Source organism: Bacillus rossius, chromosome 8 (assembly GCF_032445375.1).
Source record: "Bacillus rossius redtenbacheri isolate Brsri chromosome 8, Brsri_v3, whole genome shotgun sequence".
In the NCBI taxonomy this organism is placed as follows: Eukaryota; Metazoa; Arthropoda; class Insecta; order Phasmatodea; family Bacillidae; genus Bacillus; species Bacillus rossius.
In genome coordinates, this window is record NC_086336.1 from 43845776 (window position 1) to 44067293 (window position 221518).

The window sequence follows — 221518 nt, forward strand, 5'->3', positions numbered from 1 at the left end:
GGGGCAGGCATTAATGCCTATCGTGGAAGACAACGGGAGACAAGAACATGGTCTTGATCAGGGGTATTCAGACTACAGTCCGCGGGGTGACACCGACCCGCCTTAGTTGTGCAGTAGCTAGCTTGGTCCTTAGTGGAGGAGTCAGTGTGGCCCTTGGGCTGAAAGGTTTGGATACCCCTGGTCTAGCTGAAGAATTTGTAGGAGCGGAAAATAGTCTACCATGAAGGGGTTGCCACTCATATTATATCCAGCACTGGATTTATCTGTCTTTTTTTGAACGCACGTTACTGCCTCACACATCAACGAGCCTCTCTGTTCCGGCGCGCGTGTGACGACTTAGGGCCCGTCCGAAACAGCCCGAACCTGTGGGCGGTGCGTGTCCTTATCCGACCGTGAATGACGTCACATTGCCGCACGGGGAAACAGACCTGTCTGCAATTGCGACGTGCGGCGTCCGAATCCACCGATTTCTGAAGTAGTCACTAGAGCGCCAAAACAGGCGTTTTTTCGTATGCAGCTTAGTTTTGGAGATCAGTTTCACTTATTGAAGTTGTAAGAGTTAAATAATATAAAGTTATTCGGTAAGGCAAAATGCTAATAAATAAATCCTAACCATACTGCCAAAAAAAAAAATAATTCGTGTTGTTCGGCCTTTGAAAAGTGGCGGTCGCAAACGGACAACACTAATCAAGTATTTCGTCTCGATCTTCTTGGCTTGCTGGTTCCTGCCACATCGTCCCGTTACTCGCGTTTATCTTTGTTTGAAACGGGAATCGGAAACGGCAATCATCACGGGTGTTCTTCTTCTTCTGTGCTGCCGAAGGACTCGGACTGGGACAAAAAAAAAGTTTCCAAGTTGACCGGTGTATTCGTCAGAGGGTCTCGCGAGAGGATCGGATCAGTTGCTAGTGCGGACAGCACAGTCAGCGACCAGTGCGTCGCGGAACTGACACCGTCATCATTGCCCGGTCCGGCATGCCTGTCTGTGGCATCGATCCAGGGGGCTCCATTACCTCTTGTTTTGTGTCTGTGTGTAGGTTTTTGTTGTGTTTGGGTGTAGATGATTGTGGAGTCTGTGGTAGCTGGGTGGCTGTGGTGGAATGCTGGTGTCTGGTTGCGTGGCCCCCGCTGCAGTGGTAGATTGGGGGCGTGTTCCAGCGGAAGGAGACAGACGAGGGGGGGGGGATGGTCGTCGGCGGCCGCTGGGGGCGGACGCGGAGCCCCGGCACCGCCGCCGCCGCCGCCGCCGCCGCGTGCCCCAGGCAGCGGCGGCGGGCCCTCGCCGGCCTCGTAGCCGCGTCCTTCCTCGCGGGGCTGGTCCTCGAGCTGTGGCTCGTCGACGGCTCCCTCGGCCCGGTAAGTCCTTCCTCGACCCAGCTCATCCCCGGCTCTCGAGTGCGCCTCAGGCCGGGGCCTGCTCCGCGAACCTCTGCTTCGTTGTTGCCTGATGACCCGCAAGCAGGGCCGGCGCGTCCGTGCAGGCGAACTAGGCCACCGCCTAGGGCGCCAAGTAGCTGGGGGCGGCGCAGCACCACACATAACAGCTCATACCATGTGTTTTAACGATTATTGAAACTAGATGAAAAATGGATTTTTCTAACAGTTTGGAATGTTTATATTGATATAAGTAATTATTTAAAGTCCACGGTCACCTGTTTATGATTTGCAATAAGTAAAAAAGTAAAAAAAAAAAAATACAAGCCTGCTTACATTTGATTGTTGACAAAATCTTAGGCTTACGTGATGTATTTTGAGGGAAGGAAATTTTTTTTGAGGGTGTCCGGCGGGAGGGGGGGAGGGGGGGCATTAAGGTTTTTCGCCTAGGGCGCCAATTTACCTTGTACCGGCCCTGCCCGCAAGGCGTCTCAACCGAGTAAATTGTGATTCGGCAATTCTTGAACTAAGAGATCCTAATCGTCCCAGACTTCCTCCAGATGAACAGTGAACCAATAGCTGAAGCAGCCCCCAAGAAGGGGCGCAACAACAAAAGGGGGGGGGGACTAGGGTATTTTGCCCCCCCCCCTTCTGAAATCTTGAAGTGGGGGCAAACGGGGGCAAAGAAAGTGCTGTGTAATCAATTTTTAGATAATAAAACTGCTTAAATAGCACCATTTTCCACCTTGAAATACAAATTTTTCCCGCCGCTTCAATAGGGGGGGATCGATGATTCTTTATAAAAAGGTATATTGCCGCCCCCCCCCCTTTGGAAATTTAGTTGTTGCGCCCCTGCCCCCAAGGTATAATTCCTAGAACTGTAGCATGTCACGAAACACGCCTTATCATTCCCGTGCGGGAAAAGTATAGCATGCATTATTTTTTATTTTTATTTTGGGATTGGCCAGGCGTGTCAGCTATATGCCAGGACTAACTCTCCTGTCTTAACTTTAGTTACTACGTGGATACTGCGTGACGGATATGAATCCAGAGGGTGAAGAGATCACGTGACTATTTACCCCCCCCCCTCCCTTCGTGTCAAGAAGGGTGGTTAAAGATGCACTGGATAAAATGACTTTTCAAAAATTCTTTGTTATATTTTAATTGCCTATCAAAGACGGCCGGATTTATAACCTAAATATTATTTTAATACCCAGTTGGGTAGGGATGATTTAAGAGGGGGGGGGGGGGTCCGTTCTCATTTTAATTTAAAAATTGAATATGGGAATTATTGCACACATCCACTACCTAATTTCTTGCCTTAGTGAGGGAAAAAAAAACCATGTGATTTTATTTACTAACATGACACCAACATATACTGGTTTTAATTGGTAAATTATAAATTTATCAATAACTTGTTTCGCACTAAAAAAAAACTTACCGTTGCGGTTGGTATGAAAATACAAGTTTATAGAGTTTCAGATGTTTAGTAAAATTAGTCGCTCAAATGCCTCAAACACAAATCCATTTAAAACATTCTGTACACGGCTGGTGGCACTGCCCGTGTTATATGAAAAATCTCTTACCAATGTGCCTATACCAGTCCAACAGAATGTATAGTTGTAATAAAGTGATGGAAGTAATGTGATGTGATGAGGATAGTGCATGCAGTCAGTACTAATTACTGTATCGCATAATGAACACATACGAACCCGAGGAATCAAGGTCACATTTAAACTTATTCTGAGCTTATAGTAATAAAAAAAGTAAATGTGAAAAATATTAACTACTATTATTACTTCAGTTGAAATAAAAAAAAATTACTTTGAAAGTTAAAAGAGGACACACACATAACGATTTTTACAATATTAAAATTATTCAGTTTCAATAGCAATACGTTTATATCAATTTATGCAAATAACTGAAGTATCAATTCATATAAAATATAGTATTTATGTGCTTTGAATACCAGTTTATATGCATAAACACTTAAAAAAAACACTTTGACTACACTATTGTTTTGCAAAATACTCGGGGTTCGGTAGAGCTGTGAAATGTTCGTCGACAGCACCTATAGGCGGACAGTACAGCCTCCAGGAAGGTCAGCTATAACGATGTAGAGTGAACTAAAACTACAACTGTAGACGTCAGGAACTCAGCATCAGCAGCTCCCCCGGGTTGCTGAAGACTGCTGGGAATTTTGGGGCAGTCTCGCCAAAGAAGGTACTCTCGGATCAGGATGTAGGACGTCTTCGGCGACCCGGCCGAACCCTTCCAGACTGGAGTCTCGTCAACGTCAGACAGCGGAAGTTCACCGAGGCTTCGGCGTTACACCCTGCGTCTGTCGCTACGAATGGCAGACGTCCTGACATTTAACTCATACAGACCATTAGTTGATCCGCAGGCGTCCCGAGGTCTTCTTGACTCGTGTTTGGGGTCCTGTGAAAATAAGGGACCACCCCGCACACAGCAGACGTATTGTCCGATGTCCTGCTGGGAAGTGACTCTTTCCTATGCTTCCTTAAACTTAATTATTACCAGAAACTTCCAATTAAAACTGAGTAAGGCAAAAAGAGAAACATTCCTATGAGAAATATTGGATGAAATAATTTATACCTGGCGAACTGTGTTCAGGTGTAAATTCAAGAAGAAAGCGTACCTAGTGCACACTCAGCTCAAAAAATGATTGATTCAACTATAAAAATAAATATAATGAACAAACTAGGAGAAATTAAACTGAAAATAAGGGTTAATCAACACTCCTAATGATGGGTAGCTCGCTATAACAATACGATAACTTTATTATGAAACATTGCAATAATTAAGATTAATATTTAAAGCAAAATATCAGCAAAATAACCATAATAAACACGTAATCTACCACTAACGGTTTCCATTTAAATAGTCGTCGAAGGAATCATTAAACCAAGTACCGTGGCTTATTGCAATTTGTAATACTTATTACTTTCGAACGCCGTGTAGCTCAATTTTTAAGATCAAAATAATTTAATAACAGACATATATGTGTTGTAAAGATTAAAACCACCATGGATAATTCGATATACTTAGTTGGTTTTAATTTTTGTGAGTTTCTTTAGTTAAATAGAACAGGAAACAAATCAATATAGACATTGTTATACACAAATTCTGTTCAAACTCTGGCAAGTCGAATACTGAATCGCGAATCACGAGGCGAGATGACGCAAATTACATCTACTTTTTCCAAGTCCCTGTCACTAATGAGCAAACAAAAAAAAAACAATAATCAGTATTAAGCACGCATGAGTTCCTAATTTAATGATCATTATACGTCTCGATCATAGAAATAAGTAGGGAGATGCAATTTTCGCGAAAATAATTCGAGACTAGTTGAAAGTAAAAAAAAAACAACTGTAGCATTGTCTGTGTTTCGTGAATGAGTTTCTTCCAGGTGCATGCCTACTGTCCAGCACGGAAGCAAACATGTCCTGAATGGCCCGGTCAAACAGGGCAATGGCTTCTCCTGCAGACGGCCACCAATCACAAGGGAACAGTCAAATTAGCGATCGGAATTTTCCACTATAAATACATGCCCCTAGATATTAGTATTCTGTTTATAATATCTTGTTAAGTTACCTGTCTGCACATTTCCCGAACTCTTTTGTTTGTGGCTCCATGCACTGTCATTTGTTTTTCATAAATGGAAGCTAATTATTTCTGTAACATTAGAGATATTTGTAAATTTTTTAACATTTACTTGGAAATAACTCCATCACTACAAAAAAAAGTGTTCGCAGTAACACTGGGTTCAGAGTCTTACCCGGGGCATTAATGCTTTGTGTTGTCCCAGAAACTCAAATTGTTAAAGTTATTTGTGATCCGTTCCCTGAATAGCTTCGTACGTTAATAAGAATAATAAAATAAAATAAATTCAAATCATTAAATATTTTATTATCTTTCCCATCGTTCAAAAAATATGTTTGAATGAAACATAAACTCAAATATAAAATTATGCACCAGTTTTCTTAATAAATACTTAGTATTATCTCCAAGAAAACGTATTTCTGATACGGAAAAAATAACCTCAGCAATGTGTTGTGCTCAGTTACGGTGTGTTTGTTTGTGGTGTCACGAACTGTTTGTCGGCAGCTGTGGGTGGTTGACAAGTGTGGGTGGTTGCAGCCCGACCCGGCGGAAGGGCACATGTGGGATGGCGAGTCGGACCCTCAGGACCCTAACGTCGCGGCCCAGGACGGGGTCTGGCAGGAGGTGGCGGGCACCAGGTGAGATACGACCACACAGCTGTGGAAGGGCTCGACCACCCCCCCCCCACTGCCAGTGGCGTAGCCAGGATTTGTGTATGGGGGGTGTTAAGAAGCATGGCCCACCGTATTAAAAGGGGGGATCCGGGGGTCCTCCCCCGGGAAAATTTGGATTTTAAGGTGTAAAATAGTACTATTTTAGCAGTTTTCGGTACTTAAGTTTAAATATTGTAATGGTAAAAATTGTAATTATTTTAATATGAAATTTGTTTGGGTGATGAATACAAAATTAATTAAAGATTTGGTGCTAAGGGGGGTTTGAACCCCTAAACACCCCCCCCCCTGGCTACGCCCCTGCCCACTGCAGGTAGCCATCCCGGCTTTTGGTCCGGAGTCACTTCGGTAAGCCCAAATCAACATTAGCCTACCCCGGGAGCGAGCGTTGCCTAGCCGCTGCGCCGCCTTGCTCCGTCTTACGGCGAGAAATAACCATCGATTACGCCTGGTGATTTTAAGCAACTTCACAGGGCAAAAAAAAAAATCTCACGTAATCTATATAAATAAAACTGCATTATGTTCCTTCGTTCGAAATCTTAAAATATCCGAAAGTTCATCACCGATAGCTTTGAAATTTTGTAGCAAAGTTGAATATATGTCACACATGTTACACGTAGAAAGATAGATAAAATATACATGGGTAAAAAAAATATATATAAATGAATGTTTGTGTGTTTGTCTTCTGTTTTGTAACGATAAAGGAAGATATAGACATATCGATATAGAGATATGGAGATATGGAGATATCCAGATTTATAGAGAGATATAGAGATATAGATTGAGGGATGTATATAAGTATAGAGATCATTTGCTCAATGTCCTTCAAATAAACGTGGTCGAATCACACACGCAGCACTGAGGTAAACGTGTGTTTAAATTTTTAGACTTCGCGAAAAGGTAACCGCGAATTTTTGTTTCTGTTCCCTTGCGAATCATCGCGAAAATCTTTAGCGCCGTGAATATATTTCTGCATGTTGTTCCAACGACAACGGCTGGTAGACGTACTTTTAAAATTCGCAGTTAAACTGAGTCATATTTTCCCGCGGTAAAATACTGTCTCAAATTAAGATATTAATTTTTTTGTCTTTGCGTCTCGTCGGTAGGCAAAGGCACAACTAACTAGAGCAATGGTTATCGTGTTCATGGGTAGCAAATTTAGACTTGAAGCACGTACACATATGATTCATGTTGATGTTTTGCTGACATTGCTCTTGAACACGTGGTTACTCAGTCAAGTGTAACTCGCCAAGGGATATGACCGTGTAATATTGACCAAAGTGTATTTTAAAACAGGCTATATGTGTGGTACCCGTTCTTCCACTTGTATTACTGGCTAGTGTGTCTGGCTGGTGGGCCAAGGGACCCGAAGTTCGATTCCGGGCCGGGAAGAAGGATTTTTTTTTTTCAAAAGCATCTCCTTGGGTCAGGACTGGGTCATTACCTTCCGGAAGGCAATGGTAAGCCACAGCAGGATCATATTGCCTTGACAAGCTGTCATCACCTTGTCGTTGCCTCTGCTCACGACACCCAAAAGAGTGAGAGTGAGAGTGAGAGTGAGTGAGTGAGAGAGAGAGAGAGAGAGAATGATGTTAGTTGAGTCTAGCGTTGAATAAAACGAGTCGACGAAATAATCGCACTCTTTATAGGCCTATTTAACACAAGCAAACTGGTGGAGACCCATTGTAAGTATTTATCCCAGCCTCCAAGGCAAAGATTATGTCATGTAATAGCCAGAAACACTGACTTTAATGCTTCAGTGCTCTGTAATTCTTTGATGTGGTTCTCATATAGGTTAGTTTCCCGAAATGAAATAAACGGGTCTATGATAGCATGTAAGCCTCCAAGGGAGGAGGTGTATTAGAGAGTATATATAGGTTTCCTTTTATATTAAAATTATTCACTAAATTGAATCAGACTTATCTGGAAGGAGTTGAAAATTTTCTGCTCCCACTGGGAGTGTAGATATACAGAATGTGCCTGAAAACATAAAAAAAAAAAATCCGTTCTTTAAATTATTCATGCAATGGGGAATTTTGATTTAATACAATTTATTGGACATATGCCATTGCAGTTTTGCACTGTTTGTCTTGGGGAAAATTCACAAATACAAGCTAATGAATAAAAATGAAAACACAAACCCACAGGAAACCAGCCTAATATCAGGAACATATGCCGGTTCACGAAACGTCGCAACTGTTTTGTCATAGGAAACCTGCCGTGTTTGTCGGTGTTGTGTTGTCCGTAATATCTGTTTATCTTCATCGTTGCGTTCGTATATTTTCCTTCGTTGTCGAGGTTTTGTTTTACGTCTGCGTGTACTCTTTATGTTGAAACTGTCTCGCCGTTGTTATCCCACTGTGTTCGCCTATGCTGTCGTCGTTATGTTGTCCATAATACCTGTTTAGTTTCATCGTTGTGTTTATCAGGTTTACATCAGCTGATTCAGTCTAGTTCTCTGTGAGTTTATGTTTTCATTTTTATTCATTAGCTTGTATTTATGAATTTTTCCCAAGACAAACAGTGCAAAACTGCGATGGCGTATGTCCAAGTAATTGTATTAAAACATAAATAAAATTCTTGACTGCTTATGTTTATGCTTAGGTTTATGTTTCCATTTACTTATTTCTTATTGTGCATTTATGAATTTCCCCCCATGACAAACAGTGCAAAACTGCGATGGCGTTATGTCCAAGGAATCGTATTAAAACTGAAATAAAATTCGTGACTGCTTAACGATAAAAAAATGTAATGGTGGGTACGGAAATGTAAGTTTCGAGGGCATTGCAAATTCAGAAAGCAGGCTGTATCTATTTGTAACTCTCGCAAGTGCACACAAGCACCCATAGGTGCCCGACAGTCGACCTCTGATCGTTCTGCTGCAGCTCACACACTTACTGCGCTTCTCGGGTGTCTACTGTGGAAACCTCGGTGAAGCCTTTGAATATATATATACTGTATATAAGTCGCGAATGGATAGGATTTACTCTACGTTTTTCAGAAGCGTATGATGAGCAGCTTGGGAACTTCACCGCTGCAGGGCGCTGCCGTAACGCCCTGTATCGTCTTAGGTTGTTATTTACACGTTAGAGCGCAGCACTGTCGCCCGCTGCCATTCCCCCGCACCCCCAACCAAACATTCACTGCAGCTCAAGGTCGTTCAGCGGGAGGGGGAAGGGGTGTTTGAAGAGTTCGACACTTGTCCGCTAGGGACCACCAACAAGTCGATGCCCTAGAGATGGTGGCGATTGCGGCGGCGAATCAACCAACTACCTCGAAACCGTATTTAGAAATTTTAACCTGGGCTGGCGACTTCTATACAGTATATATATATATATTCAATGGTGAAGCTGACGTGTTGGCAAGGGAGGGATAGAGAGAGTGTGTGTGTGAGTACAGGCGGGGGAGGGTTGTTGTTGCAGGGACAGGTTCCTGGTGTACAGCGCCTTCCACGACGGGCGGGGGTCGAGGGCGCTGGTGCGCGTGGTGGGAGCCGCGCGCACCTCGCGGCCAGACCGCGTGTGGTGTCGCCTGCTATACCCGACCCGCGCCGTCACCGTGCTGGCCAGGGTCAAGGTCAGTGGTCTGCCACAGCCCTCGCCTTCATTTTTAAATGTTCAACCATCATAATTTTTTTACAAACAAAAAGAAATCCAATGAAATTTTGAAGATTTTACACACCCACAACTAATTTTTATTTTTCTGTAACTGTTTTCATTTTGACGTGACAACGTCTAATAAATCGATGAACACCGGCTGCATGCACGAAAAAGTGTCCCGTTACGCCGTGTCCCGTTACGCTCGTTGTGCGCTTGCGCCGCATCTATCTCAGCTCCACTCGATTGGAACAACCATCGATTTGACTTTTTTTCGAGGCACATTAAACTTGAAACACTCCCATTCGTTTCCTATACTTTTCCCATCGTCGTCCTATCCTTAACAGAAAAAAAAACGGATTGGAAGAAGTTAAATAGCAAACACGTATAAAAGTTTTAGTTAAAATAATCTCTTCGTTAAAGTAGTAAACATATTTGAATTGATGAGTGCAAATAAAAGTAAATTTATCAATTAAATTGTAGATTTAATTTCACTCCTTCTTTGTAGCCATACAAAATAGTGATAATTCAATAAAAATGATTCAATTTTATTCATAAAAGTATGCAATCATTTCATCGATGTTTTGTTATGACGTTGTCACGTTAAACTATCGTCCGTACACCGACTTTTCAGACAACCAATTTTTGATCTTAGCGTGTCAAATAAATATAAATACTTGCTGTGGTTATTTTAAAGTAAAACAAATTTTATAAACAAAGCTTAGTTTGGACTTCTAAAATACAATAGTAACCATAATTATACACTGTACTTTCAAGTTAAATAACATTCTAAAAAAGAGTGTACAGTAGTCAAGAAATTAACCATGCAATTATAATGTAGCGCGTGACTTTATATTAGGAAGGGGGGGGGGGGGGGGGTAGCCCGTCTCTGATCCTGGGTCCAGGGCCAGTAATCAAATGTGGGGGCCATGGTCGGTCCCTCCGGAATACTGAGCCCTTCTATTTACGTCACTACATGCGACCAATGGAATTAGAGTATTTGGCTGCGGTGATGGCCGTGTTAAAAACACGTTAAAAATTTCTGCAAGTACAAGAACACCTAGTGTTATGTTATTAATTTTGTCGTTTTTATTATATATATGCAAATATTTCCCGTGGTGTAATCTCGAAGAATTATTATACACGGTTAATTAAAATTAAGATTCCGTAACCTTTAAATGCGATCTCATTTCTGTACACTGAGCAAACAGCTGACGCGATAGTGAAATGTTCCGGGATATAGGTACGTCTCCGTTTCCGTGCCATTGCAGAATGGAGCTTAAGGGGGAGAGAGAAAAAAATAAGACTTTAGTCGGTGGTTCCTTTTATCGCTCTCCTAAACGAATTGCTGGCGGACACATGCCAGACACTAAAAAGAGCATTATTTAATTAAATAAAAAATATAAACATAGAAAAAATTATTAAACAAAAATTATGAACTTAAAAAAGACGTTCAATAAAAATTTTCATTTAAAAAAATTGATCCTATCTTTTAAGAAATCAATAAAATATCCGGGGACAATAATTATAATAATCCCTTAAACAGTTATTTGTAATGTATTGTAAATTTTTGAAAGTCACTATAGTAGTATAGAATAGTATGTCCGGGGACTGTGTTCTGGGTGTGGTGCCGTGGTGCCGACCGCCATCTTGGATTGTGATGTCACGGCAGCCATCTTGGATGATATTGACCTTGAACTTTGACATTGACCTTGACCTCCAAAATTAGCCAAAATTAAGCCAAAAATCGTCAAAATAAGCCAAAAATCATACCAAAATTTCCATTTTTTTTGAAAAAAAAATCCAGCTAAAAAATCTGAAAAAATTCCACAATTCAAAAATGAGGATTTCGAAAACCTCAAAATACTTTTTGCCCTAGAAAAAACACAAATTCCTAAAGGCTTAAGCATCCACGTCTAAAGCCTCCGATAAGCCTCTGACGTCATATAGGATTATGACCGCCATCTTGGATTATGACGTCATCGTTGCAATTTCCGTTACGGCCGCTATCTTGAAAATCCGTAACTTTTATGCTAGAAAATCGGGGAAATTTTTAAAATTAAAAAAAAATAATCAATCAAATTTAATAATACAAATTATTTTTTTAAAAAAATTATAAAAAAATGTACACTTACATCATGGAGCTCGGAGTCCTCGGTTTGAACCCGGTGAGGGCAAAAAATATATAAAAATGACGACGACCGATCCTTCCTCCACGGAAGCCGCTGGCAGACTGACCTCCCACCACTTATTTCAAGGTGTATATGCCGTCAGCAAGTATGACGTCATGTCCTCCATCTTGAAAATCTATATTTATTATACGATTTAAATGAAAAAAAATTATAAAAAGAATAAATAAATAAATAAATTATTAATAAAAAAATTTAAAAAACCATTGCATGTTTCGTTACGACAGCAATCTTGGAAATCAATAATTTTAATGCTAGAAATGCCGAAAAAGTTCCAAAAATTATTTTAAAAATTGCATACTTCAAGTTTTTAGTTATTTAAACTATTTCGGTCCTCGGTTTCGATTCCCGACGAGAGTAAACCAGTAATTTATTAATGTATTTAAAAAAATTCTCAATAAAAAGTACTAAAAATATCTTACCACACACCCGACATTTTGAACTATGTCACCACTGTAACAATTATCATTACGGATGCCATCTTGAAAATCTTTATTTGTTATCCGTTTTTCATTAAAAAAAAGTTCAAAATTCATCAAAAAATTAACTTAATAGAATACTGATCGATTAGATCGATTCCCTTCCTTGGTTCGAAACCGGTAAGAGCAAAAAATAAAAAAACGACTGATCCTCCACGGAAGCCACCTAGACTGACCTCTCACCACCAATACCAAGGTATATATCGTCAACTGGTATTACGTCATGTGCGCCACCTTGTCTTTGTCCACTGGAGGCCGCCATCTTCTTTTCATCTGATATAGTGTGCTGACACCATGTTAGTATAATTTTCTGTTCACCATACCTTTGACCTCGCCTGGTGACATTGAACATTGACATTAACCTTGAAATTTAACCTTGAAATTTGACTTTGACCTTTAAATTTGACCTTGACCTTGAAATTTTACCTTGACCTTGTAATTTTACCTTGTCCTTGAAATTTAACGTTGACCTTGAAGTCCATCATGGATCCAAAATTTTGCGTTCAGTACATGCTACCAGTAGCTACCACCTGATAGAGGACATTGCCACCATCTTGTTTTCGTCTGCTGGAGGACACCATTTTGTGTGTGTACTCGTCTTATAGAGTTCATTACCATCATGCTATTTTTATTCTAACCCGCTAGAGTGCAGTAATCATTTATTATTACTGAGGTGCCAGCTATCCGGAAATTTAGGCACCATAAGATGAGTACACACACGAGATGGTGTCCTCCAGTAGACGAAAACAAGATGGTGGCAATATCCTCTAGCAGGTGGTAGCTCCTGGTAGCATGTACTGAACACAAAATGTCGGATCCATGATGTTCGTCAAGGTCAAGGTCAAAGTTCAAGGTCAAGGCCAAATTTAAAGGTCTTAATCAAATTTTAAGGTCCAGATCAACATTCAAGGTCAATGTCAAAGTTCAATGTCAACAGTCAAGGTCAAAGGTATGGTGAACAGAAAATTATACTAACATGGTGTCAGCACACTATATCAGATGAAAAGAAGATGGCGGCCTCCAGTGGACAAAGACAAGGTGGCGCACATGACGTAATACCAGTTGACGATATATACCTTGGTATTGGTGGTAAGAGGTCAGTCTAGGTGGCTTCCGTGGAGGAAGGATCAGTCGTTTTTTTTTATTTTTTGCTCTTACCGGTTTCAAACCAAGGAAGGGAATCGATCTAATCGATCAGTATTCTATTAAGTTATTTTTTGATGAATTTTGAACTTTTTTTTAATAAAAAACGGATAACAAATAAAGATTTTCAAGATGGCATCCGTAATGATAATTGTTACAGTGGTGACATAGTTCAAAATGTCGGGTGTGTGGTAAGATATTTTTAGTACTTTTTATTGAGAATTGTTTAAAATATATTAATAAATTACTGGTTTACTCTCGTCGGGAATCGAACCGAGGACCGAAATCGTTTAAATAACTAAACACTTGATGTATACCATTTTTAAAATAATTTTTGGAATTTTTTCGGAATTTATAGCATTGACATTACGGATTTTCAAGATGGCGGTCGTAACGAAACTTGCAACGATTTTTTAAAGATTTTTTATTAATAATTTATTTATTCTTTTTATAAATTTTAATTTTTTTCCATTAAAATCGGATAATAAATATAGATTTTCAAGATGGCGTACATGACATCATACTGGCTGACGATATATATATATACCTTGAAATAAGTGGTGGGAGGTCAGTCTGCCAGCGGCTTCCGTGGAGGAAGGATCGGTCGTCGTCATTTTTTTTATTTTGCCCTCACTGGGTTCGAACCGAGGACTCCGATCTCCATGACGTAAGTGTACATTTTTTATATTTTTTTTAAATAAATTTTATTAAATTTTTATTATTAAATTCGATTAATTAATTTTTTTATAAATTTTAAAAGTTAGACCGATTTTCTAACATAAAAATTACGAATGTTCAAGATGGCGGCTGTAACGTAAATTACAACGATGACGTCATAATCCAAGATGGCGGTCATAATCCTATATGACGTCAGATGCTTATCGGAAGCTTTAGACATGGATGCTTAAGCCTCATTTAGGAATTTGTGTTATTTCTAAGGCAAAAAGTATATTGAGGTTTTCGAAATCCTCATTTTTGAATTGTGGAATTTTTTGATATTTTTTTAGAGGAATTAAAAAATATATATGGAAATTTCGGGGATTTTTGGCGATTTTTGGCTAAATTTTGTCTAATTTTGAAGGTCAAAGTTCAAGGTCAAGGTCATCCAAGATGGCAGCCGTGACATCACAATCCAAGATGGCGGTCGGCACCACGGCACCACACCCAGAACCGTCCCCGGACTTACTATTTTATACTACTCACTACTATCAAAACTATGTTTTAGTTTTATTATTATGAGTTCTAATTTTGATATAATAATTTTAAAAAATATATATATAGTACCTACACATAGTACAGAAGCACATTTATACACACACAAAACAAAAGACTTTTAAGGTGAGGTGCCGACTGGAGTAGATGACCTACACAGTAGTTGCTACGTGAAGGGGGCGAGCGCAGGTACCTATGTCCAGGGGAGGGGGGATGCCGCGGTGCCGCAGGTGATCCGCGAGAACTGGCGGCTGCGCTACAGCGCGTGCTTCGTGCTGTGCCCGCTGCGGGGTGGGGAGCCGGGGGAGGCGCCGGCCTCAGTGTCTGTGGTGAGCCGCGTGCGCGCGGCGCCGGCCAACCACCTCCGAGTGAACCGCGCGGGCAACTCCAGCGCTCCGGAGGCCTCCGTCGCCGTCTGCGTCAAGCCGCTGCACTTCTCCTACAACCAGGTGCCTGCCCTCCCCCCGCTCCGAGGGTATCTCCTCGTGGTTCGCCACGACTCGCGTTACAGCTTCCGCGTTAACGCCGGCGCGTCCGTACAGGTGAACCAGGCCACCGCCCAGGGCGCCAAGTAGCTGGGGGCGGCGCAGCACGACACATAACAGCTCATATCATATGTTTTAACGATTATTGAAACTAGATGAAAATGGAATTTTTGTAACAGTTTGGAATGTTTATATTGATATAAGTAATTATTTAAAGTCCACTGTGACCTGTTTATGATTTGTAATAAGTAAAAAAGTAAAAAAAAAAAAAAACACAAGCCTGCTTACATTTGATTGTTGACAAAATCTTAGGCTTACGTGATGTATTTTGAAGGAAGGAAAAAAAAATTTGGTGTGTCCGACCGTAAGGGGGGGGGGGGGGGGGGCGGCATTAAGGTTTTTCGCCTAGGGCGCCAATTTACCTTGCACCGGCCCTGCTCCCGATTATCCGTGAAATTAAGTGTCTGGGCCACCGCGGACAGTGAAAATCGCGGATAATCCGCAAAAGAGCCGAAAATGGGAAACAAAAAAAGGAAACACTAATTTCGACTTAAAAATCTAAAAATTTATGTACAGTAAAAATTACAATTAACAATAAAAAAAAATTAAATGATGATAAAATTTTAGTATTTTATTGAATAATTAACATACAATGCATTTCAGTAATGTGAACATAAATGTGCTCAACCATACGACTAGAAACAAAGCGCGACAGACAAAAATTGCAATGCATGCCAGCCTACTGCGTGAGTTTCGAGAAGGTCTGTGACGTTTTACTGTACACTGCACACAATACACTCGTCAGTAGAGTTCAAATTTGCTTACTTGTAATAAAATACAGATTTATTTATGTGCTGTATTTTTTCGTAGCATGCACGGATAATCCGCACCGTGGATCATCCGCCCGCGGATAATAGGGAGTTTAGTGTACTTGTTGAAGTCGAAATACTTTAACTACGATAGTTCTCATAACAGCCTAGTTTCCTTACTGTTGTACAGGCTGGTAGTAAAGCCTCTCTGGATACATGTTGGGAATTTGTGGGTCATTAAGTTTCGAATGCATAAATAAACAAGTGAAATTTTTTCTATACCTGTGCTTGTATTTATTTTTCTTTTATTTGTGAGGAAAGATAAGTACACAAAACATTATCTTAAAAAACAATATTTGGGTTTGGTAAAGAAGTTGATTACTTAAAAATACCTGATTATTAAAACATGGATACTATAAAATTTGTTATATGGGCCGGCCCTAATTAAAATATTATTAAGATGTTTTCTTTGTCATAGTAAAACAATATAAGTGAACATAAAAAAATAAACATAAAGATAAACAATCCCATAATTTTATTTCTTAGAACATAGCTTAATTAAAGCCCTGTAGTTATATAATTTTTCAGGATCTATCAGGATCGTCGAAGTAGTAGCCGAACTGGCTGAGGATAATGTATTATATTACAGATTGGCTAACAGGGCGCCGTAGCAGTCCTTGGTCACCGAGGATGAGGAAGCCATTTCGACTCCAGGTTCTTGGACCCTGTCTGTGAACAAGCCGAATCCAAAAGAATTAGACCTGCTTCACAGACAGTCATTAAACGGACAAAAATGCCCACAAAAACGGTGATGGTCGGGGAAGAGAAAGGTGTTCTAAAACTCACCAAAGCAGGGTGTTGCTCCTAGCGCTCAGGAAGTGGGCCCGCTGGGAGGTGAGTGAAGACAGGACCGAAACAAGCGCGGTTGACGCGGAAGCACTCATAATTTATAATTATTAAAATTTAGCCAAAATATAAAAATTTCTACCTTGAAAACACAGACTGACTAACTACTATCTAACTTAGGGAAACATCTCTTGACGAGCCGACTACATTCTCGTACGATGACAGAAGTTGAATCTTGCTGAGGGCTAGCCCGAGAAGCGAAGTAGTCAGTCTGACGTCGCGGCAAGAAGTTCCTCGTAGAGCGAGGTGACGCTTAATTAAGAACAGCCGCTTGATTTAGAAAGAAATGGGGGACTTCGGCTTCAGGTCCGAAAGGTTCCGAAGACTTCCGAGGGGGTGGTCGAGAAATAATGACTTCGATATCTCTATGTTGGTGTTAGTGGGCGATCGCAGCGCGATCTACTGAGAAGTGGCCGAACCGAGAAGTCGATTCGTTCATCTCTCGCACGAGGTTACTTTGAAAGCATGGGGCTTATGGAAGAGACTTGTGCATCACTCTGGTGGCTTGTAAAAGAAAGACAGGGAAGTGTTGGCTGCGTGCGTCGCTAGGGGGCAGTGACGTTTAGCGGGCTTTCAACACCCAGGGGAAATAACTCACAAATCCGCCACTAGAGGGCAGAGGCAGTACATTCGAACGCTCGTGTCCAGACCTTGAGACAGGTCGTCCCTGCCCGTGGTTAAGGACCAGTCACTGCTCTGGGCAGTGTTTCCAGGAAAGGCTGGAAATTTGCATGTGCACTGGGAAATGAGCTCTACTGAGCCTGGGGACGTGCCAGGATTTGGAGTCCAGAACATGGCTGAAATTGCTCGCGTACGGCGGGCTCTTAGAACCGAGCTGCTCTGATAGCTTGCAGGGCATAGCAGTTCTTGGTCACGGCGACAGGAAGAATTACAGGCGACGGGCGTGCCCCAAAGCGAGAATAAGACCCGCCTGCCTGTTGGTTCATGAGATCGTTGGCAAAAATCAGATATGGCGCTGGGAACAAATTGGGGAACTAGACTGAAAAAGATTTAAGTGGGAGTGTGCAATGAGTGAAAAAAGTTTAAGTTTTAGCTACAAAATTACTACTAAAATAATAATTTAAAAATTCAAATTTACAATTGTGCCAAAAAAAAAATGCTAATTGCCGGCACAGTCACCAATCGGTTAGCAGAGCTTCAGAAGAAACCACGCAATTTAAAAACTGGTTAAGGATATTAGAGTTCGTTTTTATAATTTAAAAATAAATCTTGACTACATGAAACAATTTCTAAAGTATTTGGTGAGATCTATAAAGAGCCCAGGTGCGAATGCCTTAGTTGAGCTAGACAAAAGTAATTCCAGTTAAAATATCATTTACTCGTGGTTGTTGGAAAAATATAATTTGTCATAAATTCCTTCTTGCCTGCCTCAGATGTACCACAAAATATCATCCAAAAGTAATTTTTCCGATATCTCCTGTAAAGTTGGCCAATTATGTCTAAAACTCTTTTGGTCCTGAAGTAAAAAAAATGGCACGACATTCTATATATTAAAATTTTTTGCAACAACTCCCAATATGGCTTCTGTAATAAAGATTTAGTTTGACAAGGAGTAGAACCTAGCTTAAATGTAGGTCAGATCTGGACAAGACATAACAGTTCGGGAAGATACAGTTTGCACGTTATCATGAGAAATAAATTTGGATAAATAGTTCAAAATTGAAATCATGGGGGAAAACGGAGAAATCGTATAGTGCCTCGCATACATAGTCTCCCTAACGACATGCAGAAATTCAGAAGAAACAATGCAATTTAAAAACTAATTAAGATATCCGAGTTTTTTGTTGTCGAAGAAAAACATTTAAGAATATTTTGAGATCGAAAGATAGTTTTTTTTTTTAGTAATCAAAGAAGCCGAACTGGGTGCACTTGGAACCGCCGGTATGGTATCCCGAGGACCTGCGCGCAGGACACGGCGGGAATAAAGGACTCGTGCCCGCAGCCGCTGCAGATGCTGGAGTTCCTGGAGCTGTACGGCCTGCTGGGAGTGCGCCACTTCACGCTCTACAACCACACCATCGGGCCGCAAGTGGCCTGCGTGCTGGAAGACTACGTGTCGCGCGGCTCCGTCACCTTGCTGCCCTGGCAGCTCAACATGGCGTCGCAGAAGGAGATCCGCACCGAGGGCTTGTTCGCGGCGCTCAACGACTGCCTGTACCGCAGCATGCACCGCTACTCGTACGTGGCGCTGGTGGACCTGGACGAGTTCATCGTCCCGCGCCACAACGACACCCTGCAGGACCTCATCAGGCGAGTGGCGCTCCTGCATGTCCTGCTTCGTGTTCATCTCCATCCTTGTCAATTCTCTGGACATGGCTTTACCTCCCTAGTCATGGTTTATTTACCCCAACCTAACTTTTTCAATGCTCTATACACTCTATACACGCTACCGCTCTTTCAAACTTATTCTCGTATCTGCCATCTATTTAAGTATATACAATGTAACTTTTGATCTTTCCAGAGTATAATATGTATGTGGTAAAAATGGTAATGTGAACTAGGCAGATAACCTTGCATCTTTAAGTATCCATATACATGTTGTCCTCTCAATAAGTGATTAGTTTTATTTAGCTTCAAGGGCTTCTGCTGTGACCTGGAGGGGTCGGACCCAGATTATTAACTGTAGAAAGCACCGATAATACTGCCAGTTCCATTGTTGAAACATTCCTATGACCCCCGAACTCGTTCATTTTTTTTAGAGAGCTAGACAACGGAAGCTACCCGGACACCGGCTGCTACATCTTCCAGAACGCCTTCTTCTACCTGCAGTGGGGGGACGACGTAGCGGCGCTGGCGTCGGGCGACCAGCTGGAGCGCAGCCTCGTGACGCTGCGCAAGACGCGGCGGTCAGCCGAGCTGCACCCTTACAAGAAGCGCTCCAAGTACCTGTGCCGGCCCGAGCGCGTCGTCGAGGCGGGCAACCACTTCGCGTGGCAGTACCTGAGGTGGGAGCACCGCGCGCTCAACGTGCCGCCAGACGCCGCCATCCTGCACCACTACCGCGCGTGCGAGTTCGGCGGCGACGACTGCGTCAGGACTGCGTCCGCGCTCGACCGCACCGCGCGCCGCTACCGCGCGCCGCTGCTGCAGCGCGTGGCGGCCCGGTGGCGCCTGCTGGGGCGGCGCTGCGGCCTGCCCGTACTCTGACCCCGGTTCCAGCTGCCCGCCAGCACCGGCCTTCTGCCCGCGCTAAACCCTTCTCATTTTTGTTTTCTTACCGTTCATTGAAGTCTCGACAAACTGCTGAAGATCGAAACTATTAAAAAAAAAAAATTGGTTGTCTGTAAAGTCGGTTTACGAACGATAGTTTAACGTGACAACGTCATAACAAAAACATTGATGAAATGATTGCATACGTTTATGAATAAAATTGAATCATTTTTTATTGAATTATCACTATTTTTTATGGATACAAAGAAGGAGTGAAATGAAATCTACAATTTAATTGGTAAATTTACTTTTATTTGCACTCATTAATTTAAATATGTTTATTATTTTAACGAAGAGATTTTTTTTTAACTATAACTTTTATACATGTTTGCTATTCAACTTCTTCCAATCTGTGTTATTCTCTTAAGGATAGGGCGATGATAGGAAAAGTAGGAAACGAATGGGAGTGTTTCAAGTTTAGTGTGCCTCAGAAAAAGTCAAATCGATGGTTGTTCCAATCGAGTGGAAGAGAGATAGATGCGGCGCAAGCGTCGTACAATGAGCGTAATGGGACAATGAGTCATCCTTTTTCGGGCGTGCAGCCGGCGTTCATCGATTTATTAGACGTTGTCACGTCAATAATAATATAATGTTTTTATTTATTTTAAAATTTCTATAAATAATTTAAATAAATAAAAACATCGTGTTTCAAGAATAAAAAAATTATAACTTATCGTGAAAGCTTCTTATCGGCGAGTGAGGGATGTCACACTCGGATGCCATCGAGTTTTTTTTTTCTTCTCAACAACCCACTCGATGCAATTGAGGTTCTTGACAGCACGAGGCGACTGACTTGCAGGACCTTCAAGCATCATGAGTATTTTTGGAGGCACCTCACCTGCTGATAGTGTAGTGTCACCTCTCGGCGCAAGGCTCTGAACTGGCGTGTGGACTTTCCATCGTGCAGTGAGAAACTCTGTGGGATTGTGAATGGTGACCTCAGGCTTTTTTTTTTTTGCTTAGGAATAAAAATAATGTAAGGCCGGGTTCATAAACTATACAAGAGACGCAAATTCGAAAAAATGCCTAAATGCAACCAACCGCAATCAAATTATGGTCCAGGCTTCATTTTATGATGCATTGTGTTTGAAAATATATTGATTAGTCTGAGCCAGCAGCCCGACGTAATTTTGATTTTTTCTTTCAGAACATGCAGGGTTGTACAGTTGCTTGCCTTGTATGAAACTAGCGTCATGAGGGCTTCATTGATGGTTTCAAGTCAATAATTTGATTTAAAGATTTTTATTACTTTCACTGTCCGAAAAGTTTAACATCTGAACATGTGATGTACCATACTTTATAAAAATAAAATATTGGCCTTGTATGTATATAAAGTCTATGGCTTCAAAAGTTTTCGGAACACTTCACTTTATATATGAAAGGTGGAAACGGATGCCGAAAGGCAATAATTTCAAAGTTGGTCGATGTTTGCACTGCGTTTTTGCATCTTGTATAGTTAATAAACTCGGTCTAAAGCAACACTAGAAAAAAAAACACTGTAGTGTATGGACAAAAATACTTTTAATGAATGTAGGAATATCATATAGATTGTTTGTAATATTCTGTTTACGGATTATTCTGTAGATGGCATTGAAATTTGGTTACTGCTACCTTGTAAACCTATTATTATAGAACTGTTCTTTTGTAATTTCTAAGCTCATTTTTGTACTGAAGTGTCTGGGGTGCTTTCAGTATTTTGTGTCGCAATCTCAATATGGTGATTGTGTCATCTACTGCGAAGTGCGCTGGCTCCGCAGAGTCGCAGAGATTAAGCGCTTCTCTGCGTTAAGGGAATAAATTTAATTGTTTACGAAATTTAAGTCAAGGCCTGTTCGTGAACTAAGTGATGATAAATGCATTTCCGCGAATGCTCTGTTCGGTTTGAAAACAAACTGCGCAAGTAGGAGGGACGACTAAAACAAAAAAATAAATACTCTCACTTTCCATTCTTAGGATACAATAAAAAAAGTCATTAGTGATCGTGTTTCATGCGTTGAAGAAGAATAATTGCTGATGGAGGCATTTGGTAAATAGTTTTTTTAATTCAAATGTCACTTAAATGTTTTCAAATTTTTATTTCAACTCTGTTTTAAGTCACTGCTGACTTCGTTGCAGAAAAATCTCAAAAGTAGCTCGCAGGATTGGTGAGTGATAATGAACTGAGATTTTAGTACAATCAATGGTCTAGGAATCCTTGGATAGCATGCTTTCAGAATGATGGCAGTACCTACCTACACCTCCGAACAATTGTTTTCCATAGTTAAGTACCCCAAATCAAAACACAGACCAAACTTACAGACAAATATGTTGCAAACCAGCTTGGAGTGGCTTCTTCTGGTTTTTAAGCAGATGATATGGCTTTTTGCAGTTATGCAGCATCATAGCATCTGGCTGGTTTTTGTATGTTTACCTACCGAATGCAAAAATTTTACTGAGAAGAAACTCCTAAGTATGACATTGAGTTTTTAAAATATTTACTTATAGCTATTTGTGATTTTTTTTTTATATTTTGTATTAACATTATGTGATATTGTGTCAGTACCTCATTTGTGATACTAGAGATCTTAAAGAAATTTTTTATAATATTGTAAGTTCGCTTATATGATGTTTGGAATAATATTGGTTATTTATCGTAAAAGGTGTTTCATATTACTCGCACATCAGAAACAACTCTACTCAATTTAGCGAGGTGGCACAGTGCTAAGACACAGACCTCGAATTCCAGAGCACTCGGGTTGGGATCACAGTCCGTACATCCTGTTTTCGATTTTCCATAGTTTCCCAAAATCTTTCCAGCCAAATTGTGAGATGGTTCCTTACTGCAAGCATCATTTTTCTGGGTCATTTTTGTTACCATCCATAATTATCTCGCTGTCGTCGAAACGTTAAGCATATCGCCCAGTAAGGATGTGCTTGTGTAAGTAGTGATGCGGGATGATAAGGTCGACAATCGCTGGTGCTTCTAGCGCGGTGTTGCAGTTTTCAGGGCGCGCGGTTTTATCGTCGTGCATGGTGTGCCGCCAATTAGCATTTTTCAGCACAATAGTAAATTTGAATTTTTGAATTATTATTTTAGCAGTAATTTTGTAGCTAAAACTTAAACTCTTTCCACTCTCTGCACACTCCTACGTGATATTTGTCAACCTAGTTCCTCAATTTGTTCCCAGCGATGTATCTGATTTTTGCCAACCATCTCACGAGCCAGCAGTGAGGCTCGCCTTATCTTCGCTTTGGCGCACGCATGATTCTCCCTGCAGCCGTGACAAGAACTGCTATGTCCTGCAAGCTATCAGAGCAGTCCGTTTCTAAGACCTCGACTTACGCGAGTAATTTCAGCCATGCCCAGGTCTCATTTTCCCTACATCCCGGCACGTCCCCAGGCTCAGTAGAGCACATTTCCCACTGCACCTGCAAATTTCCTCCCCCCTCTCCAGCCTTTCCTGGAAACACAGCCCAGCGCTTTGACCGGTCCTTAACCCCTGGCAGGGACGACCTGTCTCAAGATCTGGACACGAGTGTTCAAATGTACCGCCTCTGACCTCTAGTGGCAGATTTATAAACTACTCCGAGTGCCCGCTAGACGCCACTGCCCCTGAGCGACGCACAGAGCCAACACTCCCCTGTCCTTCTCTTCCAAGCCGCCAGAGTGCTCCACAAGTCTCCTCCATAAGCCCCATACTTTTTAAGTAGCCTAGTGCGATGTGTACGATTCGATTTCTTCTCGGTTCGGCCACTCCTCAGTAGGTCGCGCTGCGACCGGGCACCAGAAGAAACGTCGAGATATCTAAGTCAGTATTTCTCGGCCACCACTTCGGAAATATTCGGAACCTTTCGGCCCTGAAGCCGAAGCACCCCCTCTTCCTCCCTAAATCAAGCACCGTTTTTAATTAAGCGTCACCTCGCTCTACGAGGAACTTCTTGCCGCGACATAAGCCTGACTACTTCGCGTCTTCCACTTCTGCCATCGTACGAGAATTAGTCATCTCGTCAAGGGATGTTTTCCCTCAGTTAGATAGTAGTTAGTCAGTCTGTGCATTCAATGTAGAAATTTGTATTTTTTGCTAAATTTTAATAATTCTGAATTATTAGTGCTTCCGCGTCACCCGCGCTTATTTCGGTCCTGTCTTCGCTCACCTCCCAGCGGGCCCACTTCCTGAGCGCTAGGAGCAACACCCTGCTTTGGTGAGTTTTCGAACACCTTTCTCTTCCCCGACCATCACCGTTTTTGTGGGCATTTTTGTCCGTTTAATGACTGTCTGTGAAGCAGGTCTAATTCTTTTGGATTCAGCTTGTTCAGAGACAGGGTCCAAGAGCCTGGAGCCGAAATGGCGACCACAATCTCTTCCTCGTTCTCGGTGACCAAGGACTGCTACGGCGCCCTGTTAGCCAATCTGTAATATAAAACATCATCCCCGGCCAGCTTGTTTCAACCATCATACCTCCAAATTTCCCTTCGATGCCTACAGCATGCCAGTTAGGCTACTACTTCGACGATCCTGAGATATCGAAAATTATATAACTACAGGACTAATAACGTTATGTGTCAAGAATTAAAATTCTGGGATTGTTTATTGTTTATTGTTTATTTTTTTACAACGGCGAAGAAAATTTCTTAACAACATTTTGATTAGGGCCGGCCCATATAGCAAAATTTTATAGTATGCATGTATTAGTCCAATTATGTATTTTAAGTAATCAACTTCTTTACCAAACCAAGGTATTGTTAGTAAGATAATTTTTTGTTTACTCATGTTACATCATCTATAAAAGTAAAATAAATAGAGGCACAGATATAGACGAAACTGCACTTGTTTTTATTTATGCATTTGAAACTTAATGATCCACAGTCTCCCAAAATGTTCCCAGGGAGTGTACAATGGGACAACTATGAGATTTGAGTGGTAACCATAGCATAGTTTGGCGGAGAAATGAGAAAAAAAGGTGTAATACAGGAGCCCTTGTACAGGGAGTTTCGTGTCTGAACATGATCCTGAAAACACAAGTTTTAGCCTTTTTCACTCTCCTAAACAACTCATTTGCCCTCAGCGCATTGTTTAATGCTTTTCGTAAACAGATATCACTTTGATATGTTAAGCAGTTTTTAAATCACGTGTTTTTTGACGTGACAACGTCTAATAAATCGATGAACGCCGGCTGCACGCACGAAAAAGTGTCCCATTACACACATTGTCCCACTACGGATGTGTCCTGTTGCGCTCATTGTACGCATGTGCCTTATCTCTCTTCCACTCGATTGGAACAACCATCGATTTGACTTTTCAATCATGTTTTCGTCGTTTGAATTATTAATATTATGTAATTTAACGATCGTCCACCGATTTTCAGCACAATCGGTACGGTTATTTAAAAGTAATGTTGAATTTTCAAATACGTTTTCAACGAACAATGGTGTTTTAAGGTTACACATAATAATTCAAACTACATCCGGGATCTTTTGCACAATGTTTTAAAAAATATTGTAACACATTATAAATAAGTTTGGTGTATTTGGGATGCGTATTTGTTATAAAATCGTATTATAAAAACGAAATAATATTATTCCACTACGGTGCTGCTATCTACAGTGACGGACGCGAACCGAACGAATCGTGCTCTCTATCAGCTTCCGTGGGAACCAGGCACTCGTTAATACATATTATCCTTTGACTTGATGTAGGCTTTTGGACATATGCCATTGCTTAGCACATGTATGTCTGTGGAAGAGAACTACAAAAAAAACACAAATGACATAAAACACAAATTAAGCAAAAAAATTGCTGTTGTCAGGATTTAACGCCACACAATACTCCACAACAGAAATATGGTCAACAAACAAAGAAAACTCGAAGGGCTACGATACCTTTTCCAGAGCGTGGCTTTTGAGTTATACAAACGACGAGGCAAGCATGCGAGGCTGTGAAGTAAAGAGGGCGAGACTTGGTGAGCGAAAGTGGACGACTATGGACGGACTCGGTGTCCTAAGATTGGTGCACCGGTAGCCTAAGCATCCGGGACGGTGTTGTGTGCGCGGCGGACGAGTGAGTGGCACGATGCAGAGGTGCGCTGTTAGAGAGGCGCAGTAGAGAAAGCCACTGTCGAGCCGAGCTACAGTGGTGAGAGTGAATTGCGGATGTAATAAAAGAGTGGTTAAGTTTCGAATATATATTTATATGTTGTAATTTACTCAATAGTGTAAATATCAGCTAAGAAATAAAAATCTCGGAAGTTAATTTGGATTTTTTTTCCGGACCAATTTTCTCCACTCCTAACATTATCGAAAACTTTGTTTGACACAATTTTCTAATCGGCCTAACTTTACTGCGTCCCGCTTAATTAATTGGCTATGGAAAACGTTTTTTTTCCTTCAATTTTTTACTCGTGAGTTATTATTATGAGATAACGTGGTTGTCTTTATTTTACCCTAGAATCAATTTTTAATATAGGCTAAGTTATTTCGATTCAAAGGGTATGAATGAACAAAAAATGGGGATTAATTTTTTTTTCGTATTGAACTTGTTTTCAAACTGAAACCTTTTTCTAAAGGATGTTAGGTTTCGTCATTTTTATTCTACTATTATCCCAACAGTGTAATGTGATATATAGCATGTACGTAAAATAAAACACCAAGTTTCTGGTTACAAAGTTACTTGTGAATCACAAACAGTGTGGTTTCAAGTACAAACGACTCATCATCTTTATTGTCATCAATCTATGGTAACACTCTCCTTCGTAAATATCATGTTTATGTCTGTACAAACAAAAGTCGATGATACATAAATACTAAAATTCATATTTCTTGCTACACTTCAAAAACTACTTTCAGTCAAGTATATATTCTAGGTGATTACCTCACACATACACACACGTGCGTACAAACTATAAATAATGTATTATGAAGAAAAAAACATATGGTGCTTGCTGACAGTAAGTTATGCGCTAGAAAAATAACAGGTACATATACAAACTATATTTTTAAAATACGCTGATGACAATTTTTTGATTGCTGCTGGAAACTTGTAACCACTAGAATACTTAAAAAATTTTTTTTCCATATTTACAAAATAAATCATAACTGTTATTTAGTTTATAACAAGCTTTTATGTCCATTTTATATAAAAAAATTTAAACTAGGAGATATGATTATGAAACTTAAATTATTTTATTTTGTTCCACATCATTATTTCGCATGTTTATTGGCAGGAAGGCTATGTTCATCTGAGATCCAGCCCACACAGGTTTCACAAAATTTCACCTTCCTCACGTATACATACTGATAGCATTCTTAGTTTAAATGTATGTGGCTCACACAAATTCGTACAATATTTAAGTACTATAACATATTATATTCAAACATAATATTTAAATGATATATAAAATCAATAAAAAAATTGTGTCGTAAAACATAATATTCTACTGTTTATTAAAAAGGTATCTGAGTATATTTTGTTAGCTAATTATAGATTTTATTATTCGAAAATGATATGTACACAAAACATCAGTTAGATAAAAAATTTCAGTAAATTTATTTTCTTTGGTTTCATTTTAGGAACTTAATCGTACGTAACAGTAATTAAAAATAAGATCAAGTTTTATCTCATATGTGAAATTTGTCATTTGCACTGTTTTCAATGTAAGCTATTTACAAGCACACTAACATTGCATGAAGTAGAAAGTTGTGTGTTTAATTTTAACACAAGGAACAATTCAGGCGTACATATAAATATTATTACTTAATTAGTTTTGGTCGAGTTTAATTAATGTTTTTTTTTGTCTTGCACCATCTTTGTAAAAAATAATGTTGCTAATGCTAAGGTTGGTACGTTTCTTCTACATTAAAAAAAAAAACATTGCTCTTTGTGAGTTGAAAACAGCTTTAGAAATGATAACTAATGTATTTTATTTTATATATTGAAGTAAATAATTCTTCAATCTGAAAATCATTCAACCAGTCTGGCTTCAAACAGTCCGTAACACAAGAAACGATAACCTTTTTAAAAATATGCTACGCTACAATTTTGAATAATTTTCGCTATAAACTACCAAAGATAATATAAACTACCAACTATTTCTGAAGAAATAAAAAAAAGTAATTAAATGCACGCAATTATTGAAATATAACAACTGAGTATTCAATCGCAGTTTTTAATTAATCTGATCAATGCAGTAAACATTACATATGATTTAGTATTTTTTTAGTAGTGTTTTACAGGGATCATTACAAGCTTAGCTAAGCGCTTTTTTTTCTTTTGAAACTAGTGAGTGCAGACATTGTGTTATAGCGCAATGAACTTGAGAAAGAGATCAATGACGATGGAGCTTTATGCCTGTACACATGGATCGTTGAAACGCGCGTTTGAAGCGTCCGGTCTCGTGTTCACGCCTGTAGTTTCACGATACAAGTCGAAGAGTTCGTATGTCTTTGGCATCTATATCGTCGCTACAAAATATTAAAGACAGAGTCAAAGGCAATATTGGGCCCATGCTGTTTTAAGAGAGGATTCAACATACTGTTTGATTGCGGGACACATACGATATGAAACACCATTGAGAGGCATTGCAAATAGAAATGAACCTCGGGGGAAGTATGCGGTCTCTTTTCAACTTCACCAATGAATTATTCAACATCAATATGACCAGCCTCCTCCGTGGTAGCAGGTTTAACCTCCACGAAAGCGCGCGTTAAAATGAACGTTCCTACTGTACACTAGGTACCTCGACATGCATGCGTACGCAATTATCTACACCTATGTACGTATTCCACTAACGCGTGTTACAACGCTCCATATTTACCAGGCCGTAGAGATCAATATATTACTCTTAATTTTTTTTCTCGGGAAATTTGGATCAGCCTAATTTTAAATACATACATATATATATATATATATATATATATACACATATACATATATACACATATATCTTTCTCTCACCGCATTTTGCTGTAAAACATGTACAATTAGAATCTGTGAGTGTGTTTTGTACACGTAAAGACAAAATAAGTGCCCAATGTGATCAACAAGGAAACAATCATATGTGTACTTAATGACTATATTGTTTCCTGCCGGATGTCCTCAGAGAAATGCGTGCGCATGCTTAATGGCGAACATCAATTTTTTTTATGATTCTTGTGATAAGGAATATAGATTAAAAAATTTACATGGACATATGCCATTGCTGGTTTTCACTGTATACCACAAGAATGGACAAGAAAGACGAATACAAAGAATACACATCAAAACAAGCTAAAAACCCATGGAGTTTGGAATTGCCAGAGACGGCATGCCGTGACGTAGGTGAAGTCACTTTTTTAACCTCGCCCACCGCCATATTATTTACGCCCAAAACATTGCGGTAATGGTGCTTGACCACGTCTGATGATGGTTAGCAAGAATGGATTAGAATCTCCGACGTTAAAAACAGTCCCTTTCATAAAAATAAGTAATTTAAAAACTGTTTACACACAGCAAACACTACCCTTCAAACAATTTTTTGGACGTTTAACCAATATGGCGGAACAATTTGCTCAAGGAAAAAAAATGGGAAGCCTTCTTTTCACAGACGAGAGAGCCAAACGCCCGAACGTGCATCTTCGTTTTTTTATATTTTGGACAACTCATGATAACTAATGGTCAATTAGGTTAGGTTATCTACATTATAAATACTTTAAAACATTGTGGACGGTTAATTTGGTTAGGATAGCTACATTTAAGATACTGTGAAATCATGTAAACGGTTTCCTAGCCCTGGATAGCTACATATTAAAAAGTTATTTGCTAAGCAACCTTCGGGGAACTTCGGGGAACTTCGGATGTGGCTCTCTCGTCTGTGAAAGGAAGGCTTCCCGAAAAAAATCGGCTTCACGCAGTTAGCATGTAATCACGCAGACGTGAACACCCCCTGCTGAAAACAGTCGATTTCGGCTTATTTTTCTGCGTGTATTTCGTATGCATCTTTTCTGCTCATTATTGTGATTGTTTCTCTATGAGACACAGCGAACACTAGCAAATGGTGTATGTCCATAAACATTTTTTTTTTTTCAAACAAGACAGGATGATTGAAAACTCCACCTATTGTGATCGCCCTTTTCAGCCATAACACCTCTTAAAACTAATAACATTATTTTTATGAATAACAAAATGTATACTACTCCAGCCCGAACCTGACCTTTGAAGTGTCTTCAATTAAAAAAAAAAAATTGGTACGTTGTTTTTTTTAAACTGTGTGCCCTTAAAAATCGGATAAACGTTAGAAACGCGTTAAAAAAAACCGTTTAAGAGACTTTTATTTTTTTCTTAAAATTTTCTGATTTTCTATGTAATTGGGAGGTATTTCATATCTTAAATTTTTCGATCATTCGCCCTTCCCAAAATTCAGAGCTGCGTTCGCCACTGTGCGTGAACAGCCTAAGAAGGTACAAACAATCTCAGTACTTGAAAAGTGTTAGCCTCGCAGTGTCAACCATTATAATAGCTTGTGAGCAGACTGCAATAGCAGTAAAGGGCTGAAATTGCAAGGTTTTAAAGTACTTCGTATTTAAGCTATAATACTTAAGTGAAACTCATATCACCCTAGACTTACGGTCGACAAAATTGAGTTAATTTGTACCTGGCATCATTATTCATGGATACGCATTGGTTGCGTAACTATAAATAATTTAAAACACAGTGGAACTTTGGTGTTCAGAACTTAAAACTTAGTCATAAAAATTACAATTTCAAAAGCCTTTTTTTTTTTTTTGTTTCGAACAGTGATCTTGTATTTGAAGCTCGGTGAAATAACTCTGCACAAAAAGTTGTAGCAAAGCCTCATGCCAAAATGTTTCCGTTAGTTGTTTAAGGCCGTTTGCTTTTAAAGATTTTTTTTTGTTAAAAATTTGGCTGTCAGTAATTTATTTTGGGTATTTTATTAGTTGTTATTTATTCGTTTTTAATATTTTTTATGCTTTATAAAAGTATTTAAAAATTGTAATGTAAATTTTAGTTTAGTTTTAAGTTTAGTTTTTGAAAAGCTTAGGTTTTATTAATTTCCGTTTTAACGTTAATAAAAATATACAGAGCTGTGTAGTTGCGCGGGGAGCGGCGGACGAGTGTATCAGCACTGGGCGGGTTCTGCGACAGTTGGCACCTCTGAGAGGGTGCAGGAGAGACACACCTGCGAGCGGGCAGGAAGTCTGACGGCTCGTCACGACAGCTGTCCAGTCGAACTGCACCACTGGCGCACAACACGTGCTAGCGAACCGCGCGCTGCGGACTTGAGTGAAGTGCCATAGACTCGGCGCTCCGACGAAAACCTGGAGCACGTTTGCTCGGTGGCGGGTTCAGGGAGCTTAATTCTTAAAACGGTTGAAAACTTACATTTTCATTGGCATCAAATCTGAATGCTTCTTTCTCTAGCTAACGAGTGCCTCGTTCAACATCGACGAGAACTGTAAGTAGCTTCTTTGATCTGATTTTTTTTTTATGGTGTTGGTGTGAACGTTTGCGACATCATTATAGGATTTATGTTTTTAGTTATGCCTTTTGCGAGTATAAAGGCTATTTTCTCACGCATTTTGCAAGTTTCTGAAATGGGCAAATTTTAAGGGTACCTTGTTTTTGGTTTGACACCGGTGGTTAATGAGATTAATCAACGAAGTTATCCACGAGAAATTTAACACTTTGGAAAACGTTGTCACCAAAATTTGAAGCATAATTTATACGAATTTCTATATTCTTTTGCGCTCGCGACAAGAATGACTTGGAAGGTTTTCAACTGTCATTGAAGTATAAAGGTAAGTTTAAAATACGTTTTTATAATTGGTTCACGCACTCCCCAAATTTGTGCCGAAAAAAAATAATACAAATTATAATCTCGAGTAAAATATATTTTTAAATTGTAAAGTGTTTTTTTTTTAATGCGAGCTAGTAATTTTAGTAATTTTTGAAATGCCATCAGTTTAAGTTTAATTATGTATATGAATCTTTAATGCATTATAAATTTTGATATGTATTTATATTTTTTAATGATATTATTTTGTAATTATTTCAGAATTTGTTATTATAGTTACATCTCGGGTCATCAATTGTAATTTGATGTTTGTAGCCATATTATATTCTTTGCAGTATATACATTTTATGTCTTTTTTAAGAAAATATTTAGTAATATAAATTTGGTAATTCATGGTAGCGAAAGTCGATTTCGATTTAAAGGAATACCCATTTTGACACAGCAGATTTATCAGTTGTCTACTAGTTAATTTTGTTTTATTTAGCTGAACGTTTTGGCTAGATTCGTGCAAAAAAATTTTGCAATTTTTTTGGAGATTGTTTGAATTTCATTATTTGTAGAACCAGTAGGGTGTTGAGATTGTGCTATCTTCCTTGTGATGAAGGTAGATACCAAAATGTTACGAAGGGAAAAGGAAAGTGCAGTTCAAGCATTATCCTTCTGAAAACAAAATACTAAAAATAAACTCACTGGTAACAGTATTTTCATAAGAAAAAAACATGAGCATAGTATGCAGATGCAAAACGCTGGCACACAGAAGAGAATCGTGATTGGTACGTAACATACAAATGTCCATAAGTTCGTCCATTGTGAGTAGTTTTTAAAAGTACGTACTAGCTACCGTAGGATTAAAATATTTCTTGTCTTTGAAACTTTTCCAATTATTCATGTGTACGAATACGTGGTATAATACTTTATGAAAGTCATTCATGTAATATAAAATAGTTTGTATCTTCTTTCTGCAAATAATGCTGTTCCGAGAACAATTTTGTCTTCTTAGCTATGATATGTGATGTTCATTTATTTCCGCGCGCGCACACTTATTCTCCGCACTTAGGCCTGTTCTACAATGACGAGGATTCGCAAGCACACGGACATGGATGGCGGAAACTTTACGTGCTTTTATTGTTAGTGCAATCTTCCTCTGTTCACGCAAATTATTTTTTACAAACATTTCAAACCATTTTCTATTTAATTTATGATGACTGTGACACCATAGCTGTAAGAAAAGTATAGAATGTAGCCACTTAAACAGGACTGTTCTTTTTAAGACGGGAAATATGAAACGTGTTCAAAAATAGATAGTATTTTAGCTACGTATAAGTACAATATATTTTTTAAAAATTCAAATAACAATAAATTTAATGAAATAACAAACGTAAACTATTTTCCGCATAATATTCACCAATGATGGCGATGGCGCATCTAACCTAAGACAGTCTTTTCTATACCATCAGCATAAAATAATGTTTCCAGTTAATACAGGCCCCGATTAACTTGTTGTTTGATATCCCCTTTACATATCAGACTTTCAGCTAAGTGACTTCCTGTTCCTGCATTTGAAAGACTTTCCGGTTCAGTAATCGCTAGGACGACGATGGTGCGAAAACAGCATGTTAGTGTATGCACCCTCTATCTTGAATACAAAAAGTCTAAACGAACAAACAGCAGCCATCGGATTATCTTTAAAAAAAGTAAATTAATGGAATTATTTTCGCTGTAATTCACGTTCGTGTTTTCGTGCAAGGAACGGAACGTTCACAGAGCGTGGTAATTATGAGTAAACGGAAATTTGTGAAATAAACTATATTGTTAATGAACAGCTAACCAGAGTTACGTGCTCCAAAAACAATATATATAATTAGTTATTTTTTACACAACATTTGTATTAATTTAGATTTTTTAATTATTCGTTACGTGTAGGCTAGTGGCTGTAAAAAATGATTCATGTATGTATATTTTTTTGCCTTCGCACAGCATACAACTTGAAATTTTTTTTTTTAGTCTGTAATAAACTGAATGTAGATTTCGCTCGTGTGAAACGGGTGTATTTTTAACGAGCTCTACGAGCACCGAGTCGTTATCCGAGTGGCCACATCCTACGTTTCCGCATCCGTCCTGGCTCCATCTATCAACAGTGTGTCTGTCTGCCTCGCGCAGTGTCTCATTGCCTGCCCGCCCTTTGGGAAGCCCTTTATTTTGTTTTCCTTCCTCCTGTCCTTGCACCCATCCGCCACGAGGTGCGCGCGTCAGCTGCATGCTTGCCAACCTAGCTGTCGACACTGAGATCCACGCTACAGGGTTGTCTCCGTGGAGGCGGCAGGCCGCAGGTCAGTGGCGGCCCGGTGGCGCCGCGGGGGCAGCCGCGCGGGGCCGCTAGCTGCCGGGGGTGGCGGCGGGGGCGGTGGCCGAGGCGCCGGGCGCCGGCGGAGTCTCGGGCAGGCCGCAGCGCCGCCCCAGCAGGCGCCACCGGGCCGCCACGCGCTGCAGCAGCGGCGCGCGGTAGCGGTGCGCGGTGCGGTCGAGCGCGGACGCCGTCTTGACGCAGTCGTCGCCGCCGAACTCGCAGACGCGGTAGTGGTGCAGGATGGCGGCGTCGGGAGGCACGTTGAGCGTGCCGTGGCCGGGCACGAACTCCCACACGAAGTGGTTGCCCGCCTCGACGACGCGCTCGGGCCGGCACAGGTACTTGGAGCGCTGCTTGTGCGGGTGCAGCTTGGCGCGCCGCCGCGTCTTGCGCAGCGTCACGAGGCTGCGCTCCAGCGGGTCGCCCGACGCCAGCGCCGTTCCATCGTCCCCCCACTGCAGGTAGAAGAAGGCGTTCTGGAACGAGTAGGAGCCGGTGTTCTTCGTGTTGAGCCGGCTGCCCAGCCACCTGCAAGCAGCCCGAGCACGACCTGCTTCACACGCGGAGCCACGGGGGCTGTGATGTTGTGCATTACACCGTTCACAGGTTTCATCTTCAATTGGCGAAGAACGCCGGTCTCAAATTATCCACAGATCTTCGTGAATTTACTGAAACTGTGCACACTTACTTTGAACATAAGTCCAAATGAAAATTCTTGATATAGTAACAAGACATTAAAAAACTGGTAAAATCTGAAGTAACAACAATCTTCATTTGTGCAACTGTGTGTTCGCGTTTGTTTAGAACGAAACATACTGTTACGAACGCAGACAGGACCGCAACACGCGCCAGGTTCGGAGCTGGCTGGCGGCCCCGCACGGCCACTTGCGTCACACGCCGTGTAACGTGCCGTTCACTGACGTAAGGTCTGCCACGCGTGCCAGGCCGGATTACGAGGGTCGTCTATACCCCCTCCTCCCCACCGCTCCTAGCGCATCGTCCTGCCACGGCGCTGTTATCTATCGCTGAGCGGCCTTGAGAATTCCGCCGCCATGAATAAAAACCACCTTTCGGGACTTTTCGGGCGTCGGGTCGGCCCAGGATGACGCGACTCGTCACAGCTGCTCTCGTCGGTTCGAGAAGGGCGCCTCAGGTATTTAAGCAGCAGAGGCAGTCTCCGCGAGAGTCACGCGACAAGTTCCGAGCGAGTTCCGAAAGTTCGGGGAGTTCCGCGAGTGAAGGGAAGTGCGACATAGGCAAAGAGGGTGAGAGACACTCCTAGAGAGTGGCGCGATGCGGAGCGACGGAACCATGAGAGTGCGACTGAGTGGCGCGAGACTGTGTGTGTGGACAGGCGCGAGGTAAGGAGCGAATCACTGTTGAGCCTAGCTCCAGTGAGGAGGAGTGTGAATTGCGGAACTTGACCGAAATTGAGTGAATTTCGAATAAACATTGGTGGTCAGACATCAAGTACAGTTGTTTATTAGCACTGTAAATATTATCTATCTATACTATATTAAAACAGTAGTTTTTTTCTGTCTGTCTGTTTGTACGCGGAGTTCTACAAAACTGCTATACGAATTTTAATGGGGTTTTCAAGTTTACTTGAGCATAGCAGAGAAAGAAATATAAGCTTTATTTCATCAAAATCGGCTCAAGAAAAGAAAAGAAATCTTAATTTTATGACATACAATATAATCATTATAAGAAGCCATTAAGTTTTGCTATTGTAAGGAACTAAGTAGAGAGTAAGAAAAAATAAAGATCCTGACAGTTTGTAGTGTCGCCATATTTGTTTCAATTTTCAATACCCTTTTTACACGCTTTATATTAGTTTCACCTGTATGTTTGTTTGTATGTTTGTTTGTTTGTATATATGTTTGTAACCGACTCCTTTGGGTGCGATTTTGACCCACTTTAAACGGCCAGATTTCATTCAAACTTTGTAGATTTATCGAGGACCGATGACAATACACTAATTTGATAAGATAATTCCATTAATCTATTTGCAAAATAAGATTTTTGTAAATTTATTGGTAAAATGAAACAAAGATATATATGTAAAGAAAACCATTTCGCTCATGAGTGAACTCTTTTCTTTCAGTTTGTCTTTGGCGCGATATAAAAAAAGCGTACTTAATATTGTGACATTTAATTAAATGAATAATGAGAGTGGGTTATGATTATTGTGAACAATATACTTTCTTGAAGAGAATATTATCTATATTTGTAAAAACACCATATGCATAACCTCAATAGCTACACCTGATAAGCAGATTTTTGAAATTCCACTCGAACACCAACCTGCAAATCTACACCAAGCAGTTACAAATACTCCAAAGTATGCCAAGGTCAGTAAATCATTAAATAAAAGACATCAAACACGGAAAATATGGATAAGTTTGACAGATGATATATCAAAAATCATATTTGGATAGAGAGCAAAACTTACAATTTAAGGATTTTTACCTGGAAGAAATTGAGGAAAAAAACACTTTTATAAATAAACCAAGCTAAAAAGTAGAAAAAAAATAGTTTAAAAAACTAAAAAACATGCTTTATATAAAAAAACCAAACTAAAAAATATAAAATAAGTTTTAATAAATTTGAATTAAGAATAGTGTAAATTTTTTTATAAATATAAATTAATAATAATGTAAATAAGAAAATAATGTATTTAATTTAAAAAAAGCGTGGGGTGCTTTTTAAGATATTTTCGAAATGATAATCCTTCTACCCATATCTGTTTGTTGCGTGTGCTCCACATACGCACATCAAGATATGTCGCGCGGCGCCTAACCGCGCGCCGATGCAACCACCACAAGCCAAGAGTTCGCGCGCTGCGCGCACGACGTTCGGAGCCGCTCGGGAGCCCTCGGGGAAGCTCGTTTTGGCGGGCTGCCAACCGGACATCGCCGAAGGCGCCGGTTCCGGTTGCCCCGACCGAGAACAATCTGCCATGTTCGATACTAGCAGTTCACAGAGTATAAAAGGGGGCCCATTTTGCGCTGAAGGAGGAGACTCGTCGCGACCACCAGCGACACCAGCCGGAGGCCCTGCTGGCCTTCCCTGCCGAAGGAAGCTACACTGTCAACACGTCACGCTGCCCTGCCGTCACACTGCCCGTTGGAAGAAGCTACCACTTGGTAAAGTGCTGTTTCGTCGTAGACACTTATAAACCGAGTGGGTAGAAAACTTAGAATGAGAAGAGGGGCAGTGGTGACGGAGGCAAGGCTTGGAGACGGCGGTGTGAGCTTGTGAGCCCCGATGAAAGACTTGACAACTGACTGGACATACAACACTTAGGTGCGAAACCCGGCAGTGACACCCGAAGAATAATGCCAGTGCCCACACCGACGAGCATTTCTCCCGCTATGATACTTTGGGGAGATAGTCAATGGTAACCCCAGCATCGACGAATAAGAACTTGCCCGCAGAAATACGTGTCGACAAGAGTAATGGAAGTCGACGAGCTGTTATATTAATTATTGGAGGTCTGCGTACCCTCGTAAAAACATGCTTTATGTATTAGTCATCTTGTGTATAAATAGTAGTATTTTAGTTAATGATGTTTGCTAACTTGTTCATTGACAAAGGTCAATAATATTCCATAAGTCGAGGGGTTTATTAGTTATTTTCATTTGCACTCTGGGAATTAATGTACGTTAATTGTTTGTAACTTAGCTTTCTTTTGACGGTGCACCCAGCGCCAAGCGGCGTGCCAAGTATGAGAGCACGGGCAATTGTGAAGTGGATTTGTTAAGCTGCATTCACGTGTCTCATGTTGCAATAATTCGTAAACGTTTCTGTTCGCAGACTTTTGAATCAGAGCCACGCCGCAAATATCAACTGTTTACGTTTTTGTCATTAATGTTGTAATGAATAATTTCATGTATAATCAATAATAAATGTGTTGTTACCATACAGTTGTAATAGCTTTAGATGACTTTTCGCCACACTCTGTTCCATTCCTACTCCTTGTTCCCCTCGAGTGTTTAACACGAGAGGCTACATGTTAATAAAATATTTATAACTATTGACACCATGCACCCCACGCTTTTTTTTAAATTAAATACATTATTTTCTTATTTACATTATTATTAATTTATATTTATAAAAAAATTTACACTATTCTTAATTCAAATTTATTAAAATTTATTTTATATTTTTTAGTTTGGTTTTTTATATAAAGCGTGTTTTTTTTAGTTTTTTAAATTATTATTTATTGTATATTACCTACAATTTAAATTGCAGAAAAAAAATCATGTTTCATAGACACATAAATAGTGAGTGTGTGTCATTTCTCTATGTCCACGAGGTCTCGCCGCGTCAATTTTCTCCTTGGGGCGAACCCGTCCGCTTAATTAAATAAACAGCTTTTATCGTTGAATGATTTCATGATTTATTTCATAAAAATCTGCTCTTATAAAAAAAGTTAGTTATAGACATTCAATAGGTGTCTCTCTCGCTCTCTCTCTCTGAAAATCATTCTATGAACCGTTACAAATTTATTTCCTTTATGGGCCGGAGAGTGACATAGACTAGATATAATTATGAAATTCCATCTCTGAAGGAGTGAAATGGTGGTAATTTAAGTTTTATAATAGAAAATCATAGGAGGTAGTTCATAGACACACAAACAGTGATTTTGTGCCATTTCTCTATGTCCGCCACACGGTCATACATTAAAGTCTGGCAACTTCCTATCCTTCTCCTCGGCGAAACCCATTCGTTAAGTGAAGCTCACGGCTGCAAGCGAACTTAAGGCACTAATAACAGTTTAGTTTATAATTCGTAAATAGATGGCGTTGCCTTTAATTTCTAGCATTCTATCGTTTGGTGCGTCCATCATGTCCTGCCTATGTGTCCTTCCCAAAAAATGAAGCTGAAGATTGGCGTCCTGGTTTTGATGATGCGAAGCCTTAATGCGCCGAGATTGTGCAATCGATAATACTTCGCAATCAAAATTTCTCGATTTTCAAATGTAGGTATGTCTTAGGTCTTGAAACATGATAATATTGATGTTCCTTATATTGTGATGTTTAGCCCGGGCAACGCCGGGTACTTCAGCTAGTAATTAATAAACCTGTAATTAAAAAATTGGGCTAACGCTTACGATCTCAGTTTTCTCCCCACATTAAATCGTAACAATACAAATCGAAAGTCGAAATACGGCTTAGTTTCTACGAAGATTCAGTTATTGGATATTACGAAGAAATCTTTGTTAGCAGTGTATAATAGTACCCTGTAAATCATTTCCTATCTCCCTATCGTCATAATGCAGTACCCAAAGCATTGCGAAAATGATGCTTGACAACACCTGAGCTTTTTTCTAAGGAATGAAAGATTTTACACACAGTATTATAAATGGTATATGGAAATGCACGGAACCTTTTCTTTAATAATCCAGTAAAAGTATACCTCCCATTTCGGGATGGGACTCAGTTCACCATGTATTAGCTTTATAATTATTACAGTTGTCAAAGCCATGTGGTACGATCTAAGGAAACACAAACAATCGTGGTCTCACCTCAATTTTAGCTTGCACTTAGACATACACTGCTTAATCTTTGACACAAGCTTTTGACTACTAGCAGGATGAATAACGAGTTTATTAGAATTTCAGTCGTTAAACACAGCCACTTCCATAAAATGCAGCCTTGTTAAAACTTTCCACAGAGCAAACCCTACACGTCACCGAATGTTTTGGGTGTCCCACAAACATGGCATAGACCATCTGCTGGAGAAAAATCAGCTTCACGTAGTGTCCACGTAGCATGGTCTCATCCTCAACGTAATATTTTTCTAGTTCTAGATCTTAATTACACGTATTTCAAGTATAGGACAGTAAAAGTTAAGTTGTAGGCCCTAGGAGTTACCGAGTTGTGAAAGTGTAGAAATGAATTTATTGGAGGGACCATGAAATTTACTATTTAAAAATATATAGTTATGAAAACTACATTAATAAAATATAAATCACTTAGGCTATAGCATGTATAGGGAGACTAAATTTGACACAAAACAAGATACTCAGTGCTAACATAGTGAGATAAGCATTGTAAAATGATATTGAAATTCAGAATCCAAACACGGAGAGTTCTGCCCAGCCTATGCCACTCAAGCTTTAAGGTGGGATGCTTGAATTGTATTAGATTTAAAATTAAAAAAACAAAACAAAGAAAATTTAAAAATTTAAAAAGAAACAGGTCTGGTCATGTTGGCCAGGCTGCCACCCAGTCGCCACTCCTAGGTGCAGTCCCACTACTGCACCACGCGGGGACTTTTAGCTGCTGGGTTTCCCCCCTGGCCCGGTTCGCCCCTCCTCAACCAACCTGGTCGCCCCTGGCTCCCCAAGGGCGACCATATTAACGCCGAGCTTAGTGCGGACACCCAGTCAACATGGGGAGCTGAGCAACAGGACTCCCAGCCTCAGATCATCCACTGTTTCAGGCCTCCAAGCAGCTGGATTACAGGAGTACGCCACGACTCCCGGCTGTGAAAAACTGCTTCAATACAGGAATATCAGCTGCCGGTTCGACGCTCCGCGCCGACCGGGATTTTGAATATTTTTTACAAATATTGAATAAAACTATAATGTTTCATTAATGGCAAAATATAATCGAATATTAAAATGAAATATTATAAATAGTTTTATACAAAAAAATTGGTTGTCTGTAAACTAGGTTTACGGACGATAGTTTAACGTGACGTCATAACAAAATATTGATGAAATGATTGCATACTTTTATGAATAAAATTGAATCATTTTTATTGCATTATCACTATTTTGTATAGATACAAAGAAGGAGTAAAATGAAATCTACAATTTAATTGATAAATTTACTTTTATTTGCACTCAAAATTCAAATATGTTTATTACTCTAACGAAAAGATTATATTAACTGTAACTTTTATACATTTTTGCTATTTAACTTCTTCCAATGTGTGTTATTCTGTTAAGGATAGGACGATGATAGGAAAAGTAGGAAACGAATGGGAGTGTTTCAAGTTAAATGTGCCTCGAAAAAGTCAAATCGATGGTTGTTCCAATCGAGTGGAAGAGAGATAGATGGGGCGTAACGGGACACAGTGTAACGGGACAAGTTATTGTGCGTGCAGCCGCCGTTCATCGATTTATTAGACGTTTTCACGTCAAAAATTCATACAGGATATGTTTGAGTTTCAAGGCACAGAGAAAACATAAAAGTTAAAATTCGGGATTAGAAATTTCAGGTTTAGTTCACTGCTGAAATGGAAGCAGGTGTTATATGATTCATACGTAGCCCCCCTTTTACCACTTTTTATGAATATAGATGGACTCTGGAAAAAAATAAAAATTCAAGTCGTGATTATTAAAATAGTAGGCATATACGAGAATAAAGATTGGAAGTGAGATAGCCTGAGTGTATAGACTAGGTAGGTAAAGTCGTGTCCAGAGAATAGACAAGGATGAAGATGAACACGGAGAAGGACACGCAAGAGCGCCACTCGCCTGATGAGGTCCTGCAGGGTGTCGTTGTGGCGCGGGACGATGAACTCGTCCAGGTCCACCAGCGCCACGTACGAGTAGCGGTGCATGCTGCGGTACAGGCAGTCGTTGAGCGCCGCGAACAAGCCCTCGGTGCGGATCTCCTTCTGCGACGCCATGTTGAGCTGCCAGGGCAGCAAGGTGACGGTGCCGCGCGACACGTAGTCTTCCAGCACGCAGGCCACTTGCGGCCCGATGGTGTGGTTGTAGAGCGTGAAGTGGCGCACTCCCAGCAGGCCGTACAGCTCCAGGAACTCCAGCATCTGCAGCGGCTGCGGGCACGAGTCCTTTATTCCCGCCGTGTCCTGCGCGCAGGTCCTCGGGATACGATACCGGCGGTTCCAAGTGCACCCAGTTCGGCTTCTTTGATTACTAAAAAAAATAACTATCTTTCGATCTCAAAATATTCTTAAATGTTTCTCTTCGGCAACAAAAAAACTATATCTTAATCAGTTTTCTAAATTTCACGGGTTCTTCTAGACTTCTGCATGCCTTTTGGGAGCCCATGTACGCGAGGCACTATGCGATTTCTCCGTTTTCCCTCATGATTTCAATTTTGAACCATTTATCCAAAATATTTCTCATGACAAGTTGCAAAAAACAATGTCTTCCCGGACCTTTTTTATGCCTCGTCCAGGTCGGACATGCACTAAATACCTATAGGCGCTACCACACGCCAAATTATATCTGTAGCTGTATTGGTATAGCTGTGGCAAAATATTTGTAAATCCAGAATGTCGGTCAAGTTTTTTTTTTTTTTTTTTACCGCTGGACCAAAACAGTTTGTCACAGTTTCACAACTTTACAGGAAATACAAAAAAAAATATTTTTAATGACATTGCGTTTTACATCTGCTGCGTTTTACATCTACATCCTTATGCGAGTGGCAGGCAAGGAAGAATTTATTACAAATGATTTTTTTCCTAACAGTCACAGGTAAATGACATTTTAACAGAACTAACATTTGTCTAGCTCAACTAAGGCGTTTGCACTTAAGCTAGCCAAATACATTAAAAATGTTTGTTTTTGAAGTGAAAATTCTTTGCTGAGGGGGCTGGAGCAACAATTAACGAGCTTAATGAAAATTTGTATCGCATGAGGGGAACGGGTGGAGGAGGAGAGTGCGTCAGCTGTCGAATGGGAAGATGCAAAATAAAAGGGGGCAGGGTGGGGAAGTTTAGGGGTAGGTACGTAGCGCAGCACGCTATTTGCTAATTGAAACGGCCCGAAGGAGATTGCAGGGGAGAGGCAGAAATAAAGCAACAGTGATGCTAAGGAATTCTTGTAACATTGCTTGTGTTTGTCTTTTCCTCAGTTTGCGTAACGACTAACGATTGTTGCTACCATATTTTTATTTTATTTAATTCAAAGTTTCAAAAATTTATTAGATCGTGTTGGAAATAGTTATTAATTTATGCAATTAACTTTATAAATATCATTAATTTTTTGTAAAATAGTAATTGAAAATGTAAAAAAGATTTTTAGACTTATTAGGTTAGCTTTATAAGTGTAATTTATTTTTGGTATGTGAACACTGTGATTTGAAATATCATTATTGTGAGATGGACTTTATGAGAGTAATATTGGAGTATTTGGTTTTGTTCTTTCATTTTATTCAGCTGGAGATCGTTATCAAAGGCAACGTGGGAATATACCGCAAAAGAGGCGGCAAAAAGTGCCATTGAACGGATGCGAAAGTACAGGTTGCGGGAAAAAATATATAAGGTACCTGCGGGTTATAAAGCCTGTCGGGTAATAAGGCCTACGATCGATTAAAATGTATTGGGAATGTCTGAATGCCTGCTCGCTCCTGGCATACACTCATTAGGCGCAGACAAGTTGTTACCTGCACCTGGGCCCTCGTGACCCCGCTGTCACCAGTGGCGCGCCAGTTTGTGCGGAAGAAGGTTGTGCAGCGAGTGTAACAAATATCCGTCAGAAACAATCGTAAGTAATTTTGGTACAGTAACATTAAACTATGTAAATGTATGCTCTATATTTTCCCTAGTTCATGCTCTTTACGAACCAAGTTGTTTGAATAAGGTTTTGATTCTGTTAGGATTTGTAAAGGGTCTGTTTTTAAATAAGGAGGTAGGCGGGTATTAAGGCCTATCAAAATAATCGATAGGCCTTATTACCCTCCGGATAGGTTTTGTCCTCTGTTTGCATTTACGATGATGATATTCTTTTGTCAATATACTATGGCATTACACTAGCATCTCCAATATCAATGTAACCTAATGACTATAGTAAAAGTATTCCATGGCCAGAGATCATGGGTTAAAATCGAGTAGGAGCAAAAATTGTTTTTAACTTATTTACTTTTGTTTCTCAGTTGTGATTAGAACTTCTATTTAAAATAAAATGTATTAAAATGACTCTTTATCTATGATTTGATTAGGATTAGCATTTCTTAAAACAATATTTTTTCTTAAAATAATATGTTTTCCAATGAATGGTTAATTTAAACGTTTTCACATTTTTTGCCCTTCAACATACTGTACTTTCCTACTGAATGTTGACTGAATAATTTTCATTGCTTTTGTTATTATATAAGGATGTTAATTAAACATTACTATTTGGCGATCAAATTTTAAAGTGCAATGGAGCATGCTTAAATTGTCACGTAATAAACAATAAAACCTAATTATGTGTGAAACTTTTTGAGGAGCAACAAAGTCTGTTAAAACGTTATGTTTTATTTATAATAAATGGTAGTAGCACATGCTAACAATATAAATGCAGTCTAAAACCATTTTAAAATCTTTTTAATCATTGTGTATTTACAACATTTGGGAGGCAGCATTATGCTGTGTTTATTTAAAAGGGGACATGTGTGCAAATATTGGAATTTGCTTTATGCGTAGATACATCGACCACGATGCCGCCCAAAAGAGCAGTATGGTCAGAAGACAATATTGCGGCTGCAGTTCGTGCCGTGCAAAGGATATCTCTAAGTACGTATGCGGCCACAGAGAAGTACAAGATCCCTAGAAGAACGATTAGAAGTCATCTCAAGATTGGAAGTATGAAGAAATCTCTGGGACGAAAATCTATCTTGACCGAAAATCAAGAAGCTGATCTGGTAAGTAGAATTATCAGATATGCATACATAGGCCTGCCTGTAACACCACCGACCCTGCGTCATCTGATCTTTTGAACACCACTGGGATGCCGCAGTCTTGTCATTTTTGGACCAGAATCCACACAAGCAACTCACGAAAGCACGATTTAATGTCATTCTATCGAATGTATGGTCCAAATGTATGACGCACAAGAACATTACAAGTGGCTTCAAGGCAACTGGCCTGTTTCCTTTGGATTCTGCAGCAATCCCGGAAACAGCTTTTGCTCCATCCATTTTGACAGAAGAGCCTGTGCGACTGACACTGGATGCCACCGACAACGAACCGATGCTGCCTTCCAACTCCCAGAGATAGTTGACATCAGGAACAGACCAGAAGACTTCAGATACCCATAACACAATACCACGTAGAAGATGTTTCCTTTCATCAGCATCTACCTCTGCAGCACAAGTTCAGCTCAATGAAATATCAGTCAAGCTGACTGGAAGATTATCGCACCGCATGATTGCTTCTGATACTGATGATGATGATGAAGATGAAGATGATGACGACGATGTACCCCTCTCACAACTGCAAGAACAAAATAATAGTTTTAATGAACTCATGCCAACACCTATCAAGACAATGGAGAAAACACCGGTAATACGGAAAAAATCCATAGATTACAGGGGAACACCAGTCACGAAAGAGCTTTTTGAGAGAAATAATACAAAAGACAAATCTGTAAAATCGGACACTAGCAAGAATGATGTTTCTTTAATGAAAACAGGATGGTATTGTCATCAAAGTGGGAATGATAGGGTGGCTGATATGCGCCAGTGCCTCAGTTGCGGCAAGTGGTATCATGAAGAGTGCATAGGATTAACAGCAGAAGATTATGATGCCTTTGAGTGTGCAAATTGCTGTTAGGTGGGACAAAATTATCGTTTTTATGTTGATTTTCATTTTGAATTTACTATAGGACTCATTTTTGACATATTTGCACCAAATAAAGTTACTGCTTTGTATGTATTTACATGGTATAGCTATAGGCCTTATTACCCTACCATAGTATAATAAGGCCTATTTGCATTGTGTTTGCAAATGTGCTAATTTTATTTCTTTTCATGGAGAATTCACAATGTTCCATTTTACATTTGTTACTAATATAATGTAGTACTTATTGCCACTTAAACATACTGATTATCTGCTATATGTTTTATTTTATAGTCATTCCCCCTTAGGTAGGCCTTATTACCCGCAAGTACCTTATATATTTTTTTTTCATTTGAGATCATACCCGCATCCTTACTATTCTTGATTATTATCTCTTGTTCAATAAAGTAATACTAATAATTTATCTCTATCTATACCTAATAAGCTAGAAGTTTTACTTATGTCGTGCGTGGACTCAATGCACACAATTTTTCAAGTATTTGTAATCATTTGATTCAATTAAAAAAAAACAACTAACTTTTGCGACAAAATCTCCAATGAAATAAATATCGCCAAATTTGGACCAAAGACTCGGTTCACGCGCCAAGTTGTTTATTTTTCGTGTCATTTGAATTGAGGGATCTTCCTGTAATTTTACTCCGATAGCTTACATTTATTGTTGGGTTACTAATTTTTTTTTTTTACAGTCTTTGCGTTGTTTCTGAACTTTGAATTCCCGCACAAGTGTTTTTTAACTTCTAACACTTAAGTAAATATCTGTTGAGATAATTTGAGACCAAACATAAAATAAAAAAGAATTATCGTGATTAATTTACAAAGAAAGCCCTCAGAGGTCCATTGCCAGCTGAGCAGTAATGACTTTAAGGATATATTTAATGAATTCTAAGCGATCAATACCTGTCGAATAGGTTTACGTAAATATGAACCATAAATTGTGCCGTTGAATGATGCCACGCCGGTGAGGTGTAGATGGATAACCACGTTGTTGGATGATGTCAAGTTGAGTAGTAATAAAGTTATTAAGGTTTAGTTGTTAGTCAAGCAACCAAGCTTATCCTATAGTTCTTGTTGTCGCCTCGAAAACAAGAGAAATGACATGGAAATAAAGTATAAAAAAAAACAAGGATAGCCTACAGTTCACAGGGATGAAAGCCACAACCATCACACGAACAATTCCAAAGTTTATCGAAGAGAACGGTTATGTTAGGTCAGTATAATAAATTGTAGTTCTTTATTTTTTTTCCGGTAGGGTACGTAAGGTTACCGTAAATGAAATGAAATGTCGGTTAGTTTGGGTTAGCGTTATTTAACATTTTCTATGACCGTAAATGATATAAATTCTTGCAATGTGGTGATTTTTCACGAGCGAACGGAAAACTTCGGAGAACTTCGGAACTGTTCGGGTGTGGATCTCTCCACTGTGAACTGTAGGCTTCGCAACAAACATGGCGTGTGTGAGCGAGCCCGGAGGGTCGTCTGGCTGTAAGGCGGAGATTCCAGAACGGCAAGTGGGAGGGTACCTGGTTGTAGGGACGGCAATATTTCTCCACATATCGATATAGCTACAGTCTGAATTATATCGATACCAATACAAGATCGCCTTAAAAATATCCATATTTTCTGTATATCGGCTTATCCAAAATATCGAAAGTATTTCTCATGTATTTATTATTTAATCTAAAATAGTTATTTATATATCTAAGCTTTTATAATGAAACTACCCAAACCAATATTATATACAACAGTACTTTTTCAGGTTTTTTATTATTCAGTGTTCTCTTTTCGATGGCTTAATGGCAACCATTAATGCCGTGACTAACTCCTCTATTCTATTAACTCTAGATCTATAATTCACTGTAACTCTTTTTTTGTAAATGGAATACAAACATTCCTGTAAATTTCAGATATTTATGAATTCGTACATTTATATGAAAAAAACTGTATCACTGCAAAATAGTGTTCGCAGTAATTCTGGGTTCGGATTCTTACCCAGGAATTTAATCTTTGTGTTGTCCCATTTATTTGTAAACCGTCCCCTGAATGACTTTACAGTATTAACTGCGCACACTAGAAGCACGATAAAACAAAATAAAGTCGAATGATTGAATATTAGATTATATTTTACATGGTTTAAAAAAATACTTAAATGAAACATTAATTGAAATATAAAATTATGCAACAAGTATTATCTCGAAAAACGTATTTAGAATATGCAAAAATAACCATATCCATTTGTTGTACAATGTAACAATATTGTTCTTGTAGAACAAACTATTTCTTGGCAACTTGTTATCAAAGGAATCTTTCGTTAAAGTACAGAAATTTTTTTCTTTGCGTACCATTTAAGCCGGGCCCAGGTGAAACCTGCTTAGACACAGGCGGGTTGAGCAAGCAAGGTAATTGTGTACGTGTGATTGTTTTTTTTTTTAACATTAAATAAACAGCGCTTAACAGACATTGAGCTAAAAAGCTCACAGACGATGACGAAAGTTTTTTTTTAATTTTTCCTTTTTATTTTAGTGTAATGTTTTTTAAAATGTAAATTAAATTATAAAACCACTTTTATTTTTTGGCATAGGAGCAATGACTGCTGGAATGCCTTTGCAACCAAACAAAACTGTATAGTGCAAACGTGTATAATAAAAAAAATGTATGTCTGTAAAGTTGGTTTACGGACGATAGTTTAACGTGACAACGTCATAAAAAAACATTGATGAAATGATTGCATACTTTTATGAATAAAATTGAATCATTTTTATTGAATTATCACTATTTTGTATGGATACAAAGAAGGAGTGAAATGAAATCTACAATTTAATTGATAAATTTACTTTTATTTGCACTCATTAATTCAAATATTTTTTATTACTTTAACGAACATATTATTTTAACTGTAACTTTTTATACATTTTTGCTATTTAACTTCTTCCAATCTGTGTTATTCTGTTAAGGATAGGACGATGATAAGGAAAAGTAGGAAACGAATGGGAGTGTTTCAAGTTTAACGTGCCTCAGAAAAAGTCAAAACGATGGTTTTTCCAATCAAGTGGAAGAGAGATAGATGCGACGCAGGCGTACAATGAGCGTGACGGGACAATGTGCGTAACGGGACAATGAGTCATCCTTTTTTCGTGCGTGCAGCCGGAGTTCATCGATTTATTAGACGTTGTCACGTCAAAAAAAAACGTGTGAGCAGGGAGGCACGGGAGGCACCTGGTTGTAGGTGAAGTGAAGCGGCTTGACGCAGACGGCGACGGAGGCCTCCGGAGCGCTGGAGTTGCCCGCGCGGGACTCTGCGCCGCGCACAGACAGGCGGTTGGCCGGCGCCGCGCGCAGACGGCTCACCACAGACACGGAGGCGGGCGCAGTCAGGTTCCCCCGCAGCGGGCACAGCACGAAGCACGCGCTGTACTTGAGGTTCCAGTTCTCGCGGATCACCTGCGGGCGAGAGACGAAAGAGCGGGCGGGTTTCATACCTGCTGGGTAGAGACCGGAAAAAAATTCGCGAATCCATTTCGCGACAGGCTATAATACAAATAGTTTAAAACCCTTTCCTGCCTGGCGGGACTTGTGAGTCCCACAATGTTTGAAGCCCCATAGAAATAGTGTGTGCATGTTTGAAACCACATGCTGCCTGTCGGGACCTCTGGGTCCCTGTATAGCTCCGCTCTGCCAGTTGTCGAAGAAGTTCGATTGGCAGCCTAGAGGTTGCAGCACTAATACGGCAGCGCTGCACCAGTCTGGAGCGCCCTTTTTTTGTTCGTTGAGCTGGACATATGATAAATGCCTTTCAGGACTTAAAAGTCCCATCATTAAAAAAATATATTAAATATAAATAAAAAAAATTGGAAAAAATTATGGTCTCCTTTAATGCCTACTTAAATATAAAAATGAAATAAAAATTACAAAATTCAATTTTTTTACATTTCTAGGCAGGGAAGGGTTAAACCTTAGTGCTGCCTCTGCCATTGGCTCACAACTCACCTGGATGACTCTGGGCCAATGAGAAACACCCTACCAAAGCTGTATCGAATCACAGGCTGCTTCGCTGGAACGTCTCACAAGACAGCAGCCGATGAGTGGGTGACATTTGACCGAGTGTACGTAGAACTACGGAGTTCGTCCTACATAGGTCATTGAACCCGCGAAATTTTCCGGTCCCTACTACTGGGGCGTAAGGAGGGGCTTGGAGTACTGGAGCCAAACACACCACACCAATAAAACGAGTTTAATTAGGCCACTTTCGACACCGCACATCACAAGCCTCCAAGTATACAGACATCACGACACTTTACACACATACTTCAGTCGGCACATTAACTGAAGGGTTAAGGGTGACTTCCCCACGCCTGAAGTCTACACTAAATAAATTAGAGTCAAGCGACACTGCTGCAGCTTTTTTTTTTACTACCTTACTGGACCGTGAGCCACTTTAAACTTAGAATCATACACTTCACGCCCCACCATACCAACTGTTAGCCGATCTAACTGGTGGGGAGCTTCACTACCCCGCCGAATTAGGTACACGTAACTTCTCTAGCATTACACAACCTACCAGCACACACACAGGCCCGTGTGCCAAACCTATCCCACAAGACACGCACCCCCGCCGTCGATTCAAATGATTCTTCACCAGTGTATGTGGGGTGCACCTGAATTACAATGCACTTAGCGAGTTGTAGAAACTTCGGTTTCTGGCCTCGCCCACGCTTACTGCCCCGGATGGCCATACGATGAATCGGCGGCGGCGGCCGTCTAATGGTTCGAACAAGTTTCGGGGTCGCAATATTTTATTGCAATTCCACATAGCGAGTTGGCAGGAACATAAATTGGTTACTGGCATCGCCGTCACTTCGCTTTCGACCGGGCATGTGAGGAAACGGCTGCGGCTAGAACTGACGCTCTGATTTTCTTTGGAAAAACCGAGAACCGTGCGCGGAATAAGGCCGGCATTCCGAGACACAGCAATAAGGGTTCAGGTATGAACGTGCTTACACCTGTACCCTGACCTATTCCCGATGCACGATTGGACACGACCAGTCGCTTTATTTTTTTAGGAAACGGATTCTGGTGTACTATCCGTTGCCGATCTTTTGCCCAAATTTTCAGCGCGCGCGCGCAGAGCTAACCTTTTTCTTTAATTTAATCCATAGGGCGGACCCGCGTCTGGCGCCATTAACTCGTATATGTTCAATTCTGTGAACATCGGGGGACGTGCCAAACGTATTGTGGTGCCAAATGAAACCTTATGGTAGCGAAACTATTCTCAAATAAGTTTTTTACATTTTAATGATCATAACAAGAAATAATCACAACTGAAAAAGTACTTGCGAAACTTGGAAATCTTATGTGATGCTGCTGTTATATCTAAAAGAATTTACCGTAAGATTTGCATTGATGGTTGCCATACGTCCGCTAGAAATGCGTTGGAACTAGTTTCTAGCCTCGCACAGGGGCACCGCTTGTTAAAACGGCTGCCGATATGTTTTTCCTTACTGGGATTCGGTTTGGGCACGTTCTGGAATACAACCCACGAGTTAGGTTACGACTGTGTCCCTACAATGTCGTACTTATTCGCTACCTTACCCAAACGTCTTGGCAACCTAACAACCCGAAGTCGTTAACATTTCGAAATTAAATGTTGGCAACCTTGATGTTTTTTCGTGGGCGTTTTTTGTTGGGAATATTAACCGTATTACGTTTAAGATTATTTATTTTTCAATACGGAACAACCAAAACACTAAGTTAAAATGCTCAGTTTATATTGCCAAAAATACACACGAGAAAAAGCAAAGCACAGACAAGATTTTGTTTTGTAGCTATCATTGCTACCAAAATAATTTAACATTGGCAAACATTATTCCAAAGTATAATATTTTGTCATTTTAGTCAATACGCCACTTCGTATATTTTCGTCAATACGCACCATTCAATAAATTCTGAACTAAGAATGCTCGTAAATATACTTTTTTATTTATGTAATAATGTTTAAGAAATTTATATGTTTTTCTCATATTTAAAACCTAACTTTTAATGTTGGCATTTCACATCTGCGCAGTTTTTTTTTTTTGCCATACTCCGCGGCGGGGACAAGCAAGCGACGTGCCGGAATCACAACAAAGCTGGAATCACAATACCACGACCAACACGACACGACAAATCCGATTAAGCTTCATACATCGTTCCAGCAAGACAGAAGTACACAGCGCTTACTCTATTGCTTCGAGGTTTAGGGAAACCCACTCAGTTACCGCGGGCTTGGTAACACAATGTATTTGGTTTTCATGATAAATTTGAATTATCTTAAGGAGCCCGGGATGAAAAAAATTATGTTTTATACTGCTTTAAATTTTTAAGTTGTTATGTTTGGTAACGTCTTGAGTCTAGCGTGCTTTATACATGACAGTGATTTTCTTGCGTTGGTTGGATATTTTAAGGCACGCCTACAATAAATTGCAATGTCCTAAACAGTGTACTGACTGGCCCACGAGACCCTCTGAAGTCACGCGTGGTTTTGGCGATGGTCCGAATCTCCTTGATCCGAATACATTTGTTCACTTGAATTTTTTTTTCTTTCGAAAATCTGTTTCTTTTTGTAGCACAGAAGAATGAACACTCGTTATATTTGCTGTTTATAAGGTTCCCATTTCAAAAACGTGAACAGAAAATAACGGACGTTTATCGGAGTTTACTTTTGTTTTTACAGAATAAACAAACAAATATTACTGACCGCCCACAATTTTCGCAAGTTAACTAATTATTGGAAACTTTGGCTCCGTATGAATTTACAAGATAAAAACAATTATTATTATATTTTTTTCGCATTTTACGATATATTTACTGCGATGTGGTGGGTACTTTAGAAATCAGTAGATTCGGACATCGGACATGGCGACTGTAGACGGGGCAGTTTTCCGCGCGACAGTGTGTGACGTCGTTGACGTCGTGACAAGGACGCGGGTTGCGGACGAGGGGGACTGACCTTGACCTTGGCGGCGACGGACACGGAGTGCGCGGAGGAGCCGTTGGCGGCCGGGTACCACAGCCGGCACCACACCCGCTCCGGCCCCCGGGTCTTGGTGGCGCCGATCACGCGCACGCACTTCTCCTCGCGCCGGTCGTAGAAGGCGCTGAACACGAAGAACTTGTACCTGCACACACGCGCGCACACACCACAGATCAGTGCTGGCGTAGACACGTGCCATAGAGCCATGCGTCTATGGAGAGGGTGACTGTTCCAAAGTTGAAGTTAACTGGTTAGCAAGAACGCAGTGGCGGATCCAGGATTTTGGTTTGGGAGGGGCTTGACCCAGCTGAGACTAGGCTTTATCAAGGCAAACACTAAAACAATAGTGAACCCAGATGCTTTTGGAGGGGGCTTGAGCCCCTTAGCCCCCTCTCTGGATCCGCTACTGGCAAGAAGTCATCATGTAGTGAATGTTCCTAAACAAACATAATACCAACACATCTGCAAGAAATTAGCGTTAAACCCCATTAGGCTACAACTAAAAATTGTTTTCCTATGCATGTAGGACTAAAAGTTACTCCTACCAAAAGCCATATACCGAGAGCTAAGATGTTATCAAAACATTTTAACAAAAAACTTTTTAAAGTAAGGACTATAGTTGGAGCCCTGGCGAGGGTGGACCATTACCATCGTTGATTCTGTTTGAATGCGCGGACGCGAACTTATGTGATGCGAGACCACGGGTTGGAATCCCCGCCGATGTAGCTATGCGCGTCTTAGCCTTAATTTCCGCAGCTGATAGGAACGGGAGCGCATGCAATAGCGTCAGTGCAGACAAAATGTAATCCCTAAATTGGTATCAAATGTTACTGCTAACCGTCGTCTTTTCATGTTTACTACAATTGGCTCGAGCTATTATTTTATAATGTTTTCACAACTTTTCGTACAAGAACAACCAGGAATTCCAGCTATCCATTTAGTTCACTGCAGATGGCATTGTTTTAAATCATTAGCGACTTTTCTCAAACTATCGCTTAGTTGCATCCTCAGAAAGTTGAGATGGTATTGCAGTTTTATTCTGTGTTCTCATTTAAAAACATTTTATACCTTTTCCCTCGAATACTTGCCAAACATTTTGTTTTGGGTTCTGCACTATGCCACCCTACAAACATAACGCATTTCACTATCTTTTGTTAGGTCTGTACACACATACAACGCTTTCTTTCTTTAATTACTGAAGATCTCCATCGCCATGCAAATCTGGTGTTCATTTCGTGTTAAGGTCTGACGTCAGTAATTAAAAAACTGCTACCGGCACTTTCTGTTCTTCCTCGTTAAATATAAGTTTCCATTTTTTTATCCATCTTTCTTTTAACAGATGACCATCTTCTTTTTGTATAATATTCATTCCAACTTCGGAACTTAACTAAGCCCTTCGTCGCTACATTGGTCTCTCTTTCATTATTAACTAATCTAATATTCAATTATTCTCTAGTCTCATTTTCAAAATCTTTTTTCCTCCTCCACTCAGTGCTTTCGTTACTTAAACCTAAAATTAAATCAGAACTCGGAAAACAGGGCGAGAAGACAAAGCATTTCTTTAAATTCCTCGGGGCTGCGACATCAAACCATTTAGTCTTTTTTATCGCCCTGTGCAGCTCTTATAACATTAGTAAGATCAGACATGATTATTTCGCTGATTCATTCCACTCCAGGCTAGACTCAACGTGCCTATATATAATCAAATACTTTTAGAGTGCTCATTGGTCGATAATAAGGTAACATCCTTTTGAAGATTACATGTGAATTGGTAACAACTTCTTCTCCTTGATTGTAAGTGGCTCAGGGCGTGTCAAAGCACTGTAGTCAGATCATTAACGTGAAGCAGTTGTAACTTATTTTTAAAGTCTACCTTGTTACTAAACGAATCAGCGAAAATAATCGTGGTAATGCGAATTAGTGTAATAAATATTTGATGGGCATAACAATTTAAAATATAATGCAAAATTTTGACTTGATATATATTTTTAACATATTTATCTAGCTTCTCGAGTGAACAATATAATTTGAATTTTGTGTCTTATTTGCTTTAATATTTCTGTACCTCAGAGGCATAAGACACTATGTCCATTTTTGGAAGAAAAAAAAATGCACTTTTGAGCATATATTTTACCACCGTTTTACGTTATTTCTATTAGCATACAACACTAAGATCTACGATATGTAAAAAAATTACATATTTTGGGTAGTAAATAGCTGAGTATAAGTGAGGCACTAATTTAAAATTCCTTAAACTTAAACCCCTGGTTTCATTTGGTTTTAAAGTTTAATTATTTATTCTATTTAAGTTAATATTTTTTAGCACTTATGTTTTAATTCATAATTTTTTGGCCCTTTAAGTTAAGTTAATTTTTATGTTTAGTTCAGAATGTATTTTTTATATTTGGCGATTTGTTTTGGAAACAGGTCTAAAAGACGTTACCATTAAGATGGAAATACCTCAAACGATCTGGAAGCAACGAGAATGGTCGGGTTTATCACTATTTATATTGTAGTTGATATGCTATTAATATTTTAAAAGTATTATTTTAATTTATTTTTAGCTAGAGTTTTTTTGGTACATATTTCTTATTTGGCTAACTTAGTTATAGGCTGTATAGCTACAGTGTTTTAACTTCCAGCTAGTCTCGAAATCTTCTCGGCGAATATTACATGCACCGTTAGAGACAGGAAAAAACCGCGGTTACTTTTAGTCATATTCTAAAATTAAAATAATTACAACTTTGTGTTCTGCTTCTGCTGTTCGTCAACTAATAATCGGGAGGCTGTGGGCCATTGAATGACCTTCGTTTAAAGAAAGATCGAATCACGAGTCACCCAGTTGAAACGTCTCACAAGCAGCAGCCAATTAACTGGTGAAGTTGGCGTATCACGAAATGAATCCGCGAATTTACCTGATCTCTAGTAGTATCAGGCATAGTTACGCTAAAAAAATTATCGTTTCATTTTTTTTTTATCCGCTTTTACTTAAAGCCAACGTTTCCTCAACTTGCTATCATGCTTATTTGATGAGTTGCTCTCGAGATGTTTTCGCGCCGAACTCAAACTTTGCGCCGACGAAATACAAACCAAGACGTGGGTAACTAAATTAGTCACGAAAACAAGAGATCAAATTGGCGCCAGGTGCGGAAGGTTCTTCCTAGAGGGAAGTTTAACCTCCGCCGTCGGAAACTTCTTTGGCGGAGCGCGCACGGGCTCGTTCGCCGAAGTCAACCTTTGCTTGACTTCATCATCAGGAGCAACCGCAGCGCAGGTGACTTGAGCCAGTGTTGTTTAACCTGCACCCGATCGGGTCGCATTCGTCCCACCGGCCAGGGCAGACAGGGGCTCGCATTCGTGTGGCCTCGAAGGCCTCATGCAAAACGTTCGAGTCGTCTCTTAGCTTACTTTGTACATTTTTTTTTTTAGGTGAAAGAAACACAAATGTGCACGTAAACCTACATGTATTTGTAAATAAACTTGCGCGTTTACGTGAAAGCGACCGGGGTCACTAAAAAATAGGTCTTCGCGGTAATACTGGGTTCGCATTCTCATAACTAGCACTTCCGATCGTTAAAGTTTTTTTGTAAACCCGTTCCCTGAATCACTTTCCAATGTTAACTACACACAGTGAAACGAAATGAAATCAAATTGTTGAACATTCGATTATCTTTGCCATGGTTTGAAGAAAAAAAAATTATGCGTGCGTGACACACCGATTAAAATTTTTGCAATAAATACATCAGTATTTAATCGTAAATAGTATTTCAAAAATAACCATAGTTACGTGCTGTACAAAGTTACAGTATATTTCGTGTAGTAATTTAAAATATTTCTTAGCAAAGTAATCTTTTGTAAAATCACATTTTTTTTCTAAATAGATTTCAGTACAGAGTAAATGGCACCCACAATTGATTGATTTATACTACTCGGCTTGTTAACATTAAAAAGTTTCTTTCCTATACCATCGTTGATAATAAGTTTTTTTTTTTCAAACTATGTTTTCATTGAATTTTTCTAAGACCGTATTAACGTCTATTGACAGTATTTTTTTACAGTTGTAGTAATTCTGAAAGAACATTATAACAATAAATGCTATACACAAGTCATCATTTCACAGGAGAAATTACTTGTAGCAGTCTGTCACTATTTATAACAAGGCTTCCCATTAAATTATGCGCTAAGCTCAAACAGAGCAAAAAATGTAATATTAAATCATATAAAAATATTTTGTTGACAAAAACAGTGGAAACTTAGATAGCGTATTTCAGTTACGTCTCATTAGAAGTAAATATTAAATATTAACATACAATCCTCTTTATGAAGTACAAGTAATTGTATCTTCTAATTTATCATTCCTAATTTTTCTTTATATATATATATATGTAAATGCCAATTAAAAATCGCACTACTAACTTAGGATGTGAGACGTTTTAGAGCCATCTGCCACACAGTATTGGGGGGTTAGGCAAAGAAATTGAGGTTCCAAATTTAGCACTATTTGTGAATTTGTTTAATTAGTATTGCTAAAATGTTGTTGGCCTTCATAAAATTATATATTTTTTGTCTAAGAGTAGCCGTCAAGGATCAAATAAAGCTAGTGAAATAGTATCCCTCAATTCTCGTCATTAAACATAACAATGTTGGCATAGTTTGAGTGTTGAGGACCCATTTGAAGTTGTATCACACAATTTTTACTGTAGATATCATTATCTAAATTGATTGTGGTATGAAAAATCTTTTTATTAAATTACCTGCCCATTCATAATAATATTATAATTTTTTTATAGTTTGCTTCAACATTTGTCTATTTTCCATAGCGTGTTTGTTTATTTTACATGTTTTTAGTTTTGACTATAAACCAAAGAAATTCATGGTTTCATTTCACGATAGGTTAAAATGAAAACATTCATAACTTTGGCAATTTTCTGCGAGCCAATGAGAAACATAATGCCTAAAAGAGTATCTAATTACGGACAGCACAATTGCCGTATCTCTCAAGCGAGCAGCTAACTAACAGGTAGCATTTGTCCGAGTGTGTACGTAAGTTTCAGCCTGCGTCGTTATGACACGTTAATTGTATATTTTACTAGTGCAAGTGAGCGTGAATGTGAGCAAATGTTTTGTATAATATCCTGTGGTCGGCTGTAGTTTTACTAAAAGCACAATAAATATTTTATATGCTTTCAGCAAGTCAGTGTATTCTAATATGCAGTTTTACTTAACTAAATTTTAAAAAGTTTATTATAGCTCAAGTGTTTTTACAATAATTGTTAAAAATTCGTTCATTCTTGTTTAGTAAACTTTTAATTCATTTTAATAACGTTATAACTTTGAACTTTTTACATAAAGTAGTTGCTTATTAATTTGAAAGAAAAATGTTTGATTTAAAAATTTAATTAATGAATAAAATTTGAGGAAAGTCAATGAATGAGCCTGAACTTCGCAGCATAATAAAAAATTGCTATCATTATCATCACCATAATCATTACTACCGTCTTCGTCACATAACCCCCGCCATCACCGCCATCACCACCATTACCACCATTACCACCATCATTACTGCACAGAAAAAAATATTTTATGTACTTTTTACAAAATATTCCTTTGGAAACCAGTTTCCAAGAAAGATATTGTAACTTTGGACAACTCGTGGCTAAGGTTATTTTTGCACGTATGAAATACGTTTCTCGAGATAATTTATTACGAAAATTGGCGCATAATTTTATATTTAAATGATATTCCAATCAAGCCATTATTTTTAAAACCACGGAAAAAGATAATAGAATATTTAATAAATAGGAATTTATGTTGTTTTACCGTGCTTATTAATATGCACAGCTAATACTGGAAAGCTATTCAGGAAACGGTCACAAAGTATAAATGCTCGGGTAGGAACAGTCGTTTTCACGTAAATGTACAAATGTACAAATACCTGTAGGTTTCCATTTACAAAAAAAAAAAAAATTGGTTGTCTGTAAAGTCGTTTTACGAACGATAGTTTAACGTGACAACGTCATAACAAAACATTGATGAAATTATTGCATACTTTTATGAATAAAATTGAATCATTTTTATTGAATTATCACTATTTTGTATGGATACAAAGAAGGAGAGAAATGAAATATAAAATTTAATTGATCAATTTACTTTTATTTGCACTCATTAATTCAAATATGTTTATTACTTTAACGAACAGATTATTTTAACTATAACTTCTTCCAATCTGTGTTATTCTGTTAAGGATAGGACGATGATGATAGGAAAAGTAGGAAACAGATGGGAGTGTTTCAAGTTTAACGTGCCTCGAAAAAAAGTCAAATCGATGGTTGTTCCAAATCGATTGGAAGAGAGATAGACGCGGCGCAAGACGTACAATGAGCGTAGCGGGACAATGTGCGTTACGGGACAATTTTTTCGTGCGTGCAGCCGGCGTTCATCGATTTATTAGACGTTGTCACGTCAAAAAAAAGGGGGGGGGGAAGCGGCAGTTGAATGATAGCGACGACGCGACCAGCGCTGACCTGGTGCCGGAGACGACCTGCCACGCGCCGTCGCGCGCCGTCAGGTTGGTCGCCACTCCGGGCAGCCGGGACTCGACGGCCGCCGGCAGTCCGCCCGCTCCCGGCCCCGCCCCCGCGGCGGCGGCGGCGGCGTCAAGGGGCGGCCTGGCGCCCGCCGCCCCCGGCCGCTCCTCGCGCACGAACAGCCCCAGGCTGTCGTCGAAGCCGGCGCCGCGGTACACCAGGTAGTCCTCGGCCTGCGACATCACCCTGCCTCTCAAAGTCCCCGTTCATTACAGACCACGCCAGTATTGCTCCACATCCAGGGGCGTAGCCAGGGGGGGCGGGGTTTAGGGGTTCAACCCCCACCCCCCTTAGCACCAAATCTTTAATTCATTTCTTATTCATCACTCAAACAAATTTCATATTAAAATTAATAAAAATTTTACCATTAAAATATTTAAATTTAAGTACTGAAAACTGCTAAAATAGCACTATTTTACACCTTAAAATCCAAATTTTCCCGGGGGACGACCCCCGGACCCAACGCTTTAACACGGTGGGGGGGGGGGGGGGGCATGCTTCTTAACACCCCCCATACACAAATCCTGGCTACGCCACTGTCTACATTCAACTTCTTTGCGTTCTGGCTTACGTTTTCGAGGACCATACCCGAATATAAGTGTTTCGAAAAAAATTTTTAAGACGCATACCGTCGAGTGCATAGAAGCTCAAGATGTTGGTTTGATTATTTAAATCGAGTGTACGCTTGTTATAAACATCCAAATATAATTATTGACAACTAATTAATTATGTTTTCGTGATACATAATGAATTATAGAAAGAAGCACGAGGTGAAAAAAAATATGTTTTCTACTGTTGTAAATCTTTAAGCTATCGGTGACGTCTTTTTGTTTATTGCGTACTGCGTTTTTGCATCGTTGCATTACTTGCGTTGTGTGCATTACTTGCGTGGTTTTCATTACTTGCGTGGTTTACAAACACATACTGGACATCGTAGTTTAAGTAACTGCACCCGAAGTGCCACAGCGAGACACTCGCTACGTCAAGACCTTGCCTCTGGACACAGCCTGTACCCGTGAGAAGCGGTCACAGCGGACTACCTGGATGCATCTTACCTCGGCTTGCTACAGTATATGTCCGCTGTTAGTTCCCTCACAGTAATCACATGTACACCCCTACTTTTTTAAAAAAAATGACATTTCATTCGAGTGCTTTACTGTAAGAATTGCATTTTATGTTTGAGTACAAATTTTATCGTCACATATATACTAAACGTTAGTTGGTTGCTAGCATTGCTATTAGTTTTTGAAAAGCAGGCAAGTATCCATTATTATTTTCTTTTTGTGACGTGGTCCTTCACTATAATTTCATCTCACGTGTTCCCCACGGCTGACCATGTCCACGATTGAACAACTGAAGCAAGCGTTTGATAATATTTTTGATGTGTAACATCTTAGCTCTCGGTAAACGGCGATTGGTAGAAGAGATTTCGCGAATAAAGCCAAAGGGAAACTTTATAGTATTAACTTTTGAATGAATTTTAACCAGATTAGAAGTATTTTAGTAAAACGAAAACCAAGTCGAAAGCAGGAGTTTAGAATTTTTTTGAAATTTTTTCAAGTTTTATTTTTTGCTTTTAGCGGAGCCGTTTCATTATACTTATAGTTTAACGTTTCGCTCTGTAAATCGAATGATTTGATAGTCGAATTAGCTGCTTCGGCAACGAAATTTATCGGTGGGTGTGGAAATTAATGTGGCACGCGTCAAGAAATGTAGTTGAAAAAACAATTTGCGTAAATTTAAAACGCTCGGCATTGTTTCAAAGTATTCTACGTTGAATTCCGTGTCCGAGTTTCGTATCAGAAGTGTATTTGCAACATGAGAACACATGAATTTGCTCGTTACCGAGGTTAGATGTTACACATCTCTGGCGGGTACTGGAAGACTTGCTGAGATTTTTTTATCATTGATAATATTTGGAGGAGCAGAGCCTTAATGACACGTCGACACACAGGAACCAATAGAGACGATGAGAGGTGATGAAATGAGAAATGGAGCATTGCCGGAATGAATGACTGAATGAATGAACCAATGAATGCGGAAACGCATTTTGGTGAACTATCCGTGACCCATAGCTATGTTGCCCAAATTTCCGCGCATGCCCAGAGCTCACATTTTTTCGTGTAATTCGTCCATACGGCTGAACCGCATCTGGCGGGATTACTTCGTATACGTATAGTCACTTTTTTGAACATCGGTGGACGTGCAAAGCGTGTTGGTGTGCCCAATTAAAACTTAATATAGAGAAACTTAAAAAACACTTGCGGAAATTAGAAATGTACGATGGTTTTGCTATCTCTGGGATTTATGCCGTAAAAATTGTACCGATGGTTGCGAAACGTCCGCTACGATGCGTTGAAACCAGTTTCTAGCCTCGCGCAGGGCACCGTTCATGAAAACAGTCGCCGATGTCATACCCTTGCTGGGATTCAGGTTTGGACACGTTCTGAAACGCGGCCCCGCGGGCTAGGTTGCGGTTGTGTCCCAAAAAGGCAGTGTCTAGGAATATCGTCCTAGGTGACTGAGCAGAAGTTGGCTCTAGCCGCCGGCTCCATCCGGCCCCGCGCGGGACAGAGAGAGCTTGGGACGACAGCATTCAGTCATTCCACGCAACTACGGCAATTTACAACCGAGTTTTTCATATTTTTTTTACAACTAAATGTGCAAAACATGGCGATAGAGCAGTTACATGGCGACCTTCATATATGTGTGCAATATCAATAAAAATTGTAATTTAGAGTGCGAACCATCGTAGAGGTTTCCCCAGGTACCTAGAAGGTCTCTAAAGTGTTGTCATTGGTACCGATAGAGCTGGTACAGGGACGTCGGAACGTTTTCATGAGTTGAGGGGGGGGGGGGGGGCGAAAAGATGTATCACACTTACCTCAGTCCTAGAGCGGGGGGTCCGGGGCCCCCGGAAAAATTTGGAATTTTAGATGCAAAATTGTGCTATTTAATGAGTTTCCGAACCAAAATATTAAATATACCATTCCAAGAATTTGATGACGTAGTATGTAATAAATATTAACGCTCATCCCTGGATCTCGACCTCTCGACAAATCGCCGCTCTGTTGTTCAGGGTCCACGGGATGGCTTGGTACTCCGACAGTAGATGTAGTGCAATTTAAATAAAATACCATCTAGGAAATTTGCAATCATTTTATAGATAAATTTGATTTTCTAATCAATATGATCACCAATGCAACGTTTGTAACTACTGGTTGAGAAAAATACTACTAGGACCAAACATCTATTCTGGGAAAAGGAGGGGGGCGAAATACTACTCTCGCCCCCCCATGCATAACAGCACGGGGGCGACTCGCCCCTGCTGCCCTCCCTGTTCCGACGTCCCTGAGCTGGTACGTGGGCTGTTGTTGTCCACGTGCGGCCGGGTGGGGCCGGCGGACAGAGAGGCGGTGTCCTGGGACGCACCTGCAGGAAGCCCTGGGAGTCCTCGTAGTCGGGGCGGTCGCCCTGGCCGCGGCGGCGGTAGGCCCCCGCGCCGCTGCGGTGCGCCACCACCACGCCGGCTCCGCGCCCCCGCTCGTCGATCAGGAAGATCTCGGTGAGCACGATGATGCCGAACACGGCGAAGAACACCACCACGATGAAGAAGCTCATGTTGGCGCGCTCCCGCAGCAGGCGAGAGCGCGGCGCCGCCTTCTTGGAGCCGCGCCCCTTGAACATGGCTAGTGCGGCCGGGCGCCTGTCGGCCTGCGGGGACAGACGGCGCGCTGTCACCAGTCCCCGATACCCCCCGCGACACTCGGCGTACTGACGGGGCGTCCCGATAACTCCTGCAGGGAGTGTGCATTCAACCTTGCCTGAAGGCGCGATTTCCTGTGCAGCGGCTGACGCAACACGGCTGACGCACGGATGGCGATTTATGTGTAGCTTAAGTCGCCACCCGGTCCCCGTGCTGAGGGGTTGAGCGAGCGCGGTTTTGTTGCTTTATTTAACGTTAGCAAATGTTGAAGATTGGAATAAATTCTACTGCAACTATGCGAAATGAATGCTGAAAATTGAAAAATAAAATACACACTGATTTTCAAAAAAATAAGGACTATAAAAGGTTGTTCTAAAATTCTAATCAATCAAGTCTTGTTAAAAAAAAAAAAATCGACAAGGCGACGAAGCATGTCGAATACATCCAAACGCGATGAAACCATTGTCTCGTAGAGACTGCGGAGTTGCCGCTCTGCCTCAGACGCTGCATAGGAATCCCAGCCTTTAAGCTGAACTCGCAATCATCCGCACGTCCGCCATGATATTTTTCTACTTGAATGCTGCCAACAACAACTATTGAGGCGTGTATTTTTTTTTAATACAGGCAAATTGTGGTTTCACGTTGCAAAAAAAAACATCCATTATACGGTTTTCATATCAGTACCTAAGGTTTTTTTTTTTAGGATACTGAATCCTAATCTGGAGTTATCAAACAAAATTTCTTGGTGCGTTTTGAGATATTCGCAAGAAACAGCGAAATTTCCGCATTTTGTTTTGTTTTTAGCTTATAATTTCTACAGTATATATGTGTACATATATATGAACAGCTGAGTGGAAAAAGGATAACATTCCACAAAATAGTGAAATGAACCTGAGATAGCCATTTTGTAGTTTTTCTTATACTCTATCCATTTAGTGTAAGAAGGATAATATTGCAGTGGTAGGCCATTGTTGAAAATGATGCTGAATATTTCATTGAATAGTTTCTAGGTACATTTTTTTTGTCAAATAGTGTTCGTTTCTCTTAAATATGTGTGCCAGTATTTTGTTAAGTGTAATACATTATAATAAAATATTATGTTGCATTGAAGAAAGTTTTTCTTGGTGAATCACAGCTGTCAAAATATTATATATGATTATCAATTGCCTCAAATGTGTCCAAAAATAAATTTATTATGTTTAGTGCATTAATATCTTGTCTTTAATGCATTATTTCTTATGCTTTTGGGTTGCAAACATTATATATTATTTCTTTTTTTTACTTTTTGTTGATTAGTGGAAAAAGAATAACATTCCGGCACTTTCAATTATTCGTATTTCTTTACTTACTTTAATTATGGACTTGGAAATTGTGTACTTTTGCTGTATACTACTACACCTACAGTTGCTCAATAGTGAAGTTTTTGATACAACCTGTAGTTTTCGTACAAATCAGTTTATCTTATTTTTCTCAAAACATGTATAAATGTAATATTAACCTTTTTCCACCCAGCTGTTCATATATATATATATATGCGAATATCTCAATAAGCATAGCTCAAGATTCGGATTCAGCACCCCTAAAAAAAAAACATAGGGAACGATAGTAAAACCGACTACTGACTTTTTACAAGAGGCGGTTTTTTGATATCGTTTGCAAGGGTTATTTGAGGAAGTTTATATTACGCCACGCACCTATGATTAAAGATCTCAAATATATAAAAATATATATACACTGTGTTATTAATTACTTTTGTGTCTCAGACAGTTTGTTTTAAAAAAAAAAATCTAACTTAAAACTTGTTCAAAAAACAAGTTTAAAACGTAATGTGGAAGTTGCTTAGCAAATAAACAAAGTTTTTTTAAAGTAAAGACAATGAATTTAAGATATTTTGAAGTTATAATGTCATCCGTCCATTCGTCAAAAGATAAAGTTTAGCAATTTTTTGTCGGACGGACGGATGGAATTTTTTGGGCCACTTAATTTGCTGTATGTCACATGAAAGACGGACGAATTAGACTGATAATTGTGATCCAGCCGTAAACAGTACAGACAATTCCGCACAAGGAACTTATTTAGAAAACTCATAGCACTTTGGGCTGACAATGACGAGTCTGTTGTAACAAAATAGTAAATACATACAAAAAAACAACCTTCGACAACACATCGACAATCATACATCTTTGTTTGTTTGTGCTGCAATTATTCATTTATAATTTCTATTTAAATTTCTTCCACGGAATTATCTGTGACGTCAAGGCATTTACCATTTGACACTATCTGGCATTGGCTTGTTTTACGTGTGTTTTTTTTTCTATGGCATACATTGTTAATCAGCCATAGCGAGGCTATGCACATGAAAACTGTTTAAAATCAATGCTCCCCTTCCCAATAATCATTCAAAGAAGAACACGGAGTTATGAATTTCCAGGGGATGTCATGCTGTGGCGTGTTTCAAGTGACTTTTTGTACCTCACCTTCGCCATGTTAGCGACACCCAAAAACATTGCGGGAATTGTGTTTTGACCACGACCTCACAATGGTCAGTAATCCGTCGTCAAACACTGTCACGTACATGGAAACATGCCGTTAAAAAAGTTTCCCCAGAATGCAGACACTAACTACACTTCAGCCAATGTTCCGGGTGTCGCGCAAATAAATCACAACACGTCAGCTGGACGAAAAGCGTCTTCACGCAGTGTCGTACTTTTAAAATAGATTCCTTTGGAAGCTAGTTTCCAAGAAATATTTTGTAAAACTACAAGAAGGGTATCGTCTCTTTGTACAACACCTAATATGGTTATTTTTGCATACATGAAAGACTTTTTTTTCGAGATAACACTGAGTATTTCTTACGAAAATTGGCGCATGATTTTTGTATTTTAATTTATGTTTCATTCAAGCATATATATTTTTAAACCATGGAAAAGTAATCGAATATAAAATAATTTGAATTTATTTTGTTTTATTGTGCGTATTAGTACTGGAAAGCTATTAAAGGAACGTGTTGGGTATTGGGACAACAAATGCCCCGGGTAAGAATCCGAACCCAGTGTTACTGCAACAATATTTCGTAAACAAAAAGTTGTTTTCACGTCGATGTACATATTTACAAATGTCTGTATTTTTACATGAATATTTCTGTTCTAGTTACAAAAAGAAAAACAGTGTAATGCGGCACGCTTGGTCATATATATATATATATATATATATATATATATATATATATATATACATATATATAATATGGTATGTTGGTATGTATGTACGTATGACGTCGATGAACTCCGACACCAATTGACCGATCGCCATGAGTAAACAGAAAAATCGTAATGTTGTAGACATGTCCACCACACGGGCATATAGCGCTATCCATTTTGCTTTAACTCGCGGCCAGTATATCACTTTCACGCCGGCTACTGCAGCTAGTCTCTCACAAATTTAGACGTGTACAATTTGATTGGAGTCATTTCGCAATTTATTAGGATTCAATACGTACAAATACGTTAAAATCCGCATGCTTTTGAGATGCTTCTGCTAGCACCTCGCAGATTGGAGTAACCTGAGCCAACGAGAAACCCTCAACCAAAGAAATGCCCAACCAGGGTTTAAAAGAGAGAGAAAAAATAACCGTCGGCAAAATAAGAAAATTGTAGCAACCTAGCTACATAAGGTTACAGAGATATTATTTTTGAAAAATTAATTATTGTAATTCTTAAAGGGCTATAATAATATGTTTCCTCCCCATTACGCTATGGCCTGACTTGCCTCATACACAAAAGCGTCAGGAATTGTGGTTACAAGTATATTCTACATGAAATTCCCTTTTTGCACACATGTTACTGCAAACATATATTTCATACAAAATTTACACGTGTTTTTCATGTAATAAATGGCATTACATATTTGTAAGGCGTTTAAACTGAATTATTGAACAATTTACTGAAGAAATTACTATAAAAAACAATTAAATAAAAATAAAAATTTCCAATTTCATTTTTTCAAAATAAAGCATCACATGTATTTTTAAGTGTACACGATGGCGTTCTAAAAGTCTACTACTTTCTCATATTTTAATGTGACCATTAATTTACTTTTAAAAATAATTAAAAAGAAAATTTTCTCATAAAACAATTATAAAATGGCTGCCTGGTATTTACATATCGCAAGTTAGCATCCAATGAACAGGAAGCTTTTGCCCGAATATACGTGAGACCGTGGAGTCTATCGTAGAAAGTCATCATACCCGCAAATTTCTACAGTCTCTACTTATGGACAAAACATTTACATTTTAGTTTAAGTGTCATTCACCCTGACACTAGGTTGTTTATTGTGGTGTAAAATTTTTTTTTGTGTACTAAAATTGTTACCATTTTGAGAATTTGCGTAATCGAAGGAAAAATATGATATTTTAAATTTAAATGTTACAGGATATATTTTTATTCACCTTTTTACATAACATGTAAAATGTATACAAAAAACTTTCCGTAAGCTGGGTTGTGAGAATATAACAGAAAGTCGACACAGATTTTCATGTTTTTGGGATACCTAAGTATTTTAGGTTCGGATATCCGTAATTATTTAATATTATGAAACTATCGAAACAAACAAAAAATCAAGACGAGGTTTTGTGGCAATCAATAAACATTTTTTTTTTGTGGTGGACATGTTGAAATGTAGCTAGTTGCAACGAAGATAAAGTACAGCAAAGTTATAATATATCATTAAGTGTAGGTACATACTCACGTCATTTTTGTGCTAGCCTTCCTCGACTGCTCTACATTTCTGCCAACATCACGATCTGTTCTGTGACACCTGCAAAAGAGGAAAATAAGAGGAATGACACTCTTTCAAAAGGAAGAAAATTATTATTATTAGAAAACATTTTAACTATTACTCTCTCCTTAATGTAACACATATAGGTTTGCGCGTTCGAGTCTAACATATGACTGGTTGGACAAATGCTTGCCTACGTTAGAATGTTTGAAATGTAATCAGATCTATACTTTTATTTTGCCATAACGTCATACTACATATATATAAGACAACGGTTGAATTAACATAATTTTCTTAACCTAAAGTAATTATTATAATATTTGTTATGCTACTAAAATATATTTTAAGAAAACGTATCCTGGATTTAAAATGTGCATTTAGTATGAACCTGCACAATGAGTGTATTTGATTTTGCATCCTTAATAAGTACTCGTGTTAGTATTTTTTTTAAATTTGTGTGGAAACAAATGATTATTTGTACATATAAATGCATATTGTTTGGATATTATTGTATCAATTTCACGTGGGCCATATCTCGAAGTATTCAGCTCCATGTAGGATTAACATATTAATTAAATAATTATTTTGTTTATGGAAACCAACCTTTATCTCGGAGCTAGTTATATTCCTTACGCGCTCCTTTAAAACGGATGATTGAAGCTCTGCGTCCTCGGAGTACCTCATTTCTCGTGCGCCCAGAAAGCGCGATGAACCGGAACAAGCGAACATCGCGGGCTAGCAGCATAGCGCACTCGGTCAGCTGTTCCCCCGACGGGAGATATAAGATGCATATCAAGTCCTGCCATTCCCGATTACACCCGAACAATTCACCTTCGGCCAACTTCGGGATTTGTTTTATTTATGTGCAGGAAAAATGAATTCAAATATTAAATGTGGTCGGTTAGGTTAGCTACATTAAAACACTGTGGACGGTTAGTTAGGTTAGTATCGCTACGTTAAAATAAACAGAGGAATATAAATATATATAAATAAACCCAAAGTTGGCCGAAGGTGAATTGTTCGGGTGTCATCGGGCAGGGACAGAACTTCATGGACATCTTAGGCCTCCCGTTCCCCGACTGAACCTTATCGCCGCGCGCTGCTCGCGTCTCGCTGCGGTCTACCGCCATGTCCTCCCCGCCGCGATAGCCCGCGATCCGCGTGGAGAGCCGCCATGTTGGTTCCTACCACCCTCCCCCCTCCCCCCTCTCCGCTCCTTCGCCAAGTCGTCCTGTTTAGACATATCTCTTTTTTTGACGTGACAGCGTCTAATAAATCGATGAACGCCGGCTGCACGCACGAAAATGTGTCCCTTTACGCACATTGTCCCGTTACGCTGTGTCCCGTTACGTTCATTGTACGCTTGCGCCGCATCTATCTCTCTTCCACTCGATTGGAACAATCATCGATTTGACTTTTTCGAGCCACATTAAACTTTAAACAGTCCCATTCGTTTCCTACTTTTCCTATCATCGTCCTATCCTTAACAGAATAACACAGATTGGAAGAAGTTAAATAGCAAACATGTATAAAAGTTATAGTTAAAATAATCTCTTCGTTAAAGTAGTAAACATATTTGAATTAATGAGTGCAAATAAAATTAAATTTATCAATTAAATTGTAGATTTAATTTCACTCCTTTCTTTGTATCAATACAAAATAGTGATAATTCAATAAAAATGATTCAATTTTATTCATAAAAGTATGCAATCATTTCATCAATGTTTTGTTATGACGTTTCGTTAAACTATCGTCCGTAAACCGACTTTACAGACAGCCAATTTTTTTACAGATTTTAAAATATGCCGCGTAATGTTTACCCCGATTTCCTGATCGTAATTGCTGACTGATAACCTGCGTGTCCAAATAACCTCACCCAAAAACCCTGCACTTAATACTTTACTATTCTCAATCTTATAATTAAAAGCTTTTTAAGAGGAAAAAAATTCCAAGATAAAATTTTGACTGTTAAGCTCTAAAAGTATAAGGGCCATGTGTGGTTACTCGTAAATTTGGCACGAGTAATTAAGGGTAAAAATAGCACCAAATTGGTTATGGATGAAAATAAGTAGTAACGATTGCACGGTTACGTGAGGAATTCACTTTCAAAAGATGATAATAACCACATATTATGCACGAGGACATAAAGAACAAAAAAAATGGGTGCGTGTACTTAGGTACGCGCGTGAGAAATTATACTTCTTTGGCATCATTAAAAAAATAGTTTTTAATTGCATGCAAAAATAGTGCGTGGAGTCCCTCCGCGCGGAAGAAGTGAAACTTCGTAATGTGGAAATGAAAATAGGAAGGGGTAGAAATTGATTTTTAGTGAAATAATATTGTATCAACCCAAACTAAAAAAATAAAGGATATAAATTTGTAACGATTCATAGATTGATTTTCAGAGAGAGAGAGAGAGAGAGAGAGAGAGACCTATTGAATGTCTATAAAACTAACTTTTTTATGAGAGCAGATTTTCATGAAATAAATCATGAAATCATTCAACGATAAAAGCTGTTTATTTAATTAAGCGGACGGGTTCGCCCCAAGGAGAAAATTGACGCGGCGAGAACTCGTGGACATAGAGAAATGACACACACTATTTATGTGTCTATGAAACATGATTTTTGTCTGCAATTTAAATTGTAATATACAAAAGGGTATTGAAAATTGCAACAAATATGGCAACACTACAAACTGTCAGGATCTTTATTTTTTCCTTACTCTCTACTTAGTTCCTTACAATAGCATTCACTCTCGCTCTCTCTCTCTCTTTCTATTCCCCCTCCCCAGGAGCGTTAAACGTTTAACGCAACCTTGTTGGGAGTCGTATTAGAAATATAACTTCAAAAAAAATCACTTTTCAAATGTGGCTTTAGTAGGTATGAAGCTTATTAATAGATGTGATTTTTTATTACTTACAAATCTTCAGTTGAAAATAATCATGTCTGCTTTAAATTACATTAACAGTTTCTGAACGACGAATATGTGAAATATTTATAAATCAAGCAATTTTCCATCTTACAGTGGTTAATCTCATTAAATCAGAAGTTATACTTTATCTCTTAGCGTTAAATACTTCTGAACTAATACTACCAAAACTTTAGAATTTGGAAAAATTAAGAAGAAATTATTTGCTAGAAACCTTCACTCATATATATTTTAAAATTGTAACATATTATACATAAATACAAATACTTAGACAAAAATTATTCACCTTGTATTTTTTAAATTAAGTATTTATAATATCATTAAAAATGCTTAAACTTAAAATAATTGAAGACTCAATACTTACCAAGAATGCTCCTACAATTTGGTTGGTATTCCAGTTATGACAATGTGTTCAGAAGTATTATTTTATGTTAATAGTCAAATATTTGCATTGCTACTTAGATGATGAATAAAACATCTAACATATGCGAGTTGTTTTTACTACATTCATTTAGTATGCAGTCATAATAATTATCACTATATTTTCGTGAAATTTTAAATTTTTTTATTTCATCATTATGACCATGTATTTTTCGCGAAACGATTCCCAAAATAGACTTTTCTTACTGCTTTGTGTAACATTTATTGTGTTTCGTGGTTGACTCTCTTTATTCCAGGCACATGTCTACTATCGGCACACCAATCACAGCAATCAAGTGCGTAAGCAAAACGCGTCCTGACTGGCCCGGCCAAATAGGGCAATAAATAGCTTCTCTTGCAGGCGGCCACCAATAACAAGGTAACAATACCTTACTACAGTCTAATGAGCTGTCAGATTTTTTTCGTGGAAAATAAAAGCCCCTATTTATCATATTATGTTTAAAGCAAAATTGTATGAGATATTAGCTTCAACTGAGAAACAGAATTGAATCAATTATGGACGTATTTTAATTAATCCTTGATTGTACGGGGTTTGGAAACAAATAATTTCAATTTTTGTTTTATGTAATGCCGGTGCCAAGTATTGTGGTTCTAACTTGTGATAGTTCTAAGTTATGTAGTTCGGCGTTGTGTGTTTGTAAGTAAAATGGTTCTAAGTTATGATCGATCTAACGTATGCCAGTTCTAAGGTGATTTTTTTTTGTTCGAGAATTCCAAGGTTTTTTTTTTATTTTCTTTTTCAGTTGTATGTGGATTCCCCAACGGTCTCATAACCCCAGGTCACGCTACACGCCTTACAGGCAAGTAATGCGGGCTCGCATATACGAGAGACTCGCAGGCGCACGCGGCGTTCGTCAATACTTGAGCGCGCGGGCATGAAGATCGTGGAAGAACGTTCGGGGGAGGAGGAAGGGTCGTGACATTCTGCAGACGGCTCTCCGGGTTCCCAGGGCTTCCCCTCCTTCCCCTACTCCCCCTCCTTCCCCTCCGGCCCTGGTACGTGTGCCCCCGGGGCTCAGCAAAGTGAATATTTAACGAAGAAGTAGGAGAGACCCGCTGAATTAGGGGCGGGCGGAGCCCCCTTTTGGGAAAAGGTGGTGGGGGGGGGGGCGAAGGAGCGAGGAGAATTCATAAGTAAGGTTCTACGGCGAAGTGAGACAAATCGGATTCCACTTGACGATCTACCATGCGTTGCGTTTATCGCTGCGGGTATCCAAACATCCGAGACCCTCACCCACGCCTCTGAAGAGACTTGCATCGGTGAAGCGTGCTGTGAATAGGTCCGAGCCTTCTACCCTTAGCAAGCTGTTCAGTAATATTCAGAACTACCCGTGTTTCTGAAGGGATTTCCTCGCACTCGAAAGTTATGGTCACTAAAAGCACAAGTGCCTGGGGCCCGCCTAACCAACGGTGTATCTGTGTTAGTGAGGTGGGGTGATAAGTCCGAAGCTCGCTGGTGCTTCTAGCGCGGTGTCGCCTCTGAACTGGCGCGCAGTCTTCTCATCGTGCGTAGGAAAACTATGAGATTTGAGCTGTGACCGTAAAATTATATTGTAACCTTTGCCCTGAATAGTGAAAAACAGATCATAGGTACAAGAGGGAAACGGGGCTGGCAGAGTTAAGTATGCTGAAACTTTAATAAGTGCAACGTAATAGTTTATTGATTGAACATTATGGCTTTTTAATACTGCGATGAGATTATTTTATTTTAAAAATCTGAGCTTTAATAATCTTAACACCTCTCGTACAGCGCTGGCTCAGCCTACTGGAGTCTGTGAACAAAATTACTTGCACAAAACACAGTCATAAATTACGAGAACATTGGCCCTAATACGCTGAGAGTGTATGGCTACAACAGTTGAAGAAGTTTTTCACGGGCTACACAGCTAGCCGCTTAAATGGCTTTGCTCATATACACTGTCAAAAATGCGTAGCTACAAAATTACTCGTGACAATCCAATGACTCGTTATTGTGAGTTAGGTACAATGTTAACTTTACTAGAATCTACACATCCCCAGGGCGTAGTGTGTTAACTTATAAGAAAGCTCGTGACACCAAAAATCAGATCAATAGACATTACATAAAATAATAGTGCAATAATATATTTACAAAACAACTACAATAAACCAGTTATATTTTTATAAGCTCTATTTTTACAAGCGTGGCTTACGAAATTTAATATCCATAATGAATAAATCTAAAATCACTGAACAACAAAGGTACCAAACATAACTTATAAACTGTTCAAATCCGTTTCACACTTTGACAAGAAACTTAAAAGACGTGTTCCAAAGTTTTAATACTTAATTTAATATTTATGTGGAGGGACTGGCAGTGTATATAACACCCCGCGGAGTTTGCTGTATGCTTGTGCGTTCTCACTCGCCTTGCAAGGATGTTCGTCTCGCTGGACTCGTGATGCGACGACGATGTTGGAAACCAGCCGGCGCGATCACACCGGGCCGGACGAATGTCTTCTAGTTTGGTGGACTCGTTAACGGCTCGAACTTTCTGAGTGGACAGCGAGCAGCCTTTAGGTAGTCCGCGGCGATCATCTGTTCCGTGGGCTCGCGTTGCAGCTTCCAGGCGCGTCTCCACACAATGCAGTTAACGGCCGTTTTAAGATTTCATGACACCCCAGATATCCCTCAGACGAGACTGCGCGCAATTTTATCAGCGTACGACTGCAGCAAGTAGGCCGTCGTAATAAACGCAAGTCCAGAAGTCGTCAACAGGCGAAGTCCTTCATTAATTGTTGTTGCAAGTTGTATGTCCACATTACACACACTGTCAGCTTCCAAAATCAAAAGTCCACATCAAAGTTTTACATTAGCCCTCTCCCAAACACACGTCGCTCTCAGCCACATTTTTACAACATACCACATACTGTTGTATGCCCTGGACACACAAAAATTCCAAGCCCCGACGAATGACAATAATCACTCGTAACGGCCAGCTGTGAAAATTTTAAGTCCAGACTGATGCTGACAACCACTTCAACGGCGTATGACTTCTCATCTCTCAGTCAGGGCTTACCGAGGCTGAGTCCATTCAGTGGCGGCGACTGGTAGACAACAGTGGGAGGGCTTGATGGTGTAGCAGTTGGGCAGGTCTCCCTCGGGCGTTGCTCCGACGTCACAACACGTTGTTCGGAGCGAACAAACCGCGCGGGGGGGTGTTACATGTACTCCCAGAACCTCAGCCGGTGACAAAATGGAACGATCTGGAGGCATGAAACAGTTTTGCGCCGCACGTGACCACTTCCCCCCGCCAAGCGCTCGAGGACCGAGTCTCGCCGAAGTTCCCCGAGCGGCTCCGACCTGCTCGCTCTTCGCCGCGCGCTGCGTTGCGGGATGCGTCTCCACGAGCGCAGGCGCAAAGTCACTCCCCGATGTACACGCGGACACAGTCGGCGTGACGATATGCCGGAGAAGTGAAGGTGAAGGTGTAATACTCTCAGAAGTCAGTATCCGGGTTTTTCATACCTGAACATTATTTTGAAAACACGCTTCTTTTTTTTTTTTTAGCGATATCAACTTATTCTGAAAAACAGTTTGCGTATCCTTAAATGCTTTTGGTAACCAGACACCACTCTGATATCTTGAGCGGTTTTATTCTGAAGCTCTGCACACCGTATGTGTGTCCAGGTAGTCGGGACCCTTAATTATTTTTATATACGCCATCAGAACATGAGTATTTCCCAGAGCTCACATTATCTTTGAAAAATCATAATACAAGCAAATATTTAGTGGGTTATATTTAAAAAGCTCTGTAGATACACCAGATTGTAGCGTGAGGGATTTTGGGAATAATATATAAAAAGCTGATAAATAATTGTATTAAAAAGTTTGAAAAATAAGAAACGTAAAATATTTACTCTGTCGCCTCTTCATCTAAAAATTAGGCTTGAAAATATTTGTCCAATTCATCTTGTTAAATGGGCCACTTATCTGATGCGAAATAATAAGGGCGACTCTCTCTGGTACATTTAATGAAGTATCGTCTCCAAACGCGAGGATCTGAACTGGCATGCACAGTTTTCGTCGCGCGTATGTAGCTACTGCGGACTTTGTGTGATGGGTTCTGAAACTTGATGGCTTTACAAGTAAAGATGAGTTTGCAGCGCAAGTTTATAAAGTGGCACTTCCAAGACACAGTACCGCAACTTTCTTGCCAACAAATTATTGCTGAGCGCTCACAGCGCTCGCTGCGGGGGAACGGGGGATTAACTCTGCCAAGAGAAGCAAGGAATACTTTCCTGCTCGAACCACGGAAGTAAGACGCGTGTGCAAAATTTTTGCCATGTTAATAATCAAAGTCAAAATGAGAATCTCCCCATCCCCCTTGCCCATCTGAATAGCAAAAACAATGTTTTATTATAATGAAGTTTAACGCTGATTCCTAGCATTTGTATTGTTTGTACGCTTGTTTTATTTTACCATACTAAACTACATAATTATTACCGTATGCTTCTTCCTAGCGAGTTCATTTCAAAGTGTTAAAACGAAATTCTAGTATATTAGTTTTGACGTGACGTCTAATAAATCGATGAATGCCGGCTGCACGCACGAAAAAGTGTCCCGTAACGCACGATGTACCGTTACGCGGTGTCCCGTTACGCTCATAGTACGCTTGCGCCGCATCTATCTCTCTTCCACTCGATTGGAACAACCATCGATTTGACTTTTTCGAGGCACATTAAACTTGATAACACTCCCATTCGTTTGCTACTTTTCCTATCATCGTCCTATCCTTAACAGAATAACACAGATTGGAAGAAGTTAAATGGCAAACATGTGTAAAAGTTATAGTTAAAATAATCTCTTCGTTAAAGTAATAAACGTATTTGAATTAATGAGCGCAAATAAAAGTAAATTTATCATTTAAATTGTAGATTTCATTTCACTCCTTCTTTGTATCCATACAAAATAGTGATAATTCAAATAAAAATGATTCAATTTTATTCATAAAAGTATTCAATCATTTCATCAATGGACGTTGTCACGTTAAACTATCGTCCGTAAACCGACTTTACAGACAACCAATTTTTTTTTTGTTGACATAATTGCTAACCAGTTGATTTCAATTTCAGAACACGCACACACGCTACGTGGGACTGATGCTTCCGTGACTTGAAACGCGCATGTGTCACGTGCTTCGAGGGACGAAAAAGGGGGGAGGGGGAGAAGGGAGGAGGCCAAGGCGTCGTCGCTGCAGCGGTGCAGTCCGTCGAGCGGTCGATAGCCGCCCGACGTCGATAGTCGCCCGACGTCGACCCGTGCAGCTGCGCTCGAGCGAGCGGGTAGCGGCAAGACCACGCACTCAGAGAAAGGTTTGTTTCCCTCAACAAAATATTTTTTTTTGTATATGGCGAAAGAAATATATTTTGTTAATTCAAACAAATATTTTGTAGTTGGAAAGATTCTGTTGACCCAACAAAATGATTTTGTCAACTCAAATGTACATTTGGTTAGGTGTAACAAATTATTTTTTTTTTTTTACTTACCGAGTTTGGTTAAACTGACAAAATATTTTGTTCCACCGAGTAAATATTTGTTTCACCATACATAAACAAATATTTGTTTGATTCAAACGAACCTTCTTCTCTGTGCGGCGTGTTCGCTCAGGAGGTCAGGGAACATCAGGGAAAAAACTCAGCCAAGGATGAAAATGGTGTAGGAAAGACAGGGTATTTACTTGGAATCCAGTGAAAGTCGGGGAAGTTCCCGTCTGATACACATTTTGTTTACACGGGGTGTACACATACTAAAAAATCAAGTTTAAAAAAAAAAAGGAAATTTTAAATTTGTCAGAATTCTGTAAAAGTCACGGAGAATTCCCTGTTATGATAATTTGAGTTTGAAAAGGTCATGCTCCATTCTACCATTACTCAGACTGTAAGAGCATATTTTTGGATTTTTTTTTTTTAGTGCAGGATAATAAACAATATAAAATGTTGTATGCAAGGTATTGTTCGAACTAGGCTAGTTATAATGGGAACGATTGAGGTTAAATGTAGTTTATTTCTTTCAGATGATTTCAAAATAAGTCAAATTTTTAAAAGAAAAATTAACTGGAGAAGTTTGTAATATTGGTCAGGGAAAGTTAGGGAAAAGACAGGGAAATATTGTAACTTATTTATGTGGACAACTTGTATACATATCGCTCAAACACTAGCTCGTCTCCAAAGTGGAGTGATTGCATATTGTTTGAGATTGGTGTTTGTTGTTGTTAATTCCCAATTATTATAATGAAATATTTCAAAAATGTGTAAGTTTAAATAAAGATGTATGCTTTAAAAGCTGTAGAAACATGGACATGTAATTTTTTATCAGTGACCTCGTTCAAATGTCAGACAAAAGTTTCATTATTCAGGTTCATTATTAAAATCTCCTGGATACTTTGCGAAGTAATTATAATTTCTACAAGTAAAAATTCTTCAACTTAAGTTTGGTGTCAAACACTGACAAAAGTAAACACCTGGTAAGACAATATCTAATATATAAAAATCATTGTTTGTTTGTTTGTTTGTTTGCTTTCGTGCATAGTTCATGAGATTGAGTTGAAACTTTTCACACTTGACCTTCGAAACAAGGGGAATGTCACTGCTTAGGCGATATTTAGATAAAACCAACCCTCAAAGCAGAATTTAATTATTTGTGATGAAACTTCGTCATTTTATTTGTGACGCTTTATCCCTCTGCATAGCAACGGGCTTTTTCATTGTTGATGCCTTCTGCGTATCCATGTAAATTTAATATGACAAGTGAGTAGTATCGGATAATTACCAGTAAGTATTTTATGAAGTTCCTCTTTTCTATGGTCCGAATATTAACGGTAGCACGCGAGTCGAGAGAGAGATAAAGATAGATAGTGTGACATATTGTAAGATAGAGAACTATAGAAAGATAGAAAGAAATACAGAGATATAGGTAGAGATGGAGAGCTAAAGGACAGAGAGAGTAAGTGCTATAGATATTTAGGTATAAATATAAAGATATTGTTAGAGATATAGAGAGATACTAGCTGCAGTACTCGGCGTTGCCCGGGCTGAACACAGGGTGAAGGGGACCTTTTTTCGAAATCAGATGTAGTTAGTAATTGTCTTCTTAATTTGAATGTCAAGTGGGCAAAATAACTTATATCACTTTCAGATCCCGACAGACGTTGTTCTGCCAGTGTATAGTCATTTACCTGTACATATATAAAAATTGGTGGTCTGTATGTAATCTAGACTCTATAAAGCACTATAGAAAAAAAGTTGAAAATAAGAGATTACTAATATTACAATGCCTCATTCAGTTTTGTTTTGTAATATTTTTGAAGTAGTTACACATATACAAATCATCTATACATCTCTCTAAATATAAATTTATCTCTATCTACTTCTATATATCTTTCTATTTACATATACACATATATAACTCACACTATCTCTATCTCTCCTATATACAAATCTCTATAAAGCTCTATACATCTATATATCTCTTAATCTAACCCATTTCATTCTGTATATCTCGCTCTATCTCAACTTATCTCTGTCTCTCTCTATCTCACTCTATATATATCACTCTATCTCTGTCTCTAATTTATATTTAAATAAATTGTGTCATGCGTGCGCACTTAGACAACAAAAACAGACGAAGTGCCGCTATATAATATGAAATAAACACATTTTTTGAAACTATTTGTGCTCCAACTATTGCAAAATGGTTATCTATACCGTCTCAGAAACCTTCACGGGCATGCGCATAACAAATCACCAAAATTTCATCGCAATCGGATGAATGGTATAGGAACGCATACGGCACAAACAATAGAAAATTAAAGACATGACAAACGCATCAAACGATGGTGTGTTTAAAATTCAAGGCAACTCTATCTATTGACGAAGTTAAGAACAAAACTGTTATGAGCGCTTTTATTTTTCTAGCCGCTGCGAGCTTCACTAAGCGGGCTGGTCTCACCAAGAAGAAAAATATGAATTTGCCAGACCTTACTATGTGTATGATCGTGTGGCAGACATAGAGAAATGACACTCACTCACTATTTGTATGCATATGACCTATGATTTATTCTGTTATAAAATGAAATTATCACTTTTTCACTCCCTTAGGGATGGAATTTCATATTAATATGTGTTCTATGTGTTAATCCAGGTAATAAGCTCGCTGTAGGCGAGGAAGGTTGATAAAGTGTTAATTGATCAGCTATCGACCGGGGTTGAAAAATATAAAATTCTATTAAAAATTAGAGGTTGGTGTTAGAAGGGTGAAAATTTAGGGTTGTGTGTATTTTTCAATGCCACATTATAAAAAAATTTAAAAAAAATTATAATTTTGTCCAAACATTTTAAAATAATTACAGGGGTGGACAACCCTTATCACTTAGGGGTATGAAAAATAGATAGTAGCCTATTCTCAGACCTACTGAATATGCATACTAAATTTGATAAAAATCGGTCAAGCCGTTTTGGAGGAGTATGGTAACTCACACTGTGACACGAGAATTTTATATATAAGATATACAGGGAGAGTTAGAGCGATATAGGGATATATATATATATATATATATATATATATATATAGGTGTAAAGAAATATAAAGATGTGCTTTTTGTATGTGTACCTACATAAAACTAATTGCAAAAAAATTGAATGAAGCATTGCAACGCATGCCGGGCATTAGCTAGTACAACATAATTTTAGTGTTTTTTTTTTCTAAGCAGCGATACTTTTCCCTTCCCAGTTCACAACGTAGTTTTGTTTGAAAACAATACAGTGAAGGGTGACAAAGTGTTTAGCATTAATTTTCTTAATTTTTTTTTTTCGCCCTGCAGCGTGTAGCCCGATCAAGCTTTGAAGTCGCACATTGTGTGGCTTTACGCATTTTCTGCTTCCGAAACAAGTGTATTTGTATTTTATTTTTCGCGCACGATGGACTCGAGGATCCATAACATCCACCTCATCGTTCACCGGGTGTCAGGGCGAACGCCGCGGTGTAGTAATTAAAACAACCCTGTATCTCATCGCGCGGGAGATATGTGAAAAACCCGCCGAAAACGTGTCTCGCGCGTTCCGCGACAGCTGCGAATTTAGCGCTATCGATTGTCGGCGTAAGTCGATACCTCGCACGGCCTTAGGTACTCCCTGCCGGTCGCGGTTTCCTGCCTCCTTTATTGAGAAACACTACGAATCACAGACACTCGATCAATCAGCGAACATATCCACTTTCAGTAATGGTTTGTATTATCAAAATTGTTTCAGCCAAAAGTTTTAGGAAAAAAATTATAAGATTTACAATTAATTTGGACGGATTTGATAGTGTACCTACTAAGGGGGTTATGAATTTTTTTAAATTCTTCCTCTCATTTTTTTAACTCCTTGCCACAATGGTTCGTCTAATCAAAAATTGTTTCAGACAAAAGTTTTAGATAAAAATTTGAAGATTTACAAACAATCTGAAAGGATTTGATAGCGTACCAACTTTAGAAGCTATGCATTTATTTAAATTCTACTCCTTATTTTATAAATCCCTTGCAGCAATAGTTCGTCTTATCAAAAATTGTGTAATAAACAGTTTTAGATAAATAATTATAATACTAATACACGATTCATACCAATTTGATATTCTGCCTACGCAGGGAGTTATGATTTTTTTTGTCTTCAAACCCATTTTTTCCAACCATTTGCAGTTATGGTTGGTCGTATAAAAAACTTATTCAAACAAAATATTTTCTTATTATTGATGCGAGTTATAATACGTTCAAACGGATGTGATATTTTCCATATCATGGAAGTTCCAGCGATTTTTCGGTTTTTCAAAAATCCTTCCCCGTTTCTACCCCTTTGGTATTTTGTTGGCTTTTTCCGTGTGCTCCTGGTTATTCTTGGTGGAACTACTGCTGATATTCTCCGAGTGTTTCTGGTTATCCCTGAGAAAAAAAAGTCGCTGCATGCAATGTTTTTGAACTGAGACAAGCAATTATATTCAAAGTCTCGTTTAGTTAGTGAATATTTGTTACTAAATCAACACGTACAATATTGTTATCAGGTGGAATTCAAACAAAAGACATCCATTACTCAGTCAAATAATATGCATTGTGTTAGCTGAGAAGCACTATCATGCAAGACGAACTTCCTTCTCCTTGGTGTCTAGCGAAGCCTTCCTTCTCTTGCAACCGTCGACCGTGAGTGAGCATCACGCATAAAAAATAAATAATATTTACCTCAACACAACATGTGACGCCATCTGTTGGCAGGAACAGGAACTACTTGTAGCAAGTTTCTTGCATGAAATAAATCAACTCTCGCTGACGAAATATAACAAATTCTATTAAAGTAATGTTTCCAATTTAAAACTCTCAGTAAACATCTGCTATTAGTCTCAGTAAATAATATGAATCTCTGTTCGATATCTGTAGCTGTATCGAAAGACGCAGGTGTAAGTTCTGCAGCAAAGAGTTTATCTTGAGAATGATTGTTAGCCAACACAAGAAGAATAAATATGTTAAAAATCTGCTTCGCAAAATAATAAGTTCATTCGGTACACCAAGTAGTTTACGCGAAGAGAGAGCTTATAAAGATATGGAAGAACTTGTAATACCAAGCCTACTTACAAGATGGAGGACAACAAAGGTACTACTATTCTTAAAAAATGCGTGTTCTGCATTACATCAATATTTTTCTTTGTCTCGAACGAGATTATGTTCATAGCTCTCCTGATCTCGACAAAGAACTTAAATTGAAGGATGTTAAAGATTTATAGAAGATTGAAGACAATGGAAGTATAATTACCATGAAAAGTGAGAATACATTCAAGCCTAGTTTAGGTAGATCCTCCGTGCTTTGTGAAAATGATGGACTCTTAAAAAGGAAGCTTGAAGACGATGAAGAAGCTTCGACTTCAACGATTTCGAATTCTTACAGTAATCTGGGCGAAGACGCTGACTTCTACGATGATGGTGACAATGACTCTGAGACTGGTGATAAAACCAATAACTGTGATGAATCACCTAAAGCTAGCAAGATCGAAAGCTGTGATAAAGTCCTGAGACCGAAACGATGGAAACTTTGTGGTAAAATAAATAATTCTGATCAAGCTTACGATGAACACTGGGATGATAGTGATCTTCAAAATATTAATAACAGACATCGCAGGAAGATAACTATAGCAGAAGAGATTGATTATACGTTATGGGAAGGGAAGATCTAACATATTGATTTTATGCAATTTTTTTTACATACGTCATTGCGGTTTTGCACTGTTTGTCATGGAAAAATTTCGAAAATCAAAAATAAATAACAAAATGATAAAAAATTAACAGAAAACAAGACTGAATCAGCTGATGTCGGACAAATGGAACCAACGATGAAACTAAACAAGTATTATGGACAACACAACGATGATAGCACGGAAAAAAAAAAGTTCAACATATAAATATCATACAGCCCAAGAATTCCGTTGAAGGAACTTATGGAAAAATATAATATAACAATACAGACGAACACAGTGGGCTAACAACGATAAGACAAATTAAATGCAGGCAGTCAACAAACCTGGACAATGCAGCAAACATATATCTAAACACAGCGATTAAGATAAACAAGTATATGGACAACACAACGACGATAACACTGACGAACACAGAAGATTTCCAACATTTGAGAACAGTTGCGACGTCGCAATTGTTTGGCCATTGAAAATGATAAGCAATGAATATTCGCAAACTAAAACTATTACAAATATATTTAATAGTGCGTTCCGTGCTTAAACACTTCTCTTTACAAGAAGCGAAGGATGCAATTTTAATTTAAAAGTTACAGAAAAGCGTATTTAGTGATATACTTTGCCATAAGCTATTAAACTATTTAGTTTGACGTCAGGTATTGGTCTTTAGTTTAATATTAGAAACTTTTCCAGTATATAGATCAGCGAACAAATTGTTCTTCTTTTCAGAACTTTATTTCAGGGTCTTTTTAGCCTGAATAAAATATAGCCTCGTTTGCCGCCAACTACACGATTGTGAACAGGCCGTGAACATGGAGTTATGCGTTATGGTGCTCTGAAGAGGAGGTTTGATAGGTGAGAAAGAAAGGGTTGGGAGGGTTTGAAATAAATATTCCAAAAGCGTTCGAACACAGTGAGCGCCATGCATGCAATCGCCGTGCACACTCCTGAGAAGGGTCGCAAGCTCCGCCATTTCCATGTTCCGGGACAATGACATCACGATCTGTCCGCTTATGGAAAAAAACAAAACAAGCTCGCGGCCATGTCGGCAATCGTTAAGCTGGAAACGGCAATCGATCGCGGCTTCCGTTCGAGTTCATCCAAGAGCAGCTGGACTTAACCTGGGTTCACAATGTGCTGGGTGTGCACGGGTTTGTTCATAACTGAATTTTATCCTTCAATTTTAGCCAATATATGCGACATATATTAGTAGTAGGGTTTGGCCTAGTCTCGAACAGTGTTCCGGGCGTGGAGGGGGGAGCAGGTCAATTACCGACCCTTATTTTGTAATGGTGGTCATCTTTAATTACTTTAATCTTGGATAACCTTGACCTCTGACTTTGAACTTGACCATTACCTTTGACTTTGACCTTAATACTGGCGGCCATTTAGAATTCTGCCATCTTGGATGCCGCAATTTTTAATTTCGCCATTTTGGATTCTACCAGTTTATTTTCTAGAACATTCCGCCATCTTAGAATCTAATGCCCTACTCCCTAGCATTGCAAAATTTTTACGGCAGACATCTTGAAAATCTGTAAATTTTATTCCAGAAAATCGGGATTTTTTTAATCATAAAAAAATTAAATAATAAAATCAATTAATATGTCATAATACCATCATGGGGCCTCCATCTTGTTTTTTTGTCTGCTGGAGGCTGCTATCTTAAATCCGTCATCAATGTCGCAATCGTGTTTTCGTCTACTAGAGGCCCCTATCTTGGATTACGACATAACAGCCACCATCTTTTTTTGTCTGCTGGTGGCTGCCATCTTGGATATCGAAATCTTTGTTTATGTTTCTTTCTGGAGAGCATTAGTATTGCTATCTCGTGTACGTAAGTACGGTGTTCCACTACCTGGAAATGTTGTTGTGGTCCTTATCGACACACTAAATATAATTTTTTTATACAAAATACAATGGAACTGAGAGGATTAGAACCATGACAGCTCGGATCAATGGGTTGGAAGACGCGCCTTTCACCGCACGGCCATCAGGTATTTACCAGACAGAAAATTAAGTAAGGTATATAAACATAATACATATATTTGGTCTTGTAATTTTTAAATTTGAAGGAGTAATTCCATCACCTGCCAGATGACATTGCCAAACATATTTATTTTCAATACTTACTACCAGTAGCGCTAGTTAACACACATCGCCTGCTAGAGAGTGCTGCCACCATCGTGTTTTCAGTAATCATATTGATTTAATTTTCACCTGCTAGAATGCCAATCACTAGACAATCACCAGACCATAGTGGCATCCGCCATCATGTCAGCTGTATTGGCCGCCATCTCGAAAATCCATAGTTATTAAGCAATAAATTCGGGAAAAATTCATAAAATCACCAAAAATTCACATTTTAATGATTGATTACAGTGCTTGGTTCAATCCTTGACTGATGCAAAAAAGTTAATTTCGGGGGAAAATATATATATTCCTTTAATATCAAAAATCCTTTAAAAGGCTTAAAGTTTTCATCTACCAGCCTCCAGAAAGCCGATAATGACATAATGGTCGCCGTCTTGGAAATGTGTAATTATTGACCTAGAAATTCGGGAAAAATCCCTAAAGTCATAAAAAAAATCAGCAATTAATTTACTAATTGATTTGATTTATTCCTGTCCTCGGTTAGATCCCTGGTTGATGAAAAAAGGGTAATTTTTAGATAAAAATATATTTATTTTATTTTAACACTAAAATGACAGGTTCAGAAAATAACAAAAGGTCAAGGTCAGGGTCATCCAATATGGCCGCCGTGATGTCATGAGGTAGGCCATTGACCTTCTCCCCCTCCCCGCCCTGGAGGAGGCCAAACCGTACTACACTTATATTGGTAATGTTATAACTATCTGGTAATTATTCCACGAAATTTTAACAAGGTTATTTAATATGGTATAAAAGATTATGTGATAGTATTAGTGAACAGTTATAACTTTGCAACATTTTTTTTCCAGCTACATTTATCGTAGTTACAGTTTGCATAAATTGGAATGATTTATTTTCAAAGCAGGATATACCTGAGCAATGAAATATTTCGACAATATCTTGCCCTCATTTATTGTGCATTAGCTGTAATACCCGGCGTTTCCCGGGCTGAACACAGGGTGTAGTTAGTAATTTTCTTCTTAATTTGAATGTCAAGTGTGAAAATTAATTTATATCACTTTCAGATCCCGACAGACGTTGTTCTGCCAGTTTATAGTTATTTACCTGGTCTGTATGTAATTTAGACTTTATAAATCAATATAGAAAAAAGCTGAAAAATAAGAGATTACTAATATTGAAAAGATTCCATTATCTAGCGAATGCTCGGCATGCATTGCAATGCCTCATTCAGTTTTGTTTTGTAAAATGTTTGAAGTAGTTCCACATATACAAATCATCTATCCATCTCTCTATATATATTTATCTCTATCTACATCTATGTATATCTCTATCTCTATTTATCTCTTTATATCTACATATATACTTCCCACTATCTCTATATCTTCTATATTTGTCTCTATATAGCTCTATACATCTATAGGTAGCCTATATCTCTTTAACGCATTTCATTCTCTATACCTCGCTCTATCTCAACTTAACTCTCCGTCTCTCTCTCTCTCTCTCTCTGTATATATATATATATATATATATATATATATATATATATATATATATAACTCTCTTTTATATTTAAATAAATTGTGTCATGCGTGCGCACTTATACAACAAAAACAGACGAAGTGCCACTATATAAAATGAAATAAACACATTTTTTGACACGATTCGTGCTCAAACTATTGAAAAATAGTTATACCGTCTCAGAAACCTTCACGGGCATGCATCACCAAAATTTAATCGCAATCGAATGAATGGTATAGGAACGCATACGATACAAACAAAAGAAAATTAAAGACATGACAAAAAAATCAAACGATGGTGCGTTTAAAATTCAAGGCAACTCTATCTATTGACGAAGTTAAGAACAAAACTGTTATTAGCGCCTTTATTTTGCTAGCCGCTGCGAGCTCCACTAAGCGGACTGGTCTCACCAAGGAGAAAAACATTAATTTGCCAGACCTTAATATGTGTATGATCGTGTGTCAGACATAGAGAAATGACACTCACTCACTATTTGTATGTCTATGACCTATGATTTTTTCTGTTATAAAATGAAATTATCACTTTTTCTCTCCCATAGGGATGGAATTTCATATTAATATGGGGTATGTGTGTTAATCCAGGTTATAAGCTAGCTGTAGGCCAAATTTCATTCAAATCCATTCTGTAGTTTTTACGTGAAAGAGTAACAAACATCCATACTTACAAACATTCGTGTTTATAATATTAGTAGGATTAATGTAAACAGCTTCTAACTCGCACCAAAATGCTACCCTACTCATTGACTTTTTCGCTATGCGCACAACCCCTCTCCCATTCGCACGACTGTACTATGCGTTGTGAACTAGTTCAAAAAATAGTGGTCAATTTTTTTCACACGACCCTTAGTCTATGTTATTGTATTTTTATTAATTTTTTTTCAAACGTTTTTAGACATTGAAAACATTTCATTTGAACTATATATTTTCTTTTATCTTACCTTCAAAACCTAAATTATAATTTAATTTCGATGACTATGGTATGAAAACGAGATGATATTGGGAAGAAGACAGCTCTAACCTTAATAATAAGGTAAACTATGCTGCATAGCAGTTGCAATAATGTTGAAATAACTAAACGCAATGAAACTGCGGAAAGTTTGTGTTAAATATATTTTAAACAAAATAATCAACAAATTATTTACAATCGTACAACTGTGTAACCGTAAGTCGATCGCCGTCAGGTGTCACGCAATGCAGTGCATGGTTCAGTAGTTTCGGCTGGCTCCAGTCACCCCCAGCTGCGCGTGACCAGCCGTGATGCCTCGTCTCCGGCGACTGAACACGCGACATGCGTGCATTCCGTGCCTGTCGGATCGACCGGTCCTCTCTGCCCCATTAGCTCCACAGCGCTGGAGCACACTCAGATACGGGCTTTACTGCCTGCTTGTCGATAAAACCCCCCCGTATTTATGGCTTTATTACGAGTAATTCCGTATAATCTATGGCCCATTTCATTTTTATTGCCCTTCTCAAAACTCGAGAAGAGATATTCCTGAAGACTTGGAACTGGCGCTGTGTACGAGTGACGGTCTTTACAGTACAGTCAGAAGCTTGACGCAATTGCCATTGGCGTAGGTAAATTGCGAGATCAAGAAAGTTGGCGCACTTAAATCTTATGATTTACGTCAACTGAGCAACAAATAATTACACGAAACTTCACGTGTGCACAAGTCATCGCGGTTTTGCGTAGTTTGAGAGATTCAAGCTCGCTGCCAAACATAAATTCAAACAAGCTGGCAGTCGAAGAAGTAAGTCGGCGAACGAAGGTCAAGGTCAGGCGAATACAACGGATCCAACATGTCAGCAGAATTTCCAGTCTACCTTCGTGGATCCTGTCCTGTATAACGCCATACAATTTTCTTTTAATTGAGGTTCCGTAGTATCCTAGCAGACATAAAGCGCCATTACCAAACAAAGACTGTTGAAAGTTTTTTTTTTGAGGACCTAGAAAATTATCTACTACTGTTGAAAGCCTAAAGATAATTGATTCAAAGATGCCATTTATTGGTTGGGTGAATCATTTAATTTATACTTAAATCAATTATTAAACGAAGATCTTTCACTCAAGTAACCATACTTAGCTAAAATAATATACATATCATAAATTCATGTGTAAAAAATGTACTTATAACTAGGCCATAAATTGCTATCGAATCCACGACAGGTTCTTTAGCTGTGTATATACTGTATGCATAAGAGTCAATGTATTAGATATAGTTTTGTAGCTTTGTGATCATCCTCATGGTCACATTTCATTCTCTCTCACTGTATCTTTTATTATTTTACTGTTGGTTTATAATTAATGATATGATTTCACATTTCATATGTCGTATTTTCATACTAAACCAGGGTGTCTACTGGCATTGAATATATATAATGTATATATATATAATGTTATATATATTCAATGCTACTGGTCACGGAAGTCACGGAAGTCATGGAAAAGTCATTGAATTTGGGATAGGGTCACGGAAGTCACCGAAAAGTCACGAAGTTTGGAAAGAGGGCACCGATTTTTTTTTGTGGAGAACATAAATGTGATGTAACTCGCAAAAACCTCTGGAACACCTGTTTACTTGCCCTCCCTTCGATAGAGATAACGGCTGAAATATCCATCTTTCTCGTTATCTATCTCACTGCGCCGTCCGTAGTGTTTTTTCTTTGTCAAGTGCAAGCGAGGAGAAAAGAATACCGATCGATTACATGATGTAACAAACGTACGAGAACTATTGTGTACGTACTAGTACAATGGGACCATATATCTTACCAACAAGAGCAAACCCAAACATTAAGTGTAGGATAATAATCGTGTTTGTACCACGTGCGAGTATCGTGGGACGCCCAGGGCTGACAAGCACACTTCGAAAGCTGTTGCGTTGTTAATTATTTATTTAAGGAACAGATATATCGTTTCCGCCCTTTTTTTATTCAGTGAGGATGTAAGGTTTTGTATGTAGTAATATGTTTTTTTTTTTTTTAAATAATGACGCTGTAACTGCTAGACTGGTTCTCACTTTCACCTACGCTTCGATCAATGTTGGCAATATGTTATATGCTTTGCTCTCACATGAAACAACTGCGTTTGTTTGGATTATTCGCGGACGGTACTTTTTGGTGTCCTTGCAGTTATAGTTTATTATGTTTCAGCCAAACATAATTTTAATTAATAATATGCCGGCGTACAACAGTTTGGGGAGGTTAAGTTTATTTTTTTTTGATTTCGTGGCCGCTACGTTTTATGACGCATTATTTACAATTAGTAAACGGCCGGCGTTTTTTGTAATGATATTTCTTTGTGAAAGAAGTATAAATGGGCCCCATTCTCACTAATTAACAATCGGTAATTTATTTTTTATTAAAATTACAGTGAGTTGGTTAAGTGTGTATATTTTCATGCAGGCCAATCTGTTTTAACCGCCCACAAGGCTCAATAGTTGTAGACTGCCCCACGGTTCACTATGTTGACAGTTTTTTTTAATGAATGAAGTGTTTGTGTAACAGTTTTTTTACAAGATGCCGGGTAAGTGCCACTTCCAAGAGATGTGGTTGGAAGAAGAAGGATGGAGAACTTGGCTGAGAAAAGGCAAAGATAAATTTTTTGGTTTTTGTTCTCTTTGTAAAAAACAAATTGATGTGTCCCACTCTGGTGTGAATGCAATAAAAAGCCACGAGAAAGGCAAGAAGCATAGTGAATTTTCCAGTTGCCTGAAATCTGGAAAACAAAAAACTCTGTCTTCCTTCAGAGCTATACCCATGGATACTGACGGGCCTTCCATGAGTGTTCCTCAGGCTAATACACCCAGTCCATCTTTGCCAGAACCTAAGCCTAGCACGTCTGCTTCTAGCCAAGAACATACTGCTGAACCATCAAGGCTGTCAACTTTCCTAGTTAATGACAGTGTGACAAAAGCAGAGATTGTGTGGGCAACTCACTGTGTTTTCACACATGCTTCATCCCGCTCGGGAGAATTAGCAGTGAAGCTGTTTCCCATTATGTTCCCAGATAGCTCTCTAGCCTCTAAAATGAAAATGCATAAGGATAAAATTGCATACAGCATAACATATGGACTTGGACCCCATTTTGCGAAATGTGTGTCACATAGTGTTCAGAAAAGCCCATTTTATGCTTTGTCAATTGACGAAAGTTTAAACGATGTTTGCCAAAAGGGGCAAATGGACATTGTTGTAAAGTATTGGGATGCAGAAAACAGTTGTGTTTGTACAAAATATCTGACATCTGCTTTCCTGGAGCATTCAAAAGCTGCAGATTTGCTCAATAATCTTATTGTATGCATTGGAGAAGCTGACCTGTCTCTAGGAGGCTTGGTGCAAATTGCAACTGATGGACCCAATGTTAATTTGAAACTGATTTCCGACCTGAAAAGTTACATGAGATGTACTCTTGACAGCGAAAAAGAAATCTTGGACTTAGGCACCTGTTCATTGCACATTGTAAATGGTGCATACAAAACAGCTCATGCAAAAGTTGGTTGGCAACTTAATGAGTTTCTTAGAGCACTTTACAGTCTTTTCAAGAACTACCCATCTCGTCGTGCAGTTTATCAACAGATCACTGGCTCCAGAATGTTCCCGAAAAAGTTCTGTGCCATACGATGGACTGAAAACTCATCTGTGATGAAAAGGTGCTCAGAAATTATTCCACATCTGAAGAAATACGTTACAGACAAAGAGATTGAAAAGAATCCTCCAAACTCCCAGAACTTTCATGTGGTAAAGAAGGCCTTGTTGGAAGACCCAGTACTAGAAGCTAAGCTACATTTCTCTGCCATGATATCTGAAGAGCTGGAAGAATTTTTGACATGTTTTCAGAGAAACGATCCCCTACTGCCTTTTCTTTATCAAGAAGTTTTCCAGTTGATGAAGAACATTGCGAGTAGAGTGTTTACAAAATCTGCAATGGAAAAGGTTGTTAGTGCATCCCAGTTAAAACATTTGAATGTCAAAAATGAGACTGACCTAAGAATGCCAGATTCTATTGAAATTGGTTTTGGAGCAACATTTTGCCTAAAGAAAGTAAAAGAACTACACTCTCTTAGATTTAAAGCAGATTGCAAACAGTTTTTGTTACAGTTGTTTTCCAAGCTTGAAGAGAAAAGCCCTTTAAGGAAGCGAATTGTGCTTGGGTCCACTTGCTTATCTCCTTCAGTGATTGTCAAAGATGTCAGAACCTCGAGGGCCAAGATTGCCATTGAAGAACTTATTTCTCTCAATCACCTGTCACCAGCAGATGGGGATGTTGTGTTAAGAGAATATGCTAAGTTTTGTGCACTTCCTGAAGTTCTGAAAGCAACAAAGTTCTTTAACTGGAAAAAGGATAGCCTAGATAAGTTTTTGTTTCAACTGCTAAGCTCGGCAATGGAGAATGCCCATAACCTGTTTGTTTCTTTCATTCAGCGTTTTTTTATTTGCTTTCATGGTAATGCAGCAGTTGAGAGAAGTTTTTCTTTCAATAAGGAGTTCTTAGTGGAAAATCTTCAAGAGAAATCTTTGGTTGCCCAAAGACTTGTTCATGACCATGTGTCTTCTCTTCCAGGTGGGTTTAAAAAGAAATGCTTTCTGAATGTAAGTTAGACTTAAATATTTCTTTATCAATAATTTTAAATCTCAAATTTTTTATGTTACAGGTGGAATTGAAACTTTTTGTCATACTATATCTAAACAGGTGATTTTAAACTTCAGAAATGCTGCATCAAAAAGAAGAGATGACCTGATGAAGAAGAAGATTAAAGAGGATGAATCTGTGAATGCAAGGAAAAGAGCAGCACATGAAATTACGCTCTTAGAATTGAAAAAGAAAAAAGTGCTGGAAGAAAAGAAAGAAGAACTCTTAGAAATAGACAGGGATTTGAAAAAACTTAGGAACAAAATATGTTTATAAATGACAGACTATATTTCAAATACCTGTTAGTTTCGCCTATTTATTTATTTGTAAATTAAGTCATTATCGATTATTTGGATTTATTTTTCATTACCCTCCAAAGCTGCTTAAAGTAAAACTTTTTTAAGGTCAAGTTTAGCATTTTAAACTGCATGTGATCCCATTTATTTAACAATAAGCTTAACCGTTGATAAGTAAACTAGACCTATATTCAATATCCGTTTTAATTTAATACAATTTTTAGTAAAAAAAAGTCACCAAAAATGACAGAAAGTTGGCTCCAAAAGTCACCAAAAGTCACTGATTTTTGGAAAGGAAGACCAGTAGACACCCTGTAAACAGACCATGCACTGGAATAATTTTTGTAAATGGAACATAAATATTCATATAAAACTATATATATTTGTAAATTTGTATACTTACATGAAAATAACTGTATCACTAAAAATTAGTGTTCACAGTAACAATGGGTTTGGATTCTTATACGGGTATTTAACCTTTGTATTGTCCCAGTAACTCCAATAGTTAAAGTTATTTTTAAACGATTTCCTGAATAGCTTTCCAGTATGAACTTACGATACAACATAATAAAGTAATTTTTTTTTTTTTGGAAATTAGATTATTTTTTCCATTGTTTCAAAAAAAATATGCTAATTGGAACGTAAATCAAAATATAAAATTGTGCACGCCAATTTACGTGAAACGTATTCCGTGTATGCAAAAAAAAAATAACCGTAGCCACGTGTTGTACAAGGTTACAATAGGTATCGCAATTGTAGCATCACAAACTATTCCTCGGCAACCTGTTTCATAAAGGAAGCATATGTGAAAGTACAGTAGGTACTGTGCAAGCACTCGACACTCAAGCTTGGCTTTTGCCGCCGTTACATGACGTGACCTCGGTGTCGACGGAAACAAAATGCATTCCGTTCCCCGTGGTGGGTTGTTAGGAGGGTGAGGGGTGGGGAGAGAGGTGAGAGGAGAATTTAATTTTCCCTCGGCGTCCCGTGGGTGGAGCCGCTCCGATGGAACGTCACTGACGAGCGACGCGGGTCGTAAACATCTGCGTCGTCTGCGCCGCGAACAGGGGGTTGCCCGGTTGCCCGGTTGCCCGCCGCTTCCACGACGAACAGCGCGGTGTTCGCGTTCCGCAGAGCGTGCGCGACTTCTGTTTACGCTGTTTGTGTGCGGCGCTGTTCTCTCTGATGTTCTTTTCCCACCTGTATACAAGACCAAGTTTTGACAACACTCCCGAGGCCAAAGTAAAAGCGTAATTTTTTTTCCCCTTTTGAAGCTATGCTTCTTTAATATGAGTGGATTTTTACGATGCGCGCGCGCACCCATGCAACGAAATTTCTACAAGATAAATATAAAAAAAAAGCTACATGCAAATAAAAAAACTATATGTGCTTTTAAATATTATATTTCAGTTATTGATATTAAATACTGGTCCATACAATTAAAAACACATATTTATTGTGAATATTAAATATAAATTGTTTTTATTCAAGTGTATTTATATAAGCGAGGTTATGTTCCCGTACGTATAACGATGTCAGGTTGCTTGTGAGCTTCCATTGTCGCTGGCAGGGAGTGTCTGTGGAAGGCTTAGTAGTCTCCTGGCCGTTTTCATGGGATTGTTTGAGAGGTTATGTTCCCGTATATAAGATTTATTTTCATTATATATTTAAAATTATTACATTTTTATTTAATTAATAATTAAAATTAATAAATTAGAATGAAAATTTACCATATTCATTGATTTTCATTATCTAAAATTTATCTCGTTTATTTTACTTAATTAATTTTTTAAAAAAAATATGCATGTGTTTATATTAATATTGAATAATGAGTATATATTTAATTTTTAATTGATTGGATTTATACTTTACGAACCGTATTTATAATATCACTCCATTCCTTTTATTATTTTATGTATATTAATTATTTGAATGCAAAATTAAAGTTAGCCAAGTAAATGTAATTGCTAACACGCGTACATAAGTACACGCACCCAATTTTTTTAAGTTTGTTTAAGGGCCCCGCCTGTCTGGGAACACACACGGTGTACAGAGCTTCAGAAAAAATACAGGATTTGAAAACTGCTCAAGATGGTGTCTTTATATTTCACGCATGTTTTCAGAGTAAATTTTATGAATGAAACACCCGCTAAAGTATTGCAGTGACTTGCAGTACATCTTCATCTTCATTTATCCGCCATATAACGCTATGTTTACCGCTCAAATATCATAGTTGCCCTATGCACGACGAGGAAGGCGTAGTTTACAGCCTTGCGCCTAGAGGCGATACCGTGCGAGAAGTATCAGCTAGCGTGGATCTTATCATTCCGCCAAGGCGGGCACCTTAACGACGTGAAATTATAATTAGTGGTGTGGGCAAACACCGTTTTCCGCAAAGTTTCGGGTGCGGCCATTCTGCGATGGTGAGGTAAAGATAACGAGGGACTTCAACTAGGTCAAAGCATACTGCTTCCTGACAATTGCTAACTCCACGCGAAATTACAGATGCTTGCAAATTTGCACATTTACGTGGAAATAACTGTATCACTACAAAAGAGTGTTCTCAGCAATACTAAGTTCAGATTCTTACTCGGGAATTTATTCATTGTGTTGTCCCAGTACCTACAATAGTTTAAGTCATTTGTAATCCGTTCCCTGAATAGCTTTCCAGTGTTAGCTGAGCACGGCAAAACAAAATAATGTCAAATGATTGAATATTCGATCATATTTTCCATGTTTTTTTTTAATAATTTTTGAATGAAACATCAATTAAAATATGAAGTTATGCCCCAATTTTTGTGAGATATACTTAGTATTATCTCTAAAAACCATATAAAAAATAAATTAGTCGTGTGTTGTACAACAATCTTTTTTTTTTTTTTTTTTTTTAGTATCACAAACTATTTATGGGAGACTGGTTTCCAAAAGCATCTTTTGTAAACGTACAGAACATTTTTTTTTCTATCACAACTTCGTCCAATGTTCCGTGTGTCGCGGCAGTCGTGGCGCGGACCATTCATGCCTCGCGCATGCCCACGTGACAGGGCATGTTCGGCCACCCCTGGGCATGTCGCCGCACGCGACCAACTTTCTGCCCGCGCGTCTCCACCCGCTCCCCCCCTCGACAACCCAACCAGCGCGCCCCGCTGAATCACTCCAGCCGACTCGTGTCAATACGGTCGCTTACGGCGGGCGAGCACGCGACCCGGTGACCCCTAAAGGCTCGGTCGCATGCGGCAGCACGGGCGTGATCTCGTATAGCACGCGGACTGCCGGCGACCAACCTGCTTTTTTTAAAAATGGATCGTTTTTCCTCATCACTCTTGCGTCTTAATTTCGTATGTTTTTTGAATCAAAATTATAACCACAGTTGATAGTTTGCAAATGGTTCCACTGCTTCGATAAGTGTTATTTAATGTTTCGGCAAACCTTAAAAGGCTAACGTATAGTTTAATCGTAACAATGAATTGAGAGCGTGTAATCATGTGGTACACGATTTTCAAGTAACAGTTTGAAAGTAGACTTTGTCGTGGAACTCTGTTTAATTTTTATGATAACATTCTTTAAAAAATATTTAATTTTATTTTTACAAAATACCAAAAATTACAAATTTTTAGTTTTTCTTTTTTGACGTGACAACGTCTAATAAATCGATGAACGCCGGCTGCACTCATGAAAAAGTGTCCTGTTACGCACATTGTCCCGTTACGCTTTGTCCCGTTACGCTCATTGTACGCTTGCGCCGCATCTCTCTATCTTCCACTCGATTGGAACAACCATCGATTTGACTTTTCAATCATGTTTTCGTCGTTTGAATTATTAATATTATGTAATTTAACGACCGTCCACCGATTTTCAGCACAATCTGTACGGTTATTTAAAAGTAATGTTGAATTTTCAAATACGTTTTTGTACGAACAATTGTGTTTTACAGTTACACATAATAATTCAAATTACACCCGGGATATTTTGCACAATGTTTTAAAAAATATTGTAACTCATTATAAATAAGTTTGGTGTATTTGGGATGCGTATTTGTTAAAAAATCGTATTATAAAAACGAAATAATATTATTCCCCTACGGTGCTGCTATCTACGGTGACGGACGCGAACCGAACGAATCGCGCTATCAACCCGCTTCCGCGGCAACCAGGCACTCGTTAATACATATTTTCCTTTGTTTATCGCGAGGGGCGTTATTATTAATGAATTATAAATAAAATTTCGTGCCCGGGGCCACAATAATTGCATATCAGTTTGAGCACTGGAAGACATAAAAGCGTAAAATATTCTCGACGAATTTTAATCTCGGCCCCAGCGCACCACGAGCGTCTGGGTTGGAGATTAAAACTGAAATTCTTTCTTAAACTTACTAATACTTATTTTATTAACTGCAAGGGCATTTTTATTAAATTCTACGTTTAATTTCACGACGAACAAACTTCGTCGTTAAATGTGTAATTGCGAAAAAGCGTAAAACATTCTCGACGATCTTGAAGTTAAATAGCAAACATGTATAAAAGTTATAGTTAAAATAATCTCTTCGTTAAAGTAATAAACATATTTGAATTAATGAGTGCAAATAAAATTAAATTTATCAATTAAATTGTAGATTTCATTTCACTCCTTCTTTGTATCCATACAAAATAGTGATAATTCAATAAAAATGATTCAATTTTATTCATAAACGTATACAATCATTTCATCAATGTTTTGTTATGACGTTTCGTTAAACTATCGTCCGTAAACCGACTTTACAGACAACCAATTTTTTTATAAACAATTACTCATTGTTATATTATGATTTGATTGAAAGTTATGATTAAAAACTCGAATTTATAGAAGCACTAGCTTACCCCCTTGGCTTCGTTCACACAAATTTCTGGATAGTTGTAATAATGTAACATTGTAAAAAAATATGTGATAAATTCCAAGCATCCTTAGGAAACGCAATAGACGCAGGAAAATGTCAGGAAAATGTCAGTACCACACATGGTTTCATTCTTATTAAAACAAATACCTTTTAGAATTTTAAGAGTGGTTTATATAAGCCTATTTCATTTTGATGTTAATTATACGTTCATATTTCTTATCAATGTCCTCGGAGGAATACGCAATTTGGATAGAATCACATTTAATTTCCTGTCACTCTAGTAGAAAGCGAATTTTGTAGAAAAAAATGCCTTAATTATTTTTATTATAAAATACTATTTTTTTTTAATTTCCTGGTTCGTTTTATTTGACTGTATACAAAAAAATAATCAAATAAAATTATTTTAGTTTTCGCCTGAAAACAGATAACATTTTGAAACATTGTGATACACTGGCTTCTTTATTTTTGGTATGATAAACAAGTTATCAAACGTCTTATCTGCTGTGTGTGAGGATTCAGTGACGTGCTTGGACCGAAACAGACAAAACCCTTAACAGTTTATTGTATGTTTAGTATGTGTAGGCCTATGCAATATATATTTCCAGCTTTATTAACTATGGAGATGTGATGGTTTAACATAAAACCAAATTTCCTCGATTTTTATCGTTAAATGTTGCTTATAATAACATGATGTTATTACTACTAGAAGGCATCGGCTTATTATTTGCAGTGGATTGGTACCAAAAACATAACGCAATGTGTGTCTGGGGAGGTTAGTAACACGATAGAAATCAAACGTAATTTTGTACAGTCGGGGACTTCTGCACGGTCTGATTTCATAAAGTTTGCTAGCTGGGCTCAGTAGAGCAACCCCAACCAAATACACTAGCAAAAATTAACGGGAAAAAAACTGTACTATCAACAAAGGCGAGCTTGCGAATATATTATATATATTATTTATATGCCAGTGGCAAAGGCGTGTAATTTTTATAAGTCCGGTAAGCTAACACAGAAGAAGCTTTGGAGTTATACGTTGTTGTTCCAAAGGCAAGACATCTGGTAGTTAGTTATAAGCCATAGACATTGTGATTGCCATGTTATCTCATGCTTAAATAACGTAACTTTATACGGTACTACTTAAATAATTATATACAAAATGAAGTTATAAGACCTACCAATATTATAACTGACGAGCCAAAGCTGCATGCATGTTGCCACGTATCTTTTCAACATAATGCTTCGTGGATGGGGTAATGTCTCCAATTGAAAACTGCAGTTGACTCGCGTACAGCGACAAGGCTACCACAGAAGAACAAACGATGTACGTAAACAGATATTTTTTATCGCCGTTACAGTTTAAATGGAGAATAATCAGTATTGTGTAACGTTACGCCTGCAGATATCTTGAAGCTCGCCGTACTGCGTAAAACCGGGTAACTTCCCTGGTTCAACAGTTACAGAGTAGAAAAATGCCCAGTGACATGACACTGGAAAGGTTTCTATGTTTGTTTAGCAATATTAACTCAATGATGGCGTCTTTACTAGTCTTCCTAGCGAGTTCTTTTCAAGCTATTCAAAACAAATTTATAGCATGCTAGCCTTTATACAGCTACGATTTGTTTTGCTATCCAATTTATTGCTAACCAATTGACTTCAACTTCAGAACAGACACCCACTCCATAGATTAATACATCCATGGTTGTACTATCATAAATACTCGAACACGCATGGGTAACAAAGGTTCTCTAGTGACCGCTAGATCGCAAGTAGCTTAAGTACAAACAAGAACATAATGTATTTTAATGAATCAAATTTTTTTAATTCTTTGAGTAAATTCTTACTTTTACACGCTAACTAATAATTACAAAGTAGAATATATGAACAGACGCACTAACAAAACCATGGCACTACCACTACAGAAGAGTGACTTGCAGAGTAATCATGTGTCTAATTGTATATGTACCCGTAGAACGTCGGAATGTTTTGAAGAAGGTAATTTATTATGTGGACTGTATAAAGAGTCCAAGTCAATGACTTGTGCTCCTTATATCGTCCACTAATGAGCTGCCTTTCTGGAAAAATTATAATAAAAACAAATATCGGACAGTAGTTCTAGTTACGAACAAATATATTATATCGTGCAAGGCATTTACATATATATTTTTATTAAAGATTAAGAAAGAAAAAAGTAATTTGTTCAAAATAAGTAAATTTACAGACATGCATAGATATAATGAAACAAAACACACTAACTTCTTAGCTTTCCCCCTTTACAACCAGGTGTGGTATTGTAAAAATACAAACATTTTTGTCTTTTTTAATGCAAAATATGTTTATAAAAGTTCACTTCTCCAGTTTCTTTTTTTATTCGAAGATACATGTTGCTTTATTAATACAAAACTTATCCCTTTTTACCACGTTTACTTTTATTACCTTTACTTTTCCACCTTGTTTACCATTATTTAAAAAGTTTTATTACTAATTTTCCATTTTATTTCAATTTATATTTACTTCAAGCTGTGGCACCCGTCCTTGATGGACTATATTTCCGTTCCATCGCGAAGAGTTCTGGTTAACTCAGCTCTGTATTGTCCATATTGCAACTCACAGTATGACCACCATAATGAAGTAGTAAATAAAAATAAAATGCTAAGGAATTATTATTATAAAATTAAAACAGTAAACCGCTCTCTATTTCTATCGCCATTAAGACCTGTATCGCTCTTATTTATGTATGTAAATTGATTATAATGCATATTCCCTAGGGAATATAAGTTTTTTTTCAAGATGAGAAGTACCCTTTTCCATACTGTTTCAAAATCGGTCCAATATGAAAGACATAATTGAGCGACAAATATCCATACTTTTAGCTTACTTAACACTCGATTAGCTTAAGATATAGGATATATCATAAAATAAAACTTACCCCCATCCCACTACTTTAACGGTCATGTTTTGAAAAATGAAAATGACAGGTTATTTCTACAAAAAAATTTGTGTATGAAATACTTAGTTTTTTTTTTCCTAGTTAAAGTTAATTCGGAGATATCAATATTTCTATATAAACATAGCTGTCCAATTTTCATCTCATGCTTGTGGTTTCTGAAAATTATAAAAAAATGTAATTTGTAGTTTCATTGTGATTATATCAATTAATTTACGTAAATATTATCTTCACCAAGCCCCCAAGTGGAGGATGTAGGATTGACTTCTGTGGGGAGCAGCAGATATAGGAACATTCCCAGTGATATCGGGGGAAAGAGACCGTAGTTGTAGTATTGCAAACTATTCATTGGTGACTGGTTTCCAAATAAATCTTTTATGCCAGTACAAACAGGGCCGGCGCGTCCATATAGGCGAACTAGGCAACCGCCCAGGTCGCCAAGTAGCTGGGGGCGGCGCAGCACGACACCATAACAGCTGATATAATATGTTTAACGATTATAGAAAATTGATGAAAATGGATTTTTGTAACAGTTTGGAATGTTTATATGTAATTATTTAAAGTCCACGGTGACCTGTTTATGATTTGTAATAAGTAAAAAAGTAAAAAAAAAACACAAGCCTGCTTACATTTGATTGTTGACAAAATCTTAGGCTTACGTGATGTATTTTGAGGCAAGGAAAATTTTTTTTGGGGTGTCCAGCCGGGGGGGGGGGGAGGGGGGGGCAATTAAGGTTTTTCGCCTAGGGCGCCAATTTACCTTGCACCGGCCCTGAGTACAAAAAAAAATTTCTGTGTTCGGAGCGTGGGACGACGGGGCCGAAACACGGTTGCGGTATCCCTCTCGTACACCCCCAACCCAACTATCACCACCTCCAACCCCCTCAACACATCGCGCGGATTTACCGCGCTCCTGCGGTTCACGGTGGCTGAGTGGTCCCCACCCCTCCGGCCCTTGTAATATTGCCGGCGGAGTTTGAACTTTCCGCAAGTGGCAACCGTTGTGTGGGTTGGAGTTTCGCTCGGCTGTTGGGCTCTAGCAGCGCAGAAGGCGAATTGTTAGCATCTAAAAATAATGATAACGGGAAGTTCTCAGCAGGAGACTTGCTACACCCTGAAGATGGCCGGCTACTGCGATGTCGGCCAGAATACACGAGCCAAACCTCGGGTAATGGCTGCGAAAGAATACGATCTTTTTTTTTTGTAAGTTTTGAGCCAGGAGGGTTTTTCTTCTTTTTTTTTCGTGGAGTACCCACATGTTCTCCACCCAAGGCATTCCTTTAATGACTGCGTTCTCATATAATCGCCTCTCACCGTATTGTAGCCACAAAGACTGTTCAAGTTTCCAAAATACTTTTCCTTACTGTATTCCTAGCTTTTAGTTCGTAGTGCCGTTATTTCAAAGTAATAAGATAATAGTGTGACACTTATTGAACTGTTACGTACTCAAGCATTTGTGATTACATTTTGAGGGATACTACTGAACTTTATTTCAATTGCCAAATTTCAAATCTTTTCATTTATATGGAGTATAAAATTTATGTTTTTAGTTTTATTTTTTAGTTTAAATTTATTTAATTTCGTTCATTGATTTTTTTTAGTTTTATTTAAAATTAAAGTAAACCAAAATGACTCAAGTTTTAATCGTCTTCATTAAAAATTTCAGGCTCAAATACAACCTCTCATAAAACATATTTCATTATGAAATAAATTGTTGAGAAACATTTCAATTAAAATTCTAAGGTATATATGTTAAAAATGGGAAAACAGGTCCAGAAATGGTAGCCTAATTATTTAATTACAATTTTATTTATCAGTTGTCTAAATGTCTGTCTTTCCCCCACTGGAGCTCAGCTAAACAGTGGCTCCCTCTATTGTTCGTCTCTTATCACGCACCGTGGCCCCAACACACTGCCTCGCCGGGCCGTGACAGAGTCCCCGATGCACCAAACCTCGATGACCCGATCTCCGCGCACGAAGCCCGTCTCTCGTCGCCCACTAGCGCTCACCAAGGGGTCACTCACCCTCTTCACTTCACTGCCTCGCAGGTCGGCGTCACCGCTTATATACCTCTCAGATCCTCTCTGGAAAGGTCTCGTAGCCCGTCGAAGTGTCGCGTCATCAAAATCCGCGACTCAGCACTCAAAGCTGCGAGAACAATGACGTTATAGTTGCGCCACATATTTAGTACATCATTCATAAATCAATAAAAATTAATTTTTTCCCAAAACCTTGAAAAATTCAGGTTTCTAGGTTTTTGTGAAAACTATTTTTTTATTGATTTAATGAAAGATATACTAAAAATAAAGTGTTTGAATACGAAGGATACATACGAAAGCTTAATCCAAAACTGAATACCTTATTTTCTTGCTTTCAGTACACGATAGGACTGATAAAAAATTACCTTCAAGTTCATAACAAAAAAATTAAATTGTTCACTAAACAATTTTTACAAGCAATTAAATATGGTTATATTATAAATCTGTTACTACCATGTGCTCATATAAGCAAAAAAATTAAGGGTACCTCACCCTTAACTAGAGACGCAAAGCACAGCGAAGCTGGGCTGCTGCTGCCGCCCTCACGGTCCGCCCGCTCTTGGCTCCAGCTTCGAGCGATCTCCGCCAGGAGGCTCCACCTCCTACCCCCTCCCCCTCCGCCGAACAACGCCTCCGTTCCGTTACGCACACACGAACCGCCTCATTGCACACGATCGGGAGGGCATTCCGGGATCCCGATTCTGGTAGCTCCTCGCGCGAGCTCTAGTTGTGAAATATTTGGTGCTTTCTTCGCCCGTTCTTCTCTCTTTCCCCTCCTCTTCGTCTTCATTCCACCGTCGGCCTCTCCCCTGCTCCACCGACCCGCCAGGGAAGGGAGGAACAATGTTTAATGACCAGCGGGGAATTGCTTTCTCGATAACAAAGCAGTTATTTGTGGCCATTCGTGAATACGGGCATCGATATTTTTCATTCGAAAATTGTTCGCAGCTGTGTGTGCTTCATTTTACGTGCGAGATCTTTAAGGCGCAGTGGAGTCTAACGTATAACTTTCAGTGACACACTCGACTAGAGAAATAGTTTCACCACTAAACGACCTAGTAGCTGAGAAAAAAATTCCCATGTAAATAGATAATATGTTGATTCAATCGCTAGATAAGGATTGTTTGTAAATAAATTTTCCTTGTATTAAAATATCAAAATTTTAAATTTTTGAGTCAATATTATTTCATACTTATTAGAAGTGTTGAAAGTTTTATCATTAATCTTACGAAGAACACTGTTTAAATATTATCCAGGTCTATATTCAGATACATGGATATCTCTGTTGGTTTGCGAGTTCTGAGATGTCTTATTTTGAACGTGAACGCAAGGGAATCATCTTGAAGAATCAACAAAACCAATCGGGTTAAGTCTTCAGCAAACACATTCTTTTTTCTTCCAAATGCTGCTTGTCTTGTTTACCACAGAACGCATTACTCCGAAGTTGGTATTCCTGGCTCCGAATAACCATTCGTGTATTTGAATGTGTTTCACTCGTTGAAAAAAAAAATCATAAATAAGCAAGGGCCGCTCAAAAAAAAGTTCCAATGCTCACGTCCTATACCTTAATAACTAAGAGTTAATCACTTCTTGAACCCGAAAGGGGTATCATCTAAATTACAAGCTGTTGGAAAGGATCTGGTTAGCGATTTTCCAAGACGCAGAAACTTGGGTAGTATGTAAGTTCTTCCTCTTAATGTTTTAGTAAGATTATAATGGTGAAATGGTTTCTTGTGAGTTTCGGAAGAAAATGGGGGGGGGGGGGAGAAGGAGGGAGATTAGTGCTGCACTAGTGTTAACCGAGAATGGGTAAAAGGAGGGAGGGAAGAGCTTTTACTGGAGGCCTGCTTATGGGCTCTGCACTGCACTCCGATCTCTAAGGGCAGCAGCAGCAGCTCTCGACCAATGTGCGGCGCTTCACTGACTCCCCCTCTCACCCCTACACACACACTCTCTCTCTCTCACTATCTCTTTCTCTCCAGACGGGCCTCTACGGCGATATTAAAAAGGATTACCGCGCCGAACTTGCTCGCTGGCGCATGCCTGGAAACAGCAAACAACTTCGCCGACAAATTCACAACCCCACACTGCCCCCCCCCCCCCCTTTTTATTCTCCTCCTTCCTTTAAAGAATTAATTTGCGAAGTAAAAAAAAAAGCTGAAAGGGGAAGGATGCCGTGAGTGAAACGGAAAGCTTGTAAGTGTTATTACTTACACGTTTTCCCCCTCAAACTCCGGAAAGAAAGAAAAAATGTTTGACGTTGGTAATTTTTTTCACAAAAAGCTGAGCACACAAGAGGGGGCCAATAACTCTCAGAAATTTTTTTTGTGTTAAATTTTATTACATTTTGTGGCTTGACGTTGCTTCCCGTGTATTTGAAAGTGGTTGCGACTTTAATATACTTTGTTTTTTTTAAATCGGTTATTATCAGTAATGAATGGTTAGTTTATCCTGTATGGCGATGTCGGTAGTGACAATGGTAACACACAGCTTGTTCACCCACAAGAGACGATACATCAGCAATTGCCTCACTGTCAGGGCCGGCGACGAATCTAAGGGCACGGGAACAAATAATTTTGTCAAGACCCCTCCCCAATTCTCAAATTAACAATTTTTCTTCAAACCCTGGATTTGAAATAAATCCTAATACTAAACGTTAACATGGTCAGAATTGTAAAAGTGATCTGCATGTATCGCATAACTTGAAAGGTTTCCAATGGATTTGATTAGATATCTTCCATCAGGGCAAACACAATCATTAAAAAAAGTATGTGCTTGTAGTCCACGGGTGACAGAAGTGAAACTTAGTGCTTATTAGGTACTAGCTGCAGTACCCGGCTTTGCCCGGACTGAACACCGGGTGGTATATTGTCCGCGGGTTACAGCACAATGGATAGCGATATGTCCAGTGTGGTGGACATTAAGAAATGACACATAATTACTGTTTGTGTATCTGTGACCTATGGTTTTCTGTTTACCCATGGCGATCGGTTAAAAGGTTTAGAAGTTGATGCGCTACAGCGCCATCTAGCGGCGAGTTACAAAAAAAATGGTTAGCATATAAACCTTCTCCATGATAAAAACACTTCGATATGCCAACTTTCATGGCGATCGGTCAAACGGTGTAGGAGTTTATCGACGTCATACATGCCAACATCCAATTATATATATTCTTATATTTCGAAATTTTAGGGCTTTCACTTTTGCGGAAAGTGGATGTTCAGGACCTCGAATGGTTTGGAACACTCCATCTCGAAAGAATAGATATTTGAAATTCCTGAAATTGTCGAAATTTTGGGGCTTTGTTCCCAGAGGGGGGCGGGGGGTTCGAGGACCCTGAATGGCTCGAAAACACTTAAAATCGAAAGAGATAGATTTTAAAGATTTTTTAAACTTTCGAAATTTGGGGCTTTAAGCACTTGGGGGGGGGGGGGTGATGTTGAGGACCCCGAATGACTCGGAAACACTCCAAATCGAAAGAGATATAAAGGAATTTAAGAATGTAGGCATTTACTGTATACTCATATCTACCATAACAACAATATTGACAAATAGAAAGCTTATTACCTACCTATGAATAATTATCTAAATAAATTAATAAATAACTGTATGTTTAAGAATTTGCGTACATACATAATATTAAACTTCAAACTATACACACCAAAAAAAACCTAAGGATGTTTGTGAAACTATTTTTTATTTGTCATAATGTTTAAAACATTTGTAGGATTTGTTTATATGTAAAACTGTGGTGGCAATATTCCGCTTATCCAAAGGAGTATAGAAATTAATAGAGATATCACTCCCTGTACACACCACAAATCTTTGAATTAAGTTAAAAAAAAAAAAAAAAAAAAAAAAAAAAAAAAAACATAGTCCAAAATGAAACAAAAAGTATAAATAACAACTCATTTGACAAAACAATTTATACAACTAGAATGACAATGTTAACATCCACCTGAAATTTAATAGAAGTGGGTAGGTAAGAATATATGTATATAAGAAATTAAATGAAATTAAAACATACATAAATAAAATTATCTCACACTCAACCAAACATAATGTTTAATATGAAATAAAGGAAGATGGCAATTACACGTAACTATTCTAATTAATAAAAAAAATAACTTTCCTGAAATAGTAAAATTCAAATTTTTCAACAATATATTACATAATTGATAAATATTTCTGGTCTTCGGTCTCAGCAGCCCTAAGACTCTTGACGCTCAGCAGATAAATTATAAACACTAAACCAAACTCCTTGCAAATGAGTAGGTACTGTAAAAAAATAACAATATTGACAAATAGAAAATATTAGTAGGCCCTACCAACCTATGAATAAATTTCGAAGAAATTTATAAGTTTAAGAATTTATGTACCTACATAATATTAAACTTGAAACTATCCACACATTAAAAACCTAAGAATGTTAGTGAAACTATTTTTTTTTATTTGTATAGGTATGTTTCCAAAATGAAACAAAGTATAAATAATGACCAATTTGACAAAAAAAAATTGTACAACTCGAATGACATTGAAAACATACACGTGAAATTTAAAAGAATTATGAGTTCCCTAGGTAGGGAGAAAAAATATATATAGAAGAAACTAAATAAAAAAAATGGGTGCGCGTACTTAGGTACACATGAGAAATTATACTTCTTTGGCATCATTAAAAAATAGTTTTTAATTGCATGCAAAAATATTGCGTGGAGTCCCTCCGCGCGGAAGAAGTGAAACTTCGTAATGTGGAAATGAAAATAGGAAGGGGTAGAAATTGATTTTTAGTGAAATATTGTATCAAATCAAACTAAAAAAATAAAGGAAATAAATTTGTAACGATTCATAGATTGATCTTCAGAGAGAGAGAGACGCCTATTGAATGTCTATAAAACTAACTTTCTTATGAGAGCAGATTTTCATGAAATAAATCATGAAATCATTCAACGATAAAAGCTGTTTATTTAATTAAGCGGACGGGTTCGCCCCAAGGAGAAAATTGACGCGGCGAGACCTCGTGGACATAGAGAAATGACACACACTCACTATTTATGTGTATGAAACATGATTTTTTTCTGCAATTATTGAAAATTGAAACAAATATGGCGACACTACAAACTGTAAAGATCTTTATTTTTTTCTTACTCTCTACTTAGTTCCTTACAATAGCTAAACGTAACGTAATGGCTTGAAAGCTATTGCTCGGCAGACATAGAGGAATGACACTAACAGTTTGTGTATCTATGACACACATTACATAAAATTAAGATATATATATTTTTAACACGTTAAAAATTTATTTTTTAACCGACTTCAAAAAAAAAAAAAAAAGAGGAGGTTATCAATTCGACTGTATGTTTTTTTTTTTTATGTTTGTTACCTCAGTACGTTCGACTGGGTGAACCGATTTTGATGATTCTTTTTTCATTTGAAAGCTGGTGCTTCCCGTGTGGTCCCATTTAAATTTGGTCCAGTTCTGACAATGGCATCCATGAGAAAACCATATAAGTCTTAAATTTTCATTAAATGTGTGCGCGACAAAAGGACGAATAACTCAATATCACGCCAACCGATTTCGATAATTTTTTTTTTATTGGAAAAGACGTACTTCAAGGGTATTTTAATGAGAGTTTGGTTAGGTTCTGATCATGGGATCCATGACAAAGTAACGGAACTCTTCAATTCTTAGGAGCCTGCCATGGCGCTAATTGGCAATAGCAACATTTTTTTTTAAGTTTGTTATTTTAATTTAATTTAATTTGGTTAAACGTGACTTAAAGAGGTAGTTTAAAAAACATTTCATACCTGTATTTATATTTACGAACTTAAATTAAAAAGTATAAAATAAATAATACTTCAGTGTCCCTAAAAATGAAAAAAATAAACATTTTAACAAAAAAAACCGACTTCAAAATAAACAATTCCAACACAAAATAATATGCACTAAAAAGTAAAAAAATAATTGTGTATTCTTCTACAACTTAATAATCAAATTACTTTTTCTACTCATCAATATGTATGTACGATCTATGTGTTTACCACGCAAGAAGGTAGGTAGGTACCAACCCACTTCAAATATAACTCAACACATACCTATGAATAACAAACAATGATCAAAATGTTTTATAGAGTTCTCCTAAGTAAAATGAAAAATATTAGACTACTTAAAAGTCAATCAAATTATTACGATAATATAATGTAGTTACAATTATTGTTATTTTTGGAGTCGGTGTCAGCCAAGGAAACAAATAAACTAGCATACTTGGCTGACACCGACTCCAAAAATAACAATAATTGTAACTACATTATATTATCGTAATAATTTTATTGACTTTTAAGTAGTCTAATATTTTTCATTTCATTTTACTTAGGAGAACTCTATAAAACATTTTGATCATTGTTTGTTATTCATAGGTATGTGTTGAGTTATATTTGAAGTGGGTTGGTACCTACCTACCTTCTTGCGTGGTAAACACATAGATCGTACATACATATTGATGAGTAGAAAAAGTAATTTGATTATTAAGTTGTAGAAGAATACACAATTATTTTTTTACTTTTTAGTGCATATTATTTTGTGTTGGAATTGTTTATTTTGAAGTCGGTTTTTTTTTGTTAAAATGTTTGTTTATTTAGACAAAAGATAGCCTATGTCAATTCCCAGGATATAATCTATCTCATTGCCAAATTTCATTACGATCTGTTCAGCCGTTCAGCCGGGAAAAGGTAACAAACAAACAAACAGACAGACAGACAGACAGAGTTACTTTCGCATTTATAATATTAGTAAGGATAAATGGAGATAGTTTGTTTTATATTGAACAATAGATAATAATTGAGAATAGTAAAGATGCGGGTAATATCGCAAATGAATAAAAACTGAGGAGTAGACAAACACAGGCAGCGTTACGATAATTCCGTAGCATCACTGCTGCATCATTTCTACCTCACCCCCTTCCGGCCGTTACAATTATCATATAGCATGCTACTTTACGTACCTATCCCCCCCTCATTGCCCTCTTCCCATTCGACCGCTAGCGCATGCGTTGGAGTGTCGTCGCCGCTGACGCACTCTCCTCCTCTAACGGTTCCGCCACCACGTACCTGACTATTCCCTTCACGCGATCGGAATTTTCGTAACGCTCGAAAATTTTAGCCACCTCAGAAAAAAAGTTTCACTTCGAAAATATTTCAAAATTTACTAAAAAACCACCGCGGTTTTTGTACTCCCCGTCCACCCTTCACGGCGGCGTTATGGCAGTGAAAAGCTTGAAGATCCTGGCGGGCTGCACAACAACTAGCGCGACTGAAGTTTAAAGTTTTGTTCCTAAACACCTGAAAATTTCGCGTCATTTTCTGTTATCAGGATGAACTTCACACTATTGTACACGAATAAGTGGGTGTCTATTGTCCGCTGGCCGCTGCCACATTGTACCTTCCGAACGGGTTTCATGTGATTGGGTTATTTGCATTTTGTAATGCTGCTATCGGCGTCTTTTTCTTGGGGACGACGGGTAGAAACTACTTGCGGTCCGATGAGGACGCAGTTCAAGTGTTCAAGACCAGTCTCTCTACAAGTAATAACGCGAAATTTTTAGGTCCCTAACTATGAAAAACATTTGTAAAGCTATGTTAGAACACAAAGTATTGCCTATCTTGCAATGATTTCATAAGGAAAAAAAAAGGTTCCGTACATTCAAAGAGTTCGTGTACACAAATGTTATTTGGTCTATGACGAATCTTACAATATTCATCTTGAGATCAAATTTTTAACTCCCTGCGTTCTTCCCAGACATGTAGTTACACTCATTCCTTATAGGAATATATTAAATAGCTGATTTATTCCCCAACTCTGCATTTTTAAAGCAAACAATGCACGGAAAATAGGAAGTTTAGTTAATATTAAATGGTGGCGGATAAATTACTGTTTATTCTCAGCTAGTTTGTTAACTACATTAGAATAATAATGTATATTCAACTACAAGATATTGATAAACTATTTTTTTAGTAACCTTACCTTTTATAGGATGTTTTGGAAGACAAAAACTAGGTCACAGAAATCTATCCCGTATGATATTAATTATTTAACGCATCTGCAGTTATTTTGCTAGCGAAATTTTACTAGTCTACAAAAACTTCCTGTAAAATATGTTTTTTTTGCTAATTTCCCCAAATACGGCATCGTATGTATGTCACTATGGTTCAAGCGATGTTTGTATCCATTAATCTCGTGCCATCTCGTTAAAAACTACAAAAATAACATGACGTGACGAGATGAACGAGTTTCAAATAACTTTTAAGACTTGCGTTTGTTCCTAATTGGGAATTTTTGGATTCAGGCGTTTCGATGGATGCGGATCGACGTAACTTAAAGCGGACGGCACGCGCGCAGTTGAAAAATCTCTGCGTTTGGAGCATGGTCTGAAAAGATCGTTCACCTCGGTTTGGCGCACTTGACCAAGACAACTCTGTGGCCTGGAACCAAGGATTGACAGATGACTGACAGGCGGCCAGCAGGGGCACCAGCGGGGAGCGAGCCGGCGCAGGGCTGAGACGTCGCGCTTGAGTTGAGGCTGCAGCGTGTTCTAACCCCGGCCCGTCCGTTCTGTTCCCATTGTTTCCCATTGCTGGTGGGAGTGGACTTGACCTATCTGGCAGTGGCGCTGCAGGTCAGGCACCCGGGCCTAAAAACGGGCTGTAAACTGCACGGCGAGGTTTCCCCTTTAGCCTTGCAGTCGGTGGAGGTACTGAGGCAACCCCCAGGTGCCTTCAGCCCGGACACTGTAGTTGCCATTTTCCAGCTGGGGCTGACGGCGGTCGTCGCCTGACGAGTACAGTCGCATCCGGGCCTTAACCGGCTGTAAACCCGTCGGGCCGAGGTACGGCGGGTCGGAGGGTTTTCCGAGGCGACGAGGACACCCCTGTGGCTGCACTCTGAAGCGTGACGGTCTGGTATAGCTACCGGCGAACAGTCTGCCGACGAGACCAAAAGTTGGTCGTAGTACGGGGAGAATCCACCATGTTTGAATGGTGCCCCGCTGAGGTTTCCTCAAAGGCCCAGGATTCTTGTTGGGAAGGACTCGTACTTGGGAGTGGTGCCCCGAGTGCTTTAGGGGTAGGTATCAGGGTTCCCTAGCCCTTTGACGTGCTGACGTGATGAGCGACGAGGACAGCTCCGGTAACCAGCCTGGTCAGCTGGAAGAAGTTGGGTAGACCTCCACCGGACCGCGGGTTCGCTGGGTGATTGAGGAGTCCCAGTGTGATGCGGGAGACTGGGGTAGGCGCCAGAAGTGATGACAACTCCAGAGGGCTAAGGGAGCATCCAACTTGCTGGTGAGCTGAGTGGAGTAGGGGGCTGGAGGTGGTGCATAAGCTGGGATGGGTAGCCTCAGCCACTGTGTATAGCTAACGGCTCTAACGCCCTCCTGGTTGCGTATGCGGCGTATCCGCATCCATGCCCATGGGGGCTCCAGCCTTAAAATCCTGTTAGGCATGAAGGCTGGGTTATCAAATAGGAGGAGAGATCCTCAAAACTTGTTTCCCATTGCTCACCAAGGTCGCTCGGACAACGGCTCATTCACAGGCCACCCAGTTGAGACGACTCACAAGTCAGCAGCCAATGAACAGTTGGCATTTGCCAGACTGTGTAAAGGATATTGGAGTCTATCCTGAAGGTCATTGAACCCACGAATTTTTCCGGTTTCTACTCATTCCTTCTCCGGCATCCGTGTTTCCGTCCTTACGACACCGCTTTCTTCTCTTAGCCTTTTCAGCCCAATCATTATGTTTAAATAATTAATTTTACTTAATTTTCTAGTGAGCCAAACTTTGGCCTATCTCATTTTTGTGCACTTTATGAATTCTGAAAGCAAGACGGTGACAAATACCAATAATTAATTTTTCTTGTTCTCAGGGTCTCTAGTTTTTTTGCAGTTGATGGAACTGACCGATTGTACTTTCTGTTTTTTGACTTATTTATGAAATCTGGATTTTTTTTTTAAATTCCTGGAAAGTTTTATTGAAGATATTTTCTTTTTATAAAACCTGTTTTGTACTGTATCATGTAAATAGTTTAAGAACGAAAAACCTGGGATAGTTGGGGTGTGCCATTTTATGTGCTGTTGTATGTTCATTGTAACCATGTAACCAGTGAAGATAATAAATAACGTACTTACTTACTTAACTTATGAGGGAAACTTAAGAGGGTGATATAGGTATGAAATATGTTTCATTTACGTTTATTTCTGGTAATAATCCTGTAGAAGACATCATAGGACTTATAAAAAAATAATTTAAAAATTGTTATGCTTTTTTGTTATGGTTTTTTTTATTTAATTAATTTTCACTTTTCAGGATTGATTACTCAGAGAAAACCATTGGTTAATTCTTAAATCAAAACTACCTAAACGGTATGAATTTCCTTTAAAATATGCCGCGTCAAAGTGGTTTTTGAGGGCAATCACCATGAAAATGTATTTATTTCATTTGTTTAACTGCATTTTATGGCAACTTTCTGTATTTCAAGAACGGGTTTTTTATGTGATTTGAGATGTTTTTTGGTCATACACCATTACTGTTTAAACATAAATGGCGTATGTCCAAAAAAAAAAACCAGCTCCAATCAACCTTTCCCGTCGTTAGAATCGTTTAAATAAAGATGTAAATCGCAGTTTAGATAAAAAATTGTTCAAGCCACAAAGCATTTGTCAAAGTTTCTGGATAATAAAACTGCTTATGAAGGCATTATGTATGAAACAGGTGACTAAATGGAAGCGCGGGCTATAATCACTAAGTTTTCGTCTATTTGTCATAAATAGGTGAGTACTGCGCTCTGCAGATGACACGGCACGAAAGGTAAAACGTCAATAAAAAATAAACTGAACACAGGACTCGCGCATTCGCTGTTCAAGGTGCTTAGATCTACATAAAATTTCTTAATTCTTAGCCTTCAGATACCTAAGTGTGCAACTGTTTGTTACGTGTATTCTTGGAAGAAACCACAGTAGAAAAAATCTAATTTTTTCCCCTCGGAAAATAAGTTACTCATATGAGAGATACATATATGAAATATTTATTTACGAGTGTACTCTTGGAGGAAAAGAGCAAAAGTCTTTTCGCCCACGGTCGGTGAAATTCGATAATGTAACAGCCTTTGAAACAAACCAAAAAAATTGCGGCTAGCTGTCTCGTAAATAATACTGTTTTTAACGTGTTTATATTTGTCATGGAAGTCAGAGCAGATGGCTTGCTGGCACTGGCAAAAGAGAAAAAGTGTGTTTTTTTATATAAATTTAAACTGGTTACGCGCATATCAGGTTTTTTTTGTGTCCCCTGCATTGTTTCCCTTTTGGTAAAAATTTTTTTCGCCCGTGCAGAAGTTTTGCGGTATTATTTGTGTTCCTCGCTCCCTCTTACAAAGGATTTAAATCTACACTTTTTCCCGCTAACTAAACAGATTACGCGCATATGGAGTTTTTTTATTTTCCTCCTGAAATGTTTTTTGAACATTTTTTAGTTGACACAGAATTAGCGTATTTTGTCAAGCGAAGACGTGACATTGTCATGATCGACAAACTTGCATGCAATCTTTCTCATTAATATTTTTCATTTGTGTACATTAATTTGGTGTTGCAATAGGTTATAATAACTTAAATTATAAATTAACTATAACAAAAATAAATTTTTGATTCATAAGATTAAAATATGAGCTCTTCTACGATAAAACAAACATTTAAAAAATTAAAAACAGTGACTTTGCTGTTCTTTCTATTATTATTATTATTATTATTTTATTTTTAGTTGCTTGTGTCTCTTTGCCATAACTAAGTTGTAAATAAAAAAACGTCTCGTACAAAATCACTGTACCTATTTGTATTATTTTTTTATCTGATATCTTTTAAAAGCTAATGAACCTTAAATTAAATTTTATGATCTTCCAAATTACAATCAAATTGAGTGAACTACACTGGATAAATGAGTTGCAACAAATTCCTGCGTTATGTGATTAACGCTCTCTCGCTTTCTCTTTCTAACCTCACACACACATACACACACACTATCTAAACCATATATCTATCTGTCTCACTTTCTTTACACCGGAATCATGATTTGAGGAAGGCTTCTTTCTCTTTTCGGCGAATGAGTTCGGATAAACAAATAGTTAATTGGTGTTTACGTCTGGACAATAGCGTAGTCGTTGGAGGAATATTATTAGGAGTAGGTATGTATTTTTCGCGAAAATAATAATCTGATCGCCCATTCGACTGCAATAATTAGAGACCGGAAAAATTCGTGGATTCATTTCGCTATACGCTATAATTCAAACCTTTAAGCTGCTTTTTTTATTGGTTCACTGTTCATCTGGACGACTCTGGGCCAATAAGAAATACTCAACCAAAGTAATATCGTATCACAAGCAAACTAGTTGAGACGACTCACAAGTCAGCAGCCAATGAACAGGCGTTATTTTTCCGAATATACCGAGGACTGTGTAGTCTATCCTGAAGGTCATCGAAACCGCGAATTTTTCCAGTCCCTAGCAATAATGTATGTCCGCGCTAGCGGTTGTTCCCTTGTACGTGGCGGCCGTCTGCAAGAGAAGCTATCACCCTAGTCGGCAGGGCCATTCAGGACGCTTTTGCTTCCGCACTGGATGGCGATGCCGGTCCAGAATTCAAACCCAGGCCCCACGTTACCAGAGTGAAGGGCCTTAAGGACTACGTGGCTTCGCTCCGTTTGTGGTGGTCGCGGGATGGAGGGAAGCCTACTATTCACATGGATGAGCACCATACCCGAACTGTTCCGGAGTTCTCCGAAGATCGCTCGTGAAAAAAAAAAACACACCTTTTTGCAAAGATTTATATATCTTACGGTCGCTAACCTAACCTGACCAACCTTTCATTTCAGTTACGATAACCTAACCTAACCTAACCTAACCTTTAATTTCAGTTACGATAACCTAACCTAACCTTCTATTCCAAGAAAAAATAAAGAACTATCATTTATTACACTGACTTCACCCAACCTATCCTGTTTACTTCTGTTAACTTCTTAATTGTTTGGGTTGTGGTTTTGGCTTTAATCTCTGTGAATTGTAGGCTATCCCGGGATGGATAGGAACCAAAACACGCCATATTGTTTTCAAAGGTTTTCGGGCCATTGGGTATTTGCATCTTTTGATATTGAACTTGTGCCATCATTAAGTCATAGATAACGCATTAAGGTATTTTAATAAATCACAATATACTGGCACTTAATATAATTATTATAGTTGTAGTCCCTCCCAAATATGAATAAAATTCCATCCGCTTATCACTTCACAGGGTGAAGGAATTCCATTAATGATATAATATGGTTTAACGAAGTCTATCAGCAAGTTATTATCTTCAGGCATTACATCAATTCTATAATACGCTTGAACGAATCTTATCAACAAGTTATTAATTACAGGCCTTTAATTAATTTTATATTATGCCTTAGCGAAGCCAAATTTTCAAATTATAAACATAGTAAAAAGTTATAGCCTAAAAACTGTTGAAACCAATATGGCGCCTTTCTGATTCCATCTCTCCATCGTTGACGGTATATAGGCTAATTTCCCCCCACTGTCGTTAACATTTGTTTAACTAAGTGTAGATTTTTTAAGTTACCTAACCTTTTTAAACAACTGTTAAGCTTTTTCACTTCACCACACATCTTGTGTTTCCCTAACTTCGGGTAAATAAGCTAGGATTAACTTTATTAAAGATAATTAGAAATTCAATTACAAGCATTAGACATTATATTTTGTTCGTTTTTGGGTCATATCATAATTGTAAACAAATATAGTTAATAAATAATGTCAAATATTTTTATTGCATAAACATTCGTAATATTAATTTAAAAAAATTTTTTTTTGAAGTACCTTTATCAAATGTTAATATTATGTCAGTTTATTTCTGTTAGATGAAACGTTTACCTAGCTGTAATAAAATTATGAAAATGTCTTAAAGACATGTTTAAAAGTGCATGTAACATTTAGATGTAATTGATAAGTAATACTTATATGAAAAATAATTTTGGCCTTTGAATTTTCTTGTTTAGGTTAATTTGTGAAATAATGTTTTCAATAAATATGTAGCATTTTATTCGTAGTAATTAAATATGTCAGAAATGAATGACATATCCAACTCACAAAGATGCCCATGCATTTTGTATTAATCTTTGTGTAATAAATAGAAAAGTACCTACCTTGTGTCGTTGGTCTATAGGTAATGGTCCGGGTTTGTTTCAAACCAATGCAAAGGAAAAAAAATAGCCACATTCAGTATTAATGGTTATGTATAACTGTTATCACAACCAATAACTAAAGTATTTAACTAAAAATTAGAATATCATCGTATTTATTTTACAAATATCACAAAAAATTATTATTGATTATATTTCTTCACAAAAACAATATATGTGACATTTGTTTAATGGAAGCACAACAGACGTTTACTTTCCTTCAGCACATTCCTTATTTAGTTAAAAACATGCATTTAAATCATTATCTTCACCATCATATTTAACTAATTTTTCTTCCTTAAAAATCTGAGATTATTTATGTGCCTTGTTTTCTATTTCAATATCAGTTGACACTAATGTGCGATTATTTTGGTGTGTGCTAAACATCTGTTAATAAGTTAAACGACCGAAATCCACCGTTTAAATTTAAGCAATGGTTGTATATCTTAAAAGAAAGTAAATGTTTGGCGAAATGCAACTCGTTATTAAAAGATGCTTAAGATTTGTTAAGCTCTGTTTAAAATCTCAAAAGATGGTGGTGAAATTGGCCCTGGAATGACATAATCTTAACTGCAAACGTGACACCCATGCCATTCCTGGCTTGTGATTTAGACCTGGAACGTAATGGTGAAAATGGGTTTTCTTGGTGATTGCTATCATGCGGTTGCTGTTACGTATTTAAAGTTTGGTGGCAGTTGGAAGTTACATTTTTCAGAAAAGTAAATATATATATATATATATTATATTACACGAAAACCTACATTTTCAAAAATGTTTTTCATCGCCTGGATTGTTGTGTAAGCATGTGTCCAAGCGTTTACAGCATACAGTAAATGAATGTAAACAATTTATTTTGCTGTATTAAAGCAAGGAATATGTTAATCGTAAGTATCATGCTTGCAAGATAACTGAGTGGTGCGAGAGGGAAAAAAAAATTAGTCGTATATTTTCATTTCTATCACCGTTTAATGAAACGGCATTAAGTCTTTAAGCGTCCAGGGACATAAAACAACTCTTAACTGCGGTACAGAGCTCCCGCCCAGCCCCGCGCGGGCCGCATTAAGTAGACGGTTACGCCCGAAACGACTTCCCTCTCGACGGCGATGCTCCTGAGCTCATATCTCCCCAGGAACTGCTCGTAACGGCGGAAGTGAGTCGTCGGGACGAACCGTCGCGCCTCGCTCCAGTTGCCCCTTTAGAATGAGAACTTTTTAATTTCAGCGCTCATTGCGCCCGGGATTCCTGATGTTTCCCGGATGTTTCCCGGATGTTTCCAGGAAATGTTTATTCAGGCAACAGACCGAGTGAATCATTCGCCCCCCCCCCCCCCCAAAAAAAAACAAGTTCAAGAAACCAACCCTCCGCATAAATATATGAAACATTTTTGAAGTTATACTTCTTTAGGCACGTTATGAAAAAAATAATAATGAGAGTGAATTTTTACGATGCGCAAGCACCATGAAACGAAATTTTCACAGGATGAAAAAAAAAGGCTACGTACAAAAAATCTGCATAAAAATAATTATATATGTGATTTTAAATCAGGTACTTTAGTGATTGGTATTGAATACTGGTCCATATTATTTTATTGTGGATATTAATGATTAAAATTTTGTTTATAAACTTTTTAATGTGTATTTATGTAAGTGATGTTATGTTATCTTATGTGTAGTTTAATTTCATTATATTTTTTTGTATTATTATTTAATAAATATATAAACTTAAAAAATTATAATAAATATTCATAATATTTATTTATTTTGGATATTACTTAAATATTTTCTTGATTATTTTACTAAATTAAATAATTAATTTTATACACGTATTTATATTAATATTAAATACTAAGTATTTATTTAAATTTTTTATTTGATTGAATTTATTATTTACCAACCTTATTGATAATATCACTCCAGTCCTTTCATTATTGTATTTCTTTTAATTATTTGCATGCAATATTAATATTGGTATTTTTATTACGCCATCAACAATTTATGAACTTGTTCAACGCTCCAATCACACGTAAAATACGGTGTGTGAACAGAATATTTCAAAGTCTTTAAAATGAATTTTATTTTTCGCCTAGTGTAGCTGATACTGATGTATTAAATGTAAATCCACGTGCAGTTCCCCGCCTGGAGGCAGGGTCAGCATGGATGGAACGGGGCTGACGCTCACAGGAGCCGGCTGTCCTGCCCGAGAGACAGACCTGTCGTTCCAACCAGCCCGGAGAGTGAATGGGGCGAGGTGGAATGGGGTGTGGATGTGGAGTAGTGCTGGAGTGAATTGGGGGGGAGGGGGAACAGGAGCACCCCGAGGAAACCTACAGGCCGCGGCAACGTCCGCCATGTTTCCCACTTGCGATAGATCCGTGCCAGACCCCGTGATCTGACCACTCAACCACCGCGCCTCTCAACTGATATGGAACTATTCTTATGAACAGTTTATAGCGCTTTGTGGAGGGAACCAATAGAAGAGTTTCACAGGAATCAGTTACTTACTTATCGTACTTATTTTTCCCCATCTCAGTATTGAAGCACTTCCATTATTTTCTAAAGATATTTCACTGTAACCTTTTTGTATGAATGGAACAGAAATATTCAATACAGATATTTGTACATTTACATGAAAACAGCTGTATCACTACAAAATAATGTTCTCAGTAATACTGTGTTCGGATTCTTACCCAGGCGTTTGTGCGTAGTACCTTCAATATTTGAACGTTATTTGTAAACCGTTCCCAGCTTTCCAGTATTAACTGCGCACAATAAAACAAAATAAAGGCAATTTTTTGAATAATCGATTACATTTTCCATGTTTTTTTTAATAATATGCTTGAATGAAAAATCAATAAAATTATAAAATTATGCGTCAATTTCTGTAAGAAATACTCGGTATAACCTCGAAAAACATGCTTCATTTATGCAAGATTAATCATAGCCATGTGTTGTACAAAGTTACAGTATCTCTCCTGCAGTATTTCAAACATTTCTTGGCAACTGGTTTACAAAGAATCTTGAGTTAAGGTACAGAGATTTTTTTTTCTGTGTTGAGAAATGAAGCTATACCGATTCTTACTGCGAAAATAAAACTGAACTCCTAAAACACGGCGGTTATCCCACCTTTAAATGAACCTTTTTGAAAGCCTCGCTCAAGGTATATAGCTACTTTAATTATACCTCTACCAGACAGTAAATCCTACATTTCCGTGGGCTTAGCCTACGCGTTCATTGATCACGCGGAACTTGTCTAACTGTCACAAATATAAATAGTTACTTTCAAACAAAACTTTACTCAATCGCTCATAATAGAAAATAAGCGTAGCTTTTTAAGTAGGCATTCATTTGCAACGTGTCACTTGAGATTTCCAAACCAAAGCCAAGTTCTTGTTTCAAACACGAACAGAGTTACTTATCCTAGCAAATGGTGCAGAGTCTGAGTAATCATTCTAAAATATTCTGTACTGTCAACTCTGATGAAGTTGACTAAGCGAGTCTGGTCCAGTGCATCATTTCATATGTACAGAATTTTGGAAATTGTTGGACATAAAAATAATTGGTGATAGGGAATAATATGTACAAAAAAAAGCAAATTTTGTTAAGTAACATATTTCCAGGAACGCAACCTTGCAAAGTTACAGGCGCGAAGAGTAGAGCGCAAATTTGAAATTCGCGCGCAACTACACTGTCAGAAATTACAGTAAAGGCGGACATTTCAGCAAAGAATTCATCTCAAAGAAACGAAACCTTCTTCGTAATTTCAGATGACTGGATCTTCGTAGACATTACGGCGTATTTAAACTTACAAATTCTGTGTTTACGTATAAACAGCATAAACACACTCGTGCAAGTAAAAAAAATGTTTTTGCATGGGTCTTAGTTCTTAAATGTTTTTGTTTCTTAAATACTAATATTAATCTTGTGGGTTCATGTACAAAGTAAGTGAACTTTTGACCCGTAATTTTATGAAGATCCCTGGATAATTTGTAACCAGCGTTCTTTGTAAATTTAAGGTGAAAATGTTTAACAGTTTAAGGGCCAGTCTAGTGGCAGAAATAATGAGCGATCGCAGAGCCTTAATGGATAAATCTCCTCGTGAAGCAAGCAACGAGCTGAAGGATAGCCCCTTCGTGATTCATAAATCCCAGTTTCATGCGGTCTCTTGCCAAGACGTAAGTAGTACCTATAGCTTACCCAGACCTGGGACCGGTTCCATGCACAGTGTAAGGTTGGATCAATGCCCGACCGTCCTTTGACGTCATGGCAGCCATATTAGTGTCAAATTTCCTCAAAATTACTCAAAAATTACTCAAAATTCCTTAAAACATTACCCTATTTCAAACAAAAAATCCCGTTTTTAGGGAAAATTCAATAATTAGAAATTCCAAATACCTCAGAAGACTTTTTTGCCTTTGAAAGAACGAAAATTCCTCAGAGTCTTAAATTCCCCCATCGACAAGTCTCCCTAGCCGCCAGATCATGACCTTGACCATAACCGTAAACTTGAAATTTTTTACGTTTCGACTAATAAGCCTAAATTTTTAAAATGGTTTTTCGTTTCGTGGTCCATTGACCCCAAAACCATCGTCAAAGCAAAATTATATATACAGTTACAGCGATTTTTTCGTTTTTCATGAAACCTTCCCCATTTCTACCTCTTTGGTCGGCTATTGCCCATTAACGAACTCGACCGAGATTTTATATGTTTATATTTTATTTATCAGTTTGGAAGTGATTTGTTAAATATATATATAATTTTTAGGAAAACTTTACTGCCGTAATTTTTCACAAATCATTTCCAAACTGATAAATAAAAATAAACATATAAAATCTCGGTCGAGTTCGTTAATGGCCAATAGCCGACCAAAGAGGTAGAAATGGGGAAGGTTTCATGAAAAACAGAAAAATCTCTGTAACTTCCAAAATATATTGAATATCACATCTCTTTAAACATATTATAACTCGTAGGAGTAAAACCAAAATCTTTTGTCTAAAAAACTTTTTATACGACCAACCATAACTGTAAGGGGCGTAAAAAACAGCGATTGGAGGGCATAATAAGTCATCTCCCTTCGTATGCACACCATCGATTTCGTTTAAAGTATTTGTAAATCTTATAATTTTTATCTACATTTGTCTGAAATAATTTTTAATAATACGTAACATTTCTGCAAGGAGTTGAAAAAAAGGTTTTAAAATAACAAAAAATTCATAAATTCCGTACCTTGTATACTATTAAATCCATTTCTTTTTATTGTAATACCAAAAAATATTATTTACAACTTTCGTCCGAAAATATTTTTTATATGACCAACCATTACTGCAAAGTGTGGAAATAAGGTTTGAAAGTAATAAATAATCGTTACATTTTTAATAGATATACAGTCAAATCGGTTATAATTTATTGCAGCAATCCTAACCTTCATCTCAATCTTTGGCTGAAACAATTTTTGATGGAACGAATTATTACCGTAAAAACATGGGTTGAAATAAAAAAATTTAAACTTTCATAGTATCAAATTCGTTCGTATTTATTTTAAACCATGTTAATATTATCTTAAACCTTGGCGCAAAGCAAATTTTTATACGACAACCTCATTAGCGCAAGTGTAATTTACATTAGTTGGCATATAATATGAAATTCGTTCTAAGTTATTCAATTCTGGATACATTGAGTTAAAAAAATTCGTAATATTTTCGCTGCATGGAAATTGGGCAAATATGTAATCGATAATTTTGTAATAGTTGAGAACATAAATAAGTTATGTATATTAAGTTCTTAAAATTTTCCAGAAATTTATAGAAGTTTTCAAAATATTTCCAGAAGAAATAGGTACCTACTCCTAAATCTACTTACGTCTGTAGGGATATTTTTTTACATTATGTGCGTTTCCTTATTGATACGCCCTCGTATTTGTGTTTGACAAAAATGCAATTATGTAAGCATAACTTTTTTTCCTTTTTCCGTTATACGTTAGAATCTTTAAGAAACTTTTTTTCTTTTTTGTAATTATGCTGTTCAGTATGACGCACGTCATAAACAAAAAAGGTCGTGCGGAGAGACTGCTCGCGAAAAATATTTTTAATTTAAAGTTCTGCCGTCCGTGAATCAAGCCGGAGAAAGCCACCCCATCCCCCCCTCCTTTTCCAACCTGTTCGCGCGAGGGGGTCTAATCGCGAAGGCATGGCGAGAAGTGCGGAAGTCTGCCGAAGAGCTGTTATCGACGGCATGGGAGGGGTGGTGGGGGTGGTGGGGGGTGTTTGTCGGCTCTGTGACGTCAGTGTTGGCCCACTCCAGCGGCTGGGGAGAGGGGGAATTGATCCAGAAGGACCGCAAGAGCGGCAGGATCTGCTGGTTTAATGGAAGTGGCTGTCAAAAGAGGAAGACGTTCAAAGGACCTAATAAGAATCGGCTCAAAATTGCCCTACGCAACCACTGACTGTTTTCAACAAAGTTCTTTCGTCCAATTTTTTTTAATTAGTTGTCTTTTAACTCCCTCTTTTATTTTATATCAATGGGCTTCACTCACTAAAATGAACTTTCGAGTATGGCTGAAAAAGAAATTCTCGCACTTTTATAGTTGTTACACATTTTACAAGCATACGTGATTAACGTCATTATCAGTTCTTAACAACGTACGTAATTTTTTTTAGTAAATGGAGCATAAATATTAATGTAAAATTACAGAGATTTGTAAGTTCGTACATTTACACGAAAACAGCTGAATCACTACAAAATAGTGTTTCGGTTCTTACCCGGGAATTTACGCTTGGTGTTGTACCAGTTATTTGTAAACCATTCCCTGAATACTTAGCTTTCCAGTATTAATTTCGTAGGCCACATTTGTTGCGGGGTGTACAACCGCTTCAGTCCTGGGCCCGGCACCCTGTATTTTGGCAAAGCCCCCAAGTGTGGGCTGTGAAGCTGTTTTCGAGATTCGCCTAGGGTAAGTCGTCCCGCGGTTCAGCGGTGTGCGAGTGACGTCATGCGACAGTGCTAGTATATAAACCTTCGCACCGGTCGCCTCGGCGACTTGTCCAAGCTCTTGGTAGACTCTTTCTACTCTGTCCAACTCCTCTTCCTGAACCATCCCTCTGTTTCCCGTACCCAACCTGTTTGTAATCAATGCATGAAATTTTGGATCCCGCATGTAAGTGCCCAGGGTTTTCCGCTGTGTCTATGCAGGTTTTACCTTAGGCCCCAACTTATCATAGTTTTCAGTCTAGAGTTAAGAGGTGAGGGGAGTTAAGTCATGGCACCAATCGCAGCCATGGCTGGCCAATCCCCACCTAGCATATGCATGCTACCTCTCCTGCATGGCTTAAACCCAGCATGAGTAGAGCGTATGGGCTTCGACCTGAGACGCACTTAAGAGTCTCGTCCTAACCCAGACCCCTCCCAAACACATTTAGTTTTGACGTTAATACGTCTTTAAAATTTCTTCCATAGTGGGAGGCAATTCAAAAAACGAATGATAACAAAATCGGGGGATACAGTTTGGTGTTGCAGCAACATATATATAATCTCCATCCAAAAATTTAATTCCACCACTGGATAGCTATAATATCAAAGAATTTGTTACGCTAAATGAGGACTGTGACGCATCACGCGCGGTGGAGGGGGAAGCGCCGCCATTTTGAGGTCATTTTGCTGCGTTTCGAGATTTTCGTTTAGTATAACTTTTGACTCGGAGAAGCTACCACGTTCGTTTGAGTTTCAATCTTCAGATCTCGTCAAAATATATCGATTGCATACATGAAAAATTAGTGTAAAATAGTTACAGTGAATATATATGGTGTTAAAATAATATATATCATCAAATATATATATATATAATGTCGGCCTATACGCGACTTCTTAGTGTTCAAACATGATTATAACATACATAAAATAGCGTATTTTATATTTTGTATAGAAAATATTACAAGTAACGTACACGTATTCACGTACAACACACGGCCGTGTCCATGAGACAGCCAAATTCCATTTTTTTTTCTAGTTAGGTTAGGAAAAAAAATATTTAAAAAAAATCGCCGTGGCACGCAGTCGATACCGAGGCACCTAGACCAGACCCAAGATCAACTGAGTTGTTGTGGGCCGGACGAGACGAGACCGCCGAACGTGATCATCGGCGGAACCTTTGTCCGAGCTACGTCGCCACGTTCCCGCGGAGACTGGCGAGAGTGGACGAACTGGCGGTGCGACGCGAGGACAAGAGTCTAGCGGCAGCAATGCTACCGTCCTGCAACTGGCTGCAAATGCCGATCCTCTCCGAAGTTGGCCGATCGGGAGCGCCTACCCCCTGGATGTTTTTTTATTTTTACGCGCGCGTTTTTTCTCTCCAGTATAAAAATGCCACATAGACTGTTTAGTGGATGGTTGGTTATATTAGGTAAGTATAGCTACATGAAAAATACTGTAAAATCATTTTATGGTTGCTTAGCAAATAACTTTTTAATATGTAGCTATCCAGCGCTAGGAAACCGTTTACATGATTTCCAAGTATCTTTAATGTAACTATCCTAACCAAATCAACCGTCCACAAAGTTTTAAAGTATTTATAATGTAGCTAACCTAACCTAATTGACCATTAGTTATCATGTCCTTATCTGAAAATTACAATTTAATTAATAAATTTACTTTTATTTGCATTCATTATTTAAATATATTTATTACTTTTGAAATTATACGTGCTCGTATTTATTTTTACAAGTACAAAAAAAATTAGCGCCTGCCGGGATTCGAACCGTCAACCTTACGATTAGATGATAGCGCCGCTAAGCGCTCAGCCACGAGGCCATTTTTGATAATGAGAAGTTTTAGATGACATATATAATAGTGCCGCCGGCCCCGGAACGAGCCTGAGCGGTGCGGCAGCCGGCCCCGGAACGAGCCAGTTGCCAGTTGCCAGTTGCAGGAAGGTAGCATTGCTGCCGCTAGACTCTTCTGACGCGAGGCGCTGGTAATCGCGCCGCGGAAGAGAGGCAACGGGAGACGAGCCCCCTGGGCTAGCGACTGGGAACTAGCGACGCGGGAGACGGCTGGCGAGGACTCTCGCTTTCGGTCACGCCCCACCCCCCCCCCCCCCCTGGGACGAGTGGCTCCCACCGGGACCCTGTCTCGACGGTCCCGGGTTCCTGTCCGAGCTGGCGCACCCGGGGGCTCGGAGGAGGTCCCCCCCCCCCCCCCCATGCGAGGGCAGCGGCGCAGTACCAGCGGAGGTCTTCAGCTCCACAAGTAATTACTCTACCCACTAGAATCACCCTCACGACTGAAACATTAATAGACCTCATAATAGTAAATAACGAGAATAAAGTATGTAGCCTACTTACGTTTGGTCAAGTCGAGATGATTTTTTTTTTTCTGACCACAATTTTATTTATTCTTATATGATGTTTGCCTTTCCGCCCTCTGTGAATAAACCAGGCACTAAATAAATAAGAAATTACAAAAAAATAAATAAAAAATACTAATCCAAAATTTTAGTGTGACAACCTGGAATGAGTGTAATAAACTAGCAAGAGCGAAAAGAAATGCTTAAAGATTTTAATTATATCAATACTAAACGTATCTGATAAGCACACACTCATGCGACAGGTAAAGGTAAGAAGGAAGAAAAAGAATGCGCATTGGATAACGTCGGAAGTTGGTGCTCAAATGAGAGAAAGGAAACTACCAAAAAAAAAATCTTAAAGTCGCATTTTTAACAAGACTGCGATAGTTTTAAATTATTGCGTAATAAAGTTAAATACGCCATACGCCACAAAAAAAACTTAACTTTTACCGTGAAAATACCAACAAGCACAAAACGTCGAAGCAACTATGGGATGATTTAAACTGTTTCACGTTACTTCATCTGGAACTCTAGAAATCCCGCAGAAACTTTTACTGCGCGAAAAACCAAACCACCAATTTAAAAAAAAAAACCTCTTCGTATAGAACCTTTAACTGACATTGGATTCTCACTTATAAGCTGTAATTATATACAATCGGCGTTTACAAAACCATTAATTCTATTAAAACCAAGTCGATTGGTTTGGATGGGATTGGCATACAAATGATTAAATGGTGTACGCTAGACTGTGTTCCCTCTTTAACTGACATAAATTATTCCATTAAAAGTTCTGACTTTCCAAACCAGTGGAAATATTCAGAAATTATTCCTGTGCCCAAAACAGCATATCCGCGAGAGCTAGAAGACTTACGCCCAATAAGTATTTTACCTGCAACACCTAAAATAATAGAAAAAATTAGTCCTCCAACTAAGCGATTATATTGAAAAAGAAAGATAATCAGTATTTCGTTCTGATCATAGTACATATACGCGTATGACACTTCTGGTTATAGCCGACGGTGTATATCGCACACTAGATAACTCAAACGTAGCCATTTAATTGTTCCTAGACTGCACTTATCGAAATTAACTGAAATCGGGTTGTCTAGGGCCAGCTGGCTAGCACTTCCTATTGCCAGAAATAAAGTTACTTTCTACCAAATGACCAAAAATTGTTTGGCCTAAAATCATTTGACCTAAAATAATTTTCGGAAACTTATTTGACCTAAAATTATTTGGCCTAAAGATGTTTGGCCTAAATGTATTTGGCCTAAAGCCATTTGACATAAATTTGTTTGGCTTAAAGTAATTTGACCTAAAATTATTTCGCCTAAAGTCGTTTGGCATAAAGATATTTGACCTAAAGTCATTTGACCTAATATTGTTTGGCATAAAGTCACATGGCCTAAAAATATTTAGCCTAATTTTAGGCCAAATTATTTTAGGCCTACTGGCGGGTACCCGTTTCAAGAACTTCCATCAGAAATGTTATATAGGCTACCTAAATATTATTCTGACATCAGATTTTTAGGTCTGTTTCACTCTCAAAAGAATACAGTTTAGAATCGAAATATGGAATCAGTACTTCCATTCTGATCGTACTATATCCTAAAATTATTTTTGGTTATCTTGGGCAGTTTTCATATTCAAGTGGGTTCCTCTGAAGCTCTGCACACCTTATGACATGAGTGTCCGGGCGGACCTTCAAGACACTTAAAGCTCGGTCTCATTATTTAATTTTCTTCTCATTACAAATATTTAAAGGCGTTTACACTAAAATTCATCTGTTTTCTTCCCAAAGTAAGACAATAGACGTTCAACGAATATCACCTTATATCGGCAGGTGTTCATGATTAAAATTACTCGGTGGGTTTAAAATAGTCGTTATTGAATACATGGGGAGAAACGTTGTGACCAAACTTGAAATGTAAGAGAGCTATGTTGAATTAAAAAGTAATTTCCCTTGGATAACGCGGTAAAGACAAGAAAATGAAACAACTAACGTGGCATTGAAGAGTTCCTACCCGGAACTTCCCCTCTCGCCCTCGAACGCTTCCGGTTGGCCACCCCCTCCCCCCCTTCTTGCTGTTTCCTTAACAATCCCTCCTTCTCCAACCCCCCGCCGGAATCGACTGGTCGATATCGGTGTTTATTATTCACACGGCTGTGTTCCCGGGGTCACACAGCCTACACCCCGAGCCGCCCGCCCGCTGCAAGCTGTTCAGAAATGTTCACCTTGAGTTCACGAGGAACTCTGCTCAAAAATCAATCCAGGGATAACTTGACGTAGGCTTTTGGACATACGCCATTGCTAATCACATGTTTGTCTGTAGAAGAAAACTACAAAAAACACAAATGACGAAAACACAAATTAAGCAAAAAATTGCTGTCAGGATATAAGCACCACACAATACTCCACAGCAGGACTATAGTCAACAAACAAAGAAAAAGCAAAGAAAAATTGACTAACAGAACGAAAAAAAAACCACAAATGATGACAGCACAAAAATACCGAACCCAAAAAATTCAGCACAACAGTTGAAACGAGACAAAAACACAGCAAACAAAAAGACGAAAACAAACACGATAGTTTCCCAAAAAACAGAAGAGAACGAAAAAAAACCCACAAATGATGACAGCACAAAAATATTGAACCCAAAAAAAATTAGATCAACAGTCAAAACGAAACAAAACACGACAAAACGAAAAGACGAAACAAACACAACAGTTTTCTTAAACAGAAACAAGCGACGTTTCGGGAACTGCTATCTGCTCCCGTCCTCAGGCAGAGACGCACATGGTACGAAAATACAGGTGTGACTTGATGTAGGCTTTTGGACATACGCCATTGCTAATCACATGTATGTCTGTTTTTTGTAGCTTTCTTCTACAGACATACATGTGATTAGCAATGGCGTATGTCCAAAAGCCTACATCAAGTCATGCACTCCCATTGCACAAATCTTTCAAAGATAATCCAGGGATATTCGTGAATTTCCTATCTTCGTGGATTTACGGCTACGGTTCAATTAATTAGAATATGAATTCACTACAGTCATCTTGATACACTGTCATTGTTTGTAAATGGAAACTAAATTTTCATGTAATATTACAGATAACTGCAAGTTTGAAATTTCACGAAAACAACTGTATCACTACAAAAATAGAGTTCGCAGTAATTCTGGGTTCTGATTCTTACCCGGGCATTTATGCTTTGTGTTGTCCCAGTACCTCCAGTAGTTAAATTTATTATTAGTAAAACGTTCCCTGAATAGCTTTCCATTATTAACTGCACATATTAACAAGAACAATAAAATAAAATCCAATTATTTAATGTTCCATTATTGTTTCCATGGTTTAAACAAATTATGGTTTAATGAAACATCAATTAAAATACAAATATATGTGCCAATTTTCCTAATAATTACTCAGTATTATATCGAGAGAAAAAATATTTAATATATGCAAAATTAACTATATTCATGTGCTGTACAAAGTTACAATATCGTTCTTGTAGTATTACAAAAAAGTCTTGGCAACTGGTTTCCAAAGGAATCTTTTGAAAAAGAAGAGAACAATTTTTTCTGTGTACGTAAACTAAACATTTAAAAACTTGTCTACATCAAAAACACTATTCTTTAGTCCGCATATGTGTTTCGCCTTGTTTACAAAGAAAAACGTGACTCTGAATACAGCATAATTTCTATGGTTAGCCAGTTTGATGAAATTACAAAGGAAAGTTATTTTATTTGAAGTAGAGCTTTCGTTGAAAAGTCTGTAATTTTGCTGTAGTTTCTAGCAGTGTGCTCACCAGCTTGTTGTGAAATATTTACGCGAAACATTTTTCAGTTTATGGGTTTTATAATTGACGTGTTTTTTTTAATGAAGTTAAAACAATCGTGTACTGAATTCACCAAGAAAAAATTATTAGACAAGTTGCAACAGATCAATTCTGCAAAGTGCATCATTTTTTTCAGATAGGTTAGAATGCATTGAGCTGTTCATTTAAATGACTTTCTTATTGGATAATCGGTAGTTTAACTCACCCTGAAGGTCAATAATAAACCAAAAGCAGAATCACAAAATACAATGCAATCAGTAGCTTTACGAGGTAGCAGTGACCATCCACATAAGGATCTGCGTACTGAACTTTTTAAAGTGTTAAATTGAACAGTTCCATTAGTTTCAGGATCAATAATTATATGTCACCTGCAAACCCAACTTATTATTGTTCCTAATTTGACATACTGAGAAAATTTTATGGGTCATGCTTCCTACATCCGAGTATATTTCTCAATGTGTGTTTTTGCGTAATTGTCTGTGTAATTGTCTGTCAAAGACCAATTTTATTTATACAAGAGTGAGAGGCTCATAAGGAAAACTAAATGGATTTGACAACAGAATCTAGTACAGAATCTAGTACATTTACAAGGTTTACAATAACTATATACTAGGATTTGATACTGTGGCTACTTTAAAAGTTAGATTTTTTTGCCCTTTATTACCTATTTTTTCCACCCTTTACATTAATAGTTAGTCGAATAAAAATTTGATAAATAAAGTTTTAGATAGGCCTAATATGTAGAAAGTTACCCATAATCTTTAGCGGTTTTGATACCGTGCCTGCTAAGGAATTCATGAATTGTATGTCTTCCAGATAATATTTTAACAGCACTTGCAGTAATGGTTAGTCACATAGGTATAAAAAAATGTTATAGTCACGAATTTCAGATCACATTTAGGTATTAAACTTGTCATTACGAGTTTAATTAATTATATGTCCTTCAAATTACTATTTTTTAAAACCCTTACGCTATTGGTTGGTGTTATCTGAAACTTTTTTTAAACAAAAAATTACTTAAAATTAATATATTTTACAGTTTCTTGGAATGGATTTAGCATTGTGCGTACAAAGAGCTGTATGCCTTTTCTTTTGTCCTCCAATCCCAATTTTTTTTCCCACTTCTTGAGTTGGTGGTTAGTGATATTTAAAAATATTCTAACCATTTGTTTCAGAATTACTCTTAAGTCATATAATAATTTAATATCGATGCCATACTTTTTTTTTGTATTTAGGAAGTGGAAGTGGTTTTTCAAAGTTACTAATACCTTTTTCATTTCTACCCTCTTTGTTCGATTTCCTTATTAACGAGCTCGTACAAGATTTTCAAATTTTATATTTAATTATTAGTCTGGAATTCATTTGTGCAAAATAATTGCAGTTATATTTTCCATTATTTATAAATAAATATATTTAAAAAAAATTTATGTTGATTGTTTTGGGGTCTAGGGACAAACCAAAACTAGGTAAAAAAATTTCGGAAGTTGCATCACGGAAAGGACTGTCTTTGGTAGTCTTGTACCTTTATCTGTATTGCGGAATATGGATTCTAGGCCAGGTATTAATATCCTGAGTAGGCTAATGCCTTTCCGCGCGTGTACGTTAAAACTGACCCCGTAGTGGCCTAGAACTAGAATTCTTGTTGTGCGAGCCGGGAAATAATTTACTAGTGCCGTACTTGGAAGTAGGTTTTCTTTTTTTTTTTTACCTTTTTTTTTTTTTCCAAGCGCCTGCCGGGGCGATTATTTCCACCGCCGGGTCTCGTGAAAGCCCTGGTCGCGTGCTGGGAGGCTTTATCGTCCGCTCTCGGGTAAGTGGACAGCCAACATCCCCCCCTCCTTATTTGCGACCACCCCACACGATCCCTCCCGGCTGATCGATGCGTCGCTGACGTTCGCTCCGCCCACGACTCTGAGCTCGGACTGCAAGGCGACTGCAGGGCCAGTTACTGCGCTTATATATATATATCTCTCTCTCTCTCTCTCTCTCTCTCTCTCTCTCTCTCTCTCTCTCTCTCTCTCTCTCTCTCTCTCTCCCCGGACTCCTTTTCCAAATCTCATTTCATGAAAATTATAGTCTTTTGTTTTAAAAAAATACAAAATACATATAATAAGACAGAACTTTTAAGTTCAGTTCATGTTGCGCATACGAGTGTATACATTTTGAAATATTCTTAGCCATCATTAACTATTTTACGTCGATTTTTTTTTTCGACTGGTGGATTTTCTGCAACAGGGTTTACCTGCAAAGTAAATTAACAAATAAATAAAAAAACGCAATTTAATAAATGTACATATTAGGGTTAGTGACATGTACTTTCGCAGAGATGAAAGGGTTTTATTTTTTGCCCCCTGCACTTCCGAAAACTTTCGGAAGATTCTGGTGGTGATCTGCCCACCCGGCGTCGACTTCGCTGAGAAAAACAGAAACAAGAACAGACGGTCGGTCCTGACAGCCTGATTTCCATTACACGTTGCTTCAAGAAACCTCTCCAGGCAAGTTTTGTGATAGCATCTCAATACAGTCTAAGGGCAATTCCTTCCCTAATGCTCCAGATTTGCGATGTTGTGAATTAAGTGTTTAATGATATAGCTGCCAACGAGATGTTAAGCTTAATAAAAAAAAAACAAATTGGTTGTCTGTAAAGTCTGTTTACGGACGATAGTTTCACCTGACGTCATAACAAAACATTAATGAAATGATTGCATACTTTTATGAACAAAATTGAACAATTTTTATTGAATTATCACTATTTTTTATGGATACAAAGAAGGAGTGAAATTAAATCTACAATTTAATTGATAAATTTACTTTTATTTACACTCATTAATTCAAATATGTTTATTACTTTAACGAAGAGATTATTTTAACTATAACTTTTATACATGTTTGCTATTTAACTTCTTCCAATCTGTGTTATTCTGTTAAGGATAGGACGATGATGGGAAAAGTAGGAAACGAATGGGAGTGTTTCAAGTTTAATGTGCCTCGAAAAAGTCAAATCGATGGTTGTTCCAATCGAGTGGAAGAGAGATAGATGCGGCGCAAGCGTACAATGAGCGTAACGGGCAAATGTGCGTAACGGGACAATGAGTCACCCTTTTTCGTGCGTGCAGCCCGCGTTCATTGATTTATTAGACGTTGTCACGTCAATAACATTTTACTGTATGTTTGATCTCCAGGGTGGCGTCCAAAATGGTGTACATACTTTAAAACAAGTGTGCTGTTCATTGACACTTCTGTTGACATTCATGAAGATATTTGTAGATTGACTTTTGACTTTTGCCTTCTAGTTATGTCTTTGATTTTAATTTGAACGTGATGTACCTGGTTTGCTCCGTTGTCCCGGATGTTTTACAGCTGACTTAGAACTATCAGTCATATCAGATTACAAATTGTTCAACTGCGAGATTGAAACCAACTTGCAATATTTAGTAGATTCCCCTGTAGTCAGATGAATATGCTAAATTTTCTACTCCCCGTAGTTGAAAGTAGAGACTAGAAAAATTCGCGTTGTTTTATTGTTACAGGCTAAACTCCACAAACTTGTGTACTCAAACAGGTATATGTCTGTTGTTCATTGGCTGATGTAACATTTTACCGTTTGTACGAATTGTAAATAATTGGATCATAGAAATTCAGGTGTTTTCTTATTGAATTCTTGTCCTTCGGTGGAGGCCAAACTACTCATGAGCATGCATTTATCACGAAAATATTTCCAGACCAGCTGTGTGTTAAAACATTGCAGCATTGTTTGTGTTTCGGGGTTGGCTGGGTTCATTTCAGGTACATGTTAGACATATACCTAAGTATAAAACCTCCATGGTAGGCATAGTGAGATTGCGTAACATATTTTATAAGTCTTGCAGTTGGCTTGTATAGATTAATTTTTTTGTAGTGAGGATGATTAAAACGCAACGAAAGGTAATGGGAAAAATAATTTTAATAATGATTTTATGCTTTAATTACTCTTAGCACTGACAAAGGACTGAACAAAGGACGCAAATCATTTGAATTAACATATATGTTAATAGTTAATGTTTTATGATTTTTAGACTTTTTTCCGTATGTCTAAGTTAATAATTACATATTTTCAAGATGGTGGCCAATATGATATAATCGACTTACTGGCGGCTAGTAGATGGTGAATTTTGTGTTAGTGAGGCAGAATGGCAAGTGAAACGCTTGTTGGTGCTTCTAGCGCTGTATCGCCTCTAAGCGCAAGGCTCTGAACTGGCGCGCGTAGGGAAACTATGAGATTTGGCGGCAACCATGACATTATATGACTGACTTATGTAGGTGTGATGCAAGACCCTTGAATCCTTGCAAGGCGTTTCTTGATTAATTATTATTTCTGAAAACACGTGTTTTAGCCAATTTTACTCTTATAAAAATATAAGTTTTTAAACAAAATACGGAAAAAATAACTACTAATCCCCCACAGTGTATTCTTAAATGCTTTTCTTAACCAGACACCACTCGAATATACCGAGTAGCTTTTACATCCAGTGTTTTTTTTTTCTGAAGCTCTGCACACCGTACGTGTGCCCAGTTAAGCGGGGGATTCAAGACGTGGTCATCAACGAAACGCAAACACGCGAAAGAATGCAAATTTCTTTTTCTTCTACATTTTGCCAATAGCTAGGGCCAATAGAGGATAAACATAACCTGACGCAATTAAAGTGAATTGCTGAAGGAATCCAGCGAGTCGTCCCAGTATCTGCCTGTAGTAAGTAGTTTGATTGTGTCGATACTGGCCCAGGGTATTTTTTTTCCATGGGTTAGCTATTCTGAGGCTTGGGATATTTCGGGTATGCCGATTATGAGGAGTTCGAACATTCACGAACAATGCCTCAAAATTGTAAGCCCGTGTGAAGTGCGTAAGGCCGGTGTTGCCACAATTACGCCGCGGAAGTAATCCAGAGGAACCAGTATTTCGAAGCCGTAACGTGGGACCGACGTAAGTCGTAGTTCTCGGTTTCGCCGCCGAAGCGTCATTGGAAGGAGGAGAGGGAGGTTGAACGGAACTGATCATAACCGGGCGGACGCGAGCCGACCTGGATGGGCGCGTGATAAACGGTTTGATCGCGGCGCAGGCCACGCCCAGGGTCGCATTTCGGCGGAGGGGTCAGCTTCTTGCGGCCGATATGGTTCCTCGTGGACGAGTAATGGCGGCGCTTTCGGGTCGGCGCCGCAGCCTCGTCCTGGCGCGGGCTCTCCTGCGTCTACGCTGTTAGAAGTCACAGTAGATTCTGGCTGGGCTTTTAAACTGCGCAACAGTGCGTCACGCACAACCAAAGCAATAAAATCCCTGTCGTTTATAAAGCACGCAAGTAGCGAGACATCCCCCCAAACCTGTAACTTTTAAAATCCCAAAAAACAATTGAAAGCAAATTCCTGCTCCAAGCTTCTTTCGATAGTTCATATTTATCATGAAAACAAAACAAATTGTAAATAATTTTATTCAAATGTGTTATTTACTTTCACTGTGTGAAAACATGATGTGCGTATACCTATGATGACAAAAAATCATAGAGCTCCCCTATGCACATAACGTCTGCGTCTTTAAAAGTTTTCGGGACAGTTTTCTTCAAACATGGACGTCGATAACACAACACGAAACACAAGAAAGTTGGAAGTTGAACAATACTTGCGTAGCGTTATCGCACTTGGGTTAGTTTATAAACAGGAACTCCAAAATGTGGTTGCTGAACATTTTGCATCTTGCGTTCTTGCGTGGTTCATATACCAGGCCTTACGAACATTACAACTAACAATGCGCTTCAAATAGTTAAACGAAAGCTTATGTGTGGTTCCAGATGACGGGGTGTTCGTAGAAAGTTCGTCGGATTCCGTCTTCAGAATTCTGTGTCCTGATGTAAACAGCGTAAACAAATAATAAAGTGTCTTCTGTAGACTTTACATGTGTTTGAAGGTTTTTTTTAATACACAACATGATCGTTGTTAGTGCATGTCAAAAATGATTAAACACGGTGCTCCGACTAACTAGACAGGAAGCAAAAATTTGAATTCAAAAGAAGCCTAAATACCTATTAAATAAAATGTTGTAACTGACACCTTATCACAGTCATCTCACCAGGACAAAAAAAAACTTCAGCACGTAAAAGTACAGTTTGCAGAATACAATTTACATACAAGTCAGCAATCTGTTTAATGACTTTCTAAAATTAATTTCAACCAATAATTTAATTGAGATAATTGTTCCAGAAATGCAATGTAAATTAAATCTAGGTCAACCATGGTAATGTAATTATAGTTATCTATTAAAAATATTTTGTTTTTGGTCTTTCTATATTTATTATATGTAAAATTAGTACGATAGAAAATGTTATAAGTAGGTTTCTAAGAGACACTTTTTTTGATCGGCCTTTGGTCGATTTACAATGATACGTAACTGGATAGTTTTAAAAAAGTGTTCTCCGTAAATGCAAGGGGGGGATTTTTTAATCACGTAGAACCACGATTATTTAGCGGTTTCCAGGCTGGACTCGAAAGTTTTCGATACATTACCTAGGGAGGTGAAGCAGTGGTGCCAACATGAGTAGCTGGAGCACGCCAGCTTTTGAGTTGGAGTCTCGGGTAATCAGAAGGAGGGGGGGCAGAAGGGGGCTTGTGCCCCGGACGCCGCATTTGGGGGAGGGGGGCGCTAAACTGGCAGAGTAATTTATACTGTAGATACTATAGGCTGGTACACGTGTTTGAAGTTGGGGGACAACAAAATTTTTAATTTAAATAATAAAAATAGTAGCTATTTAATATTGAACACTGAGCGTCTGGAATATGTTCAATTGAATGAATTTCTACAACCAACACAAATTGGTTGCTGTCACAAAATTATTTGATTAAAATAACTGGGGGGTAGTAACACGTCACATAAGTATGTGAAAAACTTAGTTTTAAAAAATAATTGGAAGGTTTACAATAACTTTAAACGGATTTTATATTCGTGCCTACCAAGGGAATTTGATCCTTAACCCTTATTTTCCCCACACTTTTAAATAATGGTGCGTGCTATCAAAAAAAACGCTTCAACAAAACATTTAGGTACACCTCTTAGCACGTATAAAAACTTCAAATGTACGTGATATTTTTCAAACTAAGGGATTTTTGTAATTTTGTTTTCAGTTTTCCACCCCCTTGATTTGATTTTGCTCATTAGCAATCGATATTAAGACCACATGTTCCATGAAGTTTATTCCTTCTTTTTTTTTTTTTAAGATTTCTCGCAATTCGTTCCAACTACCCCTTGTTTATTGCATATCGAAATTTGGAGACTGTACGGAATTATTTTTGGATTTATTTTTCCGTCCTCTCAACATTTTTGTTGCGAAAAATACACTGCGTCAAAGCTAGCATAACATACGTTCAAACTGGAACGTTCCGAAATACGGATATTAAATTCTCAAGCAAACCTTTTCTCCAAAGATTTACTGCGTGTTTATGACATCATGCGTGTTCTTTCTGTTTGCTCTTCTCCCCTCGCGGGACATAAAAACTCCTCATCTTCCCCTCTGCTTTCGAGCTCTTCCCTTCGCACTTGTTCTTTCGGGGGGTGGAGAGGGAGTAGAACGCTCATAATTTGAAATCACAATATGTATTTGCCAGGGAGAACTCATCTCCATAAAACGCGCGCGCGCGGCGGGTGGTTGGCATGGCCGTACGTATACGTAGCACTCGGCTGAGGACGTAACTGAAGAGAGCTTTTTTTTATTTTTTTTTTACATTCTGTGTGAAAGTATTAGGGTTTGAGAGGGAAATTGGATGGTGGAGGGGGGGGGGGGGGGAACTGGAGTGCCTGCGTGGGACTGGACGCGGGCGATTCAATTTCCGGGCGCCGACCAATCAGAAGTCGGCTGTTGGTAAGGCATGGGAGGGAGAGATGCTGTAGAGGAAAGAAAAAAAAAAGGAGTGGGATGCAAGCCCGTCAGGAAATTCCCCTCGCATCCAGATGCTGTGGTGCGGGACATCAGAGCCGCCATGAGACGCTGACAGTGAGGGGAGGGGGGGAGGGGGGGGGAAGACGGGACGACGACGACTGCGAAAGAGAACCCAAAAGACATCCAGAAAAAAAAAAACATACGTGGAAAACCAATTTGGCTGAAAATGAAAAGGATGGAAATGTATTTCAACATACAGTAGGCCTACACACGCAACACCAGGTCACTGACCATTTATAAACATATGTGTGTGTGTGTTGTGTGTTTTCGTTAAATGACCGCTCTTCCCGGTGGTTCTGTCCTCGACAAGTCGGCCCTAGCACGCGCTGTTTGGAGTTGAGAGCTTAAACGGTATTCCCTCCCGTTGCGCCGGATGCTGCGCATATTGGCGAAGCCTTTCAGCGCACCCAGCACGACCCGCACACACGAACCAACTATATGCTGGGCTCTTGTTGAATGTGTTCCGGAAACGTTGCTCCGTGGGGTTGAACGTGTGTGAGGGACTCTTGTGCCTCGCATAAGGCCATCAGGCACAGTGTTTTTGCAAATTGCGCTTCCTCAAATTGTATCCTTGACGATTTTTTTTTATTGGGAACGACTGATAGTGAGTTAACCAACTTCGAATATGAACTTAAAAATAAAAAAAGCTGTCTGTACTTTGACAACATATTCCTTTGGTAAAATCAGTTGCCAAAAAAATAGTTTGTAATACTACAACAAAGATATTGTATATTTGCACAACACCTGACTATGGTAATTTTTGCAAGTAAGAATTACGTTTTTCTTAGGAAAATTGGCGCATAATTTTATATTTTAATTTATATTTCATGAAAACAGGATTTTTTTTCAAATATGGAAAAGATAATCAAATATTAAACTGTTTAACTTTATTTTGTTGTTCCATACTTATTAAGTGCGTAGCTATTCAGGGAACGGTTTAAGATATAACTTAAACTACTGTATATAACTTGGACAACACAAATCATAAATGCCCGGGTAAGAATCTGAACCCAGTATTACTGCGAACGCTATTTTTTTAGTGATACAGTTATTTTTACGTACATGTGCAAATATACAAATATCTGTAATTTCTGTAATTTTACATGAATATTTCTGTTCCATTTACAAAAATATTACAGTGTAAAAGAATAATATGTCAGAGTACCAACAAAACATTTCAAAACTAGTTAGGAATGGTCTCCCTTCTTCAACATGTATGTTTATGTTGTTAACGACCTAAACACAGAACTAGGACGTCGGTATACGCCGTATAGTTTCCACAAATGTTCAGTTATCAGAAACTACGTATACGAAAACCACTTTGCTTATTTGAGGTGCCTTATTCGTTGAAAATTCTGTAAATTCTCTTTAATTTATAATATAGACGTGGATATTTCGCGGATTCTTTTAGTAACTAGTTATACTGCAAATATTTATACCTTAGCGCTACTTTCATTATAGGTTCACATTTGTTTGGTCACTCCCCTCTACGACTGTGGGCCAGCCAAATACCAGCTAGCAGTAGAGAGACCAAGTCTCATCTACAATAAGAAATCAGCCAATAGGAAAGCATATGAGGATTAATTATACATAGGACTGTGAATTTTAGCCTGACGCAAAATCTATCCGCAAAATGTCTATGTCTCTAATAATACTTAGAGACCGGAAAAATTCCCGTGTTCGTTTCGTGATATGTTAAAATTCAAATAGTTCCACCTTTGTGTTGCTTCTGATATTGGTTCACTGATAATCTGGAGGATTATGGGCCAATCAATGACTCTCATTCAAAGAATTATCGAATAACGAGTTACCAAGTTGAAATGTTTCACAAGTAGCAGCCAATGAACAGGTGACGTTAGCCCGCGTTTGCAGATGATCCTAGAGTCTATCATGGAGGTCATTGATTCCGCAAATTCTTCCAGACCTTACTAATAATAAGAGACCTGAAAAATTCGCGTTATTTTCAGGCACCAGGATTAGCTCTACACTATTGTGCACAAATAGGTCAAGTGTGTGCCGTCCATTGACTGATGACACTTTTCAGCTTGGACGTCATTGGGTCATTTGACACATTAACTGCCATGTCAGACATATATGACTGACACCACTGCATTCCTACAAGGCCATGCCAGCCAAATATGACTGACAGTCAATATTTCACAGCAGGCTCTGTGAGGCATATATAACTGACACTAAATGGAACTTTACATTATAGGGTTAGTGTGTGGCCTCTTGAGAAACATTTAACTCAATCCTCGTGGCTTTTCTATGTTGACTGAACAAAGTAAAGGGAATTATAGGTGAGACAAAATCTGCTGTATGAAGTTTACAAAAAAAAACTTTCATTATTTTGCTTAGTCTTTGTGCACAGAGATAGTGTGTACTACATAAATAATAAAAACATTACATTTGAAACTGTTTTACAGAATTTTTACAAAATTTACATACTTATTTTTGGGTAGGAAAATGAGATTATTCCATATAGTATTATTTAGCTATGTTATTTACAAAAACATTTATTATGGTTACCATCTTGATAAAAAAAACTCACAATGAAACTGTAATAGGCCTATCAATAACAAAAAAATACATAACATTTATTTATTTTCTTTCAGAAAATGTCTTTGGCCTTTTTATCAGGAAACATGACTTCATGTCTTCTGCATGAACTGTACAAAAAATACATTTATCACTCTAGTAGCACAATCTAAAGTATCAAATACATTGCAGAAAGCACTTCAAAATGACTGTGTGACAACTATTTTTGGTGATGTTTACCAAAACATTCCAAACACATTAAAGGTTCATTTTGACAGTCACGACAAAATGTACTCACTTGCCTAACCATCTTTCTGGCAGCAACTATTCCCTCAGTCTTCTACAGTACCATTGTTGGGACGTGCTTTCTTGAAAGCAATCGCACATCAAGTGTACTTCTCCATTTCATTAACATGATGCCATTTTTTCTTCTTTTGCAGTAATGTCTCTTCTCTCTAATTTTTTCAAAACAACATCTTTAGGAATGTTCTTTTTGTTTTGTCTCACTGTACCAACTACGTGAGTCTTTTTCTGCAAGAATAACAATGCCATTTCGTTGCTAGTATAGTCAATGTGTTGATTTTGTGATGTTGTTATTGGTCTTTTTTTCCTAGGGGGCGGGTAAAAACTTCATGTTGTTCAATGAGGACACATTTCATGAGTATGCAGACGAACATCCCTACAAATAATAACGGGTATTATTTTTGTTTCTACATATAATAGTGTTCTTTTTCTTTCCGAAGATGGCTGGCGGGGGATGAGACAGTTTGCATTTACGAGTTCCACGAAGCATTGAACTTGTTTCCCCCGCCTTTTTTTTTTTTTTTTTTTCATATTTCCGTCCTAGAAGCCCGCATCACGCGGTTGCTCTCGACTGAACACGTTGATGGATGACCGCGAAACTTAAACTTTCTTCGCCCTCCCCTTTGAGGATCTTCCCGAAGCACGTGCGAGACCGTCCATCATGGCCGACAGTCGGGTGACTCTTGTACTTTGGAGTTACATCCCGTAGATGTGCCATGACATCCAGAGGCGCGGGAGGTAAGTGCGGGCCCCGGGTGGTATCTCTGAGAGTCACAAAATGACCAAAAAAAAATTGGATCGAGTCTTTTAGAAATGTGTAACATCTAACCTCGGCAACGAGAAAATTCATGTATTTTCATGTTCCAAATGCACTTATGAAACAAAACTCTTGACACGAAATTTAAAGTAGAATTATTTAAAATAATGCCGAGCGTCATAAATACACGTAAATTTGTGTTTTCAAATAAGTTTATGGAGGCGAATCACACGTAGTTTTGGCACCCGCTGATAGAATTCGCTGTTGGAGCAACTAAGTCGACTGTATAATCATTGGATTTGCAGAGCGAAATTTTAAACTGTATAGATAAACGTCTCTAATAAAAGCTGAAAAAACTTGAAAAAAATACTAAACTCCGGCTTTGGACTTGATTGACAACAAATAATTTGAAATACTACTGTTCTTGTTTGAATTCACTAAACGGTTAATGCTATTACGTTTCCCTTTGACTTTGTGAACTTCGGTTCGCGCGATCCGCCACAGATGGCCGCACCGTGGTTGTTACACATTTCCGTTCCTTGATTTCCGTCACATTCACAACATTTCTCCCACCAAATGCCGTGTACCGAGAGCTAAGATGTTGCACATAAAAAAATTTACTGACATCACTTTGTCAAATGATATTATTTAAAAATTGTTAAGTATAACTTTGACTTCTTTAAGATTTTTAGAAGTTCTTGTTTAATATAAACATTCTGATTCTGTACAAAATATGGCTTTAGTCTTGACTGCAAGGGCGCCCATACCCGGGGGCAGGGGGGGGCCGTGGCCCCCCCCTAGCTTTCAGGGAAGGAAAAAAATATAGTGTAGTCAGGTGTTTTACTTTAAAGAAAATTATTTAAATTCGGTATTATGTAGAAGTGATTCAACACGAAGATATTATTGTATATCGTTTTTTACATGTCTATTTCATTTGTTATGTTAGTTCAAGCATTAGTTTCTGCTGCTGCGATATAAGGTGTTGTGTACAGGGAGAAAACGCTGTTCAAGCGCAACGCCCGTGGCGAGTCATTCCCCTTCGTATTCCTACCCAAGCTCGCGCGATAACACAACACAACAGATTTAGACCAGTCAGAGTTAGACGACGCGACAGTTGACATGTGCTTGTAGACGGCGAAATGTTTTGCTACTTTTTCGTCATAATAATGTGTATGTTCACAAATAACATCTCAAAACAGAGATTTTTCAATAGTCTTTAGGTCTACCTACAGTTTTATGCATCTGGTCTAGATTTAGTTTAGTGTATTCAGTCAGTATAAATAACTTAAGTGCAAATAAATAAGTGAAAAGTGTAAAGATAAAAACCATTGTTATTATGTAGTGTTTCTTAGTTTTCCTCATTCGTCACATCCGCTCAGAATATTCACAATTTTTAAGGTAAGCTAACACCTTTAAAGTTACTCAAATAAGAATTATTGTTCAGAAAAGTCTACAACGTAAAATTTATGTTGGAATTTTTAATTTAGAGGAAAACCACTTTTTCCCTTCAAAAGTGTTTAAAGGGATAAGGATTCCGCTACCTTCAGTAGACTCGAAAGCAATTTACACTGGAATCTCGATTTTACGTATGCTCACAGTCGCTTGGATTGCATTCGTAAAATCGTTATCTTCATAAAATTTCAAACACCCCACCCTGTGAAGATACATGTTATAATTTATTGAACGGAATATATATAATATTAAATAGTAAAAACAATGACTGCTGTCTGCCCTATGCCCTCCCCTTATTTTTTTTTTTAACATTCCACAACTTGCTTCATTGCACGAGTGATATAAAAGCGACATCACAGCGACTAAACACAGTTGCACCACGCATTGCATCATGTTAACTTTTGTGTGGTGACAGTAGGTTGTCCGACATGCCTTTCTTGGATATCTTTCCTTTTCGTAAGACGCGTGTTACTAAAATAAATTTATATTTGAGTTTGCAAACTTGTCCACTCCTTGCCAGAGACGACTGAACACAGACGAGACTATCCAGGGTCGGGTTGATGAGCTGGAAGAATTCCCTGCCTTGCATTTTTATGGACTTCACCTTATCATATTTATCAGTTAATCTTTAACAAATCAGCTTGAAAAATATTAATGAACGCACTTTTAGTAACATAATCGAGGAGAACAAGCACACAGTTCAGTGTACACCTGTACTGTTTCATAAAAGTGATCATAGGTAGGGACTGGAAAAATTCGCGGTTTCAATGACCACTAGGATAGACTAAACGATTCTCCTATGTACTCTGGCAACTATCACATGGTCATTGGCTACCGACTCGGGGAAACTGTTTACTGCGATTCTTATGATTCGATACTTCTTTTGTTGAGTGTTTGCCATTGGCTCAGAGTCCTTCAGGTAAATTGCGGTCCAATCACTGACGCAGCATTAAGCTAAACGAGTTTGGATTCCAGCCTGTCTCGAAAGGAATCCGCGAATTTTTACGGTCTTTAATCATAGGCTTATTTGGTGAAAAAAAACGCTGCTCTTTAACGACAGACATTCATTAAAAACACAGTACATTTTAGTGCGAGAAGCCCTTGAATTTGTGATAGCCATAGGGAATTATTTGTTTGTATAGTAAGTTAAAAAAAAGCTTAGTTGAAAATCCGCTCGTCACGTCTACTTGCTGCGTCACTTATACCATTTTTGAGCGTTTTTTACTGGGAAACCGATGCAGCGAAGGTAATTAATGCGAAAATTGTCAAGATAATGCCTAATGGCTTGGGTTGCTGGATATTAGCGGAAAGGAGAGGAAGTAGCTACTCAATATCGTTTCTTTCTCTCACGCTTCTCAAGGTTTCAAGCTCAGTTGCTATGTTCACGAGCTGGAAATGTTGGAATGGGTAAGGAATGTTGAGTATAGTTCATTTGCGGTAAAATAAATATTTTTACAGCCTTGGCATAATTTTTCAATCTAAGAAATTTCGAACTTTGCGACAAATAAAGTGTACCTAGTCCATTTTTTCTTTTCGATTTTGAGTTTGATGCCGCAATAACTTATACAATATTCACTAACGGTAAATGGCTGTTGTATTAGCTTTAAAATATGAATACGCTGTGCATTAAAAATTAATATCTTTATATGTTTTCATAGTGTTTTTTTAATTTTTTTAAAAATATATTTTGGTGTCAAATTTTCCGAATTTTAGATGGTTCCTGAAAAAAATGTATTCGTAAAATCGCGGCTTCGTTCAGTCCGGGCTCCGTAAAATCGAGGTTCTAATGTACTCTTAATTCTGAAGTTAAGTTCTGAACATGTTATTTAAGGGTTTATCAATGCCGTATTTACGCGCAGGCTATCTAGGCTGTAGCCTATGGGCCCGCACCACAAATGGGGGCCCGCACCACACGACACGAAAAAAAAAAATTATACTGCGATGTGGATCTTCTTATATTCTTAAAATACGCGTCGACATAGTATGTCCAGTTGTTTTGTGTGGATTAATTGCGCCGAACTAAACTCTTCTGTGGAAAGCTGATATATGAGTTATGTCAGCATTTAGAAATTTTCGATTATTTTCATTGGTTTTGGTGTCACTTAATTCCTTAACATCTAAATACTGTTTGGTTAAATAGTCTAGTTTAATAATAAACTAATTTTTTCTGTGCTTTACTACTGAATCCATCTGTGCTAATTTTAAATGATAAGCAATTATGATTCATATCGAAACATAGTAATATTCATTTAATTGTGAAACAATTTTTGACTGTAATTATAAGCGTAGTTCAGGTGTTACATTTAAAAACAACTGTTTTCTGACTGTGATAACATACTCAAATCGTTTCTCTCCCAAAGTTGAATCTTTTGATCAACACGTTTTAAACTTTATAATTATTTTAATTTAATTTGTACGCGACATTTATTTAGGGGTAAAGAGAGCAATTAGTTGAAGGACTGTATTCTTGATATCCGTGTACCCGAGACGCTTCAAAAGTATAAGGACTCTATTCCTGCATTTGTGTTTCTAAAAATTCATTTGTTTCAATAAAATAGTTAATATTTAATTAATAAAGTAGCCAATAAAGATTTTTTTATGGCGAATGAGTACTGTGGTCTATTATTTTAGTAACAGGACAAAAAATTTTAACAGGGTCAGAACTGGAACTATTTTATGGCTAGTAACAAGCCGCAGTTAAGTCTTCTAAAATATTAAAAATACTTCATACCCCTAAGTCTGGCCCCCCCCTACAAATTATCATATGGGCGCCCTTGCTTGACTGGTTACTATTCTTGTTAATGTTATCTCTTCTTCCGCTCATGCCTACGGCGCTGGCTTTCGATTTGCTAATAACAGCTGTCAGAAACTGGGTGTGTAAACAATGCCACGTGTATTTGTTTAAAAATTGTTAGAGACTTGCACGATTGTTATTATTTATTTGGTGATATGCTATAATTAGGGGCAGGAAATTTTCGCGAAAAAATCTGAACGCCTACTAGACTGCAACAAGGTATATCCACACCAGCGGTTTCTTCCTTGTGATTGGCGGTCGTCTGCGAGAGACGTCGTTGCCTTATTTGCACGAGCCACTAAGGACGAGTTTGCTTCCACACTGAATTAGTGTGATCGTTTGTTGTAACAATCGACATGCACCTCAAATTAACTCACCCAATCACGAAACACAGACGATACTACAGTGTTTTAACTTCCAGCTACTCTCGAGATCTTTTCGCGAAATTTTCATGGTCCTACATTATAGCGTATGTCAATAGTGGGTAAGGAGCAAAAAGATTCGTGGATTAATTTCTCAAAAAAAATTTCTAATAGTTATACCTTATAGCTGCTTCTGCGATTCGCTCACAGATTATTTGGAGGACTCTCGCCCAATGACAAACCATCAACTAAAGAAGAACAGAATCACGGGCAACCAAGATCAGACATCTCAAAGTCAGCAGCCAATGGAGAGAAGACTTTTACCCGAGTATGTAGAGGACTGTGGAATCCATCCTAGAGGCGAGTAAATCCGCTACCTCTAGTACCCTTTGGGGAAAGGATACTAAACCAATAAGAAATTACCTGAATCCATATGACCAACCATAGGCTATGCATTCCGGGAAAAAAAACGTAAAATGTAACAACACCAAAAGAAAAAAAAACAGCACTTGTTATGGGGTTAATTGCATCCCCATTAACTTATCTTAAGTGGGCGGGCGCCGTATCGGCGATATGCGGCCTGGCATCTTCGAAGCCTGCGAGGTAGACTTACGGCGTTGAAGTTGAGGCCAGACGTGTAGGCCACCCGAAGTGCGGGAGCAAAAGAAGTGGTCCGCTGTATAGAAAAAAAAAACCTCAAGTGGCAGGAAGAGGCCTAATATGAAGTCGGCCATCTTAGCTGGCCGGTCGCGAAAACAATCCAGATTGTGTGAGGTTTGCAGAACTCTAGTACATAAGGAGGTCGCCTGAGAGGCATAGGAGCAGTCTGCCTCCGAGGAGAAGCCAGGAGTATCCCTCTTAAGGTACGCGCGCACTAGGGCGTCACGGCAAGGACAGACGGCCGTCACAGAAAAATACAAAAAATGTATAACGTGTAGAGTAATAGAAGTGCGCGCACCACGGCGGGACGGCCGGGAACAGACGATCGGTAGCATCGGCCGTCCGACAGAAAGTTCACGAGAGGGAATTAAAAGACAGTGCGGTGCGTGCCGTACCGTCCGTCCCGATGAGTCATCGGCAATTCTTAGCAGTCGCACGTGCAGGACAGGACAGGACAGGACGGCCGGTACCGCCATTTCAGTTGTTATACACACTGTGCGAAATGGATGTCTCAAAGTTAATTATGTTGGTTGAAAATTATGAAGAGCTATATAACATGCGGCATGCACAATATTTTAACATTACTAGGCGAGATAACTGCTGGGAAGAAATAGGTTCCATCATGAATGTTTATGTTATGGATTCAGAATTTACGCTTTCTTCGCCGTTTACGTTTCTCTTCCACTTCCATTAATATTGTACTAACAACTACAAGTTCTTCGTCACTTTCCATTGCAGTGGCTCAGGCGTCACTGTACCGTCCGAAACAATTTCAGTCCGTACCGCCCGTCCGTCCGTCCGTCCGTCCGTCATTGCCGCGACGCCCTAGTGCGCGCGTACCTTTATGAGGCCACCGCGACGCCGCCCCGACACTCAGACCACGAAGAACGCCACGCTGTCCGTCATCGCCACCACGTGATACTTGGCGTGTCAGCCAGAAACTAGCTCCATACTGGACTTTCAGTTTCTTCAAGGAAAGCCACTTGGTGATGGAATATTTCCAGGTGATAGTCCCGCAGCACATACTTAGCTGGAAAATATTCAAAGTCCGGAACGGAGTTTGACTCTGGACGCGAGCCGTTCGGTACTTGTAAAATTATGATATGCAATTACGTGGGCAGTTAGGAATGTTCGTGGATGGCCTATGATGACTATTCCGATGTTCACTAGTTGAGCTTGTCTGGGGTCGGTGTTGCTATTTGGTGTCGTCCATCCTGGTTCGGACTTAGACATTTCACGGCGGAGACAACGGCGCTACGTTGGTTTACGTAGCTCACGTAACCGCAATTACGGTTACGTTTTTATAAACGCCACTATACTGATAGCCCTATCAGGAAGGGGCAAATATGCAAATGACAATTTTTTTTCCGACGAAATTCAAAAGTGTACACTTGTGTTTACGATTGGATACGTGTATGCGTATCGTGACACGCCCAAGGGAAACACACATACTGTACTCTTTCCATCATCTGAGTAACTATGTGCGTATGGTTGATCGATATTACACCAGGTGTTACGATGAATTTTCAAGGGGCTCAAGGCAACCAGCTCGCTCACTGATAACATATCTTCAGACGACACCGGACGAGTGCCGCAGCGAGTTTCCGGAGGAACCGTCAACTCGCTACCCACTCGCGGCGAGCCGCGGACCGCAAGGTAGGCGTCGCTAGTTGCTGCTAGCCGCTGATGACGAGTGGCGCTAACCCTCTCGCCCTTTCAGTTTCGTGACCTTAGCGAGTTTTCGGGGCGTAGCTCTTAATAGTTGTAAATTAATTTTTTTTATACTTTGATGAGAAATTACTACAGGTCATAGGCAGGTGACTGATAGTTCTCATATCTCTTGTGCTTTCATAAACAATATTTGGAGCTTAACTTTTACTAAACTTATACTTATTTATAGAATTTTCATAATTATTTAGAGTAATATTCTTAATAGTACTTGTAAAAGTTTAACTGGTCAATAATTATTGTTGTTTGTTTTGATAGCTTCATTGTGGTAATTTATAAAATTTCTAACTGAATTCTGCTTCTTAAAAAAAAATTTTTTTGTTGGGGGCTGTATGATAATGTAATTACTGGGTAGATATCTTTGAAACTTATAAGCTGTTACTGCATATTATTGATACTTAGTTTGCAAAAAATTTTGGTGCATAGCAAGGAAGTAAAGTCCAGGAATATAATGTTTCATTTTATTGTTATAGTATAACAGATACTTTAATGGTGCGATCTTTGTTACAGTATCGCTTTGGACATATGCTGGTGCGCTAGCAAATGTAAACAGTCAGAAATTATAAGAGATTTGTGAAGCAAGAGTTTTATTTATTTATGAATAAATTTGTCCTATTACATAAGTGCTACTCTGTTGCTTCGATTTTTAGATAAACCCATCTATTTACCGGGCTTGGTAACACACCGAAACACATACGCATCCTTTTGTTATATATATTTCATTTAAAGTTTTTTACGTAGTACATATTTTAGTATACTAGTTACGAAATATCAACCTCTTCATTGAAACTTAGGCATACTACCTATTCATCATATAAATTATCACGATAAGAACTCAATTGTATTTATCCCTTTCAAACAAAAATCACGCAGTAATCTATATTATTTTTTATCATTTTATCATTTAAATATATTTTTTATTGAGTTAAAAATAGTTTGAAATGAAATAGTTTCTTATTTAACTATTTTGATTTAATATATTTTATAATTAATAATATATAAATTATAATATATAAATTTACATTTATAATTATTAATGAAAATTTGTCTTTTTGTTTGTTCAAGTATCGTAACTACTGGACCGATTTTGATAAAACTTTTGTGTTTTTTAAAGCTTGTGATTAAAAATAAAAAAATAAAAACTTTTACACATTTTACTCGCAGATATACCCGAGATATAACAATTTTACCACATTTGTTTCACAGCCCATTTCAACCAATGTAAGGTGAGCTTCCATTTCTGCCAGCACCCACTTCTACTAATACTACTATGTACCACATGCATACTCTTAATTTATTTTTTCTATCCCAAACAATAACTATTTCCCTATTGACGATTTTTGTTATTACATTATGTGATAATTAAATTAAAAAATCACCGTCCGATTATTTTCATAGGGTCACACACAAGTGTACTTTGATTTTTAAATCTCAACAACCTGCCAACTGCCACCCATCATGACACGCTGTCTCACAGTTCTATTGACCAGAAAAATCCGTTGAATTCTGGACCCTACTAAGTCTTAATGTACAGAATACGTGAATTTCAAGCCCGGGCATTGCGTAAATTCGGCGCAAGCACGGAGCTTGAAGCACATCCTGCGTTCGTTTCGTGCTTGATACAAGCCCGAAGCTTCATTTTAAAGCTAGAATATAAAAGGGTGTGTTTCCTCCTCCCCTAACCGTAATTTCAACCGGTCTAGCGGTGGCAAAGCCTTTGTGCGCCGGAAATGAAAAAAAAAAAAAAGAACAGGAAAAAAAATTGCAGACTTTTTTTTCAAAAGAAACAAAATGTAATAAAATGGGGTTTGGGGAGGGGGGAGGAAATGTTCAATCTCAACGATTTACGTGTGCTTATTGAACTTTGTGATTTGAATAAATGCTGAGTGTAGCAATTTCATTTATTCGCGTAGAGATACCGTTATGGCCCTGAGAAAATTTGCACGCACTGTAGAAGGACAGAGAAGAGAGGAGGACAAGAGAGAGACAGATAATCTCTGTTCCCGTCATTTTTCTGTTTCTCATGAACACCCTATCCTACCTTTCCCACTTCTCTGCCCCCTCCCCCCCCCCCCCCTACCCATTAAACGTACGTGAGTTCGCACCGAGTAGTTCCCCGCTCGGCCGCTGCGCTGCGGGCGTCTCGCCGCCAGCCAATCACAGTCGCTGTAGCGCGCGCAGGGCAGAAACGCGGCGCACTTCTGCCAGCCTAGCGCAAGGACATTTCCCCAACTTATAATCAGAAATCAAACTGTTCTGCGCAGCGTCGCGTTTTTAATTCTGTACGCCGAAATACCGGTAGTTCTTGGTAAAATAACACGCGCTCGACAAACAATTGCATAACATATAAATTTTTATGCGCATAGAAATTGTTAGGTACTTAATTTTCTGATATTTGAAACTAATCTTATATAGTTAGGAACCTAAACAAAAACTCGCGTTATAATTTGTAGAGAGGCTCGTCTGCATAACATTATTCACTTGAACTGCGTCCTCATTGGACCACAAGAAGTTATTGCCCATCTTCAAGGAAAAGAGACAAATAACATCACAAAATTAAAAAAAATGGCCCAATCACACGCAGACACTGACGTATTTGTGTGCAAGTCTGTGGAGCTAAGCTAATCCTGGGTGCCTGAAAATAACGAGACATTTTTCAGGCCTCTATTTATAGTCATAAATTCTTGACTTCAATGCTGTGCAATGCAATGTCCATTGTGCATTCCAACTAATAGGTACTAACATTCTGTTATCAGTAGGGACCGGAAAAATTCGCGGGTTCAATGACCTGCCGGATGAACTCCATAGTTCTACGTACACTAGGTCACATTTCACCCACTCATTGGCTGCTGTCTTGTGAGACGTCCCAACGTAGTAGCCTGTGATTCGATAAAGCTTTGGTCGGGTATTTCTTATTGGCCCAGAGTCATCCAGGTGAGTTGTGAGCCAATAGCAGAGACAGCACTGAGGTATAACTATTTGTATTTTGGCCTATCGCGAATTTTTCCGGTCTCTAGTTATCAGGCCTTCTTCGCCTGCATGAATGAGTACAGACTGGGTCCTAGCATGTGAGCCCAATGAGGGTAGAATCTGGGCAGCCTCCAGTGATTCTGTCTAGATATCATTGAAGACAAGGGGTCCGGGGCTACCGGTAGACACAGGAGTAATCCTCCCTTACGTGAAAGAGTACCCCCAGCGGGGAGTTCCTATGTGCGAAGGAGCGAGCCTACCTCCAGCCCACAGCCCCTGTCGAGCCAGAACACAGACCGGGTGCGATAGGGAGAGGGGTTAGGGCCGCAGCTATGGCGAGAGACTGGGGTAACCCATCCCAGCATAGACACCACCTCGGGCCCTTAGCTCCCTCAGCTGAACCAGTTGGCTGTGCCTGTGCCCTACACCCTTAGGCTATTACTATTGAAGTTCGATTGAAATCGTCCTTTTTGCATTGTTTTGGCATGGAAACAAAACAAAAAAAAAAGAACTATCGACCAAAAAATTTATTGGAATGTAAAGTTAATTATGTTGCAAATTTGACCAAATTTTTAAAAGTTCTTCCTCTGTGAAAATGAATGTGTGCAGTGGCATGTGGGATATTATTGTTTAGAATTTTCATAATAGATCATTGTTTTTTTTTCTTCTTTTCTTTTAGGTGAATTCAAAGTACGTAAGAGGTCATCTAAAACGGCAACAGTTATCCTGTTTTTGTTGTAACACTATCCTTAAAACGGTGATAGCTAGGAGCATAAAATTCATGTTTAATAAAAGAAATAAATTAAGATGTTTTATAATGTGCACACTAATTTGAAAGTTAGCGGAGCCACCTTTGCGTATAGTATAATACAGAAGTCGTCGTCGGTGCGTAAGTAAGCCTTTCACTATGTTGATTTATTATTAAGTCGGTTTTGTATGAACGCCAGTAAGAATAGTAAAACGTATACGAAATCGGTGGGAATTTCACGCGTAAAAACGAGTTAACACTGAGCTGCGCTAATCTGGAATTAGAAGCCGCACTGTATTTTTTATTAATGGCAAAGAAAAATTCATTAAAAATTACAGATATTTGTATTTTTTTTTATTTACTTGAAAACAACTGTATCACTAAAAAATTGTGTTCGAAGTAATACTGGATTCTGATTCTTACCCGGACATTCATGATTTGCGCTGTCCTGGTACCTCCAAAGGTTAAAAATTATTTATAAACCGTTTCCTGATAGTTCTCCAGTATTAACTGGTCACATTAACAAGCATGATAAAAAAAAATAAGGTCCAATTTTTGAATATTCGGTTAACTTTTCCTTTGTTAAAAAAAATACGTTTAAGTGAAACATAAACTGAAATATAAATTTATGCTTAATGTTTCGTAAAGAAATAGTAAGTGTTACCTCGAGACAAAAAAAAACGTTATTTCATACATGCAAAAATAACCATAGCCACGTGTTGTACAAAGTTACAATGTCTTTCTTGCAATTATATTACAAACTAATTTCTAGGCAACTGGTTTCCAAAGGAATGTATCGTAGAAGTACATACAGTATCCCCCCCCCCCCTCCCTGTTCGGGAGCTCCGTGCGTCTGACCGCGCTAACCGCACGTGACCTTAACGGACGGACGCAATCGATTCCGGAGAGCCTTGCAACACCTTCCGCAAATACTAACGGTCACACATGCAGCCAGTCCAAATATTTGAGAGTGTTTCCTTCTCCGTCCCGCCACTCCGCAAACAGGCCGTGTTTTAATTGCGGAGGTTCGCGCCCTCGTTAATTAAAAATAATCACCCAACTTCCCATTATCATTGGTTTTCAACTCAAACAGAGCGTGAACAGTAGTGGCAGGCATTTGAAAGTCTTAATGTAGGTTATTAACGTCGTGTTTAATATAACGTTGAAAAATAATTAGTTTTGTTTAAAAATTGGTTGTCTGTAAAGTCGGTTTACGGACGATAATTTAACGTCACAACGTCATAACAAAACATTGATGAAATGATTGCATACTTTTATGAATAAAATTGAATCATTTTTATTGAATTATCACTACTTTGTATGGATACAAAGAAGGAGTGAAATTAAATCTACAATTTAATTAATAAATACACTTTTATTTGCACTCATTAATTCAAATATGTTTATTACTTTAACGAACAGATTATTTTAACTATAACTTTTATACATGTTTTATATTTAACTTCTTCCAATCTGTGTTATTCTGTTAAGGATAGGACGATGATAGGAAAATAGGAAACGAATGGGAGTGTTTCAAGGATGATGTGAAGGAAAATGGCTTTACCCAACACCAAGATGCAGTAAACAAAAATTGGTTGTCTGTAAAGTCGATTTACGGACGATAGTTTAACGTGACGTCATAACAAAACATTGATTAAATGATTGATCCAGAAGAAAAGTAAATATCATATTCGGCCTGAGACTGAGCCGTAATAGGTTTTTGCAACCAAACCATTAAGGCATTAAAAATATTATATTCTTTGAGGAAGAATTTTTTTTAATTTTTCTATATTTTTTATTATAAAATCTACCTCTGCATAATTTTATGAATAAAATTGAATCATTTTTATTGAATTATCACTATTTTGTATGGATACAAAGGAGTGAAATGAAATGTACAATTTAATTAATAAATTTAATTTTATTTGCATTCATTATTCAAATATATTTATTACTTTTGAAATGTTACGTGCGCCGTATTTATTTTTACAAGTACAAAAAAAAATTCGCACCTGCCGGGATTCGAACCGACCTCCTTACGGCCGCTGACCGCTCAACCACGAGGCCATATTTGATAATTAATAGTTTCAGATGTTATATAAATATTTATAAAAATTTTGTTCACGATAGGGGAATAATATTATTTCGTTTTTATAACTCGATTTTATAACAAATACGCATCCCAAATACACCAAACTTATTTATAATGTGTTACAATATTTTTTAAAACATTGTGCAAAAGATCCCGGTTGTAATTTTAATTATTATGTGTAACTGTAAAACACCATTGTTGGTTCAAAACGTATTTGAATATTCAACATTACTTTTAAATAACCGTACGAATTGTGCTGAAAATCGGTGGACGATCGTTAAATTACATAATATTAATAATTCAAACGAGGAAAATATGATTGAAAAGTCAAATCGATGGTCGTTCCAATCGAGTGGAAGAGAGATTCCACGCATGCGTACAATGAGCATGAAGAGAGATGTCACGCATGCGTACAATGAGCAAATAGGACACATCCGTAGTGGGACATCCGTAGTGGGACACTTTTTCGTGCGTGCAGCCGGCGTTCATCGATTTATTAGACGTTGTCACGTCAATAATATATTTGCGCCACGGACTCTGCAGCAATGCTAGGAGGAACGGGTTAGCAAAGAGCAATGAAAATGTTACATTGAAATGCATGAAAACAGAATTACGCCACGGACTCGGTCGCAATGCTAGGAGGTTCAGGTTAGCAAAGAGCAATATAAAATGAGCGTAACGGGACACAGCTAACGGGACAATATGCGTAACGGGACACTTTTTTCGTGCGTGCAGCTGGCGTTCATTGATTTATTAGACTTTGTCACGTCAAAAAAAATGTGAGCGAGTATTTCAGTACTCGCCAGTAATGTGTAAACGGTGCTCGGTAACGAGCAAATTCATGTGTTTTCATGTGTTCTCGTGTTTTCATGTTGCCAATACTCTTATAATACATAACTCGGACACGAAATTTAACGTAGATTTATTTAAAATAATGTCAAGCGTGATAATCATAGTGATAAATAAAATATTCGCTTTTCAAATACAAAAATTTGTGGATGTGAATCACACACATACTTTATGCGCCCGCCGCTAGAATTCGCTGCCTGAATTGTAAACGTTGCTTGCCATCATCACCTGCAGATAGCTGCACGAAAAATTGGAAATTTTAAATTATTAGAAACGTCTCAGATAAAAGCAAAAAAAAAAGACTTGAAAAAGTCCTAAACCCTGGCTTTGGACCTGATTTTCGACTAGGGATTTTATTAAAATACTGTCCATCTTGTTAAAATTCACTAAACAGTTAATACTATAAAGTTTCCGCACACGTTAGAAGTTATACTTCTAGGGCATTACTATGATATTAACCATAACCATTCTAAAACATCGTATATTATAAAACTAAGTTAATGTTTGTAGATTTGTTTTTACTGAAACGACTGAAATCAGTCTGTAAATACTTCCTACACACAAACCTTAACCTTATTGATCTGGTTTCACAGTATTATTACAGTATTTTTACAGTATTATGTTATTAAAAATGGCAAAACCTTATTTTTCAGTGACGAAATTTGAACCATGTCAAAAATTCGCCTTTGAGCTTTAAAAGCGTACGCTCTACCACTGTTTTACCAGACATATAAGGATTTTGCAAGGAGAACATGTATGATAATCATTATAATGCCATTTTTCTTACGTATTTTAAATTTTGTACTTATATTTACTATGAGTATTTTAGTTTAGCAAATATGTTCATATATTCCAGGGTAGTTTCAGTATCGTTAATTTTCATTTGGCACACCATAAATTTTCATTTCCCAATTTTCGTTTGGCATTGGGTACCTCCCTAAAGTTTACGAAGTGTCTATATGCGGGTTTATGTTGCCACACGTGGGTCCGCTATCTTGATGACTACGGCGCAGTGGTTACACATTTCTGTTTATTCGACTTCCGTCCCATTCACGAAATTACTCCGACAAAATTCCATATGCCGAGATCTAAGATGTCTACACATTAAAATAATAATTCTGCACTTAAGAAGGTTTTGTATTCTTCATCTTGGGGTTTTCAAAAAAAAAAATTACACTAAATCTTAAATATATTTCTGAGAAGTTAATTACTCAAATTTTTATTTAATAGTTTTTGAACTGGCCGCCATTGAAATGAAATAATTTATTACTTCACACGGAAATAATTTAAAGTTGAAAACTAGCAATTGTTAGACGAGGTGTTGGCTCCCGGTTGTATTCTAAGCCATGCTCTATGCCATGGAAAACCAATGTAAAATTTATATCCATACAAAAGCTGTGGCTAAATAAATGTTTGTTTGTTTGTTTTATGTTGGGTATTGAAACAATGTAATAGTCGTCTGATCTCTAGAGCGGCTTTCATTTGTTCATTTCCCGCTGCCTCGTGCTGTAACCACGACAGCATCGCGGACTCGATGACGTGGACGCTGTGTGGAAAGTCGCGAGTCGTAACTAGAATTATGGTAACAGTCCGTAGTCTTTGGTTTTATCGTTTTATAGATTCGCTCTCAACAACACTTCGATACGTTTAATATCAAACGAATTAAAATAAATATCTAAAGAATCTTAGAATAAAAATTATCTTGCTAATTTATTAAAATGTTTTGCTCAAGAGCAGCAGATGCGCAAATGCAATAAAATATATTTAATGCCTAAAATAATAGTTTTCTTTGAAATAATAGTAAAGTTATGATATTAAAGCAGAGTCACAATTAAAAAAATTACAATTTAAATTATTTATTTTGAATGCAACACAAGTTTAAAACTAACTGAAAATATATACGCAAGTTTTTTCGTTATAGTTTTAATCCAACATGGTAATTTTGTGAATTTCATCGATTGCAAAATACAAAATCTAATAAGAAATGAGTGATGTAGGTGTGTTGCACCTCGGCAAAGTGCCATAGGTAAGTTATGTTCGGCGAACTCGCTAACCAAGGTGTTGCACCGTCGCGCCCAGTCCACCTGTCAGGAAAGGGAAGCCTAAGATATAAATCAAGTTCTGTCCCTGCCCGAACACGCCCGAATACTCACCTTCGGCCAACCTCGGGTTTATTTATATGTATATTTATATTTCTCTGTTTATTTTAATGTAGCTATACTAACCTAACTAACCGTCCATGGTGTTTTAAAGTGTTTTAATGTAGCTAACCTAACCGACCACTTTTAATATTTGAATTCATTTTTCCTGCGCAAAAATAAAACAAATCCCGAGTTGGCCGAAGGTGAATATTCGGGCGTGTTCGGTCACGGACAGAACTTGATGTACATCTTAGGCTTCTCTTCAGGAAATGTCTCATCCGGGAACCCTCGGCCACGTGATCCCTCTCCAACCCCCCCCCCCCCCTCCACACGCACACCACATTCCCCTCCACTCGTGACGTCGTCCAAGATGGCGGACGTCACGTCTCTCCTCCGTCTGACCCACAACACACATTTCCTATCTACTGATACCCAACGTGCTGATGCATCTTTATTTTGGAAAATCAGCACGGGCAGAAAGACACTCAGTCAGTCGAGGCGTAACGATCCGACGCGTCATGTTCAGATACACGCTTGTTTTAATTTGATGCCCAGCACAAAAATTAAGGGCCGATGATTATGCCACGCATCAAACAGCAACAAAGATTCGTTAACTCTGTGATATTGCATGACAAAACTGTGGATTTATTTTTTCCCCCTTGCAACACATTTTTTTTTTTAACATCGTGCCCGTTCGCTGTCCCTGCTGAGAATGTAAAGCTTGCTCTGGATGTACTTTACACGCATGCATTTCCGTGAAATGCTTTTGCGTCGTGTACCCGGGGGGTTCCAAGTTCGCCAGAAACATATTGCGTAGACATTGGAGAGCTTCGTGGAATTGCTCCCTACGAAGCATCGACACTCCCTTTCGCTGAAGGACCAGCACTCTCTTGGCCGGTCTCGTTAAAACAGCATCGCGCAGCCGTGCCTTTGTGTTTAAAACATTTGTATTATGGACGTACGTTGGTATGCCATAGAGAAACCACAAGATCGGACAATAAATATGAATAAACAAAAACACAGACAACAAGCCAAAATCGTCCATAGTGCTTCTTAAATTTTTGTTGCACAGTAATAGGCAGCTTTGCATCGTGGTACAATAAAAAAAAAAGATGGCCTCCTATGCCTATAAAACTTGTAACAAAAACTCATTAATTATTTTTGCCAAAATATGCACGACTACATGTTTAATAGCTTATTTATAGGTAAAATTTTATAATGGTGCTTTCTCACACCTTTCATCTATAAATTAAAAATCTAAAAATTATTGACAGCCTACAAAAACTAAAAGACAAAGAATATGAGGGAGCAAATAAATTGCAAGGGTACGGGGGGATAGTTAACCAAATTAATTCCAAATCGTATGTCATATATGACCCAGGGTAAAGATGTGATAAGGTAGTCTTTGAGTTACCAATGAACAATGTAGCGAAATTAAAGCAGCATTTATTTCGAACTATTATTTGTACAAACATAGTATACAAAGTACAATTTTGTTTTTCGAAATAGCTTCAAAGTTTCTACTTGAATTCCGTCGTGAAACCGTTCGTAAATTAAATTATCAAAAGATAATAAATCACAAACAAAATTCATGTTACGGCGTAATGTCGAGAATTGGAATGTTTTATCATTTAAATATTTTTTTCTAAACAGTATTATTAAAAAAAATTTCAGGTACCACATTATACCCACAAGAAGGCATTAGATAACTTGTCAAGCGAAAATTATGAATGTTTACATAAAAAAAATATTTAATAAAATATCTGAATTTGTCATACTGAAAAGTTTTAATATTACTTATGTTTGCTTTGTTCGAGAAGTTGGAAATAGATGTAATTTATAGCTTCTCTACGTTTTCATTCTTGATTTTTAACGGGTACATAAACTGTGTTTTTACACACATTGGTGGCGAAGGAGGGAAAATATGATGTATTTAATTTTTAAAAAATTCCCATGGTGTTAGGGCACAGGAGTAATATTAAAACGTTTTGATATTATTTTCCAAGTTGAGGTGTTGCTGGTAATACATTTGTAGTAATTTGTTAGAAAGTAATAATTAATTTGGTTATTACAATCATTCTATCGCTATTAAATTCAGACCATTCGCTAGTAACGAGATGAGAGCTTTCAGAGCGCATAGCGAATGCTGTTTGAACAATTAATTGAGAGAAAACAAATATCGTAATGAGACCAAATGTAAACTCTGGCCAATTAGCACTGGTGAAGTGTGAGATACTTTACTTTGTTGCTTTCAAGCGATTTTCCACTTCAGGCTACTAGATGCCACTACTGTAACTAGACTCACCAGGGTTTTGGTGAAGAGGGGAGGGGGGGGCACTTCTGCTTGATTACATAGTAAGTGTGTGCAGCCGTTTTTTTTTCTCGAGCTAATTGTTGCGCCATGTTAATTAGACGCTCAAAACATTGACAGAAGTATCGATTTTGGAGTGTATGCACAGTTTTAAATGAAGATTTTTTTTTAAATTAAAGTGACTGTTTTTAACGTTGGAGATTCTAATTCATTCGTTCGTTATCAAGCACCATTTCCGCAATGTTTTGAGAGGAACAGTACGGCGATGGTGATGATGAAAAACGACTCAACTACGTCACATCATGTCGTCTCCCGACAGTTCCTAACTCCGCGAGTCTCGCGTAGGTGCACTCCACGGCGCCAGGGTTCGCCTAGCGTTATTTCCTCAGCAGTCTCTCGCGTCGTCCCTGCTGCGACATGTGGAGAACAAGCAGGGGAAGCCTTCATTTCACAGACGAGAGAGCCACACCCGAAGTTCCCCGAAGTTCCCCGAAGTTCATGCTCGCTTTTTTTTTTCCGTACCACAACAGGTGTATTTATTTTGGGGGAAGAAAAAAATTCGCGGGAATTTACTCTCCAAATGCGCGGGTTTAACTTATAAGATGTCATTCTTAAAATTATTCATTAACATACATCATAGGTTAGCTACATTATTAATACTTGGTAAAACATTGTGGATGGTTGGTTATATTAGGTAAGTATAGCTACATTAAAAAAAAAACTGTAAAATCATTTTACGGTTGCTTAGCAAATAACTAATATGTAGCTATCCAGCGCTAGGAAACAGTTTACATGATTTCACAGTATCTTCAATGTAGCTATCCTAACCAAATCAACCGTCCAAAATGTTTTAAAGTATTTATAATGTAGCTAACCTAACCTGATTGACCGTTAGTTATCATGAGTTGTCCAAAATAAACATTCACGGACACTCCTCTAAAAACAATCACAAATAAATACCGTTGCCTTTTTTATGGTCTTTCCTTTTATCAACATCGCCATATTTATTTACAATGAACCAAAAAAAAAAAAAAACCGAAGATGCACGATCGGGCGTTTGGCTTTCTCGTCTGTGAAACGAAGGCTTCCCAACAAGCAGTGTTGAAAGACGAGCAGTTGCAGGACTCACCGCCGCATGGCGCCACGGGCGGGCTCGGCAGACAGTCGGCAGCGACCGCCGCAGTCGCAGCTCCCGCGCGGCGTCCTGCAGCACACGAGACACGGCACGCTCACGTCACGCTCACGTCACGCTCACGTCACGCTCACGTCACGCTCACGTCACGCTCACGTCACGCTCACCACACGCTCACCACACGCTCTCCGCGACGCCCGGTTCTTACTCGGGCCTGCCGTTCCGACAACTGCCACTGTTTCAGTATCAATGTTCCGACGTGAACCATCTTTAAAATAACACCGAACTGTACGGATGTCATCTTGGAGACGTAAGTGCGGTGTGGTTATTTAATGTACACAGTCAGCTCGCTGACACGACCTCGAGCTTGCGTCGCAGGGGGGGTAGGGGAGGGGGGAGGGGGGAAGGGGCACCGCGCGCGGATTGGTCACAACCGGCGCGGCTCGCGACTCAGGCGTGACAGCGCGGTGACGCGTGACGCGTGTGTTTGTGAGCAGAGTTTACTTGGATTGATCGATTTAAGCCAAAAAATAGTTTATATTGGACAACATTCATATGTATGAATGGTAAAGCCTGAGCTCCTGGACAGAGGAGGCTGCGGGCCACGCACAGAAGCCGAGCGGGACTGTCCCTCGAGCCCTCCACCGCTGGTGACTGCACCGAGGGCAGGCAGCACCACGCAACTGTTACAGCGAGCAGTCAGTGTCTCGGCTTCATTGCAATCCGCTACACCGGGAGCGGCACAGACGTTCGACGATAAACGAACGGCCGCGCATCCCGACACAGCCGCGCCCAAATTGTTACTATTAAACTTTATTATATGCTTAAAAGTTTTAGTGTTATATTTTTATTATCCTACCTTTTAACATAGCTTTGACATAAATTTTGGAGCTTGGCACTCGTTAAAAGAGTAAATTTATTTTATGTGGTACGTATTAATCAAAATTGTGAGAGCTCTAAACTTGATCATTTATAAAGTTACAAACTTCTCGTTTGAATATGATAAGTTATATTTAATAGACCTACGTGACTTTCATACAATTATATTTAACATTTTATATTGTTATAATAAATCTTATAAGTAAAATGGTATGACAAAAACGATTTAAAACAATACTACCTATTCTTAAATTACAATGATTAACCTCGATCCAATAATTACACCAGGTGCGACTCGCTGACACGAACGTTTCAGGTTAAACCAACGGTCGTGCGTCCCGACACAGCCCCGCCCAAAGTTTTTGTTCCAAGCATAGCGTCTGGGTCGAGGCAGCGTCCGTGGGAGATGAAGGCGTTAACCGACGTTTCGGCATGCCTTGCAGCAGCCATCTGCAAGGGTGATACACAATACGGGCGAACATCATTCCCACGGCTGTGGCCGTTGTACTGACTCTTGCCATGAAAGCTTGCGATCTTAGATTGCAAAATTTTTTTATTAATCGAATAAAGCTGTTAAAAATCATACTTCATGAATAAAAAATTAAGTTAATTTCTCAGGAACAAGCTTAATTGTAATAGTTTTTTGTGACTCTTTTTCAGAGTGTAGGAACAACCACAGATTGAGTTAGTAGAGAAAACGACGTCACTCTTACGTTAGCGAAATTTCGCTATTGGATAGTCTCTTTTGGAGGTGGTGGGTGGGCAGTATACCTCTGTGTACCCAGAAATCCATTAAATGAGAAACTATAAAACTAAAAAAAAACATGTGGTCAAAATAAAACATCCACAGCTCGTTAAATAAAGTGGCAAGTAGAAAATAATTTGAGCAGAGCTGTTTGCACAGTGGTACGCTAGCACATTAGCAACCAAGTACACATTTCAGGAATACATACATGGTAGAAGACACTACATTCATGATGTCCAAGGTGAAACCATCTAGATAACATGAAACGAAGTTAATTTTACAGAATCTGCAGTGCCAACATTTTCCTAAATGTCCCATCATACTTGACACAGTGCAAGCCATGTAGAATAAAACTGTAAAAGAGAGTTAATTTTGCAACAACAATTTTGTTGCTGCGTTACAATCAAGTAAACCCGAGATGTCAAAGTAACAAACGTCTTACTTAAAAACTATTTACAGTTGCTGTTGGCATTTCTAATTTTAATAAATAAATATTTTCACACAGTACAAGTTTTTAATTTAAAGCAATTTAATAGCACTTATTATACAAGCATATTAAAACAATTCTACGTGTTTCCAATTATCAGAGGTGTATAGGCAGAATGTGGCATTTCAGACGGTATTTTGCAAAGTTAAGTAAACTGAAATTCTTACATTTAAGTCAAGACGCTACTGAATATCGTGGTATACTATTGTACGACGTAATAAGTTTAACTCAACATTTTTTTTTGTTTTTTTAATTTGTTGTCTCGTGCAATCACAGGGTTAGTGGATGTAGGTTCTAACACATCACAGACAATTTCATCTGTTTATGCTAATCATGGTTTAGTCCTGTTCTTTAAGTCATTTGTCGGTGACGGGTCAGTGATTGGTGTGTATCTCACCAAAAAGGTAGCCCCTGGCAGTGTCCTCACAAATCTTGTATAGATATGATTGTGAATCTAGAAACAGATGGTCTGTTCGTATTCTGTATAGTGTGTGATCAAACAACAACATGCGGAAAAAAAATCTTGTATTGGATGAACAGACGATGAGAAGAATGTTCAATTGCTGATCGTTAACAAAACGCCAACTTGCAGTTCATTTCTAATTTTTATTTGTTGCACAAAATTGACACCATTTTAATTGCTTCAATGGAGGTTCTGTTAGTTCTAGAATGGAGATGCTGCCAAGAGGAGAAAAATAATGAGTTAGTGACAAATTCACAAAAGTGCTTACAAAAGTCAAGAGATTGATACTTATATCCATGATGTTAGTAATTAAAATGTAATCAATATTGTTTCCCAAATACAAAAATAATATTTTTAAAGTAACAACTGGCTGACTTTATGCCATCTTCTTTAAACTACCAAAATGTAGAGAAAAATGTTGTGGGGCCAGTAAACATTGCCTGCTATCTGTAAAATTATTTTTGTACAGTGGCTTATCAGAGATTTATAAATTTTGACACTCGATGTTTGGCTAGGTTCATCAATTGGGAGACGTGGAGGACGTTTCCCGCGAGACAGTGGATTTTTTCTCACGCCCTTTCATCACAATGCTGCTCGTCGCCACTTATCGTCCCTAAAGATTTCGGCAGTCGACGAGTCTTCGAGCCGATTCGTTTGTTTATTCTTTCTCTTTGTCCTCGGTGAACGCAGCTTCGAATTCTGGAGAGGGGCGAATGATCGAAGAGTTTCAAGGGGTATGGAATACCTTCCAGTTGAATGATGAATCCGAGATTTTGAATATATATATATATATATATATATTATAGCAATAGTCCCTTAAACGGATGTTTTAACGCATTTATGACGTCTTGAAAAGTAATTATAACAACTATGTTTTAACTAATTTTAAAGCGTACTAAGATTTAAAAAATTACACAGTAGATATATACAGAAGCACTAAAAGAATGTATCATAATAATTTTTTATACAAAAAAATTTGACCCGACTTCGAAAGTCAGGTGCAGACTGGAATATATCACCTTAATATATATCTACAATTTTTTTTTTTTTTAAGTTTTAGGAGAGGTTATGGGAGAAGGTGGTGTCGTGGTGTGAGGGGGGGGGGGGGTTAGATTTATTTCATCTATCCCCCTAATAGGACCCCCACTGCCAAACGTAACTTAGCTTGAAACCGCATGAATGAAGTGACACGTGTAATCCTGCTTAATGCTGACACAGTAGAGTTTATTCCTACGGTGATATTTCTACTATATAAGTAGTACACATCACATGATTTTTCGATGTCCCATGATACTGGACGCAAAACTACTGGCCCAATGATGACTATATATTGACCATTTATTCAGCACAGCCTTAATTATTTTTGTGAAAATATATTTTACGTGGTGCTCTTATTATTTAAAAAAAAATGTCTTTGATTAGGGGCAGGTATTTTTCACGAAAAAAAAAAAATTCAGACTGCTCATAAGAATACAAAAAGGTTTGCCCGTGCCAGCGGTATTTATTTTTCTTTCTAATTGGCGGCCGTCTGCAAGAGAAGCCATTGCCTTATTTTGTCAGGCCACCCAGGACGCGTTGTGCTTCCGCACGATAGTTCTGTGATCGGTGTGTCGAAAATAAGAAACTTTATACAGTGTCGAAACATAGGCGAAGCAGTAACGTTTCAACTCACTGCCGCATGGTCTACAAAATATTTTCGCAAAAAAATAACATGCCCCTAGTTCCAAGATATAAATTAGCTAATTACAAGTTTTGCTCGCCCAGAATTGCAATAAATAAACTTGTGCTTTCAATTCTGAAACTCACGTGTGGATTTTCACTGAACTCGACGCTCGCTTTAAAGACTTCCGCTGCAATGATAACTTCCGTAAAATTGCTTTCCCGCAATGCACCCGCCTTGCAAACAATTACAATTCGGAAACCCTTTCCCTTGCTTCCCAACAACCGCCCATTTAATTAGAAATTCCGTAGGAAAGTTCAGTGAAACGGGGGAAAAGTTGTTCGCATAGTTCGCGGAAGCACGTATTTACATCGCATATTTAAACTTTGTTTTCTCGGACACAAAGCCAAATGGAACTGAAGTTGGCCTGTGCTCTGGTTTGTGATATTGTGGCCGTTATAATCGTAAGATTTGTGACGTAAAAAACTCAATTTTTTTTTCACAGAAAATCCGTGATTTAATTTTAGACTGGCGGATTGTATTCCAATAAATTTACCGCATCGCAACAATTAAAATATTCTAAACTTGAACTTAGATCACTGGTTATAAATTATCCATGGTTCTTCGTAATTTGGCTGATATATCCCTTAAATTACAAGTAATGAGTTTGCTTATTTTGAAAATGAACTCGTAAAATGCATCTTCAAGCGTTAAAATAAAACTCACGTGTCCTATACTTGACCTTTTTACACCAGGAAAAAATAGAACCCGGAAGTTGAAATTCGGCCCTTAGTTCATACGCAGATACAGTTATCTGTAACAACGAAGAAACACTTCGATCGTTTGACGAGCGTTTTTTATCTTTGAAAAAGTCCGCGTAAGTGTGCATTTCGAACACCCATTTTCACTACGTGATAAAAAGTTGTTTCTAAAACATTTTGCTCTCTATGGCGTTTACCTGGCAGCAGAGCTCGCCGGAACGGGACGGCGCTACCGGCAGAATTGGCGCATTGGAAAGAGAGAGTGAATGGCCATTTTAAATACGCGTTGCAAAATAAAGAGGAGGCACGATATGCATCACTCCTGTCTCCGTGCTACGCACACGCAAGAGCGCGGTCACATAGAGAGGTCTGGCTGGCAACCACCCTTCATTATCCGTCGGCCCGCCTCGTCAGGAGTGTATCTATCTGTGTTAGTGAGGCGGGATGATAAGCGCGACGCTCTCTGGTGCTTCCAGCGCGCTATAGCCTCTAAGCGCAAGGCTCTGAACTGGCGCGCAGTCTCAGAACAACTGAGAATTTTAAGCGGTGACCGTTACGTTATATTGCAGAGAAAGGAAGATACATGTGTAATGCAAGTCCCTTAAGTGCTTTCAAGAATCTGTACCGGTTGTTTTACGCCTAAAAATTACTCAGAAAACATGCGTTTTAGCCATTTTAACTCTTCTAAAAATACAGTTTAAAAACTTAATCCGAAATCAAAAAGTACTTTTCGGCCCTCACCGAACTCTTAAATGCTTTTCGTAAGCAGACGCTACTTGGATATCTTGAATAGTTTTGAAATCGCGTTGTTTTTCCTGAAGCTCTGCGCACCGTGTGTGTGCCCGGGTAGGCGGGTGCCTTAAGCTCGTGGCGGCCTGCAAACTAACGGCGCTAGTAGTAACGGTCCCAGCGCGTAGGCTAGGTAGGCAACGTTTTTCAAAATTAATTTTTTTTTTTGAATAAGACTGTTTATAAACATACACAATTCATATTAAACGCTATTTTTATTTGGAAAACTATAAGAATAGTAAATCTTATTTTCGTCACTAACTGTAATATCGTCTGGCCTTCTGAGGACAGTTTGCAATGAAATGAAACTGTACATTGGCCTGCAGATTTCTATTTAAAATTAACGTACGAGTTGTGATAAAATGTTCGCCTTATTTTTAACACGAGTTCAATCCTAACAATTAATTTTGTGACCTTTATAGGTATAAAAGTGTATTTTCTTGACATATATGTATATTTTTTTATTAATTCTTATGATTAATATATTATACATATTGGACTTCGGAGAGAAATAAATTACGCTCAGAAAGCCACAAAACTTACCATTTTGCATCTGGATTTTAAAAATTCCGCGGATCTTCTTTTGATATGGTGGCCAGAACTCTCGGTAGAGCCTGGACTACCAAAATTGTGTATACACCCCTGCGGTACAGTCCGGGCCACCCAAAAATAAATCCCGGTGCTGCCCCTGGGCGCTAGCTGTAGTTCAGCCCAGTCTTAACATAGTGTTTAGGGGGGGTTTCGTATAAAAGTTGGCATATTTTTTTAAAACTCTGTTTTGTTTTAAATGTCAGTTACAGTTTAGGATTTTTAATATATTTGGGAGCTTTGTAGGGGTTCAATGCATAGCAATAACTTGTAACTTTGCCGCAATTATCAGTTAAAAGTTTTAGTGTTGAGAATGCGGCTCCCAATCAAAATAAGATTCTCCATGTTTTAAATGTTAGGTGCGTATTAAAATCAAGACTATTTGCTTGCTAGTCATTTTGATCTTCAAGCAAGTGTACTTCTTTAAAATATGATTTTTGAGATCCAGAAATAATTTTTAATGTAAGAAAGCAGAAGTTCGTTTTGTTTAGTCATTATCTAAAGACCAGCGAATAATACCCTTAATTTTGGCGTTTATATTCAAGAGCTTTGTTTACATCTAATAAAAGATTTCAGGCATTATATTTACTAATGGAATGTTCTATCTTCTTCTTTGAATAAAATTTTTATATTATATCATTTTCAAGTTGCATTTTAAACAGAGTATGTGGGTTTCGAATTGAAATTAATTTTGAAACATTACTTGAATATGTTAAAATTTAAAGACTTTTGAAATTAAGAACTTAATTTTTTCTCACTTTTCACGTTTAATTGCTGCAAAATGTTCACCCATTTAATGCTTGAATGTGGTAGATTACTTTACAGATGGAGTTATGTAAAAACCATATTATAGATGTATTAATAACGATAATGAACCCCAAAAAATTCCAATTTATTACTATGCATTGCATTTTATATTTAAGGTTTAGCATAAATGTGACGGTTTTCAGCCGTAACCTTCATTACAAACAGGCACAATACAAGAGCGAGGCATTCTCTCTCGCCACTTCAACTTAACTGACAAATGCGTAGAATTTTTAAGGAATTGGTACGCATTAGGTACTTACCAAGCACACAAACGAATGTATAAAAAACTAATCTGGAAAAAAATTTCAAAAATTAAGACAGAATTGTGGATAGTATTATATTATATACGAGCTGCCCATTTAACACAACGTTAATAACGGGCTGAACTGCAACTATCGCCTTTAGTTCGCAGGCCGCCGCGAGCTTCACTAATCGGACGAGACACCCCATGGCAAAGGATAGGAAGTTTCCAGACCGATCTTTATGACAGTGGCATAAGAGTAAGCCTGACGCGTGCAGAGATCACGAATAACATCTGCACCGCAGGGGCATAAGTCAATATGTCCATTTTTGGGCAAAATGCACATTTAACCTTAAACTTGACCACCGCGTGACGTTCTTTCTAGCGGCACGCACAACACTAAATTGTACGATACATCACAAATGCACGTATTGTGGGTAGAAAATAGTAGAGTAAATAATTTGAGTACTATTTAAACTTATTTAAGCTGGTCTCATGAAAAGTCTGGTTCATGTGACATAGTGTGTTATGCCCCAGAGTTTCAGATAAGACAGGAAAGCCGTGTTATCTCCGGGTGTTAAGGCGGTGACGCGCGCGACGGCTTTAAGGGGCCCGTCTACCTGGGCACACATACTGTGTGCAGAGCTTCAGGAAAAACAACGCGATTTCAAAACTACTCAAGATATCCGAGTGGGGCCTATTTACGAATAGCATTTAAGAGTTCGCTGAGGCCCGAAAAGTACTTTTAATTTCGGATTAAGTTTTTAAACTGTATTTTTAGAAGCGTTAAAATGCCTAAAACGCGTGTTTTCAGAGTAATTTTTAGGCATACAACAATCAATACATACTCTTGAAAGCACTTAATGGGCTTGCATAACACCTTTATCTTCATTTCTCCGCCATATAATGTTACGGTCACCGCTCAAATGTCACAGTTATCCTGTGACGACGAGACGAATGCGCGCCAGTTCAGAGACTTGCGCTTAGAGGCAATACCGCGCTGGAAGCACCAGCGAGCGTCGCGCTTATCATCCCGCCTCACTAACACACATACACCCCTGACGAGGCGGGCCCCTTAAGGGCTCCGCCTACCCGGGCACACACACGGTGCGCAGAGCTTCAGGAAAAACAACGCGATTTCAAAACTACTCAAGATATCCGAGTGGGGTCTGCTTACGAAAAGCATTTAAGAGTTCGACTAGGGCCGAAAAGTACTTTGGATTTCGTATTAAGTTTTTAAAACATATTTTTAGAAGAATTTAAATGGCTAGAACGCATGTTTTCAGAGTAATTTTTAGGCGTAAAACAAAGAGTACAGATTCTTGAAAGCACTTAAGGGACTTGCATTACACCTTTATCTTCATTTCTCCGCCATATAACGTTAAGATCACCGCTCAAATTTCACAGTTGTCCTGTGACGATGAGAAGACTGCGCGCCAGTTCAGAGCCTTGCGCTTAGAGGCTATACCGCGCTAGAAGTACCAGCGAGCGTCGCGTTTATCATCCTGCCTCACTAACACACATACACCCCTGACGAGGCGGGCCCCTTAACATGGCAGCGCGCGCGTCTTTGGTGGTGAGCAAGGACGTTCTCTTCCTGTAAAACTGCCCGGCGCGGGCTTCGAACCCGTGACGCTTCTCTTGGCCGGCGACGGCGACATTCAAAACGTGCGCGGCGCACTCTGGCGGTAATGGTCGGAACTTCGTGACCGAGCCGCCGAGGGTGTGTTTGTGTTGGCGAGGCGGGATGATAGGTGCCACTCTCGCTGGTGCTTCTAGCGCTGTGTCGCCCCTCTGAACCGGCGCGCAACTAAGAGATACGAATGGTAACCGCAACTTTATATTGCGGGAAAATGAAGAAAATGTGTAATGCAAGTTCCTGGAGTGAATTCTGGAATCAGTACCGGGCGTTTCATGTCTAAATATTACTTTGAAAACACGTGTTTTAGCCATTTTGTCCTTCTAAAAATACAGTTTAAAAACGAAATACGGAAAGAGGGGATTGTTCCTTATTGCGTACCCAGTTGTAGTTTAAATTAAATTATTAAAATAAATACAGGAATTGGTTGAGTTCGTGAGTCAAAGCTGCATAATTAACTAAATATATTGGATTTTGAAAATAAATATAAAACTATGAGGAACATTGTTCCCGGAAGCAATTGTCCCGTGTAACGTATCAAATTGTATTTAAACGTATAATATTAAAATGTGTTTGTAATGCGAAACAGTACCATAAACAAAATATATTTAATTGTGAAAATATGAGTGATAAAACTTTGGTGTTAACTGGATACGCAATAAGGAATAATTACCAGTAAAAACAGAACTAGTCGTTTGCCCTCGGCGTATCCTTGAATGCTTTTCGTAAACAGAAAAAACTATTATATCTTCTGAAGTTCTGCGCACCATATGTTCGCCCGGGTGAGCGGAGGCCTTTGGCTCGGTCTGTCAGCCGAGTTGGTTATTTCATTTTGTTGTCACTACTTTTTGAAGTGAAACTTCTTTTCTAAGGAGCTACAATTTTCTAGCGTTACGAAAATTCCGATCGCATGAGGGGAATACATAGTTAGGTATACGTGGCGGGGGAAACGGTAGAGGAGGAGGTGGCAGGGGAGAGGTAGAAACGACGCAGTATATTTGCACAGTTGCATACTTGTACATTTGCATACATGCACACTTGCATACATGCACACTTGCATACATTCACACTTGCTCATTTGCACACTCGTATACTTCCACACTGCACAATTTATTTTTGAGGTATCGAGCTAGAATATCCTTCAGTTCACAGAGATGAAAGCCACAACCACAATACGGAACAGTTCCGAAGTATACCGAAATAAAAATTTAGGTTAGGTTCGGACAGGGAAATAAATAATAGTTATTTTCTTTCGGGAGGGTAAGTTAGGTTACGTGAATTATTTAAAATACTATATGGCAGTAAATATATATATATATATATAAATCTTTGCATACGGTGTTTTTTTGTTTTTTTTTCACGAGCGGTCGGAAAAAAATTCGGAGATTTTTCGAACTGTTCAGGTGTGGATCTCATCCCTGTGAACTGTTAGGCTTCCCCTCGGTCTAGGCACGAACCTATTGTTGTGTGTGGGGAAAGGGGGATAGTTCGTTTGAAATAGAGTATAATGAAACTGAGATTGTGGGAATTAAAAAATTAAAAAATAGTTTAGTGTGTGTTCGTAAATTATTCTTATGTGTGTTTGGAGTGAGGAAGGGGGAGGGGGTGAGTTATTTGAGAACATCTGCGTAGGAAGATGTGCCGCGGCAGTGCGCAGGGTTTTAAATGGCCCGATGAAAGGGGTCACCCCCGGATGGCAAATGTCGATACCGCGTCCGGCCAGTTCTACCAGCCGCCCAGACAACTGAAAATAAAAAAAGGGGGATTCCACACTCCTCCATTTGGATTCCATCCGCTCCCTACCGCTCTTCCATTACGTCGCATCTCGGAGCCGTGCTCCGACGACGCACAAAAACCTTCTCGTCGGGTCCGAGATGTTCAGTGCCTGATCGGGGACGACCCGTGTCTCCGATTGCAATCCTGATCCTGCCCCACCCCGTCGTCGGGGCGTGAAACGACTTTCCGCGGTTCCCGTCAAGGAGCAAAAAACTTGACGGAACAGCAATCGATGCGCTAATTGTCGCGACCGTTTGAACTCCTGGGCCCTCCCTTCAGCTGACGACACACAGGATGAGCCAGAATTCGACCGACTAACTTCGCCTGCAGATTCTTCACGCTGGTGTTCGTGTTTGAAATCGGAACTAAACATTTTTTTTTTGACATGACAACGTCTAATAAATCTATGAACGCCGGCTGCACGCACGAAAAAGTGTCCCGTAACGCACATTGTCCCGTTACGCTGTGTCCCGTTACGCTTTGTCTCGTTATGCTCATTGTACGCTTGCGCCGCATCTATCTCTCTTCCACTCGATTGGAACAACCATTGATTTGACTTTTCGAGGCACATTAAACTTGAAACACTCCCATTCGTTTCCTACTTTTCCTATCATCGTCCTATCCTTAACAGAATAACACAGATTGGAAGAAGTTAAATAGCAAACATGTATAAAAGTTATAGTTAAAAAAAATCTCTTTTTTAAAGTAATAAACATATTTGAATTAATGAGTGCAAATAAAAGTAAATTTATCAATTAAATTGTAGATTTCATTTCACTCCTTCTTTGTATCCATACAAAATAGTGATAATTCAATAAAAATGATTCAATTTTATTCATAATATGCAATCATTTCATCAATGTTTTGTTATGACGTTGTCACGTTAAACTATCGTCCGTAAACCGACTTTACAGACAACCAATTTGTTTACGTGAATACGTCTTTAAAATTGCTTCCACAGTGGGAGGCAATTTAAAAAAATGATAAAATCGGGGGATACAGTGTTTGGTGTTGCAGCTACATATATATTATCTCCATCCAAAATTTAATTACACCACTGGATAGCTAAAGGATCAAATAATTCGTTACGCTAAGTGAGGACTGTGACGCATCGAGCGCGGTGGAGGGGGAAGCGCCGCCATTTTGAGGTCATTTTGCTGCGTTTCGAGAGTTCCATTTATTATAACTTTTGACTCGGAGAAGCTGCGACGTTCGTTTCAATTTCAGTTGTCAGCTCTCATCAAAATATATCGATTGCATACATAAAACATTATTGTAAAATAGTTACAGTGAATATATATGATGTTAAAATTAAAAAAAAAAAACAAGATTATGACATACATAAAATAGCGTATTTTATATTGTGTATAGAAAATATTACCTGTTACGTACACATATTCACGTACCACACACGGCCGTGTCCATGACACAGCCACACCCCATTTTCTTTTTCAATTGCAAATAATAATGGAGGAAATATTTACGATGGAACACTAAGCTTATGGATAGCGTTTAATTGAACTAATTTTCACAACCACAGATAATAAGTAATACTGTAAGTGAAATGATTTCTATTTAGTAAAGTTGGAGATAAAAAACATGTCAGAAAAAAATAGTATGTAAAATAATGGTATTAGTTTTCTATCTAAAAAAATCTGTTTTATTCAAATATGGTGCAATTTTTCAAAACAGACCTGCGAACAAAACAATAGTAAAAACACTTACTATCTAAGATTTTTAAACATGTAAATAACCCCCTCCCCATGAAGACACTTCTCTCTGCGTGAAGTCCGGGCAACGCCAGGTACTCAGCAAATAGAATAAAACTAAGTCGCAATCCGCGTTTGTACAATTGTTCGCTTACTTCTTCAAAACTACACAGTGGATTTTGATGCGGTTCACACCATCATTTAGAAACCGAAAGGTTTACGTGTAACAATACATTCACATCAAAATTTAAAATAGTAAAGAAATCTTGATTTTTTTTTCTGTAATAAAATCGTAAAAAGACACTTTCTATGCGCTGGCATGGCTTACGCTGACTTACACAAGACTCACACATCAAATAAAAGCGCTTCAAAATTATGGGCTTTAAAAAGACCTACAGAAAATTCCGCGATAGCATTTGACTATATTCTAACTATGACTCACAGCAACCGTATATATCTTTCAAAATTGGTTGAAAAATAACGAGTTATTTGCAAAGTTATTTTAACCGCTATATTATTAATAATCATCCAATTGGATATATTAGGCACCTTAGGCATTTAATTTAGATCAAAATTGGCATTTACACAACGTCACATGAAATCCATAATTTTGATTCCGCAGATTCCATTTAAACCGACGGATCTAACGTTTCAATTTAAACGACTTCAATCCCCAGCACATCAATTTGTATTTTTCGATGACAATAATTAAAGTGCAGGGTCAAAAATTCAATGTTGCAGGAATATATCTGAGCGTTAAGTGATTTTGACATGGACAGTAATCTGTTAAACATGGAATTTAGAAACTCTGTCGGGAAGAAAAAGACTATGTGGGAAAAGAATCTGGCTGGTCTCTGTCTTCAGTAAACCGTTTTAGCTGAGAATTGGCCCGTTCAACCAATGCAAAACTGTTTCTTAGATTGCTAATAATTATGTAATAATTATTTTGTTTGTAATTTTTATTTTATATCTTGAACCTGTCACTTTTATGATATTTTTAATTAAATTGTCTGTTTCTTCATTGACCAAGGATATAAATATGAACTAGAATCGATCGAATAGAATCAACTGTAAGATGGTACATGATTAATTTATGATTCTTTTAGGATTTTTCACCATATTTTATGAAATAATTTTTTTATTCAAACACTTTTGCATTGATCAAGTATCGAATCAATCATTATTTTAACAAGCGATATTTTTGATGAATTTTGGAATTATTTTTATTTATAGCTAAAACATTTCAGACTCTCAGAATAGCGGAAAAATTTCAAGATGATGGTGTGTCCTGGCAATAAATAATTGCTGCCACTTTAGCGGGTAAAAATTAAACTGAATTGTTGGCGGACAAAACCAATATGTCGAATCCAAGATGGCGACCTCCGGCAGACGAAATCATGATGGCGGACGTGACGTCATACTATCTGGCTATATATACACACACACCTTGGCATTAGTGGTGGGAGGTCAGTCTGCTGGTGGCTTTCTTGGAGGAAGGATCCATCGCCATTTTTTTTAATCGATTAACCTCTCCAGGTTTGAACCGAGGACATTTTACTTAATGACGTAAGTCGTTTTTCAATTATATATTATTTAAATTGTATTTAATTTTTTATTATATTTTATTTTTTCCACGAAATTTTTGTTAAATAATTAAGGATTTTCACTACGGAGTACATGATGTCATAATTTCCAATCGGCGGAACGTTTTAATTAATATGTTATTTATTTTTATTTAATAATATTATTTTTTTTAATTCATTGGATAAAAATGACGATTGTTTAAGATGGCCGACATTTCATAAATCAAGAAGGTGGAATGTTTTTTTATTTATTTTTTATTAATTATTTTTTATTTATTTAAAAATATCCCGATTTTCTAGCTAGAAGGTAATTTCGAATTTTCAATATGGCTTATGTGACGTCATAATCCAAGATGGCGAAATGTTTTTATTAAAATTTAATTAATTTTTTATTATATTTAAAAATTTTCCTTATATTTTAACATAAAAATACGACAATTGTAACGATGATGTCATAATTCAAAATTGCAGTAAATACATCCTAATTGTCAAGATCATAACCTCGGTGGCTTATAGTGGCTTGCTTTAAGGACTCTTAAGCCGCTTTTAGGACATTTCTAACCGTTGACATTTTTCAGGAATAAATTGATAAATTTTTCCTCAAAAAGGGAATTTTTCCCTCTAAATAGGGGGGGGGGAAAATTGAGATCTTTTGGCGGGATTTTTTTTTCCCTAAAACCTGGGCATTTTTGTAGATTTTGGTCGAATTTTGAAGAATTCTGAGTCATTTACGCCAATTTTGTCAAATTTTGAAGGTGAAGGTCAAAGGTCAAGGTAATCCAAGATGGCCACCGTGACGTCATAATCCCAGATGGCGGACACCCTGAGTTTGGACTTACATTTGTATAACTACTAGTCTCTTCAATTATGCGTCTCAATTCTGGCTAATCATTAGGTAGCAGCGGAACGTATACACGATCTTTTATAAAGCCCGATAGTAAAGAAATCATATGGCGTTATATCAGGTGAACGTGGAGGCCAGCGAAAAAATAGCTCTGTCGTCTCGACCATCACGACCAATCCAACTGTCGGAGGACTTCGGCGTTCAACCTCTCTCGTACAAATAAATTTTATGAAGCAACCTCTACCAATTGGGTAAAGAGACATTCGGAAGTCGACTATTTGCGTAGGTGGCGCCGCAGGCGAGTAAACAAGAAAGTAGTACCTACTCGCGCATGCGGTTACTTTTTGAGTGACTCTTTGTTCCCTTGAACCAACAATACCTACTACAACGCTTACAGTTGACGCTATTAAAAATATTTAACTGGGTCATTTCTTTTAAATACAATACCGTATTTGAATGACACTCGTGCTCATTAGATCTAAATGACGCCATCATTAGTAGATCTCGTCCTTGCGAAGCCGGGGCGGGTCCATGATGTAAAGAAGATGGGCGGGTCGCTATTTTTAAATAACATTAAATTTTGGTAGTAATGTGATTGCGAACTGCGCGGTCCCTTATCCCCCGTCGCAAACGCGCGCCCAGTAAACAGGAGAACACCGGAAGATGTCACACCGCCTTTCCCTTCCCACCGCAGCGTTTCACGTGTAGCGGCGGCTCAGAGACTATAATCTGCAGGGTCGGATCAAGCACGAAGCTTTTGTTTCATGGCGTGCTTCGCCCGCATCCACGGAGCTCCGGAAAATAACTTTTTTTTTTTTCGCTAAGGTGAGCTCTCTGTCTGCCCACATCCTCCAACCCGTTATCCTCGCTTCTTCTCTCTCTCTCTCTCTCTCTCTCTCTCTCTCTCTCTCTCTCTCTCTGTTCACTTCCCAATAAAAGTTCAAAAGCATTCATACCACAAAAAAAAAATACAGCACGGGCAAACGCAAAGGTTTAAAGGAGGCATAAATAAACCACACAAATAAAAAAAATTCCGCCGATTAATAATAGCACGAGCCGAAGTAACCACTAGTGAAGGTTTTAATGAAATATGTGTATGTATCGGTTCGAAAAGATTGATATAAATATATATATAATTAACATGCTGATTCGTGCACTCCTTTAAATTTGAAAAATAAAATATATCATAAACCAAGTACGAACTGACTAAAGACATATACCATTGTTGGTTATACCAAGCAGACTAACACAGGACAGCTCTATACTGACAACGCAGGCGAGTGTGTGAAAAATAACCTAGCGGTGAGAAATTTTTATATAATATATTTTTTGTCCGGTGTAAAACTTGATCAACTTTATTTTAATTGAGGAACTTAAGGATTATTTTCTCTCAGTAATCTATACGAGAATTTAAAAGTTACTTTTTTTTTTTTAGAGATTTAGAGACAATAAAGTTGCCATAATTAGTATCACGTGCATTAAACAAATACATAAATTGTTCGTACCATGGAGGTAAGAAATAACAAGTAGACTAGGTAATACTTACTGGGCATACCGTCTGCCTTCTATCTGACTGACGTGACAACGCCGGTTTTCACAAAAAATTCTGGAAGCTGTTCGGTATTAGTGTATTTGGTTACAAAAATGACTAATTCCTTCCTTGAAATAATCTGTGCTGTTTATGATAATTTTTTAACATAGACTTATTTTAGTTTGTTTACTGAGTGTTTGCCTGTTAATACTATTTGAATTATCACAGTTTTTGTCCATTATTGAGGTTTTTATGACATAAAGTGTAACCAGCCATGACGTATGTCCAAAATAACATCCTAAATCATTCAAAGAACGTGACAAGTACGTACTGTCGTCGATTTTAAAACCGGTGAATAAATTTCGAAGACCCTACATCGCTGATGGGTCAGTTTGATTGGAATACTATTTATTCTCCGCTGATACAAAATTCACAAAACGAGAAATCAACCATTTTGAGGAATCAACTTTACTTAATTTTATATTTGTATTACGTGTTGAGCTGCTGTGTCAAAATATGTAGTGTTGACAAGATCCCGTTGTGGGTACCATTCTGCTATCTCTCCCAAATGTTTTGACCAAACATAATTATCGGGCCACTACAGGAATTTTTTTCTTTGTGGAAAACTGAATTCATTAGTTTTGAAAGCAGTGGCACTACTGGCTGTTTCTCTACCCGCCGTTCCTTCTAAATCCTTGTCGGTGTCCTTCCGCCTGTAGCCGTCACTTGCACTATATATATATATATATATATATATATATATATTTTTTTTTTTTTTGTAAAATTACATATTCGGCGTTTGTGTATTTCTTTGCGTTTGTGTCGTGTTTATCGGAAAAACAAGCAGTTTGTGTATTTTTATAAATTTACTGTGCAAAATTACTATTAAATCGTGTAATTTCACACCAAGTGTAGATTTGTATTCTAATAATTTAACATTGGTGTAAAAATACTGCAGTGAACTGCATTATTTGCGTATTTTCCGTGCTTCGGCTATCTTAGATTTTCTCCGTCATTTAGTTCTGAGTGTCACCTCCCCTCCCACTCCACCCCTTCTTTCCCACAACCCCTTTCTGTCCAGCTCTCTTCCTTTCTTTTGGTAGTGTCTTCCCCCCCCCCTTCCCAACTCCACCTGTACATCTACTTTCGCGGAGGTATACATTTTCTAGTTTATATAAGGTCATGTCAGTTTAAAAATCCTTCTTGTTCGTTTAGTTATCTTGAGCAAATACTTGGTGTCGGTGTCAGAATCGGTTCTGTGCGTGTAAGCATATTTCTTTGGAGTTGTACGTATGTTTGTCTTTCTTAAGTGGTTTAGTACGTAACTTGTTTCGTAACTCTCCATATTTAAATTCCTTTTGGTCCGCCACGCTCAAAATTTAGTTTACTTGTTTCTTTGTTTTTTCTACGTTGCTCCTCAGGCCATTATCGGTTCCGCCGCGGCATATTCTTAAATACCTTATGTTATACTTAACTTATACGTGTCTACGTCAATTATCAATGGATCATTGTTCATATTTGCTTAAATTTTGTTTTGAGTAACGTATGGCGTATTGATGTGTTTACATTCTAGTCAATACGTGCATCCTTTTGCATGTTGAATGTTCAGGTAAACTACAAATTTATTTATTTCTACGTGAATAAACATTTTAATTTCTTGTTTATATTGTCTCCCTCTATACAGGAACTAACCAATTGCAGGAGCATCCTACCTTTAGGGGCGAAATGTTCTTTGACACTTTTTTTTAAAAAACATTCATGATCATAACTTATCTCCTCAGCAGGTTGTAGCATCCTCGGACGGAGATTGTTCTCTGTTGTTTTTATTGGTCACAGTATGCTTCAATACACATTGCCGTGTAAATGAAAGATACTTCTGATAGTTTTACACCTAGTAAAATTCCATTAACATAAAGTAAAATAAAACTTTATGTTGTGGTAATAACACACCCACGGGGAGTGAGTGTGTAATTTTACACAAACAATATGTTTTTATAGCAGTATTAGCAAGTATATATTTACACAGTTTTTATTTCTGTGCGCATATCAGGCAACATTCTGTATGCAAAATTACCACAAAATCGTGTAATTTTACACCAAATGTAGGTAAATATTCCAAAAACTACACATTTGTGTAAAAAATATATACACAGTTGCCGTTTAAATTAACGATTTTTTTTTCAATTTTACACTCGGTGAAACATCTTACTGAGTCGCTTACGCAGGGACTAGCGACCTGCAAGAGTTGCGTGATCATTTGGCGACAGGATGCAATGTAACCGTATAATTGAAAGGTTATATTGGCACTTTCAATGGGTCGTGTGCAGTTTGACACGCCCCGAACGAAAACAGATCATTAAGAAAATACCTGAATTCATATGATCCTGCCATATGCAATCCGGTCAGACAGGAAAATGTGAAAACCAATATAGCCGACGACACTGACTTGTTCGAGTTGGTAACAGTGCGTGGAGTCCAGCCGGCTGATAGAGAATAACGTGAATAGTACACGGCTAGTAATAGTAATGATTGTCAACAAGCAGACCAGGTAAAAAATTTCACTCATACAAAAAGAAAACATACTTAAACTAGTCACCAACAATAAAAATTAACATCATTGGTATTTGTTCTTGTACATGTATAAACAAATATTGATGGGTTTATTTTTGAGGGTAGTTTCTTAAAGCTATGGGAGGCACGGGGAAGGTTACATCCCAATCCTTAGGCTCGTGCATTTAGCATATTTTCACAATGTTATTTTGTTACCATAATTTAAATGATGTAAATATTTATTCTATTTCTGACAATTTCAGTGTATGAGATTGTTGATAATTGGCATGGGCCGACACAAAACCTGCCACTGAAGTAATTTTTTCCACCCCACTACGGGTAGCTCCTACTTCTCCTTGCTACGCGGGCATTGACTTGGTGCTCGTTAACGAACGTCAGTCTCGATTTGAGTTGGGAGAGAGACAAGGACTAGGAACTGGGGAAATTCGCGGGTTCAGTGACCTCCAGGGTAGACTACACGATCATCTGCACGTTTGGGGAAACATCACCTGTTCAATGGCTGCAGACTTGCGAGGTGTCTCAACTGTGTGTAACTTGTGATTCAATACTTATTTTATTGAGGGTCTCATATTGGCACAGAGTACTTTCAGATTAACATTGTGATCAGAAGCAGCATTTAGGTATACTTAATTCTACAGTTTATACGAATGATCATTGAATATATATATATATATACATAATTATAAAGTATAGTAAATATATATTGTATAAATATATTGCAAATAAATACAAGTCGCCTCGGGTATGTATGTGAAGACCAGACGGCAGGGTTCCAGGTTCACTTGCGTCTTTGGTAGAGTGAATATTGGCTCCCTCTTCTAGGTATCCTGGGTTTTAGTTTGATTTGTACGTTTCTAAAGTCCACTTTGATGGGAGTTGTACCATCGACAACGGGGGACCTGGTGGCAGCGACGTCAACGACGACGTCGGAGATCCCGATGGAAAGTGTACCATCGTCACCGACAGCGCTAGAGGAGACTTTAATGGATGTAGTGCCGTCATCTGAGGAAACGTCAAAGTCGCCTGCATCATCGACTAGATCGACTATGGTGAACCTATTGTCGATGACCACTCGAAGTACAGCAGCGTCTTCCGAGAATCGATGCCGTCACTGTGGAAACATTTTTTTCATCGAACAACTGTAATGCTCGTCGACACGAGAAAAGAGAATGTGCTAAGGATCCGTCCCGCAAAATGATTGGCTGCATAAAAACGTTGCAGGTAATTTGCAAGAGATGATAAGTTGAGAAGACACTTGAAGGAGTTCAAAGGTCTGCTGCGCGGCAGAAAATAAAGGTTTCACCACAACAGCGATGCATTGATGCGCTTAAGAGCTCACCGGGAATTGAAGCAACATCAGCATCTGGCTCTGGCCTTGAAAGGTTCTTTGCCATCGAATAGACATCCTCGCAGCTACTGTAATATGACGTTCGCATTTTTCCATTATGCACAAAGACACGAGAGGAGCAAATGTCCGAAAAATCTATCTCGTATGAAGTTTCGCTGTGTTAAGTTTCACGTTTGGTTCACACGTATTGACTGTTTGAGACGACATGCGAAAAACTGTGAAGTGAAGTCCTTTTCCAATTGCGTAGCTACCTGCGGACATTTCGACTCCTTGGTTTATGTTGGAGACTCGTGTGTGTACAAGCACACAATCAAATTAACAGCAACCGATTGCGATGATGCTTGGACATGAATCTAAACCTGAGACTGTGCTTGATGCATTACAGCTAAATGATAATGGGTTCCACTTGGCCAAATCTGCATTTCCTGAAATGTTGTAAGACTGCATTTATTTACATACCTTCAGTGACTCAAAACACATTTTTACCTTCCTTGATGATATCAAGCAGAACATAATCAATCAGCTTACTGATGAAGCAGCAAAACACGTATTTTTAAAATACACTTTGTCGTAGGACTGCGTATATAGTAAACCATATCCGTCCGAGGACCAAGTGAAGAAGTAGGCTTTCGAGACAGTGAATACTCCCATTTGAAATCCCGATGAAATGAAGCAGCCTGTAAAACACAGTATTTAGAAAGTCTATGGGGAAGAAAAAGACTATGTGGGATAAGGATGTGGCTGCTTCCTGTCTTCGGTAAATCGATTGGAGCTGAGAATTAGTTCAGGCCAATGCAGAACTAAGTGCTAACCAAGTGTTCATGTAGTAGAGAATAATTTACATAATAAATAGTATTTGTAAAAGTTTTGTTTTATTTTTTACGACTGAAACCTAGAACTTTATGGCGAAACATTATATTTATGTGATTTATATTTAAATAAGTTATAAATAAATTATTTTGAGCATAAATAACCTTTTCTGGTCCCGACACAGGATCGTACGGTATTCGAGACGGTATTCGATTAAATAAATCAATTTTTCAATAGGTAAAATTTTAAAATATTTTTGATATTTTTCCAATTCTAAGTTTATAATTACATATTTTTACTATGGTCGTAAATATGGCCAACAAGGTGGTAAATGCTACGACGGTGTTGTGATTGACTCTACTGAACTTTAGCGAGTAAAACATAAACCAATATGGCAGCAAAAATTTGAGAAGATGTAAACAAAATGGCGGATACAAGATGGCCGTCATTAATTCATACTGTTTTGTGAAATATTTTTTCCTTGGTCTTAGTGGTGGGGGGTCAGTGTGCTGGTAGTCTCCTTGGAGGAAAGACCCGTCGCCATTTTTTCTGTCACTGGGTTCGAATCGAGGACTCTAAGGTCCATGACATATGTGCGTATTATTATTAAACGTTTATTAAAATTGTAGTTTAATATTTTTATTAATTTTAAATTTGTTTTTGATTTTTTGAATGGTAATTAGGGATAATCAGTATGGCTGACGTGACGTCATGATTCAAATGCCGGAATCCAAAATATTGGCTGTGACATAATTCAAAATGACTTAAAGCAAGTTGGCAGCCAGAGTCAAGGTCAAGGTCAATGGTCTCTCCAGAGGCTTACTGGAGGCTGGTAAAAGGGGAATTTATCTTTAAGGACATTTAGATTTTTTTTTTTAACATAAGCTGGAAAAAAATATTCCATCCATTTAATAAATACGTAGTCTAACTAATTGTCGGTGCAATATTGTTTAGATGACACACTTTGCCACTATGTGTGTGTGTTGATAGCACAATAGCAGTGTCTGTACAGCTTAGGGCCAATTTCACCATGCGGTCGTTAAACAATGTGTTAACTAACGGTTGTTTAAAGTTAACACTCCGTTCTTAAACAACCGTTAAGCTTTTTCATTTCACCACGCATTTCTTACCATTGATTAGTTACACCTTGTTTTAAGTTTTATTCGCCTAGAAGATTCATATAAAGAAGGCGGTGGCGATGCTATATTGTTACGTATGTGTTGCAGCTTGGTGTGATGTAAAATAAAGTGCGCTATTGAAATTTAATATTTGTTTTGAAACATGGGTGAGAGACGCAAACGTTCTGTTAATTTTACTTCGTATGAAAAGGAACTGCTAGTTGAATTGGTTCAAGAACACGCGAGTACAATAGAAAATAAAAAAACGGATGCCGTTACAAATAAAGAAAAAAATAAATCTTGGGAAATTGTGACGAAGATATTCAATGCTTCAAGCCCTTCCACCAATCGCTGTAGTGATGCTTTGAAGGCGTGCTACGAGAATTTAAAAAGACAAACGAGAAAGGTAGCTGCAAAGGAAAAGTTGGAGATATTTAAAACAGGTATGTAGCAAGGTATTTGGGTATGTAGTAAAAATTATTGTTATATTTTTTTGCCGAAAATATAACCTAGAAAGTGAAGAAATACTACTCAATTAGAAGTTATTTAAGATATAAACTTGATACTGCTTTCAAATTAATATGTATATATATATACCTATACTTGTAAAACAACACTTTAAAAAACCTTTAATTAAAATAATGCTTGACAAAGTCAACATCATCATAATCGTCCAGATAGTTTGATCTTTCTTGAACCCATCTAGGCCTTCTTCGCACATTATCATCATCCTCTTCAAAAATTAAATCGTACATTCGCGCGGCCATTACGAGACACAACTCCTCTTTAAAACAACTGTTTAAGACTTAACAGCCCGAATTTGGGCGGTTAATGTTAAACAACTGTTAACGAACTTAAACACTGTTTAACTTTTGGTGAAATATAATTCACAACTAAACGATGTTTAAGTGTTCTTAACCAATGTTTAAACTCCTTAACCGGCGATGGTGAAATCTGCCCTTAGTGAAGTATGTTTTACGTAATTAACGTAGTGTTATTTTTTTTTTGTTCTGGGTGAAGGTCAAACGAGTGTCAGCAGGTTGGCGCGACCACGACGCTTGCCGGGCCGGTCAAGCGGGTGAAGGGGGGCAGGGGAGTAGAATACTCCCCTCAGTAATGAATGGCTAGGTCGGGGTGTCGCGCCCACCCTAAAACTACTGCCGCCCCCTTCCACCCCGCTGCGAGGGGGGGGGGGCGCAGGCGCCCGTATTGATCACGTGGCCGCGGCCGCTACCCTCTGCGGGGGGAGGGGGGGCGGATATTGCACTCCTGCCGCCGCGCTGCTGCGGGGGTTTCGGCATAGCGCCGCCTTGAACCAACAGGCGCTTGCACTTTCTGCCCAGCCCGACTCCCCACCTGGACCCTGTTCTGAACCACACCACAACTCGCGTCCGTGCAGGTTTCAGCTGGGGGGCGGCCACTTTTCGCGGAAGTTCCTGAACACCCATCAGTAGAGACCTGCAAAATTCGCGGATTCATTCGGTGATAGGCTAGAATTCAAACACATATACCTGTTAGATGATTTTGCTATCGGCTTACTGTTCATCTGGACGAATCTCAACCAGTTATAAACCCTCAACCAAAGAAGGATCGAATCACAGACAAACCAGCTGAGACGACTTGCAAGTCGGCAGCCAATGAACTTGCGTTATTTGATTCCCGAGTGTACAGCAGTATGTGCAGTCTATCCTGAAGGCCATCGAAACCACGAATTTTGCAGGTCTCTACGCATTAGACTGCAATTTGGTAATCCCACTCCAGCTGTTTCTTCCTCGCAAGAGACGCCATTGCCTTGCATGACCAGGTCATTCAGGACGCTTTACTGCGATCGGTGTTCCAACGGTAGACTTGAACCTGAAAAGAAAATCTCCCAATCACGAAACACAGAAGCTGTTACAGTTGTTTTTTTTTTAACGCTCAGATAGTTTGGAAAAAAAAATTTTCACGAAAAATAACATGCCTCTATAGTCATGATTTAGAGACAGAAAAAATTCGCGGGTTGATTCCGCGATGTGCTAAAATCCAAACGAACTTATGTGATTGGCTCGCAGTTTAAAGGACTCTGAGCAAATTAAAAAGGGTATCGAATCGCAAGCACACCAGTTGACAGGTCTCACGAGACAATAGTCAATGGGCAGGTGAAATTTTCTGGAGTATGTAGGGGATTGTGTAGTCTATCCTAGGGGTCATTGAAAGCGCAAATTTTTTTCCAGCCTTTACACATGATGCATGCTACCCTTTCTGCGTGGATGTAACCTCTCACGATGAGAGGAATATAGGTTGTGACCGGAAAAATTCGCGTATTAATCCTGAATAAAATCGTTTGTCTCGTTACGAAAAAAAAATGCATGCAAGGATTGTTTTCTCAGGAATGACCAGAAGCACTTAGAGAAAACCAACAAAATATTGACAAAAATAATCAGGAGCCCATTGAGAAAACAATATATATATATATATATATATATATATAGAGAGAGAGAGAGAGAGAGAGAGAGAGAGAGAGAGAGAGAGAGAGAGAAAGGAATAATCAGAAAAACACAGAGAAGACAAACGCACGTTTTGCTAAATCAAGATCAGTAATTCACAAATATTAATTTTAAAATATTTAAAAAATATATTCTCACATCTTTCGAACTTCTCCTTTGTTCACAAAGGATAAAATTCTAACATAAACCAGAATTTTTTGTAATTTTTTTTTGTTCTTATGAACTTTGGTTCGCGCCATCCGACACAGATGGCAGCACCGTGGTTACACATTTCCGTTCCATGCGACTTCCGTTCCATTAGCGAAATTACTCCTACCAAATTCCATGTTTACACATCAAAAATATCTGATAGCGGTAAAACGTTACGCGAGTAATCAAATTTTTAGAGCTCAAAAATAAGTTTAAAACATATCAGGTGACGAAATTTGTTATCCTGCAATAATTGCAGAATAGCTGTAGGAATACATTTACAGTAATTACAAGAAAACGGAATAACTAACACGACGTGAGAGACAAGCCTTAACGTATGTAAGGATCGTCTCATATGCTAGTTGTCAGCACACAGAAAAGAAAATTTGTATACTTGTAATATTCCTTTTGAATCCCGTTGGCAAGAAATAGCTTGTAATGCTACAAGAAATACATTGTAATTTTGTACAACATATGGCTATGGTTATTTCTGCATGGGTGAAATACGTTTTTCGAGATGATACTGAGTATTTCTGACGAAAATTGCCGAATAATTTTATAATTTAATTGGCGTTTCATTAAAGCCAAAATTTTTTAAGCACGGAAAAAATAACTAAATATTCAACCATTTGACTTTATTTTGTTGTACCGTGCTTATTGTGTGCTAAGGGAACGGTTTAGAAATAACTATTGGAGGTACACAGGATGCAATCCCGGGTAAGAATTTAAACCCAGTATTACTGCGAACACTTTTTTGTAGTGATTCAGTTGTTTTTATGTAAATGTATAAATTTACAAAATATCTAAAAAAAAATTGCATCAAAATTTCTGTTTCATTTACACAAAAATAAATTGACAGTGTATTGGAGTTCCAGGAATCAGACACGGCTGGATTTAGGAGCCAATTTAATCCTCCCGAAGTCTTCGAATTAAATGCCAAATTAAATCACATCTCACTTCGTCTCGAATATCCCATTCGATCGGAAGCGTGCAATCGCTGCTGTGCAGATTGCGGACGGAGAGAAAAATGGGGCGAGGCGTCGAATTAAACCGGAGTGTCTGGGGCCGACACGCAGCTTTGACGCGCTGGTTCAATATGGAAGCCGCCTGTGAATTAGACGCGTCCTACTTCTCAGTTGCTTGGGGATTCGCTCAGCGTACACTCCAACGTCCGACGTCCTCCAAGTAGGGACCGGAAAAATTCGCGGGTTCAATGACCTGCAGGATGAACTCCATAGTTCTACGTACACTTGGGCACATGTCACCCACTCATTGGCTGCTGTCGTGTGAGACGTCCCAGCGTAGCAGCCTGTGATTCGATAAAGCTTTGGTTGGGTGTCTCTCATTGGCCCAGCGTCATCCAGGTGAGTTGTGAGCCAATAGCAGAGGCAGCACTGAGGTAAAACTATTTTTATTTTAGCTCGCGAAATGAACTCGCGAATTTTTCCGGTCTCTACCTCCAAGTCTTCGCGCTTCACGATGCAGAGCGCGCCGGCAAGCGACGCATGCGTGTTCCAGAACCAACGTTTTCAATTCAAACTTCTCTACAGCAGGTAGATTGGCGTCATCACAGGGTATCGGAAATGAGTGTGGGTAACCAGGTTTAGAAAGAAGGGTAAAAAAGGAGGGTGGTTAGAACAACGATTGAAATAGTAAATAATTTGCAAAAACTTATTTTATGTTTTTTTCCGTCGCCACGCTTGTAACAAATATTATAAACATTCATTGGGTACTTAATTGTTTAATTTCATATTCATAGTGAACAACTAAATATTTTTACAGCTCGTAGCACAGAGGTTTTTTTTTTCAGTTTGTTATCGTTAGCACCAATAGGTTTGTTAACGCTCTCGTTAAAAACACGCTACTCGGGGAAAGAGAAGGTAGTGGCGGGATACTAAAAGGGAACATAACCTGCCATCTTAAATTTGGTAAATTGTTTGATATGTAATTGTTATTTCTAAATATATATATATATATATATATATATATATATATACTATACTATACTAGCTGCAGTACCCGGCGTTGGCCGGGCTCAACACATGGAGCTTTATTGTCTGCGAGTTAAAGCAAACTGGATAGCGCTATATGACAGTGTGTTGGACATAGAGAAATTACTGTTTGTATGTTTATGGCCTATGATTTGTTGTTTACCCATGGCGATCGGTTATTTATTATTTATTATTAATTATAAATTATTAAGACCATTAATCGAAATAAAAACTATCCTATCTCTCAAGTTGGAAAAAATTACACATAAATGCCAATTTTCATCGAAATCGGTTGACTTGGTGAAGAGTTCACTGGAAACAAACATCAGGACACTGGATTTATATATATATATATATTAAGATACACCCCAATAATTAACACGACAAGGGAGTCTTGGTGGTTGAGTGGCTAATACTCTTGCCTCTCACCGGGTTCGATGACCGGTGGGAACGGTGACGGACGTTTCTGTGGCCTGTGGGTTGCCACCTCGCCCCACGCACTCTCCAGGTCTGTCCCTCGGGTCTGTCCTCCCGGCCGGCTCCCGTTCCATCCATGCGGACCCTGCCTCAGGCGGGGAACTGCACGTGGATTATCATCTTACCTCTCGGTTAATGCGACATTTTGTAGGAGTAATTTCGTGAATGGAACGGAAATGTGTAACCGCGGTGCTGCCATCTGGAGCGGATGGCGCGAACCCAAAGTTCACAGAGCCAAAGACAAACGTTAAGATGTGAACTGCTTATTGAATTTTTACAAGATAGGCAGTATTTTAATAAAATTCCTTGTCGGAAATCAGGTCCAAATCCGAGGTTTAGTAGTTTTTTTAAGTCTTTTTTTTTTTCCCCGCCTTTTTTCGAAGCCGTTTCTTTGTATTCGATAATCAACGTAGCAGTTCCTGCAGCGAATTCTGGCGGCTGGTGTGGAAGCTACGCGTGATTCGCGTCCAGATATGTAGTTGAAAAAAAAAAAAACAATTTGCGTATATATTTATCACGCTCGCATTATTTTAAAGAGTTCTACGTTAAATGTCGTGTCCGAGTTTCGTATTATTAAGTGTAGGTATTTGCAACTTTAGAACACATGAATTTGCTCGTTACTGATGTTGCATGTTTACACATTACTTGCGAGCGTTTTGTTTACATCAATTAGCACGACAAGGCATGAATGATATAAGTATTTGCTATCTTTTTACAGGTGTTATCATCTGGTGTCAATGAACACTGCCGGCAGGAATTCACTGATTACTTCACATGAGCGGGCTGCACTTTGCGTAATGGTTACAATAGGCCTCTTCACACTTCAACAAGGATACAAAGCTAGTTCCGTGATTTATCGAGCTATGCCAACTGTGACTATAACTTTATAGGAAAAAATAAATAAATTGTGGCTGGTGTCATTCCTGCTCTGTACCAGGCGCCATGTTGGATTTCTAGAATTGTATCTGTTGCTTATTTCCGTTACAATTCGTCAATCCCTTAGATTTTATTTTAAGGTTTTAATTTAACTTAATAGTTTTTATATGTTTTATAGTAAAAAGTCTTAAACAATAATTATCGTCATTATATATAATTTTTATAATACAGAAAATTATGGGCAATAAAATGTAGGCTATGTACTTCATAGCTATCAAGATTATGTCATCTACAATGAACACCCTAACCCACACACAGAAAGTTTGATAAGCTTCGTGTATCATTGAGATATAAATTGTCCACTTCAGTTGGTTAGTAGACTGAAAGAGTTAACACTACTGTAAAAGTTAAATTGTACACGAAAAACCGTAACGAAAACTAGTCAGACAAAGAGTGTTACTTATGATTATTATTTGTTTGACCTTTCAAAAAGAGAGTAGATAACGTACATAGCCCATCTGGTGACAAAATACAACAAAGAACAATAAAAAATGCTTATATAGTAAAACATTCATAGAAAGTAATAATTTAATGACAAGAACATAAAATTATACTAGGGACCTGCAAAACTCGCGCTCACTAAATATATATATATTATTTTAATGTGAGCTAGTCTTTCAGTCCTCACCAGAGATGTGTAAGATGTAACCTCGGTAACAAGGAAATTCATTTGTTCTCATGTCGCAAATACACTTATAATAACGAAATTCGTACACGAAATTTAACGTAGAATTCTTTTAAAACAATGCCGATTGTGATAAATATATACGCAAAATTGTGTTTTCAATTAAATTCCTGGACGCCAATCACACGTGTGATAGGAAGTGAAATGTGGCGTTCAGCCAAACGACGCATGACATCGACTTGACTATGCATACGTTGGTGGCATCTAGCATCTAGCCTGCACCAGGATAAAACGCGAGTTTCCATTATTTGCCCAAATTCGAGAGTCGCATTGGTTGGTGAGGGGGGGGGGGGAAGGGGGGTGGTTGTCAGACCCTGATTTAAGGTTGGGTCACGACGTGTCTCTCCTGATATTTTCCAAACGTTCTTCCAAGCTGTAAAAAGGTCACGCATACTTTCGTGACTTTTAACCGCTGCTATAAAATATTTGGAATTTAAGACAATTCGAGATGAAACAACACAAAAATAATAATTTTACAGGAATGAAGAATTTACAGGAATGATTTACAGTAATGATTAGGAGCATGCATATTTCGCGAAAAGATTCCGAGACTAGCTGAAAGTCAAAACAATGTAGCACCGTCTGTGTTCCGTGATTGGGTGGGTTTCTTTCAGGTACATGTCGATTGTTACAACACCAATCACATTAAGTTAATTGCGGAATCAAACGCGTCCTGCGTGGCTAGGTAAAACAAGGCGACGACTTCTCTCACAGACGGCAGCCAATCACAAGGAAGAAACCGCTGGTGCGGGTATACCTTGTTGCAGTCTAGTAGACGTTCAGGTTTTTCGCGAAAAATGCCTGCCCCTAGTAATGATACATTTACAGCAAAGCCTTCAACTAACAGTAGATAATGACAAGAAAATGGCGCGTGTGACGGAGCTGTAAGGCCGGGTTTGTGAGCTGCTGAAGGAACCCAAGACGCAACAAGCTCAATAGCCTATGTACTAGTTTATAAACAACGAAAGCATCGCCCAACTTTCAACTACCTACCTTTCAGCTTGCATTTCCTCCTTTCACATTTGAAGAGAGAAGTGCTCTGAAAACTTTTAAAGAAGCAGGCGTTGTATACATACATTCAAGGTGATTTGTAGAGGGTTAGACAAACTGAACGGACGTGTTGTTGGGTCTTTTTTTTTTTTTTTTAATAAAATACGTATTGGGCGTAAAGTCCCTAGAGGTTCAAAATTTTTTTGTTATATTTTTTTTAGTGAAATTTGACCTTTAAACCCCTATAGTATTTTGTTGCGTGTTTTGGATTTGATCTTTTTTATTTACGTTAGTTTCTTGATGCATCCTTCGACTATGCAAGACAGTGTTATATATACAGAAAGACTAAATAGTTCTGAACTAATAGGAAGTAGGAATTAATAGGAAGTAGAAAAAATCTCAACTCAACTTAATTTTTAAAAAGTAATCCCGTTGAGATAGTTCAAATGCTTTTAAAACTTTCCTATGTATTATTTATTACAACGGTGTAATATTGGTACAATACTTTATCAGCTTGTGTGAAAAATGAGATACAAAGGAAAAATTAAGTACAAACAATAAGAATAAAAATAATCATTTATTAAACAAAAAGTCACACATCCTATTGAAATCGTATGCTGTTATGGTATTAGAAATAAGGTTGCAATATTTGAGTAGGATTTGTAACATTTTGATAAACATATATAAAAAAATTCGTTATGTAATGTAACTCCATTATTCTTTAAGTGTTATTTTTCACACAATTTCACACAAACCGATAGAGTTTTATACCAATTTACTACACCCATGTAATAAACAATACCTACGGAAGTTTTTAAAAGTATTTGAACTTCCTCAACGCGATTATTATTTTAATTAAGTTAAATTTGAACTTTCTGCCTATTTGTTTTAATTTTTCGATCGTTATATTTAAGTTCAGAAATAATTCTTTAGTCATTTTTTTAAGTTAATAAAGGCGGTCCGTATTCCATAACGTGTCCTAGACGAAATCGGGAACAGGAAGAGAACCGTTTTAACAAACGGTGCCCTGTGCGAGGCTAGAAACTGGTTCCAACGTATTCTAGCGGACGTTTCGCAACCATCGGTACAATTGTTACGGCAAAACTCCTAGAGATAGCAGAAACCATCGCACAGAAATTTAACAGACTTTCTAATTTTCTCGAGTACTTTGTAAGTTACGATTATATCTTGTTATGACCATTCAAGTGTTCTAAATGTGTTTAAGGATAGTTTCATTTGGCACACCAATACGTTTGTTACGTACCGTACACTGATGCCACGTGCATAACGTAGTACTATAAAAATTTTCGTGTAAGCGACTTAGTTATTGCGTTATTGTGTTCAACGTTTCATTTGGATGTTACGTGCATAGCGTACTATACAAATTTTCGTGTAAGCGACTTAGTTATTGCGCCGAGTATTGCCCCCTGGAGGCAGGCTAGCCGCCTTACTTACCGCCTGGTGGCGGGCCACCCGCCTATACAATTGCCGCCTGGTGGTGGGCCACCCGCCAACTAATACTATCGCGCGGGCCCGTCGCCACTTTCAGGAGTTGGCTGCCTGCGTCGCCCCTGACGTCATCGTCACGTGACCAACTGGCGACTACGGTATGTTACATTCTAGAAATAAATGTTTCGTTACGAGGCTTGCCTGTATAAATGGGGGGACCCCAGCAAGCCAAGAAGCAGAAGCCGACACAGCAGCTACTGCCAGAGCACAAGCTACTACCGAAGCTGCCTTCACACCGCAACTACGTCACGCTGCCCGACGGAGGGTCGTCGAGGACTCAGCTGGTCTCAGCCATCGTCGTCGGGTGAGGTTGCAACAAGGACTCAGCCCATCTTCGCCGAGGACTAGTGTAGCGAAGGGGTAACGAGTAAACGCAAGTGTGAAGTTCTACCAGCTACATCGCTAAGGGACGTGCGCAGTGCGACAAGACCTCGCGAACGTGGTGGCGAGTAAGCCAAGGAAACAGAGTGACGGAGTTCGTAAGCAAATGAAGAGTATTGAAGTTTTTTTGCTGCAAGGCTCTGTTGGAAACGAGTATCGTTTCATTTAAGTGATACATATTCAAATTTGAAATTCAAGTCAGGCATAAGGTGCGGGCATCTAAGATATTTAAGTAAGCTCTTTACGACACGATTGGCATGGCGACGAGAAAACAGAGTCTCTTTCCGAGGAGTTGTGTTCGCTGCTGTGGGGAACACGGGCGTCGTGCACGAGGTAAGTCACGTGGATGAGTGGGAGACTGCGCAGCTGCGAGTTCTACTCGCCGAGCGAGTCGGCGGCCGAGGCGCAGCAGTAGAGTCTGGAGGCGGGCGCTAGCGGGATCGAGGGGGCGAGGACATCGCGGAGCGAGTGCAGGCAGCGAGCGAGTGCTCTACTCGCTGTGAGGACCTGTCTGCGCAGCTCCACGACAGTGACTCCGGAATAGAAGGCGAGTGACGTTTTAATTTAAATGCTCTCTTACGAGCGGGCATAAGCCAGGACAATTATACCAAAGAAATAACCACGTATAAACAGTTAATAATGTTCTCGGAAATCATGTTATAATTTCCGAGATTGCAATTTTGCAGACATTTGAAATATAAATAATTTTCTCTGGTTACGAGAAATCAATTAAAGATTCTAAATTAGTAAATTGTTTATAATGAAGTCATTTTGTGCGAATTTTAAATATTCTTCGCCGCTGTCACTAACTTGTTTGCTGTGTATAAATTTATGACAGCCAATGTATTTAATTAGTTTCAATCTTAGTTAAAGTCCAAGTGGACAGTAAAATAATTTTTTACAACATTCATTATGTTTCAGAAAGTAATATTTAAAGCAAAGGCCTTTGTAAATAAAATGTGTTGAATCTTATGTTTGCAGGTTTGTAATTACGTGTAATTTTTTTTGTTCACAGATAGTCAGTCGTTCATGAGTACAACTGTACTTCAAGACCAAGTGTTATGAGCCAGAGTACATGTTCAATGTTTATGTTTGTCTCAAATTTAGTTTGGAAATAAAACTATATTTACGCATATCACTTATCTCGCTCGTTATTAAAAACTGTCGTCTAGTGGTGCACCTCCCGGGGTACAGCACTGGGAAAGATTGATGTTCACGGAATTGACTATACATACTGTAGGGACAGGAAAAAATTCACGCGTTCAATTACCTGTAGGATGAACTCCATAGTTCTACGTACACTCGGTCAAATGCCACCCACTCATTGGCTGCTGTCTTGTGAGACGTCCCAACGTAGCAGCCTGTGATCCGACAAAGCTTTGGTGGGGCGTTTCTCATTGGCCCAGAGTCATCCAGGTGAGTTGTGAACCAATAGCAGAGGCAGCACTGAGGTATAACTAATTATTGTATTTTAGCCTATCGCGAAATGAATTCGCGAATTTTTCCGGTCTCTAACTATATAGTATATGAGTTTATGGCGCTAGAAGCGGTTCCGCCATCTGGACAAAATCAACGAAAAAGAGAGCTCTGCGCATGCGCGGAGTATGGGAGACAGATAGTTCCCTGGACATAAAGGGACTGGCATTGTCCTATGGTGCACTAGGAATACTGCTAGGACACAGTTGTGTCTCGGAGTATCGGCCTAGGCCATAAGCCCCCCCTTGCACGGTCGCGGGTGGAGCACAGCTGGCACGCAGGCTCCAAGCAGCTCGCTGCGTCCCGCGACGGGAAGCCACGCAGATGGTCCGGCAGCCCAGGGCGTCTGATTTATCGCCCGACCAATAAACATTTGTCCCTGCCCGGGGCCGTCGCTGTGGGCGGAGGTTAATGAAGCCCCACCCTCCTCCGCGCGCTGCGCCGATGTGATTTGTGAGTCGTATATCGACACGTTCGTGGGGCGTGTGTCATGGTACACCCTCTCTCTGGCCCGGTCCGCGTTATCTGCCATCCGCCATTTCCTGCCCGACAGCGCGTCCCGCGCCATATTGGTTTCCCCCCCACCCTTCCCCCGGCACCACGCAGTCTGCAGTCTGCACCCTTCCGGCGGTAAATTAGTCCCGAGGTTTTCGGCGACCGCGCTTGTTCTGAAATCAGCGCGCCTCCCGGCGAAGCTCCAAAACCGTGTTCCCAAAAGGGCGCACGTAAATCCTCGAGTCGAGGCGATGACGTCATCATATATCGACGAAAGTGTAACGCACGCTCGGAGTGACAACAAAGGTCGGGGTCGGAGAGGGGAAGGTGTCGTGGGAGTGGGGCGTTCGATGGCATGTTTGCAATATAGCGTACTTGCATGCTTGCACATTCTAGTACAACCATATCCCTCTATCTGTGAAGTTTCCCTTGTAACGCGCGCGGCGGCACGCACCCGTGTGTGTGTGTGTGTGTGTGTGTGTTTTATTTTCTAAAGTCAGACAGGCAGTGATGAAGATTTCGCATATTAACTAGGCTGATTTTCTGCTCGGCGCAATCAAGTCGTGAAGATGGTTTATTCGGATAGAGTTCGCAGCGAACGGCGCAGCCGTGGTAGTGTGTGCGCCGATGTTTGGCTCTGCATTGCAGCAAGCATCTTCAGGGGTTGAAACAACTGAGAGTTAGAGAGCACGACGCCGATATTCGGAAGTAGGCCTACATCTCGCTACTGGCTCAGAAAGTAGAAAGTGTGAAAAACGAATTACTAAGAGTTCCTACCTGCTAGCCATTTACCAGCACGTGGAAACCTCGGATTCCCGAATTCGCGACATGATCGAAGTATCGAATGGAAAAAGACGCGACTATTTGAGGATTTCTCAAAGAGTAGACTGAATGCATCATTAACTCACTTGGCTGCGAAAACAGATCTTGCTAACAACAGGGAAGAGCTTTCTGCGGAAGGATAAAAGGTATAAAAGGAGGTCTTGCAATATTTTTTTTTTCAGCCAGTACAATGTCTGACTTGGCCAGTGACCTCCTTTACGCTATACAATCTGTTCGTGAAAACTATCTTATTGCTAGAAGAGTCAGACTTGGGCGTGAAATGGAAAATGAAGAGATATTTAAAAAAAAATTCAATAGTCATCTTTACGAACTTAAAAATAAGGAAGAACCACCCGTCAACGTGAAGATATAAGTTGATGTCGAGATGCCAACAGTAAAGAAGAAGAAATATGAACCAGCTCGAGAAGAATATTTCTTTACGAGTACAGAGTCTATGCGCAAGTAAAAATTACGGAAATGCAGACACCAATTTAATGCAATGGTCTGGCCATACTTGAGATCTTTCACGAGTCTTTCACCTACGGAGTGTACAGAAAACATAATAAGTGGTTCCACGGTTTTAAATAAATAGACTTTTTACCAGGAAATATCATATGTGTAGAAGAGAACAAGACACACGGGACTCCAGGTCTGTACGAATTACTGTATCGCAGGGAACCTAATGGCTATTCTAACTAAGATTTGCAAGAGTACAAGAAATTTCTGTAACTAACTCATGTACATTTTCGCGATAATGATCTGGAAGGTGGCATATATGAAGAAGAGGATTTTGGAAAATCTACATTCTCACCAATCTCTTCAGTGAACTAGCAGTATATGGTGAAGGTTTAAAAATCTATTGAAAGTGGTCAGAACTTTGTGTGTATTGGGACGACCAAAATGAATTGGACGACAGGCTAAGACTTTTACTTGCTTCGTTTAGTGCAAGAAAATATTCGCACATCAACGAAATAGTCTCTATACAGAATTTCAACATGGCGGTCAATTTTCAAGATGGCGAGAGTTTTTGATATTATAATTTTATTAATAATTTTTTTTAGTTTTAAAATTTTTCTAAATTTATAACATGAAAATAATGGATTTTCGAGATGGCGGCCATAACGAAAAAACTCTATAAAGTGGGGGTGTTCGATGGCGGAAAGTTCTAGAATTAAAAATGGCTGAATATTCTATAATCCAAATGGCAGATCGAATATGGCCATAAAGGTCAATGTGAAAGGTCAAGGTCATCCAATATGGCCGCCGTAACTCACTCTTCATCCAGACCATCCTCTGCCTCCTGTATTTTCCTACACTTGATGCATGCAAAGTTGCTCCCCGCATGACACTGTGCCCAGGGTTGTCCTTGTCTATGCAGGTTTTACCTGGGCCCAACTTAAATAGTAGTTGTATTCAATCGCTGTCATGGCTGTCCAATCCCCTTCTAGCGCACGATGCATGTGAACCTTCCCTGCGTGGCTAATCCCAGCATGACCAGGTGTATAGACTTCGGCCTGAGACGCACCTAGGTCCCTCCCCTAACCCGGACCCCTCCAAAATACACTTAGTTTTAGTTAGGCTAGGGAAAAAATGATTCGCAGAAATTTTAAAAAAAAAAACGTAGAATTAAAATTCATCCTCAAAATTTTTACTCCAATCGCGCCCAAAGAAGTTTAACTTCAAAAACCTGTAAACATCGATGGCTGGCTTATATTTGGTGCGAGTGCAATGGCAAGCGACATTCTGTGTATAAATTCGTGGTTTTTTTTTTATTTGTAACCCAATAACGCGACGTTCAGCCGTTGCGTAGCGTCCTTGCGTCGCGCCCGTCCTGCATGAGGGGGGTCGTTACCACAACGCCGAAATACCACAACGCCGAACGTACAATAACGCCGAATACCATAACGCCGAATGTCAAAATTGACCACAACGCCGACAGCTAGAAAACTGCTGTGTACCACAACGCCGAAAAATATTTTGCGGGGAAGGGGGGCCACAGGAGCAAATTTAAAAACAACTGAATGAATTTGTGTGCTAACCTTACCTAACGTAACCTTTGTGGCAGTCCTGCAATGACATTTTTTGCGTTAATGTATTTCGGCGTTGTGGTAATTCGGCGTTGTGGTAATTACACAGCAGTTTTCTAGCTGTCGGCGTTGTGGTCAATTTTGACATTCGGCGTTATGGTATTCGGCGTTATTGTACGTTCGGCGTTGTGGTATTTCGGCGTTGTGGTGCGTCCCCCATGAGGAGGAGCTGCGTTTGGGAGGACGTGAAACCACTGCGCTGTTCGTCCTTTTCCGACAGACTTCCTGTGCGTTCCGGTGCGGCCGTTCCATCCGATTTCCATTTGTGCCGCTCCCAACTCCACGCAAGTGTGGGAGGGTGTCACGAAAGAATTACTGATGCAGCCCTTGGCCAATTTATTTTCGTGGGGAACACAACAAAAAAAATTTTTTTGCAGGCTCAAAACAAAAATTTGTTGTCGTTTGTCAGCCAGTGAACGCTACGAAATTATTTTTTTATAGCAATACAAAATACGAAGGTGTTATTTTAATAGTGCTACACCTATAATCTTGATCGTTTTGAGATAGCCCACAGTTGTTGAAATGTTTGAAATATTGTAGTCCATGTCTTGTTGCGAGATGTTAACATTTCTTTATTTCGTTTAAATGATTTTTATGACTTTAATGTGGATAACTACAATTTTTTTTTTTTTAGTTTGAGTTTGACCGCTATATAAATAGGGCCTTCATATTTGGTAGGGTCTGTGTTCACAAAATATTGTGTGGCTGCTACAAACATGTTTTAGTGTGTAATGTGAATTGATTTTGTAGCGTGAATATATATATATTTTTTTAATACACTGAAGTACCAATATCACCACAGAAATGGCAATAAATATGTAAAGAAGAATGTGAATATATATTATAATTTATGATAAAAAAATATAATATATATGCTGATATGTGTAAAAAAAAGCGGGAGATATGGTGAAATGCGTTTCTTCATCGTTGATGTGGAATATTAAAATATCAGTTCCTTTTTTAAAAAAAAAAAAAAAACAATTCAAGCGAGTTCCAAAAACAGATTACACTGCCTGTACGTCAGCGAACAAATTCCGTTGCGTGAAACAGTCTCGTCGAAAATGCGCTGACATTACGTTACCGCTAAAATTGAATGCCGCTGTATATAAAATGTATCGAATGATACTTTGACGAGATGTTCCCCGCTATGAGTTGCACAGTTGACGGATGGCTTAAACGACGATGTCATGTGGATTACTGCTGCACAGACCAATTCGGGATCCATCACCGTTTTGAAGTTTATTCATGACGCCATAGCATCGGATAAATTCATATATACAGAAGAGATATCTAATATGACAGTTAGTCGTTAAAAAAAATTTTTTTTTTACTTAAAAGCAAACACAAACTGAACTCGGCAATGAATAATACTTGGAAGTTGAATTAAAGTTGTAATTAGGTATTAACGTCTCTTTTACATCGGATGTCGATAGAGAAGATGAAATGAGATATGGAGCAGTGACGGAATGAAGTTGTGGGAGAAACGGGAAAGCTCCGAGAAAACCCACAGGCTATGACAACGTCCACCACGTTTCCAATTTATAAATAAGTCCTAGTTTTACTCCAACCATAACCAATTCATAGAAAACGGACAATTTCGTGGATGCATTTCCCATTTAGTTAGAATCAAAAACATGTTTAACTTTATGCTGCTACAGTGATTAGACAAAGTTTTATCTGAAGGGCTCTGAGCCAATGAAAAAACCTTCGACACGATAAGTGTCAAATCACAAGCATCCCAGTCAACAGGTATCACGAGTCCGTGGCCAATGAGCTAGAGGCATTATCCAGAGCACATACAGGTTTTCTTGCAATAAGCATAGAGAATTTTGCGAAGTACATTATAAGGCTGACAAGTTTCGAAAATTTCAACCGATTCAGGTAAGGACACAAATCTGGAGGCGGTCTAGGCCTGTATGCGTGTAATAAGCTTGGATATATTATATTTATCATATCATTATATAATATTATATACTCGTATGTTATAATAATATTCAAAAAACGATTTTTCTTAAAAACGAAGTTTTGTAACCTTAATAGTAGGTAATTATTTTTAGTAAGAAAATTATTCTGCATTATTAATTATACGAGGTACTAAGCGACGTTAACAAAAATTACTTGCTGCAATTATCAAATGTGTTTTTTTTCTCTCTCTCTTTTTTAATATTTTAGGTATATTTGTTACGTCACGTAATACATTTACGTCGAACTTGTGACCCCATGTGTTTTTTAACTTAAAAAAACCAAACATTAAGTTGTACGGTGGCAAGTGTTCGACCTTATTAAGAATGCTTTTGTGCATGGTAGGCTTTCCGAGCCCTGGGCGTAATTTCCCCGCTGCGATAGTCTCTCGTCTAGAAAGCGTTGAGGGGGGAATATGGGGGGGGGGGGGGAGAAGCACAGGCTCGCAGTACAACAATGGGAGAGCCAGTTACGTCGACAATGACGAGGAATTCCTTCCGCCCCCCGCCCTCACCATACCCAGGGCCAACAAGCAACCGCCGTCTAACTCCGCCGCGAGACGCGAAGAGGAGAACTTGAGCAGTTGCCGAGACCGCGGGAAAGGAACCGCCCAGTCTCTCCCGACGCTGCTGCTATCTACCGGCGCGGGCCGGCAGCGAACCCGACCCTCCTGCCAGGGGCGGAGCCAGAAGGGGTGTTTTGGGTGTCCAAACACCCCCCGAAATATTTAAAAAAATTATATATATATATATATATATATGTACTTATGACAAAATTTACACTTGTCTAGCTGTTACAAATACACTTAGATGAAACTAAGAAAGAACCCTTGAGCCGATAACCCTTAATATTCAGCAATTAGTTTTCAACAGTGTCTCGTTAAAAATATCATAAAGTCGGGACACAAATTTATGTTATTGTAATCCAATATTTTAATCACGAAAGTGCTTCAATAGCACCAATTTGCACATTAAAATCAAAAATTTTCTGGGGGAGAGCCCCCGGACCCCCCTCCCTAGTGCGGGGGCAGGGTGTAAGTAAAAACCCCCCGAACAGAAATCCTGGCTACGCCCTTGCTCCTGCAGTCTCCTCAACAGCCTGGCGCAGAACGTAGAGGCCGTCGCAGGCGTGAGGAGGGTCGTTCTCTGCGTCAACAAGGACACGGAAACCGAGGCGGATCTCACGTAACAAGAGTTCCTAGAACGGCGCGCAGAACGGAGACAGACCCGTGCGGATCAGCTCGGCAAACGCCGGCTCGGACTTGTCGCTCGATCAGGCAACACCGCCGCGGGTTCAGCTGCAACTGTGCTGTCACCACAGCCATCGCGGGCCTCGAGGTCCGAGTGCCATATCCGGGCATCGAACCCCGGGTCCGCGAAGAGTAGTTCCAGGCCGCGGATTTCCACCCACCACCTCTAGTTGTGGAAATGGGTATTAGGTTTCAACGGTGACGTAAATAACGGATGTTTGGTGACCCTGAGGTGTTGTGAGTTGTGTTGCAATTTGGCGGGGTTGCAGTCAGGACTCCAACCCGTGCTGTGCTGATCGGCAAACGCTGAGCTCTTCCATTTACTATACGGTCCGTGCGACCAATAGAAGCCGAGAACTTGGCTGCAGTGGTAGCCCTTTTTTTATGTTTTAAAAACCTATGTTTCAAGTACAAGAATAACTGGTGTTCTAGTACTACTGCACCGTTTAATTTATCACGCATGTAAACTCTAGCCATGCTATTATTTAGAAGCATAAAAAATATATTTTTTTTTAATTTTAATTAATATTTCGTAACATTGAAATGTAATTTCATTGGTTGCCGTTTTTTTACGTTTCCGTGCATTGTGGAAGCAGACGCGGCAGTTTAATGTTCCGTGAGATCAGTCTTTGTTGACGTGATCTGCCTCAGTTTCCGTGTCATTGTAGAACGGGGCTTAGTGGCCAGGCTAACCTCGACGTTCGTCTGTTTTCCCAGGGGTGATCAAGAATGTGTGAGGCCCACACCTTCGGTCTAAGTTCAAATTTATATTTTATAAACAACGTTTTGCTGTGATACCCATCGCAAAGCGTTCTGGTGATATGGTTACGATACTGCGGATTAGTTTCATTGCTACATAGACAACAGATGTATACGGCCGGCGAACCCATCAAGGACGGGTTCAACAGCTTAATAGATTATATGGTTTATTACCTATTGCTTAGTTAAGTTTGGATGTACAAAATATTCTCATAAAACCAAATTAACCACTTCGTAATCTCTTAAAGAAGAATTTTCTGAAAACGGGAAAGAGAAATTTGTAGTTTTCTGAATGATAATAATTATATACATAAGCCAAATATTTTATCTTCCACTTTATTAGCTTCGTAAATATGATTTTTTTTATATAAAGCAAAACTAACTGCGGTTTCGTTCCCTTAACGAATTAATTTCGAAAAATAAAATATTATTTTTTCAGAGTTTCTTACCTCCTGCTTGATTTTCATCGAAGGTGTATATTATTACTGAACCAAACTTAACAGTTATTTTCATCCCCCATAGAAGTAAAATCTAAAAATCGCACTACGCATTTTTTATGCTTATTTGTGATAAGTTTCTTATCTCCCACTTTACTATATTCGAATATATAAATCGTTCTTCATAAAAACTTATTCCCCCATTTTACCTACTTACGGGTGGAATTCTGGAAATGGTAACGTACAATATGTGCTACAATATGTTCCTAAGTTAACATTAAAATGAAGTATCATTTTATATTCTGTTTTAATTCCTCATAGAAGATTCTCATTTGTTTTACGGCCTATTCAAGTGCTTTGATGCAATCTTGCAATTTTTTTCCCCCATATACTCAGAGGATACCAAGGTAACAATTCTTGTAACGTTATTATTGAATAACGTCTTTGCTAAGCCGAGTAATTTTTTTATGTTGATATTCAAGTGTTTGAAGAAGAGGATCTTGTAGACTCTTGACTGATATTTAATGTAAAGATTTCAACACTCTTGTATTGATCTCATCAATTGCACTACTACAATAGTATATTATTTGAATGTTAGCTACATTTAACTAGTACATAATCCCATATTTTTAAATAAGTAATTTATAACTAAATTTTCTTTTTAGTTCAATAATGTCAAGTTCTGTGCAGATTGAAATATAAAATTAATTATAAAGCTGTTGTTTACTGAAAGAATTATGTTAACTTTAATTCCTTCTGAGTAAAGTATGTTGTTAATATTAAATATTTTCAAGGTTCTGCAGTGGCGCTCAATGTACGATAACGTGACTACTGCTTTCAATCACTGACGAGATTAAGATGTTTCTGTGTGTTTAGCTAGTATCACTATATCTTAATCGGAGACACAGTTTACTTACGCAGATACTCCACACATGTAGAGATTAAAAACTTTCGAGGGTAACACTCTACAAGAGGTGGAATTTCGCAATGATATATGAAGTGTAGTGTTTAAGTTAGATAAAAATCCTATCAAATTTAATTAGTTTCCGCTTAGTAATTTTGGCGTGATGTAGTAGCAAAAAGACAAACACACACTTGTAGTGGTATTGGGCTGACTAAGTCACTAATCATTTTATACTTCCTCTCTATTATTAATAATATAGTAGTTCAAATATAAATATACTTGTAGAAAACTCAAATTAATCATTGCAGTTTTATTTCAGTTTGATAAGATGCAGAGTGTTGTTGCTATGGTTCATAACCAGTGTTAATGATGTACACATTGTGTCTGGTCCTAATAGTCTGATAGTCTAATCATTGCTACTTGTTTCAAAAAGCGTATTTACTGCGAGCATGTTCCGATATTGATGATGGACACTGAGCACATTAATGGATCGTTATCGTTCATATGCAGTAGCGGAACAATAAACATTATACTACTGTATCTGCTTTATCAGTCGGTTTGGAACTCATGGCAAGGTTATTAATAGTTTTCAGTAAGGTCGTTAACTAAAATTATACATTAGGCTATATATCAGTAAGAAAATCCACTCTCGAATGTGAGGAAGAGTTATACTTTTATTTAAATATTTATTGATAGCTCCAACGCTAATGAACTACAGTTAAAGTATTAGATACGAATTTAAATACACAAAATTCAACACTCAGTTTTATCATTCGTCCCTTAAAGTTTAATGAAGTGAAATTCTCATCTACGAATCTACCATAGCGAAAGGTAAGAGAATGGCCTTGAACAAGATGCGTAGTCTACAAAGTTACGTAGTGTTTTTGTTTCATTTTCCGAATTCCTGAACCTAATTGATTAAACAAGGTAAAGATGTTTTTAATTTAAAAAGGGGCGTATACTTATGTATGAAAGTAAGAAGTTAGACTTACTTTTTTTGCATACACTTAAACATTTATAAATTAATAGTTACAATAGATTATCAAAATTTGATAACATAACTTTTGTAACAGAAAAATATTTTATAGCACAATGGATATAGAGATAATTACATGAATTTATACTTACAGTCTAAAGTACCTGGTATTGCCCGGGCTTTACGAGGTGTAGAGAGTTGTTTTTAGAGAGAATATTTCAAATACAATTTTTTTTCTTTTTTTGTTTCAGAAATTCTATTAACATGAGGAAAAAGGGGGTGTGAAAGTCGGTGTTTCGAAATCATATGGTCAGTAAATTTTGTCCTTTTTTGAATATAAAATGTGCAAATTTCATAAAGAATCATCAAACTTTTCCTTCAAGTGATGGAAAAGAGTCATAGAGTGGTTTTTTGAAAATAAGTTGTAGACAAAGTTGGTTCAGTGTATGAAATTTCATCAAGAAGTACAAAAATTCAGCTATAATGGGGTGCGAAAGTGGATGGGAGTAATTTTCATGTTTTGCAGATCAAGTGTGCAAAATTTCATTAAGCTCGGAGTATAGCCATAGATTTGTATTTTTTAAAAGAAGCATAAATGCTATATATTTTATATTTTTTATGTATGTATGTGTATATATATATTTGTAACCAACCTATCGATTGTGTTTATGAGTTTTATTTTTATTATAAATAATAAATAAACCTTGTGTAAAATAAAACGTTGAAGTTATTAAAACAATTGGGTAAAGACATAACAAGTAATTACATAATATTCTCAAAATAAATGTTAAAAATTCAAAAATAAGTTGTAGTCAATAAAGTTTATTACGGTCAAAAAAATATTTTGGCAGGTTTTGAACCCTTGAACCTTCTTATAATTCCACGCAACTAATAATTGAGCTAAACTGACAAGCTGCTAATTTGCTGAGAATTTTGTGGTACACAAGGTTTACAACGTAATTTTAAAGTTTCAGTTAATAATTTTCGTGACAATTAAAGTTTGTAAAATTTATTCAAGGATAATTTTGCTATCACAGAGATTTATTCGGCACACTGATGCTTGGTACGTCCCCGGTGTTCACGAAGGCGGATATAAACAAGTTAATGTCGCCACACGCGGTCGGGTTGTGGGTACAGCAGGAACGCGCATGCGCATAAGACATCAATCTGTTAAACTTCCGCGTCATGGCGCGCGCGCAGGTCGTTTCATTTCTGTTGCGAACTAACATTTCACCCTCTACGCGCCTAAAGAAGGAAACTTCAAAGAAGCTTATCTCTAAGTTAATTAAGCGGGATTCAAGATCCTGTGTGTGTGAATAACAAACAACCAAACACCACCAACTCATTTAAATAATCATTTTCCAAGATTCCACTCCTAAAGGGGCAAAAAAAAAAGAATAGTTACGACCTACCAAACACTGGAATAACATCATAAGAAATTCATAAGTAAATTTCACTAAGAAAATGTATTTTATTGAACTTGGTAGTTATTTATCCAACTCTTTTGTTTTGAGTAGCACAAATTCGCTGTAAATGCGCATATTTAACCTATCGATTTCCTGGTAATAATCATTTGTGTGTTACAGTGGTAATAATTACTTTAAATTGTACTTACGGTGTAACTATAGTTTATACGATACATGCAAGTAGTACAGACTGTAGAATATCTAATTTTAAACAGGTAACAAGTTACGTGTAGTTTAAGACAAGGTAGCACGCCTTATTTCGCCAAACAAAATGAGACAAAATAAGCTATAGTATAATTAGTCGCACCGAAGCTACGGTTCGCAATTAGCGCCTGTGTGTCAGACCACCCCGCACACCGCGATGTGTGGCGGGCACGAAGACTTGCAGAAGCCCCACACTTCTCACATCAACCTTCGATGTGCGTTCAAACCCATTCAACAGAATTGTGTGGTAGACACCCACATGAATGTGATAAACAGAAGCAAGAACAAACACGCTTCTTTTTACCGTATAAAAGCTTTTAAAAAAAAAAAAAAAAAGTGTATTTCCCTATAGGTAAATCACTATGAACACAAAACATTTATAACTTATTAAAATTTATTACTTAACTGCCTGAATGCTCACAAAAAATACGCTTAAACTGCCATAATTTTATTTAATGTTTTATCAACAAACGTAAAAAAATATACAATTCGGAGTACTTTTTATTTTACTTCATAAAATTATACTTCAAATAAGGCAATAGTTGTTATGAAAATAGGGTAAATACTTACTGCTGCAGTTCACTGGCATACCTTCGTCACCTTCGGCTCATCTAGCTGGTCTGAGCCACACGAACTGCAGCTTTAGGTTAGGAAGTAGGAAGGTCTCTTTAATACCGCCTAGGTCTATAAAGATATTTCCCGAAACGAGAAGAGAGAACACTGTCGTTAAGACTCCCCCAATGTGCTCCGAGTGTCTCACACGAGACCTGTACCACACACTCTATTTCACCTGCCACTAACTCCTCCTCTCTCTCTATCTCTCTCTATCTCTCTCTCTCTATCTCTCTCTTTCTCTCTCGCACGCCCACTTCCTCGCACCATCACCAACTACGTGTGAATCTACGAGAAGAGAGACTTCTATGTATCATCAAATTTTATGTGAACATTATTTTTTTCTCTCTCCTGAGTTATTTTTTTGTTATTCGTGTGCATGAATTGAGAAAATGTCTTCATCCATAGTGTGTGTCTGCATTATAACTCCAACATTAAACCCTAATAATAAAAATGACGCTCTCATAAATCCACAAACGCGATTATTAAATTTAAAAAAAACTTGTAGGTAACCATAGAAAATTTTTTTAAACTGAATCCCAAGATATGTTTTTGTAAATCAACAAAAACAACAGCATAAACTGTACAATAAATGAATGCCTTTTTAAAATACAAAAATATTGATTTAGCAGAGTAAAAAAATATTTCAATCTCCCAAATTATGATAAACAAGGTGTTACAGTACACATTGTTTAAGTTCCACAGAAATATATATATATTTTAATGCACAAGGAATTTCTTGTATTACAATAAAAAATGTTTGGCAACAAAGTTTCCAAAGTTTCCTTGTAACATACAAAAAGAATTCTGTGTAGAAACGAATACAAGTTCGGGATTTGATCGTTAAAAGCTTATAAAAGCATAATTAAAATAACTATTTTTCGTTTTTATTCTTCCCCAGTAACGTTCTGATTTTTTGCAATGCACAGGGTAGCATTTTTTCTAAAGCGATACTTTGTACAGCCTATGCTACATTCGCAATATCTCGAAAACAGCATGTTAACAGCATAGTTGCACACGCATAGCTCCTGAAGTTGAATCTACATTCGCACACAACACAGCGGTCCTAAATATTCCAACTGTTTCCCCACCCCCTCATTTACTTCCAATGAAATACTCAGGCTTGAAACGTTAGAATTTTGTCAGCTGTTGTTTCCCTAAATTCATGCATTTAATTTTGCCTGAAAATATATACCACATTAAAATAGTTTCCCATGCATTGTCTTCGAAACGCACGTATCGAAGCAAATGTCAGCGATCCTAGGCCGCTGACGTCGTGTAGTGTGCTGCAGTGCACGCTGATTGGCCGCGAACAGACTTGGGAGCACGGGAACAGTGGAAAGTCAAAAATTCTACAACTTCCCCACCCGTGGCAGCCCGACCCTGATTTACAAACGGGCCAACCAGCCATTCTTGCCAAACGCGCCAGTTTTTTGAGGAGCAGGAGAATTCGCGGAGTGAAACAAATAGGACAAAAAATTTTGAGCTACGGAAAACTAATATTTTTTTTCTTAATATGGCAGTGGCTTGATTTTCACATTGATATTTCAACTCGTTTAACAATGTACCGTATACTACAACTAATGATTTATTAACTGCGACAGCCATTTATTAAATTTAAATGAGAAAAAAATAGAAACAGCCCATGTCTTTAAAAAAAACTTTAGTAATAGTTGCATAATCTGCTGTTTTAAAACTTTTATTACTTAGGATTTTTTTTTATGTTTTGGGGGACTGGAAAAGAAATGAAGTGTGGCGTATAAAGGTTATATGCCCAGAGCGCTAGATGCCTGAAATCGGGGTCTTGTGACAACTGCTGTATGTTTGTATGCGCTAAGCTTCCGTGCGTGTTTGGTGTGCGTGAGCTTCTGCGAACGGGACTCGCCTTAAGGTGGCTGAATTATACGTAATCTTTTTAACGTGTAAACCCCCTTAATCAACGCACGTATGTACACAGGATTGTCCGCTCCTGTAAGACTCTGCCTCACCAACCATGTCGCGTGAATGCAACTGCAAAAGTCATCATTTTCGTCATTTCGGTTTCACGGTAAGTCGGACGGTTGTGTAAATATTTGCGTAGTATAAGTAGGGACCGGAAAAATTTGCGGGTTTAATGGCCTGCAGGATGAACTCCACAGTTCAACATACACTCGGTCAAATGCCACCCACTCATTGGCTGCTGTCTTGTGAGACGTCCCAACGTAGCAGCCTGTGATTCGATAAAGCTTTTGTTGGGTGTTTCTCATTGGCCTAGAGTCATCCAGGTGAGTTGTGAGCCAATGGCAGAGGCAGCACTGAGGTATAACTATTTGTATTTTAGCCTATCTCGAAATGAATTCGCGAATTTTTCCGGTCTCTAAGTGTAAGTTATGCCATCTTGTGACACATTTCATCTTATACCCGCTGTGGTACCAGGCTTCACGCAGGTACATAAAGATTTGTAACGGAGGAAATTTTGCTTTTAAGAATTGCCATAAAAATGATATCGAAACTAATGTCAAGTTGCCTACCGTTTATTGATTTTGGTTTTCGTATCCAGATTTCAAACTAAAATTTATCTAACCAATGCTGTTGTAGCAACCCGGGTTACTGCCCTTTCCACAATGTAAATGACTTTACTAAAGATTTATTATGTTTTTATAATCAGAAATAATACTTGGTTAGGTTTTCTCTATTTATGGTTATAGCAGCTGTTTGCCCTTTTTGAGAAGTATTTGTGCATATTCAACATGTTTAATGAACATACTTCCCATTAATTTAATGTTTTTTTTTAATATTTCCGATGGGTGGTTTACTTTATTATTAAAAAGTCATTTGAAGATATTTATATTTAATTTTGCTGACTCATTTTAGTTTTTATGTGATTTCACGTTTTTATTTTGTATAGTTTGCTTGGGTTATTTGTCTGAAAACAGGCTGATGCAAAAGTTTTGCCAGTTGCGTAAGCGGTAGAGATAGACAGGTATATTCCATGCGTGGGGAAAATAGATCACGTGGTGTGTCTTGTGAGCGAAGTTGCAAAGCATCATGGTCCGTTTTCACGGCCGAAAAGTGTTGTGTCATTGGTCGCAATCGTAAGCTGCTATGTGATTGGTTGTTGATGGCGTCGCGGGTGCAGTTTTCTTCCCAGTGCGCAGGAAGCTGGACTCGTTGGTCGCCATGTCAGACGGCACTTGCACAACCACGAGAGAGTAGGTGTGTTGGGTGGCGATTCGCCTAATCAACGTTTTAATGTAGCGAAGAAAATAATCTCACGCCTGTGAGGTCCAAGCCGTGCTTAGGAACGTTATTTCGGACAGTTTTTAAATTAGAACTTTTCGACCACAGCCTAGACCGAGTTGGAGCTGTTTTTTTGGTATATATGCGGCCATTTGTGCCGTGCGTCGCAATTTACCGCGGGATTTAACTAAACGAAATGTAAGGTACCTACGTTCTACAATGGCACGGAAATGGGAGACCGATTTTGAAAACGAAACATTTCGCTATCACGTCTGCTGCTTCCACAGTGTACGGAAACGTAACAAAATGGCAACCAATTAAATTGCATTTCAAAGTTACGAAATATTTATTTAATTTAAAATTATATATTATAGCACGGGCAGAATTTTCATATATAATAAAAATAAACTACAAAGTAATAATAGAAACTAAATATTCTTGTAATTGAAACAATTTTTAACGTATTTAGAACACAAACAAACATGGCCACCACCGACTTCTGTTGATCGCACGGAGCAACGTGAACGGAAGAGCTAAACCGTAAAGGGTCCTTCTCTGTCGGCGTGCCGTTGTAGAAACTATGTTCCGTGATCCGTCTTCGTTTCCGTGCCATTGTAGAACGGGCCTAGGTAAATATCGTGCCCAACCATGGATGAACCGATTTTTTTTGAGAAGTTGTTCAGCGAGTCTTTGTGCTCCTGATGTAGGTAATGGTTACTGCGTCGTAAATTGGCGGCCATGTTCATTGTTTGGTAAAGAGAAAAAATTTATCGACAAACTTTATTCATGATTTCATTTATTTATGCAAGGCAATATTCAAGGTAAATAGACGTAACCTAAAAAAGAAATATTCCAGGGAACTGAAACGGTTCTCGGCGCCCAGCAATATTCTTCAAGTGTGTGTTCTTAAGTGCAATTCAGATCATAGCCGGTGAGATCTGGATTGTTACACTGTGTCGACATGATGGCGAGATATACCTATATAAGATAATATGAGATAGTATATGCGGAAAGCACATTTGCACCACGTGCCGGCATTACTTTCTTTTGTATCTGTAACGGTTTAATCAGCGTAAACCAAGAGTGCAGTCTGGTTTTAGTTAAAAGTATTGCTAACTCTTAGCTAAATATAATTTTTAATTTAAAAAAAAGAAAGCCCTTGTCCATTTTGAATAATGTAGATTTGTAACAGTAAAAGAATTTCCGAAATCGGTCCAGTAATGTTTGAGTTGTTTCCTTGTAAATTAAAAGAAAAAAATATCACTCATTATGATATAATTATTTATTTGATAAATATGACTAATTGCGTCATGGTCACTCATTAGTATTCCTATTCCTAGTTTTTTTTTTACTTTTTAAGACTGCTATTTTTAAATTTCATAACCGCATTTTCTAAATATATCTTCGTGTGAAACCATAAAACCAAGGGTCGCCAGCCGGAATCCTTCCGAGAGAATCCGAGCGAGGTTGTCAAGATCGGAGCCGGACAAGAAGGAACCCCGAGCCACGGAGTGGAGGATTCGTGACCTGCCGCTATCTGCGCCGCGCGCGTCTGTTTAGCGCCAATCCCGCGCGCAACGGTAACAGCCGCCTGCAAACACGGCCGTCGCGGCTATAGCTTCGAACTCAGCACGTGTGACTTCCGAGGCGGTGCCGTTCGCTCCCGGCCAAGTTGGCACAAACACCACGAGGATGTCCCTTCGAAGCCGCACAATCAGCAAACGTACAGGCACGTTTTATCACAACTGCCCTTTATCAGTTTGCACCACACGGCGGTCGAAGGACGTGTGGTCGGAACCTTGGTCAATAATCTTCCCGCTTACGCAATAGCACAAGCAACATACACAAGAACCAACCATCTTTTTTTTTTATTAACACAAGTTTTCATATTATTGTCGTGTTAAATTCGAATCAAATCTCACTCAATAGTTCACTCGGCCGTATAGACTTAGCTAAAAATATATTTTTTACAGGTGTAATTTACCATAAATATTTTAGTAGATGATCCCTTTTGGGTATTTAGTTACAGTTTTCATGCGCCACTTATATAGCCTAGATTAATTTTTAACGTGTGGTATTCGCCCCTGAAGAACAGGTCTATAGGTGGTATTTGTGCATAGTATCTAATACTTTTGGAAAAAAACACATTTCAATTCCGTTGATAGATGTTTAATATGTGAAGTTATTTTAAAATTTTAACAATACCGTCTCTTCCCTTCATATTAATGCACGCAATATGGATGTTTCTTGCCATATAAGTGACTAAAGAATCAAAACGAACGTCGCCGCGTGAAGCACTTTCAGGCGTTTCTGCAGCAGCGACAACCGCCGCCTGACACGTACTCAGTAGGCGCGCAGGAGCGGGAACATCGCGCCCAGCTGACAGGCGGCTGACTGCTGTCCGATAGTCGTATCGCCCATGACGAGCCCTCGGACAAAGAGGGCTTGTGAGCTCTGCCGACAGCAGGCCGCTCCTCGGCTTTGACAGCCGCGGACAGAGCATTTCGAGGTCCGGCCATGTCGCTCAGCAAGTTGCGCCACGTCTACCGGCAAACAACTGTCATAACTTTTTTCAAGTTATTCTTCTTTAGGCGCGTTATGAAAAAAAAATTACCAGAGAGAGAATTTTTACGATGCGCGCGCACCATGCAACGAAAGTGTTACAGGATGGAAAAAAAAAGCTAAATACAAAAAAATCTACATACAAAATAACAATTATAAGTGTGTTTTTTAATCTTTTACTTTCGTGATTGATCTTAAATAATAGTCTATATCATTAAAAACAATTTTTATTGAGAATATAAGTAATATAAATTATGTTTATAAACTTTTTCGGATGTATTTTCAAGTGTATTTACATCAGTTAGGTTATACTTCATTAATTGCGTTATGAAAAAAAAATTATGAGAAGGATTTTTTACAATGCGCGCTCAGCATGCAACAAAAATTGACAGGATGAAAAAGGCTACACACAAATATTCCCTTTAGTGATTGATCTTGAATACTGGTTCATATAATTAAAAGCATATATTTATTGTGAATATTAGTGATAGAAATTGTGTTTATAAACTTTTCAAGTGTATTTATGTAAGTGAGATTATTTTCCCGTATGTATAATGTATTTACATTATAGGTAAGTTATAAATTATAAAATTATTATTAAATAAATAATTTAAAATAATATAATAAAATAAACATTTTGCATATTTATTGATTTTCATTATTAATTAAATATTGTCTCGATTATTTTACTAAATTAAATAGTTAATTTTAAATACAAGTTTCTATTAATATTGAATACTGAATATTTATATTTAAAATGTAATTTATTTGAATTTATACTTTACCAATCTTATTTATAATATCACCCCAGTAATTGTATTATTTCATTTTTATTGATTATTTGCATGCGAAATTAAGGTTGGTTTTTTTTTTAGGACGCCGAGTATGTATAACTTGTAACGCGCGTGCATAAAGTACACGCAACCATTAATTTTTTTTTCGGCTCCGCCTGCTTGTTCCAGGCGACAATCAGTCAGTGAGCGGTAGTAATTGGCGTGTTCACATCTGCGTGCCGGATGTGCTGTATCGCCTCCGAGTCGGGCATTGTGCCGTGGCATCGCGTCGCCGCTGTGTTACTCGCTAGTAGCGCGTCACGTGTAGTTGCAACAAGAGGGGTCATCTTCATTTATTAAATATAGTTTTTTATTTGATAGCCTGAACATCCCATTGGAAATATTATTTCGCATTTACAGAGCAAACAAAATTACAACGTTCCTTGGAATGGTTTTACCCCTGAGCTAAGAGCACCCATGCCATTAGGCAATCAGGTCTTTCGCCAATATGCCTATCGGTAACGCCCAGATAGACTTAAACGCAACTTATCACGTGTTCTGTTGACAATCCTCGGCGTCTGCGAATCGCCAGACAAGATTAATAAACTTCGTACTCCTCTGAGCGAAGAGGAAAACTTGAGAGTTTACAGTTGACATGTTTAACACATGCGATCGTGGCTTTAACTCGAGTAAACGTGTTTTTTTTATAAGTCACGCTGTCTTGAGGGCTTGTTGGTTGCAAAGAAAAACTGCGATTTTCCTTTAAGTTGTCGGGAATCTACACGTTGATACATATGAAGAGACGGGTTGGCAAGCAGGAGTGGATGGAACTGACCTTATCGGCTCGCGATGGGTGTTGAGTCGAGAATGGAGCACTGTCCGAATGAATGGGGTGTAGAGGGGGGGAGGGGGGAAGACGAGAAAACCCACAGGCACGCGGCAACGCCCGCCACGTCTCCCACTTGCGAGGAATCTTGGTTCAGCGCCGGGAACCGAACGGGCAGGAAACTAACTAGATTATAACTATATACTCTACATTATTCTTGTACGAAAAACGCCACTAGGGGATGGCAAACCTCATTGGCTACCGTTTACCAACACGTCTCACGTGGGACATTACAGCATTTCTGCCATAATGCACAAAGTATTAATTAATTAATAAATCTAGCCGGATATCTAATAAAACACACACACACAATTTTAAATCACGTACATTTGTCGTTTAGAAGAAAGATCGTGTTCCCAGTTATCTATTTTGTAATGGTGGCTCTTAATTATCGTTAGTGAAAAAAAAATATAAGTAATTCCTAGGAGTGTGTATTTATTCGCGAAAAATCTTATACTATGCCCACGCTAGAGATTGTTCCCTCGTGATTGGCGGCCGTCCGCGAGAGAAGCCATTCAGGACGCGTTTGCTTCCGAACTGGATGGCTATGATTGATGTTCTGACAGTAGACATGTATACCTGAAAGAAACACAGACACTGCCACAAAGTTTTAACACTCGGATGGCCTGAAAATCCTTTCGCGATAAGATGCATTAGCCCGCAGTAACTCCTGTCGAAGTACGTGACGAAACGTTCATGGATAACCGCTGACGTGAATATAGTTGTTTCCGTGCGTGCACATGCTGTCCCTGTAATCCCGGTGGGACGCTCGCTCGCACACCGCCGGTAGAAAAATGGCGGTCGTTAATGTTGGTAAACAATCGCCGGTCCTACCTGCTCTGTCCTGGCCGGCAGCTCGTCTGGTGCGGACTGTACGTGGGCAGCGCCTGCTCCGGTGCGCGGGGGGAGGCGGCGCGCATGCGCGAGACGCCGAGACGCCGCATCGATCAGTGCGCAGGGGGCGCGTGTTGTGCCGAGCCGCCGCCAGGGGCGCTGCCCGCACCCGTCCCCTCCCAGCGGCCAGCGGTCGTGGGTTAAAGTCACAGGTGGGGCACCGGTGGCGTCAAGCATGTGAGCTCGTCAGAAGTTATACTTACTTCGCGTCATCAAGAAACTAACTTTAATTTTGTTTGCAAATAATTAATAGAAATAAAATAATAAAAGGACTAGTTAGATATTATAAATACCGTTGCTAAAGTATAAATTTAAAAAGCAATAATTAAAAATTAAATAAATACTCAGTATTCAAAATTAATATAAACTTTTTTTAATAATTATTTAATTTAGTAAAATATTCTAGATAAATTTTAATTATAAATAAAATCAATATATATAATGATGCAAATATATTTTATATACTGGAACATAACATCACAAGCACTCCCATAAAAACTGCCAGGAGACTACTAAACCTTCCACAGACATTCCCTACCGGCGACAATGGAAGCTCACAAGCAACCTGAAATCGTCGTACATACGGGAACATAACCTAACTTATATAAATACATTTTAAATACACTTTAAAAAGTTTACAAACACAATTGCTATCACTAATAGTCACAATAAATAAATGTTATTTTTTAATTATATTGATCAGTATCCAATATCAATCACTAACAAAACACGAACTAGTCTGAACATACACAAGTAGTGGTGGCAACAGTGTGGGTACACTATAGGAAGCAGGGAGTCATTTTTATTTTTGATACCTCAATGCAATATCGAACCTTGAAAGATTAAATAAAAAAATTATGTCTATTGTTTTTACTTATATTTAAGACAACACGTATCTTATGCCGATTAGTTTCAACTTTAGGAAACCCTAAAATTGTTATTACTTTTAAATATGAGAAACAAAAATTCTTTAATTTTTTATCATGCATTGCACGTGTTTAATCTTTGCAAAACGAAGCCAACATGACGTGGTAAAGTGACCGGCGTGCTAGCTGCAAGGTTTCTCTTTCAGTGATGGGAATTTTTGTGAAATATGCGTGAATTTGGTATGTACTGTGTGTGTATTATGCTACAAAGACAGAAGACTAAGCACCGATCGTTATGTCAGCTGAATAAAATGTTACAAAGCCCTAGAAAAAATTGCAGGGCTGCTCCACATGCTAATGAAAAAATCCCTAACTTCGTCATACAGATTTTTTTACATATTTTGAGCATTTGTTTTACACCTAAATAGAATTATTGTGTTTATACATACAGTTTATTAATAAAAACACATAATTTATCTACACACGTCATTTAAAAACAATTTTAACGAAGAATGGTGTGCTTACTAAGTCTTTTTACTCCTGTTTATTCCATCCTTTGCATCAAAGGCTGGTTATATCAAAAAATGTAGCAGACAAAAGTTTTAGATAGTATTTATAAGGTTTACAAACAATTAAAATGGATTTAACGCAGTGCCTACTCAGGGAGTTACGAATTTTTTCCTTCAACCCATGTTTTTTCCACTCCTTGCAGTAATAGTTGGTCGTATAATTTTTTTTTCGGACGGAAGTTTTAGATAATATTTTAAGATGTTACAATAAATAAGAACGGACATAATAGTGTAATGGTATGGAAATTATATTTTTTTTACCTCGTTTTTATTTTTCAACCCCTTGCAGCAATGTTAAGTACATCTTACCAAAAATTATTTCAGACAAAATTGTAGATAAAAATTAAAGAATTACAACCATTTTGAATGGATTTAATAGTGGGTGCCAACTTAAGTAGTTATGGATTTTTTTTATCCTCCAATCGTTTTTTCAATCCCTTGCGGTTATGATTGGTCGTATCAAGAATGTATTCGGACAAACGTTTTTGGTATTATTCTTACGAGTTGTAGTACGTTCAAACGGGTGCAATATTAGTAGTATAGGAATGTATGTCCGGGGACAGGATGCAGGATGTGGAGCCTGTGGAGCCGACCGCCATATTGGATTGTGACGTCACGGCGGCCATCTTGGATGGTTGTGACCTTGACCTTTGACCTTGACCCCGACGGCCATTTTGGATCCGCCATCTTGGATCCGCCATCTTGGATGACGTCATTTTGTTTTCTCGAAAATTCCGACGATGTGTTTTCCACCATATTGGATTATGACGTCACCGTTGCAGTTTTTCGTTACGGTCGCCATCTCTAACTTTTTTTATTTATTATCCGATTTTAATGAATTTTTTTTAAAATTCATAAAAAAATTCAAATAATAAAATTTCAATAAATTTTTATTAAAACTATACTTTTACGACACGGAGTTTGGAGTCCTCGGTTCGAACCCGACGAGTGCAAAAATATAAAAATGGCGACCGATCCTTCCCCCTAGGTGGGTGTTGGCAGACTGACCCCCACCACTTTTACCAATGCACATATACCATCAGGTAGTATGACGTTATGTCCGCCATCTTGAAAATCCGTAATTTTAATGCTTGAGATTCGGGAAAAATTTTAAAAATCATTAAAAAAATTAAATAATAGAATTAAATAATAAAAATCTTAAAAACCACTGTTGCACGTATCGTTATGGTCGCCATCTTGGATTATATAACTGTAGCATGTTTCGTTACGCCCGCCATCTTGTCTTCGTCTGCTGGAGACCACCATCTTGTTATCGTTGGCTAGAGTGCGCTGACGCCATGTTAGTTTAATTCTTACCCGCTAGAGTGCAGTAATCATTTATTATTACTGTGACACCCACCATCTTGTCATTTGGCCGCCATCTTGAAAATCCGTAATTATTTAGCTAGGAATTCGGAAAAAATTCCAAAATTCATTAAATAAATCACCCATTAATTTACATATTGATTCGATCCGCTCCTGTCCTCGGTTCGATACCCGATCGATGCAATAATGTTTAATTTTATGAAAAAATAATAATTTCAATAAACCATGTTCAAAATTCTTAAAGAGACTTTAAAACCTCTACTACCATCATCCTATAAGCCATCAACACCACCACCTTGGAAAATTCGTAATTATATTGCTAGAGATTCGGGAAAAAGTTCAAAATTAAGTAAATAAAATACAACCAATAAAATGAGTAATTAGATCGACTAAGGTCCTTGGTACGATTAGGAATGAAGGTGAAAAAGTAAATATAACCATTCATTATAATAGTGTCAGGTTCGAGAAATAAAACACCACAAGTTCTTTCCCAAAATAAACTATATTACATAATATATATTCTACTACAGGACCACTTGCTAAAGTTAACATTATAATAATCATTTAGGTCCGCATAGGCGTGAAATGACTAATTCTCAGCTCCAATCGGTTTATACTAGAAAGAGTCCAGCCAAAACCTTTACAGGCATAGTCCTCCTCTTCTTGACAGAGTTTCTGGATACCGTTTTTAACAGTTTGCTTCACATCGTCAGAATTGTAAATTACTGCAGCCGATGTCTTGAATGCACACTTCTTCACTTCGTCTTCGAATGGATACGGCTTTCCATATATACAGTCCAACCACAAGTTATATTTTAATGGTCCGTTTGTTGCTACGTCATCAGTAAGCTGATTGATTATGTCCTGCCTGATATCATCAAGAAAATTACAAATGTCTTTCGACTCACCTAACGTATTTAGATAGTAGTAGTCTTTCAATGTTCCACGAAATGCAGACTGCGCCAAGTAGAACCCATTATCATTCACTTGTAATGCGCCGAACACAGTCTTAGGTTTATTTTCATGTTCAGACGCCATACCAATCGGTTGCTGCACATCGGTTTTTTGCTTGTACGCGTACGAGTCTCCAATCTAAAGCGAGGAGTCGACATTTCTACAGGTAGTTCTTCAGTAGACACACGGACTTCACCTTTACATTTTTTCACATGTCGTCGCAAACTATCAATACGTGTAAACCATCCATGGCACCCATCACAGCGAAACTTTATACGAGATGGATTCTTCCTGCATTTACTTCGTTCATGTCTTCGTGCGTCATGAGCAAATGCGAACGATGTATCACAGTAGCTGCAAGGATACCGCGGTGATGAAGCCGATCCTTTCAGACCCGAACCAGATGATGTTGTTGCAGCAGTTGCGCCATCTCCAGGCATACTCTTATGCACATCGATGCATCGTTGTTGTATAGAAACCTTTACTTTCTGCCGCACAGCAGGACCTTTACATGTCCTCATGTGCGTTTTCATATTATCTTTTCTGGCAATTTGCTTATGGCATTTCTCACAAACAAACATTTTACGATAATGGTTCTTGGTTCATTCTCTCTTCTCATGCCGTCGAGCATTGCTGCTGTTTGAGAAAATCTTGTCGCAGTAACAGCACCGATGTTCGTTAGTCGTTGTTGAATCACCATCCATTGAAGTTTCTATCGAGGGCGAAACGAAGTTCGTCGAGTTTTCCTGCGTAGTCAGCACCACCTGCATTAAAGTCTCTCCTGCTGACGGTATCGCGACTGTTGAAGTCTCCTCTTGTGATGACGTCGTCGTTGCCGACGGGATCTGCACCTTCTCCGCCGTAGCTGACGTCAGGGTTCCCGTAGACGATGGTGCGTCATCCATCAAGTTCAGCGTTTTAGATGGTAAAGATGCCATCGTGTTCACAAGAACAGGTAATTACGCGTCTTATGCACCAGAAGAATCAAAACTAGGTGATCCTTACACCGTCGACGTCAGTAACAACTGAGCCACCTGCTGTCTAGGACTCGCTTATATACATGCACCGGTTGGAATAACACTCTAGTCAAATCAATAACCAATTACTATAATACTCTAGTCAAAACATCATTTAAAAAAGAAGCACACCAAAATAAGGTAACACATTTGGAAGCAAATTCGACAAATGAAATGAACACGCAATGCACGCACTAGCAGATTGCATCACAAAGTTAACATTTAAATTTCATTCAAGCGAAGTATCAAGCCAATGACAATCTTATTGCTCATACTATCCTTAAAATTACACAGTGTTATAAATCACACCAGTTATAGAAGGACCTATAGTTTATAACGCACATCATTTCAGCCATTGATCGTTAACAAATTCGAATTTTAAAAAATGCAAAATATACATGGTAAACGAAGAACCAGGTACGTAAACATTGTATATACTTTATGAACACTGTAGACGCCAAGAGCGTGAAAGTACATACGTAAGAATAATATTTAATAAAAGTCATATTAAATTGTATATTTATTTCCAATAATATACATCTGATCAAAAAAAAGTAGGTTCCATTCTATAAACCCTGCATTTCTTAGTTCATGTTTCTTTGAGGATGTATAAATTTTCAACATTTTGCGAACCAAGTAGAAGTTTTAGCCTATTCTCCAATCATTTGGATTGACTCTCGATGATCAATTTGGTCTCGCGTGCTACGGCTTCCATCTTCTTTACATATATGTTATTATTAGTCTAAATATCTCCGCGTCCGTGTCACTATCACATACGTAAAGTCATCAACACCGTAGCTACCAGTTATAATACCAGGAGCTGCATCAATATCACTCATTTTATGATATTTTTTCCACATTTCTGTTGTCAGAGACGTACCACAATCTATGATCTTGTGAGCTTTACAATAGTCTCTATTGTTTTCTAGACATGGTTAGCTCCATTCTCATTTTTTTTAAAGTTAGAGATGGCGACCGTAACGAAAAACTGCAACGGTGACGTCATAATCCAATATGGCGGAAAACACATCGTCGGAATTTTCGAGAAAACAAAATGACGTCATCCAAAATGGCGGATCCAAGATGGTGGATCCAAAATGGCCGTCGGGGTCAAGGTCAAAGGTCAAGGTCACAACCATCCAAGATGGCCGCCGTGACGTCACAATCCAATATGGCGGTCGGCTCCACAGGCTCCACATCCTGCATCCTGTCCCCGGACATACATTCCTATACTACTTAAATATTCGCCATATTATGGGAGCTATAACGATTTTTTTTTTGTTTTTCAAAAAACCTTCTCCATTTATACCCCTTTGGTCAGATTTGGCCCATTAAAAAGCTCAACCTAGATTTTCTATTTCTATATTTTATATATCAGTTTGGAAGTTATTTGTGCAGAATAACGGCAATTATCGTGTCTATAAAATGTGATATACATAAACTTTGGACGATGGTTTGGGGTCTTCGGACATTGAAACGATTAACTATATAAAAAAAAATTCTGGAAGTTGAAACATGGTAACGGGTACAATAGGTAGTCAGTCGTTGAAATCTACTTAAAAAGGATACTTTGAGGGTATTTCAAACTAGGACACAGTTTTTATATGGACCAAAGGGCATTAAATATGATAGATAACAGAATGTCAAATTATTGGTGTTTTCCTGAGAAAAAAACTTGTATGGTCAGATAAACTATTTTAGGATACCGAAAGAAGAATATACATCAACAGGGCCGCCGAGAGGGAAGGGGGGCAAAAGGGGCAAATGCCCAGGGGCCCGGTAGCCTTAGGGGCCCGGGCGCCCTGCTGGGAAGTGGAAAATAAATGGCTGGAAAAACATTTTTCCCCTGCTATTAAAACATCTTGTACTATATATATATATATATATATATATATATATATATATATATATATATATATATATATATATAATGAAGGAAATAAAAATGTACATCGCTCAACCATGTCTCAGGAAAGGATTAGTGGGCTCACCTTGCTTGCCCTAGAGCCTGATCTCGCTCGGTCATTGAACTACGACGATGTAATTAACGCTTTTGCTTTGAAAAAGGCACGGAAAACAGATTTGTTGTGAATACTTCTGAACTATTTAATTGTTTGTAAATCAATATTATTGAGTAGCATAATCCTTTTAAATGCATTATATGTTTAAAATTTTAAATAATATACTACAGTGTATGATTATTTTGAATGTAGTGATTCGATATGAAGTAATGACTGTTCTGTTGTAAAACATTTTGAAGTGTTATTAAATTTAGACATTTTTATATAGTATATGACATTTGAATTGTTGTGTTTTAGTAGGATGTAAAATATGTATCATTGTTAATTAAAATGCATGTCATTTATGATTTTACATGGAACTAAGGGTATTAAATTAATTTGTATAAATTATTAATATGTATTACAAATTTTTCAATGTATTGAACGTGGTACAATGTGTTTGATGTTTTCGAAATAATAAAATTTATTATTACTTTAAATTATTTTAATAATATTTATATTCAGAATAAATTATTATACTTATGTATTATAAACACTCATATAATAATGCAATTTCTGATAACTATTTAAGAATTTTGTTTAGCAATATATTAATCAAAATTAATTATTATTTGTATTTTTATGGGATTAAGAATGTAAAAGTGCACTGAGATAATACATGCAAATGCTCTTTTTTTTTTGCGTAACTAGGAAATCGTTATGTATGTTCAAATGAAGGATGCAATTTTACGATACCATATATATTTATGGTATACGTAGTAGGTAGTAGTGGTATGCAAAAAAAAAAAGGAAGGGGGCCTACTACCCCAGCTGCCCAGGGGCCCACAAATTCTCTCAGTGGCCCTGTACATCAATAAACAATGTTTACGCTGCACAATATTGGTGACTGGTAAGTTAGTAAGTCAAAGGTCTCCTTTATTTAGTCACTTATACGGCTTTATTTTTCTATAGCTTGTAATTGGTGAGAGTGTTACTTGATCTATACAAGTTAAACCACTATGAGTGAAACTGTCTGCAAAGTGGAAGTTGAAGCTTGATTTTTATGAAACAGGTATCTTATTTTCATAAGCAAAATAAAAACTTTAAATGATATTTTCTAGCCCTTGTACCATTGATTGTAGAAGCTTCATTTTACTGAAACAGATATCTTATTTTCATAAGCAAATTAAAAAATTTAAGTGATATTTTCTAGCCCTTGTACCATTGATTGTAGAAGCTTCATTTTAATGAAACATGTATCTCATTTGTCCATCTACACCACTATTAAACTCC

The 221518-nt window shown here is 38.4% G+C and overlaps 2 protein-coding genes across 4 annotated transcripts; one reads left to right on the forward strand and one right to left on the reverse strand.

Moving 5' to 3' along the window:
* Positions 1-1298: 1298 nt before the first annotated feature.
* LOC134535315 (uncharacterized) lies at positions 1299-19853 on the forward strand. Its single transcript, XM_063374383.1, has 6 exons — positions 1299-1356; positions 5536-5636; positions 9092-9245; positions 14519-14737; positions 18452-18759; positions 19209-19853. Exons 2-6 carry the CDS (start codon positions 5557-5559, stop codon positions 19654-19656), a joined length of 1209 nt encoding a protein of 402 aa, XP_063230453.1. The 5' UTR covers positions 1299-1356; positions 5536-5556; the 3' UTR covers positions 19657-19853.
* Positions 19854-26388: 6535 nt separating this feature from the next.
* LOC134534813 (uncharacterized) lies at positions 26389-213478 on the reverse strand. Of its 3 annotated transcripts, XM_063373411.1 has the most exons (9): positions 213435-213478; positions 159716-159790; positions 67428-67496; positions 62408-62689; positions 58913-59148; positions 52365-52533; positions 48596-48820; positions 41325-41632; positions 26389-34360 (listed from the first exon to the last, which is right to left on the reverse strand). In XM_063373411.1, the coding sequence occupies exons 4-9, from the start codon at positions 62660-62662 to the stop codon at positions 33862-33864; spliced, it is 1692 nt and encodes a 563-aa protein (XP_063229481.1). In that variant the 5' UTR covers positions 62663-62689; positions 67428-67496; positions 159716-159790; positions 213435-213478; the 3' UTR covers positions 26389-33861. The 3 variants fall into 3 exon arrangements, with proteins under 3 accessions (XP_063229481.1, XP_063229480.1, XP_063229482.1); XM_063373410.1 differs by lacking the exons at positions 159716-159790; positions 213435-213478 and adding an exon at positions 68061-68546; XM_063373412.1 differs by lacking the exons at positions 159716-159790; positions 213435-213478 and adding an exon at positions 68061-68546 and having other exon boundaries at positions 67424-67496.
* Between the last annotated feature and the right edge of the window lie 8040 nt (positions 213479-221518).

Bases quoted from the DNA above. Each gene is read 5' to 3' on its own strand.
- LOC134534813 (XM_063373411.1), bottom strand. From the start codon at position 62,662: ATGTTCAAGGGGCGCGGCTCCAAGAAGGCGGCGCCGCGCTCTCGCCTG. The intron at 52,534-58,912 runs GTCAGCGCTGGT...GCGTGTGTGCAG, and splicing joins CAGGTCGTCTCCGGCACCAG to GTACAAGTTCTTCGTGTTCA. The intron at 48,821-52,364 runs GTCAGTCCCCCT...TCTCGCCCGCAG, and splicing joins CCGTCGCCGCCAAGGTCAAG to GTGATCCGCGAGAACTGGAA.
- LOC134535315 (XM_063374383.1), top strand. From the start codon at position 5,557: ATGTGGGATGGCGAGTCGGACCCTCAGGACCCTAACGTCGCGGCCCAG. The intron at 5,637-9,091 runs GTGAGATACGAC...TTGTTGTTGCAG, and splicing joins CAGGAGGTGGCGGGCACCAG to GGACAGGTTCCTGGTGTACA. The intron at 18,760-19,208 runs GCGAGTGGCGCT...CATTTTTTTTAG, and splicing joins ACCCTGCAGGACCTCATCAG to AGAGCTAGACAACGGAAGCT.